Genomic DNA, 243,054 nt, shown 5'->3' with positions numbered 1-243,054 from the left:
CCAAACTATAGCCCGCAGGCCACATGAGGCCCCCTGAGGCCATGTATCTGGCCCCCACCACACTTCCGGAAGGGGCCCTTCTTTCATTGGTGGTCAGTGAGAGGAGCAATGTGTGTGGCAGAGTCACTCACGTACAGTACTACTTCCAGTGACATAATCTTTGCATGGTGCCTTGTTGTGAGAGTAACTGAAGGAGAACGAGGCACCGTACAAAGGATTATGTGGCTGCACAATGGAAGACATCAGTATGGTGAGCAGCAATCTGGGGAAGAGGATTCCACACTGTGTGTACTGCTGCCTTATGGGCCTGTGCAAGGTGGGACAGACCCATCCCAGCCAGTGCTGCAGCCTCCACTATCCCAGTGTCACAGGCCCAGAACTGCCTCCAGTACTGTATACACACATTGGATAGGGGTGATCTGGCCTGTGACATCAGCGGGGGGCCTCTACTGTGAGAAGCCCACCACAGCCACTGGGTGTGTTATAAGACACCCTCTGGTTTGGGGGCATCCAATTAATATAAGACAGTGTCTTATTTGGGGGGGAAACATGGTAGTACAATGGCCCTCACACTCCCCCAGATGCACTACATATCATAGAGGCCATTATGTTGTGCATCTGGGGGAGTATGAGGTTGCCATTTTACTATATGGGGGGACTGAGGCATTTGTTTTTCATATTTCGATCTATAATTTCAGATCCATGAATACAGACCTCAAGAGGACACACACTACTGTCATGCCGTCTTTTTCCTGCTGTAGAATCTGGTTGCATGGGACTTACCCACAGATCTCAGTGCAGTTCTCACAGGGTAGCATGAACTGGAAAGTTGGTGGAGGAACTGGCTCTGTAATTGTGCTAGTGCCTGCACCGCACCAGTGTGAGCCTGAGGTAAAAGTGGAGTTCCACCAATATGGCCCCTGGTAAGGCTGAAATGATGTGGACTGGGAAGGCTGCATTGATGGACACAGATCAGACTGCATTGATGGGCAATGCAGTTGGTATGCCTCTGTGTGGACAAAATTATTGTTGGCATATTGTTTTTGTAGGGCTGAATATATATATATATATATATATATATATATATATATGTATGTATTTTACTAATAGCAATTTGGAATCTCTTGGAAACAAAGTCATAAAGAAAGAGAAAAATTGACTCAGAGTGTAGGATATTCAAAGAACAGTGGACTTAACATTACTTTTTCATGCAGTACAAGGAAAGAGTTGTGTGTTTGATATGCCAGAATATAGCATCTGTCTTCAAAGAATACAATTTGTGTTGACATTATCAAGCTCACCATGAAGATGAATATGATTGTTTGGTTGGAGATGTGAGAAAAGATAAAATATTAAAACTGAAAAATACATCAACAACTCAGCAAAATACTTTAGTGAAGCAGAAGCAGCTAAATATTTCATCATTGTGAGCAAGTTTTCAAGTTGCTCAGCTAATAACATGCACTGGCAAACCATTTGTGGAGGAAGAATTTGTTAGAGTGACTTTTTTCTGTTTCCAAAGAGATGTGTCCAGAAAAGGCAGACATACTTAGTACAGTTAGTCTTTCAGGATCTACAATTACATGAAGGATTGAAGAAATGGGAGACAATTTACAGAGGTCTGTCCAGCTGCCTCTCTGAGGACCCAGGGTCTCTCTGCCCAGGTATGGCATCATGGACAGAATAAGGAGATGAGACACACTGTGCATTCAACCCACGTATGTAGGCATCACACACAGTGCTCTGCCATAGTATCATGGTACGTTTATTATATAGATTTTTTGGTACACACAAACATAATCAATTCGCTACATATGTGACATTTTACAGTTTGATTGGATATTATCAAGTCACCTAAATAACACTCTTGTGATGTTACTACAACAAAAGAAATCTGTGATCTTTTACCAGGTTTCTATAACACTGTAATAGATATGATTAAAGTGAATAAATCCATTTGTAAGTTAGTGCCCCTTGACCTGCTGAGAGGATCTTTGTGCTTTTGGTCAGCTTTCACTATCCATCATAATTGAACTCCATAATAATTTGAACCCCAAAGAGCAGATTGGTTGAAAATATGCAACAGTTCCTTACCTGTGGGACTTTATAGAACACTAGAATGATCACCATGGACATGGACAGTGTAGATGACATCCCTCCAATGACCTCCACTGACTTGTGCTGCCTGCCACAGCTATAATTAGGGATGGTCAGACCCCTCCCTGATAAATACGTCAAGGAGTTCTCCACAGCTACTTTGTTAGAGTTTAAGTTATTGAGTAACTGGTATCCCAGGGTTATGTTGGGCAGCAAATGGGGGTCCTTGTTGATCTCATCCACAGCAAATTGCAAAGTGGGAAAGTGTTGGTAATGTTTGAGCATGAACTTAAAATGACAGAAAATGAAGAAATGGGCAAAAGTTGACATGCACAGAAACAAGGTGTCATAAGTGAGTGGAAAGAGGGGACAATTTAGGAGTTTAGAGGTTGGTAGAGATTAGGAGTGAGCAACTGATTGGTTTCATTCTTAATCAAGCACTGGATTATACAAAGGCAAAAGGATCTCTTATATGAACTCTGCACTGGATAGAGGGAAGACAAAAGGAGATCAAAATAATGGTTTCTGTTTTCTCAGTGTATTGGAAGATCCTGCCATCATCTGGGAATAAGGACAATGAGGTGTTCTATGAAGTTTGTGAATGGAATTGAACACACTGATGAGCTGTTGGGAAGTAATACCCAAGTGGCCTTGTATCAGGGAGAGCCCAATTCGGGCTACTACAATTTTGTAGTAGATCCAGTCTTCAGCATTTTCCAACTGCTTAGTTCATTCATTTATTCATTAAGTATGTCTGCTAACTTTCCTTTGTATGACAATCACTGTTCTAGGAGCTAGAGATCAACATAGAGGAATTAAATCATCCTCGATATTTCTTGCTTATATTTTACTGATAAGAAACAACTTGCACGCATACAAACACACCCAACAAAAATGGAAAATAGATACACAAAATGGATAAAAATTGGAGGCTTTTTGATAGAGTAACGTGAAGACTCAATCAATTTCTTGTAGAAAGTGGTACTCAAGATGTGCTTTAAAGGAACCAAAGGATTGGAGTGACTGAGACACATGAGAACATCTTGCAGACATGGTGAACAGCCTGTGCTAAGATGTCATGGAAAGAAATTTGACTGCATATATGAGATAGAGCAAGTACATCTGTTTGGATTCAATGTAGATTACTTCAAGGGGAATATTGTTCCCTTCTAAGGCAGATAAGCCTGGGTCAGAGCCTGAAAGGCTAGCAGACCTCAAAAGATGAATTCTTATTTGGTTTTACAAGCAATAATTATCCAGCGATGTTCATTAGTGCCAATATGGACACAAACTCTCATGTTATCAAATACTCTTCTGGCCATTCTGAGAAGACACAAATCATTCCACTCAAAGGTTCATCTCTACAAAAATATGATAAGGGTTCCTTTGCCAATTTATTTCAGCTCCTTCTCCATGGAAGAGGACCCCACAGTCTCCAAGAGAAGGCATGCCATATTTAAATTACATTAACCACTAGGAAGTGTTTGTCCATCATCAAATTTGAACCATCTCTCCTATTAATGATCATTGGCATAAGGCAAAAAAAAAATCAAGTGAGTCTTCCAAATTAAATGTATTTTATATGTGATATCAATTATCACATCCCCCCCCCAGTGGTTTTTTAAAACCTTTGGGCTTCTTTCAAACCTATTGCCCTGGGAAATTGCTTAAAGCCCTTCATCAGACTTCCTGCCCATTTGCTCCTTTTCACCAACTTTCTGTAGCATCTTCTACAATGTTGGGACCAGAAAGTAATGCGATACACCAAAAGGAGCCTGACTAGAGTTTTGTCCTGAGAGACAATCACATTCTTTGTGCTGGAAGAGAATTCTCCTGTTTCAGTCCTTTCATAGTTCTCTAAAATTGTCCAATGTTTTTTTTTCCTGATTGTAAGCACACATGAGTCCTAATATTCTTATCTTGCTGCTTTTGCAGGCAGAATATAAAGGAAATTAGACTCTACTAAGTTTCTCCTTATTTGATTCATTTGCTAACATCAAACCTTCCAAGAGTGTCCCTTGTCCTCAGTTTCCCATTCATTGGTTTATGAAACCTTACTAGTCCTGTGCCATGTGGCAATAGAATACATTGCTCCCTTGTCCTTCACCAAGTCCTAGGAAAGACTGCTCTTGAGTCATTGAATTTAAAGGACACCATGATTGAAACAAATGGGTTTTTCTCACTACATACATACAGAAAAGTGAGAGTTAATCATTTTAATAATTTACATTAATAGTTAATAATTTATAGGGCTTACTGTGATAGTGAAGTTTCCTTCTTTATTCCCAGAGTTGTCATATGATCAGAATAAAGGTGAGATGAAGAAATTCTAGCAGAGAAAAACATAATCAAGGATCATTAACTAGGAGGATTGAAAAGGAACAGAAGGGGCAGCTGGGTCGCTCAGTGGATGGAGAGCCAGGCCTAGAGATGGGAGGTCCTAGGTTCAAAGCTGACCTCAGACACTTCCCAGCTGTGTGACCCTGGACAAGTCACTTAACCCCCATTGCCTAGCTCTTACCACTCTTCTGCCTTAGAGCCAATACCCAGTATTGACTCCAAGACAGAAGGAAAGGGTTTAAAAAAAAAAAGAAAAGGAACAGAAACTTGAAGGAAGAACATGAGGAGCCATAATATCCTACCATGTAAAATGAAGGAGAATTAAATATGAGTGAGAAAAAGTTAAGGTTCACACTTTAGCAAAACTTCTCCAGCAGGTTAGATAGGACTCACCAGAGGAATAAGAGATGCTGTGCATTCACCCATCTCTACCTTGAGCATAATGCCATGATCTTTGAAGACACTGTGATAACCTCCTGGAGGCAATTCCAATATCCCAGCCCAGCCCTATGACCCCTCTTAACATTTCAAAATCATCAGAAAGTGAAGAAACAGCAGGAAAAGGGAAGAAGGGAAATCAGAGTTTAAAGTTTTGTTAATCAAAGAAATTAGATTTTATTCTACATCTCTAAAGGTTCAAAAAGAGCATCTCATTAGACAGAAGAGGAATCCTTTGGACAAATGATCATCTCCCATATAGGAAGCTTTGCTGTGATAGTAAATGACACTATTTTGAGGACAGAATCTTTTTTTCTTCAATTTTTTTAACCCCTACTTCATGACGTCCCGTGGGGGACAAATAAGGAGAAGAAGCCCCCATGTCTAAGTCCCCTTCCTTTCTAAATGTGGGACTGTAATCTCTTTTTAAGTGACAAAGATGCTCCCCCATATGGTAGTCGGAAAAAGAAATCTGTAAAGCGGGAGGATCACAAATAGTCTAAAGAAAGAGAGCCCCACTTTAGCCAAGCCCATGGCCAAAATCCAAACTTGAGATAGAGTCAAGGAGTAGGGGAGTCAGAGAGGACTGGGGGGGGGGGCTTGCTTCATTCAGCTATAGGCACATTCTCTGTTTGCAATATTTTTGTTTTCTAATCAATCCTCAAGTTTTGCTGTCCCACATATTTGAGAAATTCTAGTGGGAGTCATGAGACAGGCCCCCGTTTAGGATAAATGGAGAAGTTAGCCAGAACAGGGCATATTCATGGGACATTTTTGTCTCCTGAATATTATTCTCTTTGTCCCCCTGGATAGATAAGGAAAGCTGCCCATCTTCATGCCTCTAGGGTGCAAGTTAAACAAGTATGTTGACCATGTCTGAGATCGAAGGCATCTGGGGATCAATCTGCCTTGCAACTCTCCACCTGCGCCTCCTTCTTGAGTTAAACTCGAGGGACAAAATAAGTTTAGAACCTGCTTTTCTTCTTTCAGTTCCTAAAATATTAGCAGCTTCCCTGGGGTTTGGGATTGTCCAAAAGGCTCTCTAAGCTCTCTCAAGTTAGGCTTCAGGGCCTTCTGGAGTAATACTTCCATTTTCATCTAGCCAAATGTCTTTGATGACTCAATATTACCAGATTACGAAGCACGCAGAGGCCAGTTGGACATGAGAAGGGTGGAAAGGGTGAATGAAAGGATGGAGGTCCACAAGATCCCAGACTGAGATGAAATTGACATTTTTTATAGCCTTAATAACATTAATTACAGTGCTTTGGGCAGTGGAAGTACACATTAAGCCATTGCTTAATGAATAAATCATACTGATAAAAATGGAGCTTTACCAATGCTTTTAGGTTGATAAATGTCATTCTCCACAAGTCTGTCTATTACCTCACTAGTGGATCTCATGGGTTCAGAAGGGTAATCATGCCCCATGCAACTGAGAAGGAATGTCAAAGGGGACACACAATTGAGCTCAGTTAGGTAATTGGGAAACACTAAAGGAGAGAAATGAGAGTGAAGGGCCCAAGTGGACCACAATTAGAGTATGGTAGATGTGCAGGAACGCAAGTTTCTCTCCTAGATTCTGAATGACAAGATTTAATCATTTATCTGAAATAAACACATCAGGTGCTCATACTGTGCCACGTACCTGGTCAAACCTAAAGACAAGATTCATGACACTCCAAGAAATCGATGGTGTCCTCGCTGTTTGTTTCTCCTCCATCGATTGTGGTAACACCCTAGTGAAATCTTCCCATTCTGGGAGACCCTCATTGAAACAAAGGGGGATTGCACTATGTCCAAATGAACAAGTTCCAAGAAACTGCAAGGCCATAGTTGATAAAGGTCCTGGAAGAACTGCAAGGCCACATTTGAGACAGATATCCCAGGAAAACTGTAAGACTCTCTACCCAAGGCCAAAGCTGTTGAATCCTCCCTTTAAGCTACTCTCTATAAATATGCACTCTTGGGTTTGCCCTAGGACGGTTCTTTTGGGGAACTGTCCTAGCGCTAGTAAATAAACCTCTCCCTGCTGCCTGTTGCATTGTCTCTGGGTGTTCCTTTGTGGGGTACTTCCACTCAGACCCTAACATATGGGGGCTTGCCAGGATGGTAGTAGGGTCCTGCTAGGAAACACTAGGACAAAAGGAAGGCTCTCCCAGCTCTTCTGCTGAAACACTGACACGTGAGTTGATTGATTGATGAGTGACTGTGAGAGTGAATGTGAGAGTGATTGTGTAAGGGGGGGCATGGGCAAGGTATTGGCATGTGACTTAGTGTACGAATATTTACCGTGTCCCCTGGCTTGTAGGGGGCCGTCCTATGTTAAGCCACTGGGTCACTCTGCCTGACCAGGTAGAGGTGACAGCCCACCTCCTCACCCGTTTCTGAGGGAGGACCGGTCGGTATGGCATTTTCTGCCTCCCAAGAGGTAGCAGGTCGGTGACTCGGCTAGAGGGAGGGAAAGGGTTTCATAAAGAACTGAGAAGCCAAGAAGTGGAACTTGGGGAGGTTGGAGCCCTCCCTGCCTCCAGAGAGGCCAGGGTTCAAGTCCCCGGTGGGGTAGTCTAGTCCCCAGGTAGCGGTCTCAGGGTGGACGCACCCAAGACCCCACAAGCACACGGACACTGGGCCTTTTAGGTAAGGCACCAGGACAGGTGGGGAGGAGCCTTGACCAAGCTCCCTCCCCTCTTCAAACATTGATCAGATCAACTAAAAGGATTTTTTGTCTGTCTTTTGGTCTGTCTGTTATTTGTGTGATTGTCTTTGGGTTATCCGCCATTCTCACAAGCAAGGGTATGAAGATGGGTCAGAATCAAACTACCCCCCTAGACCTTGTCCTGAGCCACTACCCCGACTTTAAAATTTGGGCACAGAATCTGGGAGTCTCAGTTAAAAAAGGAAAGTACAAACCTTTGCAATTCAGAATGGCCAACCTTCGGGAGTGGGTGGCCCCAGGGAGGGACATGGGAGAAGGACCCCAATCCAATGCTTATTGAGCACAAAAACTCATGGTTAGAGGTTTCTTTTGTTAAACCTTGCAATGCATAATGGTTTCAGTGAATTTGAGAATTGTCTAAATGTGATTGATTGCCAGTCTGACATGGAGAGGAATGTTTATATGGACAGAAATTGTAGTGGCTACTTTATAGATGCAAAAGTAATTCAGGAAAAGTTATGTTGTTGTTGAGAAGAACTTATTCTAGAATTGGAAATTGGGAAGCCTTCAAATCAGATTGTTTAATGTATATGCTGTCAGAATTAGCAGCAAGAACTCATATGACATGAGAAGTTTGGGGGTTTTTTTGTGTTGTTTTGTTTTGCACTGGTCAATCTGTGGAGGGGGATTAATAATTGTAAACCTTAAAATTTCTTAGATTTATGAATGTTGGAAATTTCCCCATTTCCAACATTAGGTAGGGAGGGTCCTTCTCCTCCCTACCTAAGACTACTATAGGACAGAAACCTTGTGCTAAACAATGGAAAGGGTTTTGATCTATGCTTAAGCATAGAACAGGAAGTTCTTTGAGTCATGATTGATTTTAGAATTGATACAATAGAGATACTTGGAATGACAGAACCAGGTCTTGGAACTTACAATCTCCACCCTACTCAGGGTAACAGAATTTAGGAAGGGCTGCAGCAAAGGATCAAGATTTAATTATTTGAGAATATGACCTTCAACAGACATGTGCAAAGCCACAGACCTCTGGGCGGTCCTGGGTTAAGCTAGAGCCACCATTGGCACAGGGAAGACATGGACAGTGATTGGTAGATGTGAGAACTGAGGGGAGGGAACTTGGATGGTTTCCTTAAAGATAGCAGGGTCTGAGGACTAGGGAGGTTGGAGAGGTTTTGCTCTGAGAGGTTGTGCTCTAAGAAGCTTGCTCTGAAGGAAACTGGAGGTGGAGGCCCCTGAGACTGTTTCTCCATTTTGGTCACATGAGTGATAGGGACTGATCTCTATTCTTTGCCTCAGCTATCTAAGGGCTGGGGCCTTTTGGCCCAGCCTAAACAGAAGGGGTATTTAAGCCCTATTCCCTTCTCTCTCTCTCTCTGTCTCTCTGTCTCTCTGTCTCTCTGTCTCTCTCTGTCTCTCTCTCTATCTCTCTCATACCTTTCTTCCTCCTGTTTGTAATTAAACTCCATAAAAGGTTGACTGCTGATCTGAGTTTTCATTAAGGAATTACATAGCTGAATTCCTTGGCGACCTTAAATTAATATATATCAGTCTTTTAAAGTGATTTCCTTGTCACATAATGTAAGTGTTAAGAATTTTGGTATTTTGCAAAAGAGAATTTCTAAAACGGTGCTGTCTTTGACTAAGGTTATGTGTATTGATTTGGGGGGGGGGGGGGGAAGAAGGAAATTTGCACAATGTATAGAAAGGAATTTGTGATCCAGAGGTGGACATGTATTCAGATACAAATTCCTGGAAAGTAATGAAGTAAATACAAATTATGTGTGCATTCATACTATAGAGAATTCAGTTTCACTGAATTTAGGTTTTTACACCTAAATAGGTTAGGGGTATATGATATGCAAACTGTATGTCCTTAACGAGACTACCTTGACAAGACCTTCTTGATATTAGGGCTTGTCATGGGGATTACATACACTTCAGTATAGTACTTTCCCTCTACTTACAGTAATGGCAAAGAGGAGGAGCCAGAAGTAATAAGAACACTGAATAGAGTTACTAGTTGATACTATGAATTCTAGTGTGGAAGAGATGCAACAAAGTATAAATTAGAATAATGTTGATGGACTTTAATTAGGAATGTAGCAATGTTTTGAGCTTTGGATGGGTTTGAGAGAAGTGCAGGTAAATGCTTTGCACCTCAGTTTGGTTGCACTGAAACATTGCTTAAAGGACTTGATCGGAGTTATTGGAAGTGTGGAGTTCAAGGTGAAATCTACTGAGAGTAAATTATTTTGAAGGGAGTTTGATACATTCAAACTTTTAAAGTCATAGTAAGCTCACTGATTAAAGACGGATGGGATAAGGTTCCTAAGTAATAAACTCTAAACCAAGGGGAGCAGCCTTGGGAAACATTGCTTGGCAGTTGTTAACCCCTGCCTTACACACAGGGAGGAGAAAGGAGTGCTTGTAATGATTTCACACTGATACTTAGGGACTAAAATAGGGATCTAAAAAGGTAAAATGGGCTTTAGCAGTGTAGCCTAAAGCAGGGGTATTCCATCTTTATCTATCTTTCTGTCATAAGAGGTTCCAAGGGAAAATGAAAATGGGTTTAAGTGTTTAAACTTACCTAAATGGGTTTTTGTTTAAAATTATCAAATGGCTTTCATTGCAATGGTTTTCCTCCCAGTGTATTAATGCTGGACTAACTTTATTATTACCTTTAACTTCTTGGTCTCAACAATAGATAATCAGCCTGCTTGTCAAACAGCTTGCTTTAAGGTTTATGGTCCTTACAAGGTTTCATATCTCCAAAATTTGGAATAGATCCTGTAACACTAAATGTTTTATGAGATTGTTCTAAAAATGTTCTGTGAGTTGCTTTTGAACTATGCATTTTAAGTATTGTTTGGATGTAAACAAAAGCTCATTGTTAACCTAATTCTACCATAGGTTTTGTTCAATACTCCGTGGTTACCTCACTTTATCAATTTATTCTATGAACTGTAATTTATAATGGATGTGCCCTATCTTAAAGATGGTTCCATGATGTAATCCCTTAAATCAGAATTCTTTTGGGTTACTGATCAACAACTGAAGTGATACCAGGGGGATGGTTCTTTGCCTTATGATGGTAAAAGAACATCAGAGAAAGTGGGGAGGTATGTTGGGTTTGAATTCAGAAGAAAGAGGGACTTTGCTCTAAAGTCCATGAAAGCCTGAGTATGCCAGTTTGTGAAGGAAGAATGGAAATTGTGTTCTGTTTTTTAAGCAGAAGGTTTTGAAGGAGTAGAGAGGGAGAAGGTGAAAGAAAACAGATAGATGTGAGGGAGATCTAAATTGAAAATTGCCTTGAGAAATTCAGCCAGGAAAAATGCCAAGGCCCCTCTACAAACAGATAAGCTTGGCCCTTGAGCTGGGACCTGTCCAAGGTCCCTGATAAACTTCAGCACTGAGACCCCAGGTGCAAAAAGCAAATTTCCAACAAAGGTTATTCATGAAAAGTATTTAAACCCTAGCCTGTCAGAAGCAACTAGGAACTCTGATGGCAGAGGTTCCCACTGATGCACAGATAGTTTTTCAATAAAGGGCCTTTTCCATGTCTGATTGCATTGTCCATGGTCTTCCATGGTGGTGGGTGAATTCCTAGACCTTAACATATGTTCTACTCTTATAATTGGATCTTTTACTTAGGGATAATTTCTAGAATTGATGTATGTAGTTTTGTAAAATCACAAATAATTCTGGAAATTCTCTGAAAGTTCCTTGGTGAGATTCCTAACTAATCTTGTCTTAGTTCCTTCAGATGGCCTAAAGCCAGGAGTTCCTGTTCAGGTTTTGTGGCTAAAGTGTGATATATTAATTATTGCCAAAATACATAAGAATAATTGAGTGATCAGCCTTGTAGGGATATCAAAGGCTTGTTTTGGGGGTATGGAGATGTTTTTCTGGTCTGCTGATAAGCAGTATTTCTCTCAGCTGAAATGGGTGAGACTTGTCTTTTACTGCAAACAAAGGCTTCTGGGATGTAATGGTGACAAAGTACACTGAGGACAGTGAATGTCCTGGAATGGTCACAGAGGCATTTCCTGGGCTCACCTAGGAATAGGACCTTTTCTGACCATGTAGGCTATTGATTACCTGCATGTGAAGCCACTCACTGAGTCCTTTGGGACCTGAGGATATATTTCCCTTTGTAACAATATCCCATGATCAGCACATAATGCAAATTGTGATATTAAAATTTCCATTTCCTCAAACAACCCTAATAATTGAACATTCTCAAAATGTTAGGAACATACTTTGAGAAGTAGGTGAAGTTTATTCATAGATGGCTTGTATTTTCAGCCTTGATTTACTGCAGTTGAAGTTTAGTTCTTGAGCTTGGTAATATAGCTCAAAGCTTTCTTGAATTTCCCCAGCCTCTGGGATGTGGAAATTCATCTGTAAAATATTGTGACTCCAGTGTTTATAGATGTTATAGTTAATGTGTACTTTGCAAAAAAATATTCTTTAACAGAAATATCACATACCAGCTCTGTAAACAACTCAGGAATCTGATTTCCTAAAGGGATCTATTTGTTCCTGTCAGAAGATGATTTCTGAAGATGAAGTCTGTTGGCTAAGATACCCAAATGCAAATGTGTAATGCCAATTACTGTTGTACTAATGTTCTGTTTCTATCTGGTGTTCTAGTACTCCTGTCTTAGGGGCCAGCTCTCCCCCTTGTGACCTGTCTGCCGATCTGGGGAAGCAGTGGCTGGACACCCTTTAAATCTCCAAGCAGGTTTTCACCACCCTGGGACCCTGGAATTCACTGAGGACAAGCCCCTAAAGACCCTGTGTCTGCAGCCTTTCCCTCCCTGTTCAAGTTTTGGCTACTCCCCTGTGGAATATGTCTTCATATACATTTATAACCTTGACAACCATTCCAGCCTGAAAGCCCTGGACATTGCCTATAGCCAATCCCTCTCTCCTGACCATAGGCAGGGACAGCTCTACACCCATTCTCAGCTCTGAAGAAGCTACAGAATACTTGGACCTTTGCCCTTTTACCCTTAGATACTTGGAGAGGGGAGGGGATGGAACAGCAGGGGGGGCACTGAACCAGGTGGGGCCTGAGATTCTGGCCCTCCTGGAGGCTGTGTGGTTCCCCTATGGATGGCTGGGCCTGCCAGATAGCAGGATTCACTTACCAGAAGCAGTGGGGAGACAGCTAGCAAAAAGAATACATGACACCACACATAGGAGAGGCACAAAACTGAGCGATATACTGGACAGAGACTTTTTCTTTCATACTATGCACAGAATATGCAAAGATATCACTTAGAGATGTGAAACGTGTGTGCAGATTAATCAAAAGGGGTAAACGAAGGAACCAGGGGGCACCAGGTGAAGAAGGCTGGAGCCAGGAGAACAGGGAGGTAGACTTTACAGAAATCAAGCCAGAGACATCTGGGTACAGGTGCCTTTTAGTCCTGGTAGACCCCTTTTCAGGTTGGGTAGAAGCCTATCCAACAAAACATGAATCTGCCTCAGGGGTAGTTAAACCTCCCCTAACCTCACTGCCAGACTACCATATTTCAACATTTCCCCATCAGGTGCTTACTGGGCCTGCACCTCCTCAGGACTGACCCCTTGCATCTCCTCCACAACCTTGTCCCAGGACCCTGAGCTTTGTATCCTAGTCACCATCCTGCCCCGAGTACTATACCATCCGGGGACGGAGCTGCTGGACTATTGGGAACATCAAAGAATCGGCTGCCAGTAATGGGAACCTGTCCATGCACTGACCCTAGCCAAGCTCTTTGGCTTGGCAGGGATTGGCACAGGTATAGCTTCCCTCTTTCAAACAGCAGACCTAAGGCACCTACACACTGCTATAGAAGTGGACCTCAGGCATACAGAAAAATCACTAGACACCCTCAAGAAATCGCTATCCTCCCCTTCAGAAGTCGTCCTCCAGAACTGAAGGGGCCTTGATCCTTTGTTCCTCAAGGAGGGGGGCTTCGGTGTCGCCATCAAGGAAGAGTGCTGCGTATATACGGACAACGTGGGGGTAGTCAGGGAGGCTTAGCCCGAGAACGTGAACACACTCACGCCCCACCTTGGTACCAGGAAGCATTTGCGAAATCCCCCTGATTCACCACCCTCATCTCCACTATAGCTGGACAGGTGTTAATTCTCTTCATTTTTTGACCTTGTATAGTCCACCTACTGGTCAGCTTTGTGAAGGACCAGGTCCACATCTTCCAGCTCATGGTCCTCAGGCAGCAGTATCAGGCCCTGACACCTCCCCCCCACCCATGGCTACGCTAATGCCCTGCCCCTGGAGGTCTCCCCTTGCCCCTGAATAAGCATCATAAAATAAAAAGAACTGAGGAATGAAGGGAAGGGGGGTTGCACTATGTCCAAATGAACAAGGTCCAAGAAACTGCAAGGCCATAGTGGATAGACATCCTGGAAGAACTGCAAGGCCACAGTGGAGACAGATATCCTAGGATAACTGTAAGACTCTCTACCCAAGGCCACAGCTATTGAATCCTCCCTTTAAGCTACTCTCTATAAATATGCTCTCTCGGGTTTGCCCCAGGACGGTTCTTTTGGGGAAGTCCTAGCACTAGTAAATAAACATCTCCCTGCTGCCTGTTGCATTGTCGCTGCCTGTTGCATTGTCTCTGTGTGTTCCTTTGTGGGGTACTTCTACTCGGACCCTAACATCATCACTGTCTTCCCATCAAGTCCCATTGAGGGACTTCTACTTGTCTTGGAAGGTTTTTTTGTTTTTGTTTTTTATTTTTTTTAATTTGGAAAATTTTATTTAATTAACTACTTTAGAATATTTTCCCATGGTTACAAGATCCATATTCTTTCCCTCCCCTCCTTCCCCCCCCCCATAGCTGACATGCAATTCCACTGAGTTTTACATGTGTCATTGATCATGTCTTGGAAGTTTCTAATTTCCCCCAAAATCACAAATTCACAAAATCACAAAAATCACAAATGTAAGAGTAGAGCACACTAAGACTTTCTCACCTACTGCTACATTTATGGTGTGATTCAGCCTCCCTATATTTTACCCATACACTTCAGGAATGATGATCTCCACCCTGATTTCCCCTTCTAAGGCCTTCATTATAACAAACTCCCACCTGGTAACACCTATTAAAAAAGTTTCTTTGTAAAATTTCACCCTTTTAATTACGGGGTTTGCTTTGTAATGTTATATCAACTCATTGTTGTCACCCTGCATGAACTAACTACTTGGGATCCATTTCATGCTAAGTCCGGGATTAGGTACAGGCAAATTGGAGTGCAGCCTGTCATTATATCCACAGTGCCTAGCACAGTGCCTTGCACATAATAGGTGATTAATAAGTGCTGGCTGTCTCCTCATTCTCAAGGGCAAGATTTGGAGAGGATAAAATAATTCACTCTAAAGTACAGGCTGCCAAAATATTAGCACATGGCTTCAAATTTGGAGTGATAGACCAAAATCTGATCTTTTGTCCTACTTTTTTATGGCATTTGAAGCAATTATTCTTCATGCATTGTAATAAAAAATCATATTCTTTTAAAATGTAAAAGCCACTCTGACCTCATCGTCTGCATAAAAGCCAGGTGTCCAGAGGAGTTCATTTTACATCCTCGCTCACCAAACTCTGTACTCAAACAATACAACAGTTCTACAAATTACAGGGTTCACCTGAACATAGGGAAAATGCTTTTGAATAAGGAGAGGAGACAGCTAAATGGGAAAATGGCAGCAACAATTTCAGCCCAGAGACAACAATTATTCCCTTAAAAGTTTGGAAAATAGAGCAAACCTTGTCCTAATCATGAAACCATGAGTAAACAGAGTCAGGCCATTTTCCAGCCCAGGGCAGCTAAGGAGATAAAAAAAAAAGGGTCTCTATCAACAAGGTAAACAGAATGGCCTATGGATCTTGACACTGGGGCATCACCACTGGCCATTCTACAGGAAGCATTGGTGTGGGAACTGATAAAGGAATGAAGCTGGAAACAAGGGCAAGGAGGGGCATTAATCCTTAGCAGGAAAATCAGTGCAGGAAATGGAGTCTCTCTTTTTGCTTTTATCTCTCTGGCTGATCCGACTCTAACCATCCTGGGGCCTTTTATCTTATCTCTTATCTCTGGCAAGTGGCAACATGGAAGGAAGTGCAGAGGCTACAATCCAGGATCAGATTTCAACCTTAAGTTAGAAAGGCTGGATACCTTGTTTCTCTCTTTCTTTCTCTTTACTAACAAATGCTTTTAAATATAAGCCTCCACGATTGGTTTTTTTAATAACAGTCCTCAGTAGTGCTCAAGCTCTAAAACAAGAAGTAACTATAGAGCTCTGAGCTCAGAGAAAGAGCAGGTTCTCATTTCCAGACCCCAAACTAATCTGAGGACTAGAAAGTGGAAACTAGATTGTGTGAAGTCAAAGGTTTCCTTGAACTTCTAGTATTCTAAATCTATTGAGTGTTAGCTGGTATGCACCATCTGTATCCAGCAGCAGTCTCCTGGCAAACCCACAAGTTTGTTGTTCAGAACCAAACCCAATTGAGGAACTTGCATAGATCTGGCCAGGAGAGCAATGAACAGATTTGGGCCCAGTTCAGACCACTGGGGGAATATTAGAAACCTGTAGGACTCCACCCTGCATTGTTCTGAGATTCTAAAATAAACTATACCAAAGACCCTAAAAAGGAAGAAGAAAGATTCAAAAGGACTCAAAATCAACCCAGAAATTCCTTCCCTAAGAGAGGAATGAGTAGTGAAAGTGAGAATACCATTAGAAAAAGCAATTATCATGAAAGGAATAATAAGACATTAGAATGAGATTTAAAAACAACTTCAAGGAAACTTCAAAGAAAAACAGGGCTTGAGCAGAAATTCAACTAAAATTTCACATAGAGAAAAAGCAAGAAAAATTTTAAGGAGTTAAAATGATTTTAAAATTGAATGAAATTTATAGTGAGAGAACTGCAGAAATAAATATGAACAAAGGAAAAAAAAGAATTGGAAAGAGAATTTTCAGATGAGAACAAGTATAAAACTTTAATCAAGGAAAAAAACTCCATAAAAATTTGAATGCCCCCCAAAATGTGATGACTCCATGAGAAAAGTAGATATATAAAAATAAAATAAAAAGTCTAAAATTAGAAAAAAATAGAAGATATTTCAAAACAACTAAACTATAAAACACTAATGAGAGAAGACTTCAGCATCTAAAAATATGATTAAGACAGATTCTAGATATTATATTTCCAGAAATCAAAAAAGTGGCCTTTTTTCCAGTCAGAATGAGAGAAAAAAGAATCATTATAGCCAAGCTCTCCCAATGCCCCCCCACTGTTAAAAAAAAACTTTAAAATAATACTTCAAATTAAATTTTTGATTGGCATAAACAAAACAAAAAAAAAGTCAGTCTAAGAAATTTTCCAGCCCAAAACAAGTTTGGAGGTGGGAAGAAGTCTGAGATCCTGGGTCATGGGATGGCCCAGATGGTGGCAACTGTGGGTCTGAAAGGTAGCTAAGACAATAGCAGCATTGATTTGAGGAGATTATAGCTCAGAGATAGTAAAAGGATTAAGAATCTACTCAGAAAGAGATTATAGAAGAGCACTATACTAATGCCAGAGAAGAGACTATGGACTGTTTGGGAATTTCATTGCAAATACCCAGTTCCAGGATGATGGAGAGTGTTTGCAGTTGAAAGGGAACAAGAGAATTAGACACAGGTCCAGGACAGAGAGGAGAGCTGATACATCTTCCTGAAAGTGAACAAGGTGAAGAAAACAACTCCTTTAGAAGTAGAATTGGCCAGATAGAAAAGGAGATACAAAAGCTTAGTTTAAAAGAATCCTTAAAAGTTAGAATTGAACAAGGGGGAAGCTAATGGCTCCATAAGGCACCAAGAGACAATAATACAAAACCAAAAGATTAATAAATAGAAGAAAATGTGAGATATTAGAAGTAAATTAGGAGAACATAGAATAGTTTACCTGTCAGAGCTATGGAGAAGGGAAAAATGTATGACCAAACAAGGGATAGAGAACATCACAAGATGTAAAATGAATAATTTTGATTATATTAAATTTAAAAGGTTTTGAACAAACAAAACCAATATAACCAAGATTAGAAGGGAAGGAACAAACTTGGGGGAAAGAAATTTTATGACAAGATTCTCTGATAAAGGTCTCATTTCTCAATTATATAAAGAACTGAGTGAATTTTATGAGAATCTAAGTCATTCCCCAATTGATAAATGGTCAAAGGATATCAGTAGGCAGTTTTCAGATGATAAAATCAAAGCTATCAATAATCATATGAAACAAATGTTCTAAATCCCTCCTGATTAGAGAAATACAAATCAAAACAGCTCTGAAATACCACCTTACACCTAGCAGATTGGCCAATATGACAGGAAAGGAAAATGATAAATGTTGGAGGAAATGTGACAAAACCGGGATGTTACTGTATTGCTGGTGGGGTTGTGAATTGATCCAACCATTCTGGATGGCAATTTGGAATTGTGTCCAAAGGGCTATTAAAGAATACATAGCTTTTGATCCAGCAATAGTACTACTAGGTCTGTATCCCAAAGAGATTTTTTTTTTTTATGGGAAAGGATTTGTTTGTACAAAAATGTTTATACCTGTACTTTTTGTGGTGACAAAGAATTTGAAACTAAAGGGATGTCCCTCATTTGGGGAATGACTGAACAAATTGTGGTATATGATGGTGATACTATGAATAATGAACAAGATGATTTCAGAAAGAGCTGAAAAGACCTACATGAACTGATACAAAGTAAAATAAGGAAACCAGAAGAACATTATACACAGTACCTGTAATATTGTGGGATGCTCAAATGTGATAGTGATGTGATAGACTTTGCTACTAATAGCAATACAATGATACAGAACAAGTCTGAGGGAATTGTGAAAGATAATGAAATTCACATTTGGAGAAAGAACTGTTGGAGTCGAAATGCACACAAAAACATATGCTTTATCATTTTTGGGGTATATGATTTAGGGTTTTGGTTTTATAAGATTATTCACCTACAAAAATGAATAATGGAAATGTTTTGTGCAATAATGCATGTACTACTTAAATTGAATTGCTTGTCATCTCTGGGAGGTGTGATAATTAAAATGTTTTGGGAGCAAGGGAAATATATAACAATTATGACTGCTGAAATATGTTTTCTACTGTGTCTTGGTTTTATATAAATATAAGATGGTCGCCAGGGAATATATTCCCAATTTATGAATATGCCCAAGCCAACTGGGTTTTATAGAGAAATTTAATTTATAGTACACTGATTCATCAATAGAAAAAGAGAGAAAGTAAGAAAGGAATAAGAATGAATAAATCAGTCAGTTGGTTTTATCACTCACCAAGATCTCTCTAGGTAAGGCTTCTCATGCCAACCTCAGGCTCCACCTTCAAGAGAGCCTCCTTTCAAGAAATGTTTCCAGAGAATTCTCCTCCTTCAGAGCCAGCCTTCTCTCCTGGTCCTCCCACAGAGCAACCTCCTCAGTCCTCCTTCAGAGCCACCTCGCTCAGAGCAAAACCTCCTCCCCCTTCCCCTCAGACCCCGCTATCTTTAAGGAACCATCTAAGTTCCCTCCCCTCAGTTCTCACATCTACTAATCACTGTCGATGTCTCCCCTGTGCCAATGGTGGTTCCAGTTCAACCCAGGACCGCCCAGAGGTCTGTGGCTTTGCACATGTCTGTTGAAGGTCATATTCTCAAATAATTAAATCTTGATTCTTTGCTGCAGCCCTTCCTAAATCCTTTTACTCTGAGTAGGGTGGAGATTGTATTTTCCAAGACCTGGTTCTGTCATTCCAAGTATCTCTATTGTATCAATTCTAAAATCAATCATGACTCAAAGAACTTCCTGTTCTATGCTTAAACATAGGTCAAAGCCCTTTCCATTGTTTAGCAAAAGGTTTCTGTCCTAAAGTAGTCTTAGGTAGGGAGGAGAAGGATCCTCCCATGCCAAGGGGTTTCACATTCCAATAGAGTTTCTTACTATCAGTAGGAAATTTTTTCAAGTATGAAATTTCCCAATGGGGAAATTTCCAACATTCATAAGTCTAAGAAATTTTAAGGTTTACAGAGGGGGAAGGTAAAAGAGGGAGACAATATGAATCATATAATGTTGTAAAAACTATGTGTAAATTAGTTACTAAAATAAAATAAAGATAAAACTTTTTAAAAGACACCTACAAAAAAGAAGAAAATATAAAATATCTCACTGGAAAAATACTTGGAAAATAGATCAAAGAGAGCTAAAGATTAGATTTTTAAAAAGTCATATTTCAAAAAATTATTAATAAAAACTGCCCTGATATCCTAGAACCAGAATATCAAATAGAAATGAAAATGATCCCTCAATGGCTTTGTGAAAGAGGTCACAAAATAAAACTTTCCAGAATTATTAAAGTCAAATTGCAGAACTCCCAAGTCAAGGAGAAAATACTTCAAACAACCAGAAACAAACATCAAATATGAAGCCACAATCAGAATAATAGTATTTGGCAATTTCTCCATTGAAAGAATTTAAGACTTAGAATATGATATTCTGGAAGTCAAAGGAGCTAGAATTACAATCATAGAATTCTAAAATTATTGCCCAAAAGGGTACAGAACACAAAATAAATTTTCCATCTAACACATCAGGGAAACTGAAAAGTAGGGTCTTGGTCTTAAAAAGAATCATAGAAGCAGCTAGGAATTGTATGTGGGAGTCTTCTTCCTGTCTAACTGTCTATCCTGTCTGTCTTTCTGTCCTTCTTTCTTTCCATCACCAGAACCCTAGGAGATAGGTGCTATTATTATACCCATTACAGATGAGGAAACAGAGGCAAACAGAGGTAAAGTGACTTACCCAGGGTCACATAATAAGTATATGAGGCTAGATTTAAACTCAAGTCAACTCAACTCTGGACCCAGTAGACTACCTCTGGGGCCACCTAGTTGACCCTCCTGTCATTTTTATCCATGAAGGGAATTTATACTCCCAACTAATGCAGATCAATAATTCATTTGGAATTCAGACTCTTGGAGAGTTTTCTGGGTCGTTAAGGGACTTGCCAAGCTCCCCAAACAGGGTTTAGATTCAATGTCAATGGTCTTCCCCTGGTACAATGAGAAGTCATGTGTGCCATCCTTAGTTGGGAGAAGAGAGAACGGGTGCTTCCCAGGCATGTGGGATTGAAACCAAATTGTCCCTAGAAAGGGGAAGGGGAAGTTGGGCAGGTGCTTCCTGGCTGAAAGAAGATGAGGAAGAACACTAGAGTTAAGCTGGTCCCTGGGCTGGGGGGAGGAAGGGCCTGTGGGTGTGGGTGCATGCTGAGTTGGGAGTGGGCAGAGAGATTAAACTTTCACTATAGAGAAACCATGGCCAAAAATTCAAATGTAAATTGGGCCATTTTCAGGGTGGAATACCTTGATATTATGGATTCCTATGATGCTGTGCCCAAAAATCAGGTAAAGCTCACAGTGTGCTTGCACTACTGGGAACAAATCAATATGGCGTTGAACTAGTTCTCTGATAGCCAGTTTTTGCAAGATGAAAGCAAGAAATAGGATTTAACCTCATGGGTGGAAGCCGGCCCCTTCCCCAGAGAGAAGAAGAAGAAACACTGAGATAGAAACTGGAGTTACAGAAGGCTCTGCAACTCCAGAAAACCAATGGTACTCTGACAACTGCTGGGTCCCTCTTTTTCTCTCTCTTCCTGACCCATATATTCAATAACAGGAGAGGAAGAAAAGCCGAGGGACAAGGTACTGAACTTCGGAATCATGGAGTCCTTGGTTCAAATCCCATGGATGACTCTGACCAATTGGGTGCTCTTGAGTAAATCATTTAACTCTCGCTGAGCCTCAGTTTCCTCGTGTATAAAATGGGAGGGTTAGCCTAGAAGAGCTGAAGGTCACTTCTAATTCTAATCTCTGATCTTTTGAAATATGAGTTCTAGATTACTGCATCTGTAGCAGCCTCCAATTCTCTTTGTCTTCCTATAAGACAGCACTAACTGTAACTGCTCTGAATAATGCAGAGCCAATCTAAATTTCTGATCTATGTTGACCTTTCTTAGGACATGTGCTAAAGGGGAACCAGGACCAGATTGAATATGACCCATCAGACTAGTTTAGGATTCCAACGAGAGTTAGAGCTGGTCTCTCTATTCCTAGAAATTCTAGATTGGACAAGCAGCAAAATAAAATAAAAAGGAAAATATGAATTGCATGATAATATATATATATACGTATATATATGACCCATATTCTATTTTTAAACCCTTACTTTCTGCCTTAGAATCAATATTTTGTATTGGTTCCAAGGCAGAATAATGATAAGGGTTATGCAAGGGGGATTAAGTGACTTGCCTAAGGTCACACAGCTGGGAAGTGTCTGTGGTCATATTTGAACCCAGGACCTTCCCTTTCTATATCTGGCTCTCCATATTGCTGCCCCCAACCCATATCATACTGCCTGCCTCTTGGGGGAGGTAGGAGAAGTAGGATGGAGGGAGAGAGCCTGGACTGCAAAATATCAGAAAACAAAAATTAAAAATTGTGTTGCCACATAATCTGGGGCCAAAATGAAAAACATTTTAAAGAAATTCTGTGATATAAAATTACTCAGATGGAGAGAGAAATGCTAAAGATGTACAAAACAAACACTGATCATGGAGATTGAATGTGAAAGAATGGTATGAGCCCAGATCCTCCAAAGAAGCCTTCTAGCAAAAGACAAAAAACAAATCACAATGAAAAGTACCCAGAGGACGTGGATTCAGATCTTGCTTCTTATTCTCAATAAGCATGTGACCTTAGAAAAGTCACTTGAGGTAGCTATTTTGGCACAATGCATCCTAGATTCCAGAAGACCTGAGTTCAAATCCCACTTTAAAGATTTATTTCATTCTATAAGCCAGGGCAAGTGATTTAACCTCCTTTAACCTCAGTTTCCTCACTTGTAGAATGAGGATAAATAGGAGCACCTCATAGAAATAGCCCAGCAACTAAGTGGTTCAGTGGGATAGAGTGCTGGGCTTGGAGTCAGGTAAGATTCATGTCCCTTAGTTTGACTCCAGCCTCAGACACTAGCTGTAAGAACCTGGGCAAGTCACTTCGCCCTGTTTTCTTTTTCTCTGGGAAGTTCGAAACCATATAAGTGGCAGCATTCCCCGCTGCCTGCTTCAAAATTTCCCAGCATCATACTCTTTCCCTTCCTTCTGATTGAAGGAAAAACATCTTTACTCCTCAATAAGACTCAGCCATTGACTGGAATTAGACCCCATCCCTTCTGTCCCTCCAGGACCTTGTTCCTGCAGTCATTACTTCTTGGGCATTTTTAGGATCTAAAGACTAGCTGACAGCAGCAGCAGCACCAAGACCGTCTCCATCATGCTTCAAGGCTTGCATTTTCTGATCCTTACAAAAACTATGTTATACTTCATATTTGCTGTCCTTTGGTCATCTCCGTCCCCTTCTGCCCCTTCGGGACCCCATTTGGGGTGTTCTTGGAAGAGATACTGGAACAATTTGATATTCCCTTCCACAGCTTATTTTACAGATGAGAAAACTACAGATGGGCCCAAGAGGGTTGAGTGACTTGCCCAAAGTCACCAAGCTGGTAAGAGCTGAGGCCAGATTTCTTCCCCTTTCTCCCTCCCTCACTCTTACGTGCTCTACAGCCCAGGGCCACTGGCTTCTTGTTGTTGCTCTCACAAGCTCCGATTGTCCCAATGCTGGGCACTTTCAGTGCCTCTTCAGCCTCCCTGAAACACCTTCCCTCCTCATCTCTACCTCCCGGCTCCCTTCAGGTCTCAGCGAAAGGAGGCAATAAGGCATCTCCGGTTCTCTGCCACGTTCATGCCTTCCTTCTGTTGACCATCTCCAGCGTGCCATCCCCCCATTGGACCAGGAGCTCCTTGTGAGCTGACCCTGCCTCTTCTCTTTCTTCATCTCCCCAGCCCTGAGCACAGCACCCCGGGCACAGGAGCCCCTTAATAGGAAGGACTTGTTGACCCACTGTGTGTTTCCTGAAAACAATAACTGTGACTCAAACTAACTAAGCTTGCTCTCCCTATCCTCTCTCCTCTCCTCTCCCAGTGCCTCTCTCCATTTCTACCTCACTCTCTCTCTCTTTCTCTCTGTCTCGGTCTCTCTCTGTCTGTCTGTCTCTCTGTCTATCTGTATGTCTGTCACTCTCTGTCTCTCTGTCTCTCTCTGTCTCTCTCTCTCTCTGTCTCTCTCTCTCTCTCTCTGTCTCTCTGTCTCTGTCTCTCTCTCTCTCTCTCTGTCTCTTTCTTTAAATCATCTTGCTTTATTTGGCCCTTTACACTCTGCTCTAACCACTGGTAGAATGTGAGTTCCTTGAGGACCAGGACAAGTCTTTCATTTCAGCTTCTTTTTTCTTCATCATGCAGAAACCTGGAGCCAAGGCAGTTTGCCCTTTCTCTTTCTCACTTCTGACTTCCTGCTTCCGTTTTATACATTCCCCCTTCATCTTCCTTTACTTTCACCTCTTCCTCTTCCCTTTCATCCCTTTCTCCTCAGCTGTTTTATTGCCCCTGAGAAATCCAAGGAAAGCTTTGGGCATGCCAAGGGAACTGGGTTTAGGAATGGGAAGCAGAAGTCCCTCTTAGGGTAGAATTTTTCAGAGGAAACAAGATCTACTCTAACTCTTGACATTGCTTTGCCAGCTTTGAAACGTTCCCAGTGCAGAGGGATGGGATGAGATGAGCCAGGCAAGATCAGAAAGAGGCCATAAATATCAGCCTTAAGGGAAACGGGCCCTTTTGGAACGTCTGGGACCCTTCGTCCAACATCCATGCGCACGGAGAGTGGACTCAGATTATGGACTGCCAGCAGAAAAAGGGTAGGCCAAAAGGGAAGAGGGCTAAGGACCTCTTTATGAACTCTTAGCTTGAGGAAGGGCACAAATGTTAAAAGTAGATCCCTGAACTTCCTGATTTTGAAGTTAGGGAGGATGTGCCTGTTTCTCTTCCACAGATACGCCATGGCCCTGGGTTTTCCTAAACCTGGTTTCATATCTGTCTCTACAGCTTCCTCTTCCTTTAAAAACACAATGGAAAAGCCATGCAGAAAACAAGCCTTGTAGTAAAAATAAAAAAAAAGAATTTATTAATAAGCAAATTGTGCCGCCATTCCCTGGTTTAACCTGAAGTCTCGTGTCCTTTGCATATTGACAGGCAAAGTGAACGTGGGAAACGTCCCAGCCCTGGCCTCAACTTTCTAGCCTAAGCCCATATACTGAAAAAGACAATCATATTACTCTGTTTTATCAGAAGTAGCCACAGCATTCTCTCTATCTTGCTGTCCATAGTTCACATGATAAGGGGGGAAGGGAGGGCAATTTGCATCTTGGGGAAGTGCTCTACTGAGATATTCTTTCTTGGAGACCTTCCATGAGGCTGAAGCCAAGGAAGAATACAGGAGGCTGATGACCCACATGAAAGAGAGAAATTTACTTTAAAAGGAACAAACATTTTCTGCCACTCCATCAGCATGTGACGTTTACAAGAACGCTAATTCATTTCTCTTGGGCATTGGCCTTCTCCTGTAGTGGTGGCCTCCAAAACCCACAGAAGGATTTGAGGTGCCATCTTCTAATTGGAAGCCCCCAGTTCTTCATAGCCACGTTCAGTCAGAACTGTCTTTAAGCTGGAATTGGTATGGCGACCATGCGGTAGAAAGAGAACTCTCTGAAAACAACCAAAAGGAGCCCCATCAGACTTGTTCCTGCCCCAGCCCTCCAGGAACTATCTGCTTCATCAAGGACTCTCCCACTTCTCTGGTCAGCAGGTGCCCCGTTCTATGGCTCTCTTTCCACCACTTCCCATCCAGCCCTGGAAACAGAAATCATGAGCCCTCTCCTAGAGATTTTGTGCCTGGCTATGGTGGGTAAGGCACTCACCCCATCATATTCCAGTGACATTCTCTTCCAGCCAAAGAAAGCCTCAAACACAGAAACACTTAACTCCAGCCCAGTGAGAATCAGCATCACCGCCAGAGTGCCCTGCAAACATGGAAAAGGATTGATTGGTTCAATTGGGGGGGGGGACCAGAGTCTGTCTTGAAACAAGCTGGCTTTTCACACCCTGGCCCAGAAGTCATTGGGATTTCCAAGAGAAAGAGCAGCATCTTCTTCCACACATGGGTCATGGTCTTCCACAGGGCAAAGCAGGGACACTAGTGACTGCAAGCAAGCCCTCAAGGCAGCAGGGCATCTTCCACTAGGTTCCTTTCAGCCTGACATACAGCCAAGACTTTGGGTTATTCCCAGTTGCATTCACTGCCCAAATGGCCTCTTTCCTGTTTTGTCCTATCTCCTGCTTTCTCAGGGTGTGTGCATGGACACTGAGGGCCACCATTACCATCACACAATCTTACCCCCTTCTGAAACTTCCTGGAAGGATGCCAAAGTCTCCCCCAACTTGAAAAGGAAAAAAATAAAGAGTCCTCACAGAGCTGGCCTGGGCTTGCTAGCTTGGAATCTGAGAGCCTCCGAGTTGGAAGGGACTTGTAGGCCATGTAGTCCAACCTGTGTCCCCAAAAGGATCCAATCTGGCATTTATGAGCAGCCCATGGAATAAAGGGAACCTTGAAAGCCAGGGCTCTGAATTTTCACCAGTCCCAGACTCAGAGGGCAGCGGAGGAAGCCAGTGGACCACCTCTCAGTCGTGTTTTTAAAGCACAAAAGGGAAAGGACTACAAAGGAAGCCAAGCGTTTTGAAATAGCAATGAGTATTAAAAAAGCTTCACTGACCCCAGTTTAAGAACTCCTGCTCTAAGGGGTGCCCATCCCACTTTGGGATGCTCAAATTGCCAGGAAGCTTTTCTGGACATCAAACCTACATTTTCTACTTTGAACTCCTCCTTCTTGATCCTGCTTCTGTCCTGAGGACCAACCAAAAGAAAGCAAATCCTTCTAAAAGACAATCCATCAAATATTTCCTATCAAACAACTTCAATACCCAAATCAGGCAGATTACAGAGCCTGAGGAGGACAGACTATGTCCTTTTCTCCCCTCGTCACTAATGTAGTTTCTTCTTGTGACTCTTTCGAAATCACTTTTTATGAGTTGAATTATTTTGTTTTGCTGTCCCAGGAAAGGAGGAATTACGGATGATGACCAGAATGGTTTCTCTGTCCTCCATAGGTCTGCATTGCTTTCAAACAAATGACTTAAATAAAACTACCCCAGAAAGGTCAGAGGAAAATCTTCCTTCCAGGATAAACATAAATAAAAGTAGAAAGGAAACAGAGAAGAGACAAGAGGATTTTCAGAGGCAACCCTCCTTGCCTCAGTTAGGGGATATATTTATTCCTATTGCAGAATCTACTTCATTCATCACTAGTGGCCTGTCACCTCCCAAAGGGACAGATTTGGAATTGTGGGTCCTCTTAGAGATAGGAACAAAATGCTGAGTATTTCCCATGGAATCAATTGACTTTGGAGCCCAAATGGCTTCTTCAACATGTCCATACTGGGAAAAGCAACACAACAGTCAAAGGAGAGGGAATATGACTCCCTGCCCACCTCTGTGGCTGTATTTACCCACAGAAAGCCTAGAATACAACCCCAGGTGTTCATCAAGTAGTAAACTAGCCATACAAGATGCTTCTGAGGCCAGATCCCCTTCGCTTTTAACCCTTACCTCCCATCTTAGTATTAATACTGTATTGGCCAAGGCTTGGCAATGGGGGTTAAGTGACACCAGGTCGCCCCTTGGGATTGCTTCAGAGTCAGAATAAAAGAAAGCCAAATGCTTCCTTGGGAGCTGGGGAAGTCCTTCAAGGGGGTTATGGGTGAAGCCATGATCAAACTTGGGAGAGAGATTAACACCCAGAAGGTTTGATTGGCCCTATCTGCTTCCCTTGGCCTGGTATCCCAAAACAATTTGACTGGCTCTCCCTCTTCTTTTGTTTTCTGCTCATCTAGTCACTGTATTCAAGGTCCCCTTTATCACACAATTTAGCTGATTATCAGCAATGCAACATAATGGATCTTGGACTTGGAATTGGCCAGGTCTAGGTTTAAATCCTGCCTCTGATCCTTAAAACTCATTGCTTTTGTGCAAATCAATTAACTTGTCTGGGCTTTCATTTCCTTATCAATTAGATCAAATTAATGATTTCTGACTCACATATTAGGAGATTCAAATAATAGCAAGAATGAAAATCATTGGGGAAACTGAGGTCATTGGGTATTTGTTTTAAGACGGATTTCTTGGGCTCTGGTTTCATTGTTATAAAAAAATAAATAAATAAACCCAGCTTTGGCATGCCAGACCAGCAACCCCATAGACTTTGAGAGTTGCTGGAGATGCTGGGGATTTGAAGAGCCCATCCTGTCTCTTCTCATAGAATGTTTCCTCAGCCCTAGCACATAGACGGTGCTAAGAGGTTGGGGTCTCTCCCATTTACCAGACTGTCTCTCCTATAGAATGGCTATTTTTATTAGCAGATTCCCCACCTCCAGGGCTCCCTTATGTCCTTCTTTGCAGAACCCTGAACTCTCTCCAGAACCCAACAAGATCAGGGACCTGCCAAGCACTACTAAATTCTGCTGGCCCCCCAAGAATTCCAGAAATGGAAAAAGAATCACTGAGAAACTCTGACACTGGTCTGAAAAATGCTTACAGAGAGAGCACTGCCCGCCATGTGGCATGCCCAGTCACTGGAAGAAGAGAAATGGTGCCTATAAATGTCATCCTGGTTCTTGTTGTCTTCTTGATTATGAATGTGCTCAATACACTCAGTTGTCCCCATCTGCATCTCAGGCAGGATGATGGCGAGCAAGATGGCTCCAGCCGTAGCCTCGATGCCGCTGATCACGTTTGCAGCCAGGCTGCTGTGGCTCTGAAAGAGAAAGCCTTCATTGACCCACCTGGGAGCCCAAGAGCACTTAGCTCCCTCTCCCAATTATGCTTTAATCTGGGGCCAGTTGGGGGGCCACAGGATCCCTGAGTGGCAGACCTCTGCTTTGGGTGACCTAAACTCTATCAGAGAAGGAGAAGCTACATAGATCAGGCCCCAGGAATTTCCCTGAAGCGGAAAGACAACACTAGTAAGGGTCCAGAAAGGTTCTAGGCCTTTCTGGAGAGGTCCTGGAAGGGTTCTAGACCAGGTTTCTCCAGGGTGTTCCAAGTAAGGACCCCTCTCTGTGCTGAGGAGTCATTGAGTCTGTGCCTCTCATTTTGGAGATGAAGACTGCAGCATCCTGAGGGAGCAGGGACTTGGCCATGGTCCCACAATCCAGAACCCAGCTGGGTTCCAGGGCTCCCCTCCTCTCACCATGAGGCTGATGGGATTGGGTGGCCAGCTCTCAGGCCAGTTCCCCAGCTTGACATTTTCCCAGCTATCCAAGCTACTCACCAAGGATTTCGTCTTTTTCTTTTCCGACACTATAGAGAGTGATCCAGAAATGATAAACTGTAAAGGAGGATGCAGAAGGCTCAGTCGGATGGCCAGGGAGAGACACAGAGACACAGCCCCAGCCTTGCAGGGGCCACTTGGTTAACAGCTGTCCACCCACTCCCCAAGGGATGACCCCCAGAGCCCTGGGGCCCACAGGGGAACATGATTGTGGCTAGTCTTGGATGGAGTCAGCCTTGCCCTCTAACCGCACAAAAAGGAAGTGCCTGCCCCATCCCCGGCTTGCCCCCAGGAGGGGTCTGAGGGAAAGGGTTGGATTATGTTCAGGGACTGGAAAATGAGCATCTCCTGGAAGAGATAAAAAAGTCAAAACCTGGGAAGGAGTTAGTAGCAAAAAGCCAGGAGAACATGCTGAGCCCTGGAGAGAGCAGCTCCTCTGCTTCAGGAAATGCCTGACCAGGCCCAGGTTGACCTAGGAAGAAGCTCTGGGCCAGAACTTGGGCCCTCATCAACCCCTACTCAGTCTCAAGCCTCCCATCTTTGGTCTCGAGCCTCAGCAAAACTCCCTTCATACAAGAGCCAAAAATTCTACCTCAGGCACCAGACTATGTTTACTCTTTAGCCCTAACACTTTTAATGGCTCCCAATTACTCTTCCAACAGGCCTTCTTGGGTACAATTTGGGGGGACACAAGTCCCTTGGCCAGTGTTTGCTGAAATTGATAAAGTCTTGCTGAAAATCCTGGCTTTAAAAATACTTGAAAGGATTACAAAGGAACCTAAGGAACAAAATGCAGTTATCAAAAGAGCTAGAAAACGAGTTCCTAGACCCTCAGTTTAAGAATCCTCATACACTCCCCAGCCTGGCATTTAAGGGGCTCTGCAATCTGGTGCCATCTTACCTCTTCTGCCTCAGTTCTCCCTACTCTGGGACAATATGGCCAACAGAAAGAACATTGAATTTAGATTCAGAGGACTGATTCAAATACTGTTTATTTTGAGTAAACCTTAATCTCTTTGAAACTCAGTTTTCCCACCTGTAAAATGGGTGTGAGGGAGGTCAGCAGACCATGAATTGGGAAAGCAGCTGGAGGGATAGAAAGGTATCTTCACTCTGCACCCTCCCCCTGTGCCAGGCGCCCACATGGAACCACTTACCGACACCCCACCTACGAATGGGTAGCTGGACTTCACGATTTTGGAATAGGAAGATTCAAAGAAGGACGAGGAGGGTATGCTAGCCAAAATAATCCCTAAGCTCAAAATCATCACACCATTCAAGATTTGGATGGTCTGGGGAAAAAAATAAAGAAAAAGAAATGGGACGTTTTCAGGATAGATTCATTTCTCATTTCCAGAGACAAGGAGCCCCTCAGTCCCCCATGACACAGAACCATTTAGATCTGAGGTTCTTAACCCAGAGCCCACAAATTTTTTTAAATCACTTTTTGATATTATATTTCAATATATTTTACTTCCTTTGTAATTCTATGCATTTTATGTCCTGAATCCAAAAATATGATTCTGAGGAGTCCTTAGGCTTTACCAGATGACCCAAAGGGTTCAAGACCCCCCCAAAAAAAGGCCAAGAAACCCCATCCTAGGTAGAGTTAAGAGTAAAACATGAGATCCAAGATACGTCATGGTTTCTCAGTGACCCACTGGAAGCCACAATTCAATTCTGCCCCATTCTCATTCATCACAGACAACTATGTCTCTGCGAGGTCCCCACTGCATCTGCTGCCAAAAAAGCAGTTTCCTCCTGCAGTGAGGTGCTCCAGTTTGCCCCAATACCTCTCCTGAGTGAACGGGACAAAATAAGCAAGTCCCATGGACTCTCAAGGTAGGGAGGGACCTCAGGGACCATCTAGTTCAATCCATGCCTTAAGGAAAACATGAAATTCCTTCTGACACATAGCTGAAGAGTGATCATCCAGTCTGTATATACAGATCTCCTCTGGCAGGTCATTCTGCTTTGGAACATGTCTAATGGCCCCCAAACAAATGGCTACTCCCCATTGTTCCTATTATGCCCACAGAGGCCAAGCTGAACAAGTCCAGTCTCTTTTTCACATCTTTTCAGATACTTGAAGATAGCTATTACAGCTTCACTAGGTTTTCTATTCTCCAAGAATGCTGATGTTACCGTTTCCTTCAACTGTTTCCTATTCTCTAGCCTATCAAAGTTCTTCCACAAATGTACTGACCACTGAACTCTAGATTTGGTCTGGCCAAGGCAGAAGACAAGGCTAACATCCAAAGGTGTACTAATAAACGTTTAACAACCAACTCTCCAAGAAAAAAAAAAAAAGTATGGCCCAGACACTTTTAAGTTTCATCTATCTTATTAACATTTTCTATTGCCTTCCTAAATCTAGGTCCATCTCCATTTGTAGTTTGTCAATATCTCAGGTATAAGTGCTCACATCACATTGAAAATATAACAATCCATTCCCACGAGCCTTCAGAGCTGGTTCTAGCACACCCCGACAAGCAGTTCCTTATTTCTAAATGTGATGTGATGTGATGTGATGTGGTGTGGTGTGGTGTGGTGTGGTGTGGTGTGGTGTGGTGTGGTGTGGTGTGGTGTGGTGTGGTGTGGTGTGGTGTGGTGTGGTGTGGTGTGGTGTGGTGTGGTGTGGTGTGGTGTGATGTGATGTGATGTGATGTGATGTGATGTGATGTGATGTGATGTGATGTGATGTGATGTGGTGTTGTGTTACATTATGTTACGTTATGTTACGTTATGTTACGTTATGTTACGTTATGTTGTTATGCTATGTTATGTTACATTATATTATATTACATTATACTATATTATGTTACATTGTTATATTATATTATATTTATTATATTATATTACATTATGTTATGTTATATTATATTTATTATATTATATATTATGTTATGTTATGTTACGTTATGTTATATTATGTTGCATTATGTCATATTTTATTATGTTACATTGTTATATTTATTATATTATATTTATTTGTTGATATATTGATTATTAATATCAAAATTATTGTGTTATATTAACTATTAAAATTAAAATTACATTAGATTATATTTGTTAAGAAAGCCTTAGCTTTGGAGACTCCTCCACCCTGATTAGACCATGTGTGGGGTCTTGTGCCCAGCTCTAGAGGCCCCATGTATCCAAGGCCACAGCTCTTGGGGGCTAAGGAGGCTTGCCCTCTCCCTTGATCAGGTACTATCCCAGATGAAGGAGACACCCGATAGGGTAGGCAGAAAGCAATTGTGTATTCGTGTTCTTGGGGTGAGAAAAATCAAGTCTGATAGGTGCGGTGTACCCTTTTGTTGCTTTCTAGCCTGGGGTGGTCTCCAGGCCTGTTTCCTGATGATAGGAACAGGAAGGTGAAGAACAAGCACTCTTAACTAACCAGAGGGAGAAGGAAGGAAGGAAGGAAGGATGGATTGTGTAACTTTTCCTCAATCTGTTTCTCAGCAGAGGGCCTGGATGAGGAAGTTTGGGCCTTTCCCCGCAATCCCACCTTAACCCCTGTAAAGCTGTCCTACTTTTAAGTCCCCAAAAGCCAGAGAAGAGCAAGAGGCTTCCCAGGGAAGATGTCTCCTCCTCCTCCTCCTCCCACCCCCAATTCTCCCAGTTGTTATTGGCATCTAGCTAAAGGCTCCCCAAGCCCAGCTAGAGCTGAAGTCTTGAGATCTTCTTGGCTTCTCTCAATCTCCTCTTTAACAGAAGAAGGACTCACCCCCAGAGCTTTGGATTCTTCCTTGAGACCCTTCTTCAGGTTACTGTTTGACTCAGAGGAGGAAGGCCCAGGCTGTCCCGTCTGGGGGATACTGATTCCGTTGGGGGTTACAATCATGAACATGCCAGAGGGTACAGGTTGGGATGTCATAATGCTGTAGCTGGTGCTGGAAGAGAAAAGAAGGTGAGCAGAGGCTGCTGTGGGAGCCTCAGCATCGCTGATATCCAACCTGACATTCTCCCTGTGGAATCTGGGGAAGCTTGTATTTTGGAAAGTGGGAGAAGAGTGGAATTTCCTCCAGCCTGCTTTATGGAATTAGCCCAGTCCTGCCAAACATAGAGCTGGAAGCCAACAGCCATGAACTCCCATGGTCCAGGAGTCTAGAGGCAACTCATCCCAAATACCTCCAATATTTCGACGAAATGCCATGTTTATCCCTTCTAAATCAATTTGCTTACTGATCAATCCACACTGTTACTGAGTTCTATATGGTATAACCCTTTGCTAGGCAATGGAAGCATTCTTGGACTGTGACCATAGACAAGATGCTTAATTTCTCTTAGCCTCAGTTTCCCCATCTGTAAAATGGGGGAAATAATGCCTGCATGCCCTACATACAGGGCTGATGTAAGAAAATAAATTTTAGAAAACTTGAAGCAATGTAGAAATAGAAATGTTTTTGTCAAGTCCAAAGACAAGAGAAAAAGAGAAATAGGGACTGGGATCCATTATCAACAATGATAGCTAGCATTTATAGAAAGCTTTCAAGTTTACAAAGCATGTCTCTTTCGATTCCCTCAATGACACTAGGAGGAGGTGCCATTATTATCTGCATTTTACAAATGAAGAAACTGAGGTAGATAGAAGTGATTTGCCCAAGTTCACCCAGCTAGAAAGTGTCTGAGGTTACATTGGAACTCAGTTCTTCCTAACTCAGGGTCCACTGTGCCACCCCACTGCCTAATAATCATTTTTGAGAATGCAATAAATAACTCTAATGGATGAGAATAATATAGAAATATATAATAATTATAAATGTAATTAATAAATAGAATTATTCCATGAACAAAAAAAATACTGTATATTCTTGCATTTCTTTCATATCACAGACTTCTTGTAATTTTGTCAGTGGGAATAGCCTCTCTAATGCAAACCTCATATTGTCTCTCCTCCTCTGAGTCTTTGCTAGTCCTCAATAGTCTTACAATCACTTGATAAGATCACAGAATCAAAAGATTTTGACGGAGAAGGGACCATGGATGTGACTGAGTCCAACCATCTGATTTTACATAGGAGGAAAATAAAGCCCAGGGAAGAGAAGAGACTTTGATATAGTCACACAGAGAGTCAGTGGCAGAATTGGGATTTGAACCCAGGATCTCTGACTCCAGATGCAATGTTATTTGCACTGAACATACTTTGTACTCCTTTGTTGGATCCCCAAGACAGGATGAGAGCTCCTGGGTCATACCAGCTATTTGATTTTCATGTTGGTGCCCTCAGAGCCCCGCATAGTGCCTTACACTTGGTGACCACGTGATCGATCGCTCTTTATTGAATCGAATAGTCTTAAACCCCTTTGAAAACATTTATAGAAAGAATCCCGAAGCTGGAGGGGACTTCAGATTCCACATGGTCCAAGTCTTTCTCAAAGAGAACACCTCTACCTAACGGTCCTCACAACTAGCCATCTTTAGCCTTGTCTTGAAGACTCGGAGTCAGGAGGAAGTCCCCACCTCCCCAAAGAGCCCCTTCCACTTCGGTATCTCTCTACATGTGAGGAACATTTTTATTCTTCATGTCAAGTCAAAATCTAAACTTCAGAAATGGCCAATTACTCTTCCTGATGACATCCTCTGAAGGCTTCAGGAAGTCAAGCCAAACAGCTGAGGACCCGACCTCTGCTTCCCTGAGAAAATGGAAGCTTTCAAGGTAATCTCCCCATTGGGCCCCACTCTTCATCTCCTGGACATCATCTCACCATCTCTGGCAAAGACTGGCCCTTCTGCTTTTCAAGGACCTCCCCTCCTCATGTGTCCTTGGCCCCATTCCTTCCTTTCTTCTCTAGTAAATTGTATATTTAATCCTTCCCCTCTTCTCTCTCGAATCCCCAACATCTCCCTCTATACTAATGGTGGAAGTGTCTGAAGACTCACAAAGCACCTTAGATATATATCTATGTTATTTGCCACCCTGGAAGGTAGAGGCTCTTATTACTTCCATTTTACAAATGAGGAAAGTGAGGCAGATCACAGTAGTGACTTGGTTAGGCAGGATTCTAACTCATGTCTTCTTGTCTCCAAGTCCCCCAGGCTCTATCTCTATGCCACCTAGATGCCTCTACTCATTCATTTCCTACTGACTTCCAACAAAGCTACATCTCCACCATCTTAAAAAAAAAATAGACAGATCCTCTATTTCTCAGAGATATTCCTTGAAAACCTTCTCTTTACTCACTATCACTCTTAGTACTCCAGTACTTCAAAATATGGCTTCTGATGGCATCACTCAAAAGAAACTGCTCTCTCTGGTTACCTTCCCTTAGATAAGAAAATATTTATAAAGTATTCCCCATGCCTAGCACTTAGTGGAATAGATGAGGAGGAGGATGATAGTTCTCTCTGAAATTGCCAAAATATAAGAACCTTTTTCAATCCTCCTCCTTCTCAATCTCTCTGCTTCATTTTTATGAATTCTTCTCACTTTATAAAAGGGTAAACTGAGGCTTAGGGAACCTCCAAAGCCATCTAAATGAATATTCTAGTTTTCTAGATGGGTAAACTGAGGCCTGGAAAAGAAGTGAAGTCATTTGTTGAAGGCCAGTGAAAGAAGTGAACCTCCAAAGAAGGGAACCTCCAAAGTCATCTAACTGAATATTCTTGTTTTATAGACAGGTAAACTGAGGCCTGGGAAAGAAGTCAAGTCACTTGCTGAAGGCCACAAAGTGGTCAGCATCACAGATGGAATTCACACCTAAATCCCCCAGCCTTTCTATTTCATTGTGCAACAACTGGCTTGGAGATCTGTCAGGGAAAGCTTTGAGATCAAATAATAGATCATTGTACACTGGCCAAAGAGCTTGGCTATTCTCTAAGATCTAAGGATTATGTACCTGGAACTGGGAGTTCGGAGGATCCAGCCGAACTCTCTCCATTTTACAGATGAAGAAACTATGGCCCAGAGAAGCTAAGTGACTTGTCTGAATCACTGGGGAAGTAAATGACTGAGCTAGGATCTAAAATCATATCCTTTGATGCAGAGCTCAAAGCTCTTTCCATGGAACTACATGGTCTTCTCACTACATCCCTTCTGATTTTATGGTCCATTTTCCAAGTCCCCTCCGAGCTCTGACATTCTCTGTCCTAAGCACCCTCCTCGCTGGGACTCCTTGTGTTCAATGATCCCACATCCATGATCCACTGCGTCGTGGGCATTGTTCTCTGTGCTAAGAAGTCGAAGGAGGATTGATTGATTCTCAGGTGAGAAAGCCTACTAGACCCCGTGTTTTCCTACAGCACATTAACCCAACTTTATCTCAAGATGCATATGACAAGGACAAGGGGGCTCCCTAATTGTACCTCCTTATCTATTCCTCTTGGGGCTGGGTGGCTCAATACACACCACAACTCTGTGTAAGCACCCAGAGGTGGTATTTTGAGGCTTCAACAAATACATTATGAAGCTGTTGGATGCCTCATAGTGATATTCTGAAACATTTCGCTACATGCTGTCAAAAATCTCTTTCTGGACCTTTGTTTTCCTGATCTCATAAGCCTGTCATCAATGTTCTCCTGCCCTTAGAGATCACAAGTCTTCCTTTCTTCTCTCAGTCTTCTCTGTAAAAGGTGGGAGGTCTCATAAAGCCTCATTCATAGAGTTGCTGTGAGAATAGAATGTGATGTGTCTAAGGTGCTTTGAAAATCTGAGACACCTTGGGGCAGCTGGGTGGCTCAGTGGATTGAAAGCCAGACCTGGAGATGGAAAGTCCTGGGTTCAAATCCAGCCTCAGACACTTCCTAGCTGTGTGATGCAGGGCAAGTCCCTTAACCCCCATTGCCTAGCCCTTACTGCTCTTCTGCCTTGGAACCAAGACACAGTATTGATTCTAAGATGGAAGGTAAGGGTTTAAAAAAATCTGAGATATTCAATAAATGTCAGCCATTGCTATTATAGCATTATATGATCACCCGTACACAACCCAGATGCACTTCCATTTTCCCACACTACTAGGACCAAAGCTGGGATCAGACAGTGTGGTGCAGGGGGCAGAAGTCTGGATTCAGAGTCCAAGAACTTTAATTCCAGTCCCAAATCACACAAGATCCCTTGTGGAACTTTGGACAAGCTGGCTATAACCTCTCTGAACCTCAGTTTCCCCAAGAAGGCCGCTGAAGTCTAGTGTGGCTTGAAATCTTCAGCCAAGAATCCCTAGAAGAGATCCAAGTCAAGAAAAGCGGATCCACAAGTACCTACCTGGCCCTCTGATGATTCTTGTTGAGTTTCTGCTAAGGTGTCTGTCAGTATCGTAGGAGAGATTCCGTGCTCTGAGGAGCTCCGTGGTCCTGAGATGGGATCTCCTTCCTGGTGTTGAGTCCTTGTTTGTGAACCACCCTCTGAGGTTTCTCCCTTCCTCTATCTGGCAATTACGGTCACACAGGATGTGTGTTTGCAGCAGAAATAGCTGATTTATGGAAAGAGTCTATGCTTCCTTCTTCTGAAGAACTTAATTGGATGTGATAAACTCCTCCAAGGACAAGCAGTAACTTCCAGTTCTTGGAATGGATCATCATCAGGTCCCCCCTCCCTTTTCTTAAAGCCAAGGCCTTGGGCACATTGAAGGCAATTGGACCTCTTTGCTGAATGATCAAAAGCTCGTTCCCCTCTTGCGCCCCATTCCATGACTCAGATGTTTTACTTTTTGTGCTTGTATCCCCAGAAACTAGCATGCTTCCCAGCACATCAGAGGTGCTTAATAAATGCCTGATTCATTGCCTGACTGATTGAAGTGGGTACTTTTTCTCCTCCTTTTGGAAAGATGTGCAGAACATTCCAGAAAATGCTTTTTTTCAATGGGCCTTGTTGAGTGTATTCTGTCCCAGGTAAGGAGACCATCATTCCTCTTCTTTCTAGCCACGGTCCAGAAATCCGAATGTCATTTTCCAAAACCATCCTCTTCACTCCCAAATTTGTCATACTTTTGAGAGCCTTGTTTTCCGTAACCCCCAGACTGAGCAAGAAACCCTCTGACTGGCCCTGTGACCCAGACTGAGCAATAAACTCTAAAGCATCTTTGCAGTCACCCACACCAGAATTCAGCCAAAGATAATCAAACCACTGGCACCTTCCAATAAGTCAAGCCTAATGGCATTGCTAATTTCTTAACCCTTTGGCATGGGTTCACCCAAGCTGACAGGCTCAGGAGGATGAGTCTGTGTCCTTCCCCCTTTCCAAAAAACTAGATAAGCATCTTAGATGTTTCAGTTCGGTGGAAATTCCCAGTCGTCATATTACCGTGTGTTCTTCTCGAGTTAGTGGTGTTGGCAGTAATCATTGTCTCCTGGATCCATATTAATGATCTGTTTTCAATACTGTGCTGGTAGTCATGAGTTATTTTTCAGGTTGACTCTTTCCAAAAGCCATTGCCTTCCCCAGGATGCAATAATGAGAAATCTCTGTTGTCCTTAAAGTCTTCAGTTATTTCTGCCAATGTTTCTTAATCTTTAACACTGGGTATCTTCTGTCCCCATCTCAAATTACCAGAAGGTCAGTGTCCCCCAGTTTCGTGAATCTCAGAAGGTTCTCCACTGTGCCCTGGATATATGTTTTAGGAAGATAGCATCCCTCTAATTTAGCAGTAGCACATGTTACAATAGAATTTATGGCTAAATGGCTAGGTTGAAGCGGACTTCTCCAAGAAAAGTTACATTTTATTAATGGGCACACCAATAAAGCATCTCTTCTAGCCCCTCAAATAGTCACAGGACCCCAAATTGGGGATGAAATATATTTTTCTAAGTGCAAAGGAAAGAAGAGAACAAAAATCAGATCATTGATCAGGAGAACGGCAACATCACGAAGATAGACTTAAGCACAGAAGAGATGAGACTCACTGACCCTCTTGGTCTCTAAGGAATGATGTCTTTGTGAATTGATGGTGTCCAGCTGCACACTGAGGCCACAGTCACAGGACAGATTGGAGGCACCCTAGCATGAGATGAGACCACATTAAATTTACAAGGATGGGACCAAAGTCAATTTGGTCCAGTTGTCAAGATGGTGCACAGCTCTCCTTCAGCTTCTCAGAGGCTGAAAACTCCCTTGGCAAGCCTGATTTACGGGTGTTGTTTAGGTGACATCAGTCTCTCCTTAATTAGTAGTGTTCATGGGACAGCTATCGATTGCATGTTGAGCCCCAAAGAGGAAGACTTAATTTTTTAACTTATGAGAGGCTAGCTTAGAGACAAAGAGAAGAATCGGGCCTGTGGCTACAGAGTAAAATCATTTACAGAATGGAATAAAATATAAAACATAGACCAGAATAACCGAAGTCATTACATAATGCCAAATCAATATCTTCTTCTAGCAATACCATACAGGCCGGCTGAATTTCTGAGCCATATTCAGAGACAAAAGGGTCATATGGAGCTTAAGCAGTTACAAGAGAAAATCGATTACTTGTAAATAGGATTGGTAAGAAAATGATGCAATGCCAATTTTAATCTTCTCACAGATCAACAAATATCGGCCTTGGAGACAGCTCTACAGAGAACCAGTACTCACATTTGCTCATCTCCCATTCCTCTGGTCATCTCCTAATAGTACCTATGAATCTGTACCATTGCTTCTTGGGGACAAAGCTGCTCTAGCCATTTCTAGTCCAGTTCCTCATTTACAGAAATAAAAGCCTGGGAAGCATTTAACAACTAGCTCTCTAGCAGGATGTGGGAAGGATCATGCAGAAGATACATTTTTAAGTTTAATATGTATTATCAGCATTTTCTTCATCACTTTCTTAAGTTTAGACAATTGGCAAATCGATAAACAAATCAAATCGTAACTTGTAGTGTTTGCCAATGCTAAAACTATAAATGCTTACAGAAAATTTAGCTGACATATGCTGGCTCTAGCACAGCACAGCTTATTATATCTTTAGAGTACATACAGAAGAATGTGACCAGGATGTCAAGGGAACTGAATTCAGATAACAAAGACTATGGATGAGAAGTAACCAATGAAATCCTGGAGAAAAATAGATGTGATATCTGCAGGAGGGTCTTTCCTTTCCAGATACCCGGTGGCTGAGTTTGTGGTTTATAAGGATGCGTGATAAAATTCCTTTGAGACCCTGGCCATGTTTGTGTACCATAAGGGGTAAATTTAGGGGTTATTGACTGAATATATTATACTAGTGGTCGCCAGTGATTAATTCAATCCCAATAAAAATACTCAAGTCAATCTTGGAATTTTATGGTGCTTTAATTACAATAGAGGGAAGGAATTAAGAAGAGAGAGAGAAAAGGGTATAAGATTTCTCCAGCCTAGCCGAAGCCAAGGGAAGTCCAGAGAACTCAGCCACAAGGCCTCCTCAAAAGATTAAAACTAGCTTGGCTTCCAGCCATGAGATCTACTCCGAGATGAGGGGCCAACTAAGAGGACAGTGCTTTTAGGAGGTAAAGGAAAAAGGAATCAGCCTAAATCACTCACCCAAGTCTCTCAGGGAAGATGCCTCACCTAACCCAGGCTACCAAAGTTCTTCAGTCCCTTACCAGCAAGCTGCAAACACCAACCACCAAGAAGCCAAATGCTACCCAGCACTCCCCACGCTGCCAACAGAGACCAACATCTCTGCAAGTAAGAGTGAGAGCGAGAGCCACATCTCTGTCAGAGTGGCCAGAAAGATGAAGGGACGCAAAATATATAGACTTTTTTACTTCACTTCCTGTGTCTCACATGTACCAATGGTAGCTTAAGCTTGACTTAGGACAGCCCAGGGGGTCTGTCAGTTGTTTCTTATTTATCACTTGCTAGCACATGTCTTTCATAGGCCATCATCCTCAACATTTAATCCTTAAGTAGGGGTGTAGACATTCCTGGTTGCTAGACTAAGCAGGGTGGAGTAAATCTAAAATTCACAGTACCAAAATATCCAGAATGCAGAGGATCACTTGTACCCTAGATGTTCATTGTCTCAGGGGCAGCTGAAAGAAATGAGAATTTAAAAACAAGGGAAAGGATCCAGGCAGAGGAGAAAGGTTGGAACCTGAAGCCAGGATACTTATTCCTTAAGTGATACCAGTCTGAGAGCCAAGACTTGGACTGAAGAAGTTTCTTCTGGTCTTTGGGTAAGTTCTTGCTCTTCTTGAAAGGATATAGCTAAGGATTTCACCTGAACCCAAAGCCAAAGATGATAGAGTGTGGCTCAGCTTCTAAGACCCTTCCCAGCAGAGAAGGCCCAGTCAGCCCAAAAGTGGTCCAGTTGACTAAGTTTTCTTATCCAGTGAGGAACAACACAGACATTGCCCAAGAGAATATCAGCAGGCCTGGAGCCCTTGCCAACCCATACAAGCATGAAACTATCAAAGTAGTTATAATAACTGACTCTAATCGAGTTAGGAAGACTGATCTGGGAAGACCCTGAGAAGACCCTTAGCCCAGAGCCTTCCAATGAACTAAAGAATGCAATGGGCTTGGATTTGGGGAGAGGGAGAAGGGCATGAATCCTGCCACCATGTTTGGGAACGACGCCCTTACCAAAGTCCATCAGGCTGGGAGAGGCTAAGATACAGCAGCCTAGATACAAAAGGAGAAACTAAGGCAAAAAGGATACATTTTAACGGCTGATTATTACAACTGCTCATTCTATCTAAGATGATCAAGGGTGCTTGAGGATTTCTTGTTCAGTCACTGAGTGGATAGGGTTCTTGGAGATGGATTCTCAGGGAAAAGGGTCATTTGGGGGTTTCAGAAAGTCCCTTCAGCAGGCCTTTCCACTCATGATCTCCAAGAGTAGTCATTCTTCCTCTAGCTGTGTGTGTATTTTAGGGAAGAAGCTCATCCCAGTTGTGGAGGGGAGATGGTTTGACTTTGTTCCTTCTCACTCTTATCAGTTCAGTAAATTACTTTGCTTTCAGCCAATTAGTGATCCAGCTGATTCTAGGAAGTGGGAAGCAAATTTCAGTTTTGGGGGCTCTAACCACTCCACTCACTCTTACAACTCTGGAGAAAGAATAAAAATGTGTTTTACCACAAGTTACATGAGAGAAAAATTTGTCAGTGCAACTTTAAAAAGAAGTAAGTCAACTAGAAATGCTCTGCTTTGTCCAAGAATGAATAGCTTTCTCTGACACTGGGTTAGTAGTGAAGGTAAGATAAGCCTTCTAGAATAACCTGAGAGCATCCCATCGAGGTATCAAGAGAAATACAGAGAAGGAAGAGGTTAGAAAGTCTTGTGAAAGGGGGCGGGGGGGGCGGCACTATGGTGTAAATCTTTGGACTTGGGAAAGGCAGTCCTAGTGAGCTCTAAGGTGGGCTGGCCCAGTCAATTTTAGCCTCTTGATTTGGCTACCCTCTTTGAAAACCAGTTTCAAGAGTCTTCAGGCTAAGAAAGGCAAGACCAATTCAGAGGGAGATGAGACCTGTGGCAGAAAGGAAGAAATGGAAAAGGAAAGGAAAAAGAAGGAAAATGGGAGATCTCCACCCAGAGAGGGGAGTTTCAATGGAGAGCACACACATTAGGGAAGAAGTTAATGTCTGCTGGTGGGAATCTGATGATCATGATCAGTTCAATCTGGAAGGAGAATAGGGAGACCTTGTCCTCTGAGAGGATCAGATGGCAAATGAAGATAAGATGATTTAAGTTTGAAATTAAATATTAAATTTAAATTAAATATTAAATTTAAGTCAATATTTGAATTAAATTTAAATTAAATATTAAATTTAAGTTAATATTTAAATTATTAAATTAAATTTAAATATTAAATTATTTAATTTAATATTTAAAACATTAAATTTAATTTAATATTTAAATTATTAAATTTATTTTGATATTTAATTTATTAAATTTAATTTAAAATTTAAGTTATTTAATTTAAATTATTTAATTTAAATTTTTATTTAATTTAAATTATTTAATTTAAAATTTTAATTTAATTTAAAATTAAATGTAAATGTTTTAAGTTAATTTAAAATTTAAATTGTGAAATTTAAATTTTTAAGTTAATTTAAAATTTAAATTATAAAATTTAAATTTTTAAGTTAATTTAAAATTTAAATTATGAAATTTAAAATTTTAAGTTAATTTAAAATTTAAATTATGAAATTTAAATTTTTAAGTTAATTTAAAATTTAAATCATGAAATTTAAATTTTTAAGTTAATTTAAAATTTAAATTATAAAATTTAAGTTTTTAATTTAAAATTTAAATTATAAAATTAAAATTTTTAATTTAATTTAAAATTAAATGTGAATCATCTGATCTTCATTTGCCATCTGACCCTCTCAGAGGCTCCCTCAAGATTCAATTTGATTTCAATTTAATTTAAAATTTAAAATAAATTTAAAATTAAAATTAAATTTAAAAAGATTATTTTAAAAAGTGAGGCACCAGAGAGAGAGAGAGAGAGAGAGAGAGAGAGAGAGAGAGAGAGAGAGAGAGAGAGAGAGAGAGAGAGAGAGAGGAGAAAGGAGAAAGGGAGAGAGAGAGAGAGAGAGAGAGAGAGAAGTTCCCCATCACAATTATAAGGTTATATGACAAGGAGGAGGTAATGGCTGGCATCTATAGAGGGAGCTTCCTTATTCCAGAGTCCACTTAATAATGGAATCACTTTGGGAAAGCAGCATGGTGTAATGAAGAGAAGCTAGCTAGGAAGTGATGGAGAAGGCAACATGGCACAGTAAAGAGTTGGTCCGGGAGCCAAGAAGACACAGATTTGAATCCAACATTGCATCCCTTCTCAGTGCTCTGAGAACTAGATCAAACTACCAGGGAGGGAAGGCACTCGTGGAAGGAATCTCTTCTGCCAGATAAATCCCAGGTCTGCTCCCTGTGCCCAGCCCTAGGATATTTGCTTGCCAATGTCCAAAGAGCTGTCTAGTCTTCCTAAAAGGAGATCCAGCCTCTCATCTGCAGTTCCCAAGGATAGAACCAAGACCAATACATGAATTGGGCCAGGAAGGAAGCCTTTGCTTCTCTGCGAGGGGAAATTCCTAAAAATCAGAGCTTTCCAGGAAAGGAAATCAATAACAGCCTTGACAATGACAAGGAGGATTGAAATAGAGCTTGAAGGGTTGCCAAGGAGCCCCCCACCCAAGGAATATTCCATGGCAGCCTCATTGCCCAATTGCCTGAGACTTCTTCTCAGAGTGAGAATTGGGTGACTGCTCAAGCTTCTTCCTGATTGATATGAGAACATTCTTTGTAATCAGGAAAGAAAGATTTGAGGAAGGATGAGTGTGGTTTGTGAGTGAGCAAACCCTCATGAAGAAATCCCAGGACTCCTTTGCACATGCAAACACACACACACACACACAATGCAAGGAGAAAATCTGCCTAACGAGAGAGACTGACGAGCCTGGCTATCCTGGAAGCACAATTGTTATTATTCAGTCATTTCAGTCAAGTCTGACTCTTGGTGACACTTGGGGGATTTTCTTGGCAGACATACTAGAGTGGTTGGCTATTTCCTTCTCCAGCTCATTTGACAGATGAGAAACCTGAGGCCAACAAGATTAGGTGATTTGTCCAAATCCACTCAGCTAGGAAGTATCAGACGCTGGATTTGAACTCACAGGAAGATGTCCCCCTGATGCCAGGCCTTGCGCCCTATCCACCGCACCACCTACCTGGCCTACAAACATTGTTAGGAGAAAATTGGAAAGCCTGGAAAGGCTCCGGCTCCATGACCCTTGGTGAGGAGAGAGGGGAGCTCTTTTCCCAGGAAATGTCTCCAATGTGCCTTTGGGGAAAGGGAGGAACTTGGGAGGGTTCGTTTTTCTTGCTACCTGGATCAGTACATCCTAAGGTATGCTGGAGCCAGATCGCAGGGGCTCACCAAAGGCCGTGGTTAAATTTTCAATGTAATCACTTCAGATATCAGCAAATGTTACAAATCCAGACATGATTCATTAATTCATTGATTGTAGAGAAGTATGAAAGGGATGAGCTAAATGGTAATCATGTGAATTCAATTAAAAAGGGTATCCTGCTTCTCCTCACACCGCCCCTGAGAGCCTGTTGTTAAACATTATTCATTACAGCCCCAGGTACATTCTTTCTGGGTCCTGTGTAGCCACGGAAGCAGAGAATTGGGAAGAATTAACTCCTGAAACCTAGAAATGATCTCTCAGTTTCTCATTGCAACTACACTGCCGATATCCCTCTCTCATACCCTCCTCCCTTCTGAAAAGCAGAGTAGCCCTGCCTCTGCCTGGTCTCGGAAGACAGAGGTCCCTCCCTGCCTTTAACTGGAGCTAACTAGATTCCACGCTTTCATTTCATTTTCTCCACCTCAGACAGGATCTTTCTATGTTCATCCCCATCCCCAATTCTCTGCAACATCGTCTTCTCTCAAGGCCCTTCCTGAATGCCTTCACATGAGCTTAGTTCAGCCCATTTCAATTTCCTTCACCTTCCAGCCTCCTTAGGATCTCATCCCTTTTCTTCCCCCTCCTTCCCAGATAAACTTCAAAGATTTCTGCTTCGTCTCCTCTTCCTTACCGCTCACTCCACAGTTCAGCTCAGAGCATCACCTTCTTTGCCTGTCCCCCTCGTTTCCAATGTACCTTCTTTGACCCTCAAAAAGTACTCTTGAATGTCTGTATTAAGTGTGAGTATTCTTATTTTTATAGATACTATCTTCTCAAATAGTTTCTCTCCCTCTCCTTTCCTCCATCTCCTCTCTTTCTCTCTTCCTCCTCTCTCTCTCCCTCCCTCTTCTTCTCCCCACCTCTCTGTCTCTGTCTCTCCCTGTTTCTGTCTCTCTCTTTCCCTGTCTGTCTCCATCCCCATCTCCCTCTCGCTCTCTGACTCTCTGTGTCTCTCTGTCTTTCTCCCTTTCTCGCGCTCTCTTTTTCTCTCTCCCTCTCCCTCTGTCTCTCTCTCCTTGTCTCTGCCTCTCTCTCTGTCTCCATTCCTATCTGTCTCCATCTCACTCTCACTCCCTTTCCTCTCTCTCTCTCTCTCTCTCTCTCTCTCTCTCTCTCTCTCTCTCTCTCTCTCTCTCTCTCTCTCTGTGTGTGTGTGTGTGTGTGTGTCTGTCTGTCTGTCTCTGTCTCTCTATCTCTCTGTCTCTCTCTGTCTCCCCCACTCCCTTTCTTTCTTTTTCACTCTCTGTGTATATGTGTCTCCCCCCCTCTCACCCTCTCTCTCTACCTCCCTCTCCTTTTCCCCCTCACTCTCTGTCTCTCTCTCTCTGTCTCTCTGTCTCTGACTCTGTCTCTCTCTGTCTCTCTGTCTCCCCCCCTCACCCTCCCTACCTCCATGGGCTGGGTTATCCCCCTCTTAGCTGTAGCTTTTTATTTTCCTTTACTTCAAGTTATTATTAATAAATCTTATTAAATATAATAATTGGAGTTGTTGGATATTGATGTTTAAGCTTACATAATGGAAGGTAGAAAAGGTAAACCTCCAAAAGGCGAGGGAGCAGCAGTAGCTTCCTGATATGATCTGATGATGGCTTCAGCTTGTAATGAATGACGGAACTCCAATAGGGAATTGCTTGGGCTAAGCAGCCTTAAAGGCCACAGAAACAGAGATGCTAAAGAGCAGATGGTCCTTTTCCTTCTGAAGTTTGGGTCAAGCAGATAAGCTTTACAGTTCTTAATAGATAAACTCTGGACCCATGTTGACAAACCTACCTACCCCTATTTATTCTCAATATTATATATATATATATATATATATATATCTTTCCTCTGTCTGCTTCTAAGGGTAGATTTCTGAGAAGTTTTATTTCTAAGTTATCAGAGGGACAGTCTCTGCCTTGACTTCAGTCCTTAGCAGACCAGAGATGTAGGAATCTGAATCTGCAGGAAATTTGTAGCATCATGAACTGCTCAGGGCTTAAAAATGTGGTTTCTGGGGGCAGCTGGGTAGCTCAGTGGATTGAGAGCCAGGCCTAGAGATGGGCGGTCCTAGGTTCAAATTTGGCCTCAGACACTTCCCAGCTGTGTAACCCTGGGCAAGTCACTTGACCCCCATTGCCTAGCCCTTATCACTCTTCTGCCTTGGAGCCAATACACAGTATTGACTTCAAGACAGAAGGTCAGGGTTTAAAAGAAAAAAAATGTGGTTTCTTCACACTGATTTTCCAAATTGTGGTTTGAATGCTTTTTTAACTGCTAAAATAGCTAAGTGAGTTTCAAGAGAAGATACTGTAGAAATCTGTGACATGGAAGAGGAGGGGACAATGGGCTTTGAGAACAACCTCCAGGAGCCTTTTTTCCAGGTGTTTCCCTTCCCTCCTCCCTCCCCAACTAATTGAAGAAGACTAAGGGCAACTCCTGGGTCTTAGGAGATTAACATATCCTAATTACCAACTGAAGTCTAGTGGAAAGAACTTTAACTCAGAGAAGCAGCTGGGAGGTAAGTGAAGCTTAATTCTGGGAGATTCTCCCCCCCACCCCAGCTTTTAAGTAACTGCATTTTCCCCCTAAGAAATTGAATTAAGAATGGATTATGAATATTAGAAATTATAAATCTAGGTTTAATCAGGTCCCCAAATGAAAGTTTGTCGATTTCACTCTTCACTTGTTCCATCCAATCCCAAATCAGGGGCATTTGTCTATTTCCAGAAAGACCTCCTGATCTCTTTGGTAATGGGTTGCAGATGATGGGCTAAAAGACAAGCCATTCTGTCTGAAGGAAAAGACAAGGAAAAAGAAAAACCTAAGCCTAGGCTCCAGGCTCCATGTTTCTAACTGTTGAAAAGGTCAGACAATCAAAAAAAGGAGAGAGGTGGGTAATAAAGGTAGCCCACAAGATGAAATGCATCAAAAATATTTTTTAAAAGATGAAATGCATTATGGGAAATTTTCGGCATAGATTATTGCTATTGAGATGAATTTTTACGTTGCCACTCAGTGCTTGACTCTGGGACTGTTGGTTTGGAAACCTGCAGTGGGCTTTTGTCCTTGCAGGGAGCTTTGACCAAGATTTCTCAGCGTTGTGCAATCCATTTGAATAGCCGTGGTTAGTGTTTGGAAATGGGTACACTGCTCTTTGTGGAACCCTGAAGGGGGAAATGTTGAGGCTTGGAGAGCCTTTGACTTGGAGGTGGCAGGTGTTAGCTGGGGGTTTTGGAGAAGGGAGAGGAATGCTAAATCTGAAGGGAGAAAGCTCTTGTTTAGATGGATTCTCTAGGGCCATAGGTGGTGCCAGTGGGATTCCCCGGTGAAGAATAAATAGGGAAGACTCCAAGTGAAATCGAATTTGGAAAATACTTTCTGTTTCCTCTGTGACTGATACAGTAATAGAACTTAACTGCTATTTGGAAAGAACAGGCTTTTGTAACCTCTTATCCACCTGCAAGAAGAAACCACTGCAAGCTTCCTGCCTTGGTTAAGAACTGGGCTTTGTAACCAAAATGTAGTCTTTCTCCTGTGAATTTTGTGTTCTGTGTTCGAAGTTTCTAGAACTAAAAATATCTGAATGGATTTTTGGAAATTTGCTGCTAGAATTAACTTGAGAATCTTCCATGCCCTGTTGAATAACGGAATATAACCAATAAGCCACAATTCAATAGCTTAATGACAAAGGCATCTGAGATTTGGGTGTCAAGTTTTCCATTCCATTCCAGAAAACATCAGGAATGTTTTAGAGCCTTCTACTTCATTGAATATTCATCCCCCCCCCTTTTAAGTGGTAAGCAATTCTTGCTTTACCTCTTTTGCCCTCTGGAATATCATATTCCAGTTCCTCAGATCCTTTAATGTAGAAACTGCTATATCTTGTCTTATCCTGTCAGTGGCTCTGCAAGTTTTGGATTGTTTCCTTTTGGCTGCTTGCAATATTTTCTCCTTGATCTGAGAATTTGGAATTTGGCTATAATATTCCTAGGAGTTAAACTTTTGGGATCTCTTTCAGGAGATGATCAATGGATTCTTTCTATTTCTATTTTGCCCTCTAGCTCTAGAGCTCTAGGGCAGTTTTCCTTGATAATTTCTTGAATGATAATTTCTAAGATCTTTTTGCTTATCATGGCTTTCAAGGTAGTCTAATAATTCTTAGATTATCTTTCTGGATTTATTTTTTAGGTCCATTATTTATTCAATGAGTAATTTCACATTTTCTTCTATTTTTTTTAATTCTTTTGACATTGTTTCTTGATGTCTCTTTGAGTCATTAGCTTCACTTGCCCAATTCTAATTTTTATGGCATAGTTTTCTTAGGTGACCTTTTATACCTTCTTTTCCATTTGACCAATTCTACTTTGTAAAGATCTCTTTCCTTCAGTGAATTGTGTACCTCTTTTTCCATATGGGAAATTTTGCCTTTTAAAAAGTTCTTTTTGATGCCTTTTTAAATATCTTTTTCTGTTTGGCCAATTCTGCTTTTTAAGAATTTTTCTCTTTATTGGATTTTTTTACCTCTTTTACCAAGCTGTTGATTTTTTAAAAATGATTTTCCTGTATCACTCTCATTTCTTTTCCCAATTTTTCTCCTACTTCTCTTATTTGCTTTTTAAAATCTTTTTCAAGCTCTCCCACTAATTTTGGGGGGGGCTTTAGAGTAGTTCCTATTTCTCTTGGTGGTTTTGGATAGCTTCTTTTTTGTCTTCTCCTGAGTATGTGTTTTGGTCTTCTCTATCACAAAACAATTTTCTATGTTGTTTCTTTTTTGATATTTGCTCATTTTCCGGCCTTGTTTAATAATTTGAAAAATTATTAAAATTGGGGTCTTTAATTTTTGTGAAGGGAGCACTGTTCCAAATTAAGCTGCCTTCAGAGCTGGCTCTGAGGATCTGCTTTCAGTTCTTCTAAGGTAATATGATGTAAGGAGAGCCTGTGTACTTCCAGCCAGTAGTCTGGTCTGTGGATAACTCCAAGTACTCTTTTTTCCCCTTGGAACTATGACCAAGGTCCCCTATTCCCCTGTGGATGCAAGCACTGGTATATGCTAGGGCTCCTCATCACCCTGAAATCTCACTCCAGGACTGCTGCCTGGATTTGCTTGTGAAGGATCCAGGAATCTTACACCCAGAACCAGCAAAGGAACCCTGGAAATCTCCTTCTGAGGAGTCATCTGACCCTCCTCCCTTCACTCTCCGTGACTAAGATCTCTGAAAGCTTTAGGTACTGCATCAGCTTTGCCCAAGGCCTGTTTTCCATGATGGGCTAATTCTGATGCACTTCTTTAAGCTCTACCTCTATCCTCATGCACTAGATATTTTGTGCCAGCCTTTTAAGTTATTGTGGGTTGAAAAATTACTTCCCTGTCTTTTTGTGGGTTATGCTGCTTCAGAATTCATGAATTACCAAATGTTATATCCATTTTCTGTAGAGTAATTTAGTAGAGATCAGATAGGTCCATGTACATTCTTCACCATCTTGGCTCCTCCCTCTTACTGATTTCTTTTTATTTTAAACTCTTGCCTTCTGTCTTGGAATCAATAACTAACAGTTCAAAGGCAGAAGAGCAGTAAGGGCTAGAAAGTTGGGGTTAAGTGACTTGCCCAGGGTCACACAGCCATGAAGTAGGTTAAGCCAAATTTGAAACCAGGATCTTCTTTCTCCAGTCTTGGCTCTCTACCTACTGACCACCTAACTACCCTACTACCTAGTCCCTTCTGTTTATTATTGATTTTGATTAAATTTCTAGGTTTACAGCTGCAATAGATCAGGCTGGGCTTGGGTCAAAAAGGCAAAGGTATTTGGGAGTGACAACAGTCCCTAAGACCTACTCATTCCCAAGTCTCATAGAAGGGTAGGGGGGTCTGAAAAGGTCAGGATATAGCAATTTTCTACAGTCCTGAAACTAAGTCATAATGCTAAGGGTGATCCCCTCTTTGGGGTAATCATGGTAGGTAAGAAATTAATTACAAATTGCAATAGCTATTTGGCATCAAGAAACTGATTGAGTGACCTCTTCTTATTGGTTTAATTATCTGTAAAATAGATATAGTGCCTAGCACTGAAGGGAAGGGGGGTTGCACTATGTCCAAATGAACAAGGTCCAAGAAACTGCAAGGCCATAGTGGATAGACATCCTGGAAGAACTGCAAGGCCACATTTGAGACAGATATCCCAGGAAAACTGTAAGACTCTCTACCCAAGGCCACAGCTGTTGAATCCTCCTTTTAAGCTACTCTCTATAAATATTTTTGTTTGTTTGTTTGTCTGTTTGCAGTGGTTAATCTGTGCAGGGGGATTAATAATGTAAGTGTTAAGAATTTTGGTACTTTGCAAAAGAGAATTTCTAAAATGGTGCTGTCTTTGACTAAGGTTATGTGTATTGTTTTTTTGGAGGGGAAAAAGAAGGAAATTTGCACAATGTATAGAAAGGAATTTGTGATCCAGAAGTGGACATGTATTCAGATACAAATTCCTGGAAAGTAATGAAGTAAATACAAATTATGTGTGCATTCATACTATAGAGAGAATTAAGTTTATGAGGCAACCTTGACAAGCCCTTCTTGATTTTAGGGCTTGTCGTGGGGATTACATGCAATTCAGTACAGTACCTTTCCTCTACTTACAGTAACAGCAAAGAGGAGGAGCCAGAAGTAATAAGAACACTGAATAGAGTTACTAGTTGATACTATGAATTCTAGTGTGGAAGAGATGCAACAAAGTATAAATTGGAATAATGTTGATGGACTTTAATTAGGAATGTAGCAATGTTTTGAGCTTTAGACAGGTTTGAGAGAAGTGCAGGTAAATGCTTTGCACCTCAGTTTGGTTGCACTGAAACATTTCTAAAGGACTTGATCGGAGTTATTGGAAATGTAGAGTTCAAGCTGAAATCTACTGAGAGTAAATTATTTTGAAGGGAGTAGCCTTGGGATACATTGCTTGGCAGGAGTGCTTGTAATTATTTCACACTGATACTTAGGGACTGAATTAGGGATCTAAAAAGGTAAAATGGGCTTTAGCAGTATAGCCTAAAGAGGGGGTTTTCCATCCTTATCTATCTTTCTGTCATAAGAGGTTTCAAGGGAAAATGAAAATGGGTTTAAGTGTTTAAACTTACCTAAAATGGGTTTTTGTTTAAAATTATCAAATGGATTTCATCTCAATGGTTTTCCTCCCAGTGTATTAATGCTGGACTAAATTTATTATTACCTTTAACTTCTTGGTCTCAACAATAGATTCCTAGAGAATCAACCAAAAAGTTACTCGAAATAATCAACAATTTTAGCAAAGTTGCAGGATACAAAATAAACCCGCATAAGTCATCAGCATTTCTATATATCTCTAACCCATTTCAGCAGCAAGAATTAGAAAGAGAAATGCCATTTAGAATCATCCTAGACAATATAAAATACTTAGGAATCTATCTGCCAAGACAAACACAGGAACTATATGAACACACCTACAAAACACTTTCCACACAGTTAAAACTATATCTAAACAATTGGAAAAACATTGATTGCTCATGCGTGGGACGAGCTAACATAATAAAAATGACCATCCTACCCAAATTAATTTACTTATTTAGTGCCATATCCATTGAACTACCAAAAAACTTCTTTACTGAATTAGAAAAAAACATAACTAAGTTCATTTGGAAGAACAAAGGATCAAGGATATCCAGGGAAATAATGAAAAAAAAATGCAAATGAAGGAGGACTTGCAGTCCCAGACCTCAAACTATACTCTAAAGCAGTGGTTATCAAAACAATTTGGTACTGGCTAAGAGACAGAAAGGAGGATCAGTGGAATAGATTTGACATAAATGATCTCAGCAAGACATGACAAACCCAAAGATCCCAGCTTTTGGGACAAAAATCCATTATTTGATAAAAACTGCTGGGAAAATTGGAAGACAGTGTGGGAGAGATTAGGTTTGGATCAACATCTCACACCCTACACCAAGATAAATTCAGAATGGGTGAATGACTTGAACATAAAGAAGGAAACTATAAGAAAATTAGGCAAACTCAGAATAGTATACATGTCAGACCTTTGGGAAGGGAAAGATTTTAAAACCAAGCAAGACTTAGAATGAGTCATAAAATGTAAAATCAATAATTGATTACATCAAATTTAAAAGTTTTTGTACAAACAAAACCAATGTAACTAAAATCAGAAGGGAAGCAACAAATTGGGAAAAAATCTTCATAAAAACCTCTGACAAAGGTTTAATTACTCAAATTTACAAAGAGCTAAATCAATTGTACAAAAAATCAAGCCATTCTCCAATTGATCAATGGGCAAGGGACATGAACAGGCAGTTCTCAGCCAAAGAAATCAAAACTATTAATAAGCACATGAAAAAGTGCTCTACATCTCTTATAATCAGAGAGATGCAAATCAAAACAGCTCTGAGGACTAATTCATTGCTGGTGGAGTTGGGAATTGATCCAACCATTCTGGAGGGCAATTTGAAACTATGCCCAAAGGGTGCTAAAAGACTGTCTCCCCTTTGATACAGCCATAGCACTGCTGGGTTTGTACCCCAAAGAGATAATAAGGAAAAAGACTTGTACAAGAATATTCATAGCTGCGCTCTTTGTGGTGGCTAAAAATTGGAAAATGAGGGGATGCCGTTCAATTGGGGAATGGCTGAGCAAATTGTGGTATATGTTGGTGATGGAATACTATTGAGCTAAAAGGAATAATAAAGTGGAGGAATTCCATGGAGACTGGAATGACCTCCAGGAACTGATGCAGAGTGAAAGGAGCAGAACCAGGAAAACATTGTTCACAGAGACTGATACACTGTGGTACAATCGAAGGTAATGGACTCCTCCACTATTGACAATGCAATGTCCCTGAACAATCTGCAGGGATCTAAAAAACACAATTCACAAGCAGAGGATAAACTGTGGGAGTAAAAACACGGATGAAAAGCAAGTGCTTGACTACAGGGGTGGAGGGGGTATGACTGAGGAGAGACTCTAAATGAACACTCTAATGCAAATACCAACAACACGGAAATGGGTTCGAATCAAGAACACATGTGATACCCAGTGGAATCGCGCGTCGGCTATGGGAGAGGTGGTGGGAGGGTGGGGAGGGAAGAAAAGAAAATGACCTTTGTTTCCAATGAGTAATGTTTAGAAATGACCAAATAAAATAATGTTAAAAAAAATTTTTTTTAATCTGATTGGAGGTGATAAGTTTCACCAAAAAAAAAATGGCAAAGGGACTCATGATGGAAAAAATGGTTAATAACTCATGATCCAGTGCAAGTAACTTTGTATAATGGAAGCAATCACCAAGAAAGCTAGATTCTAATCTTGGCCATGCCCTAACAGGAAGGGTATAAATAGTCAGGTTCCTTCATTTGACTAATTTATCAAGTGAAGAGGCTGGAGATGATTCATATAGTCTCTTAATTGGACAATGATTTTGCTGGTATAGGAGTTCCCAATGAGGAAATTCCTTCTACCCCCTTCTTTGTGATACTTAGCACAGTGGCTGGCACATAGTAGAAGTTTCTTAATGTTCACTGATTATCACTTAATATTGATTGTGTCTGAAGATTGAGGGTGGCCTGGGGCACATTCCCCAAGAATCACACTGCCAGAGTGGGTGGTAGAGAGGATTGAGCAGTTTCTCCTGACACCAAGACAAAAACTATATCCACTGTGCCAACTGGTTGCCACGTGTGCGTATGTATCTTTATCTTTCTTACCTATCCATAATCTCCAAATCATTTAGATAATGACCCTCTTTAATGGAATATAAACAACTAGTCCAAATTGCACATTCTTTGGGATTCTTCTGCATGTCCTTCTCATACATCTTCTTGAAGGGCAAGGATGAGGGAGAATCGACTTAATCTACCAGAGACTTTTTCAAACTAATTTTCTTTGGAAATGCAAGTATAACATTTGTTCTGCTCTGGTCAAGGGTGACATGATTCTCTCCCCATTCCTTTTTCAATCATCCTCTCTCCTAAGTGACATCTTTTGCCCTTTGAAATGTCTACACATCCTCTTGCAAGGTACAAGTCATTGTTGACAATAAGACTACTTATACTATATGCCCTAATGACCCTTCTCCCTTACACACACCTCAAGATAGCTCTCCCCTGTCCTCTGTATCAATGGAAGCTTTCATACATCAAAGACTGGAGTTCCATATATGTATGTATAAAATCCAGCCTCAAAAGAACCTGGATTTTAAACCACAATGTCTTTATGCAGGCTAGACATAGAGGGAAATCACAGCCAAACACTGAATTACTAGGACTTCTGGAACTCACTGGCGATAACTGGGATGGTAGGGAAGAAGGTATAATGCACTTATTCCTTAGCAGTAGAGAGGCTTTGGCAGAGATATTGCCCAGGAAGCTGGAAAGGGGCCTGTCCAAGAGTTGAGTCAAGGAAGTACAATCTGAACCCCAAACCCCTCCTGTGAAACTAAAAGAGAAAAGTCAAAACAGAAAGAGCAACTGTGGACAGAGAAACCAAGGTTTCCAAAGTCCCTACTCATTCTGATCTCCATGAAGCTATAAGTCATTCTGTGCTTCTGGAAGGAGAACTGGGATTCCCCAGGGACCCAGGCATTCCAAAGTATCCATGGGTAGAGTTTTGTCCTCTCTTCTACTCAAAAGGTTACTGTGGATGGACAGGAGAAAACTAAAGACAACTCTTCCACGTTCACAGAGGGGCAGAGATTGGACTCTCCTAAGGAATAGAGGGACAATGGGTAGAATTTCTAGGAAAAGAAGAGTCAACCAGACCCCTTTGTTTGCTCACCAGTACCCAGCCTTTGTTCACAGGTCACTTAGATCATACTTGGTGTGATGATCTTGTGTCTTGGAATAATGTTTTGCCCATTGCCATGTGCTAGGAACAATGTCATACTCACTTGGTATCCATTCTGGGGAGCCCTGCTTATGAGTATAATTGGTGTTGGCTCCTCTCTTCCCCAGCCCTCTGGCCTCTTCCCCACCAACACCACCATTCTGGAGACCTCAGCTGGCTTCACCCTTCTATATTCACCAAGCCTGGAAGAATCTACAGAGATGGACCAGGCTGGATGAGGCTGGACCAGGCTAAAGTTCTCAGGAGCACATAAACAGAGGATGCCTCTCCCTGTTTCTGCCCCAGAAAAATGATCTGATCTGCAGGCTACAGCGACTGTAGCTGATGATGTGCCCAAAGTGAGTGGAACAGTCCTCAAGTGTAGCCTGACCTTTGCAGGAAGTCTTTAGTGGGTAGAGTGGTCCTGGGCCCTCAACTTTAGATGCATACATGCTAGTATGGTCCCATAATTAAAGGTGAGAAAGAGGCAGCTGGATTCATTCTTTCTCACCCACTCAAACACACACACACATGACACCACACACCCTTCACAAAGACAGTATGGATGTAGATTGATCAGTCAGCTTGGCCTCTGTGGTCCAAGAACTGTAGTTAGTGGAACTGGTTCAATTCTAAGTTCTGTCCTTCCAGAGCTACAGGTTGGTGGCTGAATCACTTCACCTCTGAGACTCATTTTTCTCATTTACAAAATGGAAATTATATGCATTAGTTTCCTGTAGGGTCGTTTGGGAAGGAAGGAAAGCATTTAGAAAATTTTAAAATGTTATTGGTACAGTGGATAGAGCACAAGGCCTGGAATCAGGAATATTCATATTCCTGAGTTTAAATCCCATCCCAGACATTTATTAGTTGTGTGACCATGGATGAGTCATTTAATTGTTTGCCTCAGTTTCTTCATCTGTAAAAATGAGCGAGAGAAGAAAATGGCAAACCACTTTAGGATCTTTGCCAAGAAAACTTCAAATATGGGATAAACTAGAAGACTTCCCAGTAAGATCAGGATGCCCATTATCACCTATATTATCTAATATAGTATTAGAAATGTTAGCAATAACAATAAGAGAAGAAAAAGAAATAGAAGGAATAAGAATGGGCAAAGAGGTAATAAAAATATTTGTTCACAGATAATGTGATGGAATATATGGAAAATCCTAGAAATTCAATTAAAAAGTTAGATGAAACTATCAAGAATTTTAGTAAAGTAGTGGGCTATAAAATAAATAAATAAATAAATAATCAGTATTTATATATATTACTAACAAAGTCCTACAAGAAGAAATACTCCATTCAAAATGACCACAAACAGAATAAAATATCTGGGAATATTATATCTGCCAAAACAGACCTAGGAACTTCATGAACATAATTATAAAACACTTTTTACATGAAGTCAAATCTAAATAATCAGAGAAATATTAATTGTTCATAGATGGGCAGAGCCAATATAATTAGAATGACATTACCTAAACTAATTTTTTTATTCAGTGCCCTCCCAATCAAAAATTATTTTTAAAAAATCTTATTGAGTTAGAAGAAATAATAACAAAATTTGTTTGGAAGAACAAAAGATTGAAAATATAAAGAGAATATTAGAAAAAAATGTAAAGGAAGGTCTAACAATACCAGATTTTAAATTGCATTATTAAGCAGTAATTTTCAAAACTATCTGGTACTGGCTAAGAAAGAAAAACAGATCAGTGGAGCCAAACAGACACACAGCAAACAGTAGTAAGAGATTATAGTAATCTTGTATTTCACAAAAATATAGGTTCAGGCAATTTGGGATAAGAAATCACAATTTGGTAAAAATTGCTAGGACAACTAGAAAGTAGTTTTAGAGAAACTAGGTATAGACTGACATCTTATACCATTCACTAAGATAAGATAAAAAATGGATACTGTTACTGATAAAAGAGTGGTTGCCATAAACTGTGACCGCAAAAATGTGGATTTCAAGACTTTGAATTGCCAAAAACTGTAAAGATAATTTTTAGTGTCTTAATTTAAATAAAAAATAAGTGGTCGCCATGGGAAAATTCCCAAATATGAAATACTCAAGTCAGCTGGGTTTTATGGAGATTTTAATTAATACAAATTAAGGAATTAAGGAAAGGGAGAGAGATGAAGAGGAAATCCTTAAGAGAGAAGACTAAGTCAGTCTTTAATCACTCACCACAAAACCCTTCCAAGCAAAACTCTAGTATTCAGAGAGACCCTCCAGTTCACCTTCTCAGCTCAACTAACTTCAGCCACCGAGCGACCCCACCGAGAGAGAGCCCTTCCAATTCAGCTTTCAAAAGCTGAACTACTCCCAGAGCCCTCCAGTTCCTTCCTTTTAAAGAGATTTTTCTCTTATGTCACCTCCCCTAAATTTTTACATCTACCAATCACAGTAGATGCTTTTCCTAGGACAGCCCATTCTTAATTCACATCTTATTATCACCTTCTCTGAGTAGATTAAAACCTCAGGCCTCTTGCTAAGCTTGCTTGAATTTTTAGTGATTAATTTGACCTTCATAGGTACTTAGCACCTTTTTGTATTAGATCTAAAAATGGACCCAGCTTAAGGGTTTTAGCTTTATTTTAAGTATGGGCTGGGTACCTTTCCATTGTTCAGTAAGGAGTTTTACAACTTTATCGTCCCCTAAAGTATGCCTAAGTATGGGTGGAGTAATGTTAGAAGTCCCCACATTCCTGATCAAGTACCTTCATTGTTTAAAATGGGTTTAGCTTAATCAAATCTTCTGAAGTAGTCTGAGAATTTTTAAGATTCACAAGTCTGAGAAATTTTAAGATTCATTATACATGATCTAGACCTAAAAGAAAATATTATAAACAAGTTAAAAGACCAAGGAATATATATTTCCTATCAGATTTATGGATAGGAGATGGATTTATAAGTAAACAAGATAAAGCATTATAAGTTATAAAATAAATAATACTGAGTACATTAAACTGAAATGTTTTTGTAAAAATAAAACAAGTGTTGTTGAGATTAGAAGGAAAACAGAAAATTAAAGAAAAAAATTTTAGACAGTCTAAAGTCTTATATCAAAAATATAGACAGAACTTTATTAAATCTATGGGAATAAGCCATCTAACTGAAAGGAGAAAAAGAGATTAATGGTTCTCAGATGAAGAAATCAAAACCATATGAAAGGTATATAAAAATGTTCTATATCACAGCTGATTAGGGAAATGCAAACCAACATTCTTTTAAGGTTTCATTTCAATCCACCTGATTGGTTAAAATGAGAAAAGCACAAAAGGACAAATGTTGGATAGGGTATGAAAAAGTGGGAATATTGTTGGTGAAATGGAACTGATCCAACTTTTTTAGAGAGCAATTCCCAGTTGCTGCATATACCAATACCATTGCTAGATCTATTTCTCAAGGAGATCAGGGAAATAGAAAAAGAGCTTATATGTTCTAAAATATAGCAGCTCTCTTTGTGATGGCAAAAAACTGAAAATCAAGGGGGGATGCCCATTGATTGGGGAATAGCTAAGCAAATTGCAGTATATACTTATGACTGAATACAACTGTGCCAGAAAAAAACAAGCAGATTAATTTTTTTATCACAGAAATGAGTTAATGAAGAATGAAACAAGTAGAACCAAGAGAATGTTATATACAGCTACAGACTTAATATTTTAACTTGTGATGTTCACCTCAAGATAATGAACTAAGAAGTAGAAACATGACAGACATCAGCTTTTTATTTTGCCAGATGATGCCAGATGATGTGGGGAGGGGAGAGGACAGTTAAATAAAACAATAAAAACAAAAATAATAAATAAAGGAAATTTAAATTAGGGTGATGAGAGTTGACTACAATTCAACAAGAACAACAGCATCATAGGAATGTGATTTGAAAATGGCCATGGCAGGTGGCCAGCATAAGACCCAGTCAATCAGACCTGACTAGAGGGGCTCTAGGACAAAAGCAAGACCCACCCACCCCTCCAGAGCATACACAGAGACACAGCACAGGAAAATTCCCCAATATACACCCAACATAGACATGAGAGCTAAACACAACAAACTGTAACGTGCACTAGACCACGCAAACAATGCCTATATGTACAACACATAATATATATACAAAAATAACATGTAACCCTGAATATATGCACACACCCAACACATGACACTTTCACCTTGTGACAAAGATTCACAGAGAATGGCTTCTAAGTAAGAAAAATAAATGTATTGGTCAGCCTAGCAATAACCAATAAATTGATCCATAATCTTGGGGATTGAAAACAAGTTCATTCAGCACCTTGAGCTACTACATACAATTTTGGAATCTCATCATTCAGCCCCCTCCAAGATTGGAGGATCCCTGAGGGAGGAGATGGGCTAATATTCTCCAGTCCCTCCCTTACCTCCCTCATGAAGAAGGGAAAATCACATTCCTCATCACAGGAATCCAATATCCTTTTAGATTTAGATGAATTCGGGTGAAGCCTGGTCAAGGTTTGGTGTCGGGGAGTCTCCAGGAAGTTTCCATGCTGCCCACAGATATACTTGACCTATATTAGTTTTAGTTTTTGTTTCTATTCTCAATCTTAATTACCCTAATTTTAAAAGCTGTCTTGGAGCCAGGAATGTGAAAGCATACCTAGAGTTGTCAAAAGTGATGTTACTGGTGAAACATGGAAGCATGGGAAAATATTTTTTAAAAATAGATTAATAAAAGTTAAAAAAAAAGAAAAATGTGTTACTGAGCCCTATAAGAAATCAACTAATATAGCATTATTTAGGAATAAAAATGATTGCATTAGTAATCATTTCAACACCGCACACAATATGTAATACGCACACACCACAGAATGCATGCAATACATAAATAATATAGAGCTGATACCCATAATATACATACATAATACGACATGCCAATGTCCCAAAATGACACATACAACAGACATAAATATCATGTGTGGGTAGTATGCAACAATGTACAAAGAATAGATGACTGTTCATACACATCTATCCCTGTAGCTCTTCAAAGTTGTTGTTTTCTCAATCTGCATTTTGGGCCCCAAGAGTCAGTTCCCTGCCAAAAGTCTCTAAAAATTCAGTCTGGTGGCACTTTAAATGGGGACAGTTGCAAAGCTCCCTCTCTAATGTCCACTGGCACAGGCTGCCTTTACCTTTCCTTGGATCCCTGGAAAATGGCATCAAAAGAAGTTGAAAGGGGGAAAAGGGAAGATTTACCAGCACTGAGAATAATCCATGGCTAATGTGGAAATGTGTTTTTCATGACTTCCTATATATAATTGGTTTTGTAGTTCTTCTCAATGTGGAGTAGAGAGACAGGAGAGGATCTGGGACTGAAAGTATCTTTTAAAAACTTACAAAGAGGAGGCAGAGTCAAGATGGCAGCTTAGAGACAGCAACAGTCCAGACCTCCTTAAACCCTTCCTCACTGATCAAAAACACAATGCTTCCAGGGGGATAAAAATCAAATCTCACAACAGGACAGAGCTAGGGAACTCTCCTCCTGGATCCAACTTAAAAAATACACCCCCCCAAAAAAGTATGAATTCTAGAACACGTGGGTTTAAGGGGAAGGAAGAAGGAAGGTCCCAGGACCCCTCCCCCACCTACAGTGCTAAGCCTCCATTGGTGGCTAGAATCTGAGCAGGCAAGGGGTTTGTCTGGAGGGTGTACCTTTCTGACAAAGTTGTGTCAGGCTCAGGGCTTAAAACACAGGCAGGGTAGCGGCAGCTGGAGGAGAAGCACAGATCAGGCAGCCCAGTCACAACCAAAACACTTCATCTTGCTCCCCATTCTGGAGGTTTTGACCTCATGGCATAGCCAACTTTGGAGATCAACTTGCCCTGGATCAATCTCATCAATAAGGGCAGATAAGAATCCTTCAGAGGCAGAGAAGCTCAAGCTCCAACACCCCTCCCCCACAGTCTGATCTGAGAGCCTTGCTGAATAAGCTCCAAGGACAAAGGCTACATACAGCAAACTACAGGCAAGAACCTTGACAACAGGGCAGGAAGTCCAGCTCATTTTCAGCTTCTTTTGTCAGCCAGGGAAGATCTGACTAACCTGATCAATCAGCAGGACAGAGAAGAAGCCCCTTCAGGACAGAACAGCCCAACCCATAGAACCAGCACATAATGAGAGGAGCAAGACTACAGAGGAGAAAGAAGGGGAAAATATGGGTAAACAACAGAAAAAGAAATTAAAATCAACAGCTTCTAAACAGGCAATGAACAAAGAGCAAATAGAACAGAGGAGAATCAAGGAACATCAAGCAAAAACACAGAAATTCGAGCAAATTGGACACAGGCTTTGGAAGAACTCAAAATACAATTCAAAAAACAATTAAGAGATGCTGAAGACAACTGGGAAAAGAACTTAAAGAGCAAAATAAGTCATCTCAAAACAGAAAATAGTGTCTTGAAAGCCAAAATTAATCAGCTTGAAAATGAGGCAGAGGAGATGAAAGATGAGGCAAAGAAGATAAAAGATGACCTCCAAAGAAAAACAGATCAGAAGGAGAAAGATGACCAAAAAGCCAGAGATGAAATTCAGTCTTTAAAAACTAGAATACAACAACTAGAAGCAAACAACATCACAAGGCAGCAGGAAACTATAAAAAAATCAAAAGAATGAAAAAAATTGAGGAAAATATGAAACACCTCATCCACAAAAAAGGAAGATTTAGAAAATTGTTCCAGGAGAAACACTTTAAGAATCTTTGAACTACTGGAAGATCATGATGAAAGAAAAAGCCTGGACATCATTCTACAGTAAATTATCCAAGAAAACTGTCCCAACATTCTCAAGCAAGAGAGAAAAGTGGAAATTGAAAGAATTCACAGATCACCTCCTGTACTTAATTTAATCCCCAATTGACAACACTCAGGAATGTTATAGCCAAATTCAAAAACTACCAGATCAAGGAAAAAGTATTATAAGCTGCTAAGAAGAAGTCATTTAGATACCATGGAACCACAGTTAGGATAACACAGAATCTGGCTGTATCTACACTGAAGGATCGAAAGGCACGGAATACGATATTCTTGAAAGCAAGGGAACTAGGTCTACAACCAAGAATCAGCTCCCAGCAAAACTGACTATATTCTTGCAGGGGAAAGTATGGTCATTTAATAAAACAGAAGACTTCCAAGCATTCATAAAGAAAACATCGAACTTGAACAGAAAATTTGGTGCCCAAACACAGAACTCAAGAGAATCACCAAAAAGGTAATTAAGAAAGGGGAAAAAAATTTTCAGGGACTCAGTAAAACACCAAAACACACAATATTAACCTCTTTTTAAACCTCTCACTATATATGAGAGGTTTAAAAAGAGGTTAATATTAAGAGAAATGGGAAAAGAAACAAAATGAGGTAAATTTATATGTCATAAAGAAGCACATGGTGGTAGTGGGGGAGAACACCAGTACACTGGAAGGGCAAAGAGGTTAGAGACAAGAAATACTTAATTCTTTTGTGTATTGAAATTGACTCAAAGAGGGAAGAACAATCAGATCCATTGGAGCAGAGAATTGATTCGTACCCTATAGAGAAGTGGAAGGGTAACAAACAGACTGGTGGGAAGGGAATTAATAAAAGGGAGAGGGTGGGGAGGTAGTTTAAAAAATACCATAAAGAAAATAAGAGGGGAATAAGAAGGGAAGCAGGTAGAAAAGGAAGTAAAATAAGGGTGGGAATAAGGGGGACTGATTAAAAACAAAACACTGCTATAGAAGGAAATAGTGAAAGAAGAAAGGGCAGGACTAGGAGTAGAAATCAAAATGATGGGAAATACACAACTGGTAATCAGAATTCTGAATGTGAATGGAATGAATTCACTCATAAAACAGAAACAAATAGCAGAGTGGATTAGAAACCAAAATCCTACCATATGTTGTCTACAAGAAGCACACATGAGGAAGGTAGACACACATAGGGTAAAGGTAAGAGAATGGAGTCAAATGTATTGGGCATCAACTGAGAAAAAGAAGGCAGGAGTCATAATCATGATATCTGACAAAGCCAAAGTAAAAACAAAACTAGTCAAAATGGATAAGGAAGGTAATTACATCCTAATGAAATACAGTATAGACAATGAGGAAATATCAGTACTCAACATATATGCACCAAATGACATAGCATCCAGATTTCTAAAAGATAAACTAGTAGAGAACAAGGATGAAAGGGATACAAAAACTATACTAGTGGGAAACCTAAACCTTCTTCTATCAGAACTAGAGACATTGAACCAAAAAATAAATAAGAAAGAGGTAAGAGAAGTGAATGAAATCTTAGAAAAATTAGAGTTAGTAGATATTTGGAGAAAAATAAATAGGGACAAAAAGGAATACACCTTCTTTTCAGCAGCACATGGTACATTCACAAAGATCAACCATGTACTAGGGCTTAAGTACATTGCAAACAAATGCAAAAGAGCAGAAATAATAAATGCAACCTTTTCAAATCACAATGCAATGAAAATAATAATTAGTAAGGGTACATGGAGAGGCAAATAAAAATTAATTGGAAATTAAGAATATGATTCTCCAAAATCAGTTCAAGAACAAATCATAGGAACAATTAATGATTTCATTGAAGAAAATGGCAATGATGAGACATCCTTTCAAAATCTATGGGTTGCAGCCAAAGCAGTACTTAGGAGAAAATTTACACCCTTGAATTCATATATTAACAAATTAGGGAGGGCAGAGGTCAATGAATTGAGCATGAAAATTAAAAAAAAACTAGAAAGTGAACAAATTTAAAATCCTCAGATGAAAACCAAATTAAAGATCCTAAAAATCAATGGAGAAATTAATAAAACTGGAAATCAAAGAACTATTGATTTAACAAATAAGACTAGAAGCTGGTACTTTGAAAAAAAACAAATAAAATAGACAAAGTATTAGTCAATCTAATTTAAAAAAGGAAAGAAGAAAACCAAATTAACAGTATCAAAGATGAAAAGGGAGACCTCACCTCTAATGAAGAGGAAATTAAGTCAATCATTAAAAACTATTATGCCCAAATAGATGTCAATAAATATGGCAATCTAGGTGATATGGATGAATATTTACAAATATACAAAAATATAAATTGCCTAGATTAACAGAAGAAGAAATAGAATACTTAATAACCCCATATCAGAAAAAAAATTGAACAAGCCATCAAAGAACTCCATAAGAAAAAATCCCCATGGCCAGATCGATTCACGCATGAATTCTATCAAACATTCAAAGAACAACTAATCCCAATATTATACAATCTATTTGACAGAATAAGCAAAGAAGGAGTTCTACCAAATTCCTTTTATGACACAAATATGGTACTGATTCCAGGTCAAAAACAGAGAAAGAAAAGTACAGACCAATCTCCTTAATGAACATAGATGCAAAAATCTTAAATAGAATACGAGCAAAAAGACTCCAGCAAGTGATCACAAGGGTTATTCATTATGATTAGGTGGGACGTATACCAGGAATGCGAGGATGGTTCAATATTAGGAAAACCATTCACATAACTGACCATATCAACAAGCAAACCAACAAAAATAACATGATTATGTCAGTAGGTAAGGAAAAAGCCTTTGACAAAATACAACACTCATTCCTATTGAAAACACTAGAAAGTATAGGAATAGAAGGGCCTTTCCTAAAAATAATAAACAGTATATATCTAAAACCATCAGCAAACATCATCTGCAATGGGGATAAACTAGAAGCCTTCTCAATAAGATCAGGAGTGAAACAAGGATGCCCATTATCACTTCTATTATTTAACCTTGTACTAGAGTTGCTAGTATTAGCATTTAGAGAAGAAAAAGAAATTGAAGGTATTAAAATAAGCAATGAGGAGACCAAGCTATCACTCTTTGCAAATGACATGATATTCTACTTAAAGAATCCCAGAGAATCAACTAAAAAGCTAGTAGAAATATTCAACAACTTTAACAAAGTTGCAGGATACAAAATAAACCTACATAAGTCATCAGCATTTCTATATATTTTCAACACATCTCAGCAGCAAGAATTAGAAAGAGAAATTCAATTTAAAATCACCCTAGACAATATCAAATACTTAGGAATCTATCTGCCAAGACAAACACAGGAATTATATAAGCAAAACTACAAAACACTTTCCTCACAATTAAAACTAGATCTAAATAATTGGAAAAACATTAATTGCCCATGGGTGGGACAAGATAATATAATAAAAATGACAATCCTATCCAAACTAATTTATTTATTTAGTGCCGTATCCATTGAACTGCCAAAAAACTATTTTTACTGAATTAGAATAAAACATAACAAAGTTCATTTGGAAGAACAAAAGATCAAGGATATCCAGGTAAATAATGAAAAAAAGGTGTGAAGGAATGTGGCCAGATCTTAAACTGTACTATAAAGCAGTGGTCATCTAAACAATATGGTATTGGTTAAGAGACAGAAAGGAGGATCAGTGGAATAGACTTCGGATAAGTGATCTCAGCAAGACAGTCTATGATAAAACCAAAGTTCTCAGCTTTTGGGACAAAAATCCATTATTTGATAAAAACTGCTGGGAAAATTGGAAGACAGTATGGGAGAGATTAAGTTAGGATCAAAATCTTACACCCTACACCAAGATAAACTCAGAATGGCTGAATAACTTGAATATAAAGACATAAACTATAAGTAAATTATGTGAATGCAGAATATAATACTTATGAGATCTTTGGGAAAGGAAAAATTTTAAGACCAAGCAAGAGTTAGAAAAAAATTACAAAATGTAAAATAATTAATTTTTATTACATTAAATTAAAAGGCTTTTTACAAACAAAACCAATGCAACCAAAATTAGAAGGGAAGCAACAAATTGGGGGGGGGGAATCTTCATAACAAAAATCTCTGACAAAGGTCTAATTACTCAAATTTTTAAAGAGCTAAATCAATTAATCAAAAAATCAAGCCATTCCCCAATTGATAAATGGGCAAGGGACATGAACAGACAGTTCTCAGCCAAAGAAATCAAAACTATTAATAAGCACATGAAAAAGTGCTCTACATCTCTTATAATCAGAGAGATGCAAATCAAAACAGCTCTGAGGTATCACTTCACACTTAGCAGATTGGCTAACATGACAGCTATGGAAAGGAATGAATGCTGGAGGGGATGTGGCAAAGTAGGGACACTAATTCATTGCTGGTGGAGTTGTGAATTGATCCAACCATTCTGGAGGGCAATTTGGAACTATGCCCAAAGGGCGCTAAAAGACTGTCTGCCCTTTGACCCAGCTATAGCCCTGCTGGGTTTGTACCCCAAAGAGATAATAAGGAAAAAGACTTGTACAAGAATATTCATAGCTGTGCTCTTTGTGGTGGCAAAAAAATTGAAAAATGAGGGGATGCTCTCCAATTGGGGAATGGCTGAACAAATTGTGGTATATGTTGGTGATGGAATACTATTATGCTCAAAGGAATAATGAATTGGAGGAATTCCATGGAGACTGGAACAACCTCCAGGAACTGATGCAGAGTGAGAGGAGCAGAACCAGAACATTGTACACAGGGACTGATACACTGTGGTACAGACGAATGTAATGGACTTCTCCATTAGTGGCAATGCAGTGATCCTGAACAACTCTGAGGGACTTGAGGAGAAAGAATGTATCCACATTCAGAGGAAAAACTGTGGGAGTAAAAACACAGAAGAAAAATAACTGCTTGATTGCATGGGTCAGTGGGGATATGATTGGGATGTAGACTCTAAATGATCACCCTTGTGCAAACATCGACAACATGGAGATCAATTTTGATCAAGGACACATGTAAAACCCAGTGGAATTGTGCTTCGACTACAGGAAGGGAGGCGGAGAGAATATGATTCTTTTAACTAAGAATAAATGTTCTAAATTGACTAATTAAATAAAAATTTAAAAAATTAAAAATACTAAAACATAAAAAAGATACAGCAAGATCTGGAAAACTAAGTGGATATGATTGTTAAGGGAGAGTTAGAAGTTGAGAAAAACATTGAAAAAACGAGGCAAGATGAAACTGAGAGGAAACTTCCGGGGCACTGGGAGACCAGAAAGGGCTATTTTAGACAGAAATGGGGAAATTGAAAGAGGAATACATCAGAGAAAAGAAAACTCTGTTTTGTCTTGCAGATGCTAGCATCTTGTGGTACAAAGCTCAGTTTACCTTGTGCTCCGTTCTTTAGGGAGAATTACCCAGGAGGAGTGTGAAAGAGAAAGTCAAAGAAAGATACTAAAGAAACTGGAGCTGAGAATCCAGAACATTTTCAAAACTTGCTAGTTTTTCAGGTCCAAAGCAGTGTGGCCTTGAGCATCCTCTCAGCCATGAGTGTTCTGCCGGGAATCTTCTTCATCTCTATAAGATTTGAAGTTAACAAAAATCTATATTTCTTCCACAAAAATGTGTGTACAATGACTTCAATCATTAGTGTCAGTTGTCTCAGTCTGAGTATTGCTCAAAAGCTTGTGGTGATGTCTGAATTCAGAATCCTCTGTAGGAAGATACTGAAATGGAATGGATATTGTCTTCTATCAGCACCAGTTTGGACCTAGAAGGCTGGGATATGAAGGAAATTATCTCAGTAGCAGAATCCCACCAAGTCATATCAAACCAGGGAAACTTCTCTTTGAAGGATGAGCGAGTGTTTTCATTCAGATCTACCTCCTTTTTCTATGGAAAGCCACATAATGTGACTTTTCTAGAATTTCCACCCAGTGGTAGAATGTGTCTCTAAAAGGTTATCTTAGGCCAAATTGTGATGTTAGTCTTAGTCTGGTTTTCATCTCCATACTCTATCATTCCTTCTCTTGTTTTTCCTCTACCATTATTACCTGGCACCTGATGTGCCCTTCTTGGTTACTTTACCCCAATCCCTAGCACCCCAGTACTTATTTCTTTCATGCAGTCTAGGCCCCTTACCTGTCATTTATCTCACCTCCCCTTGGTCTCGTTATACCAAAGAATCTAAGGAGAAAGAGAAAATGTCCAGTCAACTCTGATGATATATGCTCATCAGAAAGGGCTTAAGGAGAAGGCTATACCATTCCCCAGTATTTAGCCTCTTCTCCTAATACATATATTTTAGCATGGAATTTCTGAAAATAATACCCCTACATCTATAATATGTTCCAAATTCTATGGAGAGAAATTTCAGGTTAGGTAGAGAGAAGGCTTATGCCCTAGGGGAGTAGCAAAAGACCCGAGGGATAGAAATAACCTTTTAGGAAACTATGAGATCACACTGTATAAAATTGTCTCTTTTTTCTTTAAAGCCCTTTATAAACTGACTCGGTCATTCTTTTCTAGTCTTCTTGTACCTCTCTGCCTACCACATACTGTTCATTCCACAAGGCACCTCCTGGCTTAGTTCATTTTCACTAGCTGTTCCCCATGCCTGGAATTCTAGCCTTCCTATCTCTGCCTTCTGGATTCCCTTCAAGGATCACCTAAAATTCCAGCCTCCTCAAAAAGTGTTTCCCAATTTCCCTTTTCCTCTGAGATTTTCTGCAGTTGTTCCTTCTGTGGTCCCTTGTTTCTGAAAAGGCACTACTTTGGCTTTTCCTTGTGTCTCTAGCACATAGAAAAAGTGCCCATAAGTGCATAATCAATGCTTGTTCTTTTAACTTGAGCATATAGAAAGATACCCACTCTGTGTAGAAGGCTGGCATTTTTTAGTGAATTCATTATAGGTTCAGTCACTGATCTCAGTCATGTCCTGGCTCTTTGTGACTCTTGGGACAGGTGGGGGGGGGGTTGCAAAGATACTGCACTCATTTGCCATTTTCTTTTCCAGCTGAAGATTCATAGGAGTAGGGATGGTATTGCTAAGTGACATGAACCTTATTTCAAGCATCACATACTTGGGATTGGGGGTAGGGGTAGTACTAATCCAACAGCACAAGCTAAAATAAATCCTTCCTTTGACCTGCGCCTTCAGAAGAGTTCCCTCTACACCACTCCTGCAAAGCATTTCTCTAACTTCTAGTTGGAGAGCTCCATGAGCTTTGTACAGTTATTTTAATGATTTTCTTTATATTGAACTGACATTTCCACACTTCCACTCACTACTCCATTCTGCAATCAAGGGAGCAAGTTGAAATCATCTTCCAAGTGACAATCCTTCGAGTACTCTCATATTCCCTTTCCCAAGTCTTCACTTGGCAAGGCTGAACATTCTCAGTCCTTTCTATCATTTCTTATATGGAATGTGACACGTTCCTCAGGTGGTACAACTTCTATTCTCCTCACTGGTCGGATGTTCTGCATTACTTTGTCAGTGGCCTTCCTAAAACATACATCCTAGGTCCAATCCAGTGCCACTCATCCTGGAGGCAGCACCTCATCGACTGGTCTAACACTGGCCACAAATTCAGAACCAAATGAGAGCAGAAAGGTGACACCAAGAGATATATAGAAAGGGCAGCAAGAGGTTGGAAGGAGGTTATAAAGTTAAGATGATAAATTAGGAGGATATTCCAATATTCCAGAAGTATGGTAATGAGTAGAATCAATTGGTCTTGGTGACTGACAAGATATGAGAGGTGAGGGAGATGCTGGCTATGTGGATGGTGTGAGGGTATCTGAAAAATCTTTTGGTCCATGGATACAGGCTCGCTTTTTGAATTCCTAAACATTTGGCCTGCTTTAGCTCAATTATTTTCATTTCTCCCTGATAATAGGGCATTTTATCCATGATTCTTATCTTCACCATAATGAATTCTATATTGTGTCGGTAGCACATTCTGGATACAAAGCCATCAATAATGAGTCTCGGGTAAGTTAGTTATCATAGTATGTCTATGTACTTTGGAAGGACTTCAGAAGATAATCATAGAAGCTCAATCTATTAGGAACTTCAGATGTATTCTACTTCCATTGTTACCCAACTAAATATCGCCAATATGTGATCATCTAGTGTATAGCAGAAGACTGGTAAACCTTTAAGTAATTCACTCTTCCCTGAGGCAGATCACTCCATTTTTCACACGGCTCTCCTTATTAAGAATTGTCCTTATATTGAGGCAAAACTTACCTCTTATAATCTCTATTCATTGTTCTTAGTTCTACCCCTGGGAACCAGGCGTAACAAGCCCAGATTCCTTTGCATGTGACATCTCTTCAAATACTTGAAGAATGCCATCATGTCTCCCCATTCCTCTTATCTTCTCACCAGCAAGATTAATTTCAGTTCCATCACTCCATCATCATATTAAATGGCAACTAGTCAAATTCAATTCACTAATATGGGTAAGCCCCCATCATTCTAGGAATATGGGGGGAAAACTGGTCCCTGACCCCAAGGGTCTTTCATTCAGCCTGCCTCTGGGCAACCCCTTTGCCAGCACACTTGCTCAGATATGGTACTCTAAAGTAGAACACAATAATATGACATGATCTAGCCAGGGTGCACAGTAGAGAGAAAATATCACCCACTTTATGGAAGCCATAGCATCCACCTATGGCCTGCCTAAGATGGCATTCTGAATGTAGGTACAAACTTGTCAAGTTGAAATGAATAGTTTGATACATTAGATGCTTCCCAACAAATATACCACCAACCACCACACAAAGCATGTCTCCCACAAATAATTGAGCAAAAGAGCTTATGACAGAGCACATAAATGAATCATTACAAAAGAAGGGCACATCTAAATCATGGGAGCAATATTTAGTGTTCAAATTAGTTAAAATAATTGGCATGAGCTTAATAGTGGCAGGTAAAGAGACAGAATAGGCATGAAGATAATTTGGCATCATCAGATCTCAAACCCTTACAAAGGTGCAGGTCTCTCCCTTCTTTGAGCCACAGAATCCTCATCTGCTAAATGAAAGGGAAGAACCAGATGATTTCCATGATTCCTTCCAGTTCTAATTATAAGATTCCTTTTAAGAAGAGGGAAGAAATGGTAGACCATAGGAAGTAACTCCACCTTGATGAAATCAATTTTTTCTTGTTGGGGTTCCAGGTTCCAATGAGATGAGGATCTGCATCTGGGATGCTGATGCTCAGATACGTCTAGACAATGTGAAAATAGCTATGGTGGCCATGAGTAGGACCGAAGTGTGCCCTTTGGACAGCCATAATAATAAAGTCAAATATAGGGGAGAAGGAAGGCATTCCCTCTAAGGAGTGGCTGTATAACCACTAACCCTGATAAGGAGCCACATGGAAGGATGATAGAAAGGAGATTCACTGCTGTTACTCTGTTTGGTTTATAGGTGATGATGGTTGTGCCTTCAATTCCCCAAACATAAGAAATGGTTGCATTTCAAAATATCATATATGACAACCTTGTTGACAAATCTAACACATACCAGAAGTTAAATGTATAGAAAGAAGAATCTTCTATCAAGAACATCTAAGAAGACAAAAAGAAAATTCCCATAGTGGTGGGATTTTTGTATACTTTAACCTGATGAGTGTATCAGAGGGTTCTCTTGTAGCCCATAGAGTGAGTCACTCTGACCTTCAGCAATTATTTTTGGAAATACAATTTTTGTCTCTAACTATGCCTCCTTTCTGCCCTGTTTTTCATTTTCTGGAATAGAACATCAGCCCTATGTGGTATTACGGATTTTTCACAGATGTGAGCCAGGGCAGAGAAACATACAGGGTTATGTTGACAGCTACCAAGAAGACATATGACTGCCCAACATACTGGTTTGTGATTAGACAGGTGTCCAAAGGGAAATGAAACATGGGTCCCTATGGGACCCTAGCTTGGGGTCCCTTTTTTAGGGAATGAAGGAGAAGAAAGGAGTTGAGATCAAGGCAAAGTTTCAGTGACATAAACAGGAGTCTTTTTTACCCTACTCCAATCCCTATAATGTCCAACAACTCATCTAGAACAACATAAAATAATGAGAAAACAATGACATAAAATCTCCCTGTATTATATTTTAAGTATTCCTTTATATCAGTTCATACTTCTAAAATCTAAGTTAACTCAACATAAGGTTAATAGTATCTAATTTCTATACCTTCCCATTCAGAATAATTTTATTTGGTGAGAGAAACATATGAAAACTCATTATTAACTGAGGTTGGACAAAAGAAGAATTATGTTAAGAGAAGCATGGTAAAGGATTGTATTGGAAGAAGGCAAGAAAGGAAAAAGATAAAGGACCACTTGGTATAGAGAGAGATTAACGCTTGAAAAATGGCCATTCCATGTGCTCCAAGGCAAACTACATGTACTTCAGGAAAGAAATCAAGCCTCTGAGGGACTGTCATAGGGGTAGCAAAATGAAAACCTTACCTGAGACATGTATATGGCTTGTTCCAGCTCTTAACTCCACTAGAAGTTGGTTGAAAAAAATGTCTCCCATTCATAAAGCACCTTATATCCTCTAAGGGAAAAGCACTTCAAAAGATAACCTTTTAGAGAAGAGGAAAATCAGGAACAACAAGGGCTCAGAAGCACAATCTTTAGTTCATGTCACCAAAATTTAGAGGGCTCCAATAGCTCTCATCCTCCTTGGACAGTTTAAAAAGGACTGAGGTTAGCACTTAGCAGCTTTAGTTCATAGGAAGTATTAACTTCATTTTTCAGATGGGGATCCTGGGGCTCGGGAAGTTGCCTGTGGATATAGGCAGTAGGGGTCAGGCAAATGGTGCTTGAATCTGACTGCCTTACATCAGGCTATTAGATGGCTTCCTGGTTTCCTCTTCCAGTGGCTCACCCCAGGTGAACTCTTACCTAGCCAAGTGCCAGTCTTTTCAGCAGTAGCCTCGTGTGATCCTAGCTTCTCCACTCTTGTCTTATCCCTACAACTGTTGGTTCAGCTGAATCTGTCTCAGAGTTTATCCGAGATCACACTTCTTCCTATTTTCCCTGAATGTCAAAGAAATTGAGATTCAGAGAGACTCTCACTTGGTGAGTATTAACCAACTAATAAGTAAGAAACTAATAAATGAAAGTAATGGCCTGAACCCAGATTTGCTGACTATAGGTCAGGTGTTCCTTTAATTATACTATTCAGGTCTTTAAGTGCCATAGTCTATCATGATATTTTCATAACACAGAAAACCTTCCTCATTAGCGAAGGTGAGAGAAATATTTCTCTTATTTCTCTGCTTTTCCATCTTTTTGTCTCTCACTTCCCAAAGAATTGAGGAATCTACATCACCACCAATGCTGCTCCGGAATTCCAGAACTCTGAGAAAACAAGATCATGTTCAATTAAAAGATATTTAAGATAATTAATCCTGGAGCAAAAAGATGCTCCAACCACAAAGATTGATTGAGAAAAGTTTAGTCAAAGATGGGCTAACAGAAAACTAATAACAGGTCACCAGGGCAGTATTATTAGAAAGAACCTGCCAAGACAGTTTCCTCTATAACAGTAACCATCTTTTTTGAAGGACTCTAGACATCATGTGGTTCAACCCTGCTCACTTTACACACAACTGAAGTCTGGAATGGTTAAGTAATTTGTTGTAGTAGTCCAGCCCATATGTATAATTAAGATGCAAGGATGTGTGTGGGCACATGGCTATTTCTGCGCATGGCAATGAACTCTGTTCCCAGCATGGCTAGGGTTAAGGTGCGAAATCTTACTTCCCTTTGTCTTACCCACCTGGGATGAAACCCCACCTTCACCTTGTTGTAATTTGCAATTAACCAATGGCAATACACTATGTAACTCATCAATATGTATGGGGTACATTTGTGTATCAAAGAGATTAAGAGGAGAGCTTGCAGCCATCTCCATCTCTCGGAGATCTCACAGGATTGCTTAACACTATCTCTTCTCTTCTCTCTCCTCTCTATCTCTCACCTGAAACCTGGCCTTCGGCCAGGCCCTCTCTCTTTTCCAATGCTAATACCTAGCACTCTCTAATTCATCCTATTATACTCTGTTTATTCTCTCATCTAAGCTATATCATCCTCTGACCAGTGTGGTGTTAAATTTGGATCAATGGACGGAATTAGCCTTTTGAAAGAGGTCCAGTGGTTAGAGTATGGCTGCAGCTCCATAAGAATCAATACGGTCTGGTTTCTGACTCATTTCTGACATCTTGAACTTGGCTCCATCAAGCCCTTCGCGGAATTCTAAACTTCTATCCTTTCTCTATCTTTCTTATCTTGTGGCTTCTTGCTGGTGAGAGGCTACATTTGTCCAAGATTAAACAGATAAGAAACATCCCCAAATGAGTTGAAAAATGGCCTCAGTGGTCTTTTAGTTTACCCTATGACTGAAAAGGAATCACTATTACAGCATACCTGATAAGTAGCCATAGAACTTTTGCTACTGAAGATTTCAAAAAGGTGAGTACTATTAACTCCTACGGAATAGGTAGAGACAATCAAACCCAGAGCATTTGCTTCCAAGTCACTTTTTCCTCTATAACACATGAATTAGAACCATATTGGGGTACTATAAGTTAAGTGGGTTATCCTTTTTTAACATCCAGAAAAAACAAAGAAGATTAAGAGAAGAGACATAAGGTAATGGACACTGGGGGCAAAGCCAAGATAGGATAGTGGCAAGAAATAATACAGCAAGTTCCTTCCCCCACTACTCCTGGCCAAAATAATAAAAAAAACACCTCCAAATATTCCTAGAAAACACATTAAATCTATCCTAGCTGTGCGACACTGGGCAAGTCACTTAACCCCAGTTGCCTAGCTCTTACATCTTGTCTGCCCAGGAATGTTATAGCCGAGTTCAAGAACTTCCAGGCCAAAGAAAAAAAAAATACTGCAAGCAGCCAGAAAGAAACAATTCTGATATCATGGAACCCCAGTCAAGATTACATAGGATCTAGCAGGCTCCACACTAAAGGACTGTAAGGCTTGGAATATGATATTCTGGAAGGCAAGAGAACTGGGTCTACAACTGCAATGATTAAAATAGTAGTAGTTATATAAACTGTTGGCATATAAAAGAGTGGATGAGTAAATTGTGACCGCAGAAAATATGTTTTCAAGATAGTGTCTTGTTTTTAAATCAAATATAAGGTGGTCACCAGGGGAAAATTCCCAATTATTAAATATGCCCAAGTCAGCTGGGTTTTATAGAGATTTTAATTCATACAAATAAGGAATTTAAAGAAAAGGAGAGAGAGAGAGAAAAAGGAAATAATGAGAAGAAGATAGGCCGGCTCAGGCCAGCCCTGGCCAGCCCAGGCCCAAGCCCTAAGAGAGAGATCAGTCAGCCTTTATCCACTCACCTCAAGATTTGTCCAAGCAAGGATTCTAGTGTTCAGAGAGACACCAGCTGCCTTCTCCATAGAGAGTTCCTCTAAGCCTCCTAAGACTGTCGTCAGAGGGAGTTCCAGTGAGAGTCCCCAGCTCTCAGTTTCTCCTCTCCTTTTAAAGGGAATTTTCTCCTATGTCACCTCCCCTAAGTTCTCACATCTACCAATCACAGTAGACATTTTCCAAAGGACAGACCATTCTTAATTCTCACCTAAGAAGGCTTGAACTTTTGATTAAGTTCACACCTGAAAAACCTCTGAGTAAGTTTCTCACCTCTTTTCTCCTTGTAAATTCACAAGTTGCCTGACCTTTATAGGTACTTAGCACCCTTTTGTATTAGATCTAAAAATAGGCACAGCTTAAGAACCTTTGCCTTACTATAAGTATGGGTTTAAGTATTTTTTATTGTTCAGCAAGGAGTTTCTTCCCCTAAAGCAGACTTAAGTAGGGGTGGAGTAGAGGTCTCATATTCCTGATCTAAGTAGACATCTCACATTCCTGATCTAAGTTCCTTCATTGTTTAAAATGGGGAATGGTTGGGGGCAGCTGGGTAGCTCAGTGGATTGAGAACCAGGCCTAGAGACGGGAGATCCTAGGTTCAAATCTGGCTGCAGCCACTTCCTAGCTGTGTGACCCTGGGCAAGTCACTTGACCCCCATTGCCTAGCCCTTACCACTCTTCTGCCTTGGAGCCAATACACAGTATTGACTCCAAGACGGAAGGTAAGGGTTTAAAAAAATGGAGAATGGTCTTAACCAAACCTTATGAAGTAGGGTCTGAGAATTTTTAGGGTTCACACAACCAAGAATCATCTACCCATCAAAACTAACTATAAACTTTCAGGGGAAAGTATGGGCATTCAATAAAAGACTTCTAAGCATTCCTAAAGAAAAGAACAGAATTAAACAAAAAAAATTTGATGTTCAAATACAAAATTCAAGAGAACCATAAAAAAGACAAATAAGAAAGAGAAAAAAAATTAAGGGCTTCAATAAGGTCAAATTAATTATACTCCTATGTGGAAAAATGATATCTGAAACTCTTAAAAATTATTTTCACTATCATAGATGAATATTTACAAAAAATATAAATTGCCTAGATTAACAGAAGAAATAGAATACCTAAATAACCCCATATCAGAAGAAATTGAACCAAACTATCAAGGAACTTTCTAAGAAAAAATCCCCAGCCCAGATAGATTCAAAAGTGAATTCTATCAAACACTTAAAGGACAACTAATCCCAAAACCCTACAAACTATATGATGAAATAAGCAACAAAAGAGTTTTACCAAATTCCTTTTATGACACAAATATGGTCCTGATTCCAAAGCCAGGAGGACCAAAAACAGAGAAAGAAAACCACAGACCAATCTCCTTAATGAATGTAGATGCAAAAATCATAAATAGAATACTAGTAAAAAGACTACAGCAAGTTATCACAATGATTATTCACTATAACCAGGTGGGATTTATGCCAGGAATGCAAGGATGGTTTAATATTAGGAAAACCATCCACATAATTGACCATATCAATAATTAAACCAATAGAAATCACACGATTATCTCAATAGTTGCAGAAAAAGTCTTTGACAAAATACAATACCCATTCCTATTGAAAACACTAGAAAGTATAGGAATAGAAGGATCCTTCCTCAATAAGATCAAGAGTGAGGCCAGGATGCCCATTATTACCTCTTTTATTTAATACTGTATTAAAAAACACTAGCAGTAGCAATTAGAGAAGAAAAAATTGAATGGATTAAAGTAGGCAATAGGGTAACTAAACTATCATTCTTTGTGGATGATATGATGACATAATTAAAAAATCCTAGAAAATCAACTAAAAGGCTGGTGGAAATAATTAACAGCTTTAGCAAAGTTGTAGGATACAAAATAAACCCACATAAATAATCAGTGTTTCTTTATATTTCCAACAAAACTCAGCAGCAAGTGTTTGAAAAAGAAATTCCATTTTAAATCACCCTAGACAAATAATGAACTGGAGGAATTCTATATGAACTGGAATGACCTCCAGAACTGATGCAGAGTAAAAGGAGCAGAACCAGTAGAACATTGTACACAGAGACTGATACAATGTGGTACAATCGAATATAATGGACTTCTCAACTAGTAGCAATGCAATGATCCAAAAGAATTCTGAGGGACTTATGAGAAAGAACTATGGAAACAGAAACTCAGAAGAAAAACAATTTCTTGATCATATGGGTTGATGGGGATATGATTGGGGATATAGACTAAATGATCACCCTAGTGCAAACATAACAATATGAAAATAGGTTTTGATCAAGGACACATGTAAAACCCAGTGGAATTCCTCATTGGCTATAGGAGGGGTTTGGAGGAGGGGAGGTAAAAAACATGACTTGTAACCAAGGAAAAATATTCTAAATTGACTAAATAAATTTTTCAAAAAGAAGTAAAAAAAATCACCCTATACAATATAAAATATTTAGGAATCTATCTACCAAGACAAACACAGGAATTATATAAACATTACAAAACACTTTTCACACAATTAAAAATAGATCTAAACAATTGGAAAAACATCAATTGCTCCTGGGTAGGATGAACCAATATAATAAAAATGATAATCCTACCTAAATTAATTTACTTATCAGTGCCATACCTATCAAACTACAAAAAAAAAAAACTTTTTTAATAGAATTAGAAAAAATTGTAACGAAGTTCATTTGGAAGAACAAAAGAATATCAAGAGAACTAATGGGGGGGGGACATGAAAGATGGTGGTCTAGCAGTACCAGATCCTAAACTGTACCATAAAGTAGTGATCATCAAAACAATATGGTACTGGCTAAGAGACAGAAGGGTGGATCAATGGAATAGACTAGGAGTAAATTACCTTAGCAAGCTAGTGTTGGATAAACCCAAAGATCCCAGATTGAGGAATAAGAACTCACTATTTGACAATAACTGATGAGAAAATTGGAAAACAGTATGGGAGAAATTGAGTTTAGATCAACATATCACACCCTATATACCAAGATAAATCCAAAATGGGTAAATGACTTAAAAACATAAAGAGGGAAATTATAAATAAATGGAGTGAACATAGACTAGTATACCTATCAGATATATGGGAAAGGAATTAATTTAAGACCAAGGAGGAAATAAAGAACATTATAAGATGTAAAATGAATAATTTTGATTATTTAAGACCAAGCAAGAGCTAGAGAATATTACAAAATATAAAATGAATAATTTCTATTATATTAAATTTTTTTTAAATTCTACAAGCAAAACCAATGCAACCAAAATAAGAAGGTAAACAACAAACTGGGGAAAATTTTTATAACAAAAACCAATGACAAAGGTCTAATTTCTCAAATTTATAAGTAACTAAGTCATATGTTCAAAAAATCAAGCTATTCCACAACTGACAAGTGATCAAGGGATATAAATAGACAGTTTTCAAATGGAGAAATCAAAACTATCAATAAGCACATAAAAAAGTGTTATAGATCTCTCCTGATTAGAGGAATGCAAATCAAAACAACTCTGAGGTACCACTACCACCTCACACCTAGCAGACTGGGCAACATGACAGTAAAGGAAAGTAATGAATGCTGGAGGGGATGTGGCAAAATCAGGGTGCTAATACACTGCTGGTAGAGTTGTGAATTGATCCAACCATTATGGAAGGTAATTTGGAATTATGCCCAAAGGGCTTTAAAAGACTGCCTGCCCTTTGATCTGCCACACCACTGCTGGGTCTGTACCCCAAAGAAATAAGGACAAATATTTGTACCAAAATATCCATAGTCCCATTCTTTGTGGTGGCAAAAACTGGAAAATGAGGGGGTGTCCCTTGATTGGGGGAGGACTGAACAAATTGTGGTATCTGATGGTGATGGAATACTATTGTGCTCAAAGGAATGATGGACTGGAGGGATTCCATGTGAACTGGAACGACATCTGCAAACTGGTGTAGAGTGAGATGAGTAGAACCAGAAGAACTTTGTACACAGAAACTGAAACATTGTAATGTTTTATCACTTGTTTATATGGGTATGTGATTTTGGGTTTGAATTTTAAAAGATTACTCTATTACAAATATGAATAATATAGAAATAGGTATCACTTATCAAGTGATAACACATGGGTAACAGTGCTTGTCAGCACCGGGAATGGGGAGGGAAGAGGGGAAGGAGACAACATGAATCATGGAACCATGGAAAACAATTTAAATTTTTTTTTAATTAAAATAAAAATAAGTGGTGAGGAGCAGTTGCCAGCTCTAGCCTCTGTACCAAGGAAGGAATAAGTTCATCAGCTGGCAGTAGTAGTGTGACCTAGAGACCAGGAGCAGAGCAGGGTCTTATTTCCAGTTTAGAGCCCAATCTGAAGATTGCAGGGGAATAATCAGAACACCATTCTAACTAACAGAATAGCTCTTTCACAGGGACTGAATCCAGCAGCATCTATTAGGATTCAGACTCAGTCACGAGGGCATGACTTGCAGAGTTTAGACCAGAAGGCCAGTGATGAGACTTTGCTGTAGATTAGGCTTCTGTGGGAGCACTGAAAGCTTGCAGGTCCTCAGCTTGAGCAGTCCCCAAAAGCCTGTAACAGCAATACTCTACACTCCAAAGAGAGCAGCAATAGGATTAAACTAGATCCTCTCTCCAAAAGTATATGGATTTACCTCAAATATAAAGTCTGAAGTCCAAAAGAAAACAGAATGAGCAAACAAACAAAAAAAGAATCTGACCCTAAAAGGTTATCATGGTTATTGAGATGCTCAAATGACAAATATAGAAGATAATGACTCCAAAACATCTCCAAGCATAGCCGTAAAACAATGCACAATCTGGGCACAAACAGCTAGAATTCTTGGAAGAGATAAAGAGTTTGAAACTGTTTAAATTTTTTTTTAATGAAATAAGAGGAGCAGCTAGGTGGCTCAGTGCAGGGAAAGTTAAATGTCTCAGTGGATTGAGAGCCAGGCCTAGAAATGGGAGGTCCTGGGTCTAAATCTGGCTTCAAACACTTCCTAACTATGTGATCCTGTACAAGTTGCTTACCTCAACTGCCTAGCCCTTACCACTCTTCTGCTTTGGTACTGATACTTGGTATTCATTCTAAGATAAAAGGTAAGGGCATTTTATTTTTAGTTTAAAAATGAATGAAATGAGAGCACTAGAAAAATGAATTAGAAAAGAAATGAGAAGAAAGAATTAGAAAGAAAATCAACAGTTTGGTATAAGACACAAAACCTTACCCAAGCAAAAATCTCCTTGAAAAGTAGAATGAATCAAACAGAAGTAAAAAGCTCCATGACACAAAAAGAAATATTAAAGTCAAGAGACTTTTAAAAATGGAAGCAAATGTAAGATACCTCATAGCAAAAATAACTGACCTGGAAAACATATTGAGGAGAAAATATTTAAGAATCCTTGGACTACTTAAACACCATGACCTAAAAAAGAATGTAGACATAGTTCAAGAAAATATCGAAAACTGCCTAGATCTTTCAGAACCAGAGGGAAAAGTAGAAATTAGTCACTAGACTCAAACATATATACACCCACTTATACATTGCAGAGACAGAGTTCTTTTTGAGGTGGCAAAGAATGGGAATCTGAGGGGTGCCCATCAATTGGGAAAAGGCTAAACAAATTATGATATATAGATGGAACAGAATATTGTTGTGATGTAGGGCATTATGAAAAGGAATGGCTTCATAGAAACCTAATAAAATTCTATAAACTGATGCAGAGTGAAATGAACAGAACCAGAAGAATGATTTGTATAATAGCAACAATAGTGTAAAGATAAGCCAGTTTGAAAGGCTAAGGAACTGTAAAAGGCGTGTTTGCCAAACACAAGGTCACCAGGTTAATGGTGAAATCTGTTATCTGATGGACTCAAGTGCAGAATGACAACGTATATAATGTATATATATATATCTATATGTATACACATTTACAATCAATGTTGCTTTAAGGAGATTTACATATTCCTAAAAAATCACTGGGCTATGCAAAAATCACACAATAAAAATCACAGGACTTATGGAAAGAATTAAATTAGGCACATCACATAACTGTCAATAACACATTCAAAACAAGGCAGGAACTCTTGTGGGTGAGGTTGTGGGAAGTTTTATGATGACATGGTATAGTTCTCATTATTTCTCATGAAGGATAAGCCTGAATATTAGCAAAACAGAAGTTCTAGTTCTGCCATAATAGCTCTCTACTAAATCAATCGCGTTGGAACAGATTCATATTTTCAAAATAAACTATACAGCAGAACTGATGATATGTGGTGTACATGGGTGTGTGTGTGTGTACATGAAGTACAAACAGACATCATCTATTTCTTTCAGACACAGTCCATGTGGACATTTGTTTTGCTCAAATCTCCATGTTTGTCATTGGGGATTTTGCTTTTCTTTCATTTCCATGGGCTGAATTTTTTTCTGTCTGAACAAAAGGAAAAGAGCCAAGATGACTGAAAAGATGGAAAACGAGCCTCCTCATGAAACTTTAAGAGAAATGAAGTTTCTTTGCCTAGATGAGAAAGTTAAGGAGGCGACATAGATGGTAGATAAAAAGTCTTACAGGTGTGATATTAAGCCCACATTCTCCATGTCCACAAAAAAAAAAAAGAAAAAAACAGAGAAAAGAGATCGACTCGAAGTGGAAAAAAAGAGATCTATACGTCACATGCTTCTTAACCGTGAGACCACGGACTCTTAGGGGAGCCTAGAAGTCCTTTACCCCAGGGGAAAGGCTCCTAGAAGGTCGAGTCCTTGGTCTGCTTGGATGTGGGGAGCCAGAGGGCAGAAGCTCTCGAGGCTCCTTCCAGCAACGTGTTTCTATGACACTAGAGTTCTATAACTATGACTCCACGGCCTTGTGACTCTATGATTCTAATACCGAGTCCAGGAGCAGTCAAGCTACCCAGGGGACCTTGGCTGTGATGCTGGCCAGTCTGTTCGCTTAGCACATTCCTGTCGAATAATCCATTTCTTTACCATGCCGCCAAAGACTAGGGTAGTGGAGAGCCAGGAACTTCCCAGGGATGCTCGCCCGGGAGAACAGATAGTCATTACTGCATTTCCCTATAAGCCTCCTAAGACCTTACTGAACTTCCTGAAGGGGGAGCCGAAGATGATGGGGGTAAGTCAGATGGCCTCCAGAATGGGCCGTTCTTCTCCGCCCAGGCCACGTCCTTCGTCCATTTATTAACAGACATTGACTGAGCGCCTGCTGTGTACCAAGCCCTGTATGGGGCGCTAGGGACACAAACACAAGATGACACTTGTATTTCTTTCCACACTGGTCAGTAAGAGGCAGGAGGCCACATGTGAAAAGCCTCCCAGTTAACTGCCCCATTACAGGGAGATGGTTCCAAGGCTGACCTTCTTCCTAGATCCACACTTTAAACAGGATAAAGTGGGAAGGCTTTATAGACAAAAACCAGTCTTGTGACGTGGAAATGCTTCTTGGGGTCGCCCTTATTCTTGAGACTATCAAAGGGCTCTGAAGAAAAAAGAAAACAAAAATAATTTCGTTTTAGAAATTTCAAGCCATGGTAAGCCAACCTATGTGCCTGTCCCTGTGCTTAGTGCTAGCAGTACCCGTACAAGGACTATTTATAAAGAAAGACAGAACCTCAATATATGTTCTAATGGGGGAAAATAACACACAAGAGGAAGCTGAAAAGGGGTGGGTGCACGGGGCTTCGTAAACAAAGTCCAGAGCCAGGAGTGCCATCTGGAAAGGAATAAAGAAAGGGCTGGCCTACGCATCCCCCTTAAAATAGAGGTTTGCAAGGGATCAGCCAATCAGAGGGTGAGGCCATAGGAATGGAGGGAGGTTCCATGAATAAGGCCAAGAAATGAGGTCTAGAGTCAGCAGTGAAGCCTTCAGAAGAAAAATGAGAACTAAAATCATTAAGAGCCTGGTCCTGGGTTCAAATATGACCTCAGATACTTCCTAGCTGGATGACCCTGGGCAAGTCACTTAACCCCCATTGCCCAGCCTTTACCCCTCTTCCACTTTGGAACCAATACACAGTATTGATTCTAAGATAGAAGGCAAGAGTTAAAAAAAATAAAAAAAAGAAAGTAAGTGGGGGAAGTGAGCTGGCCACAGGAGAGAGACAATGACTACCCAGGGGCAGAGGGATGATTCTCAAGGTAGGGCTCTGTCTGCTTCACTTCCCTTTCTGAGGAGGCTTATTCTTCTGAGGTCTTCCTCACCTCCAGTCGAGGACAGGCCCATCAATTGATAAACCTTTCTTAAACACCTACTATGTGCCAAGCACTGGGCTTCGTGCTGAGGACACAGAAAGAAGCAAATTCAGTCCTTTCCTTCAAGAAGCTCCCAATCAAATGGGTCTGGGGCAAAAAAAAAGAAAAGACTCCTGACGGGTCACCGAGTAGACTGCATCTCCTGACCCTGGGCCAATGTGTTTCTTTCTGTGCTCCCAAAGAAAGTGGAGGCTGAAATTCTTCAAAAAGCAACCCACTTTTAAGCCAGTTTCCCTCTCTTTGCCCATTTCTCTTTACGCAGGTTTTCCAGATTTTATTGGGTCTTATTATCACTGCCATGGGCTACATTTTATGGCAGAGCATCATCAGACTACAGCTTCAAAAGAATCATCCTATCATCTTTATCACAGGGTATCCATTCTGGGCAGGAGCAAGCGTGAGTATAGCCAACAACCCAGGGACAAAATGCTGGAGGGGGCATCCTGACAGTTTCCATGAGGCTGGTTATAGAGCATGGAACAGAGGCTGGGCTCATAGAAGACCTAGGGACGAGGAGGCAAGTTCCCGTAGCATCCACAGGCCAGGGTGCTCCAGAACCAGGCTCCAGCCATTCCGATGCCATGCCTGGGGTGAATGGGGATCCCTTGCCCCCCTCGGGGCACTCACCAGGCAGCACAGCAGTAGCCTCTCTGAAACCACTAATGGGGACAGAGAGGGTGGACCCAGCTCCTTTTCTTCCATGATGGGGGGACACCAAGCTATGTACTTCTGTGGAAAAGGCTATCAATTTCCCTGAGAGGTGCTGTATCTTTTAATTTCATTGTATAAATTTTCATTGTATAAATTTTCATTGTATAAATTATATATATATACACACACACACACACACACACACACACACACACACACACACACACACAAATTACACAAAATGAAAGACCAGATTCCTGTTGATCTGAGGAACAAAGCCTTTGAAGGCTTAACTGTTGTAGGCAGTGAGAGAGGAAGAGAAAAGTGCTCTGACAGCTCCCAGTCTCATAGCTAACTCTAGGGTTAGGGTTGAGGTTGGACACTTCCACAATAAGTCTTCTGCATCCGAAGCTGTGGTCCCCAACACTCTGCCATCAGTTAGAGAATCCCCTTGGAATTGGGTTTCTCCTCTCTAAAAGGAGGGAGCTGGAGGTCCCTGCAGGTCTAGAGTAGGGATCCCATCAAAAGCTCTCATGAATTGAACCAGAGCCCCCTCATTCCACCTCCTCGGGACCCTCGATTCTGTCCTGAAGCGATGGTGACTGGTTGGGAAGGGGAGGCCAGTCAATACAGTCTTTCTTAAGCACATGAAGATATGCATGGGCCACCTTTAGGGTCTACGTAGGGTCTACTAACAAATGTATTCTCTCAACAGTATGTTATTACAGGATACTTCACAATTCTAAATGAAGTAAAATATCCTCGCTGGGTAAGCACATCCTCTTGACATTTCAAAATCTCCACGTGTTTATAGCACCTGATTAAAAGCTTTCAGAAATCACTGGGCCCACAGCAGTTTCCTGTGGCCTCTCCAAATGGGAATCACAAGCTGTTTATATTTTTTAAGGCCAGCAATTCCCTACATATAATGTAGGGAATGTATAGCTTCTACATGTTTGGGTTAAAAAAAAAACTATCTAAAACACCCAAATAACTGCTATGGTGAATGTTTAAAACTAGAATGCAAGCTAAAAATTCTCAGGAGAGATTATACATCGTCCCAGTATCAGGGACTTCCAGCATTGGAAGAGATCCCAATCCCACATAACCATAATAATTAAGAAGAAGAAGAGCTAGTGTGTATTTAAGGTTTGTAAAGTGATTTACAATATAATCTCATTTGAGTCTCTTGACAACCTGGGGAGGTAGGTGCTATGTAACATTTTACAATTGAGGAAACTAAGGAAAACTTGGTTCAGTGCCTTGCCCAGGGTCATATTTAGTGGTCAAGGCTGGATTTGAACTTGGGCCCAGGTCCAGTGCTCTACCCACTGTGTCAGCTGGCTGTGATACCATCTAGTCCAAAAAGAGCTGAAAAGGAATTCCCTCTGAGGGAAGAACAAGTGGCTCAACGAATGGTCATTCAGTCTCTGCTTGCAGATCTCCAATGAGAATGAACCTACTCCCATGGCAGCTCATTCTCCTTTGGGATCTTTCTAATTATCAGGATTTTTTTCTCAACATCAAAACTAAGTCTACTTCTGGTCCTTTGATCTCACTCCTTGTTTTCCACCAGTCCTACCTCTGTCCTCTGGAACTGAGTTCCCACCCACACAAGCCAAGGGCTGATAACAGACTTCAAGGCCCCTTTGGTGAGCCTCTCTGGACTCTACATTCATAGTTTCATCAAATGATTCTCATGTGGCATGAAAGGAGGACCTTTACCATCATGGCTGTGCACCCAAAGGCCATTCTAAATGGTCTTATCTCACTGAACAGACCAGCAGATGGGGTCAGAACAGGCCACTGCTGCCTGCCAATGGAGCTAGTCTTACTCTTGTTTCCATGTCACAGTATTGATTTTGGGGGGGATCCCATGCCACTAAAACCCTAACAACTTTTTCAGGTGACTTCTTTTTTTTTCTTTTTTAAACCCTTACCTTCCATCTTGGAGTCAATACTACATATTGGCTCCAAGGCAGAAGAGTGGTAAGGCCTAGGCAATGGGGGTCAAAAGTGTCTTGCCCAGGGTCACAAAGTTAGGAAGTGTCTAAGCTCAGATTTGAACCCAGGACCATCCATCTCTGGATTTGACTCTGAATCCAGAGTCATCTACCTGTCCCCATCTCCATCTTTTCAATAAGGACAGTATGAAAGACTTTCTTAAATGGTCTGCTAAAGACTAGTTGAAGCGTATCTACAACATTTCCTTGTTCTATCAATGCAATGGCCATGTTAAAAAACAAAAAAAGGTAGAGAAGATGAGGGTGGAGAAGAGAATAAGATTATTCTGACATCACCTTACAGATTTTATACTGACTTTTAGTGATCACAATTACTTTTCTAGAACTTTGCTATCACTTCAATATTATTTTCTAGAGTTCTATCAAGAAGCCCATGTTAGGTGTACTCTGTCTTCAGCCAGGAATCTGCTTTCTCTATTTTAAGGGAGATTCCAGACACCTGAATCTGATTCGTGGATTGTTATGCACCAGATATTTACCTCCCCTATCTTTCCTTTCTCTTCTGAATCCTTACTTTTGATGGGTAACCATTATTACAACAAAATCTCTCCCCCCAAAGGTCCTATTTTTTGCCCAAGACTTCCTAATCTTTGACAGTCATTTCTTCTGGCATCTTTTGTGCCCAAATAAATCAAAAGCAGGCAGGAATTATCTCTTTTAAGAATTCTCATGCTTTGGACATATGATTAAGAAAGATAACAGAACTTTATTGACATTAACTAATTAATTAGGCAGATGCCACCTCCAATATTCTCCAAACAGGAGTCACAGGTGCTATTGTTAATCTCTTTTTCTTCTGATCCTTCTGGGATTGTCTTTCACCTAATAGTATCTAGGGATCTATTTTCTCATGTCTGAAAGAGCTAATTACTTCTACTGCTGCTGCTTCAGAGCACACTGTTCTCCCATTTGGGGAAGAAGTTCATAGGTACTGGTTTGGTTTAACCTCTAGGTATTCTTTCTTGTGCCTAGGACATTTCTCTGCCCATTTTTATAGGTCAGGATTGAACTGGAATTCATCTAAGTCTTTTTTTTTTTTGCTTTTTTTTTTCACCCAAAAGCCCTTCTTTATTTTGGGGGTTTATTTTGTCTTGTTTAGTTCTGTAGTTTGTTTTTTAATTGATAGGAATATATCTTCTCTGACAACCTAGATAATGGAGAGGTGTTCCCCTAGACCTGTGTTGGTGAACCTATGGTACCTGTGCTGGGGAAGCTGCTCCCTTCCTCCTTTCCACCATGCCTGAAGTATGGGAGGGCTTCCTCTCTCCCCTGTCTGGGGTAAGGGAGCAGCTCACATGTGGCATGAAGGTGCAGTTTGGGCACTTGGTCTCTAAAAGGTCATCACTGTTCTAGACCCTTCACCTCTCTAAGATGGGAGATCTATCTAAACTTGGAGTGCATATGGGAGTGGAGGGGGGAGGGGAGAGGGGAGGAAGACACCAAGAATCATGTAACCATGGAAAAAAAGTTTAAGCTAAATTAAATTTTAAAAATAAAATAAACTTGCAGTGCAGAAGGCAATCACTCAGTCATAGATGATTTAAAAATATGGTGCGTGGCAGGGGTGGCCATTGTAAAACTTCCATAGCTATTCACATTTACTAAAAGTTGAAACTTTAATCTATTAATTGTTCCCCTTAAGAACTGCCTATTGAACTGCTAGAAGGTGAATATAACTCTTCTTCTCTTTAGCATTTCTTAACACCTTTAAGTTATTGTTGTCTTTGAGGTATTTTTCAGTCCCGTCTGACTCTTTATGGTTCCCCTTTGGGTTTCCTTAGCAAAAATACTGGAATTATCTATATCAATTTATATGTAAAGTTATTAAACATATAGTATCTATATATAGACTTACTATTTATTTCTTAGTTCATTTTAGATTAGGAAACTAAGGCAAATGGGGTAAAGTAACTTGCCTGGGATCCTGAACCTAATAAGTTTCTGGGGTTGGATTTGAACTCATGAAGATGAGTCTTCCTGTCTCAGTGCTCTATGCACTATGGTACCATTTAGCTGCCTTGAACACCTTTGAGAAGCACATGTAAATGATTCTTCTCATTAACCTCTCATGTTTTCTTAGGGATTTTTTTTCTTCAGCCATGCACTTCTAATGGGTCAGAACAACGGTTGTCCTTGAGTTTCTTCCTGTTGCTCTGCCATCTCTTTCTCTTCAAGGTCATTTCTTTGGAGTCTTTGGTCTGATTTCCATTATGAAAAAAAGCCAAAGGAGAGCTTAGAGATCATCTAGTCCAACTCCTTCATCTTACAGATGGGGAAAATGAGACCATGACAGTGTAAAGCATTTAGCAAAGGTCACACATATGGCAAGTAGCTGAGCTTGTATTCAAAGCTAGATCTTCTGAATCTAGACTAAAGTAAAAGGCCTTCAGTTATGTCATATGAAGACTGGTGAAGGGCCTGGAGATGAGAAGATACCAGAGAGACCCCATAGTTGTCTCAAGGTACTTGAAAGACTATTAAATGGAAAAGAGATTAGGTTCTTTTTTCTCCCTGTTAGCACAAATGGATGGAAATTAGAGAGTTGCACATTTAGTTTTAGTTCCAGTAAGAGAAAACCTCCCTCCTACTCAGTGCTGTCTCCAAGTAGGACAGATTGATTTGGCAGAAGTAGATTTCTCTTCAGGATAAATCTTCAAGCCAAGGTTAGGTGGCTCCTCTTGTATATTGTAGAGAAACATTTTGTTCAGGTATAGAATCAATTCTGGGGCTCAGACTTTGTGTGTTGCCCCACAAAAACTCAAAGGCAGCTCTCCTAACTTGCCCTCCCTATCCCAGTCTTCTATTCTTCACACTAAAGATAGTATCCTTCAACCAATCTATTCCCTGATCTTTCCTTTAGGACCTTTGGTTAAGGGTAATTTATTTATGTCAGAATTATTTGAGGTAAATATTTAACAACCAGCTCTCTGAGTGGGAAAAAAAATGGACTCAGGACACCGCTTTTAATGTTAACCTGCTTTATTAACATTTTGGGAAGCTAGGTAGCGTGATGGATAGAACACTGGGTCTAGAATCAGGAAGGTTCATTTTTCTGAGTTCAAATAAAGCCTCAGGCACTTACTAGCTGGATGACTTTAGGCAAGTCATTTAACCCTGTTTGCCTTAGTTTCCTCAGCTATAAAATAAGCCAGAGAAGGAAATGACAAATCACTCTATCTTTGCCAAGAAAACCACAAATGAGATCACAAAGAGGCAAGCACAACTGAACAATAACAAAATGCTATTTGATCCACGGCTTTCTTAAGTCTACACTCTAGGCCAGTGATGGCGAACCTTTTAGAGACCAAGTGCCTAAACTGCAACCCTCATGCCACATGTGAGCCACTCCCTTACCCCAGATAGGGAAGGGAGGAAGTGCTCCCATTGGGCTGCCGCTGGCAGAGGGGCAGGTGAAGTGAGAAATATCCTCAGGCATGGTGAAGTGGGGAAGCAGGGCAGCCCCTCCTGCATCCATGCCATAGGTTCTCCAACATAGCTCTAGACAGTCAACAAAACAATAAACCTAATCCTGATTTGTATCACTTGCTTATTTCTGAGGCATAAAATGCTCACGTTGAAAATATAACCATCAGCTCTCAGGAGCTAGTCTGGGCTGGCTGAAGCATTCCCCTGACTTCAAAGCTCTTTTTCAGAGTCCACTGCTGAATTCCTCTAAGAAAGAAGTATAAGTCTCTGCAGGAGAGTTCACCCCTCCCCATGGTAAAATCTAGGGGGGAGTCAAGCATTTCTCAATTGGTGTCCTCATCCTCACCTCCCCAGTCCCCATCTCCATCTCCTCTCAGCCCCTCTTATTCTATAGATCGGTTCCCGTTTCTTTCCACTCAGAATTCAGCCACTCTGGGGTCACTAGAATTTTGTCCAGCTGGGCAAATGCAATCCTTTGGGATGGGAGTTGTGCATGGGGAGGTGGGGTGGGGCTGTGAAGTACCATGTTCTGATTGTTCCTCTTCTCTTCCAGATGCACCTCAGTCTATACTTGGGTGTGGTAAACACCTTGGTCGCTGCATCAGGGATTGCTATCATTCTTTACAGCTTCTATGAAGACAATTATTTCCATTGCCAGGCTCCTTTCAAAACTGGCATATGTGCTATTGGTAGAACGCTCTTTCTAGTAAGTGGTTTTCTTCTAAATACCGAAATCCCACCATGCTAGACCAAATGCATGGGGAAATGAGGCCTCATTTACCCACATCCCAGAAGTTCTGATTTCATTTTTATTTCAATTCAACAACAGTCCTTAAAAGACTGCAAGGTACACTGTGATATGGTAGAGATCTGACCTTGAAGCCAGGAAGACCTTGGTTCAAATCCAGCCATGAACATATACCTGGTCTTGTGATCCTGGGCAAGTCTTCTCACCTGTCAGTGCTCCAGCAACTCTCAAAATTTTACATTGTAAGGGGCATCTAGGTAGCTCAGTAGATAGAGCACCAGGCCTCAAGAAGGGAGGATTCAGGTTCAAATCTAGACTCAGATACTTTCTAGCTGTGTGACTATGGACAATTCTTACCCTTCGTTCTACTTGAGGACAACAACAACCTTACAAGTAACAAAACAAAGAAATTAGAGGGATGACTCACTGGGTAAGTGTACTAACACTGGGATTCTATGGCAGGAAATGAGAAAAAGGGAATTCCTGATACATAGCCCAGTTGCCAATGGGATATTAACCAAAATATCCTTACAGACTTAGAGGTTAAAGGAACAATAACTCTATGCTCCCGTTGGCCGAATCAGGAGTATAAGACTTTGAGCTGGAAATGCTCCTCAGATAGAACCTTGAAGAGGTCGGGAAGGCTTGCCTGAGATCACATAGGTCAAGTCCCATGTCAGGTCCTTGGATGCCAGATCAGGGATTCCCACTCTCCTGCACAAGGACCCTCTGTTTTATCTATTAGGGTCTGGTTTAAAGATAGGAACCAAATAGCAGGCATTCCTCCAGATGAAGAAGTAAATAGAGGCATTAGTGCTGGAGCAATCTTACATTATTTTTCTTTCTCTAAACATTTATCTCCAATCTTGGAATCAATACTGTGTATTGGTTTGAAATGTAAGTAATTAAATTTAGATGTTTGACTAAATATGAGAATCCTAAAGTAATATTGTGGTCGCCAATTTAAAGATAAAACTTAGGTCAAAAATTACTTTAGTAGCTTTATTTACAAAGCTAGAAAGAGTGAAAATGGGAAAAAAGGTAGCTAAAGAGACAGGTTTTAACAACCCTACTAGCCCTTCTCTATTGAAGTGAGACTCAGTCCCATAGGACTTCCCCAAGTCCAGTGGTATCTTTAGCTACTAACCCATCCAAAAGGAACTCCAAAGAAGATCAAAGGCCAAGTCCCAAGACAAAGTCCTCCAACACCAAAGTCCAAAGGAGAAGATCCAGGAACAGTCCTCTAAGAAGTAGTGCATGAGCAAGGTCCCAAGTTGAAGCCGAAGTCCCTTGGACAGGAAGTTCAGGACTTTTTATAGTCCTTTTTCCATGTCACTTCTTGTCCCTTCCTTCACTATATGGGAACCAATCACAGTCTTTAAATTTGCCTCTGGAGTTGCCACCCACTTTAGCAAGTCACTTGTGAACACTCTTGCTTAGGGTTAAGTAGAGATGCTTAAGTTTTTGGTTGATTAATTTAAAAATTGCTGATCAGTAGACAAAGAAAGTTTGATTCACTCTTCACATAAGGCAGAAGAGTAGGAAGGGCTAGGCAATGGGAGTTAAGTGACTTGTCCAGGGTCACCCAGCTAGGAAGTGTCTGAGACCAGATTTGAACCAGGATCCTCCTGATTCTAACCCTGATGTTCTATCTATGTGCTAAAGTATACCAATATTAAAAGATAATAATGCTTGCTTGAAAGAGTAAAAATTTTAAAGGAAGTTTTAATAAAGTTGGAATCTTCAATCAAAATCTATGGATTCCTGAAAGGCCCAAAAGAGCAAAAGAGGTAAAAATGAAATTTCCCTGAATGTTGAAGTATTAGGATTTAGAGTAATCCATTAAATCCTATGAGAAAGTATACAATAAGGAAAGAAAAGTGCTGCTCCCCAAAGGAAATAGTAAGCTTGTAAAACTCATTACTTTATAGTAATCTAGGTAAAAAAATAGATTTGAGGCTTGGAACTAATGCAGAGGATGCCAGAGTGAGCCAGTAAAAGCAATAAAGGTAGCCTGAGTCACAGCCCATAAACTTTTGGTGTAGTATTGGCAAATCTAGAAGAACTCTTCTTGATAAATGTTTTTGTGCCTTAATCTGAGATGGAACACCAGACTAGGAGTATTCCAGAGGCCTGGACTGTACACTCTTTGAAATATTAGCCATTAGGCTCATAGTATCAGGGCTTTGGGGTATTCCCAGTACTTGCTATGTATTATCTCATTCAATCCTGACAGCAGCCCTATGAGATAGGTGCTGTTATTATCCCCTTTTCATAGATAAAGAAACTGTGGTTCAAAGAGGCCCCCATAGGCCAGTGAGTGAGTGGCAGTGGTGAGATTCAAACCCAGGGCGAATGCTTTCAGGAACCACCCATCTCTATCCTGGTATGTGTTAGAAGAAAAAAAAAAATCCCAGAAGGACAATATAGAGACTTTGAAGGGAAAATCTCATCTGTTCTATTGCAAAGTAGAGACATGCTTCAGTGAATAGAACTTTGGGTGACAGGATGAAAACTAGAGCTAGAAGGACCTCCAAGATTCCCTCAACCAGCTTTTCCTCATTTTACAGTGAGGAAAGGGAAGGCCACGGAGCTGCAGGGACTTGGCTAAGGTCACCCAGAAGTTAGTGTTGGAGGAGGGATTTGAACCCATCTTTCTACTGCATCTGAAGAAATCATGGCGATTGTTCCTGGTTTTGTGGCTATTATCACATAACTGATCTCTATGATGTGGCTCTTACATGACAGATGCTCCATCTTCAAGGGCTTTTGGTCAATTAACTTCTCCAGCTGTACCAGGAGCCCTTATCCTTGTCTCAGTGGGCTACTTTATGAAACCCTGCCCTGACAGAGAGACCAGCGGCTCCATTAGAGCAGGGGACTGCTACCCTCCATTTCATCTCATTCCTCTCCCAGAGTTAGGTTTTTTTAAACCAGAAATCCCAGAAATCCCAGAGGATTTCAAAGGCCAAGCACAATGGTGGTGGTGCATGGAAAGCACCGAGGCTAGGGTGTGTGCTGGGGGCAAAGAAGCCTCTTCCTAGCCAAAGTCTGGTAGCCAAAGTCACCAGAGCATCGTAAGCCTTCTTGGGAACGAAGACCCAACACGTCAAACCATGGGGAATGCCTTCATGTTGTCTCCCATAAAATGCAAAAAAGAAACTCAAGCTTTTCTCACGCCTGACAGTGGTGATCTAGACAGTATGGCACCACCCCACATCGGCTCTCCTTGATAACTGCTTTATTTTGGACGAGACTTCATCTGGAAACACTAAGGGAGCCTTCCTTCTTCTTGATGCCTCGCTTTTCTTTGTTCTTTGTCTTGTTTCATAGGGAGTGTTGTCTCTGATACTCTTCTTCACTATTGCTGAATTGTGCATCACTGTGACGGTCTTAGCCTTTAAGACCAACGTGATATGGAGAGATGCCAAAGAGGTGAGTGAAGGGGGTGCTCCAAATTGTGTGTTTGTGACCATTGTGGGTGATGCCTAATTTTGGTTTTTAAATTTTATTTATATGTTTTATATAACACGTAACATATTTTATTTAATATATAACATGCAATGACATTTATGTAATATCTAATATGTAATACATTTTATATAATACTTATATAATAAAACATGTTATTAGTAGTATTAATAGCTAATATTTGTATAGAGCTTACTATATATATGCCAGGCACTGTGCTAAGTACTTTATAAATATTATTTCATTTGATTCTCAAAACAACTCTAGGAATTGGATATTATTATCCCCTTTTTACAGTTGAGGAAACTGAGGCAAAGAGAGTAGAGAGACTTGCCCAGGGTCACACACCTAGTAATTGTCTGAGGCCAGATTTGAACTCAGGAAGATAAGTCTTTCTGACTCTAGACCCAGAGTTCTATCTGCCATGGCCAATTCCTCCCTTGAATGCTCCACTTCTCATTAATTCTTTCTTCTGTACATATCCTTCCTGAAACACCCTGACAACTTGACAACTTCCTAATAGGGCAGTCAGAGGGTCACAAAGGATCACAGAATTTGAATGCAGGAAGAGAACTCATAGATTATCTAGTCCAATCTGTATCTGAACAAGAATCTCCATAACATTCCTGAAGACCTCCAATAGGGATGACCCCATCCAACCTATCACCTCTTAAGGTAGCCTCCTTCACTTTGGGGGCAGTTCTGAAGATTAGGAAGATTTTCCTGATGCCAAGTCTAAATTTGAGCCTTTGTATCTTCCTCTCACTGCCTCATTGCTCCCATTTCTGAGCCTGGGGAGCCCTAGAGAACCAGCTTGATCCCCTTTTCATAGGATAATTATCCTATCTCCTCCTGATTCTTCTCTCTAGAATAATGTGCTCAGTTCTGCCTACTAGCTTTTAGTAAGGGTGTCTTCGTGTACTGGGAGACATCATACTGAAGAAAAGTTGGATTTGTTCTCATCCTTGGGGCCTGGGGCAAAACTAAGATCTGGTAGAAACTGCAAAAAGACAAATGTTAGAAGATTGAACTACCTTGGCATACGAGATCAGAAGAGTCCTTGGAGTTCCTCTACTCTGGTGACCATAACCTTTTCTTACAGAAGAGGGAATGGTGGCCTAGAGAGGTGTCCAAAGTCACACAAGAGTCAGATTTGAGCATGGATGCTCTGCCATTACATTTAAGGATCTAAGTTCCATTTTCCCAGAGACCTCAGGAAGCTGAGGTAGTCATAAGCATTTATATAGTACTGACCATGTCAGACACTTTGCTAAGTGACTTACAATTTGATCCTTGATGCTCCTGGGTGAGAGGTACTGTTATTATCCCCATTTACAGTTGAGGAAACTGAGGCACTCAGACATTAACTGACTTTCTTGAGGCCTTATTGCTCATAAGTATTTGAATTTGTCTTCCTGAACTCGAGTCCCATGCTCTATCCACTGATCCGCTAAACTGCTTAATGATGATGTTGAAGAATCAGGTACACATTGGATTAGATGCCCCCTAATTCCAACTCCAGGATTCTCCGATATTATTCTGAACCTGAATTAGACAGACATGACCATATACACATCCAACTTTTTCTTACCGATGACCCTGGACCAACTAGCATGAAAGGTCTTTGAGGGAATTAGCTAAGTCTTGTACTTCTGTGTTTCTCAGCACCTGGCTCAGTTCTGGGCACATGGTGATCATTCAACAAATGCCCCTATTCATTCCTTAATGACAGCTAAGGGGTCAGAAATGAGAAAAGTAGTTAAGTAACAGCATCCTGATGAGAGAAAACACAAAGGATGAAGGAAGAATCATCTCCTGGTACAGAGGCGGTAGTTAAGGCCCCAATCAGTGAGGGAACTTGGCCAACATCATACCATTAGCAAGTGAACCACTAGAATTGGCATGTAGGTAGATCCTCCAACCTCACACCCAGCTATCTTTCTGTTAAGGCAACTGACAAGCAAACAGGGAGGATATAAAAATACTTGGCAGTTCCTGGAAAGATGCTCATATAAGGAGCAATAGGAAGGGAGCTGGTACCCACAGAAAGGGATTGTATTGAGTTTAATGGATCCTATTTCTGGTTGTGTTTATAGGTTGTGTTTTTCTTGCCTTCTGAAGGCAAGGAGTATGGAAGTTCTGAAGAGGACAAACAGTTCAAGCTCCAGATTCAGGCAAACCCTGCTGGTCAAAATGAGAAGGAGCTCTCTGTCTCCTTAATTGGGGATTGTACTTTCTAAAGCTAAGAGCTACTACAGGAGGCCCTGGAGCCTTCCTGCCCATTTCTTTTACACTCCCCCTCCTCCCCTTCTTCCCTCATATCACTCTCCTCTTCCCCCTTTCTCTTTTCCTTCCCCCCAAATTAGAGGAAGAAACCAGAGAAAGTCACTCTCTACAAATTAAATTCCCTTGGAGAATTTACAAGTTTCCCTTTCCACAGCAGAAGTTTACTCAGAGAATCCATTCTAAGTCACTCTCCTACAGGTCAAGTTCAACAAGAGAATGCACATGAGTATCCTCTTTCTTTGTTCAGCAAGACCACTGAAAGAATCCAATGAAGTTCTACCATCTTCTTGCCCAAGTTCACCATGAGAATTCTTCTGAAGTCCCACTTTTCTCCAGCCCAAATTCAAAGAGAGAAGCCTTAGCAAGTCTAGCTTTCTTCAAGGTCAAGAAGAGAATCCTTAGATCATTGGGGGGGTTTTCTCCCAACTCAGAGTCATTGATAGTATCTGCTAAAATTCCCCTTCCCCCTTTCCTCTGGACCACATTCATGGACAGAACACACTCACGTTCCACTAGCATTGTACTCTAAAGATACCAAGCCATGTAACAGAGAAAAACATATTTTAACCATTTCAGTTTGGTGTCATTCACTGTAATATCCAGTTTCAGTAACCAGGCAAATCCTAAATCAAAAGCTACTGTACATGGAGACTCGCCTCCTAAAGGAACTGGGTTTCTTGTTATTGGCCTGGTCTCCAATGAATAGAAATAGAAAATCTGGGCATTTCTTAACATATACCTACGTGCTATCAAAGTGATGATAGTTGGCGGGATTGGGCCCTTTCTAAGATAAAAGATCAACCTAGGCAATGGCAAAAAGATGGTAGTCTTACTTAGAGAATGCTTAGACTTGACTCCAATGAGGAATGCCCTAGGAGAATGAAGAGGAGGGTTCTGGAATTCCAATTGGTTTTTATAAGCCATCAGTGCTTTGTTTCCTGTTTTCAAATCCCCAAGCACTAGAAATGGGCCTTCATAAAAAAAAAAAGTCAGTATGAAAGAACCTAAGGAATGGCCGGAGGTGTTCAAGGAATTGGCCCTTCAGAAAGGAGAACCTTCTATGAATAATACACCAAGAGGAAAATGCTCCTCTGCATTGGGAGGAATTTCTTACTCTGAGTGCTTCTACCAATTCTGCGGACTCCCTGGTTTCCCAACACATCTGGAATGAGGCCCCGGTTTTTGACAATTACTTTTGGCAAATCCATCTTTTGTCTCACTTGAGCTCCTTCCCTTCTCCCTTTGCAATTCCAAGTGGCAAGAGAACATCAATTTCATGAAAGGAGAATTTATTGAGTCCTTTTTATATGTCAGACACTAGGGAACAATAGCTAAAATCAATCCATGCCCTTAAAGAACCTCCAAACTACTCAGGCGAGGAAAGGGAACTCTACCATCCCCCACATACACAAAGAAGTAACAGAGAAAAAGGAACTTTGGAAGATTGTTGGGGAGGATGTTAAGGAAATAATTTTTGTAGGCTGTGATAGCACAAACTCTGAAAGGTGCTCAGAATTCTAAGGGATGAGAGTGAAGGGGACAGTATGTATGCATTACAGGCATTGGGGCCAGACTTAGAAAGGCACAGAGGTTGAGGACTGGCACAGTGCTCCTTCCTCAGGATCAAGAGAGGGAGGAAATAAGGTCAAAATTCTGCATGACCCACCAGCTTCCTAACCAAACCACTTCACCTTCAAATCCCAGTTGTGTCATCTTAACTGTTTTAAGCCACTAGATGTAAAAGTTTTCTCAATCACTCTTCAAAATCCATGTATTTGTGAGGCAGCAGCTAGGTGGCTCACTGGATGGCATCAGGACCCAGGTTCAAATCTGACTTCAGATACTTCCTTCTGTGTGACCCTGGGCAAGTCATTTAACCCCAATTTCCTAGCTTTTCCTGTTGTTCTACTTTAAAATTGATAAGACACAAGGTAAAGGTTTAAAAAAAAACTATATTCATTCATCTTCCATGTTCTTAGGGAATTACCAAAGCTCACTCTGCAGGTTATGCCTTTGGTTCCATTACTTCCGATATGCTCCAGGACCTCCCACTAGTATCTCACTCCACTTTTTCCCTTGACTGAATGTGCAGTATCTCAGAACATGCTCTGTTCAATTCAAGCATCAAGTACTTGTTATTTTCAAGCCATTGACCTCCATGCTGGGGCTACACAGATACCAGTGATATGGCTGGCCCCTGCCCTCAAGGAACTTCTGTTCTATTAAGAACATACCAAGCCTATCATAAAGGTTCACAACTGGGACTAAATGGAGCTTCACCCAAAACCTGAAAATATAGCTAATGCTATGGTCTTTTCTTTGGCCTGTTTAAGGAAATGCCTGAAGGTCCCATGGCTCAACCAGAGACACCCAAGTGGGAAGGAGGCAGAAACAAAGGAAGTCATTATTGAAAACTATAAGACTAGGAAGGGGCAGGAACAGCCATATTCAGGGATAGTAGACCTTGACAGGAAGAGGGAGGCCGGGATAGTCTAGCCCTCCTGGATCCACACTCTGGGCCATGGCAACACAAGATGTATATTATAGGGTAGGGAACTTGAAGCTTTTAGTGTGGAAAATTCAGTTAATAGACATCACAGACTTGAGAAGATTCCAGAAGAGGAAAAGAACAGGAGGATGAAGGTACACCAGGCAGAATGAAGAGGTATGGATGGGAATACATGGCCCATCAAAGAGAAGAAAACTAGAAAGTCAAAGGTTTGGGCAGAATTGATCATAAACAAATGACAACTACAAGATAGTCTGAGGGGTGAGGAAAATCCCAAAAGAAAGCCTAAGATTCTAAGAGGTTAGGGTGAAGAGACAGAACTTTCGGGGACTGTGAGGTGAGAGCCTATTGGAAGGGACAGGATGATGGGTGTATAATTGAAAATCTATACCCTAAAAAACAACTACATTTCCCAGGAACCCAATGACTTCCAGTCATTACATACTTCCTATACATAGGGGATATTAGGCAGGGATGTGAAAGGTCCTACCTCTTTATTTCTGGTCCCAAGCTTGGTGGTGGTAAGGTGGGTGTTTGAACTGGCTGATCATCCATGAGCATGAGGTCTTTATTTTGTATCTTTATTCCTTGATTTCTAATGATCACTAATAAATCTCTTAAAATATATTTTTATTATTGAGATTTAATTTTAACTTTTTACATTGAAATGGTAAGACCAGTTTAGCTGGGACAGAGAAAATAAAGTGTGAAATTGGTCTGGGAGTAGAAGCCGGGACAGGCAGTGAAGGGAGAAATCCTACTTAGCAATACTATAGGAGGAGGAAGAAATGGATGGTGAGAGGGGCTAAGTGACCTGCACAAGGTTATTGAGCTCTTAGGATAAAAAGGAAGGATCCAGACTTGGGTCTGCTTGATATGAAACCCAATATGCTATCTTTCCATAATGCCATATCATTCATTCTTGAGTCTCCTTAATTTTAGATATGAAGAAATAGGCATCACATAGGTAGACAGTCTGTATGGGGTGGGGAGCAGGGAAGATGTTTTCCAGCCCCCTAGTACCTCATTGTCAGCAGTACAGAGGAGGTATGGATGGCCAAGGGCTGGATTTACAATTTCACCAGTATAAGGGAATTGCCAGCTACCAGTGCAGATCAGCTCCTCATGAGCAATTCAATTTGGGCCTTAAGAGAGTCACTAGAGCTCTGGGGAATGTTGTGCTTTTTCCAGGGTCAGAAAGACAGAGGTAGGCCTTGACTATATTCTTGACTCTGGAGCAAGCTCTCTAATTATTATACCAGAGGTATCTTTGGATGTTTGCTTCTTCATCTGGGTAAAGTTACAAGAGCAATTAGCTATTCCTATATCAAAATCTTACTAAACTATGATCAATTGATAATTATTCATCAAGATTCTAAGATGTATCAGAATCTGCCTGAGCACCAAGGGTAAAAAGAATTGAAATAGTCACTAAACTCAAGGAACTAACATTCTAGTTATCCTGGGTAGGAAGGCCAAGATTTGAACTCACACTTCTCACTTCCTATACCCATGATGGTGAATCTATGGCATGCATGCCAAAGATGGCATGGAGAGACCTCTCTTTTGGCACATGTAGGCACTTGGCTTGGTCAGCTGGGAGCCTGGCCCTGTGCTCAAATGCAGGGATGGGTGGGGCACTGCATGTAGCCTGGGGTGTGGCACACAGTTTGGGGGAAAGGCATGGCACGGGGTCCCTTAAAAGTACCAAATAATTTGCCATCACTATATAGATTTAGGGCTGTATGCTTGGTCTCTTCTGCTGGGAAATAAAAGGTTCTTAGAAGGTTTCTCTATGACCATTATCACTAGGGTCGAGGGGTTCCTGGAAGCAGGGGATGCCAGGTGGATACACAAACTTCCTCTCCAGGGACTCTATTTCAATTTTGGTATGTTGGTCCTCTTCAAGATTTCCCAGCCCTGGTTTTCAGAACTCTCTCTAGTTCTACAGTCTGTGGCAGATCTCTCCCTTTCATCAGCTCCAAACCAGCATTATGGATCAGATCTATTAAACCATCCCTAGATCCTAAAGGGGGTATTAATGGGCCAGTAAGGAAAAAGTCCAAAGATACTCTTCATAAAAATAACCAGTTGTTCTCTAATGGCAAATACAGTGTTAATGGGATTCTTCATACTTTCCAAAGGTCTTCCAAAACAAAAAAAAGGTGGCCTCAGATACTGCCTAGCTGCATGAACGGAAGAGAAGGGCAGGGCAGGGCAGGGAGGACAGGACAGGACAGGACAGGACAGGACAGGACAGGAAAGGAAAGGAAAGGAAAGGAAAGGAAAGGAAAGGAAAGGAAAGGAAAGGAAAGGAAAGGAAAGGAAAGGAAAGGAAAGGAAAGGAAAGGAAAGGAAAGGAAAGGAAAGGAAAGGAAAGGAAAGGAAAGGAAAGGAAAGGAAAGGAAAGGAAAGGAAAAAGAAAGGGGGGAGGAAGAAAGGAAAAACAAAGGAAGGGATGGAGGATAAAAGGGAGAGAAGGAGGGAAGGAAGGTCTCACCATTGAATCTCAGCAAACCTTCCTAACCTCAGCAAACCCATTTAAAAATTACCACAAAATGAATACAGGAGTGAAAGCCAGGCCTAGAGATGGGAAGTCCTAGGTTCAAATCCATTCTTAGACACTTCCCAGCTGTGTGACCCTGGGCAAGTCACTTGACCCCCATTGCTTAGCCCTTACCACTCTTCTGCCTTGGAACCAATACACAATATTGATTCCAAGATGGAAGGTGAGGGTTAAAAAAAAAAGATAAAAGCAAGAAATGAAGAGCAAGTTAAGAGCAAGCAACACCCCCACCCCAAATCTGCTTTCCCAGGTTTGGAGCCTGAGCCCAATCCAGCATTCAGACCCTGAGACCTTGCCTGAGCAAACAGAGGACCAAACAACCCACACCCCTTGAGGTTTCAAACCTGTGGTAAAGTCCAAAATCCCAACCCAGGGCAGTCTATGCTTAAGTGGGCTGATCTGTATGGGCTCAGAAGAAGCCAGGAGTCCCAGTCTAAGCATGGGGTGAGAGCATAGACCCCAGTTTGGGGTAGCTGGTTGACCTAAGGGGGTAACTGTATCTTTTTCCCAGGAACTCAGGGCAGAGCTCCAGGACAGGGCAATCAAGTGTATGCCTGATTGGAACAATTACAAGGTAATATCAAAAACTTGAGCCTAAGCCTGGAGCTAGAATTTGAGCAGCCCCTGATCTGATCAAGTTCAAAGTGAGATCAAAAGCTTAAACACAAACCTGAGGTAAGTCTTTAAGCAATCAGCATCTCAATTGTTAATTGAATCCCCAGTGGGAGGCGGCTTTCAGAACTCTGAGCCCTCGGACTATCATACTATCTTGGAAGAACTGAAACTGGCAGAAACCCCAAAAATAAGCTAAGAGCAGCATCTCGGAGGGACTGAAGTTTAAGAGGGCAATCTAACATCACAGAAAACAGAGCCTACCTACAAAAAGGTAGAAAAAATGAGCAAAATAAAAAAAAATTTTTAAAGCACACCTAACTCTAAAGACTTTTTATGGAAACAAAGAGCAAGGTACAGAGACACAGAAGGGGAAAGTGAAAGCAAAGCAAACACACACAAAGTCCAAAAGAAAAATATGGATTGGACATAGATTCTGGAAGAGCTCAAAAAAGACTTCAAAGACCAATTAAGAAAGGCAGAGGAAAAGTGGGGAAGAGAAATAAATCAATGCAAGAAGAAAAGGGCCAATTGAAAAAGAAGAACCAAAAACTGACAGTGGAAAATCAGGCCTTAAAAATTGGAATTGAGCAACTAGAAATTAATGATTTCACGAGAAATCAAGAAACAATAAAGCAGAATCATAAGAATGAAAAAATAAGATGAAAGAATGAAATATCTTATTGAAAAAACTAAAGTGAAATGACCTAGAAAATAGATCTAGAAAAGACAATCTGAGAATTATTGGACTAGCTGAATGCTATGAAGAAGAAAAAACCTTGGGTATGATAATATCAGAAAATATAAAAAAAAAAATTTCCCAGATAACCTCAAACAAGAAAATAAAAGAATTCACAGATTACCTCCAGAAAGAAATCCTCAAATGACAACTCCCAGGAATATAATACCTAAATTCAAGAGCCCCAACACCAAGAAGAAAATACTACAAGCAGCCAGAAAGAAATCATTGAAACCATAGAGCTACAATAAGATTCACACAGGACCTAGGGGCTTCTACATTAAAGAATGAGAAAGCATGGAATGGGATATTCAGGAAGGTGAAAGATCCGGGTTTTCAATCCAGAGTCACCCATGCAGGAAAAATGAGTATATTCTTTCAGGGGGAAAAAATGGACATTCAATAAGACAGAAAATTTCTAAGCACTCCTGAGGAATAAGCCAGACCTAAACAAAAACAAAAAAAAATCTGAAGTCCAAACATGAGACCCCAAAGTAGCCTTAAAATATAAATAAGAAAGAGAAAAATTTGAGAGACTCATTAAGGTCAAAATGTTTGTATTTCTACATGGAAAGATATCTGTAATTCTCAAGAATTACTCTTAGTAGCAGAAAAGATAGAAGGACTATACTTAGAGGGTGAAGAAGTAAGCAATTATGATATATATGTAAATGTGATGATATGAAATGACATGTATAAGATATGATATAATATGTAAAAAATCAAGGGGTGAAAGAGAGGGTAGCACTGAGGGAAAAGGGAAGGAAGAGATAGAATGGGGTAAATTATATAAAGAGGCATGAAAAATCATTATAGAGAGGGAAGGATAAGGATGGTGATGGGCAATGCTGTGAAGAGTGAATCAAACTTTGTCTATCGATAGCAAGTTTTAAATTAACCAATCAAAAACTTAAGTACCCCTACCTTAACACTAAGTAAGAGAATTAGCAAGTCACTTGCTAAAGTGGTTAACAACTCCAGAGGCCACTGCCCCACCCCAGGGAAGTGCTAGGCAAATTGAAAGATTATGATTGATTCCTATAAAGTGGGGAAGGGACAGGAAGTGGTGTGGAAAAAGGACTATAAAAAATCCTGAACTTGGTGAGAGAGAACAGAATGAAAAGGAATAGAGCAGGATCTAAAGGGGATAATATGATGGAGGGCAATACACAATGAACTCTCCCACAAAATGGAAGCAGATAGCAGAGCGGATTAAAAAAAAACAGAATTCTACTATATGTTATTTACAAGAAACACATTTGAGGCAGGGTGAAACAGAGATTAAAGGTAAACGGCAGAAGCAGAATTTATTATGCAACATCTAAAAAAAGCAGGAGTAACAATCATAATATTAGACAAAGATAAAGTAAAAATCAATCGAATTAAAAGAGATAAGGAAGGAAATTACTTCTTGCTAAAAGGTACTAAAAACAATGAAGTAATATCACTACTAAATATTTCTGAAAAAAATGGCAGAGCATCCAGATTTCTAAAGGAGAAACTAAAGGAGTTAAAAGAGGAGATAGATAGTCAAACAATATTAGTGGGGGACCTCAACCTTCCCCTATCAGAGTTAGATAAATCAAACCAAAAATAAATAAGAAAGAAGTAAGGGAAGTTAATGAAATGTTAGAAAAATAAGAGTTAATCAATATCTGGAGAAAACTGAACAGGGACAAAAAGGAATATACCTTCTTTTCAGAAGTACTTGGTATATATACAAAGACTGACCATGTACTAGGGCATAAAAACATTGCAAAAAATGCAGAAAAATAGAAATAATAAATGCAAATATTTCAGATCATAATGATATAAAAATTATAATTAGTAAGGGATCATGGAGAGTCAAATTTTAAAATAATTGGAAACTAAATAATCTAGTTCTTCAAAACTGGTGAGTCAAAACCCAAATCATAGAAACAAGTTCTGATTTCATTGAAGAGAATGACAATGAGGAGACAACATATCAAAATTTATGGGTCACAGTCAAAGTAGTATTCAGGGAAAAATTCATCTCTGAGTGCCTTTATCAAAAAAATAGAGAGGGAGAACAATGAATTTGACTTGCAACTAAAAATATTAGAAAAAGAACAAATTAAAAACCCCCAGATAAAAACTAAATTGGAAATACTAAAAATTAAAGGAGAAATTAATAAAATTGAAAGTATAAGAATTATTGAACTTATAAATAAGATTAGGGGATAGTACTTAAAAAAACAAATAAAATAGATAAAGTACTGGTAAATCTAATTTAAGAAAAGAAAAGAATCAAATTAACAGTATCAAAAATAAAAAAAGGGCAATCTTACCTCTAATGAAGAGGAAATTAAGACAATTATTAAGAATTACTTTGTCCAATTATATGGCAATAGAATGATCTAGGTGAAATGGGTGAATATTTGCAAAAATATAAAATGCCTAGATTAACAGAAGAGGAAATAGAATACTTAAATCTGAGATAGAATACTATCTCAGAAAAAGAAATTGATCAAGCCATCAAGGAACTCTATAAGAAGAAATCCCTAGGGCCAGATGGATTCACAAGTGAATTCTATCACACATTCAATGAACAACTAATTCCAATACTAAACAAACTATTTGACAAAATAAGCAAAGAAGGAATCTTATCAAATTCTTTTCATGACACAAATATGGTACTGATTCCCAAACCAAGAAGACCAAAATCAGAGAAAGACAACTACAGACCAATCTCCTTAATGGACATAGATGCAAAAATCAAAGCAGCAAGTTATCACAAGGATTATTCACTCTGACCAGGTGGGATTTATACCAAGAATGCAAAGATGGTTTAACATTAGGAAAACCATCCACATAATTGACCATATCAATAACCAAACTAAAACGATTATCTCAATAGATGAATAAAAAGCCTTCAACAAAATACAACACCCATTCCTATTAAAAACACTAGAAAGTATAGGAATAGATGGGCCTTTTAACAAGATAATAAACAGTATTTATCTAAAACTATTAGCAAGTATCATCTGTAATAGGGATAAATTAAAGGAGTGAAGCAAAGATGTACATTATCACCACTATCGTTTAATATTGAATTAGAAATGCTGGTGGCAGCAATTTAGAGAAGAAAAAGAAATTGAGAGGATTAAAATAGGCAATGAGGAAATGAAACTATCACTCTATACAGATGATATGGTGGTATACTTAGACAATCCTAGAAAATCAACTAAAAGGTCAGTAGAAATGATTGATAACTTTAGCAAAGTTGTGTCAACATGGAATTTATTCCAAATTCCAAACTTGTGGCCTAGTGGGATCGGATGAACCCTGTCAACATGGAATCTAGGAATCCCAAACTTGTTACCTAGTAAGATCTGATGAACCCCAATTGTCAGGACTAGCTTGTAGATTGGAGACCCCAAAGCTTATCCTTGTCCCCATTTCCCATGGGAATCTACCCTGAAGGGAATACCAAGCTGGCAGTTTCAGACTTGAGTGGGAGACCCTCAGGGGAATGACTATCCTAGTTGGATGAGATAAAGCATATGCTAAGGATCCTTTAGTATCTATTGTTAGTAGCCCCTTCTCTTATACCCTAAACTCTAGCTATGATTCCTTTCCCAAGCTTGATTATATCCAATTAGTATAGTTTCCACTTTCTTTGTAGCTATAGTGATGTCAATCATCTTTCCTTATCCCTGGACTCCCCAAATGGTATATAGGTTCCCCAAATTCTTTTGTTCCTCAGAGTCCATCCTGAGTCGGTAGCACTCCCAGGGGTCAGTGACCAGGGCGGCCAGAGTTCAATCTGGACTCTGTGCAGTCGCTGGGAGCAAGCAGCTCTGTTGTTGTGGCCTATTAGCACTGAACCCCTTTAGCCCTTTATTAAAGAGTGATTTTGACTTTTTAATAGTTCTGTTTTTTCTAGTTGACAACCCCAAGTTTTAGGACTAGCTTATAGGTTGGAGACCCCAAAGTTTTTATTTTTTCCCTGTTCCCATGGGAATCTACCCTGAAGGGAATCCCAAGCTAGCAGTTTCAGACTGAGTGAGAGACCCTCAGGGGAATGACAGTCCTAGTTGGGTGACACTAAGCATATGCTAAGGATCCTTTAGCATCCATGGTAAGTAGTCTCTTCTCATACACTCTAGCCTCTAACCAGGATTCCTTTCCCAAGCTTGATTGTATCCTGTCAGTGTAGTTGGAACACTCCCACTTTATTTGTAGCTATAGTGATGTCAATCATCTTTCCCTGCCCCTGGATTTCCCAAAGGGTATTTAGGTTCCCCAAATTCTTTTGTTCCTCAGAGTCATCATCTAGCGTTGTTGCACTCCCTAGGGATAACATCCCCAGAGTCCAGGGTTTATACCCTGAAAACGTTGTGGCGCCAAACTCTGAGTAAAGGGCCAAATTGGACTTATCCCTCTCCTGATTAAAGACTTGGTTTTTCTGACTATTTAATAGTTCTGTTTTATTTCCAAGTTAACAGTTGCAAGGTACAAAATAAATATCCATAAATCATCAGCATTTTTATATATTTCCAACAAAACTCAGCAGCAAGAGTTAGAAGAGAAACCCCATTTAAAATCACTCTAGACAATATAAAATATTTGGGAATCTATCTGCCAAGATAAACTCAGGAATTATATGAATACAACTACAAAACATTTTTCACACAAATAAAACTAGATCTAAACAATTGGAAAATTATGAATTGCTCATGGGTAGGAAGAGCTAATATAATCAAATGATGATCCTACCTAAACTAATTTACTTTATTCAGTGCCATGCCCATCGAACTACCAAAAAACATTTTTATAGAATTAGAAAAAAATTATTACAAAGTTCATCTGGAAGAACAAAAAATCAAGAATATCAAGGAAAATAATGAAAAAATGTGAAGGATGGTGGCCTAGTAGTACCAGATCTTAAAAAGCAGTGATCATCAAAACAATACGGTACTGGCTAAGAGATAGAAGGGAGGATCAGTGGAATAGACCAGGGGTAGATGATCATAGCAAGCTGGTGTCTGATAAACTCAAAGATCTAGCTTTTGGCATAAGAACTCAGTATTTGATAAAACCTGCTGGGAAAATTGGAAAACAATATGGGAGAAATTAGGTTTAGATCAACATCTCACATCCTGTACCAAGATAAATTCAAAATGGATAAATGACAAATATAAAGAGGGAAGTTATAAATAAATTAGGTGAACATAGAATAGCCTACTTGTCAAATCTATGGGGAAGGAAAGAATTTAAGACCAAGCAAGAGATAGAGAACATTACAAAATGTAAAATGAATAATTTCTATTATAGTAAATTTAAAAGGTTTTATGCAAACAAAACCAACACAACCAAAATTAGAAAGAAACCAACAAATTGGGGGGGGGGGGGAATTTATAGCAAAAATCTCCAACAAAGTTCTAATTTTTCAAATTTATAAGGAACTAAGTCAAATGTAAAAGAAATCAGGCCATTCCCCAATTTACAAGTGGTCAAGGGACATGAATAGGCAGTTTTCAAATGAAGAAATAAAAACTATCAATAATCTCATGAAAGTGTTCCAAATCTCTCCATTAGAGAAATGCAAATCAAAACAACTCTGAGGTATCACCTTACACCTTGCAGATTGACCATTATGACAGTAAAGGAAAATAATAAATGTTGGAGGGGATGTGGCAAAATTGGGACACTAATGCATTGCTTATAGAGTTGTGGATTGATTCAACCATTCTGGAAGGCAATCTGAAATTATACCCAAAGGACTTTAAAAGGCTGCCTGCCCTTTGACCCAGCCATACCACTGCTGGGTTTGTACCCCAAAGAGATAATAAGGAAAATTATTTGTACAAAAATATTTATAGCTGCAAAAAACTGAAAAATGAGGGGCTGCTCATCAATTAGGGAATAGCTGAATAAATTGTGGTATATGATGGTGATGGAATATTGTACTATAAGAAACAATAAACTGCTTGATTTCCAAATGAGCTGGAAAGACCTCCCCGAACTAATGCAGCGGGAAATGCAGAGAATCAAGTGAATATTGTACACAGAGACTAAAACACTGTGGGACAATCATATGCTCAACTATGCTACTGATAGCAATTCCATGATCTAGGACAATCCCAAGGGACTCATGAGAAAGAAAGCTATCCGCATAGAGGGAAAGAACTGTGGGAATAGAAAGGTAGAATGAAAAAATCTGATTTTTTACTTGTTTATATGGGTATTGGAGGTGGGATTTTAGTTTTTAAAAGATTATTACAAAAACGATTAATGTGGAAATAGATATTGAGTGATAATACATGTATAACTAAAATTGCTTATCAGCTTTGGGAAAGGGGAGGGAAAAGAGGGAGAAAAAGTACAGGAATCATAAAACCACGAAAAAAAATTAAAATTAAAATAAACAAACAAATGCTCCCCCAAAAAAGGAAAGAAAAGATTGACATCCTCAGAAGGTTCTCCACCTTTCCTAAACAAGTCAACCAACCAATCAATTAATCAATTAACAAGCATTTATGAAGTGCCTCCACAGTTCCAAGCACTGTGCTAGGTACTAAAAAGATATGTGAAAATGAAATACATACAATGAACGCAATAACCCCTGCTCCTGAGGAGGATATATCCAAATGGTGAGGCCAAGGAGGTTCGCAAGGAGAAAAAAAAAGGGGGGGGCAAAATGGAGGAAGCACCAGGTTTGGAGTCAAGAGATTCATTTTACCTAGATCCAATCTGGTCTCAGACACTAGCTGTGAGCTAGGCAAGTCACTCCACCCTGTTTGACTCAATTTCCTTATCCATAAAATGAGCTGGAGAAGGAAAAGGCAAACCACTGGCAAGAGTTTTGCCAAGAAAACCCCAAACCGGCATCACAAGGCATCAGACACAAATGACACAACTAAACAACAAAGGCTGGCACAGATCTTTTCAGGTTGCTCCATGTGACAGCATATAAGTACATATAGATGTATGTTTATACATAAAATCCACATGGATACAAAGCCAAGGGGAACAGCAGTGGTTGGAAGCAGAAGGAAAGGTTTTTATTTATCTGTCTATTCATTCATCCATCTATCCATCTATATCTCTCTATCTCTATCTCTTTCTCCCTCCGTCAGTCCGTCCATCCATCTCTATCATCTCTCCATCCATCCATCCGTCTGTCCGTTCCTCCATTTATTTAGGTTTCGGATTGAGACTAGCCAAAGGTCGGTGTCCCCTGCCCAGCTGCCAGCTCTCGTACTCTGGAATGTCAGCAGTGGGTCAGGGTCGGGCCGGGCCGGTCCATTACAGGGAACGCTGCGTCCAGAGCAATAAAACGGCGTTCCATTCATCCAGCTTTTTCCTCGGTTTGCCTTCTCCCCCTCTTCCCGAGCAGCCCCACAGCCTCTGGGCACGGTCGTCTTGGCGTCCCAGGTTCCAGCGGCCTCGCCAGGAGTTCCTGGAACCTGTCCCGGTGTGGGGATCAGTGCCAGTGCCGGTGCCAGTGCTGGTGCTGGCGCTCCCGATGGTGCTGCCTGTAGTCACCTCCCGACCTCCTAGTGTGGGCCGCACACTGAACCACAGACTCCTCCATCTCGCGACCAGAAGCCCCTGCAACCCTCCAAGCTTCAAGAGTGGCAGTAGGCGGGGCCCCGTGGCCCGGGCGTAACGTGGCGCCGACGACGTCTCCTGTCTCCTCGGCTGCGGCTCCGCCCACGTCCCCGGCCGCACGCTCTTGCGTGGTGTGTGAGCCGCAGCCTCAGGGCTCCCGGAAGGTCCCCGCCTCCGTGTCCGGTGTCTGACCTGAGAGGCGAAGCCTCCGCTCTGCTTTAGAGGAATGGGGAGAAAAACCGCGGGAGAGGAGAGACGCCTGACGGAGCCAGCTCGAGGAGGTGAGCCAGCAGGACGGCCGGGCCCATGGCTCGCGCCCTTTGGATTCGGTTCTAAAATGCTTCTGAGCGCCTGACGGGGGAATTTTCCGCGGGAATATCTGCCCGGTAGAAAGCCTCCATCCCAGAAATCGAGGCATTGAGTTACAGTTTTGTTGGTTGTTTAGACTTAATGATAATTAATAATAATAAAAGTAATGAATAAGTAATGCAGATTTCACTTTAAAGTGTATGGGCAAACAATCCCCCCCCTCCCCCCCAAGAAGTCAAACATTTACTTGCACCACTTTGTTACTTGCACCACTTTGTAGCATCCTATAAGTATTGCTGGAGGGCAGGGGGCAGGGAAAAGCTGAAAGAATGAAAACAGGGGGAAGTGGATTGAGAGCCAGGCCTAGAGACAGGAGGTCCTAGGTTCAAATTTGACCTCAGACACTTTCCAGCTGTGTGACCCTGGGCAAGTCACTTGACCCCCATTGCCTAGCCCTTCCCACTCTTCTGCCTTGGAGTCAATACACAGTATTGACTCCAAGTTGGAAGGTGAGGGTTTAAAAAAAAAAAAGAATGAAAACATCTCCTGAATGGAAGCCTAGTTGCTGCAGGTTCTAAACTACCCTCCTCCTCCTCATTGTTATTCTTATTAAGGCTTTTATGTAGAGAGAAGCTTGTCAATCACTCCGAGAACCCTAAAGTCCTTCCAGATCAAATTTTCCCCCCATCTTACACTTATGAAATTCATTTTTTGAAATCTAAGTACAAGATGTTACTATTGTCCCTACTGGATTTCATTGGACTGGATTCGGCCCAGTGTTCAGGCTTGTCAAGGTCCCAAGGGACATTACGATTTCTCCCAGCTTTGTGTCATCTGCAGATCTGATGAGTGCAAAACACATACCTATGTCTTTATCTGAGTCACTGACAGAAAAATAAAATGATTCAGGACCAAGCATGGATCTCTAGGAACTCCTCTGGAAGACCTCCTGTCACCTGGATAATGAAGATGAAGACTGAAAAAAGATCATTAGATTTTCAGAGAGCAGTTTCAGATGAGCTCAAAAGCCAGACTGCAGAGTTAAAAAGAAAATGAGAGGCAAGGGAAGAGGCACTTCATGTAAATGGTCTTCTCAAGTAGGTTAGAGAGGAAAGTTTATTCTGTATGGACAGAAATTGTACTGACTACTTTATAGATGTAAAAGTCATTCGGAGAAACTTGTGTTGTTGAAAAGAACTTATTCTAGAATTTGAATTTGGGAATCCTTCAAATCACATTTATTTTAATAGCAGCAAGAAATTATATTACACACACAAGAAGTTTTTTTAAAGTGGTTAATCTGTGCATGGGATTAATGAGATAAGTGCTAAGAATTTATGTTTTACAAAAGAGGAAATTTTTAAACGATGTTGTTTTAATCAAGGTTATATGTATTGTTTTTAAATGTGCAAAATGCAAAATGCATAGGAAGGAATTTGTAATCTAGAAATGAACATGTATGTATTCAGATACCAAATGCTGGAAATGAGTAATGCTGAGTGAATGCTAAATATGTCTGCATTATATTATGAAGAGGATTAAGTTTTCCACCTAAATAGGTTAAGGGTATATGACATACAACCTGTATGCCCTGAACAAGATAAATTCAACCAGCCCTGTAATCGAGAGGGCTTTTCATGAGGATTAAATACAGTCAAGCTTCAGGTATATCAGAGAGGTCAGGCTGGAACGCCAGGTAACATGTAGCCAGGGAAAGGTGATTAAGTACATGTGAAAGGAAATAACTTCATATCTTATAACCTAGCTAGAGAAGTTAATAATTGGATTTGGGGGTATCTGGATTCATTTTATGAAGTGCTCCATTTCAATGAGAGTAATGAATAGAGATACTAGTTGATATTAAGATACAACAAATTATAAATTGGAATTTAATCAAGTATGTAGCAATATTGTGAGCTACAAGAAAACTAAACAGGAGGATCTAAATGCTTTGTACTTCAGTTTGGTTACACACTGAAAGATTGCTAGAGAACTTAATCACAGTTATTTGGAAGTTGGGAAGTTCAAACTAAAAATTTACTGAGAGTAAATTATTATGAAAGAGGTTTGATAAATTCAAACTTTTAAATTGAAGTACGCTCACTTGTTAAAGAAGGATGGGATAAGGCTGTTAAGGAATAAATCTAAATTGAGCCAAGGAGCCTTCGGATAACTTGCTCAGAAACTATTAACCCCTTCCTTGCACACAGGAAGGAGAAGGAAGTGCTTATAATTATTCTACACTGATACTTATGATCTGACTTAGGGGCCTCAAAGAGTTAACAACCGCTGTGTGATAGAACTTAAAGATGAGTGTATCTTAATTGTAGAAACGGAGGGTTTAAGGTGCTCAAGCAAGCAAATATTGCCAGCCCTGGCTGACCAAAAAAAGATTGTTTGCAGTTGTGGAATCTCACTACAAACATTCCAGGTCCAGAATGATAAAATGAGTTAAGTGATATGTAATTGATAAAGTGACCTCATACGAGTTCTGGGGATTGTTGGTTGATATTTTGGTTACATTGTTCATCTGTATCAGGATATATGTGGCAAACAATAACCAAAGAATAGGTAGGGTGTTAAAAATGACATCTATGTGAAATGCTTGCTCAGAAATTTATGATTATTATGTGAATGGCTGCTAAAATGTGTTTAAATATTATTTGGATGTAAACAAAACCTTATTGTAAACCTGACTCTACCATATATTTTGTTACCTCAGTCTACCAATTTGTGCTCTGAACTGAAATTTATGGTTGAGCTCTATGCTAAAGACTGTTCAATGATGTCATCTTTTAAATCAGAATTCTTTTGGGTTACCGATTAGCAGTTGAAGTGATACCAGGGGGCTGGTTGTTTGGCTTATGATGGTAAAAGCATGATAGAGAAAGTGGGGAGGTATGATGGGTTTGAATTTGGTAGGAGGGGACTTTGATTTAAGGTCCATAAAGCTTTCGTATGTGGGTTTGTAAAGGAAGGATGGACGGTGTGTTCTGCTTTTAAGCAGAGGGTTTTGAAGACAGAAAGGGAGAGAGAAGGTGAAAGGGAAAAGATGAATGTTCTGCTCTCACAATTGGCTCTTTAACTTAGGGAGAATATATAACGTAATGTATGTGGGAAAATCACCCATGATTCTTTCATTTCTCTGGACAGTTACCCTGAAGTGATTCCTGCATGACCTTGTCTCAGTCTGTCAGATGGCCTAGGTCCAGGAGAGGATACAGCCCTGGTTTATAGGGAACCACTTAATTCAGCACTCATGTGACTACACCTGATGTGTAAATACATGGAAATAATTGAGTGATCAGCCTTGTAGGGATATTAAAGGCTTGTTTGGGGGTGTGGAGAGTTGTTCCTGGATTGCTGATAAGCAAATTTCTCTCAGCTGAAATGGGGGAAAACTTGTCTTTTAAGGAAAAAGAAGGCTTCTGGGACCCAGTGGCAAGGGCTCTAAGGAGAGAAAAAGTCCTACGATGGCTATAGAGAAGGCAGCCCAAGGCTCACTTTGGACTGAATTTTCCTGACCATCCTCGAGTGGAACAACAGTGGCAAGTGACAGCCTTGCTTGGGGTGTCTTTTGTGACTTGGAGATATTTCCCTTTCAGGGCCTTCTTCCTTCGTGACAATTCCCATGATCAGCACATAATGCAAATGGTGATATTAAAGTTTCCATTTCCTCAAACAACCCTAATCATTGGGAATTCTCAAATTGTTAGGAACATGCTTTGAGAAATAGGTGGAGTGTATTCCTAGATGGCATGTATTTGTAGCCTTAATTTACCACAGTTGAGGTTTGGTTCTTGAGCTTAGGAAGAGCTCACAGCCTTCTTGGTTTCCCCCAGCCTCTGGGGTAAGGAAATACATCTGTAAGATATTGTTACTCCAGTGTTTATAGATGTGATAGTTAATGTGTACTTTGCAATGGGATATTCTTTAACAGAAACGTCACATACCAGCTCTGCAAACAACTCAGGAAGGGATCTGTTCCTGTCAGAAGATGATTTCTGAGGATGAAGTCTGTTGGTTAAGATAGCCAAATGCAAATGTGTGATGTTCATTGCTATTGTATTAATGTCCTGTTCCTATCTGCTATTTGCCCCAGTACCCTTCTCTCTTAGGGGCTGACTTCCCCTTGTGACCGGTCTGCCAATCGAGGGAAGGAGTGTCAGGACACCCTTCAGATCTCCAGGCAGTTCTCCACCGACCTGAGACCCTGGAATCCACTGAGGACACGCCCCTGAAGACACTGTCTGCAGCCTTCCCTCCCCCTCGTATTCCCCTCCCTCTCTCTCCTACACATAGGTAGGGACAGCTCTACACCCATGCTCAGCACTGAAGAAACTACAGAAGATCTGGACCTCCGCCCTTTTCCCCTTAGACATTTGGAGAGGGGAGGGGATGGGATGGCAGGGGGCACTGAACCAGGTGGGGCCTGAGACTCTGGCCCTCCGGGAGGCTGTGTGGTTCCCCTATGGATGGCTGGGCTGGCCAGATGGCACGACTCACCAGAAGCAGTGGGGAGACAGCTAGCAAAAGGAATACATGACCCACTCGCTTCCATTACTTCACTTTCTCCCCCGGCTCTTGGTTTCCCCTCCCTTGTCACAGAGTATCCCTCAACTGGGAAATACCTTATCCCACCCGCAGGAGCGCCCTGGCTGTGCCCCCGTTCTGGCCTACAGCCCTGTGTCTCCCCCAGCTCCCTCACTGCCCGCTGCACCCCCTCACAATAGTGCCCCAAGTGACCTGCTATGCCAAGCAGGACCTCCTCTTCCTTAAGGAGGGGGCCTCTGTGCAGCCTTGGGCGAGGAGTGCTGCCTCTATGTTAACCACTCAGGGATTATTAGGGACTCCCTGAGCAAGCTACGAGAAGGTCTAGAAGCCCTGACTGGAGGAGGGGGAAACTGCCGGCCCCTGATACGCCGACCCTTTCTCCCTAGTCACGTCCCTCATAGGACCCCTCATAATCTTAACCCTACTCTTGACATTTGGCCCCTGTATCTTTAACCGCCTTGTTTGGCTCATAAAAGACTGACTAGATGCCATCCAGGTACTGGCCATTCGACAACAGTACAGACCCCTAGCCGAGAGCCACGAGCTGCCCCAGTGGGTGGGCCTAACCACTGCCCCCTAAAAGAAAAAGGAGTTGGGAATGAGGGAGGCCGGAAAATGGCCAGACTTGAGGGCCTAACAAGCTGACCTGTCAGAACCGTAAATATACCAAATCCTAGCAGGAAGGCCTAATGAGCTGGTCAGCCTTGAGAAACTTATCAGAACCGTAAATATGCCAAACCTCCAGCTGCAGTAGGTACCAGATAAAGGCCAGGAGGACCCCAACAAATATGTCAAACAACAGGTCAGGGGGACCCCAACAATATAGAATTGTCAAAGCTCCAAGAATAGTAGGAAGCAGATAAGGGCCATACGTGCAGGCAAAATTCCAAGGATGGTAAAGTACCTACAGAAAAGTATAAAAAGCCCAGCCTGTCAGAAGCAACTCGGAACTCTGATGATAGAGGTTCCCACTGATGCGCGTATCAGTTCAATAAATGGCCTTTCTCTGCCAGTTTACATTGTTTGTGGACTTCCATGGTGGTGGGTGAAATCCTGGACCTTAACAATTCAAGTTTTCTTAATCCCTAGGTAAGCTATTTCCACACCATTCTCTTTATTTATTGGTATAGTAATTCAGTCAAAAAAGGAACTATATAACTCTGGATATGATTTCCCTCTTTGGCTATCACAGATTCTACAGTGGCAAACATCCTATCTTCCAAAATTGTCAGAATCAGAGTCAAAATGATAAATACCTCTGCTTGTGTCCTCCATCAACTGAAACATGAAATTAAAAACAAGGCACAAGAATACATTAACTGCTCTATTTTTTTTTTAAGAGAAAGCAGAAAAGAGCTGGGCATTGGGTTTCCTACACACCAAATACAATCTCTCTGGGGAGTTTAATCATAAATATGGTGTGCATTCTTTGAACAGTTCTATGAGTTCAGAGAATATCCCCTTGGGAATGAGCCAGTAGTCTTACTTCTTTTCTTATTCCATTGACCCAATCTCCATTCCTGCCAGTTTATTGTCTGATATTTCTCCTTCCTTTTGTGACTAAACTCCAAGAGAAGGCCAGCATTCCCTTTCCTCCCCTTTTCTTCTTAGTTCTACAGATTGGCCTCTGGGGTCATGCTCTCTCCAAAGTGACTAATGATCTCTTAATTCCCAAGGCTAAATGCCTTTTTTCAATCCTTCTTCTTGACCTCTTTGTAGCCTCTGACATTGTTGATCAGCTTCTCTCTGGGTTTTGGTGACTCAACGCTCTCTTAGTTAAATTCAAAATGTACTTTTAAAAAATAACAAACCCCATAAGGTAGAAGTTCATGGGTTCCCATTTAAGCCTCTTACATGTCCTTTGTATCTAGAAATGTTCATGGCTTTGATGATGTCAAATTCATAAGAAAAAAAATAAAAATGAATGGCTAACAAGAGATGAAGAAACCTGGAGGTTCCTTCTAGCTCCATGTCTCCATGACTCTGTAGTTCCATGACTCTATGACCCCATAATTCTATGATTTTAGGATTCTAATAGAAAGCAGAGGAATAACTGAGCACCCCAGAGGAGAAGCAGAATGTGACATTTGCAGGGAGACTTGTCGGCTTGGATTCTTAGTAGACCTCTGCCTCAGAATGAATTCCAACATCATGGAGTCAAAGCCCAGGCCCAAAGAAAAGATAAAGAGGCTTCTTAATCCTTGCCATAGAGGCAGGCTAAAAATGGCTACAGCTTATAAATCTCAAGCTTTCATGCTAAGTTTGCTTAAAGGGGATCCAAAGATGATGGGGGTAAGTCAGATCTGTCCCACCTATTACTCAAGAGGATGATCAGTCCTTTTGGTCTTTTAGGTCTGCATGACTGTAGGTTGAGGGTTTCAGGCTGGCAGATGATGGGATCCCAGAGAAGAGACTAAGTAGAAGAGTAAAAAATATCCTCATAGACTATCCATGAGCCATTCAAACTTTAACCCTAATCCTCTGTTTTCTAACCATCAGATAGTTAATTGATTAAAAAACAAAGAAAAACAACAACAAATGGCCAGTGTTGAAGTTTATGGTAAAAACCAAAAACCTTCCCTGAGTTTAGAGACTACTTCTTGCATGAGGACAGACCCTATAGCGTCAAATGGCAACTCTTAACAGAAGAATATGGCTGGCCAGCTCCCGGCTCTCTGTGCAGAGAGGCATTAGCCTGTAGAAGGTACAGACTTGACCTCAAATCTTGTCCCTTTCCGTGGTAAAAGAAACTACGTGATCAGTCCACAAACATTTTTTTAAGCACCAGCTATGCACCAGACAATGTGCTAAGCTCTGAGAACACAGACAAAAATTCCTGTCCTTGAGGAATTTAGGATTTAAAGGGGGAGATGACATTCATCTCTAAGTATTTACCAAATACTAGTAATACAGCTTGGGGAAGGAGGATCAGTTAACTTCTCAGGTAGGAGACTGAACTTTAGCTAAGTTTTAAAGGCAGTCAGGAATGCCAAGGGGTAGCTAGAGATGAAAGGGGCAAAGGAATCAAAACAGAAGATGGAATGTCATATGTGAGGAATGACAAATAATTCAGTGTGCCTGGATCATAGAATGTGTAGAGGGGAATAATGTGTAAAAAGATTGTCAGGAAAGCAAATGATCATGTTGAGGAGAATTTCAATGAAAAAGAAATTCATATTTGACCCAAAGGTCATATGGAGTCACTCAGATGTATTAGGCAAGGGGTGATAGGATCAGACCCTCAATTTACAAAAGCCATTTTGGCAGCTAATAAGTGAAGGAAGGAGGGAAGTAATGGAGAGACTTATGGTCTCATTGGAATGGCTCTGGGGAGACATGAGAGGGCCTGAACTGGTGTGATGGGCTTTGAGCTTTGTGAATAGAGAGAAGAGAAGTTATGGGGCAAAGAATGACAAGATTTGGCCACCGATTGGATAATATGAAGTGATAAGGATAGCTCTTCTGAATTGTCATGGAATGGGCTAGAAGTAGGTTTGGGAGCAAGGAAGGGAATAATCTTGGCTGGCCAACCCTACTACAGAATATTCCACATTTCATTGGGAACATTTGGGTTCTTAGAAAGGGTATTTAAAATGATTACCCAGAGAATACATGAGCATTCACTCAACATCTTTTCCCAGAAAAAAATATCAGATGGTCCTGCCACTATGGTATGCTCCCTTCTTCTCCCCCATCCCACCTCACAGTCTTCTGTCTTATTACATGAAGCTTATCTCAACGTTTCTATAACCTTGGCCAAGGGACAGAGCCCAAAGGCAAAGGGAAGGCTGGCCTTGGTGGAGACAGGGGTTCTAAGAGGCAGAAGGATCCACTCAACAGCTAAGTGATTTTGGATTCATCACATCATTTAGGTTCCCTCTACATAAAGCTGTCAACATGGAATCTAGAAGTCCCCAAACTTGTAGCGTTGTTGCTATGTGAGCTCAGGTCCTCAGTATTTATCTTTTTTTTCTAGATTTATTTATTTTTTTAGATTTTTTTTTTGTTTTGGTGCCTAGTATCTACCACTCCCCAGTACATTATTTATTATTTTAAACATTCTTGTCTTTTTCAATTTTGAGTTCCAAATTCTCTCCCACTCACTGAGAAGGCAAGCAATATGATATCAGTTGTAGTAGTGGTATTGCTGAGTCAAAAGGTATCCAGTTTTATATCCCTTTGACATGGTTCTAAATTGTTCTCTAGTATGGGTGGACCAATTCACTACTCCAATAGCTGTTCATTAGTGTACCTGTTTTCCCTTCATCCTCTCTAGCACTTGTCATTTCTGATAGGTGATACCTTACAATTGCTTTAATTTGCATTTCTTTGATCAATAGTGATATAAATATTTTTTCATATGACAATAGCTAGCTTTGGTTTCTTCCTTTGAAACTGCCTTTTTATATTTCTTGACCATTTTTCAACTGGGAAATAGCTATTATTTTCATAAATTTGACTCAGTTCTATTCAGTGTGTGTATTTGAGAAATTAGGCCTTCATCAGAGAAATGTTCTAAAATTTTTTAGTATTCCTTTATAATCTATGGAATCTTTTAGCATACTTTAGTTTTCTTGATTATTCCTTTTAATAGTTCTATTTTTGCTTTTGCTTTATCTAAGATCATGATTTCTACTCTGCTTTGTTTACTTCAGCTGAAGCATATGAGATTCTACTCCAACCCTTTTTTTTTTTCTTTTAAACTTTGTGTGTCTTTCTGATTCAAATATGTCTCTTAAAGGACACATAGATGGATTCTGGTTTCTAATCCATTTTGCTATCTGCTTCCATTTTATGGGTGAGCTCATTCCATTCAGATTCACAGTTATTGTGTTTCTCTTCATCCTATTTTCTTCCTCTTCTGCTCTCTTTTTATTCTGCCCCTCTTCAAAAGACTATTTTGCTTCTAACCATTGCTTCCCTTATTAATTCACCCTCATTTTTATGAACCCCTCCTTTCCCTTTTCCTCTTCCCCTCTTATTTCCCCACCAAGTAAGTTATATCTCTATACACAACTGAGTGTGCGTGTGTGTATGGAGTATACATATATGCATGCATATTTGTACACACATTTTTTCCCTTCATCTTTGAATGAATTCCAATGAAAGTCACGTTAAAGAATTACCTGCTACTCCCCATCCATTTCCTCTGTTTTAAAATCTTTTGTGTGAGAAAAATGTCCCCATTCTAAGCTCTCCCTACCCCCTTCTCCAAGTGCCCCTTTCTCAGTCATTTTTATTTTTTTGGAGATCATTGCAACATGATTGACTCACCCATGACTTCTATGTAAATTCCTTAAATGTCCTAATATATATGATAAAGCTCTTTGGAGTTACATGTATCATCTTCCCCTATAGGAATGTAAGTGGTTTAACTTAATTGAGTCTCTTATTATTACTCTTGCATATTTATCTTTTTTGTTCTCTGGATCTCATATTTGAATGTCACATTTTCTATTTCATGCTGGTATTTTTATCGGGAATACTTGAAAATCCTATACTTTATTACATACCCATTTTTTCCCCAAGAGGTTACACAGGTTTTCTGAATAAATTATTTTTGGTTGTAAGTCAGCTTCTTTGCCTTTTGGAATATCATATTCCAAGCCCTTTGTTCCTTTAATGTGGAAGCTACTACATCATGTATGGTCTTAACTATAGTTCCATAGTATGGAACTTAACTATGGCTCCATAGTATCAGAGTTGTTTCTTTCTGGCCCTTTGAAGTATTTTTTTCTTTAACCTGAGAACTCTGGCTTCTAGCTATAAAATAATTTCTGGAAGTTTTCATTTTGGGATCTTTTTCAGATGATCAGTGAACTCTTTTGATTTCTATTTTGCCCTCCTAAGGGAAGATATTGGGCCATTTTCCTGGATAATTTTTCAAATATGACGTCTATGTTCCTTCTTTAACCATGATTTTCAGGTAGTCTAGTAATTCTTAAATGATCTCTCCTTGATCTGTTTTAGAGGTCAGTTGTTTTTCTGATGAGATATTTTGCATTTCTCTTTTTTTTTCATTCTTTTGACTTTATTTTCACTGTTTCTTGATGTCTCATATAGCTTCTACTTGCTCAGTTATAATTTTTAAGAAATTATTTTCTTCAGCGAGTTTCTGTAACTCCTTTTTGGTTTAGCAAATTTTACTTTTTAAGAAGTTGCTTCAGTGGGCTTTTGTATCTTTTTTACCATGTGGCCAATTCTGTCCTGTAAGGTGTTGTTTTCTTCAGTATTTCTGTGTGTATTTCTTTTACCAAACTGTTCATTCTCTTTTCATAATTATCTTTCATCACTCATTTTCCCCCCATTTTTCTCCTACTATTCTTATCTTTTTCTTTAACTCTCCTGGGAATTATTAATAGATTTGGGTCCAGTTAGCATTTTTCTTTGAGGCTTTGTTTGTGGCTGTTTTCACAATGTTGTCATCTTCTGAATTTGTGTTTTGGTCTTTCCTGGCATTAGAGTAGCTTTTTTGTTGTCAAATTTTCTTTTTGTTGTTTGATCATTTTTTCCAGCCTATTTTCAGGTTAGAGTTGAGCTTACCTGAGCATGGAGAGGCACTGTTCCAAGATTCAGGCTTTTTTGTGTTGCTGTTTTCAGGTTATTTCTAGCGCTCTACAATTTTTTAGTGCTTTGAAAGTGATATAAGTGTGGTTGCTGCTCTCTTCTGCTCTGCACGCCAGTCCCTTGTAGCCACAAGCACTAGGGCTTCTCTTTGCTTTGAAACTATGACCAGGATTTCTGTTCCTTTGTGAACATCCACCAGTGCCCCTCTTCACCCTAGAACTATGACCTACAACTCCATATAGGCAGTAGTTACTAGTCAGTGCCAACACCCAGTGTCAGCAATAAGTCCCTTGTCATCTCTTCTTCATCAGTTATCCAATTACCTTCCTGTCTTTGGGATGAGAGTTCCTGAAGTTCCTCCTGCTATTACAGTCTCTGTTGCTCCCACCCTGTGTGTGAGCTTAGAACAGGCCTCCACCCTGAGGCTACAGACTTCTCCTGCTGACTTCCTAAGTTTTTTTTATGCTGGAAAAATGTCTGACCTTTTTTGTTGGCTCTGCCACCCCAAAATTTGATTTAAGGTATTATTAAAAGTTGTTTGGAGGGGAATGTTGGGAGAATGTGATGGCTGCCCCTTATCTGTCATCTTTGCCCTTTACTATCCCTTGCCTAGCCTGTTGAAATAGTATAAGGAAACTGTTTTACTTCCTGCTTTCTTTCTCTCCTTAATCAAGCGATATTGATAAATAAATAATCAAATGTGATCTCCACTAGAGACTAACCTAGTGCTTTGAGAACATAGTTCTGCCTACTTTGTCCTTGCACTCAGAAATCTTATTATCTATTATAAAATAAAAACTCCTTGTCCTGGGGGCACTTAAAGCCCCTATTATGGCATACCCAACACTACTCTTATATTATTTGCCTTCTGTATTCTCCATTCTGATCAAATTGGATTGCTTTATGTTGCCTTCTCTTAGAAATTACTTTTCATTAGTTGCATTTAATTACTTGGACAGCTAGTTTAATTACTTGGGCAAGTAGATAGAGTGCCAAGCTTGAAGTCAAGAAGACTCATCTTCTTGAATTCAAATCCAGCCTCAGGCACTTTACTGTGTGACCATCTGCAAGTCACTTGACCCCATTTGCCTTTATTTCCTCATCTATAAAATGAGCTGGAGAAGGAAATGGGAAAAGCACCCCAATGTCTTTGCCATGAAAACTCCCAGTGGAGTCTCAAAGGATTGGACATGACTGAAAAACTACAGATTTAATTATTTATGACAATGCCATATTCATCTGTATCCACTCAGAGAGGACCAAAAGGACATTCCCATGTCAGGATCACCATACAATGTGTCTGACTGTGGCTGACCAGCTCAATATGAGCTCAGAAGGCTCTCCCACAGGTCAGACACAGAGAGCCTGGATGAAGAATCGAGGTGGAGATGTCTCTAAGTTTGCATGTCTCCTGTGTCTTTGGAGCTGCTACAGTTCTGCTTTGCTCACCGAGAACAGTGCTCTCTTTGATGTGGGTACATCATGTAGGAGGGTCCTGTGCTAGGACAGTCCTGTGCCAGTGGCGGCTGAGGCTCCAGATCAATAGCAAAGCTCTTCAAAGAATCTTTGATGGTGTCCTCATTGTGCTTCTTCTGACCTCCTTGTGTCTTGACCTCATTGGCTTTGGGCAAGTTCACTGTAGAAGTCTCTTAGGTCAGACCATATGGCCAACCCACCAGAGTTGCACTCTCGGCAGTAGAGTTGGGATGCTTGTTGGGGCAGCTGGAGAGAGGACCTTGGTGTTTGCTAGCTCATTTTGCCAGAGGATCTTCAGAATCTTCCTAAGATAATTTAAAAGCTAACAATTCCATTTCCTGGCATGGTGGTGAAAGACTCTCCAGGTTTCACAGGCACACAACAATGAGATCAACACATTGGCTTTTTGGTACTTGAGTTTGGTGGTCAGTCTAATACTGCACCTCTCCCATACTTTCCTTCTTCCCAAACACTGAGCTAGCTCTGGCAATGCCCTATGTCAACCTCACCATCTATTTGTACAGCCCTGGAAGGTATACTGCCAAGGTGGGAATCAAGGTGGCTCAGTGGATGGAGAGCCAGGCCTAGAGAAGGGAAGTCCTAGATTCAAATCTGACCTAAGACACTTCCTAGCTATATGATGCCAGGCAAGTCACTTAACCTCCATTGCCTAGCCCCATGATGGTGAACATATGACATGGATGCCAAAGAGGGCATGTAGAGATCTCTGTGGGCATTCACGCTATCACTTGCCAGAGTTAGTTACTAGAAAGGCAGAGGGACTTGGGCAGAGCTGCTCACCTTCCCCTCTCTACTGCACCTCTCTACCCCTCTGCCCAACAGCCCAGAGAAAGTGCTTTCTCTTTCTCCTACCCCTGTCTGGGATAAGATAATGCAGGGGGAAGGGGGGAGAAAGGAAGGGGGAAGAGGGGAGGGGAGGGGAGGCACAGAAGCCAGATTGGGGGGGGGGGGGACATATGGTACAGTGTCTAAAAGGTTTGCCCTCACTGACCTAGCCCTTCCTGCTCTACACAGTATTTAGTCTAAGACAGAAAGCAAGGGTCTTAAAAAAAAATTATACTGCCAAAGTAAGTGAACTCATCCACAATATTTAAGTTTTCTCCATTTGCTGTAACTGATGGTTCAACATATGGATAGTGTGATACTGGCTGATGTAAAACCTCTGTTTTCTTGATGTTAATTGTCAGGTCAGAATGAGTACAAGTGTGTAAGAGTTAAAATGGTTGAGGTTAAAAACTGTAGTGAGTAAATAGTGGAAGATAGATATGAGTGGGTAAGTAAATTTGTGACCGCAGAAAATATGTTTCACTACAGTGTCTTGATTTTAAATCAATATATAAGGTGGTTGCCAGGGAAATATTCCCAATTATGAATATACCCAAGTCAACTGGGTTTTATAGAGAATTTAATTAATAATACAATGAGGAATTAAAGAAAAGAGAGAAAGAAAGAAAAAGGAAATAAATATGAAGGGCCTTAAGCCAACATGGCTTAGACCTGAGTCTTAAGAGAGATCAGTCAGTCAGTCTTTTATCACTTACCACAAGGTCTGTCTAAGCAAGGATTCTAGTGACAGAGTCTCCTCAGAGAAAGTTCCAGCCAGAGTCCTCCTCAAAGAGCCTTCCAGCCAGAGACTGTTCCAAAGGGCCTCTCCAGAGCCTCTAGAGGGACAGAGTCCCCTCAGAGGAGCTCCAGCGAGACCTCCTTAGAGATTGTCCTCCAAGAGCTTCCCTTCTCCAGACCTCTCTCAAGAGATTCTTCAAAAGGATTCTCCTCAAAAGGAGTTTTTCAAGTGATTCTACTTTTTCTTATATAGGGGGTTTTCTCCTATGTCACCTGCCCTAAGTCCTTACCAATCACAGTAGACGTTTTCCTAAGGACAGCCCTATTCTAAAACACTGCTGGGTCGACTAATCTGTTAGCGTTAAAATAGTTGGAGACATAAACTGTAGTATTTAAAATGGTTGAGGTTATAAACTTCGAGTTGATTGTGTTGGGTTGGAAGCCTGGGTGGGGTGCGAACTTAGAGTCCATTGTGTTGATTAGAATTAGAGTTTTCTGAGGCCAAGGGGGCAGGGGGAGGGGTAGGTTGGTTAGGAGGGTTATTGTCCAGAGCAGGGTGGGACAGAGATTTTGATAATGTTCTTAATTCTCTTTTAATGCTTTTCATAAAAGCTACAATCTCTCTCTGACTTTCCTCTATAAGCTCAAGCCGAGTATTTAGTTCTGCATATTGTTGAGTAGTAGGAGGAACACTCGGTTGGTTTGACTGAGAAGTGGGTTTTTTAAAGAAATACAATATTACAGCTATAATAATCAAAATCAAAATCCCAAGGGAAAGTAGTATGTCGATTAGATTTTGCCATAAGTTCCATGGGATGAGCCCTTTCAGAGAGACAAGGAATTCTGTATTGATAAGATTGGTCATGGGGCTGATAAGCCAGCTGTTAAGTAAGTTGTAGACCAATGCCTGTACTAAGAAAAGAACAAAGTATTTACTGAAACGCCAGTTGTTAACTAAGTTCTGAACTGTCTGTGACTCCATATTTCTAAAGTAAGCACGTGGGAAACAGGATTTTCTAGTCCTAATTTAGGCAGTTGCTAGCCAGGACCTTAGGGCCCTGTTGCTAAGATCTAAAACAGCTTAATTTAAAGAGAATCAAAAAGGTTTTTTACTCACCCATTCTTGCAGCTGTATTTTTTGAAGTCAAGTTAAAAAAGAAAACAAAACTGACTGATAGAGCAAGTAATAAAGAGAGAAAGGAAAGGAAAGAGATTTCACAGAAACTTTTTGAGGGTTTTCTCACCAATTTCGTGGTCAGCCATAAACTGTGGCAGTTAAAAGAGTTAAGGGTATAAACTGTAAAAGTTAAAATAGTGGAAGATAGATATAAGAGTAGATTAGTACATTTGTGACCACAGAAAATGTTTCACTACAGAGTGTTGATTTTAAATCAAATATAAGGTGATCACCAGGGAAATATTCCCAATTATGAACATACCCAAGTCAGCTAGGTTTTATAGAGAATTTAATTAATAATACAATGAGGAATTAAAGAAAAGAGAGAAAGAGAGAAAAAGGAAATAAGCATGAAGGGCCTTAAGCCAACATGGCCTAGACCTGAGTCTTAAGAGAGAGAGATCAGTCAGTCAGTCTTTTATCACTAGCGGTCACAAATTTACTCACCCACTCATATCTACTATAATTTAAGTCTTCCACTATTTTACTCACTACAGTTTATAGCATTAACTCTTTTAAATGCCACAATTTATGGCTTCACTATTTTAATTATAACAGTTTAAGGCAAACAACTATTTTAAATGTTACAAATCCCTTTAGTAAGTTTGTACCAGAAAAAACTTCTGAATAAGTTTTCACCTCTTATCTCCTAGCAAGTTTACAAGTTGCCTGACCTTTAATAGATACTTAGCACCCCATTGTATTAATTCTAAAAATAGGTATGGCTTAAAGAACTTTTTGCCTCATTATAAGTATGGGCCCAAGAACTCTCATTGTTTAGCAAGGAGTTTTCTCCCCTAAAGCAGTCCTAAGTATGGGTGGAGTAGAGGTCCTCCCATTTCTGATCCAAGTAGAGTTCTCACTGTCAAAATGGAGAATGTTCCCAGTAGCGAATTGTTCCAATGGAGAATTCCCCAATGTGGAAATTTTTAACATTCACAAGTCTGAGAAATTTCAAGATTTACAAGTGGCAGAGAATTATTCCCTATTCTTTTGCATCTCAGCCTCAGAGGATGCATTGAGAGCCTAATCATCTGCAAACAAAGTCATATACCAACTTCTTCATTTTAGTCCTAACTTGTAGCCTTTTCAAGTAAAATAATTTACTGTCAAATATGGCAGTTACCCTCAATGCTTTTTTCATTCTTATTGGAGCCATCCAACACTAGTGCTGAAAACAGCATGCTAAAAAGCATGGGAACAAGCTCATGGCCCATAATTAGATAGTAAAATGGTAAATGGCAAAATGATGTGGGCAATGTCTTTTGACTCACCCATAAATTGGATAGCTCTGTATCCATCCATTAGGGAGGGAAGGGAATATTTGTTAAGCACCTACTATGTAACAAGCACTGTGCTAAGAATTTGAAAAATATAATCTCATTTGATCCTTAGAACAACCCTAGGAAGCAGGTGTTTTTATTCTTATTTTATAGATGAAATTGAAGCTGAGAGAGATTAAGTTACTTGCCTGGGGACACATAAAGCTAATAGGTATTTGAGGATCTATTTGAACCTAGGCTTTACTGACTCCAGGTCCAGCACTCTATTTACTGTGCTATCAGCCACAATAGAATGTAGTTTCCTTGAAGGCAAGGACAATTTCCTTTTCTTGTTTTTGTATTCCCAGAATTGAGCATAGTACCTCTCACATAATGAGTACTTAATAAATGAGTTTTTTTGTTGTTCATTGAATAGAATGGTCATCTCAAGGTGTGTTTCTTTTGTGCCTTCTTCTGGGTATCCATCTGAGGTCAGGTTGCTCATTTTTGCCTAGAGTAAAAACTTGATTGACAAAAGACCAGAAGTCTGGTGGGGTAACAGGGTTTTGTTTATCATGTCCACCTCTCCATTCTTGAAAGACTAGAGATATCCCCTTCCTAAGCTCCCAAACCAGAATCAAGATTCATTTGTTTAAAAAGGAATCTCCTCACATACATTTTAAATTTTCCATTTTTCTTCACACAGGTTCTCCAGGTCCTGATAGGTCTAATCGTCACTATACTTGGAGCCTTTTTATTTTCCAACAAAACTGAACTTCCAAAGTCAAGTTTTTCTCATTTCTTTATCACAAGGTACCCATTCTGGACAGGAGCATGTGTGAGTATAGTGAACAGAATAACTTTGGATGTGTAAAGATTAAAATTTAGGGAAACTGAGGCAGGTAGAAATTAGTTTCTCTCTGCAAGGAGTATTATATTTTTAGAGGTTTATTGAAGATTAAGGATTAAAAAAAAATACAGGATAAGAAAACATGTGTCTGGGCCACAGAGAGGCCTAGATACAACCTCACCTACATTATGAAAAGAGCCACCTCTGCTCCAAAATGGAAGTCCAAAAGACCCCTCGGTAGGTGGAGAACTCCTTTAAATAATCATTTGTGTTCTCGCCCAGGCGAGAATTCATTGTGATTACAAAGCATTCTGGGGAAGTGGAGCAAAGGATTCTGGGGATTGGAGTCCTGGATTCGAGTCTATTTTTACAGATGCCAGGCTGAAAAGGCCACTCTGAAATTCCTAGTAGTATCCAGGAACCTGATTGTGTCCATGTAAGTAAAAGGCTGGGCTTATCAAATTTTGCAAAGGATCACAAGAGGGTGAGAAAGCCTGCCTGTCTCATCCCATGCTGGGTACCAAATAGGACAGAATTAGGGGTTCATCTGTGGCGTCTAGCCGATATCCTTTGGCCATTCGCCTGTCCAGTTTTCCACCATTCTCTCAGAATTGACCCTGAACAGTATGAAACTCCCCTAGATTGAGATTTAAACTTGGCTTTATGGGAGATTGTCTGAAGCATTTGTTTCAATTCTTCCCCCCTTTGGAAAATTGGATAAATAATCAAAGTGATCTGGTAGATATGACCACTTGAAAGCCCACACTGATAAAGATATTTATGGCTGGTAGACCTCCACTCTTCAGGAGCTCTTCACTGACTTCTATCCCCATATGCAATCCATTCATACTTTTCTGTGTGTTGTGTTCTGGTTACACCATCCTGGTCCCTCCCCTACTTTAGAGAAAGCCCTTTGTGGCTTTCCCAGTGCCCAGTGCCTACCTAATAAAGTAAACCCTCTTATCCTTGTATTCTAAGCCCTTCATAATCTGGCTCTCACATACCATTTCCACCTCAAAGCATACTACCGTTCTTTACATACTCAACTTTCTAAGGCAAGTGTACTACTACTTCTCATTGTGTCTCTATGGTCACCTAGCCCTCTCTTATTTCTGAGGGTTGTTCCTTGTCCTTGTCTGTACCAAGGCTGCATGAACCTCTCCCATCTTTGAGACCTAAAAACTGAAAGCAATCTTTCACCTGAAATTTCTCCCAGAACTCTGCCTGGATTTCTCCTTTGGTCCTATAATATTGTGCCTTATAATGCACACACCCCTCCCCCTTTAGTCCCATCACAGCATCTCTCTGCCACCTTGAAGTATGCTGCTGATGTCCTGAGAGGTTGGTTTTTGTCCCTGGTACTCAAAGAAGACCAAAATAACATCACTGTTGATGTCTTTTGACTCCTGCATAAATTATATTTAAGTGAGGCAGAGTTGCACAAAGTCATTGGCCTCACTCTCTCTTCCAGAGTCATCAAAGTCCAGTGGCAAGACAAAAGTCAAGATGACTGGTGATGGCCTGAGATGCAGTGGATACTTTGGCTTCTTTGATGTTTAACTAAGCTCTAAGCACTCCACAGAGCCCGCTTCTGCTGCCTTCAGGGCCATTGGAACAAACTGTTCTCGTCCGCCCATTCTGCTGGGGGAAGTCTTCACATGCTTGGGTAGACACTTCCATAACTCACTGGCTGGCTTGAGGCCTATTGGTTACCCTCAACCTGGTTTAGCCTGCCTGCCCAGATGGTTTACCAGGGTGTAGCCACTGCGAATATCTACAGCTTCTTGGAGTATCTACAGCTTCTTGGAGCCACAGATGAAAGCTGGGGTCAGGTGAACACTAAAAGAGGATGAGCAGCCCTAAAAAGGGCTCACATCAAAAGTGCTAGTCTTCTTTGAGCAATCTGTAAGCCCTGTTGGCTTTGGTATAAATTAATAGATGTTCAGCTGCTGTAGACCATCTAGGTTCTACTAACAAATTACTCTCTTCTTCACAGTATGCCATTATAGGAGTCTTCACTATTCTTAATGGTGTGAACTATAAAAATCAGGTAAGAATAGACTTGATTCAAATTATAATTATGGCTTAATACATTGATATAAAGGACATGCCCAAATTACTGGCAACATGATCATTCTCTATGATCCATCAAGTCAAAAAATTTTATTTACCATTATTTTTATTTACCAACATCACCATCTTCCCTACTTCCTGGTAATGTCCTAAGAATCACAGATTTTTGAGAATTGGAAGGGATATCACAGGCCATCTTTACCAATCTGTACTCCAGGGGTTTTCCAGTCATTTAAAAGATTTCCAAGGAGGGAACACTAAATCCCATAATCCTGAGGTAATAAAGCTATAGCATTTGCCTTCAGGAAACCCAGTCGATGAAAAGACATCCCAAATTGAAGCTCATCAAAGAAGAAATAAGAGAATATTAAGTTCTCTGGGGCCTATGGCCTGAATTTCAGTTCAACAATCCCAGATTATTTCCTCAGTCCCTAGGGATTTGGGCAGATGCTTTCTGTGAGACCTTTTAGGGCTCAAATGAGATGATAGTTGCAAAGTCCTTAGTATAGTGCCTGGCAGTGTAGTACATATTTATCAAGTGTTTATTTCATTTCATTGCAGAGTAATTTTAAGACTTGTCTTTCCAAAACTAAATTTTTCTAAAGACAAGATGTAAGTCTTGGAATGATGGCATAAATTCATTCTATGGTGAAATCTCAGGGAAGTTGGGGAAAGTATTAATCATTCTCTGTTTTGTGTGAGTAAATTCACAGTTAAATTGTCCTACAGAAAGCAAGCTGTTCTAGTGGCAGGTCTGATATCTGATGTTTCCTTTGGTCCATGTCACTTTCCCTCTCAGTTTTCTCATCTCTAAATTAAGAGAAATGGATTAGAGATTCTCTAAAGTCTCTACTAGCTTTAAACCCTTTGTTCTTGACCTGCAGTTCAGCTGGAGTGGGAGAGTTGGCCCAGAGATCAAAGATGCACTAAATGTCAGTTCAGAAACCCAGTTCAAACTAAAAAAGATTATTCCAATGTCTGCTACTTGAAAGGCAGAGCTGTGCTAGATGTTGAGGATATAGACAAATATGGAAAATAGTGCCTGGCCCTCAAGATTCTCATATTTTCTCAGAGCCGGAGTTAAGATTAAGAGGGCAAGAAAGGTCATTATTTTCATCTCTCCATATTCAACTACTCACATAGCCTTCCAGAGAGCTCCAAATGCCCACAATGTTGCTTTTATCAGTCAGAGATATATTTGACTCTCTGAGAATCAAACAGTGCATCAGTCTGGAAAATTCTTCTCAGAAAGACAGACCTAAGTTTGGAAATTAAGCTGGTCACGGATCTAGGAAATATATAAGGAGCAGAGGGGACCAAGGACCTCTCTGAGGCTACCCATATTTGGCATATCCTCTGTACACTGTCTTAAAAACATGCCTTTGGAATAAAAATGGGATATCCTTGGAAAAGCAGCTCAGGGAATGAGGAAAGGGAGATTCTTCAGGGTGGGGTGCTGGAGCACTAACATTAGTGTCACTTAAGCATTTTCACTTTTATTTTTCCACCTATGTGTTCTGACCTCACTTGTTCAATTTCTAGAATTACTGCTAAGTAGTACTGTATTAGAGTGCTAGGTCTGGAGCCAGGGAGAAGAGTTCAGATCCAGCCTCAAACACTTCCTAGCAATATGACCTCAGCAAGGCATTTCACCTGTTTGCCTCAGTTTCTCCAGGTGTAGAATGGAGATGATAACATCTGCCTCCCACGGCCAGAGCACTTAGCCTGGTGCCTGGCATGTCCGAGGTGCTCTAGGAATGTTTATTTCCTTTCCCTTCCTCTTCCCCAATAGGTTTGTTTCTATCTCTGCCAAATATAGATCTGGCCAATCTGCTGTCACTGGCCCTTTGTAAAGACGGAGATAGTTGAGGTAGTTGAAATGTTTGCCTGGTGTGGCTCCAGCCCCTCAAATACATGTGCGCCCTCTATGCTAAGGCATAACTTGACTGAAGACCTGGCATCAGTCCCATCCCAGCCATGTTTATACTATGGCGTAGTGAGAATTGTTTCCTGGCTTTCTGGCCCTGCCATTATTCCGTCAGTCAGAGAATGCTCTCATTTCGGGGTTCCAGCTAGCCCTGTGCCGGGGCAGGGAAGTCTCCAACAGCTCTTTGTCTAAGAACTCTGCCTGGAATTATCTCGAGGGAGCCCTGAAAGGCATTGGGCCGTGGCTCAGTGCCTGGCGAGCCCGAACACCCAGGCTGTGCTTCCCGTTGGAGCCCCTGGGCTTCAGGAGCTCTCCCCTTGCGCTGCAGAAGCTCTGGTGGCCCGGCAAGCCCGCCAGCTGTTGAGCACCCGCGTGCGTTCTCTTTCAGGATCGTCTGAGTCTTTACATGGATGTCCTTGGGGCCCTGATCTCTGCGTCTGGGATCAGCGTCCTCTTCTACAGCTTATCTCTCCATCAGTTTGTTCACCCTGCATCAGGTGGCATGGGTGCCATGGTTGAACCCCTTCTTCATGTAAGTAATTTTATTCTATCTATTGAAATCTCTCCACATGACCTGAATTCCACCATAGAATAAAATGCAATTAATCCAACACCTCCGCAATTCACAACTTACGTTCTGAGGCAGATAGGTGACTACATGGATAGAGTGACTGCTGGACTAGAATTAGGAAGACCTGCCTCAGACCACATTTACTAGTTGTGTGGCCTTGGGTAAGTCACTTCACCTGTCTTCATCCTATCTCACAGGGTTGTTTTGAGGCCAAATGAGACAACATGTAATTCTTCAGAATTCTTCAAGGACTTTACAAATGCTTGTAATTATTATTGTTCTTCTTTCCAGTTCCATTTGACAAGCATTTATGATAAATAAGGCACTGGAGATACAAATGGAAAAGAATCCCTGCCTTTAAGGAGCTCATCCTCTTCAGGGAGGAATCAATGTCTAAACACATTCAGGACCATTTAAGAAGAGAGAGTAACACTAATAACTTTGGGGGATCAGGAAAGACTTCCCATAGAAGATGCTCCTTTAACTGAAGCTCCCAGAAGGAAGCTGAAGATTTAAAAGGTGGAGAAGGTAAAGAGGGAGTGCCCTTCAGGTATGGGAGGCAGCAAAGGTATGAAGTCAGAATGTCCAAGTCAGAAAACAAAAGATAAGCCAATTTGGCTAGAATACACACACACACACAAATGAATAACCTAGGTGGAGGGGCAGATATTTTACACTTGGACCTCTAGGTGACACAGTGGACGGGGTGCTGGACTTGGAGTCAAGGGCTCATTTTTCTGAACTCAGATCTGGCTTCAGAATACTTACTGGCTAGGTGACCCTAGACAAGCCCCTTTTAATTCTTTTTGCCTCAGTTTCCTCATCTGTAAAATGAACTGAAGAAGGAAATGGCAAACAAGCCTCAGTATCTCTGCTAAGAAAACCCCAAATGGGATCACAAAACAATTGGGCATGGCTGAAAAATGACTGGACAACATATTTTATCCTACATGTGAATGGAAGTCAGAAGATTGTTCTTGAATAGGGAATACCATCATCAAATTTGTGCTTCAGAAAGTCAATATAGGTAGCTTAGTAGAGGATGAACTAGACAGAGAAGAGCCCAGAAGCCAAGTGTCCCAATGAAGGAATTTTTAGTCCAGGTGAGGGGTGACAAGATTAAGGGTTAAACCAGGATAGAGGGCCCTGTGAGGGGAGAGGACAGAATGGATTCGAGAAATGCTATGGAGAAAGACTAGACTGACGGCTCTGCAATGCCTCTAAAAAAGTTTTTCTAAACAAAATGAGAAATTCAATGAGATGGCCTAGGTGAGGAAGACACTCGAAGTTACTTCTATGAATCGACTCTACAAAGACTTTGAAACATGGTAATGTAAATGCTGTAGATTACACACGAGTATGATATAATGTTAAAAGCAGATCTGGATGTTCTTTGACGTTGGAACAGCCTGGCCAGAGCAGTGTCTTGAATTTGGAGTATGTTTTTTTTTTTATTTATTTTACCAATTACATGTAATAACAAATTTCCCACATAAGTTTTCCAAAGCTATATGATCCAGACTGTCTCTCTTCCTCTTTCCTTCCCCACTCCTGGAGCTGGCAGGCAATTTAGTCTGGATCATATATGCATTATCACACAAAACACATTTCCATATTGTACATTCTTTTAAGTGAGTAATCTTATAAAACTAAAACCCCCAAACATAAGCCCAAATAAACAAGTGAAAAATTGTATGCTTTCATCTGCTTTCCTACTCCAACAGTTCTTTCTCTGGGGGGTGGATAGCATTGAACTTGGAGTACATAGAGTTGAGAAATGTGATTCTCAATTCTGGTTTCCTGACCTTAGTCATGCCCCTTTTCTTCTCTGCAACTCAGCTTTTAAATCTCTAAAACGGGGATAACTGTATCACAGGATGTTTGTGAGAATTGAATGAGGGAATGGATGCTAAAGCACTCTCTGACCATCTCTGTGACCTCTGACAAGTACCTTCCTATGGCTGGGTCTCATTTCCCTTCTTTGTCAAATTAGGGGATTAGACTAAATTTTACTTACATTGTTTTCATTTGATCCCTCCACTAATTTGGTGGAAGGTAGGTAGTAGTATCACCCCCATCTTATACATCAAGAAAATAGGATGCAAACATACTCAGTGACTTGCCTGAGGTCACGCAGCTAGGAGGTATCAGGGCTAAGATTCAGAGCCATGTCTTCCTGATGTGAAGCCTAGCAATCCATTCATTATGCCAAAGTGCCTCTAAGATTTCTTCTAGCTCTGAGCTCTGAATCCTAGGAATATTCCAATGTTTTGTACATTTAGAAATGCCTTCTCCCCACTCGTCTACCCCTCCCTAAGATGAGATGAAGCTTTCTGGATTTTCAGTTGCCACTGATGAAACTTCATGATTTTAGCCATGGCTCTCAGTTCCTCAGACTTAACCTTTGGGAACCAAGCTGGGTCATTAGCATTATTCAGAGCTATAGAGACCATTGTTTTTGATTCTTATTCAGTTTTATTTGATATTATTTGGCCCCCTAATCAAATCCCCTCCAGATTATTTGAAAACAATTAAGTCAAGCTGGTTCCAATCTCTGATGGACCTGCATTTCCAGAGAAATGTCCTTTTAGTCTCATGCCTTCTTTCCTGCCTCTCAGCTAGTTCCCAAACCTTAAAAGCATAGTTCAAATGGAATAGTGACTAAGCCTGTGATTTCATTGGTATAGGAAACTCCTAGATGAGAAAATGTCCTCTACCTAATAATGCAGGTTGACAAGCTTGATGCAACTTATGGTCTTAGAGTTGTTCAGAATACTGAGGCCTTAAGTGAATGACCTGGGCCCAAGGACTAGAATCAGTCACTGAGGCAACAAGCCGAGCTCTTATTGTCTAAAGCCCAGGAACCCAGAGTTGAAATTTATCCAAATTTATTCCCAAATAGAGGGCCTATCCCCATATTGAACATATGGCATGTGTGCCAGAGCATGGCAGAGGAGGCTACCCCATTCCCTCTCTTCACACATGCTTGAGGACATTTTTCACATGAACCACCCCTCTGCCCAACAGCCCAATGGGAACGCTTCCTCCCTCCTCTCTTTGGAGTAAGGTGGGGGGCTTACATGTAGCATAAGTCTGGCAGTTTGGGCACTTCATCTCTAAAACATTTGCCACCACTGATCTATCCAAACGCAATGCCTTGGCTCCTCAAGACATATAGACTATATTGGAGATCCCCAGGGGGTTCCATGATAATTTCTTCTCAACGAATTAGTTTTTGGTGTGAAGTATCATAATAAAGAGGATAGCATCAAGGACTTAGAGTCAAGAAAACCTGCTTTCTTACCCTTAGAAGTCCTTCCTTTACTTTTGGGTAAATCAGGCTTCTATTGCATTAGAAGGATTGAGAGCAGGATAGAAATAATCTCCCAAATGGGGTCAGAAAATTGGGAACCCTTTGGTTCTCCTCTGGTCACCTCTGATCTGTTGCTTTACCAGTGTCAGAACTGAATCAATTTAGTCATCTGGTTGAATAACACGAACTTTTTGCAGCATAAACATATTTGAAAGAGAAAAGCATCCCCCTTTTTGGTCTGCAAAGAGAGGGAACTTTGGAAGACTTGGTTAATGTGCTGATTAATTGGGGGAATGGCTTTTTTATGTTTCTTTTTTGTTCTTTTTTACAAAGAATGGCTCTTTGGAGACGGTTGGGGAGGGGACATACTTGGAAATGTAGATGATTTAAGCACAAAATATACTTGACAAAAACTTGAGAATTTATTTAAAGTCCTGTTAAAGAAATTCACTCTGCAAAGATTTGCTGGGGAAGACCTTTCTTGTGAATTTCATAAGACAAATTTGGGGATTTGGGTTCACCTACTTGGGAGTAAATAATAGGAATGCTGATGCCAAAAGAGTTAGGATGGTCTTAAGTGATCTTTGAGAGAATTGGAGTTTCTAGAAAAAGGAACAGCTTTTGGTGTGGTCCATCCAGAGACCTCATCTAGAGAACTGTGCTTCAGCTGAGCATTAAGTTTTAAGAGAATCACCACCAAACTAGAGATAGTTCAGAAATTGAATGACAAGACAATGAGAGAACTCAGAACCATCTTATATGAAAAAAGGTTGAAGAAAATGGGGATGCTTCTCCTGGAATGGAAGAAAACGAGGGACAACTAAGATTGCTTTCTTCAGATACTTGAAAATTTCTCATCTGGAAGAGATTAGAGCCAACAGGATTCAATGGATAGATTCTGGCTTAATAAAAGTACAGAGTCCTAATCAATAGAGCTGAATAACAATGATCTGTACTGCCTTATGAGAGGGGTTCCCCTTGTCTCAGTTCCTTCTAGATCAACTCTTCCCTATTTTAGTATATGCCAGAAAGCAATTTTACCAAGCTAGGGAAGAAACAGGGTTTGGCTGATTGTTCTACATGAGGCAAGGATTCCAGGTGCAGGAAGTCTAGTCGATCACCTGCAAGCCCAACACACCAGGAGACCCTGTCATGAACACTTACATCCCCACCCTGCCTACCTTCTGACCTAAAAGCCATATCAGAATTCCAGGTCAGATCAAGGAACTGTTCCCACAACTCTTATGCCCCATTCATGGGCTAGGTGCCCAACTGACCATTCTTAGTGGTTCTTCCAAAGACTAGCTACGTGATCACAGACACGCTCAAACTTCAAAATGTCTTTGAGAAGGAAGGAACAAAAGCCACCCAAGGCATTTCCTTCACAGTAGTGAACATCTGAATGTTAGTTACTTTACTGCAGAGGTTCTCAGCTTGGTCTCTGTCAACTTTTTTTTAGAACTGCATGTATTTCAAAACAATTGGTTGCCTTTGTAATACTATATATTTTATGTATTTAAAAGCATTGTTCTGAGAAGAGGTCTATGGTATTTCATAGTAGTAGTCTCTCGGTAACCAAGAATGACAATTGTCTTTGTGAGCTTTCATCTGTGATGTACCCTCATATGGCTTGAAGAGGGTGGGGATAGACGAGTGTGCACAAAGACACCTGTGCATGAAGATTTAAGTGGAAAAGTCATTGCACAGAGACAGTCCCATTGGAAGCCTGGGTCCAGTGGCACGAAAAGTCGTTACACCTGGAGACTTCCTCAGCTGCATTGGATGGCCGTGTTGTCCTTTGTGCTCCAACACGCCCTAAGCACTCCACAGTGCTTTGCTGCGTCGCCATCTCAGCCGTTGAACCTTCTTATTGGTTTCTTCCGCCTGTTCCACCTAAGTAGTCTTCACCTGCTGGGTGAGCAAAGCCTTAGTTCACCAGGGGTCGACGACCCGATGGCTACCCTCACAAGGTTTAGCCGGCCTGTCGAAGCCATTGCCTGGGGTGTGGCCACTGCCGCATGCTAGCAGCTACTGGCAGCCACAAGTGAGAGCTGGGTGTCAGGTTGGTATTTCAAAAAATAACAAAAGGGTCCATGGCACACACAAAAATCTTATTGTAACGTTAAATTGTCCTAGAGGTAACTGTGTCAAGGAAGCTCATCCCCTCCCCCTTCCTGAGTAACTTTACCTGCCTATCAAACATTCCTGATATACCACAGTTGTACCAGGTTTGTGTCCTCATATGTTCTGTACCTCAATAAAAGTTAAGGTTTGGGGCAGGACTGGGGAGACCAAGGAGAGAAAGGGAGAGATGGATGAGAAATCACTCAGGAAGCCTGAGAAGAGACAGTGCAGGAGGTGAGGGGAAATGAGAGAGGAACTGGCAGGCTAGGCTCCATGCAGCTAGGTTACTTAGGAATGATTGTCCACCCTTCATAATAAACCTTATAAAATCTATACCTCTGGGTAGCAAGAAATAATATTAATTTTAATTATGACAGTTGGCGACCATAAATCAGGGATTGTTTTTTAGAACCTTAATTTTCTTCTGAGAGAAGTTTTGAGTCTTGGGTAAAGTTTACGCCTAAGTAAGATAGAAGTGGCTTCAGTTAGCTAGCCTGCCTTCAAATGCAAAAAGCCTTGGCCAAGAGAGGAAACCAGATCCAGACCAGATCACAATTGAATTGGTGAAAAAAACTCCTTCCCTGGTGGCTTACCGTGCCCCCCCCACTCCCCACCGCACCCCATTTTTTCCTTTCAGCTTGAATAGGGGTGAAGAGGGCCTTTTTGCCCATAAGGAATTGGGTGGGTTTTAGGACCCAACAGGAAATCCTGCTCTTTTATTTGCCACAGCAGGAAAGGTCCTAGAGTTCCTCCTTCCAGTCTAGTGCAATGCAGAGCTGGGGGACCCCTTGAACAGATCCTAGGTGCTTCCAGGCTGTGGAATAGATTTGGGGGCTCCCTGGGGCAGTCCTGACACAGAACCGGGGACCCAGGCAGGGGAGCGGCCGCTTTCACTCTCCCCACATGGCTACTCCCCCCTCCACTTTAAACCAAGGGGCACTAGGACCAAATGGATCTTTACCAGCCCAGGGTCCCCACATGCCCACTGTAGCAGGGACCAACTCAGAGTCACTCATTAAATTAATTTTGAGGGTCTTTCCAAGCTGTGCTAAGATTAGGAACTCCCTGCCCCACCCCCAACTTTGAAAACACATGGCTGTTTCAGGGGGAGGGATTTAACTCCATTTTTGCTCTCTCCCTCCCTCACCCTCAAACTTTGCTTGTATACTGCCTAGCTTCCTTTTCTTGTCTAAGGCCACATTTTACTTGGGAGGGCCCATCTTCATTAGCATTTTAAAAATTACTCTGCCATTATTTCTTTAGCATTTAAAAGACAATTTTTTTTTTGCCTTCTCTTTATCTGACTGCTTAGATAGGTCTACTCACAGGTGCCTTCCACTCTACATACATTTATAGCACTACCCACTGTGGAGAATTGAAACTGCAGGAAAATAAAAAATAAATTCCTTTGCTAGTGCTACTAGTGATCTAAAATAGTGCTATTAAATTGCATACATTTAAATAAAACAATTATTAATAGGAAATATTAATAATATTAATTTAAATTAAAACCAAATTTATAAAATTGAAAAAAGTCAACATTAAATCAAATTAATTACATGCAATAGGAATAATTTTAGAACACAATAGTATTAGTAATACTATTAGGGGCAACTGGGTAGCTCAGTGGATTGAGAGCCAGGCCTAGAGGTCCTAGGTTCAATTTTGGCCTCAGCCACTTCCTAGTTGTATGACCCTGGGCAAGTCACTTGACCTCCATTGCCTAGCCCTTACCACTCTTCTGCCTTGGAGCCAATACACAGTATTGACTCCAAGATGGAAGGTAAGGGTTTTAATTTTAAAAAAATATACTATTAATTACTAATGTTTATTATTGATTATTGATACTTGTTTATAGTTTATGGTTGTTAATTATTAATAAGATAAATAATTTTAATAAATGCGTATTGTTACTGATTAATAGCAGCAATTATTATACTGTATATTCATTATTGATACTATTGCTGTGCAACAATAACTGTTCCCTTACATTAGCCTTTTGTTTTAAACCTTCTCTTATTGCCTTCCACAATAACATTGAAGAACTTTGTGTCACCATTTCTTTTATGTTTTAGAAACTTTCATTGTTTAAGCTGCTAATTTAGCAATACTCAAACTAGCTTAAATTAGGACACAGACTAGACAATATGTGAAATACTGCAACACATCAAAAGAAATCAGGAAATATTCCTCCTGATTCAGCCCGTATAAACTTTTAAATAACTGGAGTGATCCAAATTAGCCTAAGGAGAATTGGATGACAGAGAAAGAAGCTAAAAAGTTTTGTAAGGCATGGAGGGACATATCTTTTACCTGGCCAAAATATGGCTCTTTTGACTTCAAGATTTTAAAAGATTTGATGTTAGCCATTAAAAACAAAGTCCAAAGATTATAAATACTGGTACTTATGGGCCTATTTTATGGATAAATCCACCACTCCCTCCAGTAAGGAAACTTTGGAACCAAACCATTCTAGCTTAACTCCTTCAGTGAAATCTAGCAAGGAACATGCTCTGTCATCCCACTTGACCTGTGAGGAGGTTTCTCCTCATACTGACCCAAACCAGGATTTGAACCCTTCAACTCCTTTCCCTGTCAGACATCACTCATCCCCTACTCCTCCCATTCCCTTTCCTCCCAATCTCAACCCTCCTTTGCCAACCCATCTCCCCTATCCCTACCCATACCGTCCCCCAATCCTTTTCCGTACCCTCCTTCCTACCCACCTTACTGTGACCCCTCTAGACCTCACCCATCCTACTCCTCTCTACCCTGTGCCCTAACCCACCCCCCTTCTCCACCCCAGCCCCACCCCCGATCTTTTCAGCTTCATTCCAACACCCTACCCCCTTCCCCTACCAGCCTCACTACAACCCACTCCATTGAACTCCAGAATACAGGCCAAGCAGTAGTTGCTACAGATGATTCAAATAAAGGTTTTTTCCCCTCTAAGAGTTGTCCCTACATATAACAAACATGGAGATTTAGTAAACATTAGACATCATACACCCTTTTCTCCACAGGACATTGAGAGATTCAAAGAAAAAGCACCTTCATATGAAGCTGAGCCTGTGGTGGTGATAAAGAAGTTTGAAAGCATTTTTCACACATATAATCCCAGATGGCTTGATGTAGAAGGTTTGTTCCAGGCCTTGCGAACAGAAAGGGAAAGGAATAAGATTCTTTCTCTTGTTAATCAGGCCCAAGGAGAGGGAACAGTTCATTGGCCAACTGAAGATGCCAAATGGGACCCAAATTCAGAGCAAGATTACTTACAAATATGCCAGGCTAGAAATGCATTGATAAAAGCTATGAAAACATGTTATGATAGGCCTGGTAAATAGACTAAATTTGAAAAATCTTAAGCAAGAAGGTAGCGAAAATCCCGCCCAATTTATGGATAGACTTATCGAGCTGGGAGAAAGATATATTGAACTTGATCTTGATAGGGAATGAGACCGTAGACAAATTAGAATGTAATTTGTCAAGAACAGTTGAAAGGTAGCTAGGAATTATTTTATGACTAGCTGTCCAAATTGGCCTACTATGGACCTTGAAGAATTGAAAAGAGTAGCAGTTTATGCTTTTGAGGGACATAAGGAAAGGGAGAAGGAGAACAATGATTTAGTTGAAGCATTAAGTAAGGAAATAAAGGAATTACCTTCTAAACAGTGTGAGAAGGATAAGGAGAATGCTACTTTAGTAGAGACATTGAGGAAGGAAATAAAGGCATTAATTGAAACAGTTGTGAAGGTAAAGCAAGGAGAGATCATAGCTCCCTTACAAGAATCCACAAAGTAACCACTAACATGTTACTTTTGTGGAAAAATTGGTCATGTGATTATGAATTATAAAAAGAAAAATCAGGAAAATAGGAATAGAGGTTTCAAATATAGTAATATTGATAGGAGGAATAGTTACTCGAATGAAACTAACCAAAATTCACACCCAAACATCTGTACTCGGTGTGGGAAATCCCCTCAGCATGGGAGACCCCAGAGGTGTGGACAAAGGGATTGTGATGTCTGATGGTACTTGGGAGGGGAAAGAACCTCAGAGTCTGGAAGTGAAATTTTAAGCTTTTTCAGATCTGATTGACTTATTGATGTTAATGGTTTTAGTTTGTTCCCCTCCCTAGAATGAAGATGTGTCTGTAACTCAATTCTAAATACATGATGTATATAATTTATCAAAATTGAAATATTCTGTTAAATTGTTTTAAATTGTACCTCCACTATGATTGTGCTGTAGAGAAATATCTTTTTAAAAGCCCATGAACAGCATTTTGTTCCTTTTTTGCCTTTGTTAATTGTGACATAGAGCTGATGGATGAAGTCCATCAAATTGGTTTCAACCTGTATAAAGGTTTTGGAGAATTTAATTGTCTAATAATTGAAATTGATTTTAATGAGTATTCAGACATGGTTTTCAGATATTTGGGAGCATCCCTACCTCTGACTGATCATTTATTTGCCTGCCTCTTGAGTTGTTTGTAATAAGAGGTCTACGTATAGATGAAGTAAAGTTCAATGGCATTGTTGTATTTTCCCATCTCTGCATTTATTGTAAATGTAATGGATGATGTATCTGAAATCATTTTCACTTTTTAGTCCTCAGCTCCATGTGAAAATGGGTGGGACATTTTGGGGACAGTTCTGTTACACTATTACAGTCTCATACCATGAGGGAGGGAGGTGCCCAAGTGGCTTAGTTACCTGTGATGTGTTATAATCTCATCCAGTAATTGGGAATGATTTTTCCTGTGAAGCTTTGTATCTTTGAAATGGATTTGTTATATTTTGTAACTCTTCATCAACTGTACAGAGGTTTTTTTTCTCCCACCAAATTTTGGAATGATGGTAATAATAGACTTTGTTAATAGTATCTTTGCCAAAGTTGAAAGATCGGCTAAATCTGTAGAACTTGTGACAAGTATTCATGATTTCAAAGGTTTTTACATGTCATACAGCAAGTCATGTGAATCCTAATGATAGTGGGTTTGTTTGTTTATTGTCATTAATGGGTTCCTATAATTTTGGGGATTTTGGTACTTTTTAGAATCTCTATTAGTTGTTGTACTACTGTTTTTAAAAGGTTTTTACCTGGTGAAAAAATTATGTGCACTCACACTGTGGATCTTGAACAAGTTAAGAGTGATATACATTTCATTTTTAAGTGAGTACCTTTTGTGTTGTGCCTCTACTTAGCTAACACATTGTCACATGGAATGTGAACATTGAAATTATGATTTTTTTCATTATTTTTTCCTCTTTATGTTTGCAATAGGATATTTGATTTATGTTTTTTTATTTTTTTTCTCTTTATGTTCTATTAGGATATTTGATTTTTTCTTTCTTTCTTTTTTTCCTAACATTGGTGATACTTGAAGTACATGAGATCAGTATTAATGTTTTTCTTTTTACTTGAAGGGTAAAGTTTACAGTGTAAGTTTGCAGTATCCCTTAGCCCTAGTAATATGCGTACCCAAAAGCTTTCAACTATGGAAATCTGCTATTTATTGATAAATGTTATGGGACTTTGTTTAATGATTATGTCTCATTCCAGGAGAAGGGAACAAAAGAGCCAATATGCAGTGCCAAGTAGCATGAGGTCAGAACAGACCAAATCCAATCCAGGGAGGATTGTTGAACTTCTATGCCAATACAAAAGGATTTGAACCTAGTGTGAGAATCGAGGTTGTGGTGCTTGACTTACGTTAAGACACAGGACTTCCTTGAACCACACTACATGTGCAGTACTTTGAGTCAAGTGCCTCAGGTTGGCTATCATCCTGGCTCCCCCTATCTCTGACACTGACGGTACAATGAGACCAGGGAATGAATTTTCTCATTTGCTGCTGAAATTTAGTCCTTTCTCTCTTATAGTTTGACAATTTTTGGTAGTCCTAGCTGCAAATGGCTCAAGTTCTGTATTGCTGCTATTGTCCTATGGGCTTGTGAGACATAAGTCACTTTTAATTACATAAGTCACTTTAATTGGTCTTTGCTGTGATCCAAGAACCTAATACAGGATTATTATTTTTTACTCAGAATTTTATACACATGAGATTTTTATTTTATTTTTTATCATTTCTATATTTCTTATTTTTATACAGAATTTCATTAATTTTTACTCTTTTATTTGGGATTTTTTTGGGGGGTGGTTTGTTTTGTTTTCTTTTGACAATTGTTTCATATACCTCATAACTCAGTCATGTATCCCAGTGTGATTCTAATGTTGGTCAACACCCTCCTCTGGGGGGATTGTGTAATTATCCTAAAAATGCAAGGTTTTAAATTTTTTGAAGAAATTTCAGGAAAAGAAACCTGCCAACATTCAAAATCAAGAAAGTGGATTATTTTGGAGAAGGTGCTGTAAAGATGCCTTAAGGAGCCACACATTGCATCAAAAGATCCAGAATGAACTTTGGGATATAATGAACTGAATTAAAGGGGGTTGAATATGCTTATTGTGAATGTAAACTCTTATGCTAAAGAAGATTTCCCCCTAATTGGCATTTTGTCAATGCGTCTATCAATCAGTTTTTGTATTTTACTCCCATCTCTAACTATTGTAACTCCCTCTTTTAAAAATGTAATATTGTATATACTTTTAGCTAGAAGGTATTTAGAGTTATAAGATAGTTATATTTAAATGATCCATTGGGGAGACAGGTCTCCCAAAGGATCATGGGGGGAAGTGTGTGTCAAGGAAGCTCATCCCCTCCCCTTCCTGAGTAACTTTACATGTCTATCAAACATTCCTGACATACCACAGTTGCACCAGGTTTGCATCGGTGTACGTTCTGTACATCAATAAAAGTTAAGGTTTGGGACAGGATAGGGGAGGGAGACCAATGAGAGAAAGGGAGAAATGGACAAAAAAACCATGAAGGAAGCCTGAGGAGAAGGGACAGTGCAGGAGGTGAGGGGGAAATGAGGGAGGAACTGGCAGTCTAGGCTCCATGCAGCCAGGTTACTTAGGAATGATTGTCTACCCTTCATAATAAACTTTATAAAATCTATACCTCTGGGTAGCAAGAAATAATATTATTTAATTTTAATTACTACATAACTAAGTGGTGGAATGGAAGGACCTGAGCTGGAATCCTACTTGAGACATTTCAAAGTATGTCTTAGCCTCTTAAGTGTCTTTTATAAGGCACTTAAATCTCTCTTCCTCAGTTTCTCTATCTATAAAACAGCATCTTCTTTATAGGGTTGTCATGTGGATCAGTGAGATAAGAAGTATAAGTCCTTTTTGAACCTTAAAAATTCTCCATAAATGCTGATTATTATTATCAATCATTATTACTACTACTCTTACTATGGTGATGATGTGATACAAAACTCAAAATGGGCCCATATCCCATGAGCAGTGAAAGATGAGTGTCTCTGCCCTACTTCATGATCAGGCTATTTGCCTCAGGTGCCATTATCTTTGAGCCTTCAGAAATGTGAGCAGCTCCATTCTTTGTTCATCTCTGTCTCTTGCAGGGTGTTCTGTCTGTTTTGTTGATCCTCACCATCTTCCAATTCTCCATCACAGCAATGGTCTTAGCTTCGAAGTGTAAAGGAACAGGGGAAAGCCCTGCAGATGAGGCGTGTTCAACATCACTGAGAGACCCACGACAGGTTGTGACCATCCTGGAAGTTGACTGATGCTACAGCAGCTTCTTTCTGAGGCACTCAGGGAGTGGATCTAAGCACAGTAATCCTTTGAGGAGAAGGTGGAGGGAATGGGGAAGATGGGAAGATGGTGGTGGGACACATTCAATTAGGAAGAAATTCCCCACACTTCTGGGGACCAGGGAAATCCTGTTCCTTCCAATTCTTTTAAAGGTCTCTTCCTTTTTGTTCTATTAGGCCCAGAGACCCTATTCCTAGTTGTCTCTAAAATGATATGGTATCACCAAAAGAGGCCTTTGCTTTGCATTGTGAGGGCCACAGGTGAAATCTCATCCACTAGCTTTGTGACATAATATATACATCACTTAACCTGCTTGAGTCTGTATCCCTTGTGCAATGTGGGTGGTGAGAAACAGGGCTAATTTTCCTTATAGCACATACTTTGGAGGGTTTTGTCTTTTTTTGCACATGAAAGCAAATGGTATAATGTAGACAAAGCACCCTTTACAACCTAAAAGACAATATAAGTCCTTAATATTATTATTGCAACTTTGATCTTCCAGGGAAAGGAAAAATCTAATACTTTTCTTGAGATGTTTGGATACTTTTATGAAGTGCTAAATGAACATTCAGAATGATTACCCTGAGATTCAATTATTCTGTGTACACTGGATCACCATTCTACCAAATGAAAAATATGAGGGGAAGATGTTGAAGGGGGAATGAGAAAATATTTCAAATTCATCCTTTAATGGCCCCCTGTAGCTGAACCAGTTACTAGATAGCTCAGCTTCACAAGGGTCCTTGTTGGACCTTTTCCAGCATGGTATAAATCACTATAGGTGATACACCATTGGTATGTCCTTTGAAAAACTGCTAGTACTGCCAACATTCCTCATTGAGGGCAGCCCACATATACTGAGTCCTTCTTAAGTTCAATATCACTTCCTTCTAAGACATTCAATAGAATGCCTATAAAATGTGGCATGCTGTCCAAGGGTACCTTGGAAAGAAATAGCAATAATGAAGACCAGTTGTTTTATTTTGTTTAATGCTCTGTTTAAAAATACATATTAAACAAAAAAAAAAAAAGAAAGGACAATCTCCTGAAGTAATTATGTATCATTCACTAATACAGCCTTAAGTTATATTTTTGTGGGTAGAACCAAGCATTAAAAAATGTAAATGATTTCTGCCCTAATGAGGACAGAGATGGTCACTTCTTCCTTTGGGTGACTCTAAAAGCATTAGAATATAAGCTGTTTGAGAGCAGGAATGGATTGTTTTACTTTGCTGAATTTAATTCTTGTTTTTGGTTTGCTTGTTTTTCTAGTAAAGTAATAATGGTCACTTCCTAAATACTGTATTGAACAATGTTTACCCTATTGTTAGGATAGAAAACAGGGTGAAATATGATCAGGGTAGGCAATAGAAATGCTCCAATAACAAAGGGAAGAAAGGGGGATTTGATGATGATGAGAGAGCACCTTGGAGAAGGCTGGGAATCCTTAGAAAGGTAGATGACTGATGAGGAACTGTGGGAAAGAAGATTATACAGAAAGTGGCTAAGGGGAGATTAATACCTGTCATTTCTGGTTGGCTTTATAGAATATCTATTTCCCTTCTTCTGAAGTCAAGGAGCACAAACCAACCAAGAATGTGGAAAACCAGTTGCAGATCCAGATTGAGAAAAATCCATCTGAGAAAAATGAAGAAAATACATCAGCCTCTTTAATTAGGGGTTATACTTTCTTTAAATCAAGAGCTTTAGGAAGTCCCGTAACTCACCCACCTCCTTCCCCTTCCCCTCCTCCTCCTCCTCCTCCACCTCCACCTCCTCCTCCTCCTCCTCCACCTTCCCCTAAAGTACCAGAAGAAAATATTCAATATTCAATACCAAATCCTCTGCTGTGTACTACAGATGCCCCAAGTGAAACCCTGCAAGTTTCATATTTCTCTACCCCAAGTACATCAAGTGCAGTGGCACAAAGACCATCTTTAGTAGAACCATTTTTATTAGATAAATCTGTGCAAGTTTCCTCATATTCAGATCTAAGCACAGGGGGAGAATTAACAGAATTTCCTCCTTCCACCAGCACAAGTTCAGCAAGTGAATCCACAAAAGGTCTCTCAACTTCCAGCTCAGAAGATCACATTGCTTCCAGATTAACTGCACTGACCAAAGCTGTGCAATTTCCTTCTGTCTCAGATGTGGCTACATCAACAGATGTCTCAGAAAATCCATCCATGGAAGAAGCCATACCATTTGCATTGACCAAAGCTGTGCAATGCCCTTCTGTTTCAGATGTGGCTACATCAACGGATGTCTCAGAAAATCTATCCATGGAAGATGCCACACCACTTGCATTGACCAAAGCTGTGCAATGTCCTTCTGTCTCAGACATAGCTACATCAACAGATGTCATAGAAAATCCACCCATGGATGATGTCGTAACACCTGAATTGACCAAAGCTGTACGATGTGTGTGTATCTCAGACGTGTCTATATCAACAGATATTATAGAAGATCTGAATCAATCTGTGAAGTCTTCTCCTATCTCAGGCCCAAAAGAACCAATAGATGTCCCTGCTTTCTCTGAACTAACATCAATAAGGGAACCCATACAAGCTCTAATGTCTCCTAGTAGACCCACACAAATCCTTCCTATCTTAGATCCCATGCCCACTAATGAATTTGTAACAGGTGAACTTCTGCCTAACTTGGTCCCAAGTCCGTCAAGAGAATTTATACAAGATCTCACCATCTCCAGAACAATTTCAGGAAGCAAATCTGTGCAAGTTCCTTCATCTGCTGGCATAATTTCTTCATGTAAATCTATAAAATTTTCTTCTTCCTCCATTGGATTTTCAATGACAAAAGCCAAACAAGTTCCTTTATATTGTTGTGCTTCAACATCAAGTGAATCCATAGAAGTTCCATCTTTCTCAGTAATGCTTTCATCAAATCAAGCCACACAAGTTCCTTCTTTCTCTGATCTAGGCCCACCACAAGAAAACATACACAGGCCCTTACCCCACAAATTTAGTGGTCTGCACAAATCAACCCAAGTTCCTGCTTTTTCTGATGAAAGTTCATCTATTGTAGGCATGGAAATAGCTGGATCTTTCCCTGGTCCACTTTCATCAAGAGAATGCATACAACACTCCTCAGATATTGTGGCTGTTTCAGGCAGCAGGCTTCTGTCTCCTCCACATTCTGATCCAGCTATACCAGACATAAGCACAGAAGAATTACCATATTCCCAAGAACCACATTCATCAAAAGAATTGATAAATGCTTCTTTCTCTGAAACTAATTCACCAAGAGAAGGTACACAAGTTCCCTCTACTTGTGATGCTTTTGACATTACCAACAGTGAACAACTTTCTTTGATTTCTGATTTAAATGCAACAGTAGTAGGAAGAGAAAAAATCATGTCTTTTTCAGGTTCACTGTTATCGAGGAAACCATTAGAATACTCCTCAAATTTTGTTGCTATTTCAGTTACCAAGCAAACAAAACTTCCTTCTTCCTCTGATCCAAGATCATTGAATGTGAACACAGAAGAATTTTCATCTATCTTGTTTCCGTTTTGTCCAGTAGTATCCAGGCAGTTTTCTAATTCCTCTGAAACAAGTTTAGCAAGAGAAAACCCACAAATTCCTTCTATCCTTTCCATGAATGAAAGCATTCAAACTCCCTCAAGCCGTGGTATTATTTCAGTCAGCAAAGTCACAAAACGTTCTTCTTTCTCTGATGTAAATTCATTGAATGTGAGCACAGAAGAACATCCATCTGTTTTGAATCTATTTTGTCCAATAGTTTCCCAGCAGTTTTCTGATTTCTCTGAGACAAGTTTAGCAAGAGAAAACATACAAATTCCCTCTGTCCTTGGATCTGTTTCGGAGACTGAAGTCACACAGATTTCTCATTCCTCTGGTAAAAGTTCACAAAGAGACACTTTAGAAGCTCCCTCTACTCATGTTGCTGTCACAGAGAGCAAATCTGCACAACCACCTTGCCTCTCAGCTGCAGGCTCATCAACGGTGCAGATAAAAGAAGTCATATCTTTCTCAGCACTACTTTCACAAAAGGAATCCATCCAAAATCCCTCAAACCTTGGTGTTAATTCAGTCAGCAGGCTTACACAACCTTTCTCTGATCTAAATCCACTGAATGTCAGCACAGAAGAACTTCCATCTGTCTTGAATCCATTCTGTCCAATAGTGTCTGGGCAGTTTTCTGATTTCTCTGAGACAAGTATAGCAAGAGAAAACATAAAAATTCCCTCTATCTTTGGATCTGTTTCAGAGAATGAAGTCACACAGTTTTCTCACTCCTCTACTAAAAGTTCACGAAGAGTTACTTTAGAAGCTCCTACTCATGTTGCTGTCACAGAGAGCAAATCTGCACAACCACCTTGCCTCTCAGCTGCAAGCTCATCAACAATGCAGATAAAAGAAGTCATATCTTTCTCAGCACTACTTTCACAAAAGGAATCCGTCCAAAATCCTGCAAACCTTGCTGTTATTTCGGTCAGCAAGCTTACACAACTTCCTTCTTTTTCTGATCTAAATCCATTAAGCACAGAAGAACTTCCATCTGTCTTGAATCCATTCTGTCCAATAGTGTCTGGGCAGTTTTCTGATTTCTCTGAGACAAGTTTAGCAAGAGAAAACATACAAAATCCGTCTATCCTTGGATCTGTTTCCATGAATGAAGCCTCACAGTTTTCTCAGTCCTCTAATAAAAGTTCACGAAGAGTTACTTTAGAAGCTCCTACTCATGTTGCTGTCACAGAGAGAAAATCTATACAAGTACCTAATGAAGCCACACAGTCTTCTCACTCCTCTGGTAAAAGTTCACAAAGAGACACTTTAGAAGCTCCCTCTACTCATGTTGCTGTCACAGAGAGCAAATCTGCACAACCACCTTGCCTCTCAGCTGCAGGTTCATCAACAGTGCAGTTAAAAGAAGTCATATCTTTCTCAGCACTACTTTCACAAAAGGAATCCGCCCCAAATCCCACAAACCTTGCTGTTATTTCAGTCAGCAAGCTTGCACAACTTCCTTCTTTCTCTGATCTAAATCCATTAAGCACAGAAGAACTCCCATCTGTCTTGAATCCATTCTGTCCAATAGTGTCTGGGCAGTTTTCTGATTTCTCTGAGACAAGTATAGCAAGAGAAAACATAAAAATTCCCTCTATCTTTGGATCTGTTTCAGAGAATGAAGTCACACAGTTTTCTCACTCCTCTACTAAAAGTTCACGAAGAGTTACTTTAGAAGCTCCCTCTACTCATGTTGCTGCCACAGAAAGCAAATTTGCACAACCACCTTGCCTCTCAGCTGCAGGCTCATCAACAGTGCAGATAAAAGAAGTCCTATCTTTCTCATCACTACTTTCACAAAAGGAATCTGTCCAAAATCCCGCAAACCTTGCTGTTATTTCAGTCAGCAAGAATGCACAACTACCTTCTTTCTCTGATCTAAATCCATTAAGCACAGAAGAACTCCCATCTGTCTTGAATCCATTCTGTCCAATAGTGTCTGGGCAGTTTTCTGATTTCTCTGAGACAAGTTTAGCAAGAGAAAATATACAAATTCCGTCTATCCTTGGATCTGTTTCCGTGAATGAAGCCGAACAGTTTTCTCACTCCTCTGGTAGAAGTTCACGAAGAGTTACTTTAGAAGCTCCTACTCATGTTGCTGTCACAGAGAGAAAATCTGTACAAGTACCTAATGAAGCCATACAGTTTTCTCACTCCTCTGGTAGAAGTTCACGAAGAGTTACTTTAGAAGCTCCTACTCATGTCACTGTCACAGAGAACAAATCTGTACAAGTATCTAATGAAGCTTTGCAGTTTTTTCACTCTCATAAAGGTACACAAAGAGACACTTTAGAAGCTCCCTCTACTCATGTCACTGTCACAGAGAACAAATCTGTACAAGTATCTAATGAAGCCACACGGTTTTCTCACTCCTCTCGTAAAAGTTCACGAAGAGACACTTCAGAAGCTCCCTCTACTCATGTTGCTGTCACAGTGAGAAAATCTGTGCAAGTACCTAATGAAGCCACACAGTTTTCTCACTCTGGTACAAGTTCACGAAGAGACACCTTAGAAGCTCCCTCTACTCATATTGCTGTCATAGTAAGAAAATCTCTACTACCTAATGAAGCTGCGCAGTTTTCTCACTCTGGTACAACTTCACGAAGAGACACTTCAGAAGTTCCCTCTACTTGTGTCTCTGTCACAGAGGACAAATCTGTACAAGTATCTAATGAAGCCACACAGTTTGATCCCTCTACTCATGTCACTGTCACAGAGAACAAATCTGTACAAGTATCTAATGAAGCCACACAGTTTGATCCCTCTACTCATGTCACTGTCACAGAGGACAAATCTGTACAAGTATCTAATGAAGCTTTGCAGTTTTTTCACTCTCATAAAGGTTCACAAAGAGTCACTTTAGAAGATCCCTCTACTCATGTCACTGTCACAGAGAACAAATCTGTGCAAGTACCTAATGAAACCTCACAATCTTGTCACTCCTCTCACAAAAGTTCACAAAGAGACACTTTAGAAGCTCCCTCTATTCATGTTGCTGTCACAGAGAACAAATCTGCACAACCACCTAACCTCTCAGCTGCAGGCTTGTCAACAATGCAGATAAAAGAAGTCCTATCTTTCTCATCACTACTTTCCCAAGAGGAATCCATTCAAAATCCCACAAACCTTGCTGTTATTTCAGTCAAAAAGCTTACACAACTTCCTTTTTCTGATCTAAATCCATTGAATGTGAGTACAGAAGAACTTCCACCTGTCTTGAATCCATTTTGTCCAATAGTATCCAGGCAGTTTTCTGATTTCTCTGAGACAAATTTAACAAGAGAAACAAAAACTTCACAAATTCCCCCCACTCGCCTCACTCTAATGGTGAATAAGTCAACACAACTTACTTCTTCCTTTAATGTGTCTTCATCAACTATATCCAGAGAAGAAATTCAATCTTTCCCAGGCCCTCTGAAATCAAGGGAAATCACCCAACATCCCTCAAACACTGAAGTTATGTTAGTCGATGAATTCACACAATTTCCTTCTCTCTCTAACTTAAATTCATTGAACGAGAACACAAATTTATTGAGTGAGAATACAGAACAACTTCCATGTGTCTCACTTTCAACAATATCCAGGCAGTTTTCTGATTTCTCTGAGAAAAATTTAGCAAGAGAAAACATACAATTTCCCTCTATCCTTGAACACATTCCTGTGAGAGAACGCACACCATTTTCCGACTCCTTTGATAAACATTTACCAACAAAAACTTTACAAGTTTCCTCTACCCATCTTGTGGACAAATCAACACAACTTACCTCCATGTCTGATACAGATTTAACAAATGTATCCCTTGAAGAAGTTTCATCTTTTCCAGGTCCACATTTACCTCAAGAATCTGTACAGCTTCCCTCAAATTTTGCTGCTGTTTCAGTCAACAAGGCCACCCAATTCCCTTCCTCCTCTGACATCAGTTCATGAAGCACAGGCACCCATCTTTCCAAGTTCCAGTTTCACCAAAAGAATCCAGTGCTCCTGCTTTCTCTGGAGGGAATTCATCAAATGAAGATGTACAAGTTTCCTCTACCTGCTCTGCTTCTCTAGTTCCCAAGTCTGCACAAGTTCCTTCCTTCTCTGATCCAAGTTCATTAGCACAATACATAGAAGTTAGGTTTTTCTTAGGTCCAACTTAGTCGACAGAATTCAAACATCTCTCAATTTCATTACTTCAGACAGCAAATCTGCCCAATTTCCATCTTTCTCTGACAAGTTTGTCAATCCTATAAAGACAATAAAGTTACTAAGTCCAAACAAGTTCCTTCCTTCTGACCGAGGTTCATCAACAGTATGCATAAAAGAAGTTATGCCTTTTCCAGATTGATTTCACCAAACAAATCCATACATATACCCAAAAACTTTGTTGCTCTTTCAGGTAGCAAATATCTACAACCCCTTTCTCTGAATCAAGCAAACATGAACAGAGAAGAATTTTTATTTTTTTTTCATTTTTTCCAACAGAATCCATGCTATTTTTAAAATTTTTCTGATAACAAGTAAACCAAGAGAGGACATGCAAATGCCTGCTATCCTTGGCCCTATTTCAGCAAGCAAATTCACCCAGTTTCCTGATTTGTCTGACAAAAGTTTTAGAAAAGAAACTGGACAAGTTCCCTGTACCCTCTATGCTCTTGCTATGAACAAAACTGACTTAAGTTTCTTCTTTCACTGATCCAAGTTCATAAGCTATATTCCCAGAAGTTATTTCTTTCCCAAGTTTATTTTAATTAAGGTAATCCATATAACATCAGTCTATAAATCCACTCAATTTCTTACTTTCTCCGACTCAAATTTATCATGCATATGCATACAAGATATTCCATCTTTCCAAGTTCCTGATTTTTTAAAGAATCCATGCATATTCTCTGGAACAAATTCATCAGAGGAAGTTACACACATTCCCTCTACTTATCATCCTCTTACAGTCACCAAGTCCACACAAGTTCCTTTCTTCTCTCAAGTTCATCAACTGTCTGCATAGAAGTTAAGTCCAGGTCCACTGAAATCAAGTGAAATCTATACAGCATCCTTCAAATAATGGCATTATTTCAGCAAAAGCACAAAATCTGTTTTCTTTGACCCAAGTTCATCAAGCATATGCACACAAGATATTCCACCTTTCCAAGTTTCAGATTATTTGAATGACTCCATAAATATTCTTGCTTTCTCTAAAATAAATTCAAAAAGAGATGCTGCATACCTACCATGCCCTTGCAGTGACCAAGTTCCTTCCTTCTCTCACCCAATTTTATCAACAATATGCAAAGAAGAAGTTACATCTTTCCTAGGTTCACTTTCCTTACCTAAAACAAACAATATCCCTCAAACTTTGGTCCTGTTTTGGTAAGCAAACACACACAAATTCCTGCATTCTCTGAGCCAAGTTCACTGGGTGTATAAAAGAATTATCTTTTTCACTTCCATTCTCCTCAAGAGGATCCATGCAAGTTCCTGATTTCTCTGACTCAAGATTTCCACAGGAAAACATAAATTCCTCATATCTTTGAACCTATTTCAGTGAACAAAAACATAATTTCCTGATCTAACAAAAGTTCATCAAGAGAAACTGTAAACATTCCTTCTGTCCACCATGCTATCACAGTGAGAAAATTGACACAAGTTTCTTCTTTTTATAATCTAAGTTCAACTCTGCATAGAAGACATGTCTTTACCAAATTCATTTTTATCAAAGGAATTAATATAATATCCTTCAAACATTGTTGGTGTTTCAGTCAGTAAGTTCATCCAACTTTTTTTCTCAGATCCAAGTTCATCAAGCATATGCATATAAGATATTCCATCTTTCCAAGTTCCAGATTTGTCTAATGATTCCACAAATGTTCCTGCTTTCTCTGAAATAGATTTAATAAAAGAAGCTGCACGAGTTCTTTCTACCTACTGTGGTCTCAAAATGATCAAGTCCAAACAGTTTCCTTCTTCCTTTAACCCACATTCATTGACTGTGAACACAGAAGAACATCCATCTTTCTTGCTTCCCTTTTGTCTAATAGAATCCAGACAGTTGTCTGATTTGTCTGATGTAAGTTTGCCAAGGGAAAGCTTGCAAATTCTCTTGATCTATTCGGAACTAATTCGGTGAATGAATGAATATAATTTTCTCATTCCTCTGACCAAAGTTTACCAAGAGAAACTTTACAAAGTTTTACCCATCTTGCTGCCACAATAAGCAAATTGACAAAACCAACTTCCTTCGTTGATGCAAGTTCATCAACTATATCCACAGAAAACATATCTTTCCCAGGTATATTCTCAGATGAATCCATGCAATGCCCCTTCAACTTTGATGCTCCACTTAGCAAACCCATCCAATTTACTTCTTCCTCTGACCCAATTTCAATGAATGTGTGTAAAGGAGTACTATGTTAGTTTCATCAGGAGAATCCACACAAAATCCTACTACCTCTGACACTAATTCATCAAAAGAATATGTGCTTTTTCTTCATACAACATTGCTATGATGAGCAAATCCACATAAGTTCCTTCTATCTCTGACCAAGTTTATCATGACATGCTTAGAATTTGTTCTGTCTTTCCCTATTGAAAGAATCCTTACTGGTTCCATCTGCTTTGGACCACATTTTAAAGGAAAATTTATACAAAATTTCCTCCTTTTTCTGATCCAAGTCTATTGAGGATATTTATAGAAGACATTCTATCTGTTATAGTGTCAACTGTCCAAATGGAATTTATACAAATTCCTGAAATCTGTGACATGTTCACCAAGGGAAGTTGTACAAATTCCCTTTATCTTCCATGCTATTTCTGTGAGCAAATCCATATAAGTTCCTATTTCCTCTGACCCAAGTCCATCAGCTATATGTTCCAGAAGAGGTTATGCCTTTCCCAGATGCACTTTCATCAAAAGAATCAACTCAAAGTCCTTATTTGTCCAATACAAGTTCACAAAGAGAAGCCATACAAGTTCCCTCTCCTTTTAGCATAATTCTACAATGTCCCTTCTCTGACCTAAAATAGATATGTTCTTAGAAGAAATTCCATCTTTTTCATTTTCAGTTCCATGGAAAGATTCTATACACGGTCTTGTTATAGCTGGCACAAGTTTAAGAGGATTCACACAAGTCTCTACCAACTATATAGTATTTCTGCGAGCAAGGTTATACAAGATGGTCACTCTTTGCCTGACTCAAGTTCATCTGGTATATGCAAAAAAGAATATGCTTCTTTCTCAATTTCAGATTCATCAAAGGAATCTATACAAATTCTTGATGGCTCTATTGCAAATTTGCTAAGAAAACTGGTATAAAATGCCTCTACCTCTGATACTATTCCAGCAGGCAGATCTGTGCAACTTACTAATTCTACTGGACTGTGTACATTTGATTTAGATGTATCCAATTTCCTCCTTTTTCTAGTCTAAGTTCAGTAAGAAAGTCAAGTTTCTTCTTCCTCTGACCACATTCATCAATCAAATACACAATCCAAATTTAAGTCCAGTTATGTCAAGAGAATTCAATTAAATTTCTGATTTCAGTGAAGTAAGTTAACCAAGGGAACTCGTATGAATTCCTTCTAACTCTGGTAGCTCATGGGAGAAATCTATAAGTCTGTTGTCTTTGATTAGATATATTCCACAGATCCAATAATTTCCATATTCCTTTGGCCTTTCAGTAAGGAAATATACAAGTTCCTTCTTGCTTCTCTGGGTCCTCTGACAGATGTTAACAAGCAAATGCAAAGAACATCAATCTGACATCCAGTTTCATTAAAGGAATCCACACATCCAAATGTTCTTGATTTCTCTGATACAAATTCACCAAGAGAATCTTTAAAATTCCCCTCATTCTCTAGACAAGTTTCCACCAGCAAAAACAATGCAAGCTGCTTCTCTGCATTCAAGTTCATCAACTGAGGATACAGAATTTCCATATTTCTTAGGGCCAGGTTCCAGACAATTCCTACAAATTCTTTTTGTCTCCTGCTCAAGAAGACAAAAAAAAAAGAGAAGCCATACAAATTAAATTTCACTATATCTCAATTTCAGACAGCAAATCCATTCAAAATTTTCTCTTTCAAGTACCCAAGTGCAAGATTCGGGTCAAGTTGAAGAGAATCCCTGCAAATTCCTTTCATTTCCACCTTAAAATCAACAAGAAAACTTTAATACTAGTCCCCTATGATTTCAGACAAATTTCTGAAAACAAATCTGCACAGATTCCTACAGACTATGTACATTAAACAGATCTGTCCAATTTCTTCCTCTGAACTATTTTCATGAGCAAATCTGCATGAGTCTTCTCCTTCTGGCCCAATTGCATCAAGTGAATACACAATGGTATCTTCTTAGAACCAGTATCAAGAAAATTTATAAAAATTCTGCCTATAGTTCAATTTCATCAAGAAAATCCCTGCTTGTTCCCTCTAGATACCAGTCCAATTTCAGATGGCAATTCTACAAAAGACTTTTTAAAATTCTCTCATCCAAAGTCATCAAGCAAATATTAAGAATTTTTATCTTAAGTCCAGTATCAAGAGAATCCGTACCAATTCCCTCTGAATGTAACTCTCAAAGAGGGCAAAACTTTTCTGCTACTCAAGAAGAAAATCCATCCCAATTTCATTTTTTGCAAGCTTAATTTCAGAAAAAAAAAAAACATGCAAACTCCTTCAGCCAAAGTTCACTCAGTTCATCAATGAAAGAGAGCAAACACTTCCTATGGAAAAGATTCCCTCAAATTTCCTCCTTTCCTGGGTGCAAGTTTCACCAAGAAAATCCATATAAACTCTTGATTTCTCCAGATCACATTCAACAAAAGAATCCAAGGAATTTCCATCTTTCTCCAAGCCATTTTCAGGGAGCACATTAATTCAAATTCCATCTTTCTCTAGTCCCAGTTTACCTTGTAGATCAATGATGTTCTTTATTCCTCAAGCCCATGTATGAAAGAAGAGAATCCAAGCAAATTCTGATTTTCTCTAGATCACATCAAATTAAAGAATCTGTTCAAGTCCTCACCTACTACCACCCAAGCTGAAAAAATTCATTCAAATTAATCAGTTTTTCCAAACCAAATTCAATGAAAGAAACTACTCCCCCAGAAAGAACTCCCCTCACATCTCTGCCTCATGTAATCCTTTTCCTCTATGCTGCACCTCTAAGAATTCACCCTGATCTCTCCAACTATAAATGCTCTCTTACTCATCCTTAAATTTCTAATATTCTTTTTGGACATCATCTATGAATTTGCCACATACCTCCTTGATTTACAGATATTTGTAAGCATAAATATTGAATTGAATTGAATTGAACATTGAAGTAAGGTGAAAAACAGTACATAGCTAGAGATATTGAGTCATAATGAAGGCCTGAGATTTTTTTCACCCAACTAGTCATTCAGCCAGACTGCAAATTGGTAGGGTATGGTAAGGGAAGAGATGATAAATATATTCTTCCTACACCATTAATAAGAATTATGTGGTATAAAATCATGCATCCTTAATGGATTATATCTCAATAAAAACTAAGGTCAATGATAAAATACTGGTGAGATTTTTGATTCAGAATATATCTAAAAGTCAAATTTACATGGTAACCCTTTAGACTAAAGATGTAAATATCATACATTATCACTGACTTGCAACTTAAGGATTAATGGGCAGAGTCCCAGGAATTCTAAAATCCATTCCCTCTACTACTGGCTCTAGATATTGAATCAGCTTTATGAAAGTTTTATTTGGGAACCAATCACTTTATCACCCTTACCTCCATGTTCCAGTGCCTCCTTGTCCCTAGAAGGCCTTTTCCTAAACCTAACATAAGGATGTAAATTTCTGATTTCTTCAAGTTTCTTTTCCTCTTTAGGTTAAAAGTTCAGAGAAGAGTCTTCCATATAAACTAATAAGGGGATTTGGGGTAACAGTTCCTGATAGAATGAAGAAGGTCATTCTTACCAACCCTTCAGTGTCCTGAATATAACAAATAGTGAAAATGACCTAGGCTATCAATGAATTCTATCAGAGGGTCACCTATCTAGAAGCAGAAGAGTCCTTAGAGGTTAGTTAGTCCAATCCCCACATTTTAGATTTGAGGAAGTAAGGTTCATGGAGGCTCGGTGTCTCCCTCAGGGTAACAGATATTCATAATTGGCAGAATCTGAATTTGATTCTAGAGCCCATAATGCATTTCTCCCGCTGTATCATAGGTGCCTCCTCAACCTAGTTGTATGTTTCCTCCCATTATACAGACTTCAATGCACACATAACATGATTCTTCTTTGTTCTCTCCCATAAATTCTATGGGATCTACCCAATATGAGAGGTATCTTCCTTGTTTTCTCCTGATATCCCCCCCAAGTCCCAGTGGAGTGCTTGAGCTGTCTCTCATCCTTTGCTGTCTAACCAGGGGAATTTCCTGCCAACATCTATTCTTCCTCTTCTTCAAAAGTCCTCATTTGTTATATTTGGCAACTTGCTCCTATGCCCCTTGAACTTCTTAATTCCCATATATATGGCATTTCAAACCATGAAACAAAGGTCTAGATGCACATATCACTTTTTTTTACGTCTTTAGCAAATTTTAATGTAAAGGTAGCATGACTTCTGGTTCAGGAATCCTATGTTCAAATTCAGCCACTCTCTTCACTGGTTGTGTGATTCGGGGTGAGTTTCTCAATCTCTATATGACTCCCTGGGAATTAACCTCCTAGACCTTCTGGGAGTATACTCCAGAAATTAGAGATGCTTTACATGCTGATATACAATACTGAAGGTCAAGTAGCAATCCAGATTAAAGCATTGAATTAGAGGTTTAGAGAGATTACTAGATGTATTTATCAACATCATAGAAATTGAGAAAATAAGCAGAGAAATGACTCTGTCTTCAAGACAGCCTAAAGGTGCATGGCATAAGGAGGTAGCCGAGAGCCCTGGTCCATATTCTGGCCTTTCTATGAGCTTACTCAGCACTAGAAACCAAGCTTCTATTTAAGAGCTAAGGTTCAGTATCAGGGTGATAATTTCACGATAATTTCATCAGTTTAACAAAAATAAAGCTTAATAGTCTAGAAGAGACCCTAAAACCTTATGAGAAAACCTCACTAGTCATTAATTGCTTACTATGTGCCAGAAATGGTGGTAAGTGCTGGGACTACAAAGGAAGCCAAAGCATAGTCCTTGATACCATAGACATTAGGGATATCAAGAGCCAGCATGTTAATTGGAAAGCCAACAGGTGAAAAACTGATTTTTAAAAGATTTATACAGTAAAAGAAAATCTCAGAAGGAACATAGCTATAATAGAGGCATCTTGCAGAAGGCAAGGTCTGAGCTTAATCTTGAAGGAAGCAAGGTAGTCAGAGCTAGAAGTGAGGAAAGAAAGCATTTTAGGCATGGGAGATGGCCAATGAAAAGGCACCTAGTTGAGAGACTGAATGTCATGTGCAAAGGAAAGAACCAACCAAAAAGGAATTGCACTAATCCAGATATGACAATGATGAGGGTCTGAACCAGGAAAGCATCTATGTGAGGAATGGGAAAGGTTTATATTTGAGATATGTTGCAAAAGTAGAACTGATAAGGCTGCACAAGAGAATGGATACCTGGAGTAAGTGAAACTGAGAAGTTAAAAATGACATAGATATTGAGTAACTGGGAGAATTTTGGTGCCCTCAATTATACTAGAATAGCTCAGAAGGGAGGAGGACTTGAGAGGAAAAATAATGAGTTCTGTTTTGAATATATTGAGTTTGGGGTGCCTAGAAGGCCTGCAATTCAAAATATCTCAAGAGACTAGAACTCAACAAAGAAATGAGGAAAAATTAATGTTGAATTGTATTACTTATTAGCATTATTTCTATGAGAAAGCATTTCCCCAAATCCCTAACCTCCCAAGGTCAGCCTTCTCTGAAGCTAATATAATTACTTCTAATCCTCAAGGTGGGCCTGTCTTTTGCTTAAGGCAGGGTAGAAACTTTATCTATAAACAAGAACACTCTCCTTAAAGCATTTGAAAGCCTAAGCCCTCTTTGCTAAACATATCATCTAGATTTGAAGTGACCAGATCTATAATAGGAAAAAGAACCACTGAAAACATGATTGAGACAACTTATGTTTTTCTAGAGAATATTGCTAGAAGGAGCTTCATAAACTCTAAGGCTATTCCATTACTTAACATGTGTTAAATTTTATTATGGTTGGTCCTGAATATTAAATTTGTGGTTGCCAGGGATTTAATTTCTAAATCCCAAAATGAATTACTAAAGTAAAATGAAATTTGTGGTAGTTTGTTTTACAATAGAGGGAAGATATTAAGGAAAAGGGAGAGGGAAGAAAACTCTGGCTTCCTCTGAGCCAGGGAGGAATTCTAAGGCCTTAATCAAGGAAAAGGAGTCTCAAGATGATGGGCCTTTCTTGGAGGTTCACACCTCCAGAAAGGGCAAGGAACTAAATCAGCCTTTACACTCACCACGGTGACTGTTTAAAAGGAAAGCAGTCTGAGGTCTCCTTCATGAGCTCCTCCAGGGGTCCAGTTTCATAGCCAAGTCTCTTCACTCCAAGTCTGAGTGTCTGTTTTCCAGTCTCTCCTCAAGTGTCTGATGATTCTTCCAATCTCTTGATTGCCCTTGTGTGCCTCTGTTTCCTCTATTTAAAGATCTCTTTCTCTTGTGTCACATCCCCTAAATTTTACATCTACCAATCACAGAAGACACTCCTCTCCAGGACTGCCCACCCTTTCACACATGGGTCACAGACCTCCCACTCAATGTATGAAATGGGTGTTCACACCTTTTGTGGTTAGTTCATACCTTTTGTGGTTAAAATGGATAGATCTACTTTAAATACTGAGTTTACACTTTAGGGATTAAAATCTAAAAATAGATAGGGGATTACAATTTAATCTTCACAATAAAGAAATAGCTAAGTACCTTCATTGTTACAATCAGGATATAGCTAAATCCAATCTTCACACATGCCAAAGAAGGGTGGGTCCACCCTCCTTCCCTAGCTTTGTGAAGCTACTGGAATCTACCTTCCTAAGGAATACTTCTTCCCTCCAAGTGATGAAGTAATGGAAGAAGAGTTGAAAACTCTTAAGTCCACCTCCACTTTCAAAATATCCACCAATCAGGATGACCAAAGCTCAAGCTGCTAGGCTAATCAGAATGAAAACATGTTTCCTTATAAAAGAGGGTCAGAGCTCACAGAGCTTCTTTCAATGCAAAATATACATGTGATTCACAGATTATTAATATATTGCATGTTCCTATTAAGAAATAATGTTATTTTCAGGTAATGGTCTCATATTATTAACTGGTTAAAACCCCCAGGCACTATAGACATTAGGGCTAACAAGAAACAATCTGAAAAGAAATTATCATTAAACCTAAGGGAGCTGATGAGATCATCAAGTAAAATAGTCCAGGAGAACAGGGCCCAGAATGGTCAATCAGTAAACATTTTGGCAGTTCTGTATATTCCAGGCACTGTGCTAAACAGAGGGAGAAAGAAAAGTAAAAAGAGATATTCTCCATGCTTGAGGATTTCAAAATCTAATAGATCACTGGAGAAAAGTAAATGGGGATAAAAAGGAATATACCTTCTTTTTAGGAAAAAAAAAAGGCACCTACACAAAGATTCACCATGTACTAGTGCATAAAAACTTCATATTCAAATTCAAAAAAGCAGAAATAATAAATGCATCCTTTTCAGATCATAATTGTTTAAAAAATGCTACTCTCATTTGATTTTTTTTTTCAGCATTAATCCATATTACACCTTCCTCTTTTGTTCCCTCTTCTGATCTTATATCTGGGCATGTGTATATTTTCTCTCCTTATGTTTTTGGGAGCTACATTTTGTATATTATTTAATGCATTCTTAAATCAATAACCTTATAGCCTAGTCACATACCCTTTACCAAATCTATTGTTGTAAATAAATATTCACTGTATTGGAACATTATTTTGTGTTACCATTAGGTTATGTTAGTGTTAGATCCTGGGCAGTATCTCATCCTCCGGGGGGGGGGGGGGGATGAAGATTGAAGTTATCTTAAAGGTCCATCAATTAAGATCTTTTAAAGTAATTTTAAGGAAAGATATAACCAATTACCTGGACCAGGAAAACAGATATCCTAGAGAAGAGGCTGTAAGAACCATCATGATTCCTGATGGACTAAAAAGAGGACAGCAATGGAGGATGTTCCCAGAAATCAAATATTACCTCATGAGTCTCTGAGTGAGACTGTGGAGATGTATAATACCTTTGGAATGTATAATCTTTTGTTACTTATGTACCTTTATGAAACAATCCTGAACTGAATAGATATTATGTATGGGATGATTCACTGGGCAGACTGGCATGTTAATCTTCCAAAGAATAAGGGGGGGTGTATAAATTTAATATAAATTGTATCCCTTATTCTTTTTGAAAATCCATTTTAGTTGGTACCAGCCCTATCCTTTGTCTGGGCACGCATGCATACTATGGGAAGTCTCATGACTCACTGATGACCTAGAAGAGGCTTGCTGCTTGTCCCCATGACTCCTGGCATCTGGAAGACTGGCCTCTGACCTGCACTGAGGTCAAGTCTATCCAACCAGAAAGACCTAGAAGGAGTGACATCAGTGGCTTTACAAGAGGGGGAACTGAGGAAGTAAGAATGTCTTTTTGTAGTGTAGGCTCTTAGCTGACCTTTGGGCTAGAGACTGCCTGGTGTGACAGTGAGTTGATAATAACTGATAACAAATTAGAGACATTGTTTGGCCAGATACCTATTTTGACAGAGATATGCCAGGACTACATGAACAAAAAACAACAGGGCATTGGGATGGGATCTGACATGGTGACTGGGGATGGGACAGGACAGACTAGCAAGGACTTTAAGACTAATACTAATACTATAACACCATTAGGGGAAATAGCTGGAACTAACAATACTAATGCTACACTGGCACAAAACAATAATCCTGCAAATTCATCAGAGGCACAGAAGATAATGCCTCTATGGGATGTAGCAAAACTTACAGACAATGCTGGCAGTTTACATGCAAAGATCCATAAGTCTTTCACCACCCACGACTTGGATTCTCTGCGCAAATGGATGCCCAAATTTATAAATGAACCTTTTGCCTGTGTAAAAGAAATGAAAAGAGCATTTCATTTGTATGAGCCAGATTTTGGGGGTGTAGAAATTCTTTTATCAGAATTATTTACCCCCCAAGGGAACAAAAACTTTCTTGCACAAACAAGGCAGGTTAGCACACAGTACCAGTTGGCCAGAAAATTACAGTGACTTTGATTGTGCAAATCCCATGAGTCTAGCCTACCTCAGAAAATGTCATGAGGATCTATATTAGAGGCTATGAAACAATTATCTGGAAGACCCAATGCATGGGAGAAATGTGATCATTTTTCCCAAGAAAAAAAGGAACAACCAAGTGTTTTTATCAATCTCCTGATCAATAACATTGACGGGCTGATGGGCTTTAACCCTGATTCACAGGAATCAGTGCCACATGTGAGGAGACAATTTTTCAAGGGCTGTAATAAGCAGTTGAGGGATTTCTTCAGGAACTATTTCCCTAAATTTGATTCCATCTCACTTAGTGAACTCAGAGATACAGCCACATACTTACATGACAATGAAGTAGAGCAGGAAAGGGAAAAAGAAGATCTAAAGATAAAGCTCCAGGACACCACTGAAACATTAAGGCAGAAAGAGATAGATGAAGTTAATAACCTGTCTATAATTAAGACATTTAATAGACAGACCACACAATATAGATGGTGTAATATTTAAAGGAATTGAAGGGATTGAAGAATAGGGGATAAGGAAGGTTTTGTAACAGGGAATGGAGGAGTTGAAGGGGTAGAGGGAATATGGATACTGGTGAGGTAAAAGGAGAGAGATACCCCCTGATGAGAGGCTATCTTTTAAAAAATGGGGTTCCCAAGAAATGGGCCACCTATGACAGCCTGAGGGGATGTCTTCTCTACTGATTGACATTGACGGTATACCAGAGCAGGTAAACACGAACCCTCCTGAGGGACAAGCCTCCCCTGGACCAGGGTCACCCAGCAGGGGTCCAATAAGGACCATTTATGGTTGAATGGCTATCCTTAGGTTCAGCTCCCTCTATGTCCTCTGAAATAAGTGTCCTCTTATCTGACTGCAGTTATTTAAATCAGGATGAATTTTAATAACAAGTTTGGATTGGGAAGGTATCAGGGAAAAGGGATTTCCCTAGATGGGGTTTGAGTCTCTCTCAGCTTTTACACTGAGGCCAGGTCTCACAGGCTGGTGGAGGGTTTCTTTTATACATGTCTATGCTCTCTCTATGGTAGTTTTCTTAAGTTCAAAGTCTTTAGCAGTAGACAGCAAGCAGAAGAAAAGGTTCTGACCTTCAGAGCTGGTTAGGTCTGTCTCTTCAGGCTGACTCCCCTAACGACCAGCCTTAGAGTTCAAATTGTTCCCCTTAAATCCTTTTGTCCAATGAAATGATCACAGGAATCCAGGAAGAGCACACAGTTGGGAAAATCAGGAATAAAGATACATCTATCCAGCAACAGGGAGAGAGAGCTCCTTCCAGCCCGAGGGCCAGGAAAGAGACCCTCACAAGACCAACTGTCACTCTCCAAGATGCCCCTCCCCCCACCAACTGTCATTGCTGTCCATCAATTTCACTCTAACCTTCCAACTGCTGTTTGCTCGTGGCAGAAAGTCCAGAGCTTGATTCAGTTTTCCTATTCACAACAGACACCTCAAAATGAACAGAGGATGCAAAGAGACACCAGGACTTGGTTTTTAATGATTGAGACAAGGACACACCATGAGAAACTGCCCAATGAAACATCGCTATGAATAAGGCCAAAAAAGTAATGAAGGGGTTGGTTGGTGGCAAAGAGGAAACAGGATCCAGGAGAGACAGCTGATTGGTTAAGGTTGGCTCAGAGAGAGAAGAGGGCGTTTTGATTAATTTCCCCCTTCAGCTTTCCCTCTTCAGCTATTGCTGATCTCATAGATTGGCTCTTGTCCTCCTCCACTACTAAGTCTAAAATGTTTCTTCTCAGGAAGATTATTCCCCTCTCCCCCTAGGCTGTCCCACTCACACTTGAGTCACTTGGGAAAGGATAACACCTTTAATATAAATTAAGTCAACTAGGATAACACAAAGAAAATGTCTGGCAGGAAAAGAATGGGGGAGGAAAGTGGAGAAGATGTCTCTTCTCTAACTATTCCTTTCCCTCCCTCCTTGAGTTTTGGAGAACTCGGGTCTTGGCAGCTTAAGTCTCCTAAGAGATAGTCAGGTTGACAGGCCCTGGTCTTTAGCCCCTGGCCACAGTTCAGACCCAGGGTATCAGGAGCAGTGAGGTAAAGTTTTTGACAGAGGCTCAAATGTCTTCTTCAGATGTTTCTTCAGTTGGGAACTGAAGAGGGGGGGAGAATGTCCAATCACCAGGAGAGGAAAGAGATGGGAATAACCCAGGAGAAATGCTTGGCCAGACCTCTCCTCCTAGGCTTCTCAAGGTTGAGAGAGAGATCCAACTGAAATCCCCAGTCAGAATCTTCTGGCTTCTCAACATTCCAGACCTCCTGGGACCCCTCACCCAACCAGGTGAGCAGATCCATACTCTCTTCAGCCTGTCACTTCCTAGAGTGCATACTCTGTCATACTGGTGTGGCTTCTTTTGGCTACTGAACAGATGGAGACAAGTGCAGTGAATTCACATTAGTTAGGCAAGGCCAGGTGAATATGTGACTCTCTTACTTACTCTAATACCAATTATACTGATTACCAATAAATAATTATAAATAAATATATAGTCTCCAGAGAATTTTAATCATAAAATAATTAATAAGGGTTCATTATAGACAAATTTAAAATTAACTGAAAACTAAATGATATAATTATAAAAAAGGAGTGGATCAAAGAACAAATTATACAAAAAAAATTAATAATTTCATTAAAAAGAATGACAGGAGATAAAATTTCAGAATCTATGAGATATAGCCAAAGCAGTTCTTAGGGAAAATATTTTATCTCCGAACATTTATATCACTAAAAATAGACAAAAAACAATCAAATCAATGAATTGCTTATGCAACTTAAAAAATTAGAAAAAGAATAAACAAAAAATCCCCATTTAAAGACTAAATTAGAAATCCTAAAAAATCAAAGGAGAAAAAAGTAAAATTGAAAGTAAGAGAATCACTGAGCTAATAAGGTTAGGAGTTGATTTTATGATAAAAACAAATAAAATGGATAGAGTATTGGTTAAATTGATTTAAAAAAGAAAGAAAAATAAATAACCAATATCAAAAATAAAAAGAGTGAACTTGCCACCAATCAAGAGGAAATTAAGGCAATCATTAGGAGCTATTTAGCACAAAAGACAACATGGCCATCCAATGCAGCTGAGGAAGTCTCCAGATGTAACGATTTTTCGTGCCACTGGACCCAGGCTTCCAACGCCAAGAGAGTGGGACTGTCTCTGTGCATCGACTTTTCCACTTAAATCTCCTTCAGGCACAAGTGTCTTTGTGCACACTGATCTATACACCATAGATGAAAATGCACAAAGACAATCGTCATCCTCGGTTACCGAGAGACTACTTACTACTACTTTGCTCTTATATAATTTCTTTTGTGTTGGAGAGAGAACAATAATCATCCATTAGTGAGGGAAGTTAAAAAGAGAGAAGTCACAGAGGGGGATCAGTGGGAGCCTCATTTTCTGGGGATTGCCTTGTAGCCCTCATTTCCTCAGACTGTGACTCTGTCAGAGAGCAGGGGTGATGGCTTCCCACATGACCAAATTCTTTTTATAACATAAATATGGTGATCATACCTAAGTCAAGAAGACCAAAAACAAAGAAAGAAAGAAAATTGTAGACCAATTTCCTTAAAGAACATCAATGCAAAAACTTAAATAAAATAGTAGCAAATAAACTACAATAAGATATCACAAGGATCATTCACTATAACCAATTGGGATTTATACCAGGAATGCAGAGCTGGTTTAATATTAGGAAAACTATCAGTTTACTTAACCATATCAATAATCAAACTAATAGACATCATTATTATCTCAATAGATACAGAAAAAGCCTTTGACAAAATACAACACCCATTCCTATTAAAAACACTAGGCAGCATAGAAATAAATGGGGCTTTCCTTAAAATGACTAGTATCTAAAACCATCAGCAAGTATCATCTGCAATGGGGATAAAGTTAGAAACCTTCCCAATAAGATCAGGAGTGAAACAAGGATGGCCATTATCACCACTATTGTTTAATATTGTACTAGAAATGCTATCTTTAGCAATAAAAGAAGAAAAAAAATGAAGGAGTTAAAATAGGCACTGAGGAAACTAAACTATCACTTTTTGCAAATGACATGATGGTATTCTTAAAGAGTAGTAAGAGAGTAAGGCAGGTCTGGAGTGAGGCTGTATATGGTGAATATTCACCAAGCAGAAACCCAGAGTACGGGTGGTGGTGGCATGGGATAATGCTGAGAGATGGAGAAAATAGTGATTGTGATAAAGATGAAGAGTATATCTAGGAGGAATACGGCAAAAGCAGAAAGGAATGGCAAAAGATTATGATTAAAGGAAATTGGAAACTCTTGGACATGTAATTAGAACATCTGTAAATGAGGGCAAAATGGAGGATATGGCTATGGCTGTGTGTTTCAGAGGCATAACAGAGGAAGAGCTCATGGGAATTGAGTAGATTGAAGGTCTGGGAACCTGGTAAAAGTGAAGAAAGATTCATATATATGTTAAAATTCTCTTGAGTTAAGGCAGGAATTGGGGTGGAGAGAAGACAAGGAAGCAGTCATAACCTACTTGAGAAAGAAGGGAGAATATTCTGGGGATTCAGCAGATAATGGCCATCAGAATCTGGACTGGATAATAAATTTTGATTCTATGAACCACACTGAAGCAAAGATTTCTGTATGATGGTGGTAAGAAAAAGGCCGAAAGTGGTCATGAGTAACATGACCATGACCAGTGAGACAGAGAGGATAAGAATGAAAGGAAATAGCATTTATTTAACAGTTACTATGTGGCAGGCATTATGACAAGCAAGAGGAATAGAAATAGAAATACAAGCAGGCAAGCCAGTCCTTGGCCTCCAGAAATTAACATTCTTAGTGAAAAAGACAAAACATATAGAAGATTGGTGATCATGGAAGAATGTCTTAGTAGTGATTATTTCATTAAAACTACAAACAATTTTTCAGTGCCCTCAAGACTGTCTATGGACCATTAAAACCCACCACCTCCCTTGCTATCCTCTGATGGTGACACTCTTATAAAAGATAAAAAAGGCATCAGCAACAGGTGGAAAGAACACTTCAGTCAGCTTCTCAACCGACCCTCTTCAGTCCACCAAAGCTCCCTTGACCAGATCCCCCAAAACCGCACCATTGAACAACTTGACATCCCTCCTTCAATAGAAGAAGTCCAAAAAGCCATTACACAAATGAGTGCAGGCAAGGCACCTGGTAAAGACGGGATCCCAACCGAGGTGTACAAGGCCTTAAATGGAAAGGCGCTCCAGACATTCCACATAGTGCTGACCAGCATATGGGAAGAGGAAGACATGCCCCCAGAACTCAGAGATGCCTCCATCATAGCCCTATACAAGAACAAAGGCTCACAAGCAGACTGTGACAACTACAGAGGCATCTCACTACTCTCCACTGCTGGAAAGATCCTTGCCTGTGTTATACTCAACAGACTCCTGTCATCTGTTTCAGAACAGAACCTGCCTGAATCACAATATGGCTTCCGACCAGATCACAGCACCATTGACATGGTCTTCACGGTGAGGCAAATGCAGGAAAAATGCCTTGAGCAGAAACTGAGTCTCTACATTGTCTTCATAGACCTGACAAAGGTGTTCGACACAGTGAACAAGGATGTATTGTGGGTGATCCTCAGCAAGCTTGGTTGCTCAGCAAAATTCGTCAAACTGATCCAGCTCTTTCATGTCGACATGACAGGGGAAGTCCTATCTGGTGGAGAGACTTCAGATCACTTCAACATCTCCAATGGCATAAAACAAGGCTGTGTCCTCTCTCCGGTACTATTCAACCTATCCTTCACCCAAGTATTACGACATGCTGTGATGGATCTAGACCTGGGCGTCTACATCAAATACCGGCTGGATGGCTCACTATTTGACCTTTGCCGCCTGACTGCAAAAACAAAGACAACAGAGAGACTCATCCTGGAAGCTCTCTTCGCAGATGACTGTGCTCTCATGGCCCACCAAGAAAATCATCTCCAAACCATTGTGGACAGGTTCTCCACCGCAACAAAACTGTTTGGCCTGACTATCAGCCTCAGCAAAACAGAGGTGCTGTTCCAACCCACACCAGGGAGGCCAACGAACCAGCCGTGCATTACAATCGACGGCACGCAGCTTTCTAATGTCAACACTTTCAAGTACCTGGGCAGCACCATCGCCAACGACGGGTCCCTAGACCACGAGATTAATGCCAGGATCCAAAAGGCCAGCCAGGCACTCCGGCGGCTGCGCTGCAAAGTCCTCCAACACAGAGGTGTAAGCACTGCGATGAAGCTCAAAGTGTATAACGCAGTGGTCCTCAGCTCGCTCCTGTACGGTTGTGAGACATGGACACTGTACCGGAAGCACATGAAACAGCTGGAACAATTCCACCAACGCTCTGTCCGGTCAATCATGAGGATCTGATGGCAGGACCGAATCACCAACCAGGAAGTCCTCGACAGAGCCAACTCCACCAGCATCGAAGTCCTGGTCCTCAAAACCCAGCTACAATGGTCTGGACACGTCATCCGCATGGACCCACAGTGAATACCAAGACAGGTATTCTACGGTGAACTGTCAGCTGGACTCAGGAAACAAGGTCAACCAAAGAGAAGATTCAAGGATCAGCTAAAGTCCAACTTGAAGTGGGCTGGCATTACACCAAAGCAACTAGAACTCGCTGCCTCTGACAGAGGAAGCTGGCGAACCCACATTAACCACACCGCTGCCACCTTTGAAGATGAGCTACGTCGACGTCTTGCTGCTGCGCGTGAACGCCGACACCAGGCCACAACTGCACCTCCCATAACAACTGGTGTCCCATGTCCATGTGCCACAAACTCTGCGCCTCAGTCTTTGGACTTCAAAGCCACATGAGGGTACATCAATAGATGATAATGCACAAAGACAATAGTCATTCTCGGTCACCGAGAGACTACCACTACTATTCTCAGATTAGAACAGAAAGGAATGGGGAAAGGTACACATGTATAATAGCATGGCAATGAGATGACCAAGTGAGTAGCAAGATGGGTCTGGATCAAAGCTATATGTGGTGAATACTTGCCAATCAGAAATCCAGGACCTTGGCGTTGGTCAAATGGGGAGGCTACAGAAAAGGAGCATGGAACAGAGAGATAAATCCAAGGGAGCTGAATGAAAGAGAAGCTAGTGCCAGAAAAAATAATCAAGGCTGTAGTGTCATTCCAGGGGAGCCAAACTTTAGTAAATGCCAAAAGATGGAAGCAGCAATAGAGAAAGTGGTATAAAGAAATTTCTTAATTATGGAACAGAAGAACCAGAAGTCACAATAGATGAGATAATCAGACCTAGAATATAGCTTTAGGAGATAGGAGTGAGGTAGTAAGGGTTTGGGAGGAGGAGCTATTCTTTGGGATCCAATGGTGCAGTTAACTTCCTATAGGATCTTGAAACTGGTAGCTCAGGTATCAGATCTCACAATATCCCTTGAATCTCTACCATCTTATCATTTACCTAAAATGTCAGCCCCAAAGCACTCTATCATGCTCAAAAAATTGTTGTGTCTTCTTAGAACCATCATTTGGTTTTACTGAAATAATGGCCGCTAAGTGATGTCAATGGACCTTGGAATTAAGAAAAATAAAATCTTTCTACAGGGGCTGTTCTTGGTTTCTCAATAAAAATAAATTTCCTTGCTTGAAAACTATAAAAGAAGAAGCGAGAAAATGTTAACATTTGTTACAATTAAAACTATCTCTAGAAGTTGATTTTGGATAAGAAATATCAGGTTTTGATTATATCATTTCATTGGTTAGGCCAGGATTTTATCCAATTAAGTGGCATAGGCCAATGGCCCTCTCTTAAAGACCAGGAACTCCAAAGCTTGGTCAGGCAGTTCAATAAACAGAATTTTAGGAGCTCATTATTCAGTCCCTTCCTTGAACATCCCAAGATGTTCTGTAATTGGTAAACAGTTATTTAAAAAGTGGTCCATCAAACCATTCACTACTCCCCATCTTCATGTCATGGGGTACACAAACACAGAAAAAGAACCTTTGTCCCCTTCATTTATTAACCAAATTATGGAAAAGAAAACTGGGTTTTCCTAAGAACAAAGAAAATACAAAAAATCGCAGAATGGATGGACTCTCTGACCCAGACCCCAACCAGGAATACATAGTAATTTTCCCTGATACAAAGGAATTGGGGCCTTTCTCCTTCCAGACCCTGACATAAAAAATAAAACAGGATACAAAATATACATTCTCACAAACTTTCCTCTGCTTCTTGAGGTTAACTGGGCCTTCATTTCCCCAGTAAGCACCCCCAATATTACTGTACATTATGTGGATGGCCCAACTATGATATCCAAGAGTTTCAGAATATGATGTTAAAAAATTATTGATAGATACTTTGACTGGTAGCCACTGGGGGCACTCCCCTTTCTGGAACAAGGGTCATAGAGACAAAAAAATAATAGTGCATAGGAGAGATACAAAAGTGATGGGTAACCCAACCCCCACTGTCTAGTCTATGACGTCCAATGACATAAAGCCTCATGATGCAGCATCTGATTTCTGGGGTCGTCTTCTTTTGCCATCATTTTTTGGGGGCTGCCTACAGGCACACTGGTCCTTTCTCTGGCAGATCTACTTTTTCCTAGTCCAGGTCACTGATAATATCATTCTCTAAAATTGCTTGAAAAATAGATCTTAATACAATTTAACATAGTCTCTAAAATTTGCATTGCCAGGTCGAATGGTGAGAGCTGGCTCAAATCTTAGGATTCTGAGTTATTAATGTAAAAGCTATCCAATTGCAATTCTTTTCACTACAGAATTTACATTTCCGGGGGCAGCTGGGTAGTTCAGTGGATTGAGAGTCGGGCCCAGAGATGGGAGGTCCTGGGTTCAAATCTAGTCTCATATACTTCCCAGCTGTGTGACCCTGGGCAAGTCACTTGACCCCCATTGCCTAGCCCTTTCCACTCTTCTGCCTTGGAGCCAATACACAGTATTGACTCCAAGATGGAAGGTAAGGGTTTAAAAAAAAGAATTTACATTTCCTATAATTTTTGCTGTTCTTTATGTCTATCTGAACTATGCACTCCTTTGGAAAATTACCAATGACAGACTGAAAGGAAATTTTAATGAATCTAAGAGCATCTGACTTTTAGAACTAGTATTTCTAGGCAAAACTTTGATAGCCAATGCTTGCAACTTGGTATTAGAACATGTTTAATGCTTTAGAAATAATTAGAAATAGATATTACATATATACAATCATTTGATATTTGCCATTTTCTTCAAAAACTTTTACTTTAATTATCTCACTTCTGTTATCAATTCTTGCTTGTTATTATTATTCATTAGTTAATCCTTCTAATCTCAAATTTTCAAATTTTCTGGATGAGATTCTACAAAGGATCTTATCCTCTTGCACGAATCTTATATGACAAACCTCTTTGCAAACATGCAGCTGCTATATCTAAGCTAGATGGTAACATATGAATTCACCCAAAATATGTTTCCACCTTCTATTACAACGATAGCTTTGAGATGGGTTTCATACGCAAATTTATAAGGAGCTAAATCAATTGTACAAAAAATCAAGCCATTCCCCAAACAATAAATGGGCAAGGGACATGAATAGGCAATTTTCAGATAAAGAAATCAAAAATATTAATAAGCACATGAAAAAGTGTTCTAAATCTCTTATAATCAGAGAAATGCAAATCAAAACAACTCTGGGGTATCACTTCATACCTAGCAGATTGGCTAACATAACAGCAAAAGAAATTAATAAATGTTGGAAAGGATACGGCAAAATTGAGACATTAATACATTGCTGGTAGAATTAATCCAACCTTTCTGGATGACAATTTGGAACTATGCCCAAAGGGCACTAAAAAACTGCCTGCCCTTTGATCAAGTCATACCACTGCTGGGTTTATACCCCAAAGAGATCATAAGGAAAAAGACTTATACAAAAATATTTATAGCTGCACTCTTTGTGGTGGCAAAAAAAAAATGGAAAATGAGGGGATGTCCTTCAATTGAGGAACGGCTGAACAAATTGTGGTATCTGTTGGTGATGGAATACTATTGTGCTCAAAGGAATAATGAACTGGAGGGATTCCATGTGAACTGGAATGACCTCCAGGAACTGATGCAGAGTGAAAGGAGCAGAACCAGGAGAACATTGTACACAAGAGACTGATACATTGTGGTACAATTGAATGTAATGGACTTCTCTACTAGCAGCAATGCAAAGATCCAGGACAATTCTGAGGGACTTATGAGAAAGAACACTATCCACATTCAAAGGGAGAACTGTGGGAGTAGAAACACAGAAGAAAAACAACTGCTTGATGGGTTTATGGGGATATGGTTGGGAATATAAACTCTAAACGATCACCCTAGTGCAAATATCAATAATATGAAAAATAGGTCCTGATCAATGACACATGCAAAACCCAGTGGAATTGTGCATCAGCTACAGGAGGGGATTGGGAGGAGGGGAGGGAAAGAACATAAATCTTATAACCATGGGAAAATATTCTAAATTAATTAAGTAAAATTTTCCAAATTAAAAAAAAAACAGAAAACAAACAAATAAATAAAAGAATAGCAAGGGAAATAATGGGAAAAAAATGTGAGGGATGGGGGCCTAGCAGCACCAGATCTTAAACTGTACTATAAAGCAGTGGCCATCAAAACAATTTGGTACTGATTAAGAGACAGAAAGGAGGATTAATGGAATAGACTAGGAATAAATGACCTCAGCAAGCTAGTGTTTGATAGACCCAAAGATTCCAGTTTTGGGGACGAGAACTTAGTATTTGACAAAAACTGCTGAGAAAACTGGAAAACAGTATGGGAAAAATTAGGTTTAGATCAACATCTTACACCCTATACCAAGATAAGTTCAAAATGGGTGATTTACATAAAGTGAAATCATAAATAAATTAGGTGAACAAAGAATAGTATATCTGTCAGATCTAAGGAAAGGAAGAAATTTAAGACCAAGCAAGAGACAGAGAGTATTGCAAAATATAGAATAAATTACTTTGATTATATCAAATTAAAAAGGTTTTGTACAAACAAAACCAATGCAACCACAATTAGAAGGAAAGCAACAAACTTGGAGAACATTTTTATAATAAAACTCTCTGACAAAGGTTTAATTTCTCCAATATATAAGGAAATAAATCATATTTACACAAAATTAAGTCATTCCCCAATTGACAAATGGTCAAGGGACATGAATAGGCAGTTTTCACATAAAGAAATCAAAACTATCAATAAGCACATGAAAAAATGTTCTAAATCTCTCATAATTAGAGAAATGCAAATCAAAACAACTCTAAGGTACCACTTCACACCTAGCAAACTACCCAGTATGGCAGCAAAAGAAATTGATAAATCTTGGAGGGGATGTGGCAAAATTGGGACACCAATACACTGTTAGTAGAGTTGTGAATTGATCCAATCATTCTGGAGGGCAATTTGGAATTATTCCCAAAGGATTTAAAAAGAATACCTGCCCTTTGACCCAGCCATACCACTTCTGGGTTTGTACCCCAAAGAGACAATAGGAAAAAATACACATATAAAAAAATTATAGCTGCGCTCTTTGTGGTGGCAAAATACTGGAAAATGAAGGGGTGTTCCTTGATTGGGGAATGGCTGAAAAAATTGTGTTGTCTGTTGGCTTTGGGAGCCGTCTAGCAGTCTCCCTGAGGACGAGGGCTCGCTCCACCTAGATGTGACAATCCGGTCGAGTAATGGAGATGAGAAGCACTGTGTGCTCAGGTCCACATGCATAGGCATCACACAGGGTTCTGCCATAGCATGGAGGTTTGTTTATTATATAGGGTTTCAAGTACATACTTCTTTGGCACACAATTTTCTATATATGTGTTTCAATGGAACTTAACACGAAGACATGTAGCTTAAGGAGATAATCAACAAAACATTGTTGCTATAGATGAATGACCTAAACAGGGTGATCTAGGGGTTAGTTCTCCCTGACCTAAGGAGAATCATTGTTACTTTTGGTCAGCTTTCACAATCAATCACAATTACTTAGGAGATGGGTAACAAAACATTTCATAGCTAGGTACAAAGTTAGAGGGCAATTTAATGATAGACCAGATTTGAGGTTTCCTCAATTTATAAGTTCTATTTTTCTTGTGTTACTTTAAAGCACCTGGAAATGTTGCCTGGTTTCTGTCCATAAACAGAATTAAGTGGAATGTGTATTGAAGGTGATTGATGTTCTCAGCTTGCCTGGCTTGTAATGGGTGTGAATGTGGCTCTGTGAAGAAGGAAAGGAGGGGGGCAATGGGTAGTGATCTCTAGGTTTTAATTCTGTGAATATAATCTTTTAGGGTAATAGTCTGGGGGGATTAAGGTGGGATATATGTGTATTGATCCTATAAGTATTTGTTCTCATATTATTTCTCTTGTATTGGGGAGGGAATAATAATAAGTCCATTACTTAGGAAATTTGGGGAGAGAGAAGTCACAGAAGGGGATCAGTGGGGGCCTCATTCTCTGGGGGCTGCCTTGTAGATCCCATTTCCCCAGACTGTGACCTTGTACAGGTATGATGGTCTCCAGCATGTTGGTGATGGAATATTATTGTGCTGAAAACAATAATGAACTGAAGGAATTCCATGTTAACTGGAATGACCTCCAGGAATTGATACAGAGCGAAAGGAGCAGAACCAGGAGAACATTGTACACAGAGACTGATACATTGTGGCATAATCAAATTTAAAAGACTTTTCTACTAGCAACAATGTGATGATCCAGGGCAATTCTGAGGGACTTAGGAGAAAGAATGCTGCCCACACCCAGAGAAAGAACTGTGGGAGCAGAAATGCAGAACAAAACCATAGGATTGATTACGTGGTTCAATGGGGATATGATTCAGGTTTTGGCATTAAAAGATCACTCTACTACAAATACGAATAATATGGAAATAGGTTTTGCACAATGATACATGTATAAACCAGTGGAATTGCACTGGGAGGGGGGAGGGAAGGAGAGATCATGAATCATGAAACCATGGAAACATATTCTAAATAAATTTAAAAACAACAACAAAAAAGACAATTCAAAATGCCATAGTGGAAGCTTTGGAATTCAAGGATAAGAATTAAACTTTTTTTTTTAAAGAATTGTCCTCAGAGACTAATATATCTTTCAGGGTGACCTGTAGGCCTTTTTAGTAAGTCAGCATCAAGCAAAAGTGAGTTGTTTAGGTAGAAATTTAATTCAATAAAAGCATAGGAAATATATTAGGGGGAGGAGCTAGGTAGCTCAAGGGATTTGAGAACTAGGCCTAGACACAAGAGGTCCTGGGTTCAAATCTGGACTCAGATATTTCCTAGATGGGTGACTGAGCAAGTCACTTCACCCCCATTTCCTAGCCCTTACTGCTCTTCTGCCTTGGGACCAATATATAATATTGATTCTAAGAGGGAAGGTTAAGGGCTTAAAAAAAATAAATTTTTTGAATTAGGGAATATTTGTTCATGGATCTATAGAATAAGAACATCGTTTTCCTTAATAAATCCTCTAACCTTTTTGGACTTCAGTTCACTCATTTGTAAAATCAGGAGTTGAACTACATAAACTCTCAGATTTTTCAACTCCACAAATGCCATCCTATTACAGAAAGTGAGTTGAAAAGATGATACTTCTACCCTTTAGGAAAGATGTAGGACTAATGTGTAGAAAATATGGGAAAATATAAGATTTTAGCTCATTCTAAGGCAAAACTTGAAAACCATGAAAAACTCCCCAAGAAGAATGATCAAGATAGTAAGGGAAGAAGAGATTTCAGCACCAATTTGGCAGCAAAATAAGAACTGAGAAAGAAGGGAAAGGGGCATGCTGAGGGATGGAATACAGGCTTTGATGGAACCAGATTGACAGCTTTAACAGAACTATATTTAGGGCAAGTCCATTATTCTAGTTGGAGAAGTGCCAGACTCATCTTCCTGAGTTCAAATCCAGCCTTAAATATTTACTAGCTGTATGATCCTGAGCAATTGAGTTAACGCTGTTTGTCTCAGTTTCCTCACTTGTAAAATGAACTGGAAAAATGGCAAACCAGTCTAGTATCTTTGCCAAGAAAATCCTAATGGGATCACAAAGAGTCAGACACAACTGAAATGACTGAATAACATTATTCTAGTTACCAGGGAAGCTAAAGTTGGTCACTCTCTTAAGCCCAGTTATTCTGAACTCAAGTGGGTGATGCCAATTATATGTCCAAACTAAATCCCATACAAATATGGAAAACTCTCGGGTTTGAAAGGCCAATAAGAGGCAAACTAGATTGTAAATAGGATAGGTCAAAGCTCCCTCTCAGCCCATAGGTAGGGTGAGTGACTATCAGTGACAGGATCAATCCTTCTTACTTTGTCAGGGAGAATAAGGAAGACTTAATCTCAACAACAACAAAAATATGGCCTCCCCTCTTGGGTCATGCTTTGTAGTTCCCCCTCTTCCCTCTCTGTTACTCCCCTAGTAGCACACCCTAGTTTATCAATATCCTCTCTAAAATGTGGCAGATACCATGGACACTCTTCATGTCAGATGTGGCAGGAACACCTAACTAAGGTTTGGTATTGTAAAATGGAGATTTGAACCCCAGACTTCATTTCCCAGAAGTCCTTGGTAGTTCCCAGAATTCCCTATAATATCACCCTGAGTTCTCACTTGAGTGTGAGAACACAATTTGTATTTAAACTGACTCTCCGCCTACTTTGCCCCCTCTCCCTGCTTCTGCTTCTAAGCACACACATCTCTCAAGATGTAGAGTAAGTGGCTGTGAATGGGCTTTTCAGCCCTCCTAGATACGTGCTTTCTTACTTGATTTTCTTTATTTCTTAATCTTTAATAAACCTCATAAAAATATAATACTTTTAGCAGAAAAAAACTAATTTTAATCTTAACAGTTTGACAAACCACGTTGGTTGTGACGAAATACCCTCAATCTTCTTAACTTTCCTAAATCTTTACTAAGTTCAGCTTTTAATAGCTAGTGCCTAGATTTTTTTAAGCCAAATTCCTCCAAGAATTTTCAGAAAAGTCTTAAGATCTCCTACCTGCAGCCATGCGCATCAGCAATCTGGACCTGTTTGACCCAGATCTCGATCACCTGATCATGACCCACCCACCTGGCCCCAGCAAACTCTAGCCTCAGAACAGATAGCTCATCACCCCAGGCCCAGGACTCACTTCCACCAGCTGTTAAAAAAATGGGGGTGATTCTCCTTAGGCTACAATTAGCCTCCACGTGGCAAGGGGCAGGGGATAGCAGAGGGGGAGAAAGAGGGGAAGGAAGAGACTTTTGAACTTATAAGCATACCTACTTTAAAAGGATATCTTTTGACTGCATTGATTCTTTCACTTAGCTCACCTGGGGATCAGGGGGAAAAATTCAGCTCCCTGCAACTCTTTAGCCAAATTTGAGATTCCTAAAATCCACCCTTACTGTGGGGGTGGGGGGGTGGGGGAGGGCAACTGAGTGGCTCAGTGAATTGAGAGCCAGGCCTAGAGATGGGAGCTCCTGGGTCAAAATCTGGCCTCAGACACTTCCTGGTGGTGTGGCCCTGGGCAGGTCATTTAACCCCCATTGCCTACTCCTTATCAATCTTCTGCCTTCTGACAATAGGCATCTAAATGGATAAAAAATGAAGGAACTTTAAAGAGACTAGAGGTTATATTTTAAGGCATTTAAGATGCCAATGTTTCATGAAAATCTCTGTATTTTATTGCATTTTGCTGATTGCTTTGTTTAAGGTTTAACTTTGTGATTTTAAGTTCATATATTACTGCATTCAATACGATTCTGTTACACTGAATCAGTTTAATGTACTGGGGTTTAACTACTGTTAAATTCTGTTGCTTTTCTCCTATAACTATACTGAACAAACATTATTGAGTAGGCCCATATAAAAACAGCTTTTCTATTTTTGACTTTGTAAATTGTCACATAGAGGATAGATGTACTCCATCAGAAAATTGCTATAACAAGATTTGAAAAATTTAATGAACTAAATATCTCAAATTGATTTTAAGGGTTCTTTAGACAAGATTTTTAGAATTTTTCTTAACAATCTCTGGTCATTTTGCATTCCCCTAACACGAGGTAAAGCCCATTTGAGTAGCTGAAGTGAAATACAATTAAAATCCCAACTCCTTCATTTATAAAAATGTGAATGGACGCTAGGAAGTTAACCCCAGGGCATTGTACCCCTAGAAGCCTCCCAAAAAAAGGGAGCATCTCTCATTTGTAACTCTTCAGCTCACTACTTTACTTCCACCAGAATGATATCTAGATTGCTTGATGATGTTCTAGACCCAAAATAAGTTTTACTTTGTTTAAAAATATGTTTACCAAGGCTGAAAGTTTTGCTACATCTGTAAAAATTGTGATGAATATCCATAAGTTCATTGGCTTTTAAAAATGCCGTAAAGCAACTTATGTGAAATATGATAGTGGGTTTGTTTGTTTTTGTAATTAACTAGGCTATTGAGAATTTGGGGGATAATATTTGTAATACCATTCTTTATCAAAAAAAAAAAACCTGTTACCTTGAAAAATTCATTTGCTTGTACTCACGGTGGATCATAGCCAGATATGAAGAGGAAATGGATCTCATTTTTGGTGAGAAAGCCTTGTATTCTATATTTTCTTAACTGACACAGAGTATCAAGGATTATAAAGTATATTTTTGAATTTTTTAAAACTCTCCTATTATTATATTTTTCTTGCATGTGCAATATACTATTTAGGCATTTTTTTCTCTCTTTTTTATATTTGGAGCACATGTCATCAGCATTAAGATTTTCTTTAACTTTTTGATTTTACAGTAATATAAGTTTAAAATACATTTAATGTCAATGCATGCCCCAAAAGCTTGAGACTATAAAAATGATGCCGTTAATTATTTTAAAAAATTATGGGACTTTACTTAATGATTCTTTCTGATTCCAAGACAAGATATACAAAAGAGCCATTGCATAGGGTCAAAGAAACCAATCCAGGAAGGAGTGATGCACTCCCAAGCCAATACAAAGGACTTGAACCTAATGTGAAGACTCAAGGTTGCAACACTTAACATATGTTAAGACGTAGGCCTTCCTTGTATCCACACTCTTTGTGAAAATGCTTATAGACAAGTATCCCAAACTTGGCTCCTTACCTGGCTCCTATAATCTAGTCCCTTTTCTATCTTTCATAGTGTGGCAAACTTTCTGTAGTCCTGGCTATCTACTGGGTAAATGCATCATTGCTTAGAACATTTTAATTGGGCCCTGATTCAAGGATCTGTTATAGATTTACTTTTCCTTTACTTGGAATTTTTACACATAAGACTTTGATAGTCTATATTTTCATCCAGAAATTTTCTTTTTTATTTGGATTTTTTCGGATGTCTTTTTAATTTCTCTTGCCAATTGATTCATATACCTCATAACTCAGCCATGCATCCCTAAGTGATCTTGTGTTTTTCAATCACCATCTTCAAGGGGGGAATGTAAAATTTTATTTTAAATTGCAAAGTTTAAATTCCTTTTGAGAAGAATTTTAGGTTAAGAAACATGATACCTCTCCAATCCAGAAACTGAACTATTTGGAGAAGACACCATGAAGATGCCTCCAGACCACAAGCTGCACAAGAAGATCAAGAATGAACTTTGGGTGTGGTTGATTGAACATTTATTTGTATCTATACTTTCATACCAAAGGGGACTGCCCCCTATCTGTTTATTTTTGTCATTGAGGCTAGCAATTATTGATTTTGTTCTTTTTTCCTCTTATCCTCAAATTATTGTAATCTTTAAGTTAATTATGCTTTCATGATCCTTTTGGGGAAACTCTTCCCAATAGGATCAAATGGAGGAATGTAAAATGGAGATTTGAATCCCAGACTTCAATTCCCAGAAGTCCTTGGTAGTTCCCAGAATTCCCTATAATATCACCCTGAGTTCTCACTTGAGTGTGAGAACACAATTTGTATTTAAACTAACTCTTGGCCTACTTCGCCCCCTCTCCCTGCTTCTGCTTCTAAGCACACACATCTCTCAAGATGTAGAGTAAGTGGCTGTGAATGGGCTTTTTGGCCCTCCTAGACAAGTGCTTTCTTACTTGTATTTTCTTTATTTCTTAATCTTTAATAAACCTCATAAAATATAATACTTTTAGCAGAAAACCTAATTTAACAGTATATAGTATTTTCATTAGTACACTCTAACTGATATGATGAGAAATTAGAGTTATCAATTGATTTTAAAAGACAGTAAGTAGGCATTTAAATAAAAACTGAAGGGAAATTTGTTTTCTTGTGTTTAAGAAGTGATCTGATGCAATAAAGGGGGGCAGGAGGATGAGGGGGAGATTAACCAATTTTTCTACATGTCCACAGAAAAGTCAAATAGAAAAATGAACTGAAATTAAGTAAGAAAAGAATTTCTTTGGCCAGAAACCAATAATATACAAAAATGGGTTCCTGAAGGAGGCTGGAAGGTGGCCATTCCTCAAGGAATGGCTAGATAAGGGGAATGTTGTGGATTAATTGGTCTTGTACCTGTTTGAATACAGGAAGCTGTAGGAGATGACCTTTCAAGGTTCTTTCCAGCTCTGTGACTCTTTATAATTCTATTACTTTATGACCAAATGACTATGATTCTAATATAAAGCAGAGTAACTGTTGAGCAATCCAGGTGAACTTGGCAGGGGAATAGAACATAATCTTGGCTGTAATGTCAACCAACCTCTTTTCTTACCATATTTCTTACCATATTTCTGGCAAAGAATCAATTAAAATATCACAATGCCTAATTACAAAGAGGGCACAAAGATGCAAAAAGAGCCTCTCTTTGAAGAGAAGTTAATAATTAGTGCCATTCCCTACAAGCGCCAAGGTTTTGTGCCAAGTTTGCTAAAAGGGGAGCCAAAGATGTTGGGGGTAAGTCAGACCTGTTCAAAGGTGGACCCCATGGGGTAATGTGTTGCACGTGTCTGCTCACCAGTGTCCCTTTCTCTTTACCCAGGTTCTTCAGATCTTGATGGGCCTGATCATTGCTTCATTTGGAGGCTTTTTATTTTTCAGTTTCATTGAGGTCAAATCTACAAATTCAAAAACTCCCATCTTGTATATCACAGCGTATCCACTCTGGGCAGGAGCATGTGTGAGTAGAGTAAATGGAGTACCGTGGACTCTAGAGACCGAAAGGCCACACAGAAATGCCTAGGGAATTCTATGAACCTAGACCTATGAATGAAATGGAAATATTGGGTGTCCGTAACCCTACAGAGGATTACAAAACGATATGAAGTAGGCCTGCCTGCCCCATAATGTGTAGGGTTGCAGGGCGCCAGAATTAGAGTTAGACCATTCCATTCCCATGTACTTCGACCAGTCACTAGCACTACTCTATTACCCTCTATGGAAACTGGACTGATATTGTCCAAGCTTGTTGTCCAAGTTCTTTCCTTAAGGGAAATAGTAAAATCAAAGTCCTGTGGAGGACTGAGGGGCAAATAATAGTGAACAGTGTACTGAGCCTGCAGAATCATAGGACATGAGTTCAAATTCTATTTGAGATGCTTACTGTCTGTGTCAATGTGGTCAAATCTCAAAAACCTTTGTGCCTCGGTTTCCTTATTCATAGAATGAAGGGGTTAGCCTATATAACCTCTAATTTCCCTTCTAGCTCTAAATCTGGCATCCTAAAAAGCCAAACTTCTTAACATCCAGCATTTATAGAGGGATTTATACATGTTATTTCATCTGATCCTCGCAAGAATCCTATAAGGTGGGTGACCATCTGACTGGCGGAGGTCCAACCATGAGACAAGTGAGACCAGAGCAAGTGGTATATAGTGGAGCTTTGTTGGAGGAAAGGGAAGTGGGGGTGAGATATAAGGGAGAGAAGCAGGGAGGGGGGAGATCAGCACCAGGAAAGATGGCTGCCAAATCTCTACCTGAGCGGGGACAGGTTTAACCTCTTACAGGGTAGGAAGCCTAGGGATATTAGATATGAGATTGTCTGTGTTGCCTCTGTTGGTCAAGGTGAGCTCCTTGGGTTCAGTTCAAGGGATGGACCCAAGATGGTGGGGAGTCTTGGTGAGGGGAAAAGGGGGTGGGGTGGGGTAGTTCCCAGGCTTGATGCTCAGCCACACAGGATGGGTTAAGGAACAGATAGTCCTGGTTTGGACATATACTGGGGGATGGGGGCACTAAGGCCTGTTAGATTCTGTAGGGATTAGGACAAGGGGAATTTTGGTCCCAGTCTGTCAATAGGGGTTTTCATCATCATTTTATATATGAGAAAACCAAGGCTGAGGTAGGTTAATTGACCTACTCAGGCCCATACAGTCAGTAAGTGTTTGAAATCAAATTTGAACTAAGATCTTTTGCCTCTAAGTCCCAGTGTATCCTCTAGCTGATAGGAGTGTTGTGGGCAGCTGGAAGTTCTACCCACTTCCAACCTTCCTGGCCTCATGAGTCCTGTTCCAATGCATCACTATCAATCTACTACTCTCCTCAAACGTCTTCATTGGACATGGGTGGAGGGGATATGGTTGGGAATGTAGTCTCTAAATGAACTTCCTGATGCAAACACACACACACAAAAACTCTTTTTTGGTTCCCCACTACCTTACTTACTAAGGTAAAACTTTCCTATCTCAACATTTCAGGTCCTTCCCTGCCTGCTTCCAATTGACCTTTGCAGCTTCACCTCACACTAGCATACTTCCCATTTTTGACTTTCCATTCAAACTGAACAGTTCACTCTGCCCTCTCCTATCTCCGAGATTTGACTCATATTATTTCCTTCTTCAAACCTTGCATATACTTTCCCCACCTCCTATTGAAATCCAGACCAAACTCAACTGCCACCCCCTCCAGGAAGTCTGCCCTGATTCTTGCATATGACAATGATCTCTCTCCCCCACCCCAACACTTCATGATAATCTGTCTGGAGTTCTCCTTAAACTGTACCCCAAATCATAGAAATATGTAATATCCTATCTTAACCTCTTTATCCCATCATATTTCTTTGTTGAAATGGACTCCTACAACTTAAGAATTTGATAATCAAGCTAGGAGAAAATGGGGAGGAGGGTGGAGCAGGGAGAAACTAAACTAAATGAATATATGGTCAGGCAGGGGAAACTATTTCAGATGCATTAACACATTTCTCTACTCTTGACAGTACACCATGTCAGGATTCATAACAATTCTTAACACGCTGTATCCCCCAAGGCAGGTAAGAAATAGCCTCCTGGTGATTCAAATTATTTTCATGCTTAAATAGTTCTTGCCCTGGGGTTTGTGAAGAACTTAAAAAAAAATACTTTCGGATCATTGTTTTTCTCCATAATTGTCTTTCTTGGGAATCCTATGTATTTTACTTTCTGTATTTAAAAATATGATTCTGAGAAGAAACCTATAGACTTCTGCAGTCTGAGTGCTCCATCCACAACCAAAAAGAGATGTTTCACTGGATCTGTGATCTCAATGAAATTCCATCCATCCTCTGTTACAGATCTGGGCTTGCCCATCTTGCCTGCCTTTCATTTTTTCCAGTACTAACTTTGGGCACCCCAACACCCTCAAAGCCTTTCTTATGCTCTCTTGGAATTTCCTGGATACCAATAATCTTGTTCTCAATGTGTGATTGCCTCAGCTTCTCACCTCCCATTCCCAATCATAGTGATTTTTAATAAAATCCTCTGAAACATTTCCACAAGGCAACTTTTCATTGGTAACATTTGGCAATCTATATCATGAGTATCTATGTTTCCCTTTGGGTGATACTGAACTCCAAATTTTTGATGAGTTTATTATTCTATGACCCATAACCAGATATCAATAGGAGAAAATAGCAGGAGGGCAGCTCAGTGGCTCAGTGGATTTAAATCCAGGCCTAAAAAATTCACTGGGACCTCAATAATTCCCTCTGGACCAAAACACATATGTAATCAAAGTGTTTCTATTTGGGGAAGCTAAGTGTTGTAGTGGATAGAGCATTAGGTCTAGAATAAGGAAGATTCATTTTCCTGAGTGAAAATCTCACCTCAGTCATTTATTAACTGTATGATCCTGAACCAACCATTTAACTCTTCCTTATTTTCCTCTTCTATAAAATGAGCTGGATAAGGAAAAGGCCAACCACTCTAATATGTTTGTCAATAAACCCCAAAAGAGTTAGACATTAACAAAAAGCAACTGACATTTCTATTTATCTTTATCATTTTTCTATACCATGCTAATAACCAATATGCTTAAGGTTAATAAAATGAAAATATTTACCTGAAAGAAAATTATTCTAGGATTCTATAGTTTAAAATCCTATATAAGAAGGGAGAGAAAAACATCAATTTCTTTAGGAACTAAATTCTATTAAGACATTTCAGCCACTTTCTCTCATACTCTAGAGATTTGGGCTTTTTGTTAGTTATTTTGGACCTGTTTTCAGCCAACTGCTGAATTTTTTGAAAGGAAGGAAGGAAGGAAGGAAGGAAGGAAGGAAGGAAGGAAGGAAGGAAGGAAGGAAGGAAGGAAGGAAGGAAGGAAGGAAGGAAGGAAGGAAGGAAGGAAGGAAGGAAGGAAGGAAGGAAGGAAGGAAGGAAGGAAGGAAGGAAGGAAGGAAGGAAGGAAGGAAGGAAGGAAGGAAGGAAGGAAGGAAGGAAGGAAGGAAGGAAGGAAGGAAGGAAGGAAGGAAGATAAAATCATGAGATTAAGAAATAGGGGAAGAAAAATCAGATTCTAACTATGTAAAAACATAAGGAAAAGAATTCATTTCCCCCCCCTGCATGTTGGCATATGTAGGTACCTACTGAGTTATAAAGCTCTGTAAAAGATAACCTCAAATATTTGAAGTCACTTAATTTCTAGCTTGCCCTTTAAGTTCTTCTTCCTCCCTAGACCTAAGTTTTTAAAATCTTTAAATACAAGGGCTAAAAATCTAAAATACAGGGAGGGACTAGAGAGATTCCTACTAGCCTAAGTCCTTTGGTTCTATACTTTCACTCCATAATGCAAATTTCTTTGTCCCCAAACTTGAAGTAGCACCAAGTGTCAGTTCAGAAGTTGAGACAGTGATAGGGGTTTCATGGAGAAAGCTCAAAATGATTCTTTTTCACTTCTTTACATGCTTTTCCAAGGAACATCAGCTCTCTCACAATCCCTCTGTGGGTTTTCTCCCTGAAGTTTATACTTAATTCATCTATAAGCACTTAATAAAAAACTACCATGTGAAAGGCATTACATCTTGTGCTAGAGACACAAAATGAAATAGGAAGCCATCCCTGCTTTCAAGAGCTTGCAATCTAGTGAGAGAGATATCCATAAGTATGTTATGAGACATAAAATGATTACAAGGCAATTTTTAGAGGCGGGTGGCACCTAAGGGAAAGACCATACACAAGGAAGGTACCACCTGAGCAGTTCTAAGAATAGGAAGTATTCCACAGGGGTGAGAAGGGAGTATATCTAGATATAGAGATGATCAGAAGTGAGGCAAGCCAGGTGGCCAGCTGACACATTGGAAGGACAGTGAGCCAGTCAATGTGACCCAATCTTAGCCTGCAAGAAAGGCTGCATTCAATGCTGAGCCATCCCTACTTTGGATGAACCAAACAGAAAACCTTGGCCTGGTCAATTTTCCTCAAGCAGCAAATCCAACTTCTGGTACTAATTTAATAACATATAAAATAAATGCAGGAAAAGAGCTAAATGGCTGGGGTAGAAAACTTACATGAGGCAAACTGGCATCTGTGTGGGTAGAGATATCTGCCATCCTACATGCTTATATTTGAGGTAAATCTGGGACCTCAATGGAAGGGCAGAGAAGGTATGCAACAGCCACAAAGAGGTTTCCTCAGGGACTGGGACAAGGAGAGGAAGCATTCAGGAAAGGAAGCATTGTCCTCAGCATCTTCAACAGGTCCTCATTCTTATCCCTCCACCTGCATTTTCTCCTAATCCTAATTTGTCTCTGTGTCCCCTTCTGCCATTCAAGGATTTGGAATCTCTGATTTCTCTTTGTAAAAATAAGCTAATAAGCCTTGGACAATGCTGACAAGGCCAGGGATTGAGTGCCTCTTCTTAATCTCCCTTAGAATCACCAGCTTCTTTTCCTGGATAGTCTATGTATTTTGGTAGCTGCCAGTGGGATTGCTCTGTTACTCTACAGCTTCTATGAGGATGCATTCTTTCACTGTGATAATTTATCAAATGGCATATGTACCATTGGAAAAAGCTTCCTTCATGTAAGTATTTTATTGCATAAATAAAATCTCTTATCATCCCCCAAACAAGCATTTCTCCAGGGCCTCCTCTGTTCCAGGCACTAGGGATTTTTTTTTAATGGGACTCACAATCTAATGGGGAAGCCAGTATGCAAAGGTTCTATTTGGAAAGTAACATTTAGTTCTTTTTTTTTCTAAAAAGCTTATTTAAATTTTAGTTTCTTGAACTAAAATTGTTTATTGAATGAAAGCAGTGTATTGCCCTTTGTGATTGAGGAATTAATACTTGCTTGCCTTAAAAAATAAGCCATATCGAGTCAAGAACACATGTGATAACCAGTGGAATCATGCGTCGGCTATGGGAGAGGGAAAGGGGGGGGGGGAGGGGAGGAAAAGAAAACGATCTTTGTTTCCAATGAACAATGTATGAAAACGACCAAATAAAATAATGTTTAAAAAAAAATAAGCCATAACTAAAATGCTTCTGAAGGAGGCTGGATCCACATGTCTGTGTTCCAGCCTTAGGGGCTGCTCCTTCCTAAGTGCTCTTTGTCCATCTCTATCTCTTGCAGGGTATTTTCTCCCTCTTGCTGATCCTTACCTTGGTCCAGCTGTCCATTGCTGCAACACTCCTGGCTTTTGAGTGTCAAGGAATAAGGAAAGACACTGCTAAAGAGGTGTGTTCCAAAACCCTGTGAGAAGTAAGACAAGTGTGGACCTTCTTGGGAGGAGATTTGACTTTCAGTGACTTGTTTTATTGAACTAAGGGACTGAACTGAAACTTAGGAATCCTATGCCTATGATGGAATGATGAAGGTTACATTGAAATTGAGAGGGGAAGAGGCAGCTAAGTGGCTCACTGGAGCAAGAGCCAGGTCTGGAAATGAGATTCTGGGTTCAAATCTAACCTCAGACACTTCCTTTCTGTGTGACCCTGAGTAAGTTACTCAACCCCCACTGCCTAGCCCTTATTGCTCTTCTACCTGGGAACCAATACTTAGCATTGATTGTAAGATAGGAGGTTATAAGGGTTTTTCATTTAAAAAAATTTTTTTGACAAGGGAGAGTAGGAGGGCATTTTTACTTGGGAAGAAGAAACACTTTTCCCTCTGTAACTACAATCTTCATTGCTCTTTTTCTCAGTCTCCCCACTTTTTACAAAAATGTCCCTTCTCTGATTTGCTGATAAAATAAAACAAAAGCCATGTTCTTTCTGTCTTAGGAGGGAAGGCACTACACAACTGTATTTTCCAAGTACTAATTACAAAGAGAAAAAGTCACACTTTTGGAAGGGGTGGTTTATGTGAAATTAAGTTGTTTGTATAACAGAGCTTTGATGTATGTCCAGATCTCCTGAGATGGAAGCACCCACCACATGGAAGATGCCAAGGACTTGGCAATCCTGGGATACTGGGAGAAGACATTCTGTGTTCTACCATGTAGGTGAAAGCAGCCTCTCCTCATTGACTCCACAGTTGGAATAGGCTGCATCTATAAAACTGTCTTTTTCTGTCTATCTGTCTCTTCTCTCTCCCCCTCTCTGTGTCTTTGGCTATCTTTCAGCCTTTTCAGTTAGAGCAAGCAGTGCTATCCCGGGAGCTAAGAGCCTGAATCACGGCAAGTCTGGAGGCAGGAATCCAGGCTGGATGTTGATGCCTGTATAGCAGTTAAACTAAGAAATGTCTCGTTCCATACAGTACACATCCAAATTCTCTAGGAGTCCCCACAGAGGTCCAAGCAGATTTCCTCTTGGTCATTTCCAAAGAATGCCAGAAACTCCCCCATGGATCCATGCCATCACAAGGGCCAAGTATGATCAGTTAGGCAAATAGCAAAGAAATCCTATTTCTTGTGGATTTTAGAAACAGACACTCTTACTCTAAGAAGTTGTAGGTCAGAGTGCTCTCACAAAAAAGCAAACAGTCTAGGTCTGTTTAAATGTAAAAATTTCAATGTGAACATTTCTACCAGGAAATGGCATTATAGTGCTGTAAAACCTTAAGCTTAATATCAATATTTCAACAGGACTCCATAGAATAAAAAAATCAATCAGAATCAATCAAAGGAACAACAATCAAAATGCTTTCCAAAAGAAGTATCAGAAATTGAATAATCATCAAAAAAGTTTACATTAGTGAAACTAATTTGTGAGGGATATTCCACTGAAAAAAATTTTTTTCAACTCTACTAATTTTTCTTCTCCTTTCCTTCCTTCCCTGCCCTCTCCCTCCCTCCCTATCTTCCTTTCTTTTTCTCTTTTTTCTTTCTCTAGACTATCATTAGGGTAGCTAATGTGTTTCTATGTCCCAAGCAGAGAATGTCTCCAGCAAAAGGCCTGCTTTTATACCAGAAAGGCCCCACATATAACAATGATTGCTTTAGCTCCTGCTTCTGGGATCCAGGTGTTATATTTTGCCCCTCCCTAGGATTTCTCGATGACCCTTAAGGAGTTTTGGTGGTTTCTCTGCCACTGGCACATACCCCCAACAATTGTACTCCTCTAACTTTACAAGGTCCTCTAGCATCCAACTTCTATTTAACCACGTAACAACTTTAAAGGTTAAAAATGCAAACAACCATACCCAACACCTGAGAAAATAATCACTACTTGATACCACCTCAATCTCTAGAGAAGGGAAATAAGAACACTATTTAACTCAGTTCCTATAATGCACAGTCCCACCAAATTCCAGAGAATGACAGAGATAGAAAAAGAGAAAGGGAGAGAGGGAGAGAGAGAGAGAGAGAGAGAGAGAGAGAGAGAGAGAGAGAGAGAGAGAGAGAGAGAGAGAGACAGAGAGAGACAGAGAGAGAGAGAGAGAGAGAGACAGAGAGAGAGAGAGAGAGAGAGAGAGAGAGAGAGAGAGAGAGAGAGAGAGAGAGAGAGAGGAGAGAGAGAGAGACAGAGAGAGAGACAGAGAGAGAGAGAGAGAGAGAGAGAGAGAGAGAGAGAGAGAGAGAGAGAGAGAGAGAGAGAGAGAGAGGAGAGAGGAGAGAGGAGAGAGGAGAGAGGAGAGAGAGAGAGAGAGAGAGAGAGAGAGAGAGAGAGAGAGAGAGAGAGAGAGAGAGAGAGAGAGTGAGAGTGAGAGTCCCAGTTAGGCTGCTCCCATCCATGTAGAAGGAGAACACAGAATGTCTTGGCATCTCTCACATAGGTGCTTCCATCTTAGGTGATCTAGCCATGCAACAAAGCCCCATTACATCTGATTTTCTCAGGGAAAAAAAAAATTGTAACAGAGGGTTCCATTGATACGCGGTTTAATTTTCTCACTTTGATGACTCATACCATCACTTCTTTTTCCTGCAGTTGCCCTAAGGGAGCTGAGGTCCATGGATAGTTAATGTCTAGGGCTTCCTGGTTCCATGTTGTAGGATCAGTTTTGATATATTTCAAAGAATCCCAGATCTTTTTTATATGTGTCCTTCCTCCAGGGGATAGATTCCAGCTCATTCATGCTTGCTCATTCTGGATGGTCACAGATGCACAGCTAGGAGGAACCTTAGAAGTTGTTTAATCTGTCCTCATGTTTCAAAGGAGGAAACCAGAAGAGGAGGGAGCAGGCCATGGAAAGGAGGGTAAATAACTGACTTGGAGCTTGTCTTCAAAGCCAGGTTCTCTGATTCCAGAGACAATGCTTTCTTCACTCCAACAGGCTAGTCTCATAAATCCTCCCTTCCGAGGGCACTAGCCCACATTCTGGAGGTCAGCATGCAGCCTCTACTTCCTCAACAAGACTACCTCCTCCCCTTTTCTCATCATATATTTCCTGCTTGGTTTGCCATATTCCATTCATTCCTTGTGCCAAAGCCTTCATTGGATTTACATTGGAACATACCCATGCTTATCAAGTGTCTCTCCACTGCTACTTGGTTCACCCACTGATTGAATTTCATGGAGACTGTGGGGTTCAGACAACCATTCAGAAAAAACAAAAGGAACAGTATTGTGAAAAAGATGCGTTTCCACGTTATAGGGCAGCTTGAGATCACAAAGGGCCTATCTCATCCAAACACAATCCAACCTACTTGGTCAGTTCTGGGTTCCAGTCATCCCATGCACATCACCTGTCCTGGATACATATATTCTAAGGTGCTAAGACCTGAGAAAGGGGGGCATGTGTAGATAACAGGTATTTTTCATCTGTTACGTGTTTCCATATTGCTAGCCTCTTCAAAAAAAGTTTGATCTTTAACTTTTGTTTTTATGACAAATCATTTCTAGAAAGAAAGCTGCTCCCACATCCAGATTTAACACTTTAATTAAAAAAAGAAATACCCATTCCGGTGACCACATCTGACTGTGTACCCCAGACTGTATCTGTAGTTGCCCCCACCTTTCTGTTTTGAGCAAGGAGGAGTATGGTCCATTATCTGAATAAGCTCTCAGCCTACTTCAGCTCTCAGCCTCAGTTTCCTCACCTATAAATAAGATGGGGGTAACTTTATTACAGTCTTTTTGTGTCGATTAAGATAGCAATAAGCATTTCTACAACACGTTTAGTTTTACAAAGTGCTTTGCATATACTACCTCATTACATCTCCCAAATGACACTGTAAGGTAAGTGGTATTAATATCTCCACTTTATAAATGAGGAAACTCAGGCTTAGAGAAGTTAAATCACTTGTCTGCGGTCATCACACAGGATAGGAGTTCATTTTCTCAGAGCTGTCTCTGGAAAAATTTTTCAAGCTCTCTGCAAACCTCAAAACGCTATTCCAATATTAGCTATTACTATTATGATTATTATTGTCCTTATTCTTACCATCTGTTCTCTAAGACATCTATTCTTTTTCTAGTTGCTCCCAAGACAGTTTCATTTCATTAATGCCTTTGATTTTCATTGTAGTCACTCTGAGTGTCCTCCTTTTGGATTAATGTAGTTGGTGCATTTCTTGTTGCTATTTGGTCATTCTTCAGTCATGTTTGACTCTTCATGACTCCATATGGGCTCTTCTTGGCAAATATACTAGAGTGGTTTCCTTCTTCAGCTCATTTTACAGATGAGGAAACGGGCTTATAGCATTAAGGGGGGCAGCTAGGTGGCCCAGTGGATTGACAGCCAGGCTTAAAAACAGAAGGTCCTGGGTTCAAATTTGACCTCAGATACTTGCTAGCTGTATGTCTGTGGGCAAGTCAATTAATTCCCATTGCTTAGCCCTTCCTGCTCTTCTGCCTTGGAATTAATACATAGTGCTGATTCCAAGACAAAAGATAAGGGTTAAAAAAAAAAGAATGAACAGACTTGACAGGTCACACAGATAGGCAGTGGCTGGGCCAAATGTGAACTCAGGACAGTCGTCTTAATGCCAGTCCTCTCCTCTGTGCCACCCACCTACCTGTAGTTGATTCTGCTTGTTCTCAATTGGAGATCTAGAGTGTGCGATTCTTATTGTGAAAACTGTTCATATTCTTGGACTACTTATCTATTAAGGGATGGTTCTTGATATTGTTTATTTCTGATGATTCCCCAGATATCTTAGTAAAGTTTTATCAACTATATGTAGTGCAAACATTTCTCCTCTTCACAATTTATATGATTCTAATGTTATTGCCTTTGACAATCTTTTAATTACCTGCAATCAAAGCTCCTATGTCCTTTGTTTCTTCTGATCATTTCTAGCACTTTTGTTAAGAATTATCTCCCCAGCTTTTATTGTGACAATTGTATATATACTTCCTGTTCCCTAATTTTTAAAAATAATAGGATTTTTTGCCTGGAAAGACTTACATGAACTGATGCAAAGTGAAATGAGTAGAACCAACTGTACACAATAACATCAATATTATTTGATGAACAATTGTGAATGACCTAGTTATTTTCAGCAATACAGTGATCTAAGACAATCCTAAAGACTCCTGATGAAAAATGCCACCTGCCTCCAGAAAAAGAACTCATGGAGTCTGAATGCAAACCAAACCACACCATATTTCACTTTCTTTTTGTTTGTTCAAAGTCTCTTCAACCAAATGACAAATATGGAAAGATGTTTTATAAGACTATACATGTAATCAGGTTGCTTAATATCTCAGGGAGAGGATAGGGGAGGGAGGCTGAGAGGGAAAGAGAGAACTTTGAACTCAACATTTAAAAAAATGAATGTTAAAAAAATAACATGACTTTTTGTGTTCAGCATTTTGATGTTATTCTGCTATACATTTTGGTATATATTCCAAATTATTTGACTAGACCTCTTTTGGGCTGAGTTGAGTTCTAGCTGTGATAGTATTTCTCATCAATCCTTACTCCCAATCACTTAAACTTTTAGCTTTCTAAAAAACAATTGAGATGCTCAGCTTGCTGGTATGGTGATAACGGAAAGATCACAGAATTAATCTATTAATGAGTTAACTAATTAAAAGCACTTGTGAAATATTTACTATGTGCCAATCACTGGGCAAAGTGCTAGGAAGTCAAATCAGAACAAGATGGTCCTTAAGCTCAAGGACTTTCAACTGCCATAATGGGAAATAGTAAATAATGGGAATAGTGAACAATGAAAGATGTTTTGGTCTGAAAAGTCATAGGATTAGAGAATACAGGCAAAACAGAGTCAATTGACATATCCTTTCCAGAAGACATGAAAGGTAGTATTCATACAGCAAATACCTGAAAAAGGCTACAGGAATACCCATATTAAAGAAAGATGAAAAACAATATTAAGCACCTCCATCCTCTCTAGAACTTCACCAAAAAATGAAGAAAGCCAGCAATAGTGGAACAGGGACAGGCTTAGGAAATGGAGCCTGGAAGTCAGTGAAGTGAGAGAGAAAAGATGAAGCTTGTCAGAAAGAAGTCCTGCAAATAGACATGAAGCCATCCATCCATGCTCAATAAACCATCATAAGCAAAAGCATTTAAGGTTCTTGACTGAGAATCTGAGCCATCTCTAACAGGAACTGGGACAGAATCAGTCTTCAGAGATTGTTGTGCAGGAAGTTAGGGCTCTGCCATATATTCCTTGGAAAATTGAGAACCACAGAATAAAAAATGAACTACTTAGCTCCTGGGCACCAATACCAGAGGGTGATAGTGAAGGGAACTGGGAATCTAGAAGGAAGCCTAACACCAAAAATCTCTAGCTTCCCACTGGTGGGCCAGAGTCTTAGGAGGTGACAGAATCAATTCCTGATTGGAAACTGTAAAAACATGAGTCAATGTGTAAGAACCTCCAGAGGACCATCATGGGACTGAGGCAGAAGCCAGGTATCCCGGAAAAAGGCATGAACAAATACAAGGCATCCCATCTGGATTGGAAGTAGCACCTACCTACAAAAGGAAAGAGGACCAATTAGAGCCTACACATACCATATAAAAGTGACAGGGGAAGTGGGGAGGGGGTGTGGGACTTATCCAAGCACAAAAAACCAAGGTTTGAACTAAAGCTAAATACATCTTATAAGAGGAGAAAACACAAAACATTATGAAGAAATATTGTGGATAAAGAGAACTCCAAGACAAAAACCAAGAAGATAAAAAGCAGTTTCAGAGAAAACTACAAGATTCTCAAAAGGATTATATAAGAGAAATAAAGCAAATGATTTTGTAAAACTTCAAAATGAAACAAGAAATTAGAAGAAAAAACAAAAGAATAAATAGGTCAGAAAAAAGTGATGCCTTCAACAAAATACAATACCCATTACTATTAAAAACACTAAAAAGCATAGAAATAAATGGATCATTCCTTAAAATGAAAAATACTACCTATCTAAAGCCATAAGCAAGTATAATCTATAATGGACATAAGTTAGAAGCCTTTCCAAGAAGATCAAGAGTAAAGCAAGGATGCCCCTTATCACATTGTGTTAGAAATGCTAGCTTTATCAATAAGGAAAGAAAAAGAAATCAAAGGAATTAATAGGCAATGAAGAAACTAAATTAGCATTTTTTTTGCAGATGATATGATGGTATACTTAAGAGAATCCTAGAAAAACTAAACTAAAAAACTAGTTGAAATAATAATTTTAGTAAAGTTGCAGGATATAAGACAAATCCACATAAAACAGTATTTCTACACATTACCAACAAAGTTCAGTAGCAAGAGACAGAAAAAGAAATTCCATTTAAGATAACTCTAAACATTAAAAAATTCCTGGGAATCTACTTGTCAAGACAAACCCAGGAATTATATGAACACAATTACAAAACACTTTCCACACAAATAAAGTTGGAACTAAACAATTGGAAAAATATCAGTTACTAAAGGACAGGCTGAAATAATATAACAAAAATGACAGTTCAATCTAAAGTTAATTTACTTATGTGGTAACATACCAATAAAACTACCAAATAATTATTTTAAAGAACTAAAAAAAAATAACAAAATTCATCTGGAAGAAAAAAGGCCAAGAATATTAAGGGAATTAATGAATAAAAATGTAAAGGAAGATGACCTCACGGTATCAGATCTCAAACTGTACTATAAGCAGTAACCATCAAAACAGTCTGGTACTGGCTAAAAAATAGAATGGCCAATCAATGAAATAGATATGGGGATAAATGACCTCCAAAGACCTCAGCTTTTGGGATAAGAACTCACTATCTAACAAAAACTGCTGAGAAAACTGGAAAACAATATGGGAGAAACTAGGTATAGACCAATATCTCGCACTCTAAACCAGCGGTTCTCAACCTCTCAATTTTTAGCAATGAGAATACATAAATGCATGTCAGGTATTTACATTCTGAATCATAACTGTAGCAAAATTACAGTTTGGAAGTAGCCACCAAAATAAATTTTTGGTTTGGGGTCACCGCAACATGAGGAACTGTATTGCGGGGTCACAGCTTTAGAAAGGTTGAGAACCACTGCTCTAAACCAAGATAAGGTCAAAATGGACGTATGATTTAGATATAAAGTGACAACATAAGTAAGTTAGGGGAACATGGAATAGTTTATCTGGCATATTTATGAAGAAGGGTAGAATTTATGACCAAACAAGAAATAGAGAGCATTATAAGATGTAAAATGAGCAATTTTGATTATATTTAAAAGTTTAGTACAAACAAAACCAATGAAACCAGGATTAGGAGGGAAACAACAAATTGGGGGAAAAAATTTTATAACAAATTTCTCTACTAAAGGCCTAACTTCTCAGATCTGTAGAGAACGAAGTCAAATTTATGAGAATACAAATCATTCCCCAATTAACAAATGAGCAAAGGATGTGAATGAGCAATTTTCAGATGAAGAAATCAAAGCTCTCAATAATCATATGGGAAAATGTTAGTATTCATTGCATTTCTCCTCTTTCTCCACTCAATTTTTCTTTACAAAATGGGAGTGATGGGAGAGAAAATAGAGGATAAATTTAAGAGCTTACAATGGAGTAACAGACAGTGAATAATCATAATAGTGAATATTAATGGAATGAGCTCCATTATAAAATGGAAGTGGGGTAGTATAATAGATCTGAAAACTGAATAAAACAATGAGTTGTTCAAAAGAAACATAGTTGAAGGCAGCTGGATAGCTCAGTGGATTAAGAGTCAGACCTAGAGACAGGAGGTCCTGGGTTCAAATTTGCCTCAGACACTTCCCAGCTGTGTGACCTTGGACAAGTCACTTGACCCCCATTGCCTAGCCCTTAGCACTCGTCTGCCTTGGAGCCAATACACAGTATTGATTCCAAGATAGAAGGTAAGGGTTAAATTTTTTTAATTAAAAAAGAAAAAAAAAAGAAACTAGTTGAAATGTGAGTGGGACGAGATTTAGGCCCAGCTGGAAAATCTCCCACCATCAACAAATTTGATTAGAGAGAGACAATGATAAAGCAGAAGTTTTTATTCTCCATTCAGAAAGATGGAAGAAATGACAAACTGCTATAATAGCAAAATGCATGGCAGACAGCCCTAATGGCAATCCACAGCTTCTACATGTAAAACAGACATTTTTATAGTAATCCTGATGCAAGATTCTGCCCCTCTTCTTGTCTGGCCCCCTTCTTGCTTGTGACTTTGTAGTCATTGAGTGCCTGAGCTAATTTCAGGGTACAGTAAGTGAAATATACAGAATAAAAGATTTACTTTCTCCAACACACTCACGGGCATTGTCCTTGAAGTTAGAAATGAAAATGTACTTTTTTCAGGCTGGTTTTGTCCTGGGAATTTTTAGATAAACAACAAATTTTCTTTGTGAATTTAATATTATTTAAACATGCTAAAATCTTTCCCCTGGGAAAGTCAACTGGACACCTCTGCCCTGGGAATTGGGGGGGAGGGTGAAAACTAACTATTTTACTTTGAGAATCACACACATTTTAATTCCATCTCACACAAATGTAAAATTCACATCATTAAAAAGAGACACTGGAACAGAATTTACTATGCTTTAAGCTAATTAAAAAGGCTAGGTTCTAATCACTATCTCAAACAAAGCAAAATCAAAATAAGTATGATTATAAGATAATAGAAAACACATTATGCTTAAAGGCATCATAAATAAATAGTATGAATATCAAGTATGTGTCTCATATCTTAGCAACTAAATACTAAAAAAAATTAATCAAATTATAGGAATAATTAAACAGGAAAAATTTGGATAGGTACATAAATGTGCTCCTATCAAACCAAAATAACTAGGAAAAAAGATGACTAAGAATGAATGAATTGATTTATTCACAAAAAATGAATGATGACTAATGGATGATAAAGCATTACTAAGTTCTTCTCTACATGCTGGGCCTAAAGCTGAGGATATAAATAATAGAAGTAAAATAGTCCCTGCCCCTATGAATCTTTCCTTGCAATGGGGAAAGACAGCATACAGAGGGAATCTAGAACTGGGAGAAGGGAGTACACATGGCATCATGGTTTGGAAATGGCCAAGAAGTGATGAAGACTGGTTCCAGAGAAGGCAAAAACTTATCAAAGGTCAAAGTCTCAAAGTCTAGGTTTGGAAAAAAATTAAGGACCTGAATAGAATTTTTAAAATGTTACATATGACAGCTCTCTGATGATTAATAAATGGAAATAGAAAAGAGTGTTCATATTTCTCAGTTGAGCATGGCACTTTTCAAAAAAAATATTCATATGCTCTATGATCCAGCTACAGTGGATTACTTATTACTCTTCATAAATGACACTTCTTCTCCTGATTCTATGTCTTTGAACAGGTTATCCACCTTCCCTCCTCACCTCTGTTTCCTAGCTTCCCTAGCTTCAAGATGCAGCTCACCTTAATTAGAAGACCTTTCCCCAGCCCTACCCTCCTACATATATCATTAATGCCTTCCCTTGGAAACCACATTTCATTTACACTGTATGTACCTTGTATAATATGACTATTTGCATGTTGTCTTGTTTCCATCATTTAAATATGAGCTCCTTGAGGGCAGGGATAGCGATTTTGACTTTCTTTGTATACCTAGAACCTTAACACAGTGCCTGATACATAGTAAGTATTTAATAAATGTTTGTCAAGACTACCAGAGCACAAAAATCTCATAAAGAAATGTAGAAATAATAAATACATTCTTTAATGACCACAGTGCAATAAATATTATAACCAATAGTAGGTCTTAAACTTAAACTTAAATGAATACTAAAACATTTAAAGAACTGGTGAATTGAAGAACAAATCACAGAAACAAAAGAAAATTTTATTAAATAAAATATTAATGAGACAACATACCAAAACTCTGGAGACGTTTCTATACCCACAAAGCACTTTCCTAAACAATTAATTAGGACTACAATTAAAATAATTGGAAAAATAGCAAAATATAATACTAAAACACTAAATTTAAGTCTTCAAAGCAAAGAAGATAAAACAAATTTGTATACAAATAAAAAAATTAAATTGATAAAAATAAGAACTTATTTTCAAGCCAAATAAGTGGATAAACTATTAGCTAACATGGTTGCCTTCCTCCAAAAATAAAGGAGGGGGGAATAAAATGGACAAAGTTAAAAAGAGAAATGGAGAATTCACAACAAATGAGAAAAAATGCTAGAAATTATTTTCCCGATTATATACCAATAAAATTGAAATCTTAAAGAAAATTGTTGAATACTTTTTAAAAGAAAATATCCAAATTAATCACCAAGCAAAAATGAGAATTTTTTAAAAACCAATATAAGAAACTCTCAAAAAAAAGCAAGATGGATTTGCAAGTGAATTCCATCAAATATTCAAATTATTAGTTTGAATATTACATAATCCATTTGAAAAAATAAGGAATGGAGAAATACTATTAAATTCCTAATAGCTAAATCAGAAAGAGATAAAGAACAGAAAAAAATTATATCAATACTCAATAAACATTGAGGTAAAAATATTAAGTGAAATATTAGCAAACAAGTGACAAAAATATTTTTAAATGCACTATAATTTATACCAGAAATGCAGGGTTGACAAATTGATGTTCCCCAAATGAAGTTTAAATCATATCACTCCAATAACCAATCAAATGGCAGGATTTAAAATAAAATCACTAAAATCACTAAACTTTATAGTTACTAACAAATCCCCAGAGGAAGAAATAGAAAAATAAATTCTATCCAACATAGTCACATAGTATATAAAATATCTGGAAATCCATCTACTAAAAGAGACACAGAATTTATCTGAAAATAATGACAAAATATTCTTTTCAAAAATACTGAACTACATAAATGAAAAGATATTAAAATTAATCAGTGGGCTTCCTTCATATGGTAGTAAGTAGTCTCTCCTTAACCGAGGATGACGATTGTCTTTGTGCGTTTTCATCTATGGTGTATAGATGAGTGTGCACAAAGACACTTGTGCATGAAGGAGATTTAAGTGGAAAAGTCATTGCACAGAGACAGTCCCACTCTCTTGGCGTTAGAAGCCTGGGTCCAGTGGCACGAAAAATCGTTACACCTGGAGACTTCCTCAGCTGCACTGGATGGCTATGTTGTCTTTTGTGCTCCAACACGCCCTGAGCACTCCACAGTGCTTTGCTGAGTCGCCATCTCAGCCATTGAACCTTCTTATTGGTTTCTTCCGTCTGTTCAGCCGAAGCAGTCTTCACATGCTGGGTGAGCAAAGCCTTGGTTCACCAGGGGTCTGCGACCCGATGGCTACCCTCACAAGGTTTAGCTGGCCTGTCGAAGCCATTGCCCAGGGTGTGGCCACTGCCACATGCTAGCAGCTACTAAGAGCCACAAGTGAGAGCTGGGTGTCAGGTGAGGGTCAGAGGCTGGAGAGCTGCCCTAAAAGGGCACGACAAGCCCTCCATACCAGAGATACTATCCCTCCCTGAGCACCCCATACACCCCTTCCTTCATCTAGTGATGACAATAATATCAAAATTAATGTTTTCAGTGTCTTTCCAATCAAATTACCAAAAGACGATGTTATAGAAATAAGAAATAATAAAATTTATCTGGAAAAAATAAAATGTGACAAATTTCAGGATATAAAATTGACAAGTTTCTGAACTTTCTGGGAGCCATCAGGCCACCCACAAAGCCTTGACAGAGTCATGCATGGTAGCTAAAGAGGCCACAGAGTGTGGCCCTTGGCAGGGTGTGATAGTCCACTCTATCCCCCTTGCTTGACCTCTCTCATTAATGTCCCTTACCTATGGAATTAACATGATTATTAATCCCCCTAGTCTCAGAAGGAATAATGCAAGAGCAAAATACCTGTACCCTAATTCTCTAAAACATCACCAAAAGATCAGACCCTCAAACCCAATCCCAAAAGATTATCATGGGTTAACTTTTACTTAGCTACATAATTCTCAGTAAAACCGCAGCTACAGGCAAGCCCAGAACTTTCCCACTCACAGAAACTTATTCTCATGGAGCCAACACACAAGTCAATCATAAAGGTCCATACAATAAGTACAAGTACATCAAGCTTCAATATGCCTCAGTGACTCGATTTCACAAACCTATAACTCAGAAACTCCCTAGTAAAAATTATCAGTCTAAATTTGAATTGTGTTCCCAGTACCCTTCAACCTCAATGATACATTTGTTGAATTGTCTTTTAAGAATTGTTGATTAATTATTCCATTTTATTAAAAGCAATAAGTAATTTTCCTTGATTGTTTGTAAGCTTAAAACTTCTCACAGGGGAATGAGAAAATTAAGCCACCTGTGATGAAATCATTTATCTAGTGTGCAACTTTATTCTGTCTTTAATCACAATACAAGAATATAGAATGCTAATCAAGTAATTTGTTAAAAGTTAATGTATCACTTTTCCAATGATCTCTCTTTGAACTTGTGTGTTAGGTAATGTATCTGTGCCAAGAAAATGGGTATAAAAATAAAAACTAAGCCTGGGGTGGTGGAACAGCTATCAGATGCAAAGCAGTCCCATGGCCTTAATGATTAAGCTGTCTTCCAAAGCTGTCTTCCATTTGTTATTTTTTTAAACCCTTACCTTCCATCTTGGAGTCAATACTGTGTATTGGCTCCAAGGCAGAAGAGTGGTAGGGGGTGAAGTGACTTGCCCAGGGTCACACAGCTGGGAAGTGTCTGAGGTCAGATTTGAACCTAGGACCTCCCATCTCTAGGCCTGGCTCTCAATCCACTGAGCTACCCAGCTGCCCCCCATTTGTTATTTTTTTGACTGATCTTTTGCCACCTGTCGGGAATTCCTGGAGTTGCAAGCAAGGGTGGACTTTGCCCATGGCATGAACTAATAAAATCATTGCAGTAAAAAGGCATAATAACTAACATTTATATACTGCCTATTATGTGCCAGGCACTGAGTTAAGCCCCTTTTACAGTTCTCTCATTTGATCCTCAAAACTGTAAAGATGAAAATTTAGGGGAGACTGAGGCAGGTAGAAATTAGTTTCTCTCTCTAAGGAGTATTATTTTTTTAGAGGTTTATTGAAGATTAAGGATTAAAGAAAATACAGGATAAGAAACACGTGGTGCCTAGGCCACAGAGGCCTAGACAAGACCTCACCTACATTATGGAAAGAGCCACGTCTGCCCCAAAATGGAAGTCCAAGAGAGCACACAAAAGCCTTGCAATCAGGTTAAATACCTTCTCGATCTCGCCCACCTCAGAATTCCATGAGATTACAAAGCATTTTGGGGAAGTGGAGCAAGGGCTTGTGGGGATTGAAGTCCAGAATTCAAATCTCAATTTTACAAAACACCCCTGGGAGGTATCCTCATTTTACAGATAAGGAAATGGAAGCAAAGAAGTTTAATGACTTGTCCACCATCACAAAGCTGGTGTTTGAAGATTAGATTAGAATTAAGTCTTCATGACTCAACTCCCAGCACTTAATGCATTTTTTCCCATCTAGGGGAAAAATTTTGCAGGAAATTTCTGATAAAAGTCTGATAGCTAAGAGATACGCATATATACATGCATACATGCATATACACACGGAAGTGATAAGAAACCTAAGAACAATAGGCATTTCCTATTAAATAAATGATTAGAAAATAGAAACAAATAGTTTTCAAAAGATAAGCTACCCAGATCAACAACCATGTGAAAAAAATTCTCTAAATCACTTATATTTTTAAAACTTTTCTATCTTAGAATTAATTCAAAGAGAAAAAAAGTGGCACAGGCTAAACAATGAGGATTAAGTGACTTGCCCAGGGTCACACAGCTAGGAAGTATTTGAGGTCACATTTGAACCCTGGACCTCCCATCTCTAGGTCTGGTGTTCTCTCCACTTTACCTAGCTGCTCCTGGATCATTTTTGCATTACCATTCTCATTGGTCACAAGAAAAGGCTTTTTCTTTTATTTAACTTTTTGTTAGGAGGAGAGGAATGATGGTGATAATAAATCAGAAAAGGATTATTAATGGATCATTAAAAAACTAAACAGAAGAGAGAAGGAATTTAAGAAAAGGATACAGATAAGCAGAGCAGTGTTATAATTATCATGTTGTTTGAATGGAAAAAAAAATTTAAATCCTGACTTTCCATCTTAGAATCAGTACTCTTTATGGTATCAAACCAAAGCGAAGTAAGGGCTAGGCAATGAGGGCTAAGTGACTTGCCTCGGGTCACCCAGCTAGGAAGTGTCTGAGGCCAGATTTGAACCCAGGACCTCCTGTCTCTAGGCCTAGCTCTCATGAATGAATATTTTTAAAAAGACAAATAGTGTGGAAAACAAACTGTATTACAGGAGCTCATAGTTTCATATGCAATTCTTTTTTCTTTTTTTTGCTTTAGGGAAACAATCATGTCTATCCATGTTTATCATGTCTACTGATGTTTTGGGCTGTTAAGTCATTTTAGTTGTGCCTGATTCTTCATGACTCCATATGGAGTTTTCTCTGCAAAGACACTATAGTGGTTTACTATTTCCTTCTTCAGCTTGTTTTACAGATGAAGAACTAAGGCAAACAGGATTAAGTGACTTGCCCAGGGTCACCCAGGGAGTAAATATCTAAAGCTGGGTTTGAAGTAAGGAAGAGGAATCTTCCTTTCTCCAGGCCCAACACTACCTACTATACTCCAGAGCTTCCCTAATACATTCCATACATGTTATCACTGTTTTGAATGTGTCTTCTTTTTTTGTCATTTCTTCCAGGATTTTGTTAGAACTAAAAAGATCAAAAAAGATCAGCTGGATCTCTGATCTTATCTGATTGTAGCCCGTATGTCTTCTTGTCCTATTGTAAATCTTGAAATTTCTCAGACTTGTGAATGTTAAAAATTTCCCCATCGGGGAATCCTCCATTGGAACAAATTCCCTACTGGAAACATTCCCCATTTTGATGTGAGAACTCACCAGGATCAGAAATGGGAGGACCTCTACTCCACCCATACTTAAGACTGCTTTAGGGGGGAAAACTCCTTGCTATGGGAGGACCTCTACTCCACCCGTACTTAAGAATGCTTTAGGGGAGAAAACTCCTTGCTAAACAATGAAAGTACTTGTACCCAAGCTTATAATAAGGCAAGGAGTTCTTTGAGCCATGCCTGTTTTTAGAATTGATACAATGGGATGCCAGGTACCTAAAAAGGTCAGGCAGGTTTTCTCTTGATGGGATTAGTGGACTCAGCTGTGTTTTCTCTAGTTCAGACTTACTGAGGGGATTAGTCCACTTAGCTGGAATTCAGATGGGCTGTCTTTTAGAAAACATCTACGGTGATTGGTAGATGGAAGAACTTAGGGGAGGTGACAGAGGGAAAAAAAAAACCCTATATAAGAAAAGGAATCTCTTGAGCAAGGGATCCTTCAATCCTTGGAGATCCTTGGTTCCTTGGAGATAGATCCTTTTGGAGGAGGCCCTTTGAAGATCTCTTGAGAAGTCCCTTGGGAGGCTGACTCTGGCTGGAACTCCCTCTGGGGAGACTCTGTTCCTCAGACATCCTTGCTTAAGACAAATCTTGTGAGTGATAAAAAAGACTAACTTAAGACTCAGGTCTAGGCCATGTTGGCTTAAGGTCCTTCATACTTATTTCCTTTTTTTCTCTTTTCTTTAATTCCTCATTGTATTATTAATTAAATTCTCTATAAAACCCAGTTGACTTGGGCATATTCATAATTTGGGAATATATTCCCTGGCGACCACCTTATATTTGATTTAGAAACCAAGAGACTGTAGTGAAACATATTTTCTGCGGTCAAATTTACTCACCCTCTCTTATATCTATCACAATCTATATCTTCCACCATTTTAACTCACTACACTATTTGGTTTTTATCCATGCCCTCCCATAAATTCACCATAGTTTCTGCCCGACAGCTAAAGATCTTCATTTTCCCTTGCTAGTGTAAGGATGCCAGTATGGTATTCAGGCTGTATCACCAAATGACAGGACCATTTCTTTTGTTGTTTAGAAATTTCTCCAAGCATACCCTTTATTGCTGTTCTCTGAAGTTTTTTATATATTATGCATACTTGTAACCACCATAGAGCTCTCCATTGCATTCGTGGATATGGTTGTAGCCCCTGTTTCATGGTCCTTTTACAGCACCACATTTTTGTTTGTTTGGGGTGGGGGAGGGGAATTGAACCTTTCTTTCTAGAAAGCACAGAATTACTAAAGGAGTTTTACAGTTGCCTCAAATTTTCTCTTATTGAATTCTGGGTTCAACTCACTGTCCATTTTTCTTTTCTATGTGTCACAAGCACCTTTTTTTTAAGTTTTTAAACATTATTTTATTTGGTCATTTTCATACATTATTCATTAGAAACAAAGATCATTTTCTTTTCCTCCCCCCTCCCCTCCCACCACCCATCTCCTAGCTGATGCGCAATTCCACTGGGTATCACATGTGTCCTCCATCCAAAATCAGTTCCATGTTATTGTTTTTTGAATTAAGGTGTTCATTTACATTCTCTCCTCAATCATATCCCCTCCACCCCTGTAGTCAAGCTGTTGCCTTTCCTCGGTGTTTTTACTCCCACAGTTTGTCCTCTGCTTGAGGATAGTGTTTTTTCTCATAGATCCCTGCAGATTGTTCAGGGACATTGCATTGACACTAATGGAGAAGTCCATTACCTTCGATTGTAACACAGTGTATCAGTCTCTGTACAATGTTCTCCTGGTTATGCTCCTCTCACTCTGCATCACTTTCAGAGGTTGTTCCAGTCTCCATGGAAGTCCTCCAGTTCATTATTCCTTTTAGCACAATAGTATTCCATCACCAGCATATACCATAATTTGTTCAGCCATTCCCCAATTGAAGGGCATCCCCTCATTTTCCAGTTTTTTGCCACCACAAAGATCGCAGCTATGAATATTCTTCTACATTTCTTTTTCCATATTATCTCTTTGGGGTACAAACCCAACAGTGCTATGGCTGGATCAAAGGGCAGACAGTCTTTTAGCCCCCTTTGAGCATAGTTCCAAATTGCCTCCAGAATGGTTGGATCAAATCACAACCCCACCAGCAATGAATTTGTGTCCCCACTTTGCCACATCCCCTCCAGCATTCACTACTTTCCTCTGCTGTCATGTTAGCCAATCTGCTAGGTGTGAGGTGATACCTCAGAGTTATTTTGATTTGCATCTCTCTGATTATAAGAGACTTAGAACACTTCTTCATGTGCTTATTAATACTTTTGATTTCTTTAACTGAAAACTGCCTATTCATGTTCCTTGCCCATTTTTCAATTGGAGAATGGCCTGATTTTTTGTACAACTGGTTTAACTCTTTATAAATTTGAGTAATTATACCTTTGTCAGAGGTTTTTCTTATGAAGATTGTTTTCCAATTTGTTGCTTCCCTTCTAATTTTATTTACATTGGTTTTGTTTGTACAAAAACTTTTTAATTTGATGTAGTCAAAATTATTTATTTTACATTTTGTGACTCTTTCTAAGTCTTGCTTGGTTTTAAAATCTTTCCCTTCCCAAAGGTCTGACATGTATACTATTCTGTTTTCACCTAATTTACTTATAGTTTCCTTCTTTATATTCAAGTAATTCACACATTCTGAGTTTATTTTGGTGTAGGGTGTGAGGTGTTTATCTAAACCTAATCTCTCCCACACTGTCTTCCAATCTTCCCAGCAGTTTTTATCAAATACTGGATTTTTGTCCCAAAAGCTGGGGTCTTTGGATTTGTCATAGACTGTCTTGCTGAGGTTGTTTACCCCAAGTCTATTCCACTGATCCTCCTTTCTGTCTCTTAGCCAGTACCAAATTGTTTTGATGACCGCTGCTTTGTAATATAGTTTGAGATCTGGGTCTGCAAGGCCACCTTCCTTTGTATTTTTTTCATAATTTCCCTGGATATCCTTGATCCTTTGTTCTTCCAAATGAACTTTGTTATGGTTTTCTCTAATTCAGTAAAAAAGTTTTTTGGAAGTTCCATGGGTATGACACTAAATAGATAGATGAGTTTGGGTAGGGTGGTCATTTTTATTACATTGGCTCGTCCTACCCATGATCAGTTAATGTTTTTCCAATTGTTCAAGTCTAGTTTTAGTTGTGTGGAGAGTGTTTTGTAGTTGTGTTCATAAAGTTCCTGTGTTTGTCTTGGGAGATAGATTCCTAAGTATTTTATTTTGTCTAAGGTAATTTTGAATGGGATTTCTCTTTCTAGTTCTTGCTGCTGAGCTGTGTTGGAGATATATAGAAATGCTGATGACTTATGTGGGTTTATTTTGTATCCTGCAACTTTGCTAAAGTTGTTGATTATTTCAATTAGCTTTTTGGTTGAATCTCTAGGATTCTTTAAGTAGACCATCATGTCATCCGCAAAGAGTGATAACTTGGTCTCTTCATTGCCAATTTTAATGCCTTAAATTTCTTTTTCTTCTCTAATTGCTACTGCTAGTGTTTCTAGTACAATGTCAAATAATAGGGGTGATAATGGGCATCCTTGTTTCACTCCTGATCTTAATGGGAATGCATCTAGTTTATCCCCATTGCAGATTATATTAGTTGATGGGTTTAGATATATACTGTTTATTATTTTTAGAAATGACCCTTCTATTCCTATGCTTTCTAGTGTTTATAATAGGAATGGGTGTTGTATTTTATCAAAGGCTTTTTCTGCGTCTATTGAAATAATCATATGATTTTTGTTGGTTTCTTGTTGATGTGGTCAATTATGTGGATGGTTTTCCTAATATTGAACCAGCCCTGCATCCCTGATATAAATCCTGCTTGATCATGGTGAATGATCCTTCTGATCACTTGCTGGAGTCTTTTTGCTAGTATCCTATTTAAGATTTTTGCATCTATATTCATTAGGGAGATTGATCTATAGTTTCCTTTCTCTGTATTTGATCTGCCTGGTTTTGGAATTAGTACCATGTTTGTGTCATAAAAGGAATTTGGGAGAACTCCCTCTTTGCTTATTATGTCAAATAGTTTGTATAGTATTGGAGTTAGTTGTTCTTTGAATGTTTGATAGAATTCACTGGTGAATCCATCAGGCCCTGGGGATTTTTTCTTAGGAAGTTCTTTGATGGCCTGTTGGATTTCTATTTCTGATATGGGATTATTTAAGAAATCTATTTCTTCTTCTGTTAGTCTAGGCAATTTATATTTTTGTAAATATTCTTCCATATCACCTAGATTGGTATACTTATTGCCATATAGTTGGGCAAAGTAGTTTTTAATGATTGCCTTAATTTCCTCTTCATTGGAGGTGAGATCCCCCTTTTCATCCTTGATGCTGTTAATTTGCCTTTCTTCTTTTCTTTTTTTAATTAGATTGACCAGTACTTTGTCTATTTTGTCTGTTTTTTCAAAGTACCAGCTTCTAGTCTTGTTTATTAGCTCAATAGTTCTATCACTTTCGATTTTATTAATTTCTCCCTTAATTTTTAGGATTTCTAGTTTAGTTTTCTTCTGAGGGGTTTTAATTTGTTCATTCTCAAGTTTTTTGATTTGCATTTCCAATTTATTGATCTCTGCCCTCCCTAATTTGTTAATATATGCACTCATGGATATGAATTTTCCTCTAAGTACTGCTTTGGCTGCATCCCATAAGGTTTGAAAGAATGTCTCAGCATTGTCATTTTCCTCAATGAAATTATTAATTGTTTCTATGATTTCTTCTCTAACTAACCAATTTTGGAGTATCATATTATTTAATTTCCAGTTATTTTTTGATTTGGCTCTCCATGTACCCTTTCTGATCAATTTTTTTATTGCTTTATGATCTGAAAAGGTTGCATTTATTATTTCTGCTTTTCTGCATTTGAGTGTCATGTTTCTATGACCTAGCATATGATCTATTTTTGTGAATGTGCCATGTGGTGCTGAAAAGAAGGTGTATTCTTTTTTGTCCCTATTTATTTTTCTCCATATGTCTATTAACTCTAATTTTTCTAAGATTTAATTCACCTCTTTTACCTCTTTCTTGTTTATTTTTTGGTTTGATTTATCTAAATTTGATAATGGTTGGTTCAAGTCTCCCACTAATATGGTTTTACTGTCTATTTCCTCCTTCAATTCTCCTTGTTTCTCCATTAAGAATTTGGATGCTATACCATTTGGTGCATACATGTTGATTAGTGATGTTTCCTCATTGTCTATATTCCCTTTTAACAGAATATATTTACCTTCCCTATCCCTTTTGATCAAGTCTATTTTTGCTTTGGCTTTGTCCTATATCATGATTGCAACTCCTCCCTTCTTTCTATCAATTGAGGCCCAAAAGGTCTTACTCCATCCCTTAATTCTAACCTTGTGAGTATCAACCCACCTCATCTGTGTTTCTTGAAGACAACAAATGGTAGGGTTTTGGGTTCTAATCCAATCTGCTATTTGTCTACGTTTTATGGGTGAGTTCATCCCATTCATGTTCAAAGTTATGATTGTTACTTGTGGATTCCCTGGCATTTTGATAACTTCCCCTAGTTCTGACATTTCTTCTTTAGCTATATCCTTTTGAACCAGTGATTTACTTTAGGTCAATCTCCCTAGTCCCCTCCCTTGATATGCTTCCCTTTCTAGCCCCTCCCTTTTTGGGCTCCCTTCCCCTCCCCCCTCTCCTTCCCTCCCTTTATATACTCCCTCCCCTTCCCCCTCCTTGATTTTCCTTTCTTTCTTACCCTGCTGTATAAGATTGAATTCAGGATCCCACTGGATCTAGATGTTCTTCCCTCTCAGATTTGATTTCACTGAGAGTAAAGTTTAAGTAATACCACTTCACACTCTCTTCCTCTCCTTCTCATATGAGTGTTCTTCCCCTCCCCTTCCCATGTGTATCTTTGTATGGGTAAGATTATTCTATCTAGTCCCCCCCCCATTTCTTGAAGTAAATGTTAGTATTGTTGACAATTCCCCCCTCCCTTTTTCTTTCTTTGCTCCCCCTTTCACAAAATCTTCTTGATGCCCCAATCTTTCCCTATGTATGATTCTTCTAACTACCCTTATGATGCATACAATTTTTGACACTTAAACAATACATTTTCCCCACATATTAATATATATAATTTGATATAAATGTAGTCCTAATAGAAGAGAGTTTGACTTAAAGAAAAAGATAAGATTTATCTCCTTTTCCTTTTCTTTCATATTTACCTTTTCATGTTTCTCTTGCTTTCTGTGATTGGATATCAAATTTTCCACTAAGTTCTGGTCTTTTCTTAGCAAATGCTTGGAAATCTTCTATTTTGTTGAATGCCCATACTTTCCCCTGGAAGTATATAGTCATTTTTGCTGGGTAGTTGATTCTTGGTTGGAGACCCAGCTCTCTTTCCTTTCTAAATATCGTGTTCCATGCTTTGCGGTCTCTTAGTGTGTTAGCCGCTAAGTCATGTGTGATCCTTATGGGAGCCCCCCTATATCTGAAGCTCCTCTTCTTGGCTTCTTTTGGATTTTCTCCTTTTCTTGGAAGCTCTTGAATTTGGCGATTACATTCCTGGGGGTTGTCTTTTGGGGATTTAGTATAGAGGGTGTTCTATGAACCCTTTCTATTTCTATTTTGCCCCCTTTCTCCAGAACATGTGGGCAATTTTCTTCTATAATCTCCTGTAGAATAGCATCAAGGTTTTTGTTTATCTATGGTTTTTCGGGGAGACCAATAATTCTGAGGTTGTCTCTTCTTCCTCTCTTTTCCAAGTCTGTGACCTTTTCAGTGAGATATTTCATGTTTTCTTCTAATTCATTAATTTTTTGACTTTGTTTTACTGATTCTTGCTGTTTTGTAATCTCACTGTCTTCCATTTGCTTAATTCTGGTCGTTAGGGACTGGTTTTGCTTTTCAGCTTTGTCTGCCCTTCTATTAGATGCTTCCAGCTCTTTCTCCAATTGTGAAAGTCTTGTCTATCAGACTACTGATCTCTTTCTCCCATTTTTCTTTCCAAAAGGTTTGATCTTTTGGGCATGCTCACTGTCTTCTAGTTGATCAATTCTGGTCTTTGGGGACTGCTTTTCAGCTTTGTCTGCCCTTCTATTATATGCTTCCAGCTCCTTCTCCAATTGTGAAGTCTTGTCTATCAGACTGCTGATCTCTTTCTCCCATTTTTTTTCCCAAAAGGTTTCCATCTTTTGGGTAAGCTCCAGTTTGAGATCTTCCAGAGCTTGTGGATAGTTTCCATTTTGGGAGGCATGTTCTGATTTTGTTTGGATTTCATCCTCATTCTCTTCCTTTTCCTTGGGTACTCCCTCCATAAAAGTTTTCAATAGTCACTTTTTTCCCCTCTTTCTTCTTGGAGGCTTGATTTTGGGACATGTGAGCCATCCCTTTGGTGGTTTTATTCCACTTTCTTTTTTTGGTCTGGGGTCTGGGTGATGTGGGCAGGTTTTCTGTGAATTTAGGTTGCCTCAGACTAGTTCTTCCCATCCTCCAAGGTTTCTTAGAGCGCAGGCCCCTGTGCTCAGTGCGGCATCCCCTTTGCTCAGCACAGCCTCTCAGCAGTTGCCCCTTTGCTCAGCGCAGCCTCTCAGCACCCCTTTGCTCAGTGTAGCCTTTCAGCGCAGCCGCTCCTTTGCTCAGCTCAGCCTCTCAGCGTGGTCGCCCCTTTGCTCAGCGCAGTCTCTCAGCACCCCTTTGCTCAGCGCAGCATCTCAGCATAGCCGCCTCTTTGCTCAGCGCAGCCTCTCAGCGCGGTCTCCCCTTTGCTCAGCACAGCCTCTCACCTCCCCTTTGCTCAGCGCAGCCTCTCAGCTCCCCTTTCCTCAGTGCAGCCTCTCAGCGCCCCCACCCCTTTGCTCAGCACAGCCTCTCAGCTCGGCCACCCCTTTGCTCAGCTCAGGATTTTCCTGTGAAAACGCCCTGAGAGGTCGCTTCCTTGCAGTCTTTAGATCCCAAGGACCCTGGTGTGCCCCTCCCAGACAGAGATGCTCCTCACTCACTTGCTGTCCCAGTGAGCACTCTGACAGCTTACTCTGGTTTGGTTGGGGGAGAGGGGAGGGGCGGCCCAGTTCACGTTTTTGTGCGAGCTTTTCCTCCTCTATAAGGTGTGGAAATGTTCAAACCCCACATACCTTCGTTTCTGTGGGTTACTGGGGAGTCCCTCCGTTCTTCCAAAGGTGATTTTTATGCTTTTTTGAGGTAGTCTATTTCGTTCAGTGCCGGGGATGGGAAGCGAGTCACGTCTAGATTGCAGCCATGTTTACCCGGAAGTCCTCATTTCCAATTTTAATATCTTCAATTTCTTTTTCTTCTCTAATTTCTACTGCTAGTGTTTCCAGTACAATATTAAATAATAAAGGTGATAATGGGCATCCTTGTTTTACTCCTGATCTTATTGGGAAGGCTTCGAGTTTATCCCATTGCAGATGATGTTTGCTGATGGTTTTAGATAGATACTGTTTATTATTTTTAGAAATGACCCTTCTATTCCTATGCTTTCTAGTGTTTTTAATAGGAATGGGTGTTGTATTTTATCAAAGGCTTTTTCTGCATCTATTGAGATAATCATGTGATTTTTGTCAGTTTGTTTGTTAATATGGTCAATAATGTGGATGATTTTCCTAATATTGAACCATCCTTGCATTCCTGGTATGAATCCTAACTGGTCATAGTGGAATACCCTTGTGATTGGAGTCTTTTTGCTAGTATCCTATTTAAGATTTTTGCATCTATATTCATTAGGGAGATTGGCCTATAGTTTTCTTTCTTTGTTTTTAACCTACCTGGCTTTGGGATCAGTACCATGTTTGTGTTGTAAAAAGAATTTGGTAGAACCCCTTCTTGGCTTATTCTGTCAAATAGTTTGTATAATATTGGGATTAGTTGTTCTTTGAATGCTTGATAGAATTCATTTGTGAATTCATCTGGACATGGGGATTTTTTCTTAGGGAGTTCTTTGATGGGTTGTTCAATTTCTTTTTCTGATATGGGGTTGTTTAGGTAATTTATTTCTTTCTCTTTTAGTCTAGGCAATTTATATTTTAAGTATTCATCCATATCACCTAGATTAACATATTTGTTGCCATATAATTGGGCATAGTAGTTTTTAATGATTGCCTTAATTTCCTCTTCATTAGAGGTGAGGTCTCCCTTTTCATCTTGGATACTGTCAATTTGGTTTTTTTCTTTCCTTTTTTTTAATTAGACTGACTAGTACTTTGTCTATTTTATTTGTTTTTTTTCAAAGTACAAGCTTCGAGTCTTATTTATTAAATCAATAGTTCTTTGACTTTCAATTTTATTGATTTCTCCTTTGATTTTTAGGATCTCTAATTTAGTCTTCATCTGAGGATTTTTAATTTGTTCGCTTTCTAGTTTTTTAATTTGCATGCCCAATTCATTGACCTCTGCCCTTCTTAATTTGTTTATATATGAACTCAAGGATATAAATTTCCTCCTAAGTACTTCTTTGGCTGCATCCCATAGATTTTGAAAGGATGTCTCACCATTGTCATTTTCTTCAATTAAGTTATTAATTGTTTCTATGATTTGTTCTTTAACTAGCTGGCTTTAGAAAATCATATTGTTTAATTTCCAATTAATTTTTATTTACCTCTCCGTGTACCCTTACTAATTATTATTTTCATTGCATTGTGGTCTGAGAATGTTGCATTCATTATTTCTGCACTTTTGCACTTGTTTGCAATGTTTTTATGCCCTAATACATGGTCAATTTTTGTGAATGTGCCATGTGCTGCTGAAAAGAAGGTGTATTCCTTTTTGTCCCTATTTATTTTTCTCCGCATGTCTACTAACTCTAATTTTTCTAAGATTTCAGTTGCTTCTCTCACCTCTTTCTTATTTATTTTTTGGTTTGATTTATCTAGTTTGGATAGAGGAAGATTCAGAACTCCCACTAGTATAGTTTTTCTATCTATTTCATCCTTGAGCTCCTCTAGTTTCTCCTTTAGAAATTTGGATGCTATGCCATTTGGTGCATACATATTGAGTACAGATATTTCCTCATTGTCTATACTGCCTTTTATCAGGATGTAATTACCTTCCCTATCTCTTTTAACTAGATTTATTTTTACTTTGGCTTTGTCAGATATCATGATTGCAACTCCTGCCTTCTTTTTATCAGTTGATGCCCAACAGATTTGGCTCCATCCTCTTACTTTCACCCTATGCGTATCTACCTTCTTCATGTGTGTTTCTTTCCGACAGCATATGGTAGGGTTTTGGATTCTAATCCACTCTGCTATCCGCTTGTGTTTTATGAGTGAGTTCATCACATTCACATTCAAAGTTATGATTACTAGCTGTGTATTTCCCAGCATTTTGATTTCTGCTCCTTTACCTGCCTTTTCTTCTTTCACTATTTCCTTCTACACCAATGTTTGGTTATAATCATTCCCTCTCATTCCCACCCTTATTTTACTTCCCTTTCTACCCCTTCCCTTCTTATTCCCACCCCTTATTTTCCCCTGTAGTCTTTTAAAAATTGTCCCCCTACCCTCTCCCACCCTTGTACTGCTTCCCTCCCCACCAGTACATTTTTTACCCTTCTACTCCCCTATAGGGTGCAAATCTATTCTCTGTCCCAATGGATTGGATTGTTCTTCCCTCTTTGGGTCAGTTTCAAAGCACATAAGAGTTGAGTATTTCCTATCTTCAACCTCTTTACCCTTCCATTGTATCAATGTTCTCCCCCCTCCCACCATGAGCTTCTTTGTGACATATAAATTTACCCACATTTGTTTCTTTTCCCATTTCTTTTAGTATTAACATCTTTTTTTTTAGCTCTGGCTGTATATATACATATATATATATATGTATATATATATATACACATACACACATATATGTATTTATGCATGCATATATCTATATGCCTATTTACGTCTTGTCCTTTCATCCTATACAGTTTGTCACTGTTCCCTCTAAGTGTAATTCTTCTAGCTACCCAGATGATAGCAACAGTTTTTAAGAGTTACCAATGACCTCTTTTCTTATAGGGTTACATATCATTTTAATTTATTGAGTCTCTTAAAAAATTTGTTGTTGTTGTTGTTGTTGTTTTGTTTTTCTTTTTTCCATCTTTTTAAATTATCTTTTGATGATTCTCTTGAGTTCTGTGCTTGGACATCACATTTTCTGTTCAGGTCTGGTCTTTTCTTTATGAATGCTTGGAATTCTTCTATTGTGTTGAATGACCATACTTTCCCCTATAAGAATTTAGTCAGTTTTGATGGGTATTTTATTCTTGGTTGTAGACCTAGTTCCCTTGACTTCCAGAATATCATATTCCATGTCTTTCAGTCCTTCAGTGTGGATGCAGCCAGATCCTGTGTTATCCTCACTGTGTTTCCATGGTATCTGAATGGCTTCTTCTTGGTAGCTTGTAATATCTTTTCTTTGGTCTGATAGTTTTGAATTTGGCTATAACATTCCTAAGTGTTGTCAGTTGGGGATTAAATACAGGAGGTAATCTGTGGATTCTTTCAATCTCCACTTTCCCCTCTTGTTCTAGGATATCAGGGCAGTTTTCCTGAATAATTTCCTCTAGTATTATGTCCAGGCTTTTTCTTTTGTCATGGTCTTCTGGTAGACCATTGATTCTTAAATTGTCTCTTCTCGAACGATTTTCTAAATCATCTGTTTTGTGAATGAGATGCTTCATATTTTCCTCAATTTGTTCATTCTTTTGGTTTTGTTTTATAGTGTCCTGCTGCCTTGTGAGGTCACTTAATTCCAGTTGTTGTATTCTGGTTCTTAAAGACTGGATTTCATCCATGGCTTTTTGGTCATCCTTTTCCTTCTGGTCTGATTTTCTTGTCATCTTTTATCCTCTTTACCTCATCTTTCATCTCCTTTACCTCATCTTTCATCTCCTTTGCCTCATTTTCCAGCTGGTTGATTTTTGCTTTCAAGACACTATTTTCTCATTTTAGTTCAAATGCCTCTGTTTCCAGATGACTTATTTTAATTTTTAAGTTCTTTTCCCAATTATCTTCAGCCTCTCTTAATTGTGTTTTGAGTTCTTCCACAGCCTGTATCCAATTCGCTGGGATTTCTGATTTATTGTTTGCTGATCTCTCCCCCTCTGTTCTGTTTGCTGAGTAGAAGCTGTCTATTGTACTTTTTTTCTTCTTTCTCTGCTGTTTGCTCAAATTCACCCCTTCTTATTCCCTGTATTTGTCTGTGCTCTTGCTCCTCTCATTTTTTTGGTTTGGGGGGCTTCTGTCAGTCTTCCCTCTTGGAACTTTAACAGGAGATCTCTTGGTGTTGTTTCTGGTGGAGGTTTGTTGGGGTTTGAGCTTCCCTGTCCTCTGGAGGCTTTTGATTGGATTAAAGTTCAGCATTCAATGAGGATGGGTGTGGAGCCTGGGCTTCCCTGAGTTCTGGAGACTTTTGATGGGATTAAGTTCAGCTTAGTTGGGCTGAGTGTTTTCTGAGTCCAAAACTTCCTGGAATGCTGGAGCAAATATGGAGGATCTCCACAGCTCTGGCCAGGCTGCCAGGACTATGCTCCCTCTCTAGCTCCTTCCCCACTGTCTGTGTTGGATGCTCTGAACTTGGCACAGCCCTGCTAGCAAGGTACACCCTCCAGACCAGCACCTTTGCCCGCCCAGAAGTTCCGCTGCCGCTGGAGTCTAAGTGCTCTGGGTGGGAGGTGGGATGGGTCCTGGGACCTTCCTTCTGTCTTCCTCTTAAACCAGAGTCTTCTTGGATTCTGTTTTTTTGGGGGGCGTACCTTTTGAATTAAGTCCAGCAGGAGGGTTCCTTGGATCTGTCTTGTTGTTAAGTTTGTTTTTCAGTCCCCTGGGAGCATTCAGTTTGTGATAGGTTAGGAAGGGTATTCAGAGGTCTGAACTTCTGCTCCTTCTAGGCCACCATCTTGACTCCACCTCCAATATGAACCTCAAGCACCTTTTGCACAAGTGTGTCCACACCTTGCCTCTCAGAGGCAAGTTGGCTCCATGTACCTTTTAGGGTTCAAGGGTATCTTGAGGTTTTGTGATGACTTCCCTGCTGCCTTCAGATCAAAGACCTCGGCTTGTATGAACCCTCATTGTTAGGGACCTGTGACTGTCATCCTCCCTAATTTAGCTTTCTAATGTCATCTTTTTCAGAAGAATGTTTACTCCAAAGGCATAGCAAGAACAAATCTACAAGCACCTCTTGCAGTGTCTGCAAGGCCTACTCTCCCCTATGTCATCTTGGCATCTGAGGAAGCGGGCTCAAAATTTAGTTCAGTTCTTACAAAGTACTGGTCCATGGAGTTGATTTCCAAAGTCTGCATCACTGCCAGAGAAGCCTTGCCTCTTCTTTACCTGTTATGTCCAGAAGGTTGCTATTTGCTCCTCAGGGCATGAATGCTATGCTGGCTGCAAGAGTCAACCTGGAATGCCTGAGCATCTTCTGGAACCCTCAGCTTCCCAAGATCCCAGACATTCTACTCCTTCCATTTAGAATGAAAAGGGGCAAATGAAAAAGCTAGGGCCAAGGCCTGTTTCTAAGTGATTGATAGGGGAAAGGGCCTTAAGGCCCTTAGCCTGTGCTCTGCTTTGAGTAACCACAAGCACTCTTCCCCCTTAGAACTGTGACCAGAGTTGCCTTCTCCCTTGTGGCCTCAAGCACTGGGGTGTGCTTAGTGCTCCTCCTCATGCCTAGATCATGCTCAGAGCCTGTACCCTGGATCTGTGTACAGGCAATGCAACAAGCGTCTTGCACCAAGAGCTGGGAAAGGAACCCCTGTAATCTTCTGGACATTTGTCCACCACCCCCACCACTCCACCATTTACTGTCTTTTTACCTGAGAACTCCAGAAGCCTTTGCTGCTGATTCAGCTGCCCCCAAGGCCCACTGGCATGGTGGGTCTCCTTTGCACTCCACTTCTACCCTGGTACACTAGATCTTTCATGTTGGCTTCTAAGTTGTTTTGGACCAAAAAATGATTTCACCACATCTTTTTGTTGGTTACACTGCTCCAAAATTTGTTTTGAGAAATTATATCACAGTTTTTTGGAGGGTCATTTTGAAAGAGACCAGTGGGGATCTGTATACCTTCTCTGCCATATTGGCTCTGCCCATCCATCATCCAATCATTTATCATTTTGAAGAGCAATTTAGATTTATGCCCAGAGAACTATAAAACTGTATACAAATTGCTATGTATAGCAATACCATTACTGGGTCTATCTTCCAAGTAGATCAGGGGAAAAGAAAAAGAATTTTTATGTTACAAAATATTTATAGAAGCATTCTTTGTGGTGGCAAAGAACCAAAAATTGAGAGGATGTCTATTGAATGGGTTATGACTAAACAAATTGTGGTATATGGTTGAGATTGAATACTACTGTGCCATAAGAAATGATAAGCAGATTAATTTTTTTTAATCTTGGAAAATTACATGAAATAATGAATAATAAAATGATTATAGCTAAGAGAACATTATATACAGTTACAGATTTGAAGAATAGCTTGTGAATGTTTACCTCCAGATAATTAAATGCAAAATGGAAACAAGACATAATCTATATATACATATCTTTTTGCTGGATAATGTCTTCTATGGGGTGAGGAAGAGAGAGGAGGACAAAGATAATAAAAAATAATTGATATTATTTGGAAATAAACTCAATTAAAAAAAGGTATAATGGAAACAATTATGACAAATGTCACAGATTATAAACTTGAAATTTTAACTATATAAAAAACTGTTTTAAAAAAAGTCAAAATGATAGTTCCTAGGCTACAACTGATAAATGGTCAAAGAATATAAAGAAAATTTTTCAAAAGAAGAGGCAGAAATTTTAAATAATCACTTCAAAATATTCAACTACACTAATAATCAAAAGGGATACAAAATGAAACAATTCTAAGGCCTCAGGTTTGACCCATTCCAGAAGAGAATTAATTAGCTGAGCAAGGAAGTGAGAGATCATAGAGGAAATTCTTTTGTCTGTACCCTCAGTTCAACCTTCTCAGGCCAATTAGAAAGCTCTCCACCATCATTACTCTAAAACTGATCAGAAGTAGGCTCACCAAGACTCTACCTGTTGGACTGAAAACACAGAATAGTGCACATGCTCTGTGTAAGTCTTTAAGAACGGCAAATCTGAGTATCCTCTTTGGCCAGCCCCCTAATTACACTCATAAAAACCTTTATTTCCCATGGGAGAATAGCTAAATAAAATGTGGAATATTAATGTGATATAATATTATAATGCAATTATGATTAATAGCTATGAAATCTATAAAGAAATATAGAAAGACCTTTTAAGAAATAAAAAAGAACAGAATAAGAAGAATCAATTCTGTATTCACTATGGTTGTATAAAACATCTTGTAGGAGACAGAGACAGAGAGACAGGGAGAAACAGAGCCTGAGACAGAGAGAGAGAGGTGGGGGGAAGGAAGGATAAAGAAGAGTGACAGGGAAAGAGAGAGTTGGTAAGAGGCCATGAAAGAAGAAAAATAAGTAAGAATGAATAAGCCAAAGAATTCTAATGAGGTCTTAGTGGGAACAAATGATAAGTTTATGATACTTTATGCATTGGAAATAATTACTTTGACAGTAATAGTTTTGGTACATCTTATAGTTAATGTCAGACTTTTATTTTTAAGAAGCATGACATTGGGAAGTAGGAAGATAATATTCACAGAAGGTCACAGCAATAAGATTAATACCTGTCTTTCCTGGATGGCTTTACAGGTTCTGTATTTCAAGCCTTCTGAAGTCAAAGAACCCAAACAAACCAAGAATATGGAAAATCAGTTGCAGTTCCACATTATGAAAAGTCCTGCAGACAAAAATGAGGAAAATACATTGGCCTCCTTAATTGGAGGTTATACCTTCTTTAAACTAAGACCTTCAGGACAACCTTATAAAACCCAATTGGAGCCTCTACTCCCTCCACCATCAACTCTCTCCCTACCACCCTCCAAACTACAAGAATTAACTAGAAGTTCAGTTTCATTTGGAAAAATTCCCCATCCCTATGAAGCTTCAACAAGTGAATGTTTCAAAGTTTCTTATTTCTCTTCCTCAATTTCAAGTGATTCAATGAGAACATCAATTTCCTTACCTTCATTTACAAGCAAATACATACAGATTTCTTCATTGCCACCAATATGTTTACAAAGATCAACTTCAGCAATTGGTTCCTTAGAAACTACTGGAGTGAACAAATCCACCCAATTTCCCTCTTTCTCAGGCCCAAGTAAACCGACAGAAGACAAAGAAATTCTTCCTGCTTCCAGCCCAAGTTCAATTAGCGCATGCCAGGAAGTTCCACCAGCCACAGAGCTAGCTGAAAAGAGCACATCTGTGCAATTCCTCTCTTTCGAAGGGATGATGGCACTAAAAAAAAGGGCAGACATTCCCTCTTCCTCTTCCAGCCCCAGTTCAGTAAGTGAATTCACCATAGAAGCCACTGTTTCAAGAGTACCACGAAGCCCAAGAGAATCAACAGACATCACAGAAATTCCAGACTCCTCACAAAGTCCCCCTTCCTTGGGCTCACTTGCACGTCGTCGTATATCCATACAATTCCCCTTTTTTTCTGCTCTTGATACACCCACAAAAGTCAAAGCTTCTCCACCTACTCTCTCCCGCATAAGTTCAAAAAGTGAATTCCAGGAAGTTCCTTCTTCTGGCCTAAGTTCAAATGAATCCATGGAAGTTCCTTCTTCTGGTCTCCTTGAAAGGTGTAAATGTGTTCAATTCCCTTCTATCTCAGGTACCTTAGTAACCAGAAAATCTAAAGAGGTTCCTACTTCCTCCTCCAGTACAAGTTCAACGAGTGAATCTATGAGAGGCCAGCCTTCCTCAAGTGTAAAAGCAATGAGCAAAGCTGTACAATTTCCTTCACTGGGAAGCCAAAGTGCACCAAGAGAACTCAAAGAGGTTATTTCTTCCTCCCCCAGCTCAAGTTCAACTACTGAATCCACAGAAGCCCCCCCTTCATCAAGCCCTCTTACCAAGAGCACATCTGTACAATTTCCATCTTTCTCAGGTATCATTGCACAAAATGAAATGCAAGAAACTCCTCCTCCTATGTCCTCAAGCCCAAGTTCAACCAATGAATCCACGGACGGTCAACCATCCCATCTACAGGTAAAAAGGCGCTCTTTAAGAAGTCCTCCTATCCCAGTCACCAATGCAACAACAGAAGTTACACAACCTCAACCTTTCTCTAGTACCCTACATTCAACTAATGAATCCATGGAAGCTCCCTACTCAGACCAAATGGACACAAGCATATCTAAACAAATTCTTTCTATCTCAGCCACCAGTGTAACAACAGAAATCAAAGAAGTTCCACCTTCCTTCGGCACAAATTCAGCCAATGAACTCACAAAAACTCCTTTCTTAGGAGAAGTGGTAACAATTAAATCTCTGCAATTTCCTTCATCAGCTTCCAGTTTGGCAATAGAAGACAGAGAAATTTCACCTTCCTCCCCCAGCAGCAACCAATCCATGGAAGTCTTCCCTCCCTCAGGCCCATTTATATCAAGCAAATCTATTCAACTCTGTATATCAAACGCAAGCATACCAATAGTAATTCCCTTTTCCTCTTCTAGACTATGTTCAAAAAATTTACCCATGGCAGTTCCCACTTCCTCAGACAACCTTGAATTGGGCAAATCATCTTTCCCAGGAATAACTGCAACAACAGATGCTCCTTCCTTACCCTGTCCAGATTCAGTTAGTGAATTTCCCCTTTCTGATGGACCAAATGCAGAGGGCAAGTCAATGCAAATTTTATCTTTCTCTAACCTAAGTTCATCACTCGAATGCATCAAACATTCCTCTTTCTCAGAGGTAATTCCGCAAAGCAAAACTAAGCAAGCTTCTTTGTTTCAGCCAAATTCACCTTCTCAAACCATAGCTGGAGTCCCTTCCCCTGAATCAACTCCAGGGGATAAGTGTGTGGAATTTACCTTAGATGCAAGTTCACAAGAGTTTTCAAATTCCACTTTGTTGGTTTCAGGATTATTAAAAGAACCCATACAAGTTTCCAGTTTATCTGATAAAAGTCCACAAAGAAAAACAGTGTCTAATCGTTTCAACATTGTTTTAGTGAGCAAAGCCACACAATTTTCTGTTTTCTCTGATCGAAATTCAACTGTTGACACAGAAGTCATGAGTTTCCCAGGTCCATTTTTACCCAGAGAATCCATGCAAGTCGCTGATTTCTCAGGCACAAGATCATCACAGGAAATCATTCAAGTTCATTCAAACTACCATGCTATGTCAGTGAGCAAATCCACACAAGTTCCTATTTTCTCTGACTTAAGTTCATCCACAGAATACCCGGAAGAACTTCAATCTGTCTCAATTTCATCAAAAGAAAACACACATTTCTCTGACAAAAGTTCGAAAGAGGAGGTCTTGCACATTTCTTCTGGTGGTCATCGTAGTTCAGTAAGCAAGTCTACACAAGTTCCTACATTCTCTGATACAAGGCCATCAATGGTTGTCACAGAAGAAGTTATGTCATACCCATTTCCATATGGAGAATCCATGCAAGTTCCTGATTCCTCTGACACAAGACCGACACAGGAATCTGTTCAGACTTCATCTGCCGAACATGCTATATCAGTGAACAAATCCACACAAGTTCCTATTTTCTCTGACAAAAGTATATCTGCAACAAGCATAGAAGAAATTCCATCTATCCCAGTTCCAGTTTCATCAACAGAATCCATACAAGGTCCTGATTCTGCTTCCACAAGTATTCATCCAGATGCCTTGCAAGTTCCATCTGGGATCCACACTGTTTCAGTGAGTAAATCCATACAAACTTCTGGGCCATTTCACCTAAATTCATTCATTGTTGACATAGAAGTCACATCTTTCTCAGGTCCATTTTCAAACAGAGAATCCACACAGGTTCCTGATTTCTCTAACACAAGCTCACCACAGGAATCCCATCAAACCCCATCTACCAACTATACTCTATCAGTGAACAAATACACACAAGTTCCTATTTTCTCTGACCTAAGTTCATCCACAATATGCATAGAAGAAATTCCATCCTTCCCAGTTCTAGTTTCATCAAAAGAATCCATACAAGTTCCTGATTTCTCTGCCACTTGTCCAGATACCTTGCAAATTCCCTCTAGGATTCACACTATTTCAGTGAGCAAATTCACACAAGTTCCTGAGTTCTCTCACCTAATTTCATCAGATGTTGGCACAGAAGTCATGTCTGTACCAGGTCCATTTTCCTACACAAAATCCACGCAAGTTCCTGCTTTTACTGACATGAAAACATCACAGGAACTTGTTCAATCTACTTCTATCTACCATTCAGTTTTAGTGAACAAATCCACACAAACTCCTACCTTTTCTGATCCAAGTTTATCCACAATATGCACAGAAGAACTTTTATCCTTTCCAGATCTAGTTTCATCAAGAGGATCCATGCAAGTACTTGATTTCTCTGATACAAGCTCACCTCAGCAAGCCATGAAAGTTCCCTCCATGATCCATTCTGTTTCACTGAGCAAATCTACACAAGTCCCTGATTCTTTGGAGTCAAATTCATCAACTGTTTGCCTAGAAGTTCTCCCTTTCCCTGGTCCATTTTCATCAGGGGAATCCATGCAAGTTCCTGATTTCTCTGACATAAGCTTGCCAACAGTGATCACAAAAGTTCCCTCTATCCATAATGTTACTGCAATGAACAAATCTACTCAGGTCCCTTCTTTCTCTGACACAAGTTTATCAACCATATCTTTAGAAGATATTTCATCTTTCTTAGGTCCAATTTCATCAAGAGAATCTATACAAGTTCCTGAAATAAATCTGCCAAGAGAAGTTGTACAAGTTCCCTCTATCGGTCCTACTACGGCTGTTTGCAAATCCACACAAGTTCCTACATTCTCTAGCCAAAGTTCATCCACAATAAGCATAGCAGATACCCCACCTCTCTTAGTTTTATCCACAGAATCCCTGCAAGTTCCTGATTTTGCTGACACATGTTCAACAGAAAACAAACAAGTTTCCTATACCTCTGGCATTATTTCTGCAAGAAAATCTGCACAAGTCCCTCCTTTCTATGGCACAAGTTCATCAAGCACAGGCACAGTAGATGTTTCATCGTTCATCGTTGCCACTTCATCAAAAGAGTCCAAACAAGTTCCTGACTCCTCTAACAAAATTTCAACAAAACTTATACAAGTTTCCTTGGCCTCTGATGCTATTTCAGTGAGCAAGTCTACACAAGTTTATTCTTCCTTGGTACTATATACATCAAACAAATCTATTCAGTTTTCCTCTCACTTCTGTCTCTTTTCTTTGAATCAGACTACACAAGTTTCTTTTAGCACGGGTTCAGCAAGTAAGTCTCTGGGAATGCCCTCTGTGTCAGAACTGTGCAAAGAACTGTCCACTTTACCTAGAGCAATTTCACTGAGCCAACATGGGACAACCTCACCAAGAAAATGCACAGAAATACCTTCTCTTTCCACTACAATTTCTTCAAAAGGGATGAAAAAAGATCTTCCATCACATGGATTGTATTCTCTAGAAACATTTGCAGAGAATGAATGTACTCAGTTTGCCATGTCAAGTTCTCCAAGACAATCTAAACAAGCTTCCTCTCCTAGACTTATGTCACCGAGTAAAGCTATACAATATCCTATTTTGTCAGACAAAAGGGTTGATTTTGTGGAAAACTCACAGTGTGACTCCTTAAAAGGCCCAGGTGTCTCTGATTCAAAACCATTGTGGGAATATTTGGACTATTTCATTATCTCTGAGCCAAGATCAAGAAGAGAATCATTACAAACACCTCTTCTTTCTATTTTGCCTTCTTCAAAAGAAGCTGAAGAACATCTTCCTTCATTAGGCTCAAGTGCTCCAGGAGTATGTGCAGTGAAAGAAACTGCCCAGCATGCTGAACAAAGATCACAAAGCAAAATCAAAGTTGCTTGCCCTCTGGAAAGTTCATGGAGGGAATCCATAGAAAGACCTCATTTCTATGATTCAAAAGTATTTCAAAAATCTTTGATGTATTCCATTATCTCTGGGCCAAGTTCAGTAAAGAAATCCTTAGAAGCTACTTTTATTTTCACTACAGCTTCTTCAAAGGAAGTTGCAGAAAGTCTGCCTTCATCTGGGTTGTGTTCTCCAAAAGAATGTACAGAGAATAAGTATATTCAGTGTCCCTCTGACTCAGTCACAAGGCTTATGTCTGTAGCAAGTTCAAGGAGAGAATCAACAAAAGATCTAAATTGCTCTGAATCAACATTGTTGCAAGAATCATTAGACTTTTCTAATATTTCAGAATCAAGTTCAAGAGAATTATTAGAAGTTCTTTCTTGTCCTAATTCAATTGTTTTAAAAGAGACTATAAGTCTTACATCATCTGGCTTACATTGTACAGAAGAATTTGCAGAGATAGAAAATGTCCAGTCTGCCTTCCAAAGTTCACAAACAGAATCCAAGCAAGCTTCCCATTCTTCTATTAAAATATTCGTAAGCAAAACTACACAATTTCCTTCTTTCTCAAGCATAAGCACTCATTCTGTGGAAAGCTTACAGAGAGACACCATACAAGTTCCAGATGTCTCTGACTCAAAATCACTGCGAGAATTTTTGGACTTACCCGTTACCTCTAGGATAAATTTACCAGAAGAATCTTCAGAAAGTGCTGCAGAAGGTTCTCCATCATCTAGCTTACATTCTTCAGAAGAATATGTAGGGCCTGGGAGTACCCATTCTATCCTCCAAATTTCAGAAACAGATTTCCCTCCTTCAAGAAAAATGTCACTGAGCCAATCTATACAAAAATCCTCTCTCTCAATCATAATTGTTACTTCTGTGGAAAGCTTGCATAGAACGTCTATTCAAGGTCTAGATGCCTATGCCTATAAATCATCACAAGAACCTTTGGACATTTCCATTTCGAGAAGAGAATCCTTAGAAATTCCTCTTCCTTCAAGAAGCGTTCTGGAAAGTATTCCAACACCTGACCTAAAGTCTGTAACAGAAATTACAGAGAAAAAGAGTAACCAGTCCAACAGTCTATCTTTACCAATGGAACCTAAACAATTTTCCATTCGTTCTGGCCTTAAGTCATTGAGTAGAGCTATAGCATTTCCTTTCTCTTTCCAGAAATCAAGGAAAGAGGGCAAACAGAATTTATGTGATTCACAATCAGTGTGGGAATCTTTGGACTTTTCTAACATTCCTGGACAAAGTTCAAAGAAAGGAACCTTGGAAATTCCTCTTCCTTCAACTTCAACTTCTTCAAGAGGCATTTTAGAAAATCTTCAATCACCTAATACGAGATGTTCATTACAAAATAAAGAAAAAGAAATTATCCAGTCTGACCCCCTAACTTCACCAAAAGCATCTGGCCTTAGCTCACTACGTGGAGCTATAGCATTTCCTTCTTCCTCTACCCAGAAAGAGTTACCTCTTGATGGCTCAAAAAGAAAGTCTACCAAACATAAAAATTTATGTGATACAAAATCAATATGGGATTATTTGGACTTTTCTGTCATTTCTGATCCAAGTTCAACAGAATCCTTGAAAATGCCTGTTCTTTCAATTTCAACTTCTTCCAAAGGAGCTCTGGGAGTTTTTCCATCATCTAGCTTAATCTCTACAGTAGAAATTACAGAGAAAAAGACTGTTAAGTCTGAAATCCTAATTTTACCAAGAGGATGCAAACAAGTCCCCCCACCTATATTTATGTCACCGAGAAAAATTGTTTTGTCTGTGGAAAGCTCACAGACAGAGTCTATACAAGGCTCAGATGTCTCTGTCTCAAGATTATTGCAAGAACCTTTGGATGCTTCTCTTATCTCTAAGCCATGTTCAACAAGAGAATACTCAAAAGTTTCTATTCTTTCGCCTATAACTTCTCCAAAAGGTCTTCCATCATTTAGTTTATTGTCTCCAACAGAAATTACAGAGAAAAGGAGTATCCAGTCTGGTATCCCAGCTTCACCAAGAGAATCTGAACAAGTTTCCTTTCCTTCCAATCTTATATTACCAAGCGAACCTATACAATCTCCTCCTTTCTCAGTCACAAATGTTTATTTTGTGAATAGTTCATGGATAGAATCTATACTAAGACCAGATGTCTCTGACTCGAAATTATTGCAAGAACCTTTGGACTCTTCCATTATCTCTGGACCAAATTTATCAAAAGAAAACTTGGAAGTTCCTATTCTTTTGACTGAAACTTATTCAAAAATAGCTACAAAAGATCTTCCAACATCTAGCCTGAAGTCTCCAACAGAAAGTACAGAGATAAAGAATGTCCAGTCTGATATCTCAGCTGTACCAAGTGAAACCAAACACATTTGCCTTCCTTCCAATCTTCTGTTGCCAAATAAACCTGTACAATTCCCTTCTTCATCCAGCACAAAGGTTTATTTCGTGGACAGCTCATGGTTAGTGTCTACACAAGGTTCTGATGTCTCTGACTCAAAACCATTGGAAGAATCACCAGACTTTTATATTATCTCAGGGTTTGGTTCAACAAAAGAAGAACTTCTTTCCATTTCACCTTTTTCAAAAGGAGCTACAGAAGGTCTTCCACCATCTAACTTGAGGTCTCCAACAGAAATCACAGGGGAACAAAGTGTCCAGAGTGACACTCCAAATTCACCAAGAGAATCCAAACAAGTTTCCCCTTCTCTCAGTCTTATGTCACTGAATAAAGCTACACAATTTCCTTCTTTTGAAAGTGCAATTGTGTTGTCTAGGGCAAATTTGCGAAGAGAGTCCATACGTGATCCAGAATTTCCTGAATCAAGCTTATTGCGAGGAGAATCTTTGGAACCTTCTGTTTTTTCTAGGTCAAGTGCAGCAAAGCAGTCTTTAGAAGTCCCTCTCATTTCCCCTTCAATTTCTTCAAAAGGATCTCAACAACAGTCATCGTTTGGTTTAAGGTCAATAGCAGAAATGGGAGAGAATGAGAATGCCCAGTATGCAACTCCAAGTTCAGCAAAGGATTCCAAAAAAGCTTCCCTTTCTCCTAGACTGTCATTGAGTAAAGATATACAATTGCCTTCTTTCTCTTGTTCAAGGATTTTAACTGTGCCAAGTTCACCAAGAGAGACAAATCAAGTTCAAGATTTCTCTGTCCCAAATTCACTGCAAGAATTCTTTGACTTTTCCATTATCTCTAGGCCAAGTTCCCCAGAAAAATCCACAAGAGAATCCTTGGAAGTTCCTCCTCTTTCCAGGTTAATTACTTCCAAAAGAACCACAGAAGGTCTTCAATTGTCTGGCTTTCATTCTCCAATAGAATCTTCAGAAAATGATAGCACTCGATCAGGCAGCCCCAGTTCACCAAGAGAATCAGCACGACCCTCTCCAAATGCCAGCCCTGGATTATTAAATAAGACTCTTACATATCCTTATTTCTCTGGACCAAGCACACCAAAACATTCCATGGAAGGTCTTGATTTTTCTGTGCCAAGTTCACATAAAGAAACACTACAGACTAATTTACCAAAGGAATCCTTTGAATTTCTTCCTATCCCTGGGTCAAGTTCAAGAAGACAATCAGTAGCAGGTTCTTCTCTTTACACTTCCAGTTCTTCAAGAATATCTTCACAAGTACTTTCTTCTTCTGGCCGGAAGTCACCAAAAGAATATGTACAGAGTTTTGAGAGTGCTCATTCTTCCAGTCCAAGTTCACCAAAAGGATCTAGACAACCTTCTCCTATTGGCAGCCCTAGATTACTGAAAAAGTCCATGACAAATCCTTTATCTGGACCAAGTGTTCTAAAACAACCATTAGATGTTACCTCTTCTTCTATGTCAAGCTTACAGAGAGAATCCTTCTCTGGCATAAATTCAATGCAAGAATCTTTTGACTTTCCTATTATCTCTGGGCCAAGTTTAACAAGGGGAATCTTGAATGTTCCTCCTGTTTCCACTTCAAGTTCTTTGTCAGAACCAGCATATGACTCTCCACCATTTGGCTTACGTTTTCCATTAGAATTTGCAGAGAAGGAGAGTGTCAGTTCTGCCAGCCCACATTCAACCAGAGAGTTCAAACCAGGCTCTCCTCCACCTAGCCTTGTATCACTGAATATGGATATGCAAGTTCCTTCTTTCTCCAAAAACAAAAGCGTTTTGCCTATGGCAACTTCAAGGAGAGAGTCCATACAAGGCCTGGATTTCTCTAAACCAAATTCATTGCAAGAATCTTTTGACTTTCCTATTATCTCTGAGTCAAGTTTAACAAGAGAAATTTTGAATGTTCCTCCTGTTTCCACTTCAAGTTCTTCAACAGAAACAGTATATGATTCTCCACCATTTGGTTTACATTTTCCATTAGAATTTGCAGAAAAGGAGGGTGTCAGGTCTGTAAGCCCACATTCAATGAGAGAGTTCAAACCAGGCTCTCCTCTACCTAGCCTTATGTCACTGAATATGGATATGCAATTTCCTTCTTTCTACAAAAACCAAAAGGTTTTGCCTATGGCAACTTCAAGGAGAGAGGCTATACAAGGCCTGGATTTCTCTAAAACAAATTCATTGCAAGAATCTTTTGACTTTCCTGATATCTCTAGGTCAAGTTCAACAATAGAATTATTAGAGATTCCTCTTCTTTCCACATTAATTTCTTCAAAAGAAGATACTAAAAGTCTTCCATCTCAAGTAGACTTGACAGACAGTGAGAGTGTCCAGTTGGGCATTCCAAGTTCGTCAAGTGAATCTAAAAAAGTTTCCCCCTCTCCTAGCTTAATGTCACTGAGTAAGGCTATACAATTTTCTTCTTTATCTGGCTCAAGGTTTTTGATTGTGCCAAGCTCATCAAGAGAGATGATTCAGAGCCAAGAGTTCTCTATCTCAAAATCACTGCAAAAATCCTTTGACTTTTCCATTATCTCTAGGCCAAGTTCCCCAGAAAAATCCATAAGAGAATGCTTGGAAGTTCCTCCTCTTTCCAGGTTAACTTCTACCACAGGAACCACAGAAGGTCTTCAATTGTCTGGCTTTCATTCTCCAATAGAATCTTCAGAAAATGATAGCACTCGATCAGGCAGCCCTAGTTCACCAAGAGAATCAGCACGACCCTCTCCAAATGCCAGCCCTGGATTATTAAATAAGACTCTTACATATCCTTATTTCTCTGGACCAAGCACATCAAAATATTCCATGGAAGGTCTTGATTTTTCTGTGCCAAGTTCACATAAAGAAGCACTACAGACTAATTTACCAAGGGAATCTTTTGAATTTCTTACTATCCCTGAGTCAAGTTCAAGAAGACAATCAGTAGCAGGTTCTTCTCTTTACACTTCCAGTTCTTCAAGAATATCTTCACAAGTACTTTCTTCTTCTGGCCGGAAGTCACCAAAAGAATATGTACAGAGTTTTGAAAGTGCTCATTCTTCCAGTCCAAGCTCACCAAAGGGATCTAGACAACTTTCTCCTATTGGCAGTCCTAGATTACTGAAAAAGCCCATGCCAAATCTTTTCTCTGGACCAAGTGCTCTAAAACAACCATTAGATGGTCCCTCTTCTTCTATGTCAAGCTCAAGGAGAGAGTCAATAATACATGGTCCTCCTTTCCCTTTCCCAAATTCCCTGAGAGAATCCTTTGAATTTCCCATTATTTCCGAGTCAAGTTCAACAAGAGAATCTTTAGAAGTTCCACTCCTTTCCATTTCAAGTCCATCAAGAAGATCTAAAGATTTTCTTTCTTCCTTTGATTTAAGGTCTCCAGCAGAATATTCAGAGAGTAAGATTATCCATTCTTCCCGCCCAAGTTCACCAAGAGGTTCTGGACAACCATCTCCTGCCACCAGTCCTAGATTACTCAAAAAATCTGTTGCTTTTTCTGCTTTCCCAGGACCAGTTGTTCCACAACAATCCACAGAAGTTTCTCCTTTAGTCTTACATTCACAAAAAGAATCCTTTGATTTTCCCTTTTTTTCTGGGCCATTTTCAACAAGAGAATCTATAAATGTTCCCCCTCTTTTTGTTTCAAGTGTATCTAAAGGGGCAACAGAAGTTCTTCCTACCTCTAACATAAAGTCATCAATGGAATTTGAAGAAAATGAAATTGCCTGTTATACCATCCCAAGTTCACTAAAAGGATCTGCACAACCTCCTACTTCTGCCAGCTGTAGATTACTTAATAAATCATTATTATTTCCTCCTTTTTTAGAACCAGGTATATCAAAACAGTCCATGGAAGGTCTTGCTTCCTCTATGACAAATTCACAGAAGGAATCTACACAAGACCCTGCTTTATCTGCCCCCAATTCACTGAGAGAATCTATAGATGTTCTCCCTGTTTCCACCTTTAGTTCATCAAGAGGAGCTACAGAAGTTCTACCTTCCTCTTGTATAAAGTTACCAATAGAATTTGAAGGACCCGAGACTGTCTGTTCATCCTGCCCAAGTTTCCCGAGAGAATCTGCACAACCTTCCCCTACAATCAGTCCTAGATTATCAAGTAAATTATTACCACTTCCTCCTTTTTCAGGAACAGATATATCAAAACAATCCAAGGAAGTTTCTCCTTCCATCTCAAGTTCAAGGCGAGAATCTATACAAGAACCTGGTTTTTTTGTCCCAAACTCACTAGGAGAATCCTTTAATTATCTAATTATTTCTGGACCAAGTTTAGTAAGAGAATCATTAGATATTCCTCCTCTTTCAACTTCAACTTCCTTAAAAGGCTCTACAGACAGTCAGTCTTCTGGCCTAAGGTCACCAATAGAATATTCAGAGAGAGAGAGTGCCCATTCCCAAAGGCCAAGTTCACCAAGTCAGCCTACTCAAGCTTCCCCTACAAGCAGCCCAAATTTAGTGAGCAGATCAATGCAATATCCTTCTTTATCAGGGCCAAATTCACTAAGAGAAGATTCACAGTTTTCTCTTACCTCCAGTCTCACATTAAGTGAAACCATGCAACTTCCTTCTTTCTCTGGACCAAGTGTGTCAAGACAATCCACAAAAGTACCAGCTTCTATATCAAGTCCAGGAAGAGAATCAATACAAGGTTCTGTTTTCTCTATCCCAAATTCACTGAAAGAATCCTTTGAATTTCCCATTTTCTCTGGACTAAGATCAGTAAAAGAATCTTTGGAAGCACCTCCTCTTTCCACTTCAAGTTCATTGAAAGAACCTACACATGTTTCTCCTGCTTTCTTGAGATCTCCAACAGAACATTCAGAAAGTGAAAGTGCCCATTCTGCCAATCCAAGTTTGCCAAGAGAATCTATACAACCTTCCCCTGCCTCCAGTCCCAGATTATTGAGTAAAACCTCTCAATTTTGTTCTTTCCAAGGATCAAGTGGGTCAGAATCCATGAAAATACTTGCTTCTTCCATGTCCAGTTCACAGAAAGAAACAAGACAAGGTCCTGATTTCTCTGTCCCAAGTTCAGTGGGAAAATCCCTTGATATCCCCATTTTCTCTGAGTCAAGTTCAATAAGAGAACCCTTAGAAGTTCCCCCTTATTCCACTTCACAATCTTCAAAAGGCTCTAAACAAGTTCTTCCTTCTTTGGGCTTAAGGTCACCAATAGAATATGCAGATAGTGAAAATGCTCTTCCTGCCAGTCCAAGATCATCAAGAGAATCCAAAAAGCCATCTCCTCCCTTCAGTCCAAAGGCAATTAGTACTAACACACAAGTTCCTTCTTTTTCAGACACAAATGTGACAAAAGAATCTACAGAATGTCCTGATTTCTCTTCACATAAAGAATCCAAACAAGGGCTAGTTTTCTTTGACTCAAACTCCCTGAGAGAATCCTTTGATTTTCCCATTTTCTCTGGGGAAAGTTTAATAAGACAATCTTTAGAAGTTCCTTTTTTTACTCCAAGTTCTTTGAGAGGATCTACAGAAGAGCTTCCTTCATCTGGCTTAAGGTCCCCAATAGAATATATAGAATGTGAGGGTGCCTATTGTCCTAGGCCAAGTTCACCAAGAGAATCTGAACAATCTAACTACCTTTCCAGATCAAATTTAGTGAGCAGATCTATGCAATTTCCTTCCTTAGACTCAAGCATATCAGAACAATCCATGGAAGTTCATGCTTCCTCAATGTTAAGTTCACACAAAGAATTCATACAAGACCCACCTTCATCAACCTCAAAATCACTGAGGGAAGCCTTTGAATTTCCCATTTTCTCAGGCTCAGGTATAACAAGAGAATGTTTAGAAGTTCATCCTCCTTTTTCAACAAAAGAATCTTTACAAGTTATTCCAATTTCTGAATTGACATCAGTGAAAGAACCTGAAGAGAGTGAAATTTCTGCTGTAGTCAGCCAACATGCAGTGAGTGATTTCATGGAAGCTCTAGCCCCTGTGGGCCTAAGATCCAGGAGAGAATTCATTCAAGTTTATCCTCCCTTGATTCCTAGTCATCCACAAGAATTCCCTGAAGGTCTCCCTGGTCCTAGTATAGGTTCACAAAGAGAATTCATTCAAGCTCCTTCTTTTTCTAACCAAAGTTCACTGAGAGAGTATATGGATGCCTCTCCATTCAATACCTCCCAGGGACAATACATTCAAATTTCTGCTTCTTCCCAGACAGAATTTATTCAAATTCTTGATTTTTCAAACTCGAGTTCACAGAGAGAATCCATAGATCTCCCAACCTCCAAAATCAACTCCCCGAAAGAATCCATTCAAGTCTATACTTTTTCCATCCCAAGTCCACAGAGTGAGTCCATTGGTCACCCTTCATCCAGCATCAGTTCCCAAAGAGAAGCTGTTCAAGTTTCTGCTTCATTCAGTCCAAGTTCAGATAAAGAAGTAATGGATATAGCTTGCTCTAGTATCAGCTGTCAGAGAAAATCCATGACAATTCCTGATCCTTTCACCCCAAATTCACAGAGAGAGCCCACTGGTCACCCTGCATCCAGCATCATCTCCCATAACGAATCCATTTCTGCTTTTTATAATCCAAGTTCAGAGAAAATAGTGATGAACCTATCTTGCTCTAATATCAGCCCCCAGAGAGAATCTATTAAAATTTCTGATTTATCCATCTCAGATTCACTAAAAGAATCCAGGGGTCTCCCTCCCACTAGCATCAGCTGCCGGAGAGAACCAGTTCAAGTTTCTGATGTGTCCAGCCCAAATTCACAGAGAGAGGCCATGAATCTCCCCTCCTCTAGCATCACCTCCCAGAGAGAATTGATTCAAGATCTTGTTTCTAACATCCCAAGTTTGCTGATGGGTTCTCAAGGATTCCTTCCTCCTAACATCAGATCTCAGACAGAATCAATTGAACTTCCCGATTCTTCCATTCAGAATTCACAGAGAGAGTCCATGGGTCTCCTATCCTCCAACATCAGCATCCAAAGAAATTCCATTCAAAGTCCTGTTTCTTCCAACACAAGTTCACAGGAAGAGTCACTAGATGTACCTCCCTCCAGCATCAGCTTGCCAAGAAAACCGATTCATGGATTTTTCTCAAAAACTCCAAGTTCATTAAGAGAGCTCCCAAGTCTCCCCCCTCCCTCTAGCATAATCTCTCAGAGAGATTTCATTCAAATTCTACTCCCTTATATCCCAGGTTCACTGAAAGATGGCATGGATGTCCAATCTCTAAGTATCCGTTCCCAAAGAGAACCCATTCAAGATCCTTCGAGTTCAAGTTCTCAGAGAGAATCAGTGGGTTTCTCTCCCTTTAGCATCAGCTCCCAGAGAAAAACTATTCAAATTACTGATTCTACTAAACCAAGTTCACAAAAAGAGTTTACGAGTCTTTCTCCCTCTAGCACCAGCTCCCAGGAAGAACCTGTTCAAGTTCCTGTCTCTTATAGCACAAGTTCACAAAGAAAGTCTGTTGGTGTCCCTCCATCCAACATCACCCCCCATAAAGAATCCAGTCAGCTGAGTGATTCTTCTAGTTTAAGTTCACAGAAAGAATCTAAGGATCGATTTCCCTCCAACAGCAGTTTGCAGAAGGAATTCATTCAAATTCCTATTTCTTACAGCTCAGCTACAGAGAGACATTTTATGGATCAACTTCCCTCCAAGACCAGCTCACAGAGGGAATCCATTCAAATTACTGACTCTTTCAAGCCAGCTTCTCAGAGAGAGACCATAGGTATCCCTCCATCCAACATTAGCTCCCAGAAAAAATCTATTCAAATTACTGATTCTACTAACCCAAATTTACAGAAAGAGTCCATGGGTCTCCCTCCCTCCAGTATCATCTCTCAGAAGCAATCCAATCAAGGTCCTGTTTCTTACATCTCAAGTGCACAAAGAGAATCCATGGATCAACATCCCTCCAGCATCAGCTCACAAAGGGAATCTATTCAAGTTATTGATTCTTACAACCCAACTTCACAGAGAGATTCCATCTATCTCCCTCCTTCCAAAATCAGCTCTCAGAGACAGTCCATTCAAGTTCCTGTTTCTTACAATTCAAGTTCAGAGAGAGAATCTATGGATTTCTCTTTCTCCAAAATCAACTCACAGAGGGAATCCATTCAAACTCTGGTTTCTTTCAACCCACATACATGGAGAGAATTGGTGGATCAACTTCCCTCTACCAGCAGCTCCCAGAGAGAGTACATTCACTTTAATGATTATTCTCGCCCAAGTTCAGAGAGAGGATCCATGGATCCATGGATCCCTCCCTCCAGTATCACCTCTCAGAAAGAACCTATTCAGATTGCTGATTCTTCTAGCCCAAGTTCACAGAAAGAGACCATGGAACTCCCTTCCTCCAGTAGCAGCATCCAGAAAGAATCTATTCAAATTCCTGATGCTTCTAGCCCAAATTCACAAGCAGAAATGATAGTTCTTCCATTTTCTAGCCCAATCTCTCAAACAGAATCCACAGAAGTTTCTACCTCTCTTGTTCTTAGTCCATCAGAGGAATTCGTGCACAGTACTCTTTCCTCAGGCCAAAGTTCACCAAAAGATTTCTTAGATGTTCTTTAGCTGGTCCAGCTTCATCAGAATTTGTCAGCACTCCTTTTTCCTACAGACAAAATTCTCTGAAAAATTTCATTGATAGTCTTGTCCCAGTTTCATCAGAAGAAATCATTAATGTTTCTGCGTCCCCTTCTTCAAGTACAACAGAGAAATTAATAGAAATTCCCCCTTTCCTAAATGTTTTGCCAAATGAAACCATACAAGATTCTCTTTCCTCTGAGTCCATTTCTCTGGGAGAATCAACACAAGTTTCTGCTTTATTTAGTGAATATGCACTGAAAAAATACTTTTGAAATTCTCCTTTCCCTGGATCAAGTCCACCAAAAGAATTTATCCACCCCCCCCCATTCCAACTTCATGTTTATCAGAAGATGATGGAAGTAAATGCCTTAACATTCAAGTCCCCTTTTCCTCCTCATGTCATAGAGTGCCCTTTTCTCCCTGTTCAAGTTCAATGGACGAATGTATACAATCATCTAAAGCACCCATAAAAGAAAAACTGGCCAAACCTGAAACATCTTCCAAAGAGGAAACAGAACCCAAGTAGCTTCCATAACTCTGAAAAATAAAAGGAAGAAGAAAGGGGAAAAGAAGGGGTATGGAGAAGGGGAAATGTAGACGTTAGGGAAAGAAGTAGAAGAAGGGAGAAGAAGAAAGGATTAAAAGGAGGAAGAGAGGAGGAAGGAAGGAAAGAAAAAAACCTCAGCCAAATGAATCCAAGTCCTCCATTTACTCACATCAATGCATTCAAGCCCACTAAACCATACGTGATACTATACTAGGGCTCTAAAACTTGAATAGAAAGCAAAACAATCAACAGTTTTGGTCCTAATTAAAATAAAACTCACTAAAACTTAAGTTCTAATTGACTTATTTAGTAAAAGAAATGATCATATTGATCCTATGACACTTAGCAGATACTTGCCTTTTAAATACATGATACATAATCTTTATTGCAGCTAGGTGGGGCAGTGAATAGAGTGCTGGACCCGGCATCAGGAAGATTCATCTTTGGGTTCAAATCTGGCCTCAGACACTTAACTGACACTGTGATCCTCGGCAAAAAGTTTAACCCTGTTTGCTTCACTTTTATCATCTATAAAATGAGCTGGAGAAGGAAATAGCAAATTTACCAAAAAAAAAAAAAACCCAAATGGGGTCATAAAAAGTCAGAATTGGCTAAAAAGAATGACTGAACAACAACAGCAATTTTGCAATTGAATACTAAAACCAATCTTCCACTAATATTAACTACCAATTTTTCTCTCATTCTCCCATGTCCAATAAATCAGTCAGAAGTCTTAAGCACTCACTGCTCTCTGCAAACCATTAAAGGGCTCAGGAATGTATGGCCACACACACACAGAAAGAGACAGACAGACAGACAGACAAACAGACTCTACTGTCTGAGATATCAGAAGTGGGCATTGATGTCTAGGTTTACTCGGATTTCATAGGGACCCAACCAACACAATGTTATTTCTACTTTCTCATCCTCTGTATCCTATCTTCCTTCCTGACCAAGGATTTATCAGATTGCAACAATTTAGGCTTTGGGTTTGCATTTTTTTTAGTTGAGTCAGGGTTTTAGGCCTGTCCAAGGATTTATCAAATTCAGGAAACACTTTTTGAAACATTACTTGAGTCATAGCATTGCAACATTTCTTGGGACATGTAGTCAAGATTACAACTTGAAAGCTTTGAGATTTCTCTCATAGGAATTAGGTCACTACTAAACTTCTTCCCATGGGAATAGAAGAAAAGGGGTAGGGGGGAGAGACAATCTCTTAGCCACATTTGAAAAAGAGTCTATTAAAGGCCTATATTAATATATGTGTATAAAGCTGCTTGAGGAGGGGGTTTCTTCTACTCTTCATAAGGAGAAATTGATATCTCCTAATAGAGGGCACCTAACTTTACTATTTTCCTATAGGAGGTTGCTAATCTATGATTACTAATACTAATTAATGTATATTGGAGCATAATGCACAAATTTATCATCCCACACATCCCTTTTCTTTATCCCTTCTTTCCCTCCTTTTTATTCTTCCTACTTCTTGTCTCTCCTACTTTTCTTTCTCCTTTCCTCCACTGCTCTCTTCCCTCCCTCCTTTTCTATTTTTCTCCTCTCCTTCCTTTTATATCTCCTTTATTCCTTATTTTCTTTCTCTTTTCCTTCCCTTCCTTCCTTCCTTCTTTCCTTCCTTCCTTCATTCTCCCTCTTCTCCTTCTTCCTTCTCAATTTCTACTTCCTCCCTACTCCCTACCTTCTTTTTTCTCCTTTCCTCTCTCTTTTCCAATACCTTTTCAGAATCATTAAGAATATACTATGTAAAAAGCACTGTATAGAACAACTTTAAAAAAAAGTATTCACATAAACTAATAACTGAAAGGGATCTTAGTAGCTACCTAGCCTAATCTGAAAATAAGAATTCCTTCAAAAAGTCATCTAGTTTCTGCTCCAACAAAGGAGAAATCACTACCTCCTAGGTTAATGTGTTCCATTCTTTAGGTAGCTCCAATTTTCTGGATCCCAGAATAAAAACAAAGTCCCCTTTTCCAGGCAATTTAAAACTAGCAATGGATTTAGGGAAAGGGGTATTCAATAATATACAATAAAGATAAAGAACAAAAGATTTATTAAAGGTCTGAAGAGCAAAAGATTATTTTGAATTGGAGTAGGAGGGAAAGCTTCACGGAGGAGGTGTTATTTGAGCTGCACCTTGATGGACTGGTAGGATTTGAAAGAAGAGGTATAAGGGGAAAGTACTCTAGGCACAGAACAAAACATAAGCTCTTTCAAATCTGGTCTCAGATACTTCCCAGGTTTGTGACCCTGGGCAAGTCACTTAACCCCCATTTCCTAGCCCTTACCACTCTTCTGTCTTAGAACCAATTTTGGTTCTAAGGCGAAAGGAAGGGTTTTAAAAAAACTTAAAAAAAAATTAATTAAAAAAAAAACAAAAGCCCAGACTGAAAAGCAATGGAACATTATCTAGTCGAGACTAATGAGAGAATGGGGTTCATAGAGGGTAATCATGCAAGATAAGGGTAAGATGAATAAATTGAAATTCAAGAGAAATGTTAGGTTCTACACTTAACGTGTAAAGATTAAAATTTAGGGGAAGCTGAGGCAGGTAGAAATTAGTTTCTCTCTGCAAGGAGTATTATATTTTTATGAGGTTTATTAAAGATTAAGGATTAAAGAAAATACAGGATAAGAAACACATGTCTAGGCCAGAGAGGCCTAGACAAGATAACCTCACATTATGAAAGAGACGCGTCCGCTCCAAAACAGAAGTCCAAAACGAGACAGAGCCTATTCACAACCAGGTTTAAATACCCCATCTCCTTCTCAACCCAGGTGAGAATTCAGTGAGATTAGAGGGCATTCTGGGGAAGTGGAGCAAGGATTTCTGGGGATTGAAGTCCTGGATTCGAGTCTATTTTTACAAAAGAGTACAAGTAAGTACACAATACCTATAATAATGGACAGCCAGTTCACTGAAACAAGATTTTAATATGGCGGCTATTAAAAGTTAATATAATCTTAATCTGCACTGATAAAAGAAGACAGACTGAGTTTCTCCATTACATTACTGTTGTTAATAATGAATAGACTGCCCTTAAGGGAAGAGACTTTTTGTTTTGTCTTTTGCCCTTTTTTGGTAGTGTTTACCATGCAATTTGTATTTGTACACAGTAAGTTTTTAAAGGCTTGTTGATTATAGCACCCAAAACAAGAAAGGTAATAGTCCTGATTTACTCAGACCACATTAGGACAACTTTTCCAACTTTTGAGTACTACCTTTTCAAAGGAGAATTGACAAGCTAGAGAGCTTCCAGAGAGAGAACTAAAGGATGCCTTAAAGGAAAAAGAATTTGAGCCTAGAAAGGAGGAGACTTAGAATAATTGCCCCTAAAAAAGAAAAGGATTCTTACCTAGAAGACGTGTTTAGTACAGCCCCCCCCCCCCCATACAGGCACTTCGTAAATATTTACTCATTGATAAGAGGGATTAGATTCATTCTGTGTGATTCTAAAAGGCAGAACGAGGATAGAGAATAACAGCTATTGCTCATATAGTACTAAGTGTACAAGGCACCCTTTCACAACAATCTTTTGAGGTGGGCAGCACAGAGATAATTATATCCATTTTATAGATAAGGAAACTCATGTTTATAAAGGCATTGCAAACTATTCAAGATCGCATAGCTGATAAGTAGAAGGGATGATAGTTGAGTCCTGACTTCCAATCTTTAATATTGGTGTTCTTTGCACTACAACATGCTAAAGTAATAGAGGGGGTAGAATTTGGCTCTTCAAAAAGAAGAATTTCTTAACAATTAGTAGTGTAAGAGAATAGAATTCGTTTTTGATAGGAACCAAGGATGAACAAACCTAGAGGCCATTGTTTTTTGTAAAGATTATTTTATTTTACCAATTACATGTAGTAACAGTTTTCTACATAAGTTTTCTGAAGTTATATAATGCAAATTATCTCCCTCCCTTCCTTCTCTTCCCTATGCCAGGGCTGATAAGCACTTTGATCTGGGTCATACATGAATTATTGTGCAAAACAGATTTCCATATTGTTAATTTTTGTGAGAATAATCATATAAAACCATAACTCCCAAATAAAAACACAAATAAACTAAAGTGAAAAATCACATGCTTTGATCTGTTCTTTCTCTAGAGGTGGACAGCATTCTTTGTCATAAGTCACTCGGAACTGTCCTGGATCATTGCTTTGCTGAGAGTAGCTAACTCTTTCACAGTTGATCATAAGATATGTGTACAGTGTTCTCCTGGTTTTGCTTAATTCACTCTGCATCAATTCATGTAGGTAGTTCCAGCTCTTTCTGAAATCAGCCTGTTCATCATTCATTGCTTATGGTAGAATACTATTCCATTACTGTCATATACCACAGCTTGTTCAGCCATTCCCCAATCAATGAACATCTCAATTTCCGATTCTTTGTCACCACAAAAAGAGCTGCTGTAAATATTTCTGTACAAATAGGTCCTTTCCCCCTTATTTTGAATCTCTTTTTGGATACTACCTGACAGTAGTATTACTGCATCAAAGGTTATCCATTGTTTCATAGGCCTCTGGGCATAGCCCCAAATT

General features: G+C 39.7%; 4 protein-coding genes across 20 annotated transcripts; 3 read left to right on the top strand and 1 right to left on the bottom strand.

The window, feature by feature from the left end:
• Positions 1 to 25,021: 25,021 nt before the first annotated feature.
• LOC103096989 (membrane-spanning 4-domains subfamily A member 6D-like) lies at positions 25,022 to 147,875 on the bottom strand. 3 transcript variants are annotated; one of them, XM_056801676.1, is made up of 7 exons: positions 147,762 to 147,875; positions 32,693 to 32,858; positions 30,117 to 30,251; positions 28,960 to 29,016; positions 28,225 to 28,443; positions 25,495 to 25,596; positions 25,022 to 25,282 (listed from the first exon to the last, which is right to left on the bottom strand). In XM_056801676.1, the coding sequence occupies exons 2-7, from the start codon at positions 32,840 to 32,842 to the stop codon at positions 25,187 to 25,189; spliced, it is 759 nt and encodes a 252-aa protein (XP_056657654.1). In that variant the 5' UTR covers positions 32,843 to 32,858; positions 147,762 to 147,875; the 3' UTR covers positions 25,022 to 25,186. The 3 variants fall into 3 exon arrangements, with proteins under 3 accessions (XP_056657654.1, XP_056657655.1, XP_056657653.1); XM_056801677.1 differs by lacking the exon at positions 147,762 to 147,875 and adding an exon at positions 46,290 to 46,515; XM_056801675.1 differs by lacking the exon at positions 147,762 to 147,875 and adding an exon at positions 37,166 to 37,405.
• LOC103097270 (membrane-spanning 4-domains subfamily A member 14-like) lies at positions 82,752 to 97,334 on the top strand. Of its 2 annotated transcripts, XM_007497573.2 has the most exons (6): positions 82,752 to 83,017; positions 84,416 to 84,550; positions 85,520 to 85,573; positions 90,808 to 90,960; positions 94,336 to 94,437; positions 96,570 to 97,334. In XM_007497573.2, the coding sequence occupies exons 1-6, from the start codon at positions 82,874 to 82,876 to the stop codon at positions 96,711 to 96,713; spliced, it is 732 nt and encodes a 243-aa protein (XP_007497635.1). In that variant the 5' UTR covers positions 82,752 to 82,873; the 3' UTR covers positions 96,714 to 97,334. The 2 variants fall into 2 exon arrangements, with proteins under 2 accessions (XP_007497635.1, XP_007497636.1); XM_007497574.2 differs by lacking the exon at positions 85,520 to 85,573.
• LOC103099226 (membrane-spanning 4-domains subfamily A member 4A-like) lies at positions 110,893 to 158,059 on the top strand. Of its 8 annotated transcripts, XM_056801670.1 has the most exons (8): positions 110,893 to 111,044; positions 115,175 to 117,918; positions 128,399 to 128,530; positions 130,014 to 130,447; positions 130,539 to 130,592; positions 132,931 to 133,074; positions 146,047 to 146,184; positions 147,787 to 158,059. In XM_056801670.1, the coding sequence occupies exons 6-8, from the start codon at positions 132,949 to 132,951 to the stop codon at positions 153,715 to 153,717; spliced, it is 6,195 nt and encodes a 2,064-aa protein (XP_056657648.1). In that variant the 5' UTR covers positions 110,893 to 111,044; positions 115,175 to 117,918; positions 128,399 to 128,530; positions 130,014 to 130,447; positions 130,539 to 130,592; positions 132,931 to 132,948; the 3' UTR covers positions 153,718 to 158,059. The 8 variants fall into 8 exon arrangements, with proteins under 8 accessions (XP_056657648.1, XP_056657646.1, XP_056657652.1 ...); XM_056801668.1 differs by lacking the exon at positions 130,014 to 130,447; XM_056801674.1 differs by lacking the exon at positions 130,014 to 130,447 and having other exon boundaries at positions 146,047 to 146,260; positions 147,787 to 147,923.
• A 25,701-nt stretch (positions 158,060 to 183,760) lies between these two features.
• Positions 183,761 to 238,781, top strand: LOC103098466 (mucin-2-like). Of its 7 annotated transcripts, none has more exons than XM_056801667.1 (7): positions 183,761 to 184,051; positions 184,137 to 184,274; positions 186,306 to 186,359; positions 189,217 to 189,366; positions 189,918 to 190,022; positions 221,742 to 223,145; positions 232,730 to 238,781. In XM_056801667.1, exons 1-7 carry the CDS (start codon positions 183,917 to 183,919, stop codon positions 232,754 to 232,756), a joined length of 2,013 nt encoding a protein of 670 aa, XP_056657645.1. In that variant the 5' UTR covers positions 183,761 to 183,916; the 3' UTR covers positions 232,757 to 238,781. The 7 variants fall into 7 exon arrangements, 6 of the variants coding, with proteins under 6 accessions (XP_056657645.1, XP_056657644.1, XP_056657643.1 ...); XM_056801666.1 differs by having other exon boundaries at positions 183,763 to 184,051; positions 221,742 to 224,816; XM_056801665.1 differs by having other exon boundaries at positions 183,763 to 184,051; positions 221,742 to 224,816; positions 225,799 to 238,781.
• Positions 238,782 to 243,054: the final 4,273 nt, after the last annotated feature.

Source organism: Monodelphis domestica, chromosome 6, assembly GCF_027887165.1.
Source record: "Monodelphis domestica isolate mMonDom1 chromosome 6, mMonDom1.pri, whole genome shotgun sequence".
NCBI lineage: Eukaryota > Metazoa > Chordata > Mammalia > Didelphimorphia > Didelphidae > Monodelphis > Monodelphis domestica.
This window is presented reverse-complemented; position numbering and strand designations above follow the sequence as displayed.

Excerpts from the sequence above, each read along its gene's own strand:
- LOC103096989 (XM_056801676.1), bottom strand. The coding sequence starts at position 32,842 with ATGACATCCCAACCTGTACCCTCTGGCATGTTCATGATTGTAACCCCC. Across the intron at positions 29,017-30,116 it reads CATTCGTAGGTGGGGTGTCG|TTTATCATTTCTGGATCACT; the intron begins GTAAGTGGTTCC and ends CCTCCTTTACAG. Across the intron at positions 28,444-28,959 it reads AGAAAAAGACGAAATCCTTG|AGCCACAGCAGCCTGGCTGC; the intron begins GTGAGTAGCTTG and ends TTTCTCTTTCAG.
- LOC103097270 (XM_007497573.2), top strand. The coding sequence starts at position 82,874 with ATGCCGCCAAAGACTAGGGTAGTGGAGAGCCAGGAACTTCCCAGGGAT. Across the intron at positions 84,551-85,519 it reads CATTCTGGGCAGGAGCAAGC|TATGTTATTACAGGATACTT; the intron begins GTGAGTATAGCC and ends TTCTCTCAACAG. Across the intron at positions 85,574-90,807 it reads AAGTAAAATATCCTCGCTGG|ATGCACCTCAGTCTATACTT; the intron begins GTAAGCACATCC and ends CTTCTCTTCCAG.
- LOC103099226 (XM_056801668.1), top strand. The coding sequence starts at position 117,763 with ATGAATTCCAACATCATGGAGTCAAAGCCCAGGCCCAAAGAAAAGATA. Across the intron at positions 117,919-128,398 it reads GGGATCCAAAGATGATGGGG|GTTCTCCAGGTCCTGATAGG; the intron begins GTAAGTCAGATC and ends TTCTTCACACAG. Across the intron at positions 133,075-146,046 it reads TGGTTGAACCCCTTCTTCAT|GGTGTTCTGTCTGTTTTGTT; the intron begins GTAAGTAATTTT and ends TGTCTCTTGCAG.
- LOC103098466 (XM_056801663.1), top strand. The coding sequence starts at position 183,917 with ATGCCTAATTACAAAGAGGGCACAAAGATGCAAAAAGAGCCTCTCTTT. Across the intron at positions 184,052-184,136 it reads GGGAGCCAAAGATGTTGGGG|GTTCTTCAGATCTTGATGGG; the intron begins GTAAGTCAGACC and ends CTCTTTACCCAG. Across the intron at positions 186,360-189,216 it reads CGCTGTATCCCCCAAGGCAG|AATCACCAGCTTCTTTTCCT; the intron begins GTAAGAAATAGC and ends AATCTCCCTTAG.